At 37.9% G+C, this 225954-nt stretch overlaps 21 protein-coding genes and 1 pseudogene across 30 annotated transcripts; 11 read left to right on the top strand and 11 right to left on the bottom strand.

The window, feature by feature from the left end:
- Positions 1-5633: 5633 nt before the first annotated feature.
- Positions 5634-66376, bottom strand: LOC124633117 (protein cortex-like). Its single transcript, XM_047168215.1, has 9 exons — positions 66280-66376; positions 18050-18177; positions 15610-15802; positions 14880-15040; positions 14119-14264; positions 8795-9005; positions 8190-8388; positions 6204-6347; positions 5634-5849 (listed from the first exon to the last, which is right to left on the bottom strand). The coding sequence occupies exons 1-9, from the start codon at positions 66374-66376 to the stop codon at positions 5710-5712; spliced, it is 1419 nt and encodes a 472-aa protein (XP_047024171.1). The 3' UTR covers positions 5634-5709.
- A 1124-nt stretch (positions 66377-67500) lies between these two features.
- On the top strand, positions 67501-71148 carry LOC124633443. The gene is made up of 3 exons (XM_047168667.1): positions 67501-67677; positions 67964-68200; positions 70962-71148. The coding sequence occupies exons 1-3, from the start codon at positions 67596-67598 to the stop codon at positions 71114-71116; spliced, it is 474 nt and encodes a 157-aa protein (XP_047024623.1). The 5' UTR covers positions 67501-67595; the 3' UTR covers positions 71117-71148.
- Positions 71149-71799: 651 nt separating this feature from the next.
- Positions 71800-73746, top strand: LOC124633118. Its single transcript, XM_047168216.1, has 3 exons — positions 71800-71846; positions 72854-73117; positions 73393-73746. Exons 1-3 carry the CDS (start codon positions 71800-71802, stop codon positions 73655-73657), a joined length of 576 nt encoding a protein of 191 aa, XP_047024172.1. The 3' UTR covers positions 73658-73746.
- Positions 73747-74299: 553 nt separating this feature from the next.
- Positions 74300-75497, bottom strand: LOC124633495. Its single transcript, XM_047168735.1, has 4 exons — positions 75416-75497; positions 74998-75121; positions 74589-74615; positions 74300-74438 (listed from the first exon to the last, which is right to left on the bottom strand). The coding sequence occupies exons 1-4, from the start codon at positions 75495-75497 to the stop codon at positions 74324-74326; spliced, it is 348 nt and encodes a 115-aa protein (XP_047024691.1). The 3' UTR covers positions 74300-74323.
- Positions 75498-76907: 1410 nt separating this feature from the next.
- On the bottom strand, positions 76908-78270 carry LOC124633326. The gene is made up of 4 exons (XM_047168512.1): positions 78006-78270; positions 77762-77880; positions 77253-77407; positions 76908-77114 (listed from the first exon to the last, which is right to left on the bottom strand). Exons 1-4 carry the CDS (start codon positions 78154-78156, stop codon positions 76943-76945), a joined length of 597 nt encoding a protein of 198 aa, XP_047024468.1. The 5' UTR covers positions 78157-78270; the 3' UTR covers positions 76908-76942.
- A 1290-nt stretch (positions 78271-79560) lies between these two features.
- Positions 79561-82531, top strand: LOC124632892 (leucine-rich repeat-containing protein 40-like). Of its 2 annotated transcripts, XM_047167888.1 has the most exons (4): positions 79561-79737; positions 80754-80941; positions 81139-81251; positions 81531-82531. In XM_047167888.1, exons 2-4 carry the CDS (start codon positions 80763-80765, stop codon positions 81791-81793), a joined length of 555 nt encoding a protein of 184 aa, XP_047023844.1. In that variant the 5' UTR covers positions 79561-79737; positions 80754-80762; the 3' UTR covers positions 81794-82531. The 2 variants fall into 2 exon arrangements, with proteins under 2 accessions (XP_047023844.1, XP_047023843.1); XM_047167887.1 differs by lacking the exon at positions 79561-79737 and having other exon boundaries at positions 79796-80941.
- Positions 81962-83814, bottom strand: LOC124632894 (nucleoside-triphosphatase THEP1-like). The gene is made up of 4 exons (XM_047167891.1): positions 83643-83814; positions 83312-83568; positions 82887-83084; positions 81962-82597 (listed from the first exon to the last, which is right to left on the bottom strand). The coding sequence occupies exons 1-4, from the start codon at positions 83686-83688 to the stop codon at positions 82523-82525; spliced, it is 576 nt and encodes a 191-aa protein (XP_047023847.1). The 5' UTR covers positions 83689-83814; the 3' UTR covers positions 81962-82522.
- A 9035-nt stretch (positions 83815-92849) lies between these two features.
- On the top strand, positions 92850-97058 carry LOC124632893 (probable enoyl-CoA hydratase, mitochondrial). The gene is made up of 6 exons (XM_047167889.1): positions 92850-93060; positions 94266-94442; positions 95450-95598; positions 96060-96264; positions 96503-96690; positions 96845-97058. The coding sequence occupies exons 1-6, from the start codon at positions 92961-92963 to the stop codon at positions 96908-96910; spliced, it is 885 nt and encodes a 294-aa protein (XP_047023845.1). The 5' UTR covers positions 92850-92960; the 3' UTR covers positions 96911-97058.
- Positions 97059-97423: 365 nt separating this feature from the next.
- On the top strand, positions 97424-101672 carry LOC124633395. The gene is made up of 6 exons (XM_047168593.1): positions 97424-97848; positions 98372-98524; positions 98881-99055; positions 99473-99669; positions 100154-100333; positions 100524-101672. The coding sequence occupies exons 2-6, from the start codon at positions 98393-98395 to the stop codon at positions 101595-101597; spliced, it is 1758 nt and encodes a 585-aa protein (XP_047024549.1). The 5' UTR covers positions 97424-97848; positions 98372-98392; the 3' UTR covers positions 101598-101672.
- A 384-nt stretch (positions 101673-102056) lies between these two features.
- On the bottom strand, positions 102057-123818 carry LOC124633085 (glutaminyl-peptide cyclotransferase). Of its 2 annotated transcripts, none has more exons than XM_047168179.1 (5): positions 123529-123818; positions 121742-122072; positions 117560-117792; positions 114829-115054; positions 102057-104055 (listed from the first exon to the last, which is right to left on the bottom strand). In XM_047168179.1, the coding sequence occupies exons 1-5, from the start codon at positions 123616-123618 to the stop codon at positions 103901-103903; spliced, it is 1035 nt and encodes a 344-aa protein (XP_047024135.1). In that variant the 5' UTR covers positions 123619-123818; the 3' UTR covers positions 102057-103900. The 2 variants fall into 2 exon arrangements, with proteins under 2 accessions (XP_047024135.1, XP_047024136.1); XM_047168180.1 differs by having other exon boundaries at positions 123670-123812.
- Positions 108626-109416, top strand: LOC124633086. The gene is made up of 2 exons (XM_047168181.1): positions 108626-108955; positions 109110-109416. Exons 1-2 carry the CDS (start codon positions 108641-108643, stop codon positions 109380-109382), a joined length of 588 nt encoding a protein of 195 aa, XP_047024137.1. The 5' UTR covers positions 108626-108640; the 3' UTR covers positions 109383-109416.
- A 1995-nt stretch (positions 123819-125813) lies between the features above and the next one.
- Positions 125814-127751, bottom strand: LOC124633396 (raffinose invertase-like). Its single transcript, XM_047168594.1, has one exon. It carries the CDS (start codon positions 127749-127751, stop codon positions 126228-126230), a length of 1524 nt encoding a protein of 507 aa, XP_047024550.1. The 3' UTR covers positions 125814-126227.
- A 912-nt stretch (positions 127752-128663) lies between these two features.
- Positions 128664-142588, bottom strand: LOC124633018 (sorting nexin-8-like). The gene is made up of 7 exons (XM_047168100.1): positions 142341-142588; positions 141522-141750; positions 141000-141225; positions 136890-136995; positions 132059-132191; positions 130967-131198; positions 128664-130559 (listed from the first exon to the last, which is right to left on the bottom strand). The coding sequence occupies exons 2-7, from the start codon at positions 141725-141727 to the stop codon at positions 130419-130421; spliced, it is 1044 nt and encodes a 347-aa protein (XP_047024056.1). The 5' UTR covers positions 141728-141750; positions 142341-142588; the 3' UTR covers positions 128664-130418.
- On the top strand, positions 132720-135438 carry LOC124633017 (annotated as a pseudogene).
- A 1676-nt stretch (positions 142589-144264) lies between the features above and the next one.
- LOC124633015 (ATP-dependent DNA helicase Q1-like) lies at positions 144265-147116 on the top strand. Of its 3 annotated transcripts, none has more exons than XM_047168097.1 (2): positions 144265-146459; positions 146858-147116. In XM_047168097.1, the coding sequence occupies exon 1, from the start codon at positions 144450-144452 to the stop codon at positions 146367-146369; it is 1920 nt and encodes a 639-aa protein (XP_047024053.1). In that variant the 5' UTR covers positions 144265-144449; the 3' UTR covers positions 146370-146459; positions 146858-147116. The 3 variants fall into 3 exon arrangements, with proteins under 3 accessions (XP_047024053.1, XP_047024055.1, XP_047024054.1); XM_047168099.1 differs by having other exon boundaries at positions 144265-146444; positions 146933-147116; XM_047168098.1 differs by having other exon boundaries at positions 144265-146444; positions 146964-147116.
- A 183-nt stretch (positions 147117-147299) lies between these two features.
- On the bottom strand, positions 147300-151838 carry LOC124633045 (UPF0193 protein EVG1 homolog). Of its 3 annotated transcripts, XM_047168138.1 has the most exons (6): positions 151766-151838; positions 151575-151655; positions 148832-149015; positions 148381-148544; positions 147990-148217; positions 147300-147871 (listed from the first exon to the last, which is right to left on the bottom strand). In XM_047168138.1, the coding sequence occupies exons 2-6, from the start codon at positions 151597-151599 to the stop codon at positions 147726-147728; spliced, it is 747 nt and encodes a 248-aa protein (XP_047024094.1). In that variant the 5' UTR covers positions 151600-151655; positions 151766-151838; the 3' UTR covers positions 147300-147725. The 3 variants fall into 3 exon arrangements, with proteins under 3 accessions (XP_047024094.1, XP_047024093.1, XP_047024095.1); XM_047168137.1 differs by lacking the exons at positions 151575-151655; positions 151766-151838 and adding an exon at positions 150748-151005; XM_047168139.1 differs by lacking the exons at positions 151575-151655; positions 151766-151838 and adding an exon at positions 149088-149121.
- On the top strand, positions 151052-153538 carry LOC124633046. Its single transcript, XM_047168140.1, has 3 exons — positions 151052-151392; positions 151487-151689; positions 152949-153538. Exons 1-3 carry the CDS (start codon positions 151308-151310, stop codon positions 153213-153215), a joined length of 555 nt encoding a protein of 184 aa, XP_047024096.1. The 5' UTR covers positions 151052-151307; the 3' UTR covers positions 153216-153538.
- A 93-nt stretch (positions 153539-153631) lies between these two features.
- Positions 153632-154295, top strand: LOC124633047. The gene is made up of 2 exons (XM_047168142.1): positions 153632-153772; positions 153853-154295. The coding sequence occupies exons 1-2, from the start codon at positions 153744-153746 to the stop codon at positions 154238-154240; spliced, it is 417 nt and encodes a 138-aa protein (XP_047024098.1). The 5' UTR covers positions 153632-153743; the 3' UTR covers positions 154241-154295.
- A 915-nt stretch (positions 154296-155210) lies between these two features.
- On the bottom strand, positions 155211-156425 carry LOC124633048 (histone H3.3A). Its single transcript, XM_047168143.1, has 3 exons — positions 156265-156425; positions 155833-156120; positions 155211-155738 (listed from the first exon to the last, which is right to left on the bottom strand). The coding sequence occupies exons 2-3, from the start codon at positions 156112-156114 to the stop codon at positions 155610-155612; spliced, it is 411 nt and encodes a 136-aa protein (XP_047024099.1). The 5' UTR covers positions 156115-156120; positions 156265-156425; the 3' UTR covers positions 155211-155609.
- Positions 156426-157566: 1141 nt separating this feature from the next.
- Positions 157567-166261, top strand: LOC124633011 (RING finger protein unkempt). 2 transcript variants are annotated; one of them, XM_047168089.1, is made up of 6 exons: positions 157567-157914; positions 157989-158225; positions 159782-160065; positions 160138-160238; positions 160323-160560; positions 160666-166261. In XM_047168089.1, the coding sequence occupies exons 1-6, from the start codon at positions 157856-157858 to the stop codon at positions 161709-161711; spliced, it is 1965 nt and encodes a 654-aa protein (XP_047024045.1). In that variant the 5' UTR covers positions 157567-157855; the 3' UTR covers positions 161712-166261. The 2 variants fall into 2 exon arrangements, with proteins under 2 accessions (XP_047024045.1, XP_047024046.1); XM_047168090.1 differs by having other exon boundaries at positions 157571-157914; positions 158016-158225.
- A 7727-nt stretch (positions 166262-173988) lies between these two features.
- Positions 173989-178769, bottom strand: LOC124633100. Of its 2 annotated transcripts, none has more exons than XM_047168195.1 (5): positions 178561-178769; positions 178015-178159; positions 177594-177685; positions 176603-176732; positions 173989-175213 (listed from the first exon to the last, which is right to left on the bottom strand). In XM_047168195.1, the coding sequence occupies exons 1-5, from the start codon at positions 178742-178744 to the stop codon at positions 175090-175092; spliced, it is 675 nt and encodes a 224-aa protein (XP_047024151.1). In that variant the 5' UTR covers positions 178745-178769; the 3' UTR covers positions 173989-175089. The 2 variants fall into 2 exon arrangements, 1 of the variants encoding a protein (XP_047024151.1); XR_006984702.1 differs by having other exon boundaries at positions 175082-175213; positions 175315-176732.
- A 9769-nt stretch (positions 178770-188538) lies between these two features.
- LOC124632932 lies at positions 188539-219012 on the bottom strand. 2 transcript variants are annotated; one of them, XM_047167949.1, is made up of 22 exons: positions 218529-219012; positions 216622-216775; positions 207389-207607; positions 207113-207218; positions 206538-206684; positions 205656-205814; positions 205081-205220; positions 204443-204710; positions 203858-204111; positions 202981-203104; positions 202464-202584; positions 201924-202164; positions 201404-201525; positions 200877-201030; positions 197847-198003; positions 197392-197538; positions 195140-196561; positions 192670-192826; positions 192125-192269; positions 191704-191795; positions 191100-191229; positions 188539-190170 (listed from the first exon to the last, which is right to left on the bottom strand). In XM_047167949.1, the coding sequence occupies exons 1-22, from the start codon at positions 218713-218715 to the stop codon at positions 190047-190049; spliced, it is 4770 nt and encodes a 1589-aa protein (XP_047023905.1). In that variant the 5' UTR covers positions 218716-219012; the 3' UTR covers positions 188539-190046. The 2 variants fall into 2 exon arrangements, 1 of the variants encoding a protein (XP_047023905.1); XR_006984686.1 differs by having other exon boundaries at positions 190039-190170; positions 190272-191229.
- Between the last annotated feature and the right edge of the window lie 6942 nt (positions 219013-225954).

The following is a 225954-nucleotide window of genomic DNA, read 5'->3' on the forward strand; positions in this document are numbered from 1 at the left end:
TACGTTTATTGCAGTTGTGAATAACTATTGTATTTTGTACTGAATATAATATACCTTCTATGGTGTATCAATAATTGGTATAAAAGGGCATGTACTAAATTTATTTATCACTTAAGATACAGACCTATAGGTGGGTAACAAGTTAAGTTGTTAAGTTGCCATCGACTCGCCAAGAAGAAGAAGAAGGTGGGTAACAGCAAGATCATAAGGGCAAAACAAGTCATGCTTCTTCAAAACAGACACTGTGTCTGTTACTTCTGTTTTGTTGATTTCTGGCCTTCATTTACATATTTTAATTTTAATTTTGTTTTTTTTTTACTTACAGCCAAATTGCCACTTAATTTTTCATATCTTTGTAATACAACTTAATTATCATTCCATTTTTACTTCGTTTATTAGTAAAGGCATGACATGCACTATCAAAATACATTCAGTCTCAGTTGTCTGTTAATATTTACTATTTTATGTATATTCAAATTCAAAAATCTTTAAGTTAAGGTATTTGTTCATGTTTTCAACTATGTATACTTAAAACTTAGTTACTTGTATATACAAGCCCCGCTTTTACCCCCCGAGGGCTAATCAAGGTAATCAGCCATCAAATCAGATAAGAACTTAATGTATATTGCAATAGGAAATACTGATGATGTCAAATTATCGGTTAAAAGAGAAAACTCTTTAATGATGCTGATGACTATATGTTTATAATTTTGCTTTCAAAAGCAAGATAAATGATTAGTATAATTATTAAACGTTTATTGAAGGAATAAATATAAATGGCTACCTTACCCAAATGGCAAGAAGGGTTATCAAATTAAATGAAAACATGTACCTTTATTTTCAGGCTGCATTGGCCAATAGACCTTAAGACTAAAATACATGTTATTTGTTACAAAATGTATATAGAAACTTGAATGAACCTATGCATGAATGTTCTTAATTACTCATAGTTTGAAAACTGATTATAACAATCAAGGCATTGTTGATTTTGTTCTAGATTATCCAAGAGTTTTATATATTTGATGTTAAAGAAAAACATTCCTCATTCTTGGTAAGTCGGTAAACAATGAGGCTGAAATTTTGATCCTTTCTGCGTGAACAATTTGGCTTCGAGAAAGTCACGCACAATTAGTAACCATTAATATGGTGCTGGGACAATAGCTCTGATTTACCTGAGCTGCGCACGCGACTTGCATTGTAGACATCGTCACCTCATACCAATTTCGTGCGTCAGGCTAGATGACTAGATTGTTAGACCAAAATACGACGACTAAGGAGTTAATTGCTTAATTGGAATTTAATTTGGTTTCCTGCCGTTTCTTCCCTGTAGGAGCAACTTTTTGGAACGACATAAAACGACATTTACCCCGTCTGGATATCGATGTCAGCTAACAAAAATGAGAATGTTAAGTGCCTTTATTTCTTTTTTTGATACCTGTTTATTGCAAGGGTAAACCTAATACAATTCTTGTTTCTTATTGTACCTATCTTATTTATTAGAAGCACAACACAGATAAGTAGGTGTTTTAGCTAAACTCTGTGTTAATTAATCATAGTAGTAATTGCCTTTTAGTTCTATAGTATCACCATAGATGTCGCTAATTGTTGCTCTTGTCATGGTAATTACTCTAGCCCACACAAAGCCCAGGTATTCAGAAAAATATTTTTCGTGAGATTGTTTTCATGAGAATAGAAACATTATTCTAGAAATAACTGTCAAACCACAATTACACCTTAATGCACAAAACTTAAGGTCTAAGATCGACCAACAAGGTGATAAATAGCTAAGCCCAAAGGCAATTAACGAAGAGTATTCCTATCTATTGAGCATAACGAACTATGAATACCTAGAACTTATCATTACATTTTTCTTTAATTTACTAGACCACCCATATAAATGTAGAACATAATTTTTATTAAATTTTGTATTTTTTTTCAAAGCCATTTAAAAATCCTTTTTATATTTTGTTTCAAGAATATATACAAATTATATATTATTTTATTAAAATAAATAATTCATCAAAGCCACTTTTGGTATAGATATTAAAATAATTTTAAAAAGATACTAATTAATGTCGACGCCATTTTGAAGTCGTTGGTTGTGTGTGTGAAAGGGCCAAGATGTCTGCTTAACGTTACAATGTAACATGATAATTAGTAGATAATACTAGGAACTACTCCCCCTAATAAATTCTAAGGAAGTACATTATTTTAGAAAAAAATAATGCGGCCTGGGAACCCCTGTGGCGAATGAAATCCTTATTGAGTTTGTAAAACCTTTGAAGTAGAATTAATTAATATTTAATTTAATTTCAATTCTACATTTATATTTTAATAGACGTGGAAGATACCTACAATTACGTTTGAAACGTCTATTCCACATTTTAATTTCAATTCTAGTTTTAAATAGGCATAAAAGATTCGTAGGATTGTTTTTCCCGACTACCTAGGGTATTGTTTTATATTTTAATACCTAAATATGCATAACTATTTTCCGCCAGCGATTTCGACCTTGGCCCGAGAGAACCTATTCTATTATATTATATTCTGACTCCTCACACCAAGATAAAAAGTAGCTTATAACCGTTTTCGATAAATGGCCTATCTAACTTGCTGTTTTCATATGGTAAATCTTTAAAAAAGCGCCATCTGTTGCAATTTAGCGGAACTCCTGTGTATAAATGTTGTAAAATTTTGTAATATTTTAGCAAATCAATCAATATTTAATATGTAATATTGATTGATTTGCTAAAATTGTAGTTCTTTGACTTATCTACCCACAAGCAATGACTTCTATCTCATATATTTGGAATGATTTGCATACATTTACGGACCACAAAAGATCTCCTTGAAATAAAAAAATTGTATTAATGAAATCCCGACTAGATAAACTTGACTTCAATATAAATTGCGGCTTACTAACTAGACTAAAACTACACTTTTGCGGCTGCTGTGCCCGAAGCCTCGGATTCGATTCCCGGGTCGGGCCGAAATCGCTTTGTGGGTTTTCTAAAACTTTCACAAAGCAGCCCGTAGTCTGGATGCTGGTGATTGATTCACCCGTGCATCGGAGAGCACGTAAATGTCGGTCCTGCCGGCCTGATCTCTTTCCGGTCGTGTCGGATTGCCGTCCCATCGGGCTATGAGAGTGAAGGACTAGGGAGTGCACCTGTGTCTGCGCAAATGCTTGTGCACTATAATACGTCCTGTGCAGCTGGCTCCTTACCTATATGAGAACAGCCGCCGTGGCCGAAATCAACCGTGGACGCCATTATTATATTTTTTTTTATTATTAGACTAACTTCAATATGAACCATCCGAAGGATCGAACTTGAACGCCTTACCACAGAAACAAACATAACCACCTACAATGCAATAATGACAAATTAATTTAAATCATACCACGTTAGGGTGCGTCCACATCTGGCGAATGCGCCGCGAATGCGCAGCACGCGAGCCGATCGCGAGCTGTCCGCGAGCTGCGCGCGTGCAGTCACTGCAATAGTTCGGTGCGCCTCTTTAGCGCAACTTACGCAAGGCTCGTATAGAGCGCGCGAGCGGCGCGCGATCTGCGCGCAATCAGTTCTCGCCCTTACAGTTCCGTATATTGGCTCAGTACTATCGAAGATGGCAGACGTCGCGCGCCGCCTGCGCGCCGCTCGCGTGCGGCGCTTAGGTCGCGCGCGAGCTGCGCGCGTGCGGCGCAGAAGCGGCGCACGAACAAAAATGCACGCGCGCAGCTCGCGGACAGCTCGCGATCGGCTCGCGTGCTGCGCATTCGCGGCGCATTCGCCAGATGTGGACGCACCCTTACAAATCTGACAAAACGATTAATAAACATTTGACTGACGGCCAAAGACACAGATATACTACAGTTATCAGTCTAGCAGTCGGAATGTAGCGTTCAATCAGTTGATTTACTATTAGTTGGCACGCGAGTAACTAATACAGAGTTATTAGACGGTCTAATCATATGATCTTTGTACGGAGATGTGGCTCAAAGGATTTGAGATTGCAGTCATTTGTCTGAAAAATTATGGCGTCAATTTCAAAAAAGGACTTTCGATTTTAGAACTATTTCTATTTGTAACAGGCTAGTGGAATTAGTGGTAACCGTTGGGGTAAACGAGTTCTAGAGTGGAGACCACGCCTCGGCAAACGTAGTGTAGGACGTCCTCAGGCACGGTGGAGGGATGACTTGCGCAAGACGGCTGGCAGGAGCTGGATGCGAGAAGCCGAAAATCGATCTCAGTGGCGTGCACTTGGAGAGACCTATGTCCAGCAGTGGACTGCGATAGGCTGATGATGATGATGAAGTGGAAATTACTGAATTGTGGTGATGAGATGACAGTTCAATGCTTTTTGTTGTATTGTACTGGCTGTTTCCAGCAGTTTTTCCCGCATCCTTTGGGAACTTCTTCCTGGACCCGGACAGAATATAGTTTCCCAAAAGAAAAAGATTTTTTCAAATCGTTTCAGTAGTTCCACAGCCTTTATTAGAGCAAACCAAACCATAAGTTCGGATCTGTTCGGATGAGGCTATTTTATCTTCGTGAAAACCAGTTTAACAATTGAACCACAACAGTTTTAACCGCGAAAACATAACAGACGAACAAACAGTTACTTTAACATTTATAACGTTACTCAACTAATTTATTCCACAATTAACTGAGGGAGTGACAAATTAATTATGAATAAAATATGTGTGTGGTTCTTCGAAATTGATTAAAATTTCTTAACTGAATTCTCGTGGCTATATATATATGGGTTTAGCGTCAATTTCCTCCTATTAATCAAGTAGGTATGAAAGGTTAATTATTGTCCAGTTAATGGAACTAGTTCTCTCGATCAATCATATTGAGGCACTATGAGGTATTGGCAGCCGTTTTAGATCTCTTGAGTTATGCAATTCTGCGGGTATCAAGTAGACTAGCTAAAAAATGCTATAACGTATCAGCTTAATTGAAAGTCTGTTAAAACTTGATTGTTTACTATACCAAACTTCGTGCTGCATAGCCTGTTGTGTAGTAGTTTGAAAAAGGATGCATGCAAGCTGTCCAAGATCGTCTTGTGGCTTCTTAGGCCATAATAATAAGATCATAGGCCATCCTAAAAGACAATACAGCATTTTCACCATTATTTCTAATTTAACTTTATGAAATATTTTTGCGGATTTTACTAATGTGCATGCATGAAACATTTTTGTGTTTATTTTCATGTACTCACTCCATTTTTTTAAATTCAAATAACCTACGTAAGCTCTTTCCTCGAGTCTATTAGGTCTCATAGAGAAATACCGGTAAGAATTCCACATGCACTCTTTTCAATAGTTAACATTTTTATTTCTGCCACGCGAATATATGTAAGACATTTAAATAAAACTACTTTTACGGATTTTATTTCGGTTAAATTGATATTATTTAATCGCGACGTTTCGGATCCCATACAGCATCCATGGTCACGGGCAGACTAGGGTGTTGTTTATTACATTTTGTTGATAATTGCCTGTAAAAGATCCGAAACTTCGGGAGTAATGCGATAAAATCCTTGAAAGTTATTTTATTTGAACTCTTTTAACTAGCTAATTAAATAGTGCCACAGGGTATATCATGGTTTAAATCAATAAAACGAAATGAAATAATAAAATCTATTAGCATATAAACAAATTCACATAAAACTCTGCAATAACTTAATACAATTGAACTCGGACTATCGGAAGGAGGTGCCCTGCGTCACTTTGTCTAGATACACGGGCAGCGCACTGAAGCGCTTGCACGACGTCTTGCGTTTCCTCTTGTCTTCGGGGAGGAAGTTCCAGATGATCAGGTCTTCGTCAGCTGTTGCTGTTGCTGGAGAAAAAACTATAACGTATTTTAATGCACTCTGGCTTTATTATGGCTCTAAACATAACGGAGATTTGAAACATCGTGCAAATGGCGCCGTAGCAATATTTTTTGATGCCACGGGACACACAAGCGTATACTTAATATCTTGGAGGTTTACAAGCCGAGAATCATATATTATATTACCTGCCCGTAGTACACTGGATGGTTGGCGTTTAATGCCACTATTAGAACTATTTAGAATTCTATCTAGTTTGAAACAAAAAAATACCAGTACAACTTATCATTAAAATATTTTCAGCTGACAGAAGACTCCTAGATCCCTATTATAGAGAAGATTCCCTATATCATAGACATTACCAAGTTTAGTCCCGTCCGGGCTGAACACCATGGTCCGCACGCGGTCGAGTCCCATCCGGCCCTCGCCCCACTGGTCCACCACCGAGTCCGAGTCGCTCATCACTACCAGCTGAGAGCATGTCTTCGGGGTCGTTGACTCCCTGTCTGTTACATGAAAGTATTTATCAAGAGTGTTAAAAGGTAAATGAGGTAGGTAGTTGAGGTCTTGCATGCTGCTTGCAAAAAATATCTCATTATTGGTAATATTTTTATTAATAAAAGAAATTGCAGACATGGTAGGTGTGATTTTATCCGAAATCGAAATTGACTGCCACCGACCTTTCAAATGAATTTAATACATATTCCACTTATATAATACCCCATAATATGTAACATTTTGATATAATTTTGCTCAGATTTTTTCCAGCAACACTGAATCCTACCCAGACACTTTTCTTATTTGGTGTGTTTGAAACCTTAATCTCTACTTTCCTTATTTTTACCCCCGACGCAAAAACGACGGGGTGTTATAAGTTTGACGTGTCTGTGTGTGTGTGTGTGTGTATGTGGCATCGTAGCTCCCAAACGGATGATCCGATTGTAATGCGGTTTTTTTGTTTGAAAGGATTGTCATTCGGGAGTGTTCTTAGCTATGTTTGGTGGAAATCGTTCAGGTCTTCAAGGTCATCAGCTCGTTTGTTAGGTGTGATAGGAATGTTACACGCTCAGTTTACTTGCAAGCATATGTGGGATCTGAAATTTGAAATACTAATGTCTTCTGAAACCACTGAGCTGGTCTGCTGTTAGGACACGAAGGTAGGAGACGTAACCCTGAACTGCCGTTTAGTAAACCCATCGAGTTTTGGCTCGTTGAATTTGTCTTGACGAGTTCTCTTCATGTTCTTCTGATTGACGAGAACCTGATGCTGGAAATGGGATGTGGCGGATGAAACCCTGGAATGCCGGAATGAAACGGATAAACCGATTTATATTTTTGCTGAAAATCTAGAATGACCAAAGGTTAATCTTTGTTGTTTCTCAATCTGTGCAATTCTCCCAGAGCTGGTTTGTCATGAGGATTGTTAAATAGCTTCTTTTGGCCGAGATCGCATATAGCGACCCCATCTTAAAATAAAAGAAATTAAATGAAAGAAGGAAAAATTAAGGAGCTCCTTCAAAAAGCATGAAATAAAATTAAAAAAACCCCCGACCCAAAAAAAAGCACGCAATTATTATGACAAAAGGTTAAAAACGCTAAACCCTATAAAAAGCAAAAAATAACTTTTAACACTACGTAAGTACCAACTAAAGCATGTCAGACTAAACTAAATTTTGACGTGTCGGGGGACCGCTTTTTACCTTTAAAAATACTTACATAAATCAAATGATACCTACCTAATTATAACATTCGTATAAAAAAAAACACGTATCTAAACAAAATTGTATAAAAAGTTATAAGAAGTATATCGACTGCAAGCAAGCAATACCTCCTATCTGACTCCGGGTGGATTTTAAAGGGGAACAATAAAACTTAATAAAATCCTTATTCCGAGGAAGGTATAATGAGATACTGAAAATCCAAGTTTTCTTTTTCTAAGCATAGTATTGATTAATAAAGTTTTTTGTTTTTATTTTGAATCTAAAGGTAGTTTATGGTAGATACAAGTTTTTTGGTTTTTTGAAACAAAAATGTCAGATAGGAGGTATTGCTTGCTTGCAGTCGATATGTAATGTAGTAGTATATAATTACTTCTAACGTTAGGCTAATAAATTAGAGCGGTCCCCCGACACGACAAAATTTAGTTTAGTCTGACATGCTTTAGTTGGTACTTACGTACGTAGTGTTAAAAGTTATTTTTTGCTTTTTATAGGGTTTAGCGTTTTTAACCTTTTGTCATAATAATTGCGTGCTTTTTTTTGGGTCGGGGGTTTTTTTAAATTTATAATTTAATTTTTAATTTAAGAATCTTCAACTTGCCTACCATCGTAGTAAATTCACCATCTCACCTGTATTCCACAGGCTGAGCACCAGCTCGCCGGTCCTCTTGCTGAACAACATAGCATCCAGACTGTAGTGCTTCCTCTCCAGCGTCCTTTTGCGCAGCTTGCCAGTGGGCGCCTCCCACACCGCCACGCATGCGCTCGAGTCAGATGAGACCGCGCCGATGCCGAGCAGTGCACTGCGCCACGGGTGCCAGTTTAATGCCTGGTGGAAATGTGTATGTGATATGTCTTGTGATTTTAACAAGAATAGCAAGAAGATGTTTGTTATGTCATAGCTTTCTAAATGTTGGATGTTTAAAGGAATTATTAGATTCCTCTTGAAAACGGTGTCTCAGGAATAGGTACTTATCTCAAGCTCAATTGTTTTTGGGTTTGAACAGATCCGCGAGAGATATAAACAGTAGCTAAAAACCTGCTTGAATCTTCTGCCGATTTCAAAGAAGATAGAGAATTAGTGTATTAATCAAAGCATTTGAAATCACTAAGAAAATAATGTAATACATACATAGTCCAATATCATAACGACTGACTGTTCACTTGGCCGTACATCCAACGGCCTTTCTCAATCCGCCCCAGTTCATACATAAGCATTATATCAAAAATCTCACCTTAATGGTCCAATCGGACTTCAAGCTCAAGAAGGCCTGGAGTTCAGGCCAGGTGAAGACGAGGACATCGTCATCATTGACAGCAGTAGCGGTGACGTAGCGCGCGTCAGGAGACACGCGCACTATGAGGATCGCGCTGCTATGCACGTGGCGGTACGTGATCACCTTGGCTGAACGGGTGAACGTGGTTAACACGCCTTGGGAACACCCTCTGAGAAAAAAAAAAGATTAAAAGACATTTGTTCAAAGTAGACTGTTCAAATTTACAAAAGACAGCCCCCAAAACGCCTGCCTTTCACCACTTTCTATGTATTTTTGGTATGGTTCTCGCCAAACTTAATCACAAATCGCTACTTACTTCTTCGCATAGATACTTATGCGCATGTACGAGAAGATCGGACTAACCTAAAAATATACCTATCGTAACAAGAATATCTTCCTAAATCATCAAGACATTTGATGTAAGTCCTCTATTGTTATAAACTTTTTATTCTTTTCATCACACGTAAGGCAGGATGCAAGTGAGGAAAGATTTTCTTGTTAGTTCATACCTACGAACTCCGCCGTTGACGGTCCCAAGCCCGTATGTGAAAGGAGGAGGGTTGGCTGAGAGCCGACCAAACCAGCTGTAAAAGGTCAACGCCGAGTCTCGGGCGGCGGTTAACTAACCCGTATGATCTTCCCAGGAGGTGATAGGAAATGATCCCTCCAACCCGCTACTCCGTGGACTTGTCTACAGAATCGGGGACATTGACTTAACTGCCCGTGTCAAGAGGTTGAAAGCCTCAATAAAAATTCACCCCAATCCTACGGTGGGCACCGCGCCAATAGGATGAATGGCTGAGGGTCTCAGTCTTTAGCGCCAACCTTGGTGAACCTGGCGAACACCATTGTATATAGCCTTCTCACAGGAATGGCGTCACCCTGTGAGCGACAACCATTTCGTCCAAACTCGTGGGAACAATATGAGTAAACCTGAAAATAAAACACAAAAAACAACAACACAACAAATCTTTCATAAAGGATTATTTGAAACGAGACCAAGATCTTTTTCATTCAGCGGTTGCAATAGCAGTAATAATATGACAGAAGCACCTGTCTGTAAGGAAAACCATCAGAGTACACTGCAGGATAGACCAGACAACCAAGCTAAGAAAGCCGATCAAACATGCTCTCCACTAAAAGAGAATGCACAGAATAGCAACCAATGGCAACTAGACCGTTTACCTCCTGCAAAGAGAAAGAGACAGGAAAGTCCTACCGGGCAACAGTCAGCGAATAAAGGAATCAATCCTTTGGTTCCTACACAAAACAGATTTGATATTCTTAGTGATGAAAATAACGAAACTGAAAACAACAAAAAAGAATATGTCCCAAAACCAGAGCCGATCTTTATCACAGGAGTAATCGACATAATCCCGCTGAGAGACATCCTAAATAAGGCAGTAAACCCAGATAAATATCAAATGACTACACTTAGATCAGGGCATATCATCAAGCTTATCCCAAGCGACATCGAGACTTATAAAATAATAAGAGATTACCTTATTGAGAAAGAAATACACCACTACACATATAAATTAAAAAGTGAGAGAGCGTACCGAGTGGTTATCCGAGGCTTACATGCATCCGAAGATATATCACTTATTAAAGCAGAACTCCAGGACAATGGGCACGAAGTGAGACAAGTCGTGAACGTGCAACACCGCACAACAAAACAAAAACTCCCACTTTACTTTGTGGATATAGAACAGCGGCCTAACAACAAAGATATATTCAATATAAGACACATCGGTCAGGTTAAAGTTACAATTGAGGCACCATACAAGAAAAGAGAAGTTATACAATGTAAGAGATGCCAAAGATTTGGGCACAGCAAAAATCAATGTTTTCGTCCCTTCAGATGTGTCAAGTGCGGAAATGACCACCCAACAGCTACTTGCACAAAACTTCCTGAAACAGACGCTGTATGCGCAAATTGCCAAGGTAGTCACCCAGCTAGTTACAGAGGATGCAACAAATATAAAGAATATAAAGAGAGAATATTAAAAATTAAAGTAAAACCAGACTCCAACAAAGCAACTTTCGTTCACACCCACCAGCCAAAAGCTACCCCAGAAGAACCCCAACCCTCAGCTCAACCGAGAAGCTATTCCGACGCACTAAGACATAGAAAAGAATCCAAAAACCTGACCGACCAATCATTGTACACATTACAAGAAAAACAAATAAATGACAACTTGACGGACAATGGACCAAACATTACTAAAATGTTAGACATAATGTTCAATCGATTCCAAGAAATCATGAAAACCATGATGGACAGCATGATGGACCGGATGGTCCAACTAATCACAGGACTGGTCTCACAGAGGGCATAAACCTCCGTATACTCACATGGAATGCCAACGGGATAACTACTAGACGACAAGAACTTGAGCTTTTCATGGAAATGGAGAAAATTGACATAGCTTTGATTTCCGAAACAAGACTAACTCCGAGGTCATACATCACATTTAAAAACTACACAACCTATAGAACTGACCACCCTTCTGGAAATTCACACGGTGGGACTGCGGTTATAGTGAGAAAAAATATCAAGCATTATGCCTTAAACCCATACAAAACAGATAAAATTCAAGCAACTATGATCAAATTAAATTACAAAAATTCAGATACAACTATTGCTGCAGTTTACTGCCCACCAAGACACTCTATCAGTGCGGAAGAATTTAAAACATTTTTTGCGGAGCTAGGACCGACATTTATAAGTGGAGGAGATTGGAACTCCAAGCATACCTACTGGGGCTCCCGATTAATCAACCCGAAGGGTAGACAACTATACAAAGCCACAGTAGATATGAACCTTGATTGCATATCTCACGGTGAGCCTACATACTGGCCAAAGGATTTAAACAAAATACCTGATCTATTGGACTTTTATATAATAAAGAATATCAGCAGGAACTACACTAAAATAGAGAAATGTGAGGACCTATCGTCAGACCACTCCCCGGTTATTCTTAATCAAACAAAAGTTGCCATTCCCTCTGAGCCATCGACACGAATATACAATCAAAACACTGATTGGGACAAATACAAGGACATCATCTCTCAAAACCTAGAACTAAACATTAAATTGAAAACAACAGAGGATATTGAAAACAGTATTGAAAAATTCAACTACATAATTCATATGGCAGCCATCAAAACAACCCCTACAAAAAATACAAATCGCCCTCATAGAGAATATCCAAAGAAAGTAGTAATGAAAGCACTAGCGAGGAGAAAATTAAGGAAAGAGTGGCATAGGACTAGATATCCTTCGGATAAAACCAAATTAAATAGAGCCTCAGAGGAATTGAAGAAAATGATTAGCGACTATGAAAATCTCAGCTTTCAAAACTACTTAACTCGCCTGACTCCTAACAAAGACACTAATTATTCACTGTGGCGCGCGACTAAAAACCTCAAACGACCTGTAAACCACATCCCGCCAATCAAAAAAAGAGATAACACCTGGGCCAGATCAAATTATGAAAAAGCGACAGCTTTTGCTGTTCACCTCAAAGATGTCTTCACCCCTCTTGAGACTAGGAATGAAGAAAAGGATAAAGAAATTAGGGATTTCCTTCAATCACCCAACCAATTATGCCTACCACTAAGAGCAGCAACCCCTAAAGAAATTTCTAGAGAAATTATATCACTACCCACTGGAAAAGCGCCAGGGTATGATCAAATTGATTCGACCCTAATAAAGAACCTCCCGAAGAAGGGCATAATGTTTCTGGTGATGCTCTTTAATTCATGCCTAAGACTGAGCCATTTCCCATCCCAGTGGAAGATAGCACAGGTGGTAATGGTGCCTAAACCGGGCAAACCAGTAGAGGAAACCTTATCATACAGACCTATTAGTCTCCTCCCTCTCTTGGGTAAACTTTTTGAGCAAATAATACTCAACAGAATGTACGCCCACTTAGAAGAAATTCTCCCAGAACACCAATTTGGCTTTAGACAGAAACATGGTACTATAGAACAGGTGCACAGAATATCAAACACCATAAGCCAAACTATTGAAAACAAGCAGTTTTGTTCAGCAGTTTTCTTGGACATAAGTCAGGCCTTTGATAGGGTTTGGCACATGGGTCTTCTTTACAAAATAAAAAATCAGCTACCACACTCATTCTACTCCATTTTGGCAAGCTACTTAAATAAAAGGTGCTTTGAGGTAAAAGTTCAAAATGAAACATCAGAGCTATATGACATTAGCTCAGGAGTCCCACAGGGCAGTATTTTAGGCCCAGTTCTACACCTCATATTTACTGCTGATATACCAATAAAAGAAGATACTATGATAGCCACGTATGCAGATGATACTGCTATATTATCGGTGAACACCGAGGCTGCATCCGCATCAGCAACGCTACAAAGGCATCTCATAGAAATTGAAGAATGGCTAGGGTTATGGAGAATAAAGGCAAACAACAGTAAATCGGTCCATGTCACCTTCACTCTTAGAAAAGGCGATTGCCCACCAGTTACCCTTAACGGAGAGCAAATACCGCACTCTGACAACGTCAAGTATCTCGGTATGCACTTAGATAGGAGACTGACATGGAAAAGTCACATCTGGACTAAGCGGAAGCAACTGGATACAAAATTCCGAAGCTTGTATTGGTTGGTAGGCAAAAAATCCCAACTGTCTAATGAAAGCAAAATGCTAATCTACAAAGCAATCCTCAAGCCAGTATGGACGTACGGCATCGAACTATGGGGCACAGCATCCAGCAGCAATATTGATATCTTGGAAAGATTCCAAACCAAGAGCATTAGGTGCATGTATAACATACCTAAATGCATCAGCAATAAATATATTTTACGAGATCTAAATCTTAATACGGTGAAACAAGAAATCTCCATCAGAAGTTCCAAGTATCAGACCAAGTTATCGAAACATGTAAATGCCTCAGCTACTAAACTAACAGGCACTGGCAGCGTTCAGCACTCAAGACTGAGGAGAAACAGTGTTCTCTCCCTCAAAAACCGTTTTCCAACATTATAAAGAGTGAAGTCAATGGACCCCTCTTTAAATTAAAGACACACTCAGGCTGAGGTCAAAGAAAATAACAGCTAAATGTGGAAAAACAGATTGCTGTGCTAAGCAGGATTGAGGAAAAAAAAAAAAAAAAAAAAAAAAAAAAAAAAAAAAAAAAAAAGTTCATACGTAAAGCCAACCTGGAGTGGCCAACGAAATAGTTGCAATAATAGCTATGTTACCCCATCCCGACGTATTAACACACAAAACTAAAAAAAGCTAGTATTACATAACAAAAGAGTTGCCAGTAGGGCTCCAGTCCATGGCTGTGACGGAACAAGGCGGTCCCTCCTCTATGCTCTGGCAGTAGTTCACCCCGATGCACTTGCTTCGTACAGTGTTGTGAACTTCCACAGTCCTGCAATCTGTGCCCACCTGTGGACAATCGTATCAACCTGAGTAAATGGGACTTTGTCTCTCACTTGGAGAGGCCTATGTCCAGCAGTGGACTGCGATAGGCTGATGATGATGATGATGATGATGAAATGGGACTTTAAGTTGTCTCGTACTCATTTTAATGTTTTAAGGGTGTGTCTACAGGTTTTAGTTGTTTATTCTGATACTGCTAATATCTGAGTACCTAGTAAAATAATCCTAATATGATTTGCATTTGTTAAGGCAACGTTGGAACTGATTCATGGGAGCTGAGACTTTTACAATACCAAATTAAAGTTGTCAGAAAATGAACCAATTTAAATGAAAGCAGTCTGAAATCTAAACATAGATGTCGAACAATATTTCAAGAACCAAACACACGATTATCTCGCGTTTGGTTTAACCGATTTGGATGGTGGTTTGCAGTACTGTATTTGTCAGACTTAAGAGAACTTTAATTTGTATTAATCGTTTAAAAAGGTAAAAACGAAAATCTGTTTCCAAAATTATAACCAAAGAAATTATTTTTTTCTTTACAGTGCTTTTCGAAGTCAACCTTTTTTGTGAACGTTTTTTTTTATGTCAGTGATGTAAACTATGAAATATAGTACTAACAATGAGCAGTTTCCCCTGAGGGTCGAACTTGCAGCAGTGGATGTTGTAGTCAGTGTAACCCTGGCTGATGAGGCTCTGCGTGCGCCAGGACCACTTGTGGTAGTTCCTGCCCAGGGCTGCCACCAGAATGTTGTCGTTCGACCAGTCTAGTAGCTCGGGAACTAGGAGGAAATATGGTATAATTAGTACATGTTACATGTCAAATGATGATGATGATGGGACATGGTTCAGAATTGGAGACTTGAAGCAATTTTAGAAGAAGTTTGTTGAACTTAGGCTCATTTTTCTCTGACAACATAAATGACCTTTCTCGTAAATATAAATAAATCTTATTTTCAATCTATTGTAACACCTTTATAACATATGTTTTTAACAAATAAATTTATCTTTATCTTTATCTTTATCTTTATTGTATTCTAATTTTTAAATTAAACAACTGTTAAATTGAATAATGTGTGGGTTGAATATTGTTAATATGGTGGTGTAAGCATTCACTTTGACTATGAATTTTTACAGTGGCTTTAAGAAAACTGACAATATGTTTTCGGTGAACATGGTTTATAGGTAGTTTCAGCATCTCCCAAGACAAATCAGATAGACCAACGAAGATGAGATTTGGTTTTCACAATTCCACCTGTCTCTATATATACAGGTAAAATTCTGAACATTATATGATTAGGAATTTCCTCAGAATACAAGTTAAGAATAATAAAATACAAAAAGCACATACAAGCAGCATAGCTATAAGTAGGCAGATCCAGGATGCTGTCAGCAGAAGACAGGTAGCTCCTCTTCCTCGGGACACACGGCCACAGCCGGCCCGAGTTCTCCTCACCCAGGGGCATTTCTGGTCTCGTCGGCTCCAGGCCAAACGCTTCGTCTAAGTAACTCGCGTATTTCTTCTGTTGCATGTATTTTGTATACTGCGGGGTGATAGTAGAAGATTTTGAAATTATTTTTTTGAAGGGGAAAATTTAAAATGCTGTTTTAATAGGATTTGTGAAGGGAGAGGAATAAAAGGAATTTCTAGTGTCATTATTAGCTGCGAATCGATGCAGTCGTGCTGCTGACGCGTATATTTGTTTATTACAAATTAGAATTTAGCGCGGCGCAAGCCGTTGCTATTCGGTTTTTAATCGCTATGAGTGAACAACTCGTGGCGAATGAGCTGCTGGCGTTCCTGCAGCAGAAGCTGGACGTGATGGACGAGGTGTCCGCTGTCCAGATCTGCGCGTCGAACTTCAGCGAGGATGACGTCGCTGCTGCAAAGCAGCTGCTGTACCGGTTGCTCAACAAGAGCGACCAGATGGTGTCCCGCCGGCGTGACGGGACAAAGAAGAGCATTCAGGACATCATCACGCTGCTAAAGGAGACCGATCCAGACGACGTGCCGACGTTTGTGGCCAAGGATCTGAATAAGCTTCCGCCCGTCACCTTCGACCACGTCGACGTTACGAGCCTGCTGAAAGACATCGTCTTTCTAAAGGCAAGTCTTGCGGATGTACAGAAGAAGTTAGATGCATCCCAAATTACAGTCGCCGATTTGCGCAGCGAACTTAACGAGTTGCGTAAGTCGGTGACTGTAACTGGGTCACCTGTGGGTGCATCGAACGTAAACATGCGGCGCGGAGCGTGCCTCGATGTATCGGGTGCAAGTTTCGCGTCAGCAGTTTTGTCGCCATCGCCGCTGTCACCGCCGAATGCTGAGTCGGCACAGTGCGCGCCTCGTGCGCCCCGCTGCCCCGCTCCCGTCCCTGCGGCTCCTCCGCTCGCCGCCGCGACACCGCTCGATCAGCTGCTCGTTTCTGCAGCGTCGACGGAACATCAAAATGTACGTCGAGACTACGCTAGCGTCGCCGGTAGCAAAAGTGATGCTACGAAGAAGCCCGTGCCCGTAAAGGGACAGAATCGGGCTGACGAAGAGGGGTTCGTTACGGTGCAAAGGAGGAAGCGCCGTCAGCGAACCAACAAGAATCGTTGCGGCACGGCTCCTATTGAGCCAAACATCAAAATTCGTGCCGCCAAGCCGAACACCCCGGTGTACATCTCTCGCCTACACCACACCACTAAGGCGGAGGACATCGTGGAGTACGTGCGTCAGAAGCTGAAGTACGCCCCGAGAGTGCAGCTGCTGGAGTCGCGCCATAACGCCAATTTCAAGGCGTTCGTGGTGCGAGTGCCGACGTGTTTCCTGCACCTCGTGTTGGACGAAAACTTCTGGCCACAGGACGTGGTGTTCCGTCGCTTCCGCGGACAAGTGCCACAGGACCGCACAGTGACATAGTGCATAAGTGAAGTGCTACTAACATAGTTTTAAGTTTTTATTTACTAACAATTTTGTATAACATATGTATGCTAGTTTTAAGGTATTTATCTATGGGCCTTTGATGCCTGAGAATAAAGATGATTTGAATTTTAATCATATAATAATAATAATTAAATTATGAACCACCTATATTGCACAATTTTTTTATTGTTATTCTGTTGCGTAGTTTTGTGGGTTTCCAATCAAAGAAATTATTATTTTTTATTATCTCGCATAATTTTTAGAAGAGTAGTTTATGTTCCAAAGACATACTTACATTGCAGAAACAAGAAGGTGATTAATGAATTTAGCAAAGGCGAATATGACACAGTTACGAATACATTATAAAGTATAAAACAGTAAGGTGTTAATTGTTTCCGTTCTATTAGCTCGACAGGGGACTAAAAAGATTTCTGCATAGAATTTGCGTGTTTATAGTTATAGATATATACAAATATGTCTGTATGTCAAGATATTATAAAAGAAAACCTAAGTTTTCCTATTTCCTCAAATTCGACAAATGTCAACCAGAGTTTCGTTTTTTTTTTAGTTCAACTTTTGACATCGTATCATCTCTTCGCCAACATATTTATATCAATCGATTATATTATTTGCAGGAAACTTAGGGGTATCACTAAAATTAGCAAGTGTCTATCAGTATCACAAAGGACACATGTATTTACATAAAAAAAAATGCACAGTAAGCATCAGAGATCTTTACGACATACACAAAAACAAACGCAAGAATCGCATTGCAATTAAAAAATACATAATAGGTCACCACCATCTTTAGACACACTGCAACAAAACCGCAAAATATTTGGTCATAAATTATCCCAAAAATTTTGGGCAACCCAGGACTCACCCACACGTCATCAGGCACCTTCTCCCTGGCACCCCATCGCATCTTCCTGCTGAGCTCAGGAAACTGCTCCCTCGGTGCTATGAACCGATCCACCCGGGGTCGCTGCCCATTCAACTGTAAAGCCAGGCCTTTTTACTCCTCACGAGAGCGCTACTGCGAAACATAACTAGTTTTCTAGTAACATTAGTCCAAATACTCAGAAGTGTAAAACATACATGGAATGGATAATAACGTTTCTTCGGACGGTTGCCCGTTTTCTGGGAATGTTCAGTGGCTCCGAGCTTCTCAGAAAATGGCCAGTCGACTGCGGAGTTGTTAGCGGGTACGCTATTCCATTATTATTTATCAATTTTTATGTTTTGTTTTGTTTTGTAAACGATTGGTAAGTACGAAACTGTGGGTGTTAGTGGGTTCTGGATGTATTTTTTTAAATTTTATTTTTTGGGTAAAAGTCGTTTTTATATGAATATTCAGTATATTTAGGTATAACATTTATAGAAGGCTCAATCCACTTTGAAACAAAATATTCCAAACAAAATTACTAATGCATTAATTAATTCAGTATCGACGAGGTTTGTAAAAAATACTAAAATCGTCAAACTTTGTCTAAACAATCTTTACGATAACAATGTTTGAACTACCATAGGGAAATAACAATTGTTTATGATAAATGTAATAAGGTACACAATCCATTATCATCGAAAACAGAGTTACTATATTAAAACATAATTGCAAGCCAATTTAACAGTAGTCTGATACTCCCCGAAATATAATGAGTATAAGTAAAAACTTTAATTGGATTTAACCAAGTTTTGGGCTATTTCATTTCTCATATAATCTAAACTAAGCTGAGCACAGTTTACTGTGTGATTAATTAAAAAAAATACAAAACAACCTTCAAGAAAATATTCTTCAAACCAAAAGTTCATCCAGAGATTAGCTTACGAAGAAATTTTGATGATTTGATGGGCAGTTTTAAAAACACACGTTTCAAGAAATAAATATCTATTCTATTCTAAAACAATAAAATATATTCTGTTACCAGACCGTTACCAGACGGGAAAAATCAAAATATAATATACAAACACTTATATAAAAGTCAACCGAAAATAATGATATAGGTTTTGAATTTGCTGAAAATTAGCTTACATCAGCCAGATTTCAGCCAAAACTTTAGTTTGCACTTGGACACTAGCTTTACACTTTTTTACGCCACTATTAAGATGAATTTGATGAATGAAGTTGTACCAGAAAAAAATAAGATTGTCAGGACAAAATAATATCTTTATTTAGTCACGATTTTAAGTTTTAGTTTAGCCTCATCATGTCCAAAAAATAATAATATTTGAAAGGAATGTTTATGATAAATGTACCAACAATTAATAAATATTAAATATGTTACTCATAACATTGCAATATTTAAAATTTTGTAATATTTGTAAAAGTTACTGAGTACTACACTATACTATGAATGCCCGCGACGTAAGTCGAGGCAACCCTTGCGCGCTAACCCAAGGGATTACACATTTACCCAGCAGGGATCTCTGAGGTCATTTAAATCAATAGTTTTTCATACAATTATTATTTATGGCAGTCACTTTGCCGCATTCGTACATAATAGACAGTAATTACTTTCTTATAATATCATTTATGTCCAACAAGGTTTTATGAAGAAAATCTTTTTCATATTTATACCGCGTGACGTAATAAAAACAATAAATGGTCTGAAAAAATAAAAATATGCTTCATCAAAGTATGGTTAGGAACTAATTGAAGCATAGACAAGAAAAGGTAGGTTTATTTATGAAATAAAAAATGTTTGTTAGCTAATCTGAGTGGTTAGACATGTGAACAGAATTTTAAGTTATTTATGACTACAAAAAAGGTGTTTGTAATGAGTGGAAAACAATGAGAATTTAAAGTATAATGTAGCTAGTAATATGTAAGAGTTACACTGTTTCTCACATTAAATAATTCTGATGAAATGAATAGTCAAAAAGTGTTCGCCCCTAAGATGACCCATTGACCAAAATTTCTGGTGTAAATAAAGATGCTTGGTGATAAATTAATAATACTTTGTAGAACAACTCACAGTTATGAAATCATACTAAGTTCATCTTAGGAAAATCAAGAAGTATGATGAAATAGATTGATAAAAAAAAAACAACTTTGGGAACAACGTAACATGACCCTAAAATACGTCACTCAAAGTGTCTTGAACTGTGTAAAAACTAAACCTGAATTGATTACGCTTAAGTTTTGTTATTTACATTACCCATCCATATCATATGTATATTTAGGGAACGAAACGAAAAGCACATTAAAATTTCACACAACAACAACAAGCCATTCACGCATATACAACCAATACTAAATATTAAAAAACTTCAATTTACTTACAGTTTTTTTGCCAAACGTAGACCTATTCATGATAATTAACACAATAACTTAAATCTTAATTTCTTTGTTTTAAAACAAAATCACTGTTTGACATACATTTGTGACGTTTAAATAGTTATTTTGTAACGTAACTGCCATAATCGCAAGAATGTTTTTTTAATGTACCCACATTATTTTTTTTTTTATAAGATAATTGTTGTAGCTATGGAAATAATGTATTCAGCCTGTATGAAATGCGAAGTAGTAAAGTTATTGGTTTTTTTCTAGGACTATAATAAGAATTAGGTGTATTTTAGTTCCTATTTTTTTATAATTTTATAATAAAAAATAATAAATCTATTATAAAATCATGACTACTTTTTGTTTTGTTCCGTAGTTAGTGGGTAGTTAAGATTGGATTTTTTTCCTCCAACCTCCTTCGCTATAACAAAATAATACTGGCCAATGGATGAGGTTTACACAAATCTGAAGTTTTTAAAATGAGACAAAATAAGTCCACAATAGTTAAGGATAACTTAATTTTAACCTGGCAAACAGAATTGGAATTTATTGGAATTCAATTGTCTAATAATGGAACTTATGATTTTTATTCTTAGCTTCTGCCTAGGCTGTATCAACGGACTTGCACGTTTCCTAAATATGATCGTTATTGCGATATTTAAGCTCCCCTTGTATTATTGTATTACAATAATGTTTAATATAAAAACTCAAAATAAATAAATTTCTCCAATAAGGCAATTTTCATAGCTAAGAAAGATGTTATAACTGCGAAAGATGTTTATGATTTCCGAAACTTTCTCACGGTCATAACATTCGCAGATATTTGAATTCTGACTCACACTGGTAGCATAAAGCCACATTAATAAATATAGACATTTATTAAACTATAAACTACGGCGTTTAAGGTGCCACACGCCTATTTTATGAAACTGTTCGACATAAATTGTTATGCGACCGCCTTATTTGGTGAACGTCAGCAAATTTTCGACTTAAGTACATTGATATAAAGTTTAATTTTGTCTGATGATATAAAAACATGTGTTTGATAGTGGTAGTGTTATTCGTGTGAAGTTCACTGTGATCTTGACGGTTAATAAAATGTTTTTTTTTCTCCATAACTGTACAGCTTTATTTGCTCGTCTGACGTCAATCTTGTTTCGTTAGTACATTTTGACTATCGTGAAGCCTTTGGGCCTACAAGAGAAGTATTATCCGCACGAATTATGCTAAGAACTCTTGAGGAAACAACTGTAACGAGTTATATAATAAGCACCTGAAATGAGGACTATTATAAAGTGCCCTTTTTATTTTTCTGGCAAAATCTTCAAATTACTCCTCCCGCTGTGAGTGCAGCGTGAGTAGGGCTGCCATCTCGAATTTCGCCAAACCCGGACATTTGGCGTAAATTTTTTCCCGAACGAGTACGATTTTTTTTAAACAAAATAATACCTAATTTGTAATCCATTTACTATTAACATAAATTCAATGAGGTGCTTCTTTACATGAAAAGTGTCCGAGTTTTCCCCGGGCACTTCTTGAAACCCCGCCCGGACGGCCCCCGGACGGTCTCCAAACGAGGACAAATCCGGGGAAACCCGGACGGATGGCAGCCCTAAGCGTGAGGGATTGTCAGACTTACTGACCAAATCCCACCAAGTTTCTTCTGAAACCCTTTGTGTTCCAAGGCTGCGGTAACTATTCAAATCCCGCATCGCGCTTACCCTCAGATGAACATCTTAACAACCTATTCTAAAAAACCATGAACAAACTTCCAGAGAGCGCTACATCTCTATTAGACGTTTAGCAAAAAGGTTTTACCCTCGATTGCTTCTCAAACGTTTGTTGTATTAATTACTTATCTGTGCCAAACGGTAACTTTAATGCGTACGCGCCGCTCCGCGATCTAATTGCAACCATTTTCATAACTATAGATGGGCATTTTTTGGTTCCGTGGTTAGGGGTTAGTGGGAAGTTTGAAAAACCTTTTTTTAGAATTGGGATGAGTTGAGATGAGAGCTAAATAGGTGGTGTAGAATATTGGGATGGAATTAAAAAGAAAATAAGTTTCAATTGTTTCAACCTATAAAACAATTGATTTTCTTGAGTAAAATAGTTTTGGTCAAGCATAAACGTTAATTGAAAGGGATACCAAGTTTTGAGGGTTATAATTATGTACCAATTACCTACATATTTATTCCCTATCACGATTTAATATGGTAATCAAGTTTTTTATTCATAACTAGCTGACCCGGCGAACTTCGTTCCGCCTAATTATTGGAGGCATATATATTTTATGTCACAAACACACGACACAATACTTTTTTAATTTTTTCCTTATTTGCTCACCGTTTAGACCTACCCTGGACTACGACAAACATTTTAAAACCAAAATCAGCTAAATCGGCCCAGCCGTTCTCGAGTTTTAATCAGACTAACGAACAACAATTCATTTTTATTTATATAGATTATGTTTTTAACAATAGTATATGTTTTCACTTCTGCTTCTAATAGACTGAGCTTTAGGTTTTAATCAAACCTGTATCAGATATACATATATTCAAACATAAAGACTTAATATTTCAAGAACATATAAAACAAACAGTACCTCATATTTCAAGAAAATTTAAACCAGTGTTTATATTATATTGTCCCATATGAGTTACAGTTACAAGCCCACATTAAGTGAAGTGAGAGAAAATATTACAGCATAGTATGAGCCTTGCTTTCACCTATTCTGCAAACAAAGCTGCAATCTAGTCTACGAGCCTGATGAAGTTACAACCGGTAAAATATTCGCGAGTAACGGCCGCTGTCACACCGTACATTGTACATACAATGGCACGCGTGCAACCCACTGATTTACAGTCCGATTGAATACTTATACGGTGTGAACGCCGCCCAACCGTCCCGGAAATTTATGAGGAGCGAATGCTTCAAATCTTTAGTAATGTTGTGAAGGTTGACATCGGTTTGTTTGTTTGGTATCCTGTAACGCAAAAAATACTGAAGTATTTGAGTAAAAAATATGGTCATTATGGAGATAGCTGGTGACAAGTATAGGTCTTTAATCCAAGTCTAGGAAGTAGCCACGTCAGGACAGGGTTGAAACCGGAGGAGAAAGTTTGTCACTATCGCTTCATATTACAAAACAAAGTCTTCCTCTGCATCAGTCTTTTTCAGATAAACTTAAAAACTACAGTACTTAATTTGATTCAATCTTCACCAATCATTCATCAGTCATTGAACATCCTTGGTAGTCGTTACGGGTAGTCAGAAGCCAGTAAGTCTGACGCCAGTCTAACCAAGGGGTATCGGGTTGCCCGGGTAACTGGGTTGAGGAGGTCAGATAGGCAGTCGCTTCTTGTAAAGCACTGGTACTCAGCTGAATCCGGTTAGACTGGAAGCCGACCCCAACATAGTTGGGAAAAAGGCTCGGAGGATGACCAATAGACACAATGATTAATGTAAAAGTTTTAGGCTTACCTATATACCCCGAGTGCAGCCACAGCAGACCGTTAGTATACGGATAAACTTACTTACACTTGGTATTCTGAATTTTGCAATCAGTGTGTCAAAATTCCTCGCATAGACTACCGTCAGGGAGTTTCTGTTTCAGGCAAAGTATGTGGTTGTTTGGCTCCAGAAATGGAGGTGTTCACACCTCGGTTGCTACTGGTATTCTCAAGATGATTCAGGTTAGGGGTTAAGTTTATTCAAGTGGAACGAACACCTGGGTTGAAGAATATGGGGTGAGCGTCTTTGGTTTTTGACCTGTTTTGGGTGATGGTGAAAACTACGAGTGAATATAATTTGCACGTGAGTAAGATGCACGGTCAACGGTACAAATTGAGTTGTTTTTATGGCTTGAAAAAAAATACTTGACGAAAATAATCTTCCTTTATACAATTTACTTGCGCGCTGACAGCATGTCTTCTTCCACAATCTTTGGCCCAAATACTACAAAACTTTGTCTTTTGTCAATATAAATAAGCTGCACTTCTATCTATCCAGCATGACCTATTTTCAGTTCATTCTAACAAAAACCAACCCTATAATCATACACACTACTTTAAAAATCCTTTAAATCAATAACACACTTTCCACATTAAATGGACACTAAGCTTTAGAACTTCCTCAAACCACATCCAAAACGTAAATAAAATGCACAATTTACTTCTACGCGTTAATGCATACGTACAGTCAGTCAATAAATTCTTGCCAAACCATTCTCCGGCGTCAAATCTAACGCATAGACAATTAAATGCATAAAATATATATTTACATTGACTTTACTATCACATGAATAAAGTTATCTTCAATTTACGAGAATGCACACCTCTAAGAGTTAAGTAGGGTTGGTGAGGATTGGCGTAAATATGCAGATTCTTTCTTTTTGATAGAAAACCAATCATAAAATAATTTATTTTCAACTGTCAGTCTGACATCTTGTGACGAGCTATTGATATGAATTATAATTAGGTTAAGAATAGATCTTTACAAAAACCCAGCATTCCGTTTCATCTAAATACATACTATAAGCTACATTCGGTTTTCATTTATATCCACAGATGAAGAAAGTCGAATATTAGTGAACTTGCAGCACCTACTGCTTATATGGCTGATATTAAAATTACCCTAAACACCATCACATTGAGCAAAGTGACCCTTGGTTTAGTAATCCAGTAAAATATTTGCATATCCATACCATCTTTTAATGCTTATAATTTGTCTTTTTTTTATATATTTCTTGTTATTTAGTTTGTATATACATATTATGTCGTACATTAACTACAATAAAAAAGTGACTTCTAATCACCATCCACGCCAATCTCCCGTTCCCCCACTCCATCATTTCCCGCCAGCAGGTGACGTAGGAGGCGGACAATCGCGCACAAAGGGAAGTGTCCATAGATTTATAGACGGCCTTCTGAACCCTGATTATAGACCTTATTTAGCAGCCGACGGTACCTAATAGACAGTTTGACCCCCAACTGATGTAATAAATGTGAGTTTATTATTTTCTGATATTGGGTCGTGTTTTGGATGGGTTTAATTGAAAAGTGTGTTTAATGGAGTATGAGTAGGATGTCTTTAGAACTAAATTAAATAATCAGGACTATTGACGATAACGACGTCTTCCGAATCTTTCCCTAACTATAATGGTGTCGGCAGCCAGTCAAATCGCATGCAGGTGAGTACCTGTATTTAGCGAGGACTATCTGACTTCTTTAGTTATCAGACCAACCCTTGGTAATAAGTAAAAGGTCTCGTTCAAATAAATATTTAAAAACGTAACTTTAACAGCTGAACCTGCTGAACTGGACCTATTTGGCGCAACCATATGTTTCTTTGATATTTTTTATTTCTATGTGTATGTATGGCTTGTGTCAATAAATATTTTTTCTTTCTTTCTTATAAGCGATAAGGCAACGTTAACGTAACACAATACTGCACAATGGATATTATAATCCAATTATGCAGAAAACAAAAATGATCATAACCAAAAATTTTTTACAACTCAACTATGCTCCTTCACCATAAGAACCATTGAAAGATTATTTACTGAATCTTACAAAAGTACTAAAAATACTCTTTCCAACCAAGCCATGCTACGTAAAATGAACCGCAAAACGTAAGTAAATACGTAGGTAACGTACCAATTCTGGGCAGTATATCATGGAGTCATTGAGTCGTCACCATCAGGGAGACATCGCAATAACCGCTGGCTAATTTATTCGCTCATTGTTAGCTGTTCGGGTAAGCGCCCGTGTGCGAGTTAAGGTTGGCTCACACTGGGTTCCGTGTGAGGGGAATACGAGGCTTGATGCTTTTGTTTTTAATGGGGTGATTTTGTGTGTATTTAAAAAAGTATGCAATAACTTAAGTATGATTTGCTGATGGTGGCTCATCAGAAAAATAGGGTCAACTTGTTTGCAGACTATTTGTTGTTCTTTTGGGTAGGAAAATTATAAAATTGCCTTTTTACCCTTTCGTTAAAACTTCGTCGTCGTCGTCGTCGCCGTCGATTTTCAGTTGGAATTTAAAAAAAATGAAACGTATGAGGTTGGTACAATTTTTCTTTTTGTCATAATAATATAGACCAAATTTGGAAGCCGACCCGAACATAGTTTGGGGAAAAGGCTAGGCAGATGACGTGGCTTCTTCCTGAGTTTTTTTTGGGGTTAGCGCAAATGTTTTCCGTCATAACAACACCTTATTTTTCTCATCTTTCAGGTAAGCATTGAAGAATATGCCAACCTTGTTTAATTTTTATCTTCTTCCTTTGTTTAACTATTTGTAAACCTGGAAGGAGTGCCGTGTATAACAATCCTTATGCTAGTCTAGGTTACACGAGGATAGCTGAACCTCAGCGACGAAGCTAGCTTGAACTTAGTTTTCAATGGGAATTGTAATGCAATAACAGTACCCTTACTTTCACTGGATTTAAGTGTTAACTGAAGAAACCTTAAATGTACACTATTCTAAAATCCTCGTGCGGCGTGCATCCTCTGGCATTGATTGTTTTCAATATTGATACAGATCGTCATCATCAGCCTTTTTTATTGTCCCGTCGTCATCATCATCATCATCAGCATTTTTGCGTCCCACTACTAGGCATAGGTGTCTCCTCATACAGAAAATTAATAAGCCTTAACCCGTCGTATAAGTGTAGATATTCGCCAGACATAATTGTTTTTTTATTGTTTTATGATCAGCGACATACAAGCAGTAAAGCATTCACCACACTCCAAGATGTATTGACAAAAATATCGTTAGACATTCTTCAGTCTATTCCACTTATCGATTCTATCAGATCAAAGAATCTAAAATCGATATCTGTCCATTTTCCATTCGGTTATAATTTTGTGCATTGTACAAATATCTTCCTTGTTTAGAGCGTAACCTTGTGGTTTATGTTCACAAATTATTGGTTCCAGGGCTGAGGGCGGCGCACAATCGCCTAGGACGATTATCTGAGGTTTTGGGATTGGCGCAAATTGTTAGGGATAGCGAGTCTGTGTTTTTTTTTAAGACAGAGAGGTTTTTTAAGAACGGTTACACTTATTCAGATCTTAGGCGTCGTCCTGATTGGCAGCGATCGTACGATGGCGCGATGCGTTTTTCATCTAAAGCGTCGTCCTAATTGACAGCGATCGTACGATGACACGATGCGTTCTCGTCGTGCGATGAGTTCAAACATACAGATTTCATCAGAGTGTCCTATTTGAACCTCGCAAGTGAGATCGTGAGATCGTGAGATGAAAAACGCATCGCGCCATCGTACGATCGCTCCCAATTAGGACGACGCCTTAGGGTCTAATTCAACTTCAAGGAGCATCGAAAATTTAAGGTAGGTTTCATGGTGATTCCAATTGAAGCTTAAAGATATACGTAAAAATAGATATATTTCTTTTGGGTATACTAATTTTATAGACTGTTAAGATCTTAAAATTTACAGTAATAGCTATTTGCATAGTGGACGGTAAAGTTGCTGTAAGTGTAGGTATGTGTCACAGCGTGAATGAATGTACTTATTTTCTTTCTTTCTTCTTTCTGTCTTTAATCGCTAAGAGAGTTCCCTTCCTGATAACCTTTCATGTTTATTTCTAAAGCTCACAAAAACTATGTAAGATTGAATAAACGTTAAACAATATGGCCAAGTCAGCAAACAGCCATCTCCTATAAATTAAGACAATCGTAAAGCATAATGCTAGCAGCCGTGATGTTTATTTAGTAATTTATATTTATGTGACGTCTATTATTATATTAGTCAACCGATTTTTTTATTTAATTAATGAACTGAACAAATAATCATATTTATCCTTTCACGCTCAATTCCTCTCTGTGTGAGAGGAGGCCTGTGCCAGCAGTGGGACGATAAAAAGGCTGATATGATGACGATGATGATAATTACAACTTTAATAATGAGTGATTTTATATCATATTTTTATTGTTGGTGGTACATAGCCTAAAGTAATAACACATTTCTTTTATTCAAGTATCAGTCTTTCCGCTCAACTAATCTTCGCTATCGTATGACCGACATACGCGTTAACTAAAGTAGTCATCATGAACATAATTGTCCTTTTACAAGTACACATTACTTTAACTATTCTACTGCCATCCATCCATTCAGTAAAGGACAATATTTCAATAATGATGCTCTTGATGACAAGAGTAATGTTACCACATAAATTAAGAGTAGAAGTACCACTTTTTGCACCAGAGCTGTTTGATTCGCGTCCCTCCAAAACTGCTTCCCGCACCTGGATAATCATATGTATAAGCTGTCTCGTTAAATGGGCTATTCATAGACATATTTTTTCTAATCGGTCCTGTAGTTTCTGAGATTAGCCATTTAAAGTAACAAATTCTTTTCAAATTAGAATAATTATAGTTCGGCCATTCAGAGAATGCGTTCCTGACACGTCGCGATTGAACTGACGACGTAACTTTGCAATGGCGTTGCAGTTACGATAAAAATATTTTTGCTGGTTGTTTACCGTTTTAACAATTGAGGAGCATTAAAACAACATTATTATATCAATAATCAATGAATGTAGTTACGTCGTCAGTTCAATCGCGACGTGTCAGGAACGCATTCTCTGAATGGCCGAACTATAATATAATATTCCGATTAAAAATGCATTCTTAACCCTTTGACTGAACATCCTTAACTTACTCGTCACATTAACACTCCAAGCTGGACATCTAGGTAAGTGAACTGTAAGCGAGGAATCTTGTGCCCAGCAGTGGGGCGATAAACGAGGCCGATGATGATGATGAATCCATTTGGCCTAACTTTTTAAAGTAAACCTTCTCACATCTCATCTTCATTACACAAATTAATCGCGACAATTACCGTCGATACCAATAAGACATCGAGACGCAACAAGTACCCCCGGGCGACACAGCCCTGCAATCTAACAATAATCATCTTTTTATTTCTACTGCTTTACTAATTACTGCTCGAACATAATTGGATTAATTGTCAACTGTTGATAAATGATGTGTTGACAATTGTCTGGGTTTTTACAATTGATCGATGGCGTCTCTAAACAGTTGTTATGAGAAGGTTGGATCAATTTCAGTCCTTATAATTGTTTTAGAGTACCACGACTTTATCAATCTACATTTATGTTGTCTTATAACTGAAAAAATAACTGTCTATCTGTCTTTTGAGTCTGACGCCACAGCTACTGGACCAATTTGAAAAATGAATTTGGTCACCGGGTTTGGAACAGGCTCACCGGGTTCAGCTGAGTATCACAGTTGCCTAACTTAAAAAAAAAAACGACTTATGTGATTGTTACAAGCTCCTCTAATTCCCCAAAGATACATTACAGAACAAAACAACAAATAACTCCCAATACTGCCCACGTTCAGATCAAAATCCTTCAAGTATTCAAGACGTCCCACGTTAAAAGCAAACGGCAATTAGACGCAACTCGAGCTTAACACAAAACATTCAAGCACTTCTAGCTGTCTGTTATAACCATGGAGAACAAAGTAACTAGCGGAGATGTCATAATGGAAAATCTCCTAAAGTAACCCGCCAAAATGCAGGTGTTAAGGGGCCGAAGTACGTCATTGTCCCCTTCCTATTATGCCTTCTTTGGATCCCGGCCTTTTCGTTACCATCAAAAATCTTTGACTAATATCTCAAAGCCCTCGAACGCCTCGTTGGTTGTAACTGATCATTTTAGTCGTGATCATGATTTGACCTGTCTTATGGCATCTCCGCTCACTTTTCCTTCCTCCGTGGCTATAGATAACAATAAAATTTTAAGGTTACTCCTCGCACCACAAGATATTGAAGCGATGCGCCGTACTGGTGGTTACAGAAGTTTTAACAAAGTCTATTTAAAATAAGGTGGCAAAAAAGTTTCAAACCCAACTTTTTGGAACAGCAAACTTTTTTATTTTTTTGTATCTTTTCAGTTAAATCAAAGTTCCATCTAACTGACATCCTACATGTAGCCTATCAACTACAATCAAAAGACAGTGCAGTCATTCCTTTTAGTCAAAAAAAGTAAAAGGATTCTCGTCATAGTAAGACAGGTGCCTATCTATCTGTATCTAAGAGAGCTGAATGTTACGCTTGCTGTACGTTTATCTCTATCAATTATCTTGCCACCAGTCTTAGGCCTCTAGTGTTACAATCTGTAGCATTTTAGAACAGGTTAGAAAATTTAAATTGTTGATTTTGAGTTTAAATTATGTTGATATCACTATGTACAAAAACTTCACTTGGTTAAAAATATGCTGTTAGGCATTTCCGAAAATCCCAGTAGCTAGGTAAGTTATATGTCAACTACTTTTTAGTTAATTTTAGTCTTCTAAGTTATTTTTTCATTTTAGTCCATTTATAGGCGAGATACCTTAGGATCTAGTCCCTCTAGTTAATCCGTAACATATACCACGTTCTCTCTAAGGAGTGAAACGAAAAAGAAGATAATGTGTATATCATCATCAGTATATCATTCACACAATAAAAAAAAAAAACAAATACATATCAACCATCTGGTTTACGAAACCAGACCATATTTGGCATCTAATCCAATCCAATATATCCCAGCCGTTTATCCAGCTGGCCACAACTCAAAATGCTCTTAATCCCTATAATTAAATACTCGTATAAAACATATCAGGGAGTTATCTGAGACTCATGTAATACAACTAAGTTGTATGCTAAGCCGCGTCAATACTGCTAGTTGCTCACTATAGACTTATCTAAGGAAGGTTGGACACTAGTGAAAAATAAAACTTATGCATGTACTTATTCTGCTGGCTTTATTTCTGAGTTCCATATCCAGATTCAATCCTCTGATAACAGTTTTGGAAATGGCTAGTCTACTCGTGTAATGCTATCCATGATGTCTTTGTAATTTTCTATTCAATGCCAACTTTCAATGGTCAGAATTTATTTTGACAAGTGCTGTGGAACTGCTAGGTACTATTGAGAAAAATATTTTTTACGTGATAAGTGAAAAACTAACTCGAACATTTTCTTAGTATATAATTACAATTTGTTCCCTCACAGCATTCATCGTTTACTTTCACCAATCATCATCATTTGATCATTTTGAAATTTACCATCAAATCTAGGCTAATACTTAAAAATGTTTATTTTGTTATGTGTAATACCACCTTAAAGGTATTAAACAACCTAGTTTACGTTATCAGAGTCTGAGTTATTAATATGGCTAGTAATTGGATGACTAGCAGTTAGGATATGAGTATGAGCTATGACTAAACATTAGAGTAAGATACAGTATCAGAGGACCTATTGATAATGTAATGTATTGGTTTTAAAATATGGGTGCCTTCATTGGCCTAGCTTCGATTCGCTTACATTTTCTACTACGTAAATTTGGAATAAATATTTTTAAAAAAATTGTATATTTGCTAATAACACAACAGGATTACTTCATTTATTTTTTTACATAGGTACAATTATTTTCTATTAAAAGTGAGTCAGTTTTCTCGTCGACTGTACAGAACATCTAAATACTCGTTTACGAATGGTATTGTAAGTTTTCTGCAACGCCACTATCAATTGTACCTTCTTTGTTCTAATTCTTCATCTATAAAAGCAGATTTTATACCCGTATAAAAAATAATGTTTATACACCGTTTTTTTTCTTCCGTCTGAATATTTTTTTATTCCATTAGGTAGTTATATACTGTAGAATACAATAGGTCTTATGACCTTATTTGAAGTAGTAGTAGAATTTCTTTATTCTTTATTGCACACTAAACATTAAATACATAAGGAATAGAGATAGTTATGTACAACAGCGAGCTTAACCAAGAATTGGGTTATCTTACAGCCAACCTTAAAGCGATAGAGATATTCGATAGAGGTATGTAATTTGTTTAAAGCTTCTAAATATAAACACATTTTTTAAAGAAAACCCAGTAAAATATACATATTCCCACAATGTTATATCGACCCCACTACACGCAACCCAATAAATACCCACAAAAGCAGCTATTTACCACACATAAAGAGCATTCACTTTCCACACATAACATTAGACACATTCAGACGTGCGTGCGCAGGTGGGCGGGGCTAACCTTTGACTCGCTCGTTACGTATTCGTCACGGATTGGGCTACAAACTAAGATGGCTACCGGGTAGAACATATGTTTATGTTTACGAGATTCACTATAAATCTGTTTGGCTGTTTGATTGCTGTCGCTGGAAATTATTGGTTGTATTTAAATTGGGTATTAAGAGTAATGTAGGATTAACTGGTTAATGCAATTTAGAAATGCTCTAATTTATAAGAGACACAATCAATCAATACTCAAATAATGTTAATTCAACAGTTTTTATCAGCCAAACAGTTAATAAATCTGATTTAAATATTACTCTATTTTCAATTTTCTCGAAGAATATTGTTATAATGTAATATTGTAGGACATGTTGTTAAAATTATGTATTGTGAAAAAACCCCAAAACAATTAATTCTGCAGTTGCAGCCATACATTTTAGGGTCACCAGGAAATAATCCAAATCCCACAAAACCTAACTAACCGTAACCAAACACGGAAAACATTACAAACTTTATGATATGTCCATCAACCGAATCGGTCGATACGTTCCGCGAATGCTCAGACGCAGAGAGCATTCCTGCTAGGGCATGAACAAGCGCGTCGAGGACCCGACTCACGATCCGTCCTTGCTATAACTCTGGTAATTGACGTCAACCACCCAGACGACGGGGGGCGGACCTCGTGGGGGGTAAGTCGGAGATTTAGAATTCTAGAAAAAGTGGGAGACGATTGAATTGTAAGGGGACAAGTTATGGGTGTTCTTGATAAAGAGGTTGTGGAAAATTAAGAGATTTTTAGATGTATGGGAAAAGCAATTAATCTATTTAGTCTATAAGTCAGAATATATATAATTTTCTGTTATCTTATAACTGTTAAACTGTTTTAAACTGTGTGTCTTTAGCTTTTGCTAAAACTTCTTAAATACATCACGTTTCATCTAAACCAAAAGAGGCGTAAAGTGCCACTTACCTTTTCAGCATATATTGAGTTCATCTCACCTATAAAGTGTAGGTATTCAATAGTTTTGCCAACATAATTTCATTTAAAAATTATAACATCCTTAAAACACATGAATTTCAACGTATTGTTTTGTTATAAAAAAAAAATACAGGAATATTTTTCTCATTTATCAACTTATGCCATTTTCCTCAACGTCTGTCGGCATCCACTCGTCCCTATAACTCTCGGGTCGCGTGCGGTGACTTCCCTATGATAATTTAATTGTTGTGCGTGCACTACGAAATATATTTATAGCTGGCAGTCGGCGAGTTAGGGTTGGATAGAGATGGACGAAATTATAATAACAGGTAGTTGAGCGCTTGAGGGTTAGCTGTGACGAAAATTATTGGTGTGGTTGGTGGGCCTGTTAATTACTATGGTCTGGACTTCTAACTTGTACCTTTACATTGTTAATTCTTGAATTAATTAATAATAGTCTGAATTGTCCGCAGAAGGAATTAAGCTTTTCAAAGGTAAATGGATGTCTATTTTTTTAAAGGTATTCTAATATCATCAAAGCAAATCTCTATGAGTATTAATATGTACTTTGTTATACCAAGTAAGCATTATCTAATGATTTACAATATCAGCTGCTTTTACTAATATTCAGCTCACAACAATTTTAATTTCGTCACATACATAAATTTTTATTCTCAAAAAACATTATGTCATTAAGATTTTCACAATAAAATTGTATCAGTCCCTATCTACCATGTTCCTAACCCTGTGTCAGTACAAAACAAAGCTCGTCCCGTATCGTATGCACTCGGAATTAGGGCTGACACCGCGAGAATTTAATGCAATAAACTCACTTCAATCAAGCTGCTATTTTGTAATTCGCAACGTTAGGGATTCACGTTTATTTCTCATTATGAGTTGGTAAAATGTTCTAGATTTTTTTAGCTTGAATGGAGTATCAAACTGTTTGGATGGATTTAGTTTAAAAATTCGCTCTTTTAAAGGTACCTAAATTAAAGTTCATATACCTTCACGTCTCATTTCTAAGAAAGGTGTAAAAATATAGGTAGTTTTCAATGTATTCAAAAAAGTACTTGGTGAGTGGATACACAAAACCCAATATTACATGTCGATTTTACATAACTAATAACATAATCTAGGCAAAGTGAAAGTTAATAAATATCCTGTTTACTGTTTAGTTTTTCTATCTACTGACTCTTAAATTATCTGATGACAGCCCAAGACATTTGAACAAACTAACTTTGCCAAATTCATGAAACAGTTTCGTGTCACCCCTAGCCTCGCGGCACTACAAAGCGTGTAGATCTCAAGCCAGCAATATCTCGTCCGAAGCCGTCGGTACCTATCCGCGTCCCCTATAACATTATATTATTTATTGTATTAGTGCCGTTGTACTAACACGACTAATGACGTTTGTGGGACATTCATTATTCGCTGTAATTGTTGTTTATTGTGCTCAATACATCCTCGATTAGGTGGTAAAGTGTGGCGGTAAACCAGTCCGGTAATGTGTGTCTGTGATAATGTGGTTAGTTGCTGTGGGAACGTTGATAAAGAAATCTAGCTTTATTGTGGTTTTATGTAATAAAGACTACCTATTAGTTGTCGGGAAATAAATGGATTCCTTTAGTTTAGACAATGAAATGCCAATTTCAATCAAAGTCAATTTTTCTGAGAGTGTCTTGGAACAATTAAGAGAAGCAGGTGACATTGTGAATCTTCTTGAGTTCATCTTCATCGATATCTTCTCTTCATGAGAATCAGTTTTAGACAAAAAATCTGTCGAATTGACCGCTGACACTAAGCGTACCAGAACCATTTGAAAATCAAAAGCACCTTTGCAGTTGCGGAAATCATTTAATCCTCCCAACTTGATCAGCACAAGCTTCAACCTCCAATCCTTTCGCCATCATCTCCCATCAAAGCTAAACCTTCATTTAAAGGTACATATATAAAACAATAAGCTCAGCCTGGGAACGAATTACAATGCGTAAAATCACCGGCGAGCCCGCGGCGACCGGCGCAAGATGCATTACTTTGCACATAAATTATTTCGTTCTTTATTAAGTATGAATTCCATATTGTGTCTATATTGTAGTGGGTTTGTGGGATCTTTATGTCATTCTTAGAATGGAGAAACAATATTGTATACTAAAAGGGGATTTTTCAAAGAAGGAATAATTTTGCGACTTTTTTACTCTCTCTTTGGAACGAATCTGTAAGTATTTAGTCGCTCAGAGGTCAGTTCCTGTTTCATACGTCTAATCCTCATCATCTTGGTTTGTAGCTCGTTATAGAAAACCAATGTAATCATGTGTAGATAAATATGTACCTTTGTAAACATAGTTGCAAGCCCGATTATTAAAGTTACCTTTTGCAATCCTAAAGAAAAGTATTCACCAAAAGAAAATATGCCCATTCATCTCTGAACACCCAATATTTTCTTCAAACCGTTCAAGTTAACCTTCTCACAATGAAAGAAACAGCTATTTCACTAAGTGGCCGGCAATCAGGCCTCACAGCCGCTAACCCGTGCCATCAGAGGTCGATAGCTACCACACTCCTGCGCAAATGCGCGCAAATCGTCAGCGGGGACCGCCGCTATGTAATGGGGAAGTGTGCGCCGGTAATACCGATGGATTTAAGCGTTAGAGTTTAGAGGATAAGCACAGAGAGGACAAGTAAGTTGATTTGGCACTACACCGTGAGGAGTTATCTATGTGTTGATATGTCAATTACAAAAAAATATGTTATCAGGCGTTACTTGTTGGGAAAAATTTGTAGCGTTAATTTCCCCGTGACAGTTATTCGAGGCTTTAGATACTCGACGGGCACGAGGCATCTTCAGAAGACGTTGAACCGTCGACCGCTCAAGCGCCCGAACATTTTACGTGAATGTAAGACTGAATAGACAGCACCCACTATACTTTAATGTGTGTATGAGTCGTTTATAACTTTTTGCATCACAAGAATCTGCAGTATCTAAATAACTTGTTATTGTCACCTATCATAATTTCTCACCACACCACTGACCTTCGAGTTTAACTAATTACTCAACATTTATGAAAGTTTTGCTTTTTCCATTTCATTTTTGCCATTCTTGAAACTAATTAGGCAAGAATTGAACAAAAATTCGTTAACAACATTTAGTTATGTAGTTTTTCTTATCTATCGTGGCACCTCTAATTAAGCTTTGGCGGGTGCAAATGAATTACAGTTACCTATATCTTTTTCAATAAAAACTATGCCCGCTCCGCTCATGACAAAAACAGGACCACTATAAGGTCAAGTTGTAACATGTTATAGGTAAACGTAGCAAATTGTAGCATGTTTACATCGCGGCTCGAATTATGGTCAGGCGGTCGTTTTGTGGTCCTGCGTCTATTGTGGCTTATTATACTGTGGCTTTGTTAAGCTTTGTTGGGACGTCAAGTGGTTCAGCCGTGTCATATGGAATAGGAACTTGGTCTAGTGTGTTGGTTTCAATTGTTCTGGATCCTAGAAAATGTATTGGTTGGTTGTATTAACAAGACTTATAAAACATTCAGTCTTTTATTAGCTGGTACAATAAAGTAAGCGAATAATGGATGAAGACACTTTATGGCAGGCCAATTAATGAGAATGAGAAGAGAGTCTCTACCCAGTATGTTCCTGCAAGATTCATGTCATCATTGGCCTTCTGCCTTAATCCCAATACTTGGTGTTTTCTTCCATTTGTCGTCATCTTATAAGTAACATTCGTTCTAGCCATGTTGACCATTCAATCCATCCCTCGTTTGGGTCGTTCCTTTCCTCTATATCACGTAAGATTTGCAAGTTTCACGAAATTATTTTAAAGTTAGATCCAAGAAAGTAAAACATCCAAGTTTTGGGTCCCATTTATCAAAAATCATCTTAAATTATGTAATTTACATAACCAAAGCACCACTACCTAACCAAATGATATCCTATCACCCACCATCAAAATCCAATACCCCTACCATTTGCTTAATAACAAATGCGGAACAAAAGCCTCGCGATACCGAAGCCAGTGAATGAACTAGAACGTTTATCACGTCAAACCTTTGTGTCCTTGAGTTATGCGGCGTTATTGCTCGCCTTGCATGAGTTAGCACCAGTTCGGACAGACTAACGCTTCGTATCGGCTCTAAATTGCTGTTGGTTTGGTGCGGCGCAAGTGGTAGGGGGTCGCGGGATGGTGTTGGGGATATTTAGAAAAGTTACCAGTAAGAAATATAAGTCTTTTGTATTATTCTAATTTTTTTCTGTCAAAAGAAGAATAAGTTACTGTCTTGTTAGGGTAAGTTGAGCTCCAGCGTGTATTTCCTAATTCAATCATGCCAAAATCAGTCCAGGCATTTTGAAAGATACGAAGGATAAAAACACGCATACCAATTTGAGCTTCAGCGTAACTCCTAATGCATTCATAACAAAGATGGGCCAGACATTCCAAACGGCACGAGGAACAAAAAATTCAATAGATTTTTCTGACACAACATCACAAACAGATACTTTAATTTTATTACCAGTTGTAAATAAAGAGAGCAGGGTCTAGAACCTCGTTGGCACTATAATAAAACACGAATGCTATGGTGAAGTACTCATTACTCCTATTTGTAAAACAGTGTGCAAATATCCATCAGGCAAAAAGTGTTAAATCTGCAGTTTAGTTCCTAATAGGAAGTGTGGCGCTTCGAGATGGTTCTAAGGTCTTGTCCAGATAAGAGCACTGATCTTAAGTTCTTACGGATACTTCTGATGTCTGTTTCCTTCAGTTTCTGCCTTCGTCACTTAGAATATTTTGTATTTTTGCCTTAACATTAGTATTTTTCAGTGAATTATTTTCAGAATAATAACCAAAAACATGAAAACTTTTCTTGTATTTAAGTATTTTTATTTAGAGTGTTCCTAAATCTGCATAAAAACACATATAGTAATTTAAATAATCTTTACTCTACCTTGCCCCTTACCTCTTCACAGCACTACCTCCAAAGTGTCGTTTCGTTTATCCCATAGGTATAACCAAATTATACTTCCGCACAGGACCTCCATGTTAGCACCTAAAATAGTTAGCAGCATCCACTTCCAAACTAAGCTCTTGACTTAACTCCCAAGTTCAGAACATTCCTGGCTATCTTATCCGTCCTTTAGTGTATCAGAGGAACCAGTTTACTTGAGACTTGCTATAACGACAGGTCACGTCATGCCCAACCCTGGTTGCCATGGCAACGAACCAAACTCTTTTTGGAGATATGGATGACCAAAGATTGCGAAAATATTTAACCAAGATAGAAGCAAGCTATTTAGGATGATCAAGATAATTTTCATAAATGGACATCAGATTCTGCTCCATTTAAATCTAAGCAGAGAAATTCAATTCTAAACAATCATTAAGAACTAAAATCAATATTCAAATCGCAACATCAAAATCATATATTAGACAACGTACGAGCGAACGTGATCGCATTTGTTCGCCATTGTCATCGCTGCCGATACGGGCCGAATAAAGCCGAATACACCCGATACGCATCTTGGCCGCGCGGCGCATGACACAGATAATCTAAGCATGCAGCCACCCGCCGAGTTACCAACGATTTTATACAACCAACTTAATAAATGCCCATTAAAATAAATTGTTTGGCATTGTCATAGCTTCCGATCCGTGCACGAGGCCTGATCCTCGTTTACATTAGCCATTCTGAGATAATATATGGGCTGTAATTTATGCCTTTAACTATGTCTATAAAGAATAGTAATGGCCCAAGATTGCTTCTATTGGAAATGGATATTGAAGAGTTAATAAAGTTTTGCGTGATTGCGGATTGTACGTGCACAGAATATAAACGTGTTCAGAATTTGTTTGTGTTTTGTTATTTATGTTCGAACAGTTCTTATTCTAGAATGGAAGATGTGCTTTGTGCATTTGTCATGCAATATATCGATGTGTTTGGGACTTCATCCATAATTTTCCTGGCTTATTTTAAGGGATTGAAAGTTCATTGTTTCCAAATTTGTCATCAAGTCATCTACGTACAAATTGGGAACTTGATTTTCTTCTTCTATCGGAGTTGAATAAATATAGTATCTTCTGGCAGATTAACTGACTAATCGGTTCTTCAAAAAAGGGATTTTATAAGTGTTATTTTTTTATGTATCTTTTTAATATCTATATGTAACTTTTTATTCTGCGTCTGCGCAAAAAAACAGCTGCATCTTCTATATTTTCAATTTCGATGATACCTTTTTCAATAGTTCATCTAAAATATAATTAACATTGCAACACACATTGGCGATTTTTTTTTTTTAATAATCTAAAGCACGTATCATTCTTATGTGCACTTTTTATTCTGTTATCGACATACAATTTAAATTATTTTCTTGTAGGTCAACAATCTAGTTTAATCATAGTCATTGTTATGATATTATGTATTTGTTTTGTATCTATTTTTTATTGTAATTGAAGTTTTAAATTAAACGGTAATTAAGATATTTCTCGGAAGTGGTTGCAATTGTTTCTTATTCAATATCCATTTCGGTATTGTTATAATTAGTGTTCTATTTTTGGAACTTTTTTATTTTACTGTTATTTACAAGCTATAACCGTTTCGTGAACGAATTACTTCAAGCAACAAGATAAAACAGTTACAATTAATATTGTTTTTATGAATCCAATCCATCACCACACGAAACATCATCTAGAAGGTTTATACAATGCTTAACAATACGATAAGTTTATTGTAGTATCTGGGATACCCTATTTCCTCCTCTAACGACCAACGATGAAATAATTTTACACCTTTTACAGTCTTTTTCTTTTTCAGTCTACAAGACTAGTTCATAACAGATAACACACTCAATAAAGAATATCTATGGAAAAAAAATATACATTCTTAACGTATCCAAACGTCAATTTAATGACATTAAAACGATAATACGGACAAAAAAATGTGGATTATCTACTTTTTGTTATAAACTTTTCAATGACATGGTCTGGATGTGGCACTGGCAGGTAAGGAAACAAAGTAATAAATGACAGTTTGCAAAAAGTTTTTAACTGATACAAACCAATTGTTTTTTTTTCGGAGTATTAATAAAAAATCAGTTAAATTGTTTGTTTTTGATAATTATGGCTAAACATGGATAGAGAGCACGAAACACATTGTCAGATTTTAACGAATTTATTGTTTTAAATTATTTCAATACTATCTTGAAAATTAATAATTCATGCTTCTTCAGCAGCTAACTACAGTATTTCATAGCTCGTCTAAACTGAAATGATGCACCCCACTATACCACACCGAAAATGCATAATCGTTGTTTCAGCCGATAGACGTCCACTGCTGGACACTCCCCCAAGGCCCACCATTTTGCTTGATCTTCAGCAATTCGCATCCACCGCTACCCGGAGTCCTTGATCAGAGCGTCTGTCCCGACAATAGTGGGACGCATCATTTCGGCTTAGATGAGCTATACACGGAGCGACTGCCTATCTGACCTCCAACCCAGTTACCCGAGAAACCCTCAACCTCTTTTGATACTAGTACATCAGTCTAGCTAGACGAAGAAGTTCTGTTTGAACTTCGTCAAGATAAGGCAGGTACAGTTTGATTGCGATTGTTATAACAGGCGTGTGTTAGGGGGCGCGCGTGTAAATGTGTTCGTGGACCCGCAGACCACCGGCGTGACTGTACTACGATCGTAGGGCTGTCATCAATTGAAAATATTTTTATTACAGCTTCTCAGTACGTACGGTAGATATGGATTTGGGGCTCTAAAAATCTAGGACTTCCCTGTGGTCTCGTGTCCTACAAAGAAATATTTATTTAAGAACAATTAGTATGACTACCTAAAGCATTATTTTGGTACAAGGAATTAAGGACTCGTAATGTAGATTATCATTTATTTCCTGAGAATTAAAAATTCTGGCCATACAAAAAGGTAAGCTTCCGAATTCCTTAAACTATTAGACATAAAATTATTGAAATGACCATGCAAACTCGACTCTTTCTGAAAGCAACAATGACCAACCCTACTTAATAGTCTGTTTTACATGTAAATGGCTTGTAAGTTGCTTACATATGCAATACACTAAGATGTAATGTTTTGATAAACATGAAAACTGAAATAATGGGCCACATAATTAAAAGCTTACAAATGAAATACAAAACTAGTACATACATGGAGTTTAATTGTCACGATCTTTTTGATACTACAATAGGCTTGTAGACCTCAAGTTTGTACGGAAGAATAGCTTCATCATCTCCCGAGCCTTTTCCCAACTATGTTGAGGTCGGCTTCCAGTCTAACCGCATGCAGCTGAGTACCAGTGTTTTAGAAGGAGCGACTGCTTATCTGACCTCCTGATCCTCAACCCTAAATGGGTAACCTGGGCAACCTAATATCCCCAAGTAAAGTGTCAGACTTACTGACTTCTGACTACCCGTAACGACTGCCATAGATGTTCAATGACCTACAGTTTAACGTGCTATTCGAAACACAGTTATTGTTTATTAAGATATACTTAGAAAGTACATACAAACTTAGAAAAGTTGCATTGGTAAGTCTGACCTGGAATCGAACCAGCACACTCAAACTTGAGAGGTTGGTTCTTTACCCACTAGGACACCACGATGGAAGGATAGCTTATGCCGTGATAAAATACAATTTATAAGGCTGTCAGTGAGGTAAAAGCTGGACTGCCTCGGGCTATCCTAAAGACTATTATAGCAATAACTGTTGGTACTAAAGATTAATTTTATTCGATTTACTATTTGTTGTATTGAAAAATATGAAGTATTATAAAGAGTAGGAAAGATCTCATGTATTGCTATACGGTAAGTCTACATTCAAGCTTCAGACGGCAAACTTATCTGATGAAAACTTTACACATACATGGACTAAAATGAGATTCTACATCATGGCGAGTATCTTGCACTAGCTTCCAGTACCTAAACGTGTCTAGTCAACTAATAAAATTATATTTACATCTAAATTCATCTCGAAACGGCGACTCGATACAAAACCGATATTTATAGCAGCATTCACTACCCAATCTCGTCAAAGTTATGTCTTTAAATTACCGACTGCGGTAGGTGTGAAAATTGTGAAAATAACTGGTTACCTCCGACTTAAGTGATCAAGTGGTCAATTTTGATGGAATCCTGATTAAATATCAAGCGATGGAGTAAATGATAGGCTTTAGAAAAGTAAACGCGATTGCTTCGGTTGGACATAAGAGGTGCGCTTTGGTGCGCTTGCGCTAGTTAGATTGTGGGCTAGTCGTTTGTTATTAGTTGAAGGTCTATATTTTTTATGTACTCGTCACTTTGCCAAGATAGTATTTCTACATTCATAACTTTGCTGAGTTCGTTTTCCTACGTCCTGCATTTAAATGCGTTAAAACATAATTGCATCTCTAGTGTTAAAAGGTTAAAAAATGTTTAGACAACAGAATTAGAATGTTTAGCATTATCAACATTATCACACAGAGAAAAATGTTATAAAATGCATGTATTGTTTCATCTATAATAATATTGTTTTTTGTTTCTACCATAATATACTACAATTAATTACTAAGAAACCTCAAAAAATCGAAGTACCCAAAACCAGAAACACTTGTCTCCATCTACAAAAATTGCTACATTAAAAGAAAGCTTATCCCTCTATCATTACGTAAACTGTACATACAAACCGATAGCAATCGTTATCCATAACACGCTTCACAAGAACATGATTTATAATCACTGAAGAAACCTGCGGTACTTAATGATGTTATCAGAACTCCATTTTATGGTATCAATGTGTTATTGATAGAAGACGATACCAATTATGTGGTCTAATGTAGAGGTGGGGAGCGTATGCCAACTTAGTAAAGGAGGTATTGGAATTCTGTTCCTGTATTTAAGGAAAGGATATTCATTGTCAGTCGTTGAAACCAGCAGATTTTTGTTCCAAGAGAGGAAGCCAAATAAAATTGTTATTTTTAGAAAGATTAGAGAGTAAAATTAGAGCCTTATTATGTTTCAATAAGGTTACATACCAATAGTTTTCACTCAATGAAAATGGATTTCCCGATCAATTTTGGTGGTTTGTATACAAGGGTGACACGTGAAACTGAGCGACAAATTCTTTCTTCTTCTTCTTCCTCTTGCCCTGTTCCCAATTTAATTTGGAGTCGGCGCAATATGTCTTCTTCTTCCATTTTCCCCTATCACTCGTCATACTGACACTCACTCCCTTCCTATTCATGTCATCTTTCAGGCAATCCATCTATCTTTTCTTAGGTGTTCCTCTTCCTCTCCATCCATTCATACTTAGAACACACTTTGTTGCATGCGTATCATCCCTCCTCATTACATGCCCATATCATGACAATCGCCAGCCATCCCTCCCTTTTCCCACAAGCTCCCAAAGCGAATCGCTCCCGCCTTACAATGATGGATGACCAACGTCCCGCCCCCTTTAAGGGTTTGTCTTAGCAAATTAAGCGGTACTTATAAACTGTCAGACCACAGATTAAGTCAGGCGAAGAGGCTGTTCGCTATAATTTCCTAAGCCTAGCTTTGACTTTGACATATGAAATGGCGGGAATAGAAATATTGAGGTTATAAAAGGTCTCGCGGTAATGTAATGCACGTTAGTGTCCTGGTAGGAATTAGATGCCATTTTTTATTCTAAGTGGGTTAGTAATACTCTTGGTTATTACATGGTACTAAATCCTGGTGCTTGGTATTAAAATGCGTTTTGATGCTGTACCTACTTAAATAACTGTGACCGGAACGAGTGGGAATAACTACAATATCTACACCTTTTGACAGCCTTAAGCTTTACTACTCCTACTAGCTTTGATTGATTTTAAATTACCAACTATCTATCAATCAAAAACACCTTTAAATGCGGAATCTCGTACCTACTCTTCGGTATTCCATCTATTTAAATATAAAATAAATCTATCAAAATGAATCTAAATGCTTTCTTCTCGAAAATATAGAATGACAATATACACACTGGCGCTGAAGTGTCCAAGCTTGAATAAGCTATAGCACAATAAATAAGCAGCCGACACGCACACATCAATCTAGCCACAATATCCATTGTAGTCTTTGTATCATTCAAATGTTGTGTACAAGTGTTAGGTCACCGGGCTCTGCTTGATATTGCTACCCATTAAATAATGCTAATACTATTACGGATACGCAAAAATGAACATATGTGATTTAAAATCAAATTAATTAAAGCATGTAATTTATCTTTCTTGAAATAATCATATCATAATCATATCCTAAATAAAATAAATAAATAAAATACCTAATTTTCGCATAAAATTCCAAAAAAAAATTAAAGTAGTGCCTATGTGTACTTACATAAGCACTAACACACTTCCTCAAGAAGTTTTCTTTTTCTGCGTTTTGAAGATCAGTGTAAAAATCCCTAATTCGCTACTACATAAAACATTCAATAAGATACTTTAACAAAACCATATTCAATAAGGTAATTATATATATATTTTTTTTTATTTGGGAAAAAAAACAGTGACACATTACATTTTTACATGATATAAATACAAGCAATTATGAACAAATGTGTTACCAACAACATTTTCCACAAAATAACAACATTTTCCACAAAATAATCACCAACCCATTAACATAACGCCCACAGTTTAACTCCTTACTTAATTCATAGACAGACAAACACACACGATTTCGCATTAGTAGATATCATATAGAGTTCAGTCGATCGCGATAAGTATTCTTTACAGCCTCGCGAATACAATTAAACAATACTATTAAGCTGCGCCTGCGCTTCGCTAGATTCGGATTAGATAAGTGTAAGTACCTACTTACTAGGAATGTTTCTATGTACTGTTGGGGACGTTGATGGTTGAGCCGCTTTCGTATCTTCGCTATTTTGTAGGTTAACACATTCGTCAAATTAGACGATTAGCTAAAAGATTATTACATATTATGGATATTTATATTCTACGGACTTAAGTTTGATCCTAATTATGTTGACAATAATAATTATATTCATAATATGTTTATTCAATGCTTTTAATACTAAATGCTTTATTTTTTTTGACAGATTTAATTACACTTACGCTGATAAGGAATAGTAGGTAATAAGTGGATCAATGTTAATGTTTGCGATTGTACGTAAGTTAGACACGTACTTGAATCGAAGTTTTAATAAGGAAATGGTTAATTGTGTTGAATAATTAAATTGTAATTGATGTTTATCTTTGGTTGATCAGAAATTATATAGGTTTTTTTATTAGAATTATTGAGTTACAAACGACCACTTTTACTGTAGGTACAATTAAAATACAGACGTTTGCAACTTTTAATCAACTGATAGCCGTTCAAAAATCACTGAAACAATATATTTTTTACACCTGTAAAATAGCAGTTACTTGAATGTTCTAACATACTTTTATTCGGGATTTTTCATTTCGGGATCGGTTAGTTATCAAGCTAACATTAAACCCTAGCTACATTATACCCTTGCCTTCTCAAACTCAAACCATTTATGTGCAAAATTTTATTTACTTTTAACAAACCCATGATATGCAAAGATCCTTATTACCTTCCCAATCGTGTGACGCAGCACAATCGAACACAAGTCTATTGTGAATATAATTGGATATTGCCCTGTTCTACCCCTTTAAGGCGACGTAATTGAGTATTCATAGCCCAAAGCTAGCTAATTGACAGAGAGCAGACGATGTGACGTTGTTACGAGGTGTGAAATGTCACTGTTAGGGCTGACACGAGGATAAAACTGTGAATGATGTTTATGTACGCAGTTATTAAAGGTCAGATAGCTAGTAAAAGCTTCAGCTTTAATTAACTTGTGAACGGTATTTTTCTAGGTTAGTAATTAAAGTTATATAAGAGAGTAGAATTTGTTTAATTATGAACATATGACGTGAATGCAGATTTTGATAAAATCAGACAAGTATGGGTATATTAAATGATGTCAATTCAAATCCAAATTATAATTTTACACTGCTTTTGCTGACTACAAAATTAAATATGTCAAAATTCCTTTGCATATTTAACTACTAATATCTATGGTATGATATTTTAGTTAATCTTTCATAGGATCAAAGACCTATCTTAAACTTTCTTCTGATCATCATCAGCCTATATCAGTCCACTGCTGGACATAGGCCTCTCCAAGTGCACGCCACTGAGATCGATTTTCGGCTTCTCGCATCCAGCTCCTGCCAGCCGCCTTGCGCAAGTCATCACTCCACCGTGCCTGAGGACGTCCTACACTACGTTTGCCGAGGCGTGGTCTCCACTCTAGAACGCGTTTACCCCAACGGTTATCGGTTCTTCGGCTAATATGGCCAGCCCACTGCCACTTCAGCTTGCTGATTCGGTGGGCTATGTCGATGACCTTGGTTCTCTGACGGATTACCTCATTTCTGATGCGATCCCTCAGAGAAATGCCGAGCATAGCCCTTTCCATAGCTCGCTGAGCGACTTTAAACTTGTGAACCAGCCGTACCGACAGTGTCCACGTTTCGGCTCCGTAAGTCATGACAGGTAGGACGCACTGATTGAAGACTTTTGTCTTTAGGCACTGTGGGATCGACGATGTTAGGACTCGACGTAGCTTCCCAAATGCAGCCCAACCCAACTGAATTCTCCTATTCACCTCGTCCTCAAAGTTGTTTCTACCTAACTGCAATGTCTGCCCGAGGTATACATATTTCCGAACAACTTCGAGAACCGCGCCGTGTATCGCAATCGGTTCCGGTAGAACATGTTCATTGAACATGACCTTGGTTTTGTCCAAGTTCATCCGTAGGCCAATGCGTAGAGAAGATTCAGCCAGGTCGTTCAGCATCTGTTGTAGGTCCTGCAGCGTTTCCGCCATGATGACGATATCGTCAGCAAATCGCAAGTGAGAGATGTGTTCGCCATTGATGTTGATGCCGCGTCCTTTCCAGTTCAGCGTCTTGAACATATCCTCCATTGCATTAGTGAACAGTTTCGGGGAAATAACATCCCCTTGTCTCACTCCTCGATGCAACGGTATGGGCCTTGTTTGCTGATTCTGTACTTGGACGGACATTGTAGCGGCTTCGTAGAGACATCTCATCACTTGGATGTATCGCCAATCTACTTGACAACGCTGCAGGGACTCCAGAACAGACCAGATTTCAACCGAGTCAAAGGCCTTCTCATAGTCCACAAATGCTAGACACAGGGGCTGATTATACTCTTCGGTCTTCTGTATAATCTGCCGCACTGTGTGGATGTGGTCTATGGTGCCGTATCCGCTCCGAAACCCAGCCTGCTCCGGTGGTTGGAATTCGTCGAGTCTTCGCGCAAGTCGGTTCGTGATCACTCTTGAGAACAGCTTATAGACGTGGCTTAGGAGGGAAATGGGTCGATAGTTCTTCAGCTGGGTTTTGTCTCCCTTTTTGAAGAACAGGACGACAACACTCCTACTCCACGCCTCTGGAGTTCTCCCTTCAAACAGGACGGCATTAAAAAGCTTCTGGAGCTCCACCAGTAAGGGGTTTCCTCCTGCTTTTAATAGCTCTGTTGTAATGCCATCCTCGCCAGGGGCTTTTCCATTTTTGAGCTGTCTCAGAGCGATCTCGATTTCGTCACTGCTGACTTCTGGCAGGTCTTCGGTGAAATGGCGTGTTAATGTGGCTCTAGAATCCTCATTTCCGGGATCAGGTCGAGATGCATGCGATGCGTATAACCGGCCATAGAAATTTTCCACTTCCGAAAGGACTGCCGGCACCGAAGAAACGACTTCTCCACTTGTTGTGGTCAGCTTCGTCAAGTGGCTTCTTCCAAGAGATTGTACGAACACCTTTGACCCCCGATTCAGCTCAATTGCTCTTTCAATGGCAAGAGTATTGGAGCACCGGAGGTCGCGTCGTACGTGCTTGTTGATCTCTTGGTTTAGAGCCCGCTTAGCTGACGAAGTGACAGGCGGGTTTTCACGTCGTTTCTTCATAAGCCCTAATGTCTCTTCCGAAAGCTTTGATTTCTTGCCCTTACGCTGCATGTTACAGAATCTCGAACCTTCCTCCCTGAGGATCCGAACCACATATTCGTGGTTCTGGTTAACGTCTGTTGTGGTTTCCACGGCGGCAAATCGGTTCTCCAAATTTGACTGGAACGTTTCAGATCCTGTCATGGTTTGGAGCAGTGTTGGTCGGAGCCTGGCCTTCATCAGACGGAAACGTTCGGCCTTGAAGTTGATATTCAGAGAGCCTCGGACAAGTCGGTGATCGCTTCCGGTATTAAACCTATTGATCACAGAGACGTCTCTGAATATATGCTTCTTGTTCGTCATGATGAAGTCAATCTCATTTTTAGTCACAGTGTCGGGGCTTTGCCACGTCCACTTCCTTTGGGGCTGCTTTTTGAAAAAGGAGTTCATCAAAAAGAGCCCCTCGCGTTCGAGGAAGTTGACGAGCATTTGCCCCCTATGATTCCTGCTTCCAAATCCATGGGATCCTACTGCCGATTCGCCGCAAATCTGTACTCCCACTTTAGCGTTAAAGTCCCCCATGACAACGGTGTAATGGGTCTTTGTAGTGAAGTGGAGGGCCCTTGATATATCATCAAACATATCCTCCACTTCATCGTCTGAATGTGTCGAGGTCGGTGCGTACACTTGCACTACCTTGAGGCTATACCTGTCGGTGAGCTTTATGATAAGGTACGCTACCCTGTTCGACACACTAGACACCTCCACAACGTTATCAGCTAGGGACTTATTAACCAGAAACCCAACGCCACCTTGGGATTGTTGGTCTCCCTCTCGGAAGTACATTAGGTGACCTGATTCGAGGGTTATGGTGTCCTCCCCCTCTCTTCGAACTTCACATAACCCTAATATGTGCCACCTAATCTTCCCAAGTTCCACCTCGAGTTGCGCCAGATGCGAGTCAAGCCGTAGCGTGCGGCCGTTGTACGTCGCAAGAGTCAGTTTAGTTTGGTGGCCTCCCGTAACCCGGAGATTCTTCGCACCCCCTGTCCCACCGTAACCACGGTCGCCACCGTGACCGGGAATAGCGGGACTGCCGGGAACTAGGGGCCGTGGCTTTTTTGTGCTGCTCATGGAGGTATTTAGCCTACTGCTATCACGCTGGCCAGACGGGTTGATAGAGGGTTTTTTTCCGAGTTTTCCTTCTCTCGCACTGGTGTTCGGTGCATTTTTTACTCCATTAGTCGACTTCTACGACACCCACTGGAAGAAGGGGTAGCGACATGTGTATTCTTAAGCCGTCGCTACACGGCTAGTTTCTTCTGATGGTGACCCTAAACTAACCTAGTATGGGATGGAGTCACATCGCAAACGACAAAGACTCGAACTAGCCAACGCTTTGGAAATTAAAATGCACCACGCCACAAGGTTATGTTGTGCGGAATTCGCACCAATTTGTTAATTTAACATTTCTAGTTGCTTATAAAGTAGTAGTAGAGTTTTTAAATAATGTTTTTATCATTTTTTTACATTTTAATGTTTCGTTCAGATACTCTGAACAATTGAATGAAACATAGATATTTTGTATTTTAATTCCCCTCGTTACATTATGTGTTTTTTAATTTTACAAAACATACCATCACCATCTTCTCTCTGTCTTCTTTACTTAATCTATGCTTTACGTGAATTAACTCCTTTAAAACGAAGAACAAGTCCTAGTTATAAAAATTAAAATACCGTAACAATAGTTCATACATATCATTAAAACACAGTTACGATCCACTCGTGCGCACGTCTATAATTAAGTCGCGTAAGTTTAATTTGTTTTGACAGTGTTAGATGTGTGCATATAAACATACACATTATAAATACGTTAAGCAGGTGGTTATGTCCCATTAACTGTTAAATAAAGCGTTATTTTTATTAAAACTACCTAAGAAGGTAAGAATTTAATAGAAAATATAAGCTACCAAGTACTACTACAATGTGTTTACAGATCATTTTACATATTAATTAATAACTTAGTTCGATATTTGAAAAATTGGCGCTAATTTCACATGCCCGTTAATTTTCTCCAATTTGCGACTGACAGCTCTTTTCAGTTGATACGATAAGGGATCTAACATCGATCACTATCAAAAGGTTGGTATAAAATAAACTTTCAAATAGTTACATTACCAATTCACTTCTTACCTTAGAACACGCAAACTAACGTTTACAATTCAGGAAATATAACACTACGTTATAAAAAAACTCTTAATTCTCTTGCAGTATAAATACTCGTAACTTCTACTTAACCAAATAAATTCATAATTACTCTAAAACGCCATAACATTTCCATTAATTAGCCATTAAAAAGCAGCTAGCAGATTTACAAGCAAAACGAATAATGATAGAAGTATATCAACAGCAGGTTGATTCTAATTCATAGCCTCCCGATGATTAACCGACCGAGAATAAACGGCGTCGTGTTCACAATAAATTGCTTACAACACTCGTAAACTAGCGAATGTGATGCCGACTGTTTATATTCGGTCGGGTTACTCTTAATTGGGCGACTGGGTAATGTATGGCGGATTTTTTGAAGTGAAGCGAAGCTTCTTGCCTTGGGGTGCTGTGATTAATTCTGGAATTATTATTGAAAGTGTTATGGTAAACTTAAACTAGTAATAAGTACCTATGCGTCATACAAATTCATGACAAGAAACTTAAATTGCTAAGAAGTTTGTAAAAAAATGCGGACAAACTTCTCATCTAAATTGTATTCTTTCTTACAATGCTTAAATTTTAAACAAATTCCCATGAAAAAACAAACACACTTATTCCTAAACTCGCTACATAATTTGACTGCCGCCACTGGTATTCAGTCAACCAGAAAATCTCAACATTTCAATGCTAATTACACCGAAATAAATAACTCGCAAAGTATTTAGAGCAGCGTCATTTGATCAGCAATTCAATAAAACTTAAATTTTATTAGCAAAACAATCTCCGCACAATTAGATTAGCTTGAGCAAATAAATTTCGTTCTAAGTGCACAATTCTGCACTTTGTGTAATTAAGATCTTTATGACGTCATTAATTGAGGGCAACATGTACTTAGGAACTTAGACATTTGTCGCGATAATGGTTTTACGACTGCACACGCTTTCAACGATCTGCTATTTATGATGACAAAAAATTGATAGTTTTACTGTTTACTTAGTCTAATAGTCGTTAGAAAAACAGCTAACTTTAGATGAAATATTTCGAGTAACTAAATCATGATCCGATTAGTAAAAAAGTCTTAAATGGCGAGATGTTGAAAACATAACAGAGCGAAGAAGTAAATTAAGTGCCATTTAAAAAAAGTCGTTCCGTTTTACAAATACAGCCAACGATAAGTTCTCACGATATTTTTGAACTGATTCTAGAAATAAAAAATAATGATTCTGTAATGTGTAACATGACACCTAATGCATAAAAGTTAATGTAATATGTAGAGGTAGAAAAGATCGCATGAGAAATAATTTTGTTAGGATTTCATATCCGTGCAAAGGTTGTTAAATTCATTATCTAATCAGAAATATCGTGGGATGAATCTTGGGACAACATAATTTGGACAAAACCGAAACCCTCTTATTATAAAACGCGGTATCAAATAAGTATCGGCTTTTGTACTACCTTTAATCCACCTTTAAGTACGACCTTGAAAAAACGTTATTACAAAACGCAGTTTATCGCAAGTCCTATTACTATCTGTAGTACAAAAGATAAACCATTGAGCCCCCTAGTTTAACTGCAGTACTTAGTCGACAAACGTCAAATTCCGACATTATTTACTTTTGAGGTTATTTGTTTTGTGATGAAAAAAACGAAAGTGGATATAAATATGTGTGATTTGGAATACTTGGATGTGTTAGAATACTATTGAGAGTGTCCGGGGACCCAACAGAATGCGTCATCGTCAAAATCTCTTCAAATTACCTGACGACAATTTTCGATATAAATATCGATTTACGTTTTTCGAAATAATAGTCAATTGAATGCATGATGATAATCCAGGATGATCCTATGATGCTCAACTGGGCTCGCCATAAAGTAAGTAGCCTTTACAGTGCAAGTAGGTTGCCAAAACATCTTAATTAATTGTATAAGAGTCAAAGTTTTTATTATGGATGTTTGTTTATGTTCCACGCATAAACTACCACATAGATTTTGATGAAACTCCGAAAATATATCAGATTATCATACAGTCTATTGCTTATTTACAGATTCAAGACTATTTTGGCGTTTTGCACGCCGTATCTCTGCCAGTTATATGCAATGTTTGTAAAAGACTGGAAGCTTGCTAAAATGTAGAAAAATGCCTAGATGAGAAAGGGAACAAGATTGTGTGATGAAGAACAGTGTCCAACATGTATCAGTGCATTTGACTGTATAAATAGACATCGGAATAAAATATAATTTTCTACTTTTATGTTGTTTCAAATGTTTCATTTTCTTTTGGTAATTTAATGCACACGATATTCTGTGTGTAAGTTATTGTGCACTTAATTTTGAAGAGGTTCTAATTAGATGCACAACGTCTTATTTAATCATTTAAATCGGGATGAAAATAATCCAAATTATTTCTAACCTAAAAACAAAACATAACTCGGAAACGCGCGCTGACGTTCCGTTATACGCGCAAACTCGATAGTTGTTTAAAAGAGAATAATTGGATCATATGTATATCGTTAAAAGATACTAGAAATATAAAATTACTTTTAAATAATAAAAAGTAATATTTTCAACTGCAGAGATATTTTTTTTATTATCATAGTTATTTATTTTTCATCAAAATAGACTTAACAAAATAATGTAAAAAGGAACTGCGCATAGAATTCGGAACGATTGAACGAATGATTTAAATATTTGTTGCTTATAATCTGTGGATATTATTTGAACCATAGACAAATCGAAGTACTAAACAGTCTTCTCTTAGTCTACGTTTTGTAATAAGGATGTGAAGACTATCGTAAGTACCGTAACAAACCAAGACGTCTTCAGTCGGGTTTAAACCACTACTTGCGGCAGTTTTTATAATAAGAGGGAAACTGTTTAAATTGATTCTTGTAACACTCTGGACTGTGTGAAAAAGAGATCTTTTTCTCTCTTCCCAAAAAATGTTGGGGTCCTTCTGTTTTTTCTTTTAATCTTGTAGTATTCATATTTTTACGAACAAATTCTTGGCTTTCTATCAGGCTATATTCGTTCGCGTCTCAGCACCTCTAAGCATCAAAGTTATTGCTAGGAGAAAAGGCTCTTAGCAAAAAGACTACCCAGGTGTCACCTACTATAACTAGACTTATGATCAAAAATGAAAAAAAATATATCAAAAGTATGCATATCATTAACTGTTCAACAAATATTCAAAACCAAAGCAATTTTCAAGCACAGAACAATAATCTAGATGTCTGAATAACCTAGGCAGAGTACAGCCGTGTTTTATTTCAGTCTAGCTCGTTTGTTCGATAAGCCGACGCGATACAGAGTAAACAACAATTTGTATGCGAGATAACAAACATAACGACACACGCGATTTTAACTTCTATTTAAAGTTTTTCGCTGTTGTGCTAATAAACTGTGGAGATGTGTATATTGTGTTTTATTAATTTAATTCAATAATTGTATTCTATAGTGTTTATAAAAACCGGGTGCGAGTCGGACTACGTTCCGTACCATGATTTAGAAAATGAGCAAAAAAATCACGTTTGTTGTATGGGAGCCCCCGAAAATATTTATTTTCTTTTAGTTTTTTCATTTATTTTATTTAGTCGGTATTTGTTGTTATAGCGACAACATAAATACATCATCTGTGAAAATTTCAACTCTCTGACTATCACGGTTCATGAGATACAGCCTGGTGGCAGACCGACGGAGGGACGGACGGACAGAGGAGCGAAAACAATAGGGTCCCGTTTTACCCTTTGGGTACAGAACCCTAAAAATGGAGTCAAATAATGATAAGCCTTATTAGGGCCGTAATATCAATAGTTTTCCAAAACATTGGTAAAGTATCCTTAGCGCTATGCACTGTTGAAAAAAATCATTGCAAAATGTTACATTTTAAAATATCCTCAATTTATAAACATTGATGGCCTTACTACAAAAACTTTAACCACTGTTTTACACTTGTCTAAAAAAAATGTGGCTCCAAAATGAACCATATGTCAACGTCATAATTTGACATTTTTTTAGACAAGTCTTAAACTGACGTTAAAAAGTTTTTGTGGTAAGACGGTGAATGTCCCAGTAAAGTTATATTCAAATACAATACTATTCTCATTTCGCATTACCATCGGATAAAGTTCGTACGGTACTTTATCTGAAATATTTGCAGGCTCGCTACTCCACAGATTTTTGCGTCGCGATGTCATCGGTGGCGTGAAGGCAGTCCATTACGGACCTATCACGTTCGTTAGTAAGACACATTCTAACTGCTCCTCACAATAAAGACCAATATCCCCTGCGCACTCCACCTACCTCCTGCGAAACTCTATAAAGCTCCAGTTAATCTTCAAGCGAATGTCGACTTTATTGCTGCGGGAATTCTTCAATTGTTTGACATGTCGAATAGTCATTGTGGACCAATATCTATTTGGTGTGCAAAGTTCGATTTACATTTGGAATATCATAAGTGTGATCAATTTTCGGCCTTATTTCTTGGGTAGTAAGACTGTTGGATCTTTTTTTATGGGTGTGTAAGTTATGGTGGTAGTATATGCCACCCGCATTTGGATTGCGTTTGATAAGAGTGGCCGGTAATGGGATGCTGCGGTTTAAGCCTCGAAGACGCGGCTATCTCTATTATTTAGGTACAAAAATGTACTATTGAATATCAAGTGAGAGGTCGTTTATTTGACAAAGCGATTTCTGTTGGTCATTGTTTACTGGGATAGTAAAATAAATATCATAAACTGCGACACACCAACAGTAAAGTAAAGATCGGTGTCGTCCCCTTTCTTTTCAGGATCCGCTAGGATATTCTTTTTCCAGGGACTGCAGGATGTCCCCATGAGTGTTACAGACTTTTACCCACAAGAAGATAGATTTAATGCTTCGCAAGTATCTAAGTGTCATATGAAAGTGTTGTTTAAAACAAAGTGCACACTTCCGTGCGGAAAAGCGCGGAAAACAGCTCAAGACTCGAAGATCTAATTATTTTCTCTACAATATATCCTACCCTCTGTACCTAAGGCTATCGGTTACCAGTACTCAACAGTAATCCCATGGAGAAAGCCATGTAATTACCACATCGGCAACGCATACGCGGTTATTGAAACTTGTTGCGGATTATACGTAAATAAGACATTAGATGGAAACATAAGTAAGAGTAGTGTGAACGTTGTCTGTTCAGTCTATATGGGACACGTTACCTGGGCGTTGTATGTCACTGTTCTGTTTGATCCATAGTTTTTGGGACACTCTCTAGGTACATAGCTAAACTAATATAAGTATTCATGCTACAACTCCAAAGTATAGGTACGGCTTCCTGTTATCCTCTGCAAGATTTCATAGACTAAGTATCGTGTCCTATTAATTGGCTAGTGATCTGAAAACTGGTCGCCGCCTGTCCAATCTTATCTGGTGAAGCTATTGTTTTAGGAACGTCCCATATAGTATTAGTCTTAATGTAAAACGATAACTAGGTTAACATCAACATGAAAATACTTTTCACATATTCAGCAGTCCCGTACAAACTAAATCCCCTTACATTCCCACCAATATGAAGTTAAGCAGTTGTTACAGATTAGTTCCATGACACCATTACACCCAGCGCTGGAAGCTCCTTCGTACACTAGTTACCAAAGAAATGGGAACAATAGAGATTGTGCGTAACCCTAGTTTATACATAGTTTAACCTTAAGCGGTTATTTTGTGGAACTGATTTGTGAAATGCTGAAGTAGCCACTTATTTGTCGAGTTAAAGAGGTTATATTTGGATCATGGCTAGAGAAGATTCGAAAGTGCAAAGTGTGAAAAACTTATTTCTTTTGGTCAGTGGAAACATCACAAGAAGAAGAAATGTGTTTTTCAAACGATCCATGAAAGTCCGAAAATGTTTGTTATGAGTATCTTAGTGGCAATGCTCAGCTTTTGACCAAAGACGTAAACTATTTATTTAGGAGTCTGTGGAGAAGAGAACATCATCGTGGTATAACTCTTTTCACAAAATAAACGATGTCCAAAATATGACTTATCTGAAAAACAATAAAACCACTGTGACTTTGCACTAAAAACTATATTAAATTAATGTTTCCAAAGATCACATTGACAAAAAATAACAGTCCCCAAAACGATATACATACATTTTATTCGCAAATCGTATATCGGAAATCAGTAGTAGGACAGCGATACCGATATCTGGCCACGAGCCTTTAATCAGATATGAGCTGTTTACATTCAGCCTCTAGGATATTTAAATGTACCGATCTTGTCTCGGTTCAACCTGCAGCCTGACCCGAAGATTGCCGATAGTGGCCGAGGATCCCCGATAGCAAGGATTGAGAGATTTGGTATTATTTTGTTGTTTTTTTTTTGTTTTGTTTTTGATGGTGGCTATTGTTTTGTGAAATAATCATTTTTGGTCGTTTATTTTGAGTTATTAGACACTGCATTCTTGTGTGACGCTGTCTTATAATCATGTCTTTACTTCGATTAATGCAGTTCCATAGAGAGAGGACCTCAACGAACGGTTTATTAAAAGTTTAAGTCTGATAACTGGCGTCATAGAGATCGTTCAATTTATCATCAATCGGCTTTTTTCTTTTCCAATACCATTAACGTCGAATTTCTATGAGTAATTTTTCCGTTGTTTTGCGATTACAGGTTAGTTGTCATCTATACTATAATAATATTATAAAGCTGAAGAGTTTGTTTGTTTGAACGTGTTAATCTCAGGAACTACTGGTCCGATTTGAAAATTTCTTTCAGTGTTAGATAGCCCATTTATCGAGGAAGGCTATAGGCTACTTTTTATCCCGGTACGGGAAGTAATTCCCACGGGATGCGGGTGAAACCGTTGGCAGAAGCTAGTAATGTATATTGTGCTAATACCAAAATTGAAACTCTAATCGCAAATCAACGGAAACATAAGTTCTCCTCTATACAGCAGAATTAGGAACCTTCTTCCATCAGCAAACATTCCAAGAAAAACTACAACTTTGAACTTCTTTATATTCAAACAAACAACAAAAGAAAACAAAGGTCAACAGAGTACCATACATCTTAACTACGATCAGAGGCCGACACAAAACATTGCTGTTTACAATCTGATCTGACCGATTGCCATCATTATGATCGCCGGATCAGGTAGGACCCAGCCATCGAGATGGACAACCCACTGATAATACTTATCCAACAAGGACATAAGAGTATATAAAGCAAAAGGTATTATGTCGTTTTGGGTAACGGTAAGGTAGCGAGGATTCTTAACTGACTCAAAAAGAAGAGGGTTATAATACAGATTTAAGAGTTTCCTTGCAGTGTATGTCATGGCAGATACATACGTTAAAGAAATGGTTATAAAGCCACCAGTGTGTTTTTGGTTAATCAAGGTGATAATAAATCATGAAACTTTGGAACTGAGTTCTTCACAGATAGTGACTTACTATAGCTTTTCCTGAGACGAATTTAAAACCGGGAACTCAGCAAATCATCTTTTGAGTGGAAGTCTAGGCTTCTGGAAGCAGATAGAACGTCAAGAAAACTTTATTACACCTCCCCAGCAAGCTGTAAATATAGTGTCTGAAGTAGAACTTACAGATAGATCTCATAGTTTTGCAACAACTCCCAAGGTTCTTACGGATGGTAACAATCATTTATAAAACCACAGCACGGTTCAAGACCTTATTAAGCTCCGGACCAGTGATACATATTTCAGTTAAAACTAACTACCGCTTTATTGCGTTCAAAGATAAAAGATAAATAAAACACCACAGGTAGCGATCACGAAGTTAAACTTTAGCTGGTTATCGCAATGACTGCAGTTTGGAATGAACTCCTAATATTAAAAGGAAAAGTTAAGTTATTGAGGGTATTAAGAGTTGGAGTTGCGTCAGAACACCCAGATGTTTGATAGTATACTTTGGCTTTGGACTCGTTGGTGGAAGCATGAAGCGTTTAATAGATAAAAATAAGGTTTTTTTGCACTAAGTCAGCAGTGTAGGTGGCAATGGTTACTACGCTCTTCAGAAGGGTTTTCTGGTAATAAGAAATTATTCAGGACAAGTTTCGCGTTATGTTTAAGTCAGATAATACTCCCATTAATTTTATCCCTAAAGTCCTTTTTATTCAAAAATTCAAGAACCTTCAAGCACCCAGCATATTTTTCGCCGAATGATGAACCCTTTACACAGAATATTATACTAATTTGTACATGTACAATGTTTTTAGAACATAATCTTTAAACCGCCACCTCTAACCACTCTCACGCCACCTCTCAAGAAGCACAACGTAAAATACATCAGGTGTTTACGCGCGTGCGCACCATTTGTACACGACACGCCGATCGGCTATACTACTGCATATATCCTGATTCTCGAAGATATTTCGAATGAAAAAGGTCAGAGTAATGGGTATTGTGGGTCTAATAGTAGGGAAAATTGTGTTGTGTCAACAAAGAGGACCAAATGCCTTGTTGGTGACATTGAAGAAAAAAACAATGTTGTTGTACCAGACACTAAATGTTGCACTATACAAATCTTTGGCAGATCTCAAACTGACTCTAGTACTTACTTACAAATAGAAAACCTGGTCAATAAGAATATCACAACCAATTATCCCCCCATTAAGGACAAAATAATTGAAATTCCAAAACAAGGAACTATACACACAACATTCTCAGCTAAGCACGACCACCTTTAAACTCGAGCACAAAGGTCTGAAACAATAACAAATCGCTTAGAACAATCGTTGGCGATTGCATCGGTACATAATACTAATTAATTTGGGCTCACTGTTCAATACACGGTATTTATTGTCCATAAACGTTGCACAAAGAGTTAGAACACCAGCACACTGCAAAACTTTTAGTCGGCCGATAGTTTGTTTGGGCTCATAAATCAGTATGAGGATAACTGGCAGTACCTAGTACGCTCATTACACAGATCAGGTAAGTATTTAGCATATATCCGACCGACAGGAGAGTCAGCAAACCCCAACAAATCCCAATGGAGCCAAGTCTGCCGGGCCTACGGGATTATTCGAGTTACCGCGGCCCTAGTACATAAAGGGCTTAAGAAGGAACATGATTGGTTTTAGTCAGTAAGAGTCTGAAACTCACGCTGCAGCCACAGTTATCTGATGGTTTCCCATAAAAATAAATGACATACCGACTGAAAACTTTGATTGAAATCAAGATTTTTTAAATATAATTATTTTTTTGCCATACCATCGGGTCACCTATCGGCCGACTGTTTAGTTTGTAGTGTGCGGCTTCTTAGGGCCCAATGTCGAGTAAACAATGCATTTGAACAACACGAAACGCTTTGGTCTGCCGAAACGTAAGGAACTACGAATGAAGGAGGTTTTGGTGATATGAAATCCTTGGTTAAAATAATTAAGTATGGGTTTTTTGGTGTGAATTGGTGGCAGTACTGTGTCAATCGTCATTACGCCCCAGCTTTTGCTGTATTGCCTTTTATAGGAAACCTTTAAGGGATCCATCTCCGTAAAAGACAAATGAGACCGAGGGCTCACGTTTTTTCGGAACCAAAACGTAGAAAAACTCGTCTAAAACGATGTCAATACGATTGTAGTAATTTAGAAGTAAGCTCGAATGTCATAGATGACCTAAGCCTTGCACATCTTATAAAACTTAGAATAGTGCACTTGCCCACATTAATAATGATCTACTTCGTTAAGAGTTAGTTTCCGCGAAACAGGAAAAAGCATTTTACAATAATGAGGTTATAATACAAATTGTAGTTTATAAACAGCTCACTTCAAACTTGTAACTGAATGTAAACATAATTTATAAGACCCCTAACCACCTTAAGGTGATCAGGAAACAATTTTATAAAATTAATATTTTGCCCTTTATTGACGATAAATCATATTATTTATGAGCTTCGCTTTCGACGACCTAATGGCGTAGTGGGCAGGCCATCGATTCAATGAATAGATTTGCTATAGTTGTCTTTGTAAAGAGACACTACGAAAAGTATCTGTATTTTCCGAAGACCAGAAAAATATACAAGACTCTTATTTATTAAATAAGTAGCTAACACAAAGCCCCTGGGTGCCAGAGGTTATAATAATATTCGTCATAAAAATGCATTTCATGATGGTACAGACTTCACGGACAAATTCACGATCCCAGACAAACACGAGACTGTCCAATCACGAAAATCTAGCCAACTTTAACAAAAGACCTCCAAAAAAATTGAAGATAGCAATTCCACATTTAAATTGTAACGTTCGTGCATCTCCGGCAATCTACGGCGCTCGTGCGCCTCGGATTGGTGGAAACAATGCTGTTATAAGATGGCTGCTAATGGCAACAATAGGCGAGATAACCGTCTACCTCCATTATTCTGCACGGATTCTGAATAATGTACTAGTTTTGAAAGCATTTAGATTGTTATTATTCAACCAGAGATTTATTATTAGTCTAGTTAGTTTTAGTATTGTGGTACAGCCGCTTCAACTTTGATAAACCGTTAAATACGAATTATGGGTGTTACAAAATTGTAATGTGCTTGTAATCTATTATGAGCCGTTGTTTTGCTTGTTCTGTTCTGATTTACGATACTATGTAGTATATCAGTCATGATTTCGCGACATTTTACATGGACAGGTCTTTGCGGAATTAAATACTTCGGTTTGTTCCGCGAAAAGTGTCGTGGACAATGTCCTAGATCGTGTAATAAAGTCCTATGAATCATTTTAATAAATAATTAGTGACAAAACGATTCTGAAAATGACAACTTCTCTACCTAATGTTTAAATTATATACTTTTTTACGTAATTATACGATTAATACACTTTTCTCATTCGGATTTTTAATATAAAGCCTGAAAGTCTTACCAACTCTCTTAAATCGATTGTTTACTAAATCTTGTCAATACTTAATCGTGCACAGTTGATGACAACTCGATTAACTATAACGATTAGAAATCATAATACCGTCTGTGTGGTCGGTTAAATAAAAAACATGATCCTCGCTATACCTGTTAACATGTCATAATTCACGGCAAATAGGGTAGTTGCACCAGTTGCGGGTATCCGATGCACCTGTGTGCCTACGTCATTTGAAGGCAAGGCGCGCACGCATAAATATATCGGGTGTGTTGTTCATAATCACATTAAATGAAATGCGTTAATATACTGGTTAATATATGTCGATTAACACAAAGACAAAAGAAAAATACGTAAAAATAAAAAAATGATTTTTTCAAACAAAGTAAATAGAATAAAAACAACAACTGAAATTCTCCCTTGAAAACTGACAGCAGTCAACTGATCAAAACATTCGATACTCCTAACTTTATCTCTGCTTTACACATGATGTTGTAAATTATAAAAACGAAAAATGACTCCTGTGGTTAAACCACTGAATGAATTTGGTTATTTTTTTTTACAATTCGCCATAGAATATCATAAAGTATATGCGATAGGATTGCCCGAAAGATGATATTAATAAAAAGGGAGTGAGTGTCAATGACGAGTGACAGAGAGGAATGGAAACAGAAGACATATTGCGACGATTCCAAATGAAATTGGAGACAGATCAGAAGGAAGAAGATGAGATGTTTCGAAAATCGCATGTACCTATGTATTAAGTAAGGTGCACTTGTAAAATAAAATAGAAGGTAGAAGAAACTTATCAGTAAGACATAATGACTGTTCGTTTTGTAATAAAAGCTTTCCTGTCAAGAACACGGAACACCTAAGTATTGTGAGCCATAACTGTAGGTAAATAAGCTGCTATATATTTTCATCTAATATGCTAATTATTGACTTATTTAACTTCCGTTTTAAATGTCAATTGAGCTGTTCCATCGATATACTACACTAATAAATTAACAATCGTTATAACTATCGAGAATTCGTGTCCCCTCCCTAACGCTATCCGCCAGTAAAATCGTTTTATCGACTTGACCACCCCGCATTGATGTTACTATTACAACCTTAGCCATACCGTCACTTAGAACTTACAACAGCCTTATCACTAAAGACATAGGTGTCATTTTCACAGTATAAATGAGTTTGGTGTCCGCAAACAAAAGTTTGTCGATAATTCACATTTACTACATGGTTATAGTTCGGCCATTCAGAGAATGCGTTCCTGACACGTCGCGATTGAACTGACGACGTAACTTTGCAATGGCGTTGCAGTTACGATAAAAATATTTTTGCTGGTTGTTTACCGTTTTAACAATTGAGGAGCATTAAAACAACATTATTATATCAATAATCAATGAATGTTATAATTTTGTGCCAAACTGAGTGTCAAATAACTTGGTAAACAATATTTTTCTAAATCTATACTGCGCTATTACAAGGTTATGTCAGCGGTTTATATTTTGTAGTGCTGTGCTAAAAATAACAGGCAAGTATCGTAATCTGTTCTTATACAGTTATAATATAAAATAATACGTTTTGATTTTCTTTTTAAGAATTGGAAAATAATGGACTATAAGACTTAATTATAACTTTTATGAAATATAAAAATAAAACTATGACCAAACCGCATTTTTATACTTAGATTAAAAATGGTAACCCCAAATGGCGTTATGGGCCGCCATTTTGTGACGCTAAAACAGTCGTCCGTTGTCGTTTCGTGCGCATAGACCACGTTTTTCAAGTGTTTTCGATCTGTTTTTATTTGATTACCCGGCTTTTGTTAGACCGAGATATCAGGATTGATTCTGTTATTGATAATAATATAATTATACATGTAGGCGAAGATGATGATGAAGACACCACCTCCTCAAGCAAATCGGAGTCTGATTAATATTCTGTTCGCACATTCAATTCAATGTACTTGTAACAAAGAATAAATAAAACAATTTTATTATATGAATATTACCTTTTTTTGGTTTCCACTTAAATAACTAAAATATAAAACAAATGATTCCGCCAATTTAAAACGAAAATAATCTTAAAATAATGCGGCGGTTCATTTTGAAGGAACGGTAACGAACTCAGTGTTATGTTGTGCCCATCACTAGTCGTGACTAACTGATAGGTGTCAGGAACGCATTCTCTGAACGGCCGAAGTATAATAGGTATCAGGGGTATAAATTGTCGAGTACAGCCGCGGTCTGTCAGTTTGTCCATCATAACTCTTGGTGAGACACCCACTACGATACCTGTATTGAAATTGCTTCAAATTCCCATAAGTGTGTTGTCACCAGCGGTTAGTGATGAAACTTGTTTGTTTCTTCAGGTTTTGAGAACAAGATATCAACGATTATGGTAGCTGAATTGTTTATTGGTAACGAAAAACTGGTACTTAATCTAGTAATGTGAAATTTTCTTTTTAATGAAAGTGAGGTAGGCAGCCTCTAAAAAGATTATCATCATCTGGAATTAATCGACGGAAATGTCAATTATCCGGTCATGTCCCGCTTAACAGCTTTGGCTTTATGATGCGTAAGGTGGACTCCCCCAATTGTGTTGTTTGTGGAGTGATCGAAGATGTTCATCATATCCTCAGCGAGTGCAGCCGTATTGACGCCCAAAGACGTCACGCTTTTGACGTCAACAATTATAATGTAGGCTACTATAATAGCATTCTGGCTTCGCCACTGTCGGATGAGGCCAGAATTCTTATTAATATTATTATTGTGGGTAGTAGATTACGGGTGGGTTAATTTAGTTTTATGTTTTTAATTTTGTACTCAATAATCGGGGTGTCGTTTTCTTTTTAGAAAAAACCCCGTCTTTAAATAAAGATTTAAAAAAAAATGTCAATTATATACCTACAGGATCTAATTTCAAAACATTTTAGATGTATCTACGAACGACATAACAAAATTCACAAGGAGATATCGTACACAATCCCACAGCCACTAAACCAAAGAGGTACAAACTACCAATAAGTTTTGAAATATCACCAAACGAGTAAACCGTAGATTTCCGCGCCAATATATCATGGAGACCATAGACAATGGGTACAATCGTCTAATTATATTGTGGCCGGCGCCGCTGTATCGACCACAGATAAACTTGATGCATTATTTTGTTAGACAATTAGTGCGTCTGTTACGGACACAATTTGCTGGCCAAATCGATCCGTGGTTCTATTTGTTGGGAGGAATACATTGCTGGCTGGAAAAGCGGAGAAAAGAGTTTGTGTTGCGTAAGGAACTTATTTTCTTGTTTTGGTTTAGACTGGTATACGGGTACTGCTCATAAAGGAACCACACACTAGCTTTCTTTGCTTCGTAACATATTTTTAAATTACCCAAACTTCTTCACAATAATAACATTACTAGAAGCACCTTCGTTCATCAAACTTTTAAGACTTTTTCACTTGAGGAATCATGAATTTTTACTTATATCTTATACGAGTATAATACAGGTACGAGTATAATAAGGTAAGAACCTTATTATGTACCTATCTACTTGGGTACCTATAAATTCTTTGAAGAATTTCTAATTTCAAGCCATCTAAAAATATGAAAATCTTAACCATAAACGCTGTGCAACTAATAGCACCTAAACTACTGCGTTTACTAATTAAGACTCACTGTACTGAGTCATCAGCAGAAGTGTAAGTAAAACTGTAGCAAGCAAAACGATCGAACAGTGTGCCTACAATATTATAGACGATGGACAGGGGCGATAGCACGCGTGCCGTACTGTCCTTACCTGGTGCTAACTGAAGGCTGCGGTACCTACATAGAGCTAGGAATGTATGCAGGGTAACTGAATATCGATATTATGGGCATGGTTACGTATAAAATATTATATGTATGTCTCTTCCAGACCTCGGGACTATAGAGTCCCGGATTTTTGGGAGGCGAACGTGGGGCCGAAGCCAACACGCTGAAGCCCTTTTGAGACAACTTTAATGAAATGGTGACACAAAACCGACGATTATCCCTGTATACACTATAGAAATGTACCCAAGGACAATCCCCGGTTCTGTGCTAAACTATTGCTAACTATGGATGAAAACTACTTAGGCTATTGTGATGGGATGCTAATGGACTAGGAATGGGGAAACTACGGGAACTATGGCACCTGCCGATGACAATGTATTAAATACATGTTAAAATGGCAGGTGGAGACTCGCCAACTCACTTACTGGGCCCCCGGGAATCAGTCACTGAAAAGCAACAAGAGGGCAACAGGGACGTATAAAATATTATTTCGAAATTATGTATAACTTTTTTATGAAATTATAGCAGAAGAAAGAAGTGTCTTCAAAAAAATCAGTAAACTCGTCAGTTAAACTCGAGTATTCATGATGGCCAAAGCTGAACAGGTGCCAACAAAGTGTCTGGTGGTATTTATCGAGTCTTAGTTAAAAAAAAAACTGTTGAAAGCTTATAAATTATGGAATATTATACCTAGTATTCAAGTCTCGTTTTTGGTTAATTATTTGCATTACAATAGAACAGCTAAATATACATATGTGGTCCAAATACCTATTACTTAAAAAGCCTATCTATGAGACTCCGTACTCCACAAATTAGTTCATGCCACCATAAATGGAGGCTAGATTACAATGAAGCGTGAAATGCTGGTATAATTCGGTGCTATCAGCTGTCAGGTGGGGGGGTCAATTAAATGCTGGCCAGCGCACGATTGTGTAAGCTATTGTTAATTGTTTCTGGTCTTACCTCCTTTGTACCCGTGTTTGTTTGTGGTACTCGTGTTGGCGGGAAGATTAGACAAATAAGAATTGGTTTTGAATATCGAATCTGCTAATTGAATCATGAGGATAAAGATTTTTTGCAAGGTTTTTTTATGGTTTTGACCCTCTAGCTCAGTGGTTCTTAACCGGTGGTCCGCGGACCACTGGTGGTCCCTGGAGGCATTCCAAGTGGTCCGTGAAGCTTAGCTTCGCGACGTTGCTTTACGTTATCTAACTTTATTTTTATCGACTTATACAATGTAATTGCGAGCGGGGGTTTTCGCATGGACGTATATCGGGTGTGTCGTACCTAGTCCCCCCATTCATGATAATGTATGTTTGGGCTACATTTTACGTAATTTTGGTTTTGAGTCTTAAAAAATAATTAAAATTTCGCGTAAATTTTACGTAATATTTGGTTTAAGTCCGATAAAATTTCGCGCTCGCTCCGCTCGCGTATCCACAAACTATTTTATGGCCCTTATTTTTGCATTTCTCAACAAACAAAACGTTAAGTACGTTTGGGCTAAATTTTACGTAATTTTTGGTTTAAGTCCGATAAAAATTTCGCGCTCGCTTCGCTCGCGCATTTGGAAACTGCATAGGGAAGATTTTCTTTATTTGCATTTGCTTACCTACACAACTGCCGACATGCGTTTAGCTTTGAGTAGAACTGACCCAAAAATTCAGTTCCTTTTTTTTGATAAAGAAATGAGTACTAATTTAGGTAAACCGATGAGGTGGTCCCCGGCAAGACAAACGTTAGTCAAAGTGGTCCCTCATGTCAAAAAGGTTAAGAACCACTGCTCTAGCTAGAAATGCTTTGCTACATAGAACGGGCCTGCTGGAAGAAATTTCATTAGAGATAAGCTGTGCCCTTGTACAATTTTTTCTATTATTTATTATTGTTTGTGTTTTATGTGTACAAAACTGTTAAATAAATAAATAGATCTTACTTTCAGGATATCTATACTGTAATCAAAGACTAATATTATAAAGCGGAAGAGTTTGTTTGTTTGCTTGAAGGCGCTGATATCCGTAACTACAGGTCCGATTTGAAAAATTATTTCAGTCTTATATAGCCTGTTTACCGAAGAGGGCTTTGGTCACATTTTATCCGGGTTCGTGGAGAAGTTTCCACAGGACGTAGGTAAAACCGCTAGCAAAAGCTAGTACACTTATATTTCCAATCTATATTCACCAATTAACAGGTCGTTAATCTAAATTGGGCCATGAAATTATCCTAATTGGCTATTGGTTAGTCAAGTCGGCCATAACATTTCAGTTTGTGTTGCCACAAACATGAAGAGACTCGTGTTGGCCACTGTGTTGGCGTGTTTCGCCAACAATGTTGGCGTGGGGGGGTATCTGGTTGGAGCTGGATGTGAGTAAGGAAAGTCATAGATTTTATTTGTTATGGGTAATATAGGAATTGGCATTTCGAAAATCCACCACGATTTACACTGGTGGACAACTGCATCTTGTCATTTAAATCGTACATAGATTTCACACACTTATCTCTCTCAGCATATCGTATCTCAGCAACTTTTTCAAAGATTTTTTTTTTTTTATTCTCATTGGTTGTCATCCTGATCGGGAGAAGACGCGAGTGAATTCAGTTTCAGACAGCTTTTTTCTGATCACTAATTGCAAGTCACCCTAAATTCCAGTGAACGTCAGATTTGGTCAAATGCTGCACACGGACAGTAAATACCAGGTGTTACGAGAGGAGATGGTGAAGGCCAACACACGGAACCTGGTATACCACTGCAGAGCTGACAAGAGTGACTGTGACGCTGCTTTGGCGAAGATGAGGTATAAGGCCAGCAAGCACTTCTATGCGCTGTCGAAGGCTGTGGTGGATTACGTCAAGAATAAGCGCCAGGCCAGGCCTACGGGATATGTTGGTAAGGAGTGGTATAATTACAGTATAAGGTCGTTATCAGCAGTATTCGTTTATATCACTGTGTCACAGTCCACAATCCCGGTGTAAACTATAAAAAAATAAAAATAATGGGAGCATTATCAAGCAAAGCAGCATAGATAAATATAATATTTATTTACATAATATAATAGATCACACAGGTGGCTTTCGATGAATTAAAAAAGCTATATTTTTTACCGTTATAAAGCTGTGTCTCTCGCTCGTGAGACCTACGTTAGCTAAACGCAGGTAGCGAGACTTACATACAATAAACCGGCCAAGTGCGAGTCGGACTCGCGCACCGAGGGTTCCGTACAAATCCTGTATAGATAAAAAGTGAGTCTCGCGCCAACCGTTCAGTTTAGAACAATCATAGTTATGGTAATTTCGTGAGAGTCAAAATAGCTAATATTTTTTATTTTATAATATAACTAAAATAGTAGGCCAGTACCTTGTAAAAGTTATTTTATTAAAGTTATTTATATACAACATTTTATAGTCATCATTCAGAAATCTGATTGAAAATAACTAATTATGTCTTAAAGGTCATTGGGCATATCTGACCCGCTTTGTAAAAAGTGGCGGACATGAATCAAAGTAGTTTTAAATCGTGGAGAATGGTATGACGTTTCTTTGAATATAAATATTTTATTAAAATTCCATGGAGACGAATGTCCAGGATCGTTTGAAAAATATAAAAGACAAGCAGTTTCAGAGGATTGTACAGGTTGCAATGCTAGTTTTTATTGTTAAAGACTTTTCATAAAGAAAGAACATGCCAATTCGGATGACCAGGTTCTGATGAGGATCTGGAAACCCTGAGAAATCGATGGCAACTCTTGAATATTGTAGTCACGCATCGAGTCAAAACCAGACATGTGAGTGTATTTTTGAGGGTACTTGTAAACAGTGAAGGTTTGGAGCTGATTTGATTATGGAGACTACAGAGAGTCGAGGGAACTTCTGAACGGTATGTTGCAACTACCACGTGTTTGGGCTTATTTTATTCGTATTGGCGAAGACTTTCCACATAGATAGGTTTAACTGCCATTGTGGGATCGGTAGCAAAGATCAGATATAGTTATGGGAATTCCTTTACAATTTATAACGTAACCTTGTGTTGGAGCTTATTTTATTTTAGGTGATGAGAATTCACTACTCATGGGATCTTTTATCTAGACACACGGCAGTGTGTCTGCCAAGTTCGAGCAAAAAAGGCGACACACCCGCCGTGGGTTATATTACACGAACCATTTCGGGCCAAATTCGACCCCCCTGTAACTCAAAATCTATTTTATTTACGCATATCAAATTTCTAGTATCTGTTGAGACCCCCTCACTTATCTAAAATACAACATTTCATTAATATACCTATTGTAGGTCTTGAGATATTGACGTCAGAAAATCGCTATTTTTACTATACACTCACTGACTGATTCACTGATTCACTGACTCACTCATCAAAAACCTAGACCACTTCCAATGGACGTATTGACTTGAAATTTGGCATGGAGGTAGGTCTTTATGTCAAGGTAAAGGGAAAAATCTGAAAATGGCCAAGTGTGAGTCGGTTTCAAAATAATGAAGGTGTTTTATACCCGGTGTAAATTTATACCCCTAAGGAACTAAAACGAACTAAATTTATCTATATTTATATAATATATCTTCGAATGGTACAAAGGTTTGTATTTAGTCAAAGTAAAGTAAAAATCTGAAAACGGTCAAGTGTGACTCACTTTCGAAAATAACGAATGTGTAACTTTGATCCACGAACATAATATATGATAACATGTCATGTCAGTCAGTTGGTAAATCTAGTCATAGTTAATCTAGTTCATTTCTTTGTAAGAAACATAGTGCATATTAAAAAATCTAAAAGATAGTATAAATGAGACATTTCTTTAACTAACTTCATCATAAGAAAAAAATAAAATAAACAACCTTACAAAAATAAATGAAATCCCACCCAAAACAAAAATGTGAAAGACTGCCAAGTTCGATAATATGGGAATGCTTCGCCTATAAAAGAAGTGAGATCTGAATAAGTACCAAGTTCCATACACATACCTCAGTTAAAAATAGTTACTTTTTAATGATGATTACTTGGCAAGTTTTAATAGAAAATTAAATACTTGATTCATTGCGTTTAGTAGGTTTATAACAAGGTGTATGAAAACTTTGATATCTTTATTATATCTTTATTCGTTCGTGAGAAACAAGGTAGTAAGTTTCATTTTATTAAAATATTTTTTTTTTATATTATATAACTAAAACAATGAGATTTTCGCAATTTTTCCTATATTTGCATTATATGACAATGCTTCATGCCAAATTTCAAGACTCTGAGTTTACGGGAAGTATCCTGTAGGTTTTGATTCCTTTGCGAGTGTCCAAAATTTGTTGAAAATATCGACATAATTGGCTGTATCTTTTGATTGGCTTGGCTTAGAAGTTTGATATTTTCACAGCTTAAAGGGACAATAGACCTGAGTATTTCATGTGAATTTCAGCTTGATACGTCCACGCGTTCTTGAGATAAAGGGTCTTGACAGACAGACAGACAGACGGACAACAAAGTGATCCTATAAGGGTTCCGTTTTTTCCTTTTGAGGTTCGGAACCCTAAAAATGACACACAGTTAACAAAAACGTCAACATAAAAAAACCAGCTATGCAAGATTAATTCAAAAAATAGTTAATAACAAAAATATTCCTAATTCAAATCACTAAATTCTTTCCCACCAGGAACTGCCACGTTCTGCCAAGATAACATCTGCGTACCTGACACCGACCCTCCCATCGTGTTCGGAGGCTGCTTTACCCTGGTCTCCTGCGGAGGCAACCAAACCTGGCACTTGGATCCTATCGTATACAAGAAGAAGAAGGGACGGTTCTTTTAGTAAAATGCTTAATAAATATATTGGTATATTCAGGCTCTTTTTTTGTTCCACACTCAAAAAACTTTCTTTCATTAAACACTTAATTTCAAAACATATACTTGGATAAGTACTTCTCATATAAACTAGAAATGAGGATTACACACCTCCCTTACTTGAAGAGGATAGGCGATTTCTGACTCAAGCCCAGGTTTCCTCACAGTTGTTTTCTTTCATCGACTGTGTCTGGTTTCTAAGATACACTTAGAACATATGCACATAAAACTTTCGAAAAGTTACATTCATTCTTACCTGACCTGGAAATGCACAGACAAAACCCTCGTATTTGAGAAGCAGATGCTTTTAACACCACGACTCCGACCTTATTAACCGTACAATACACGGAAAACCTTACGTAATCAAAATAAAATCTCGTCAATTACAAAAGATCTACACCAAAAAGTTTCACTGATAAAGGTAACCTCCGCCATTTGGCGACAAACCGTCATTAAAAAAGAAAATTAAAATAAAAAGATTCATCTACCACCTGTTGCATTGTGCACCAACAATGAGAATTTCATTCATTGTTTTGGTATCTGAAAGGAGGCTTTAAAAGACCTTTCCAAGTGTTCAGCCTAATAGTGAAAATGCTGTAGTGCCTGTTAAACATCGCGATGGAGTTTCTATATATCACAGTTTTGTTGCAAATGTATTATGTGGGTGCAGAAATAAGGACAAGTAAATTAGTCAATAAGTGAGTACAACCTTTAGCACTAACCTCTTTGTTACAATATTGTCATTGGCATGTAAAAAAGAAACATTCTTAATTTAAATTCGTGCACCAAAATGTTTATCGTTCTTGTTTTATTTTAATCCAAGTTCATTATCGTTTCCAAATCGAAAACCATAGCGCAAGACAACTTTACAAGCCAAAGCATAAAAAAAATAATTGCGTCTTCATCGACACAATGCATTCGATTTGTTTAAGCTACATTAAACAAGTTGTAGTTGTCATTTTCCCGATAATTCCTTTTATTAATTTTACAAATGTTGTGTACCACTATTAACCAACAACCACCATACAAATTTTTTTTCTTCCACAACCAGCAAAGCAGCTGGTTCATTGTTTGATTACTTCGACATTGTTTCGTTACTAGCTATGTGCAAAAATTACGTAATAATACTTTATAAAATGGCAAAAAAATAGGCATGGCTAATAAAAAAACTATATAAGTCCGTCTTTTATATAAATAAAAATAATGGACACATATTTTTTTTCTCTCACAAACAAATAACGATTGAATTTTATGTTAAGTCACTTTGAAGTACAAATACATAGACTTGACGGCACGACTCACCAGCCCCCACTCTTAATATCTGTTGCACTATGTCTTATAAGTTCGGCCATTCAGAGAATGCGTTCCTGACACGTCGCGATTGAACTGACGACGTAACTTTGCAATGGCGTTGCAGTTACGATAAAAATATTTTTGCTGGTTGTTTACCGTTTTAACAATTGAGGAGCATTAAAACAACATTATTATATCAATAATCAATGAATGTAGTTACGTCGTCAGTTCAATCGCGACGTGTCAGGAACGCATTCTCTGAATGGCCGAACTATAGTAAACGTTTAACGTGTAACGTATTTTGTTAAAATAAAAATACGCGCCCAAAATTATTTGCCAATCTAAAATGCCGACTAATTAGAATCACATTTTATTACACTTTCATCACGCCTTTTGTCAACTTTTTTTCCAGACTATCAAAAGTGAAACCCGTGGGTGGCCATGTGGATAAGAACTTTATGCCTCTGACCGAGATTCCTCCTCCGAAGCTGCTACACCCTCCTCACGGGACTGGGGTGCAGTCCGGCAGAAGACACATGGAGGAGGAATGCACCAAGAAGCCGAAAGGCGTCGAAGTAAACGATGGCGCCAAGGTGGGCATCTACGCCGAATACTACGATGACAATGTTGCGAAGACCATGGCTACTATTATATTCCCTGATCATATTGATCGTAAGTTTGGTTCATTCGATTTTGTAACTTAAATTAGTACTAGGTACTTCATAATTTCTTCAACACCTATTGTTTTATCATTAAGTTCTGCAAAAAAAACCATCCCCCGTTAATGCGGACTCTAAGCATACGTGAAAAATATTCTATTTCAAAATCAATTTACCCTTATTTCTTTTATTAATAAAAAATACTTATGAAAATTATACAGACGCTATCTACTCTACCTAGTAGATAAACGAAGATAAAACCTCACCCCTAATTTTCTTATTCAACAGGGAGACATTTTGAAGTGACAACCCAAGTGCCGTACCTAACAGTAGGTCCAATAGAAGCGCTGGGTTACCATCCCAGCACGATGAAAAGCGAGCACCCCAGCGAATGCGAGAAAATATACCAGGATCATTTAGACGACCAGTATTCCGAAGAATCGAAGGATTACTCCGAAGAGTCGCTGGAAATGGCCCGAATGCCTCTCTTCCCGGATCAAGTACCAGAGTCGTTAGAAGACAGATTAGGAAAGATGTACAGCGATTTAGATATGTAGAATTGTTTTTATTTATTTTTGTACTTGAATTTAGAATACATGATTTTTTTAGCAACGGTTTTTTTCTATTTTATATGCTTGTATTGTAATTGGACTTTATTTGGCTACAAAGTTGTTGCGTTATCATCATAATACCCAGACCAGAACGTTCATCACACAATACTACTACCTACTAATATACTACTAGTCACTCATGAACAAGAATGTCAACTAAACCAGGAATTAATCCATCTACTTCAATCCATCAAAACAATAAATGGAAGGTACATTATATAAGTACCTATTTTAATTTGCTTTGCCAAATGACAAATGACAAGCATGATTACCAAACACGAAAGCGTAATAAGCGCCTCACAGTTTTCTCGCCCCACGCTACACTACTGCGATATAAAAAAATCTTACAGGTAAATAGCCGACCTCTCAAATATGTGTATGGTTCGTAAAGTGTGATATGGTTCGAATATAGATTTTGAAATCACCAACCCGCATTGAGCGGTGGTGATTAACGCTCAATCCTTCTCTGTGTAAGAGGACTCCTGTGCCCGGAACGGGGCGATAAAAAGGCTGATGATAATGATGAATAAAGTACTCGGGGTATTCTTAAACGAGATCTTTATTACATAGTTACTTAACCAACTTAATTCTATCACTTCAAGTACACACAAGTTATACGGGACCGGCTTGTAAGTTATATTTGTTGGGCACTTTAACATCTTTGTCTTTATCATCGAATACCTCCTCGGTGTCATCATCATCGAAATCGTCCATGTCCAAAGGATTCCTAGGAAAAATAATTATGTACAATTATTTCTTCTGAGACTGGCAAGAAAATTTAAAGATATACCTTTCAAAAAATATCTTAGCAATAATTTGCTTAAACTTAAAATTGAAATTTAAATAAAGGCACACTCGTGATAAATAAAAAACTCACTTGTTCCAATCGATTTTGTGCCGCTTCCTAGAAAATAAAAATACACCATTACCTAAACAGTATCAACGTTTGATAATAAATTAAATTCTTAATCTTAAAAAAGTGAAACATCCTGCTCACGTTTTAATTGAACCGAGAATATAGGTAAACTGTGCAAAAAATGTCGCGAATGTTCTAGACTCAAGTTCATTAATCATGTGTCAATACATTCACCACTCTACACCTTACATTGTGGGATTACAGAGAGCCCAAATCATGTTATCTTATACGAGTAGAAAGAACTTGTAAGATGCAGATAGAAAAGTATGGAACCCCAAATAACATTGGAACAAGGGCAGGAGGATAAAGATAAAGATATTTTATTTGTAAAACATGAGGATGATTTAAAATTACGGGTAGAGAATTTTACCTATTAGTGGCGATGTAGTCTTGGTCCATATATTCTTCTGATACTTCCACGGACAAAGGCTGCCCTCTGTGATCCTGAAGGATGCCGAAGTACCGAGGTGCTCGCGTCACCGTGAATAATAGTGCTGAAAATAGGAAAACGCCGCTTTCCTTAATCACCATATAAGAGGAACTTCGAGGTATTTATAATATCTACCTTATGACTTATGAATTTTCGCATTTAAAAAACATGAAGGTCGCTTTTATTTTTTTACGATAAGGAAATTTTGCATATATATACATTTGAGAACCTGAAGAAGAAATTCTGATTTTTTGGCATTTATCGCATTTACCTTTAGTATTTTCTAAATATCAAAATTTCATACCTCTACTCATAAAGTAACCAAAGAGTCGATAAATAAAGACAAAAGAAAACTTACAATCATCAACAGCCTGAAGCCCTTTTAACGCTACACATAAAACTATTAAAACTACTTGTAACTTTAATTTTGTTTCGCACATTTTACTAGAATGAATAAAGTCTTTTTGGTTTAGAACTAAGAGATTACTGGCCACAAAAGCAAATTCTTTTAGCACTCCAATTTAAAAATCATATTAAAAAAACTAAATGGCAACCACTGCAAGCAGGTTGTTCAGAGAAAAGTTTGGTTCTAATTTGGATTCCGATTTAGGCTTTCAACTTCCGTTAGCATGACGGTTTGTAAAACATGCAACATGTTTATTAAATTGTTATGTGTGTTTTAGCGGTTCTTTCGTAGACATTACGAACAATGGATTGTATAACTAGGTTTCCTGCACGTGACTACATTTTTTTCTCGCGGAGACTTCCTCAAAAGGTTGCACTTACTTTTTGAGGTCGTTTCAAAAGCAAAGGTCATTTCAGCAGTTACCCATGCAACCAAAATAGTTGGCATTTAAGTTCTTACTCAATTATTTAAGAGTAACTAGCTATACCTATGTATTTCGACCTACCGATGTTGCAATAACTATATTTTATAATTAGTTTGAAATTCTAGGGCAGATTGAAAAGTTAGTATTCTTTCTTACAAAAGAAAACACTCTGCTATATCGAATTTTGCTGTCAGCTTTGGTAAATGTGTTGTTAGATGGTTGTTAGGAGTTAGGGAACCTTTTACGTTGTTAGTCACTTTTTTCACCTACTTTTGACTGCTTAGTAGGTATCTACTGATTATCTATACGTAGTCGAGGTCCAGACCAAACAATTATATTCCAAAGTTCTGCTTAAATGGTCCATAAAATGTCATTTTATGCACCTACCAAAAGAAACTTATTTTTATAAGGCCGCCCAGGCTTTGCAGGCTTCCATTGACTGACGGCAATAATCGCTGACTTACCATCAGGTAAGCGCTGCTCATGTGAAGGGAAACAGCTATGTAGATATTTATTTTATAATTTCTCAATATCTTAAATTTTTTCTCAATACTTTATAATAGTTTCCTTATGATATGCTGGTGGACTTTAGTCCATCGGCATCAACTACTTCCACATATTCTGTCGTCAGTCATGCAAAGCCTTTTTAACCTCTGTAGGCAGGTAACACTAGTTCCAAAGGTGTGTAGAGCAGGTGTCATTCATATAAAAATATCTGCCATAAACTAGGCTATTTTCAATTTTCTACGAAATTACGTCTCAGTTTAGAGTCTACCAGAGCCTTATTCCTTTAAAAACGTGGTCTTAAAAAAAACGGGTTTAGTACTAGGCCTGTACCGTCTGTTTGAAGATAGTTATACGAGGTAGTACATTTAATTCTGGTTTCAATCAGACTAAGCTGAAAATCAGCACTTTTTGAATGTGCAACTTTTTAAGTGGTGCAAAACACTATGTATTATGCGATTTCTTTCATTTTCTCTCCTCATGTCTAACAGGGAAATAAAATCAAAACAACTTCAGTATTATAATTAACTATATTATCATATAAACTACATTTATTTCCTATAGAAAAGGTTGCCCTCGCCGCCCCACAGTCTCCGTCCTCCGTAGCCAATGAGGTCTTGTCGCAAAGAGTTATACTTCTTGAAGAATAACTTCTTCAGGATTCGCTTCCTCCGCTTATCTTCCTTCAGACACGACTCGAGCTTGTCCATGCATACATCCTCCCTGGTAAAAAGGAAAAATATAACTGGCGTTAACATTTGGAAAATAGTATTTTGAGAAATGCTTTGGTGCCTTTTTCAGCAATATTGTAATCGTATTTTATGCCCTGAAGTTCAATGTAGTATTTAAGTAACAGCTTACTTATAATTTTGATCCAACAGTAATTTAATGGGTTCTGTCTTCGTGAACTTGTCCGGGAGTCGGGAGCCAGGAGGCAGCTTTGCCAACTCTTTCATGATGCCCATTATCGTGTTCTCCAGCTGCGCCAATTTTGGCACCATCAGTCTTCTGATTACCTGAAAAAGTTTAGGTTTATTAATTACTAAGTTCCTTTCTCAGTTATGTAGGATCAGCACTATTGTTCTTTGGTTGAAATTTTGGATCCGATTTTAAAGATGAAGCTTTTTGATACCTCTAGTAACTCGGTTTTTTTTCAAAGATTAAACATTGAATGCTAACTTAGCCTCATGCCTCAGCCTTGTCGGTAAGTGGATGATAGCGACGAGAGTTTTTTTAGGTAAAACATAGAAAAATCTACACTCTGACTGACTCTGGCTTTGCGAAATAGCAGATGAATTTTAAAAAAATAAGTAGGTAAGTATAGAATAAAATCTGAAATAAGTCTTGGAAGTAACAATGATCGAGATTACCTTTCCACAACGATTACCAGTTTTGCACGGCGTCCGGAACTTTCTGCCGAGATCCATTGTCGGCAAATTCTGTATTTGAGTTATTACATTTGAGAACGTCCCTGTTGCTGTTTTCTGAGCTAAAATTATGAAAAATGGTTTAAAGTTTTATTTCGATGTTATATTTGCCAATTTTTTGACCCCTTGGTCAAATCATGGACGTAAAACAGTTATGTTAATGAAAAACCATGTGTTAGGTACTTACTCATAAGAGCTTTCTTTGTTTTCCCCTGTCTAGCAATATCTGGTTTATTCTGACCGCCGTTATATTCATCTGAATTTTTTGCACCATGAACAACCGTAACGAATAACAAAGTAAAAATCACATTAACTGGAATATATTTTTGAAAAATCATTCTAGGTCCTAAACGCGACCACTTGCGACTACGACTTTTATGAAGGAAGAAAAAACATGTGATTTGTTCCTACAACGTATTTACAAAACATTGCTTCTAGAGGGGAAATGGTACACTTTTTGCCCAACTTAAGCAACAATATAAATGGTTACATCAGCCTGTTTGTAAATTATGAAAAAGTTGTATTGGCAGCATACCTAATACCATTGTGTTACGAGTACCGTTAGTTAAGTGGTACCTAACATTTGGCTCTTATTATCAAATTCGGTATGAGTAGTTACCTACCGAGTCTTTAATAGGCGAATCTTTCTTTAGTAAAAAAATATAAAACTACCCTAGTGGGTTCCCTTAGATTCCGGGTGACACAGGTTCTTACCGGACATGGGTGTTTCGGAAAGTTCCTGTGTCGCATAGGTCGGGAGCCCACGCCTGAATGTCACCACTGTCGCATTCGCAGCGAAGAGTCGCTGGTGGAGTGCCCAGAATGGGCAACGCAGCGCTGTGACCTAGCGAAGGTGGTGGATGCTGCTGGTAATCTTTCACTGCCAGCCGTCGTGACCTGCATGGTCGGCAGCGAAGAAGGGTGGAATGCCGTTGCCTCCTCTTGCGAGGATGTGATGGTCGCAAAGGAAGAGGGAAGGGAGAGCGAAGCTATTATCACTCTCCCCGCCCGCAGTAGACGTAGCGTCGCAGGATGGCCGACTAGGCGACAGACTAGGGGCGTCTGTCATCCGAACAGAAAGAGGCCTCGAGCCTACCTTCAAACAACTGGCGGGCCAATACCTGTCGGGGGTGCGGAAGAATACTTTGCTTTTGCTTTGGCGATACCCGTGCCCTCGACAAAAGGTAATTGGTGGCAACACTGGGTGGGTTTTTAGCCGGTAAGAGGTCGGCACACCCCCTCCACCGACCTCAGGTGGAAGGGGATTTTCATGAGGATTTTCCCCTGCCAAAAAAAAACTTTAGTGGGTTGTCTTTGTGAGTGTAACTGCACAAGTAACAACCACAACAATAATAATTTACTTGTGACATCACACTGCTTCTTATTATGTAGTCCCTTATCTATTCCTCTTATGTTCGGCTACGGCGGCTGTTCTCATATAAGGAGAGGACATATTATAGTGCACAAGCATTTGCGTGGACTAGACACAGTGCACTCACTACCTAGGTATTCGTTCACTCTCATAGCCCGATGGGACGGCAATCCGAAATCTCCGGAGAGAGATCAGGCGCATGACCGACATTAAAGTGCTCCCTGATGCACTCCCTTATATATTCCCCTTACGACCTCCTTTATGTACTCTCCCTCTTGAACTCGACAGGCAGCTAACTCAAAAGCCATGATCTCGAATTGAAAATAAATAAAATACGTCACTGTCATAGTGTCATAAAATGACAAATAGACATTAGACAATTTGCCAAACTTTTGTTGATTGATTTAATTCATTGACTAACTATAATTTAATTTAATACATTAATGTCACTTTGAAAGGCCAAAAGTTTTCAAATATTTTACAATACTTTTTGTGTTAATTTAATATTGAAACATGTTTACGTAAACACCAGCTGTGTTCCTTTTGTGCAAGTTATCTTTCTCGATACCTACGTAAATTATATACAGCTATATATTTTTTTTTATAACATACAGCTTTTTTTATATTGCCGGGAAGGTTATGTTTTTTTGAACTGTTTATTTAAATTGCAATTTAAAAATGGTTGGAAACGAAACAAACAACAAAAAGAATGGATTAACAAACGTCTTAGTCAAAAATGATATCATCAATAATATACAATTTATGGCTAACATCACTGACCTGGACTTAAGCAATGGAAAAATAACAAGTCTTGATGAAAACATGAAACTGCCGCACAATATACTCCATCTAAAACTATCTCACAACAAATTAACTGAAGTGCCTCCCAGTGTATTAAACATAGATAATTTAAAAAGTCTAGACCTTTCTTTTAACTCAATAGAGTTCTTTAACGACAAACCAAGCTTCTGTCATAGTTTAGAACGGCTCAACTTAACGAATAATAATCTTAAAGGACCTCCTTTGTGGGTTTGGAAAGAAAACCTAAATAAATTAATTTATATGAATTTAAGTAATAATGAAAACATATGCCTGTCTTTTGAAAATGGTTATTTTGAAGAGATTGTAAAGATTAAAATTTCAGTTGAGGAAATAGATGTGCATAATTGTAGACTTAGTAAATATGTGAAGTTTATGTCCACATTCTCTCAGGCTAAAGTTGTGATATTAGGCAGTGAGGATTACAGTCACATTAAAAATAATTTGGATCATTTACCATGTGCTGGCCTTGACGAGTGCCAACAAATAGAGAAACTAAATCTCATCAATACGCAGCTATACCACATCAATTCTAGTATAGATATGTATAAGAATTTAAAAGAACTAAATCTGTCTCAAAACAATATTTCTAGTCTACCTGATGAGTTTGGTAATTTGATGAGTTTAGAGATTTGTATCCTGTCATGCAATAATATTCTTTACCTGCCTGATACTATGTACAAATTAAACAAATTAATTACTCTGAAATTAAATGACAATAAACTATGTATGCTTCCTGAAAAGTTACATGAAATGTCTAGTCTGAAAATCCTGGATCTGTACAATAACAACTTATGTGAAGGTTTAGATACGATGAACAATTTTGAAGAACTGGATTTTGCTCAAAACTACTTTGAAGAACCTAATAATGAAGAATATTTGGTGAAAAAAGCTAAGTTACGAGCGAACCACTGTGACAGAGTTGATGGAAGGTAAGAGCAAAAAAATTATAGACTAACCTTCTACTGCCCATAAAAGGATAAACTATACAATATGTTGGGAAGAGTGAAGCTTACCAACAGTGAAAGAATTTTTCAAATTGGTTGAGTAATTTCAGGGTCTTTATAGTACAAACAAAAAAATATTTCCTTTTTGTTATATTTCTAAAATTATTAATTTTTTTTTTCAGAAAACCTGAAGTTGTAAATGACGATAGTGATCGCAGCTATACAAGTTGTGATCAAGATGAAGAGCTCTATGCTTTAATAAACAATGATAGTGAAGGTTGTAACAGCAAACAAGGTAAGTTATTTTTTTTATTTGTACACAACTTTGACAAGTTAGCTTAGACTTCGAAAAACAAGATGCAGGAAACAGATCCCTCTTGCATGATGATGCAGGCAAGAGCACAAGGAAAAGTTTGATTTAATCTATATATCTTGTGTCTTTTCAGATATTTGTCCCTATGTTCACAGACTCCTACTTATTCAGAGTTCCTTGAATATTCATTTCAGAAAGGTCTCTTTTAGTTAATTTAAAATGGCAACCTGACATTTAGTATATTGTATTGTTAATTTCCAGAAATAGTGGACTCCCGGTCCAGTTCACCCGAAGATTGGGACTCAGACAGTCATTGGATTCCTCAGTACTACAAGCCAGTCACCCCACCCAGTTCTCCCTGGCTAATCTTCGTCAAGAAGAAGATGGCAGAAGGAAACTTCTGCCCTATGGATGCCCATGTCTTGTCTATAGGTGATCAAGTGAAGTATGAGAAAATGTGCAACCCTGAAGAACCGTATGAGTCCGATGGGCAGTTTGATGATTATTCTGACGATGAAAGCTGATATTTAACATTTTGATATAGTACTTTATTTTTCAATTCATTAGAATCAATACTTTTTTCATGGAAACTTAATTTGTTTTTTTTTACTTATGTACTTGTATTGAAAGTTAATTTAACGTAAAATTCAGTGTTGCTAACAAATTTAACTACTTAAAATAAAACACAAGTCTATCTGTTACACCCTGAAAACTCAGTTTTCTGAAACAGGTTTTATTGTGCCATAATTTTAGTAAGTGTTAGGTGAAGGCAAAACTAGTTGGCTCCCAATATTTTTTCACATTTGCAACTCCTTCAAGTAAATCCGTAAAAATAGCATCAATGCTATGAAATGTCATAGCGTTACATAAATATCAATTTACAGTAATAAATAGTTCAAATAGTTTTACAATGAAAGTTAATGTTGTTGCTATTGTATATTAAATCTATTATTACTTCATATTTCAATGTTACTATTGATATTGACCTTATATTTTGTGATTGATCATACTTAATGTTTTCCAATTACTTTTGTTATCGCAGTATGTTTATTTTTTATTATGCATTAATATATGCAAACACTTTTTTTTGTAAACTTATCACCTCCATTGGGGGTTCAAACTATAAAATAATTTCAGCTTCTACATTAATGAATGACGGGTGCTTTTAAACAGATGTTCAAACAAATGAATGTTACATATTCTTCATGTTAATTAAATAAATATTAGTTATACATAGCTCTATAATAAACATGTCACATGAAGTTCAGAGTGGTATTTATTTCCTTAAGTATTTCATTATGAATTGTATTCCTATTTTCTCTGGTTACCTGGTAACAAAAAAAAAACGACTATTACACACCATTCATGGTTTTTAACCATCATCATCTAGCCTAGCCTTTTCCCAAAACTACATTAGTCGGCTTCCAGATTGACTGGATGCAGCTTAGTACCATTGGAGTGACTGCCTAGCTAACATCCTCAACGGAAAGAGGATGAAAATGATGATGGAGAGAGGATGAAAATTAAGTGAAATCTTTGCCCTTGTGGAAAAATAAACTTTTTAGTTAAAATCTATATATCTACACTGAAAGAAAAAATATAAAACCATTTTCTTACCATCCACACTTTGGCCAAGTTATGATTTCTTATAGACTCGATTAACTGATCGCTTCTCCTTACAGGAATAGTGGCCAGTACAACACAGTTCGATGAAGGACTAAAAATAGTTCTTATTGCAGTCTTGAATGAATCACTGAAGAATTCCATCTTGCCTATCTCATCTATTACCAACAAATGTGGCTGAGTTGTATCTGGCTGGAAAAAAAAGAACAGTAAAATTAAATTCTAGTAAGTCTAACTAATGAGTATTTCACCCTACTGAATATAACAAATGTTATAATCGTGAGAACTTTTTTTTGTATCAAGATGAGAAACCACGTCCTACAAAAATCAATCGGTTGATTTAGGCGCCCGGTGGGTATCGCCCGCTTTAGGACTGCCCCGATGAAGTTTTAGAGCAAGGTAAATTTTTTTTGGTTCACCTTTATCAATGAAGGCAAAGCCACATTTTCAAATTCCTGAATTAGAACACCATACTTTCCAACTTTGTATTTTATTGGTTCCGTTAATAAGCTCTGATCTCTCGCCAGTCTGCCTCTAGTCCCGTCCAGGGTTACAACATCGAATCCTTCCCTTGAACGGCCCTTTCTTACTTCTTCAGTAAAGAATCCCGTAGTCTGAATACCTTTTGATGAAATTTCCGTTGATAACTTCTTAGTAAGTGTAGTCTTGCCGACTCCTGCAAACAATTTGGTTGTAAGGCACTTTGTTACGCAAACAATCCTAAAAAAAATCCTATTATAAAAACCAAACCAGGTTCGCCGGTTAAAAGGAAGAATGTGTAGTTTTTAGTCGTCATCGTTCCTGGACATTAACTTTTCAAGGCAATTTTTGTTGTGTTATTAAAATAATAACATTTGGGGGTTCAATCAGCTGATTGAAAGTGAGGTTATTTGTTTGTTTTGCATAGCAAATGTCAAAACGTTTAGTTTTCCCTTTCCCAGCAATTTCGCACTTGACATTTCAACTTGTTGGGGAATGTCTTACTTCTCTTTCACACATTTGAGGAATCTATATTTGCTTTCTCTTCCAGTCCTCTTATCAATTACATTTTTACATTTTTATCACGTTGTATCAAAGATCATTCTGCCGAAGTTATTGCTCCGGCGTTTTACTTTTATCGGGCTTTATTTCATTCAGTATTGTATAAGAGAGGCAACGTTCTAGTCGTTTATTAATGTTATGGACCAAGTGATAAATTGAGCAGTATACATAATGCCCGGTCATTATGAAAAATGCCCAATATGAGAGTGCAGTTTGATAATAATTATTCAAATATACAAATTGACCGGGCACTATACATATTGCCCATGACCTTTTGGGCAAAGTAATACAAGCAACGTAATAACATATTTATATTCAATTTTTTATTGTTATTGCCATTTAATTTAAAATTAACTAAATATTAAACCACTTAAATAATCAGCCTCATGATTTGGATTAATTATGAAGGACTTCTGCCTTAAAAATCCACTAGTTTTTGCATTTAAAAGTTAAGGAAAGTCATATTTAAAGGGTGCTTATTAAACAGGCTCCTTTTTAATATAATTATTCGCCCCGAATAATGTATGTTGCCTTCTTAATTACTAAGTCAGCCACAATTAACGAGCATCTAAATAATACTATCTCAGCCACTCGTTATCTTCTAAGTAAACCACTCTAAATACAACTCCGCATGATGGTTATTTTTTAGCATCTAAATTTGTAGCATGCGTTCTAACAGTAAACTTCTAAAATACTATTAAATGACATCATAAAATTTATTTATTTAGCTTCTAATTTTTTAACTCAGTACGTTTAAAATGTAAGCAAGCAACATGCAGCAAGCATGGCTTCTGTCACGGCTCCGGTGCTGCGGGGCTCCGGCGGTCCCATGCGAGCTTATCGTCGCAGATGGTTTTCACGCTCACCGCCGCAGCTTCGGCTTGCTGGCCGGCTCAGCCGGCCAGCCTCAGCCGCGTCGGCGAGCGTTAAAACTACCTGCGCCTCAGCTCGCAGGCCGCCTCGCCCCTCCACACTTACGCGGTTTTGAATTGCACTCTAGGGGTAGGACAGACAAGACTACGTGGAGTCGGTTTTGCAGCGATACGTTTTCGTCACATCATCCTCCGAGCCTTTTTCCCAAACTATGTTGGGGTCGGCTTCCAGTCTAACCGGATGTAGCTGAGTACCAGTGCTTTACAAGGAGCGACTGCCCTATCTGACCTCCTCAACCCAGTTACCCGGGCAACCGTTACGTGGGATACGTTTTCGTCACTAACTTCAATTTTTTGCTTTATTATCAAATTGCCCAACTGTCATGTAGCAATATAATAATGCCCGTGCAATGTGATAAATAATGAAGTTAAGATAGTTATTAATCACTTGGCCCGATAAAGCTAGACATTATTCATAATGCTCGGGCATTATTTATAATGCCCGAATTAATCACATGGTCCATAACATTAATACTGAACACAAAAATGGCCTCAGTCGGTGTAGTAACTCGAGTTTTGTTGGGAAAGAATGTAGTCAACAGGGTAGCAGCCGCTAATTCCGGTTTCGTTAAGGCCCCAGTACACGTTGGCCTGTGTTGGGCCAAGCTGTGCAATGCACAAATGTAGGCCACGATCAAATGGTGTTTACACATTGGCGCATGGCTCATTGCTGCCTGGCAAACCACTTGCGATGGACGTCGATGTGACTAAGGCTGCGACTATTTATTTGTATACTACACTACTATATTTACCTATGTTACTATATTTATATTATACTACACTACTATATTTACTACTATATTTATTTTTACACGCAATACAAAAGTATATACTATCCTCAGCGGCCGGTGACGAACTAAACATTGGCCGAATGTGTAAACACCACACGCCAAGCTGGGCCACGATTCCTTTGATATGTGCCCAAAAAACCGACAACTCGCCGAATGCGCGCCAACCTTGACAAATGTCCGCCAACCTGCACCAATACCCCGTGTACACATTGGTGATGGCGTGTATTGGCCGCACTTGGGCCAACGTGTACTGGGGCCTTTTGATGTGTGCCCAAAAAACCGACAACTCGCCGAATGCGCGCCAACCTTGACAAATGTCCGCCAACCTGCACCAATACCCCGTGTACACATTGGTGATGGCATGTATTGGCCGCACTTGGGCCAACGTGTACTGGGGCCTTTAAAGAATGTCTTACTTCTCTTTCACACCAATGAGAAACCTATATTTGCTTCTTCCTCTTCCAGTCCTAATTTATTATTCTTATCTTTTACAATTTTATCACACAGTATCAAAGTTCATTCCAAAGAGTATACAATACTACGTAAGAAGAGACGGGACTTCCATAGATAGAAATAAACTTATGAACCGTCAAAATAAGGCTAACCTAGAATAGCCAACTTAACAACCTTATCAATAGTGCATAACAGTGCTACCAACATAAAGTTAAAACCATAGTGTTGTGCAGTTCGCAGGAACTCTAGATATCGATAATCTCCTACTTAGAACCATAGTGTTGGGCAGTTTGCAGGAACTCTACTTACCTACAAACCCATCGACAGAAAGGAAATTTATTTATTGCCGTCGCGAAACCGCCAATGACTATGCCGCTGTCATTGACGGTTTCACGACGGTCAATCTAGTTTAAAATAAAATAAACAAGTACTAATAAATATTTTACTTGATCAAAAGTAAATGTTACATTGAACAAAATAAAGGATTGACACAAAATGTTTTTAATCAAATATAATTTATTCAAACTTGGCTGCGAATAAGGCTACTGTACCCTCGAAAAGATAAATATGGCAATTACTGAAAGGGAGCAATCAAATGCAACTGAAATCCTACAACTATTACTTAGCTGTACTCGTTAATTGAGCAATTTTATTTATGTTCGCATTTGATTGCTCCCTTTCAGTAATTGCCATATTTATCTTTTTACATTCGTTTCTTATTAATAAAACTGACAATTTGGTTAACAAAGTGTCCATGAATATGCCACTGTGCTCCTCGCACATCCATGTCGAATCAACGTCTTTATGCATCATCACACAACAATATTTAACTATATCATTGTTATACAGCAAGTGTTTCACATCACGTTCAAATACGGATACACATAAATTTACAGTATTACATAGATTCAGAGTCGGATAAGTAAGAGAAAGCTTGTCCTTCCACCACTCTTTAAGTGCTATATAGTCATAAGTTTTGTCATTTCCTGGCTCCAACGTTCTTACACTGCCGCAACATTTTAAACAGTTAGTTCTTTTAATCAGTACAGAGGCTAGGTAACCACTAACATAAACAACAGGTTGTTTGTCAAAATGTTCAAAAAAAATATCTTCAACATCAGTTTCAATATCAGGCAAATGTAAAAAAATTGGATTATTACTATCATCATATACAAAATCATCTTTATCTTTAGAAACTGGATAAGAATGATCTACATTAGTAAAATCTTCAGATTCTGTATGTTTAAATACTAAATCATGAAAATCCAACATCAGTTGGTTATCATCAGGGTCACAATTAGCTCCCCTTATAGGAGTACTAAGTTTAGTTAGTACACTGGTTTTGAGGGCTGCGGTAAAATGGTGGCATGTCGGATTTTGATTAGTTGGAGAATGCTGCCTAATCAACCCAAAAAGATTCTCCAAAGTGTCTTGGTTGAGTTGTCGCAGATTGAGGAATTTAAACCCAATTGACTCTACATAGTTCCAAATGTCTTGTAAAGAACATAAAGTCGTATAGTACCCATTTACACACCGGACGTTTCTTAATCTTAATTGACTGTCAGATTTTAGGAAGTGCAATGTTTTGACTTTTTTTTTTAACTCTGGCCATAATTTGTGATGAACGCTGTTTTTAGATATATTTACGCGTAAGCCTTTCTTTACATCTTTTTTTGAGGCTGGCCCGTTAGTAACATCAAACAAGGTATCTAACTGCTGAATTACATTGGCGGTTTGTAAAACAGCATCACGTTTCTTAGTTCCATCAACATCTTTTACATCATTATCAAATGTTTCCGCAAATAATTTCAAAATAGCAGATACATCATTGCTGAGTATTTGCGCGGCCAGTTTCACCTTCATTTTAGCGCGAAACTTGGGATTTACGTGCAACGGTGTGATTTTTTTGAAATGAAGTGTTTTGTTATTTCTTTCCTGTAATTCCACTAAATGTGACCATTTAGCTTTCATTCCATCCAAAACCAATACACCCCCTTCAAAGAAGTTGTTCCTGATGGATTTGAATAAATGAGGAACATCATATAGTATATAAACTTTTTCATTTTCCACTATATAAAAGTTACTGTCAGAACGCTGCCCAGAAAACTTTTTCAGTAAATTTAAAGCACCAACGTTAGTCGGGCCTTGATCACAGACAGTTGCGATTACTCTAAAACCGATTTCAGAAACCATTTTGATGGTATTTTTTATAATAGCTACCAATTTATCTGATGATATTGTACCTTTCACAAAGTAGTGTGCAAGTGGCTGCTTGATTTTTTTGTGCACACCTTGTAGTAAAAAGACTAAAGCCTTGTCGGCTAACTCTCCCGATCGACCGTGTTCTCCTAAATCTTGAAAACCCTCAACTTTGTCGTAAGCAGTATTAAAAATGAGCCTCTTCTTTAGAGACATCTCATCAAATAAAATGACGCAAGTTTTATCTTTACAAGATAATTCCTTGACCTTTCTTTTAAGGTGATCAATTATTGATTTATTGAATCCAGGATTCATGGGCATTTTACTAAGGACATTTTGTAAAGTCCTTGGACTAGGTAATGGTAACAAATGCCTTAAATACCGATATAACTTTGGCGATTTCTTGTACATGGCTATGGCTAGGGCTTTTTCATTATCGGACCATCGTTTGCCCTGAGAAGAGCGATTTTGATTTTTTATTGCCGAAAACATCATTGTCTTTAGCGTTTTTGATTGAATGTTATCAAACATTTTTACTTTTTCTTGAACTTTTCTAATTTTTGATTTCAAAAGTTCAACCCTCTTCATAAGTTTCTTCTTTCGTGGAGACAGATTTTCATTACTCATTTTATTTGTCCTTTTGCGCCTTTTTCGGACAGAAGATGTTGAGGGTTCATCTGTAAAAAGACAATTTCAGAATTTAGTGGCAATAGAAGTTATAAGGTAGGATTATACTGCAAGTAATAAAAAGAAATACATTCAATCAAATTAATCTAGATTCACCTACGCTCTCTGGGAAATTAAAAAGACCACCGACTTTCATACAGTAAATTATAGTTCGGCCATTCAGAGAATGCGTTCCTGACACGTCGCGATTGAACTGACGACGTAATAACATTCATTGATTATTGATATAATAATGTTGTTTTAATGCTCCTCAATTGTTAAAACGGTAAACAACCAGCAAAAATATTTTTATCGTAACTGCAACGCCATTGCAAAGTTACGTCGTCAGTTCAATCGCGACGTGTCAGGAACGCATTCTCTGAATGGCCGAACTATAATATTATTATTTATATTTATTACATTACTTTTAGTCTAGATACCTTTATGATTGTAAGTTACCACATACCTTTCATACAAATGTCTTGTTCACTTGTCATAATGTTTACGGTATATTCCACTGGTGGAACATCATCTTCATAAACAATTTGATTATCAACTGTAGTAGCTTGTACTTGTGCAGTAGAAGTAGATGTTGAAGGTTCATCTGTAAAGAGACAATTTCGGCATTTTAGTGACAATAGAAGTTATAATGTAGGATTATACTGCAAGTAATAAAAAACAAATACATTTGATCAAAATAATCTAGATTCACCTACGCTCTCTGGGAAATTAAAAAGACCACCAACTTTCATACAGTAAATTAATATTTTTATTTATATTTATTACATTACTTTTAGTCTAGATACCTTTATGATTGTAAGTTACCACATACCTTTCATACAAATGTCTTGTTCACTTGTCATAATGTTTACGGTATATTCCACTGGTGGAACATCATCTTCATAAACAATTTGATTATCAACTGTAGTAGCTTGTACTTGTGCAGTAGATGTAGATGTTGAGGGTTCGTCTGTAAAGAGACAATTTTAGCTTTTACTAACCATAGATGTTTTAATTAGTTGAATTAGTTTTAGTAATATTAGAAGTAACTCCATAAAGAAATAAAGGCTCACCTTGGCTTTGCTTGTGGTATGTATTTGTTTCAAATGTACTAATTTCTACTTGTGCAGAAACAGAAGATGTTGAGGGTTCATCTGTAAAAATAAAATTTCAGCATTCAGATACAATCAAATCAATCAAATAAAATTGTAAAAAAAATAATAATAATAATTGATTGCAATATTTAAATGTCATTTACAAAAATTAACATTATAATATAGCTGTCTTGCGTTGAACATATAGATACAATGGTAGTTGTAATAGGTGAAGGAAAACATCTTGAGGAAACAAATGTGTATAAATATGTATAATGCGTATATGTGTATAAATGCAAAAGTATATGAGGATGTATGGACTTTTGTTACTATTTCACGCAAAAACAGATTATACATCACAATAATCCATAGGCTATAATTTTCATGCAGGCAAAGCCGCGGGCAACGGCTAGTATATGATAAATTTATTATTACACTACTAACCTTCTTGTAAAGATTGCTGTTCTTTGAAGAGGTAATAAGGAAATGCTGACAGAATGGCGTCCGAAAGTGGCATAGAAGAAAGATTTATTGACGGAATAGCAGATTTTTTGAGCTGTGTCCTTTTTTTATTAAAATCATTATCTTTAAAATGCTTTCCACAGATAAATTTTAATTCATGGAGTTTTTCAATGGGCACATAAACTAGATCCTCGTTTCCTGCCATTTTCACCCATTCTTTACATCTGAAAGCAAAAATATCGACAATGATTAGTATACTGTGTCCCAACTAGGGCTGCCATCCGTCCGGGTTTCCCCAGATTTGTCCTTGTTTGGAGGCCGTCCGGGCGGGGTTTCAAGAAGAGTCCGGGGAAAACCCGGACGCTTTTCATGTAAGGAAGCACCTCATTGAATTTAAGTATATGTTAATACACTGGACAGCAAACAAACCGAGCCACCCGCTACTATGGCACTCTAATCCGATTTTCTCAAAAAGTTTAAAACTTACAAATATCAAAAATATACCTATAGAAAGAGCATTTCTTAAGGATTAAAATGACTGTAAATTTAATTAAAAGGACCATCAATTCACAATGTTATCAAGCAGCAAACACAATGCTATCAATTTTCTCTGTTTTGATTAGGGTTTGCGCTTAGCGTTATTTTATTCTATAGTGAGAGAAATTCCATATTTCTTCACATTTCTTTAGTTTTTATCCGTCGTTTGCTTAGACGCGTGTATTTTTGTGCTCGTTTATTGGTAAATAATGGATACGACCACACAGGAAGCAGCTCAAGCTGTAACACTACTTCGAGCAGACCTTGGGCAACGTGAAGTCACTTGACGACTTCCAATCAGCAGATTTTCGGTGTAAAGAGTTTACAGACGATACTTGGAGACTGCAGCATTCGATTGCAGCCCAGGTATGGGCAGACCTAGGGCTACATTAGCAGCAGACAATCGTTATATCCAACTTTGTGTTGTATGAAATCGTCGCCTCAGCGCAGTTTAAGTGGATTGACTTCTCATCGCTACATCCCTGGAGTCCTCGCATACCATGTGGTACCTTACTCAGGTTGTATCAGTCTGGACATGAATTCATGCGTGATAATGCACGGTCTCATGTTGCCCATGTGGTAACCCAGTATCTACACGACGTCGGCATTCGAACAATGGTGTGGCCAGCTTGTAGCACGGACTTGAATCCGATAGAGCACTTATGGGATGAACTGAAACGTCGGGGTCGTGCCAGAGTACCTGCTCCAATAAGGCTTCCAGAGCTGAAAATCGCTATCGAAGAGGAGTGGGACGCAATCCCACAAGATTTCATCGTCAGACTTGTTAGATCTATCAATACGAGGAAGCTAGCAGCTATTCGAGCAAGGGGAGGAAACACTCAATGCTGAACAAAAATAATTTTTCATTTTTTCCTTTGTTTTCTGTCAAAATTTTTGTTTTCACTGGGTGATTGCCAATGGTTTTCGCGGCTGTAAAATGACTCTTCTTGATAAATTGATTAATATACGCTTAATGAATTGATCAATCCCAATTTGTTTCCATTTGTTTTAATCCTCATAAAACGTACTTTCTGCAAGTATAATTTTGATATTTGTATGTATTATAGTTTTTGAGAAAATCGGATTAGAATTCCAAAGTAGCGGGTGGCTCGGTTTATTTGCTGTCCAGTGTAGTAAATGGATTACAGATTAGGTATTTTTTGTTTAAAAACAATCGTACTCGTTCGGGGAAAAAATGCGATTTACGCCAAATGTCCGGGTTTTTTTCATGTTTGTCCGGGTTTGGCGAAATTCGAGATGGCAGCCCTAGTCCCAACGCTATTTCCCCGATTCAAACTTTTAACAACTTATTTGTTAAACTAAAAAATAAGTTTTAAGACTGAAAATGGAAACATAACTCTGTTAAATTACGAAATTTTAACTTACCGCAATTCATCTAGTGGAAATCTGGCCATAAAGAAGCGTTTTTTGCCATCTTTGCGCTCCGACCTCAATCCACAAATTTCACATTTCCTGTACGCCATACTTCGTAATAAATCGTCCTGGCACCACAAACTTCCACAAACACCAAAGAAATAATGGTTTTAGACACCTTTGGAGACCAAGAAATGGTAATTGCATTCACTTCGCTTTAATAACCGGTACCGCTGATAACAACAGTTCGATGACAGCAAAGAGAATACAATAGTACCTAGTACAAGATGGATGACAGTGACAGTGAGAGAGAGACGACACAGGAAGTAAGCGAGACAAATATAGTCGCCATTAAAATTTAGCCCCGTTTCATACATTGAATTTTTTCTATGGAGTTGCGACAGACTGGTTCATTCCTCCAAAGTTTTCTCCGGCGTTTTACATTTATCGTGTTTTATATAATTTAGTATTGGATAAGAGAAGCGACGTTCTAGTCGTTTATTAATACTGAACACAAAAATGGCCTCTGTCGGTGCTGTAACTCGAGTTTTGTTGGGAAAGAATGTGTTCAACAGGGTAGCAGCCGCTAATACCGGTTTCGTTAAGTTCTATAGCACTGGTAAGCAAACCTCATTTAACTTTAGAAAACTGTCCCATGGTTCGCAGATGATGACATGATAATGGGATTAAAATAACTGATAACAATAAAAAGTAACATCTCAAAAGAGGTTGTTAGCCACTTTCAAACATTAATAAATTAATGAAATAAGAAAAATTCCAACCGTTAACTTTAGTAATTTGTTAAAAAAAAATATTGAATAGCCCCAATAATCCCATTGTTTATGTACATACATGTAGAAGTACAATTTTATTAATAACTATTAAAAAAAATAGTGTGTTATGCAAGTATGATAGTTGTTACCCTACTGAACAAAAATGTGTGTCCTTGACAATAAGACTGATAAAATCTTATCACTTGTTTTGGTAAAGGTTTGATGATTTTTGTTTTTACTGTATAGGTACTACTTATTAGGTAAATTAAACCTTGCTAATTATTATTTAAAAAATTAAAAACTGATATTTTATTGGTGTAGGTCTACTGAATGAACCAAACAAAAAAAAAACAGAGAAGTGTTGATGCTAAGGCCAGATTTAAACTAGTCAAAGAATACTTCATATTTTTCACAAAATAAATAAGCAAGTATAAACTTGGTTTAATATTTTTGTATATCTATGTTTAATCAACAACAAAAATAAGCTTTAAATAAGCATTAGACTAAAGTTGTATCTTGCTGTTTACTTAATTACATAAGGCTGCGTACACTACAAACATGCAATGTAAACTGTAAAATGCTCAAAAATAGTTTCTGTTAGTTTTTTGTTGAATATAGATTACAATTCTGCCTGGCAATAAGTTCATAAACAAATAATCTTTACTGGATCTATGCACCACACCCTTCCATATTCAAAGTCATATACTTACAACCGTCCCAATATTCTCTCTCATCCTCCTACTCTGTTCCCAATTTTATTTGGGGTTTTCGCAATATGTCATTGTCTTCCATTTTTCCCTGTCACTCGTCATACTGACACTCACTCCCTTCCTATTCATGTCATCTTTCAGGCAATCCATCCATCTTGTCTCGGTCTTCCTCTTCTTCTCCATTCATCTACATTCATACTTAGCACACACTTTGTTGCATGCATATCATCTCTCCTCATTACATGCCCATACCAACCGTCCCAATATTCTACCTATCCATTGCAAGAACACAGAAAGATAAAATATTTGCAATATAACCTCTTTTCTATTTTATTCCACAGGCCCTGCATATGAAAACATCAAAATTGATGTAGTTGGCACCAAGAAGAATGTAGGCCTCATCCAGTTGAACAGGCCTAAGGCCCTAAATGCCCTGTGTGGCCCACTCTTCGTAGAGCTCGGCCAGGCTGTCAGAGACTTTGATGCTGATAACAAGATTGCTGCTATTATTATTACAGGTAAACTGATTTAATTGCAGCTTCATTATTGGCTGGTTCCTAAAAGAAAAAAACTTTTTTCTTACGGAACATACATTTGACAAATACAATTTTCAAAAGTTACAGTTAAAATACAATACAATTAAATTAAGTTAAAATACAATAAATACTGTATATTTATATTTCAGCTGTAATGTTGATAAAAAATAGCTGTTTTTGGAAGTGGGTCAAAAGGGCAACATTTCATGATTTCAGTTTTTGAGAGACATTTTCTATGCAAAAATCAATAATATAAATAACAATGGCCCTAGGGCCTGAAAGGTTAGAAAGCAAGGCCTATTCTACTAATTAGTATATCTAGGTCCTCCCAACATGGGGTACAATTATCAGTGGATTAAACCCAAGAAAAGCAAGTCATTCAAACCAAAAGATAATTACGTAATCATTTAACCTTTGTGTTTCAAGATTAGCAATGTTCAAATAAATGACGATAATGTTATCAAAATTATTTATCTTCGCTATATCGTGGCCTAGTAAGTTGGCAACGTTTTTACGTAAGACACACCTTGTTTTGTCAATCAGACTATTGTGAAAACAGATAAAGACAATAAACTTTACAAAATGGACTAATAACATGACACCTTATTTTCGCCAACCACAACTTCCAATTCAGAGGAATCAAATGGCAAAAAAATACGATATTTACTCCAAAAACGACGTTAAAGATCGTCTTCATGATACTAAATGTTGGCTCTATCTAAAATTTGAACACCTTGGCTCACCTTGGTCTTCTCATGTTACTTAAAGGTTTACCATATGAAACTGGTTTTCATTATTTCAGCTTTGGATTATAAAAAATAAAAATATCCTACCTAAATCGCAGTACTAGCACACTTTATTTTTGTTTACGATTTTTTATCATTACCTGAATCAACCACCCAATTCAAGTATTACTCCACTGCAACTACTAGTCAATAAGTACATACCTAGAACATCATCAAATAAAACCTTTTTCCATCTATTTAAAGGCAATGAGAAGGCCTTCGCTGCCGGCGCTGATATCAAGGAAATGCAGAACAACACCTTTAGCGGGAACATTAACAAGGGCTTCCTTAAAGACTGGGAAGATGTCTCCAACTGCGGCAAACCTATCATCGCTGCCGTCAATGGATTTGCTGTGAGTAACATATAATTTTTAAATTACTTCAAAAAAAGGAGATTAGGTTCTCAATTTGGAATCTTTTGTTTTGTTAAAGCCACTAACAACATTGAGGTTGTCTGCAATTGTCATCCTTATATAGCCTGTAAGGTTGAAAGTTAATTGAAAATATACTGTTGATAAAGTTACTTAGCGACATTTAAATTCCACTATAAGTATAACATACATCGTTTGTGCCGTCACTGACAAAAGTAATTTATTAAGATCAAAATTACAATGAAACTGAACACTTAAGTCTCCCAATCAAATCAGAAGATTATAAAAGCTGTTGAACACAGCTTTTGCGTTTGTAATTTTAGAGTTCAGGTATTGTCCTATTTTGTTTGTGTATGAACTTTTGTTTCTGACAGTACCTATTAGCAAACCCATTTAATTCTTCTACATACTTCTTTCATAACTATAATTCTTTTCTCTTATAGCTCGGAGGAGGCTGCGAGCTCGCCATGCTTTGCGACATAATCTACGCGGGCGAGAAGGCCAAGTTCGGTCAACCAGAGATCAACATTGGTACCATCCCCGGAGCCGGTGGTACTCAACGCCTCCCAAGATACGTTGGCAAGTCTAAAGCAATGGAGATTGTGTTGACTGGCAACTTTATTGATGCACATGAGGCTGAGAGAATGGGTAAGTTTCGTGTTTTGAATTAGGAATTCTTAATTCGTTTTTTTGTTTATTAGACCTTTCAATTGTTTATTGTAAAAATTAGAAGCAGAATGAGTCCTCCTTTTTACCTCTGCTTGCTTAAAAATATTGACGTCATCAGAAGAAACTTTTGTGCGCTTCACAGTGCCGCATCAACATCGATCAAGATCTACTGAGTACTTTAACCATAAATGTTAAAACACCATACTTTCTTTCTCAGGTCTGGTAAGCCGCGTGTTCCCAGTAGACAAACTCCTCGAGGAGACCATCAAGTTAGCCGAGAGGATCGGCACCCACTCCCCCCTCATCGTGAAGATGGCTAAGGCAGCCGTCAACCAGGCTTACGAGACCACGCTCAAGTCTGGCCTGCAGTTCGAGAAGGCATACTTCTACGGAACTTTCGCCACTGTAAGTTTAACGCCACGGTAGTTGTTTTCAAATGTAGTAGTTAAATGTAACATGTTCTTTAATGCAATTATGCAAAGTACGGCAAAAACTATTTTGAGAATTAGGAAAACAATATTTTTTCTCATATTTAAAATATCTTTACTTTCTGTTACAGGAGGACCGCAAAGAGGGCATGACAGCCTTCGTCGAGAAGAGGCCACCAAACTTCAAGAACGAATAAGCATTTATACATTTTTATTTTATACACTGTTTACCGAATCATGTCTCCCGTACATTGTAAGCGAAGGTGCTATGTCACACTGTAGAATGATATTGATTGTTATCCAATTTTTTAAATACGAAATAAATGAGTTTATTTTTGAAAAAAATATTTTTATTTGCATGTCCGTACTATCTTTGCTACATCACCGAATAATTATGTCATGGGACTGGATTATACAAAACGAAGTGTATTTGTGAAATTTCCAGGGTAGCCTACGTATATTTGTATGTCAAAATACACTGCGAGGCAGCTTACAACTAAGACCAATACAATGAACGTAGCATTTAACAGTACTAGATAGATTTGTTTGAATTGAGGCGCGTATAAATGATGACGCTCATTTTGTCTGATAAGACTTTGAGTGATAAGGCTGTATATAGAAATCCCTTTGCCACCTACAATGGCGGGCAAGAAGAATCTTATTATGACACTGTCAAAATATTACCCAACAAAATTAAGAAGCCATACGCAATGTCAGCAATTGCATTTATTTTGCGCTTAGATTTATGCATTTTAATTTATTGGCATTAAATAAAATGATTGTCCGATAGCAAGTTTACTGTGCGAATTCTCCTGTGTTTTAATGAATTAATTTGCATTTGTAGCCTAGTAATTAATAATGCAAAAAGAACTAAATTAGTCGTCCGTGTTGTTTCAGTGTGTAAACAAGTGTTTCACGTTTTTATTTTAATAATCATTTTCCATGTTTTGGGATCATGTTTACCGTAGTAGACATATCATGCAGGAGTTTGAAGACATAGAGGTACACAAAACGAGTGTATCAGTGTTTGTGGCCCTATTTTATTTAGAAATGCTTTATATTTTAATCATGACGCTGTCTATTTTAAATAGATTGAATCAAAACTTACCGTCGTAGACGTATATTTGCAGTAGCTGTGAGTATGTTTCATTAAAAAGTTAATATTTTTTTTTTCACCTTCCACTCTATCTCTGAATGATGATTAAATACTTTTTATATGTTTACATACCTTATGTCCAATACATAGCATACATAAACTTAGATAACACTGGAATGAAGAATATATAAGATAACAAGTTTCTGAGAATTCCTGCCATAACTTATGAGAGAAAAAAATTATAAAAGGTACCTTAACTGCCAAGGTTTATCAATCCCACTTTGAATGCCATAAATAGATGTTAAGATCAATACATTTATTCTTAGTACCCACCCACTGGATTTTCTAGAGACGGTTTTCTTAGAAACCGCTCTGAAAGACAGTTACTACTTTAGTTCATTTTATAAATATAAGGACCATTTTAAATACATAAAGAATTTGTGTGGCAAGTAAAAATCTGTTTTCTGAATTTTCCAAATACGAAACAACATTTCTTTACATATATTTTTTTTTTCATTGTGTTTTTATGGAAATTTTAATTAATACCTTGAATTTATTTCAGTTTAATCCACAATAAACCAAAATGATCCGAAGTCAGAATGTGGCAGACAGGCTATACCTCTCGCAGGGTGATGAAACCATTTTCATAGACAACTGTAAGATACCACAGCATCATATTGAAGGCATACGCTTCCTTTTCAAACAGTTTAAACGGGTAAATACATAATTGAAAACTATTTATAGCGAATGTAAAGCATTATAGATTGTACATAAATATAATCTTTTTTTATCATTTCTGGGCCAATTAACAGGTATTCCGTTGTATAAAAATTTATTTGAAATTCATCACATAGGGAAAGAAATAAGATATTAAAATTTGAGAAGTATTATAATGTTACAGAAATTTTTGAAACAACTTCACACAACTACCTTCTTTTAGGGCTAGTAAACCAGAAAAACATTTTGGGTGCCACTAGTGGAAGTTGGCCATTATACGCTATGGCCTGATCTCTATACAGTTCTTAAAAAATGTACACTAAGTCAATGAAAAATATTGTTTTTTAATTTCAGAGAAAAAGTGGCGTGATCATCAATGACCCGTTCAGCTTCGGCAGGAACATACAGATCATTTTGTTCCTGAAGGCGGTTCGCTCAATGCTGGATAAGCCAGTGCTCATACTGTGTCAGGAGGGCGATGAACAAGACTGGATGGATAGGTTCTACACGTGGTCTGATATTTATGATGGTGAGGCGCTTTCTAGAGGTTTATTTGTTATGTTGACAATCTATTTGTTATTTGCTTCTTGGTAGCCATAGCAAAATGATACTTGACAATCTGTTTCTAAAGTTTAAAGGAAATTGATGAACTACATTTGTATTAAAAAAATTTATGGTAAAATATTTCATGCTCATTCCATAGGAACTACTTTACACACCTGCATAAAAGTCCCCATTAGCCTACCTCGCTAGCACTGAAAGAATTTGTCATTCTAGCAAACAAAGAAACTCTTCACCTTTATAGTAGATGGGAAGTCTATGGCCTGTCAGTAGTGAGTGCTAAGAAGTTAAAAAATTAAATAAGACTTCGCCAGAGATTAAAAATGATAATGTCCTGACACAATAAAATCTTACGTTAATCTAAATCTCCATTTAAACATTTCAGAAGTGGTCCTAGAAACAAAAAACCCTATGATCAAGAACCATGTGATAATCAACACAATGATGAACTTACACCTGTTCTGTGGCCGCGAGTGGAGCATAGTCATAGTGGACGGAGACAGAGTCAACTCCCTCAACCCAGTGCTGAAGCTGCCGTTCAGAGCTGACTATAAGATCTGGAATACTGCTATTTGTATGAAAGTAAGTTATTTGTGAAAGTTGATTTAATGTAACCCATAATTGTTTGAGTGTATTCAATTGTTGGTGACTTCGCCCAATAAATAAATCACTACCCTATGTCCCTTTGTACGCTTAAATCTTTAAAACTAAGCAACCGATTTTCATGCGGTTTTTTATATCAGATAGAGTGTTTAAAGAGGAAGGTTTATATGTATAATAACATCCATTAAATAGTGGGGAAATACTGGTAATCCCTTGCGAAGCTGGGGCGGATCGCTAGTAAGAAATAAATTACCTTTGTCAGTCTGTCTGGCTTTAAAGCCAAAACTACTGAATCAATTTAAATGCAATGACGTTCATAGATAGTCTTGAGCCTTACAAAGATCATTATGCCACTTTTTATCAGTAGATTCTAGGACGCGAGTGAATTCGCGGGGAATAGCTAGTTTTAGTATATAGTAATAGTTTTACTGTATTTTATGTCATTATCAATTTGCATTTACAGGATAACTTGGATAAGTTTACAGACATATTCAAATGGATATTCCCCCACGAGACATTTAATAAGAAATATTTCATCGCCGACCCCGACAATCCAGTTGATGTCATTGAGAAGTCTATACTTTTGGACTCGTTCCTAGAGGATATCGTTATAAGGAGAGATGACTTAAATTCTTCGTTTGAGGTAAGATAGACCTCAAAAACAACCACGTGTAAGTTGAATTTAGTTTAGAAATTCATCTGTACATCTTTTTGAAGATCAAGAATTTGCCGAAGTAGGTACAAAGCAAAAAAAAGGATACCGAATCTCTTCAAAATGTTATTGAAAGTCTCAAAAATCCAATAATACAAAAATACCGTATTCTTCATTTCAGAAATACCAAAGAGATAAAGGACTGGTAGTGGCTCCTCCAAAGCCTGAGGTTACAATATTCCCCGTGAACCCCATCAGCAAAGCCACAAACACCGCGACTACCAGTAGCGCCCCCTTCCCAACAGTCTCCAGGAAAAACAAGGATGCCACCGGAACCAAAATCAAGCGATCAAAGAAAACCACCAACCCAGATACCAGTCTTATTCCTGAAGCTCAGCAGCCCAGCCCAGCTCAGCAGCTCAGCTCACCTCAGCAGCTCAGTTCGCCTCAGCAGCTCAGCTCACCTCAGCTCAACTGTCCACCCCCTGTAGTTACACATCCAGAGAATGACACAACAAAAGTTAACGAAATGTTCGACAGCAACGAAGACTTCAGTATCGAAAACTACAAAAGAAAATACAGCAAAGATAATAAAGACCCACCACCTATTGAAGTAATAGAGATAGACAACATGAGCAGTCAGAGTGAAATGAAATTGTACTTCGAACCTGATTCACAACCAAAGTGCACGCAGAAGCTAGAGGAAATGGATACCCTTGTGTTTGGTCACGACACCTTCATTAGTAAAGTAACAGATATATGCAAGAGTATGACCTCAGATAAGAAAGACACAGAACCTCATACAATTCTGACATGCAAACCCATCGGCGAACCGTCTTCCTGCAAACAAACAGACAAATGTACAAGTACTTCCAGAAATCCTTATGAAGGTAAAACAGAAAGTACAGAGAGAGAGAAAAAGAATGATAAACAAGTTATAACACACTTTAAACCAAAATCACCTACGCTCGCTAGTATTGATAACACTAATAAAATGAATCTCGATGAACTGAAAAGAGAAGCTGAACTGAATGCCATGAGACAGAAAATGACAAATGTAACTATTACCAGTGTAAATAAGAATCAAGTAAAAATCAAACCGAATGAAGTAAATAAAGTTTGTGGAACCGCTACAAAAGTGTCAGGACAAGTCGCAAATAGTCTTAAACGTAATAACATTGAAGATAAAATGAAAGAATGTGAAGAGAAAGTGTCGAAGAAATTCAAAGGCTCCCTCTTAGATAGTCTGTTTTAAATGTGTGTGAGACTACGATAAGTTTGTGTTAGGCCGTAACAATAAATGTTTTTAAGAATCCGTATTTATCAATCATTATGTTGTTTTATTCAAACATCACGAAAGTTCGAAAAATTATAACTTAGCCAGAAATACTATACCCCAGCCGCTTTATTTTCAATGGTGTCCATTGAAGCCGCTACTAGTAAAACCGTCAGCAAAATAAGGCTGCTTTGGAGTACGTTTCGAAAGCGAGCGACTGCAATTGCCGACCGCACGTGCAGCGACTGCGTGAAATCGATCGATAATATCTGAAGGCGACTGTCGCACATGGTTCTGCCGCATCAATGCAAAACAATGCAGCTACGGCAGTTTCAGTCAGCAGCTCCCATCCAAACACTTTTTTTCATAACAATTTTTTTCATCAAACATTTTTTTTCATAACTTCAAACTTGCGATTTCATAAATAAAACAACTTAGTAAAACATCAACGTATTTATTTAATCTATGATTAAATAATTATCATTTGCAGTAAAATTTGTATACATACGTATCATATCACATCGATTCATAATTTGTATTGTTTTGTCACCAAAATTAAAATAAAACAATTTAAATTCCTGAATTCTCTAATGGTAGGCTATATAGAAGTACTATTTACTTTGAAGCTTAATACATAAATAAAAGAGGTAAGTAACTAAACTAGAAGTGAAAATAATATTTCAAGAAATATACACAATTGAATTTCAGACCTAATTTATTGTTTACTAAAGCGTTGTTAACAATCTCGCGTAGACTTAATAATTATATTGATAAGTAGGTACTTTACAGTTCAGACTAATTATATGGCCGATTTATAAATTAGGGCCAGTTTGATAGGACATTACACATAGCATAGATAGACCCAATGGCCAGTCTTCTCAAGTACCATCATCATAATCTCTTGAAAAGCGAAGTCATTGACCTCCGAGTAACTATGAACCTCGAAGTTTGACCACAAACAACAGTTAGCGATATCTAAAAAACGTATACAAACATTTATCTTTCTGATTAGAGGTTACACTTTCGAGCACAAAAATTGGGTACATTTTTCGAACGAGTAAAATTGGTGACCTCTTATATTAAGTACATTTAAGCAAATATCGACTACACAAAAGCTTTAAAGTCTATTATGATGATTTCCTAAATACATATTTACATCAAGTAAAGCGAATAAAAATATGTTTTTTTTTCGACACGATTTTATGATTAAATAATTGCAATTTTCCACAACCGTTGTAGGAACGTCATGTTTTTTTGCGGCCGTTTTGAAAATGATTATACTTAGCAGAAGTACTAACATTGATTTAAAAAATAAATAATATATTAAAATATCTGTAATAGTTAGAAAAATAGATTTTTGCAAGAAATACATTTTTATAGCATCATAATTATAAAGACATAAATTCATTTAAAAAATACAATGAAAAAGGATTTGGAATGTACAAATTGATTAAAATGTAAATAAAGCAAGACAAAAATAAGTGTAAAAAGTATAATTATAAAATAATCCGAAAGTGTTAAAACATTATTTTTAAGATAATAATTGATTTTTCGAGAAAATTATCGAGCATACCAATTTACCATATCAATTTAGAAAATGAATTGATTATTATTTTAAAGCTCTTATCGATTTTCAATATTCAAAACTGGAACTTCTAATTAAAATCCGAAACATAACAATTAATCATTTATAAAAATATAATCTCGCGGATCTCTCCTTGCCTCCACTGATACCAAAGAATAGTTTCAGCAGTTTGGCACAAACGGTATACGTAGAACAATACGACGTTTTGTTAATATCACTTCGCGATTAAAATATATTTTTTATTGAATATAAATAAAGAATTAATTGGTGTCAACTTATCTTAACTCATACATATTATATTAAATTATATACATATAAAGGAATGTAGAGATGCAAAATTTTTGAAGAATGCTTTGGAATTCATTTTCATTTATACATATAAAATAAATAATTGCGAAATATCGAACACCGACAACTATACATAGTTACACACATTATAGTCAAATAAACATTGATTAATGGTAGGTTGTATACTAGACTCCTTTTATGATACCTAATATATATTTTTTACGCGCGTAAAAATCTCGTCGGTGTGGAAGAGCCTTATTTCATTGTTTCAATTTCAATACATTTGATATTTCATAAATTGTACGTAAAACGTAAACGCTTAAATTGATCTATCTACAAATACAATATTTCGTACCACGATTTCTGATTTACAATATTAGCTAAATATCTTGCCTGAGTAATATTGGCGCTACTTAGGTTGTATGTGAAGGTACTCGGCGACGAAAACTCGGAATATTTTGTTGAGATTCTCAATAGTTTTGAAGTCTAGTGCCGCCATATTGTCGCCTGGAGTGTGCCACACGGACGGGAACGGCGATGGTATTACGTGTAGGATATCCACATCTGAAACAATGGACGAATATACAATAATAACATATTTTATTACCACATTACTAGTAAGGTAAACTTGCGTGCTAAAAAATTACACACAGTTTTGGTGTGTGTGTGTAGGATCGGAACGTATGCCCAAATTAACATTAGTCTGAAAAAAAAACATAAACTTCGGCGTCCAAACATACTCTGTAGGTACATTAGGGAGAAGTTCACCCGGATCAGTTTCAAATTAATGATCTTGTTTTATAGATACATACATATCTATGTAATGGTGAGAGTATCACCTGAAACTTATTGCGTAATACAAGAAAGATAAAATTTGCCCGTGGTACGGTTGAGGGTGTAAGATTTCAGCGATTTCGTGGCCGGCTACTGGACACCGCACGACACGCGACGCCGGATATTTTTGTGATATAGGTATGTAGTTTATTTTATTCTGTTTACGTATTGAATTTTTAAATTGTGACTTTGTATTGAATTGTACATGAGCTCTATTTCTGCCAGGAAGTGATGCCGTTTGCAAAAAACGTGAAGGTTTTACGACTATGAGAAAGAAATAACTTTATCGTGACATTTAACACTGGTACCTACTCAGCTGCATCCGATTAGACTGGACGCCGACCCCAACTTAGTTGGAAAAAGGCTAAGCAGATGATGTTTCAACATTTTCTTCAATTAATCAAGTTTGTACTAAGATTTGTTGATGTTACTAATAGATATATAATATGTATACATATATCCTTGCGGGTCAGTATACTTCCTATCGATTTCACGCATGCGTAAGTACGAATAAGAAAATTTCCACCTCATTGCTAGTATCATTTGAGTGTTAAATGATAGCAGCAAGCGTAGCAAAGAGGATTACTCTCTTGCTTTGTGTACTTTTAAAGGGAAACTTTAATATATAATTTAACAATTTATAATTTTAATCAATTCTAGAAATCAATTTTAGTGCTTTTGCAATTGGCAAATAAATTAAAGGAAAACCTTTTATAGCGATGACTAAAAGCTGAATTAGGTATAAAACGCATCATGTAATATTCAGAACATTTACATTTAAATAGAAGAATTGCTTGTCAGAATAATCCTCAGCTTAATCATCTATTCTATGTAATAAACAACAAATAAGATTTGACCTTGTCACGTGTCGCCTACTTTATAATACTGATCGTGCCATTTACTTTTCTCAGTGTTACTTTCAATGCCAATAAATACACCATACAATCTAATCTTAAAATAATAAAATACAATAAGTAATCATTTCATGGTTATGTAAATCCAATAAATATTTTATGGTAAATACAAATCATGCATGGTATGTATGTACCGTAACTACTTACCTATTATATCCTAGTAAATGATTATGCGTTACCACGTGTTTATAAAAATACTTCGGCGAAATTAAATAATATGTACCTAGGTTATGTAAAGTACCATGCATGTTGAATCCTTTACCTATATAAAACAACGAGCTTCATAAACAATAATGTTTTAAGAATAAATAATACACATACATAAGCTCAAGTACGTAATAGGTACCTAAAGGCACGGTATTTATTTAGCAAATATAATATGAATCATAAGCAAATTCAAACGTCATTTAAATGAGGAAACCTAGAAATCTATTTTTGAAAATTCGACCATGAAATAATCGTTCGTTTGAAACTATACCGCGCATACGAATGAGCTGTAGGCTTTTAGGACAGAAGCATGTAAATCAGATCACGTATAAGAAAAACCCACCAAAAAGCTACATTTAATTTATATCTACGTGTCACGTTAGTAACATCTCTATTTCTTTAGATAAAACCCTTTAATAATGTGTTCATTTTTTTTGCAATGAAATGTAAAACAATATTTTTAAAGAGCTAATTTATGTACTCGGTTATACGACCGTATCGCGACTTTTTTCGAGTTTATTTACTTTTATTAGTAAAAATTAATTGCATCGTGTATTAATTTGCGAAGTTATTTTGGATTTTACTCTGACGCTATCAATATTGCAAGTTTATCAGAAAGATATATACTTACCTACATAGATGTCACTACATATTTGCACTACTGTTATCAATTTCGGGAAATTTTTATTTAGTCGAAATTCGGTACCGGAATTGCTGATATGATAAAATTCGTCAACAACAAACATATTGTATATGAAGTGTTATACAGAAATCTGAGATTAGGTACGTAGGAAGGTAGTTATTTTTTATATTCGTTGATGTCTTCATAATATCAGTATAATTAATGTTTATGACTCAACAGACATAATAATGGCATAACACGACACAATAACAGGCATCCATATTATCCCTCTATATCCATATTATAGGTATCAACTACAAACCATCACTATATATCCTTAGAATATCGTATTGATGTAATGCAAATACTTATTGTACGTGAGTATATTTATATGTATAGGGTCAACAGAGTAGACACGGCCACATGTCACCATTACATGTAATTACAGTAGCTTCAAAAGGCTTCTGCTAATTTCCTTCGAGAGTTATAAAAAAAAAACAAATAAATAACTATTTGAGTCAGCCATATTCGAACATCAACAAAAGACAGCCGCAAACCCCCCTTTTCCCCTCCCTAAGAAACAATATGACGAATATATGATATGATTTGCACAAAACACATTCCCTTGTTTCTCTCACAAGGGCGTATTATAGTACCGTAATGGCAGAACAGGAAAATCCTTTATTAAAAGCAAAGTCTCCGTTCTGGGAGAATCACGTAGACCCACGATACGGGTGCTCGGGTATTTCCAGTTACAAAGATACTAAGAAAAGTGAACAAGACAGAATAAAAAGTTCTGCAAGATAAATAAATCTCTAAATAATTTCTTAGTACCTACGTTTTGTATCAAAATTCCTGTTGCGTTAATTATTATCCATGCTAATATATATAATAATGACGTTATATTGGTTATATACATATATGTTAATTGATGAGACCTATAGATAGTTCAACTCAGATTTGCGCGCGGCCCTATGTGTGCGTCGGCTTGTAAATATACAACTTTCATTCGTGTGACAGTGACGTCGTCCGAGCATGACGTGTTCTTATCGCTTTTTGTTATGGGTACAGTCGTTTACGAAAATGTCTAGTTCTTCACGGAGAAAATGTTTAAGGAGTCAGGTAGCGTTTCAAAAAATGAAACAACATTCAAAGCTTTTTATTATTACATTTTACAGTTTTTCATTATTTTCTCATAAGTTTTTTCAAATTGACGTTGACAGTATCTAAGAAATAAATGAGGTGAAATATCTAAGATGAATTAAATACTCCTTACAGCTTGGCAAAAAAGAGTCTGACGCGGTGACAGTTGGAACTAAAAATCGATGATTGTGGCAACATTGCTTCACTTGTCAACTGCTAGTACATTCTGTGTCAACCAGTGTCAACAGAGTGCGTTTATTCCTAATTATTTAGAAAAATAACAACTTTCATTGCATATTATACGATTTAAAATGAATAAAACTATTCGTAGTAGTGGCAGAGTAGTGATTTATCACGTCTTTTTGCGGTGTTTGGCCGAATCGCAAGCGGGACAAGTTTTGTCCGATATCGAGGATGTTTATCAAAGAACTGCTGATATGACAGGTATTTATGTATCCAAAATAAGTCATTATACCATAAATAAGTTTTTATAAATGTTTTCAATGCGTAGTTTTGTGGATATCCAGATTTACGTAACTTTTAGTCTTGTTTATAGAAATTAAAAATTGAGGTTATGTTTTGTAGTTTGACAAGTCTCGTATACGCTAATCTCTAAGATTAGATACTTGAAGATAATGGACATGGAATTAATAATAAAGTACTGTTATTGTTTCTTGTTTTAGGTAAATCTCTCAACACAGTAAGAAAAATTGTTGAGGAAGGTGAAAAAAATAATGGCATTTTTTCAACACCGGGAAAAAATCGCAAAGGTCGCCCGAAGAAAGATTTAGATAATTTCGATTTATGTGCAATTAGACAAAAGGTTCACTTCTTTTACTCAGTGAAAAAGCAGGTACGTTTCATTCTTACACACACATTTCATGAATTAAAAAAAGCAGATTAAATACAAAATACAATGTTTCAGGTGCCTACACTGAGAAATTTACTGCCGGTAGTGAGAGAGGACTTGGGTTATGATGGAAGCCGTGAACATCTCAGAAAAATATTACACTCTCTGGGTTTTTCATATAAGAAATGTAAAACAGACAGATCTGCTCTAATAGAGAAACCAAACATAGCAGCAAAGCGGGAGCAATATTTGAAAATTATTATGGAGAACAGAAACCTGCCTCTAGAACTACAAAAAGAAATAATATATTTAGATGAAAGCTATATTCATTCATCATACAAGCTGAAAAAATGTTGGCAATCAGTTGATGTCAGCGGAGTGAAACACAACATATCAAAAGGCAAGAGATATATAATCGTACATGCGGGGAGTGAGAAAGGATTTGTTCCAAATGCCCTTTTGATTTTCAGTGGCACAAACAAAAATGATGACTATCACTCAGAAATGAATAAATATAACTTTACAAAATGGGTCACTGAAAAATGAATCCCCAACCTAAGGGAACCTTCCATCATTGTGATGGACAATGCTCCATACCATTCGGTTGTCTTGAACAAGGCACCAACTAGTATTTCAAAGGTTGCTGAGATAAAGTTATGGTTATTGGAAAACAATATAACTTTTGAGGACTCTCTCCGTAAACCTCAATTATTAATGCTTGTGAAGCAGCATAAACCAGAGCCTATTTATGAAATTGACCATATTTTAGGAGATCATGGTCACACTGTGGTACGCCTTCCACCTTATCACTGTGACCTGAATCCTATAGAGTTGATATGGGGAATTGCAAAGCATAAAATTGCTTCGGTCAATGTTGGATCCAGTGATATAAAGGTATGTAGCCTAGTTTCATCATTTATTCCCCTGCCCTTATCCCAATTTCATTTGGGGTCGGCGCAGCATGTCTTTTTCTTCCACACATTCCTATGCATAATTATTTAATATTGCAATGTAAGAACGATTGTTAATGATTATTTCTTTTTTAAAGGTGGCTGCTGAACAAGCATTTTCAGACATTACTGCCGAAGACTGGAAGAACTCATGCAAGCATGTAATGAAAATAGAAAAAGAATATTATGACAGAGGTGCCATTATGTACGAACAGATGGAACAACTAGTCATAAATCTAAGAGATGACAGTAGTAGTGATTCAGAATTAGAATATTCCAGCGATTCTGAAGGTGCAGGAAGCTCAAGCCAAAATGTGAGCTTTTCTGGCATTGAATATTTAGATGAAAGTGTTTTTGATTCATCTGATTGAATTGATTGATATTAAAATAAAACTTCAAACAAAATGTGTTCATTCATTATCCCTGTAACCAAACTATTTGTCAATGCCTAACAATCTCATTGTTAAAACTGCCTTCGGGGCATGATTATCTGTCTGTAGGTAGGTACTTATTACACAGGCTTCAGCATCCCTTGTTAACATCGTTAATACTGGACATTGAAGTGTCCAAGGGACATCGCCTACTTAGGATTGAATATCTCCAAAAAACACTGAAAAGCAAAATAAAACTATTCTTACGTGCATCGGCCTAGAAGTCAGTGTATAATGGATGTACCTGAGTGTATACGCCACCGACTTCTAGGCCGATGCACCTAAGAATAGTTTTTTTTTTGGTTTTCAGAGTTTTTAGGAGTCGGTTTTATTTTTTTGTAAAAAGTTTTTTATTTTTAGCTTTTCAGTGACAAGCATACTTGTCACTATCCGCATAAGTGGAAAGTTCTCATCAATACGAATAATATAAGCCCAAACACGAGGTAGTTTACATATTCAGTTGTCGAGTTCCCTCGACCTTCTCTGGTCTCCATCATCAGGTTAGCTCCAAACCTTCACTGTTGCAAAGGTCTCGTCAATACAAACAATATAAGCCCAAACACGAGGTAGTTTGCATATTCAGTTGCCAAGTTCCCTCGACCTTCTCTGGTCTCCATCATCAGGTCAGCTTCAAACCTTCACCATTGCATAGTGTTATCAGACATACGCCTTAGTGCCTAGTTTTTACCCTGCATATGCCTACAATTTTCGAAAGTTACCCTCGATATCTCAGGGTTTCCATCATCAGATCCTGACCTGGTGATTATGGGACCACCTGGGAGGTAAACCCTATCAAACAAAAAAAAAATTTTGCAAATCGGTCCAGGCATCTCCGAGTAATCGGTGAACATACATAAAAAATAAAAAAGATCCCGACGAATTGAGAACCTCCTCCTTTTTGGGAAGTCAGTTAAAAAATAACAAATATCAAAATCTGTGAGTCGTAGTATTTCGGGTTGCCACAGGTGCGATACTGCTGCCCTCATTTATTCCACACTCTTTTTTGCCAAGCTGTACATATTTTCTAGATCTCGGGGTAGGCGGACAATAAATAAAAGTGTGGACTAAGAATGTAAAAAGACGTATAATCTAGTATAATAATGTAAACAAAATGTGTGGGGAATTTTAAAAAATAATATTGCTTCGCATAATGTCGACCAAAATAAGACGGAAATAATGAAACTCATAAATGAACGTTTAAGTCATATTGATGAAGGGATGTTGGGTAATACTTGTCGACATGTACAAAAGAAAAAAGAAAAATACTATAGACATTTTGACATGGAGTCAAAATTTATAATTTACCTCGGTGAGAGTAGCGAATCCGAAAATTCATCATTTGATTTTTCAAGTAGCGATTCAGAATCATTATAAATAAATAAACATTAAATTACGTAATAACTGTTTTTCTTTAAACAGCCGTAACCCCTAAATAACTGTATTTGTACCCGACTGTACCTCTTGTCACGCACACAAAGTCACTGTGTATGTACAAGGGTTACCCACACATAAGGCCGCGCGCAAGACTGAGTTGAACTTACTATAATATAATTACTGCCACACTCAGAGTCATTTAATGGTTACTTAAGTGGCTCCTTAGTATAGATTTAAAAAAGCTCTCTCTCAGAGACATTTAATGATCCGTTACCATCCCTTAATGACAATTAAAGTTAAGTACAGCAAAACCTTTACTTAACTTTCTAATGATTGATTTTGACATTTATGTTTAAGGTTATAAAAGTAAATAAAATATTTTAAAAAGTCTCAGGAATAGAAGTGTTTGAACAATAAAGTAAAGATGAGTGATTTGCTTGACTTTATTGATTTTGTAGACAATAGCAGAAGGTTTGGAGTAGTGGGGCCAAATAAGAAGCCCAGGAGGAGTAACATTAGAAGTCTATAGGAATATAAAAGGGTATTTTTCTATCAATGTTCAAGCAGTCACTGGGACAAACTTGGAATTTTATGATCTAGTAGCCCGTTGGCCTGGCAGTACCCATGATAGTTTTATTTATAACAGCAGTGCAAGTAAACAAAGACTGAATACTGGTGTGTTAAAAGGGATAATTTTAGGGGACAGCGGGTATGCAGTTAGCAATGTGCTACTGACACCGTTTTTATCACCAAATTCAACTGCACAAGAAAACTACAACAGAAGCCAAATAAAATATAATGTGGAATATTGTGGAAAGATGCTTTGGCCTTTGGAAAAGAAGGTTTCCTTGTCTCCAACTTGGCATGGGCATTAAGATGGATACAGTTGTGGCTGTTATATGTGCTTGTGCGACACTGCATAATATTTCTTTACAGGTTGATGATTTGGTTCCAAAGAACTAGGAAACTCCTCATATTGAGAATGATGATGTTGTCCTGAGTGAAAGGCGTGAAAGCACAACCAACAGCAATGGATTTTTGGTGCGACAATCTATAGTTGATAGATTTTTCTCATAATATAATTTTTAATAAATAAAAATCCATAAAATAAGAGGAATACTTTTTTAATTGTTGAACAAGAGGCCAATTATGTAGTACAAAGTTTATTTGACTTCCTCGTTGATCTAGTGGTCGCAAGCGCGGCTGCTGTGCTTGAGGTCTCGGGTTCGATTCCCGGGTCGGGCCGAAATCGCTTTTTGGGTTTTCTTAAACTTTCACAAAGCAGCCCGTAGTCTGGAAGTTGGTGATTGATTCCTGATTGAACTCCTGTGTTATACTATCCCATGCTGCTTGTTTCTTGGCGACTGACTTGCCATCTGTTATTTAAGATTCCACGATTGGTCTCTTTTTAACTAATTGTGCTAACAAAGCTTTTTCGTCCGCCGTGAAATTAGCCACACGTTTGCGTGGTGCTCTTGTTCCTGAAGACTCCTAAAATGAAACAAGCACAAGTTAAATTCTTCAAATACATATGTGCAGCTGCTAATGTACATAGAAACGAAACTTACCATGATAATATGTTAAGATAAAGCTATTTATTTCAGAGCTTATCACACTTTTCCACACACTTTTCTTTCCTGTCGGTTAACGGAACAAGAATTTTAAATGTAACCTTGACACTGACAGTACAATATTGACAGTGATACCAGAAAAAAGTTTTCATGTACTTTATATCATTTACATGAAAATAGGTGTTTTTACGTAAAAACGATCCCGAAATTAACAAATTCTTATTTCTATTATTGATATACAAGGTTTTAATGTATTTAAATAACAGTTTTTGCTACTTAATAATTTCACATTTTAAGGTGCGGCTACACCTTTCGTTTATCGATAAGCATTATCAAAGACAATTTGACGATACTCTGCCCTACGGATACTTAAAGCTGTCATTAACTAATGAACCCTTAAATTTCGTCTCTGGGATGTATCGTTCATTAACAGATTTAATGATAATTAGTTAAGGATTCATTAAGACTAATTTAAGTATCCATTCTGAGTGTGGCAGATACTGCCACACTCAGAGTCATTTAATGGTTACTTAAGTGGCTCCTTAGTATAGATTTAAAAAAGCTCACTCTCAGAGACACTTAATGATCCGTTACCATCCCTTAATGACAATTAAAGTTAAGTACAGCAAAACCTTTACTTAACTTTCTAATGATTGATTTTGACATTTATGTTTAAGGTTATAAAAGTAAATAAAATATTTTAAAAAGTCTCAGGAATAGAAGTGTTTGAACAATAAAGTAAAGATGAGTGATTTGCTTGACTTTATTGATTTTGTAGACTATAGCAGAAGGTTTGGAGTAGTGGGGCCAAATAAGAAGCCCAGGAGGAGTAACATTAGAAGTCTATAGGAATATAAAAGGGTATTTTTCTATCAATGTTCAAGCAGTCACTGGGACAAACTTGGAATTTTATGATCTAGTAGCCCGTTGGCCTGGCAGTACCCATGATAGTTTTATTTATAACAGCAGTGCAAGTAAACAAAGACTGAATACTGGTGTGTTAAAAGGGATAATTTTAGGGGACAGCGGGTATGCAGTTAGCAATGTGCTACTGACACCGTTTTTATCACCAAATTCAACTGCACAAGAAAACTACAACAGAAGCCAAATAAAATATAATGTGGAATATTGTGGAAAGATGCTTTGGCATTTGGAAAAGAAGGTTTCCTTATCTCCAACTTGGCATGGGCATTAAGATGGATACAGTTGTGGCTGTTATATGTGCTTGTGCGACACTGCATAATATTTCTTTACAGGTTGATGATTTGGTTCCAAAGAACTAGGAAACTCCTCATATTGAGAATGATGATGTTGTCCTGAGTGAAAGGCGTGAAAGCACAACCAACAGCAATGGATTTTTGGTGCGACAATCTATAGTTGATAGATTTTTCTCATAATATAATTTTTAATAAATAAAAATCCATAAAATAAGAGGAATACTTTTTTAATTGTTGAACAAGAGGCCAATTATGTAGTACAAAGTTTATTTGACTTCCTCGTTGATCTAGTGGTCGCAAGCGCGGCTGCTGTGCTTGAGGTCTCGGGTTCGATTCCCGGGTCGGGCCGAAATCGCTTTTTGGGTTTTCTTAAACTTTCACAAAGCAGCCCGTAGTCTGGAAGTTGGTGATTGATTCCTGATTGAACTCCTGTGTTATACTATCCCATGCTGCTTGTTTCTTGGCGACTGACTTGCCATCTGTTATTTAAGATTCCACGATTGGTCTCTTTTTAACTAATTGTGCTAACAAAGCTTTTTCGTCCGCCGTGAAATTAGCCACACGTTTGCGTGGTGCTCTTGTTCCTGAAGACTCCTAAAATGAAACAAGCACAAGTTAAATTCTTCAAATACATATGTGCAGCTGCTAATGTACATAGAAACGAAACTTACCATGATAATATGTTAAGATAAAGCTATTTATTTCAGAGCTTATCACACTTTTCCACACACTTTTCTTTCCTGTCGGTTAACGGAACAAGAATTTTAAATGTAACCTTGACACTGACAGTACAATATTGACAGTGATACCAGAAAAAAGTTTTCATGTACTTTATATCATTTACATGAAAATAGGTGTTTTTACGTAAAAACGATCCCGAAATTAACAAATTCTTATTTCTATTATTGATATACAAGGTTTTAATGTATTTAAATAACAGTTTTTGCTACTTAATAATTTCACATTTTAAGGTGCGGCTACACCTTTCGTTTATCGATAAGCATTATCAAAGACAATTTGACGATACTCTGCCCTACGGATACTTAAAGCTGTCATTAACTAATGAACCCTTAAATTTCGTCTCTGGGATGTATCGTTCATTAACAGATTTAATGATAATTAGTTAAGGATTCATTAAGACTAATTTAAGTATCCATTCTGAGTGTGGCAGATAGACATTTCATATTAAATAAGATACTGAGGGTTCGTCCGAAAAATACTCACTTCTCCTCATAAACGGTATATGATCGTCTTCAATAACAGCCCCGGAACTCCTGAGCCTGAAGTAGGTCTGTTCCACCTTCCCTCTAGAGTAAGCTTCGAACTGGTTCAGCTCAGCCAGCCTCTGTTCGGCGACCGCTAGGCGGACGTACCACTTCTCTGTGGATTGGAAGTAGCTGAAGAATACTGGGTCGGGAGCACCTAGTAGGTCCAGGAGGACTAGGACATCCTGTTGACAAAGGAGACTGTTAAAACACGTGACTCATTCTGGCGCAGTCGGGTAAAGAGAAAAGAAGAAAAAGTAAATAGTGATACTATCGTAGGTAGTTACAAAAGCATTAGGCATCTGTACGAGAAAACCTCTAAAACCCTAACCGTCTTACCACAAAAACTTTTTAACGTCAGTTTAAGACTTGTCTAAAAAAAGTCAAATTATGACGTTGACATAAGGTTCATTTTGGAGCCACATTTTTTTTAGACAAGTGTAAAACAGTTGTTAAAGTTTTTGTAGTAAGGCCATTAACGTCGCAAAAATATTCAGCAAGATTTTCGCGTTTATGATTGAAATTTTGATGAGATTTATTTGCAGTCTTTTAGAGAATATTTTTTTTAAACAGGATAGTTTTCAGGAGTACGAATGAGGCTATCAAAAAAAGCCTAAAAAGCGAACAGCGTGCTATGTAAACCTACGCACATCAGAGCCGTTTATAAAATTCGTGTAGGCAGATTTTCCTTGTACCGAAATAATTATTCCTTAATTAAAAATTACAAAGAAACGAACAAAATTACATTTAAAACAAACTTAACCGAAACATCATTAAACAAAAGAACAACTATTCTTAAACTCGTTTAACCTAGAAAGTTCTTTAAGAAAAAAGTCTTTAATTAAATAAAGGACCCCTTTACAGATCGTCTTCCTCGTTCATTAGGGTAGGAAAGTACGCGGGTTAAATATCAAGTGGGAGACTGTGAAAGGGCTTTATATTTCCTCGACGATACGAGGTTGACGAGATAAGTAGATTTGAAGATAAGACTGAAGTGGATGTAAGGTTTATGTAATTCATACAACTCGTGAATTATTTTGATAAGATCTCAATAAATCTCATCACCTTATTTGTATAAACTAATTTTTAAAAGTTGATGAGTATGTTTGTTTGCTTGAATATTTCAGTGTTAGCCCATTTATCGAAGAAGTCTATTTATTATCCGGGTTCGTGGACTAGATCCCACGGGATGTGGGTGAAACCGCTGGAGGATGCCTTTTCATAAATTAAAGTCTGAATTTTGCGTTCTGCATGCTCATGTGCTAACTTTTGCAAATGGAATATTTCCGTCGAAAATTTTCATAAAACATGTTCGTAGTTCGCTCTCAATTTCTAATTTAATTCCAAAAAGTTAGTTGAAACCTTCAACTTTTTGAATACACCTTAATTGCATTCGTCAACATTCAATTCAACTAGGAACGGTAGCTGTATCTGCTATCTGAATTGAATTCATGACGAATTTTACAAATTGCAGATATCTTTGTGACGAATGGATTTTGAGCTAGCACATGTCCATCGGACAGGTACTCAAAGAGTTACTTATCTTGTCAATTTCATACATGAGAATGAGATCATTATTGGTATTTTTTAATATATAAAAAATAGAAGAGTAAATAAAAAAGCGTGGTAGAAAATACCATGTTTTTATAATTTTTCGGTAACTTCACTATAATTTATAATGATTAATGAAGGCCACTATTGCAGTGGTAGATAGTGGGTAGATACAAACAATGCTTTTTAATTTCTCATCTTTTTTATACACGATAAATAAAAAAAGTTATTGTAAATAATCCTGTATCTATGACACGTAGAGCGTACAACACGAAGGTCAGAAGGCTATCGTTATTTTTTTTATTGTCAGACACATTTACATTGATAGGCCATGAACTGTAAGTATGAATGACACAACTCTTGATAAAAGGCGCCTGCTTTCAAAATTGTATACTTACAATTTTATTTAATTGAACATTTCTCATAGTTAATTAACTTATGATTATGATATTGTTCGTCAAGTTCATTGTCTGTGACTGTTCATTAAGCTCAAAAATGTATCTTAATTACGATGTATTTTTCAGAGGATTGCTGTCTAATAAAACAATTGTGGTATATTATAGTCTGTTTTTTAATCTCGTAGACTAAACTGACATTACGAGTGTTGTCCGTATATTGCAAATTCTTAAATAGTGATGTGGCACAACCGAAACTTAGCGTTAATAAAATCAAGTATCGTTTTTTTACAATAAGTCATCCTGAAATAATGGGCTTATCCTTGATGATTACGCATGGCTTTGCGTGGTCAAATATCCCTGGCAGTTTGTAGCACGTCGTACAGCCGTGTGTACGTACGTGAATTTCAAATATAAAACTTTGAATGAATATTAAATTCGTCTATTATAGATAAAAAGTTACGATTCAACGAACCGGTATCGTAAGTACAACACTGCACCAAAGAGCTAGCAACATTATTTGTAAGTTTGACATTTTGCAAATGTCAATTTAGTCTACGAGTTTAAAAAACAGACTATAGTAATATCTACGTTATAAACAACTTCAAATCTGTGAATATTTCAACTACCGACTAGAAATTAGAGGTAATATATCACCCAGACAGAATATACGGGCTCTAAATTACTCTTGGAAAAATTATCCGTTTCTAAACGCGGGAAAACCCAACAAAAACTGGAACTCACCATTCTCTGCAGTTCATTCGCTCCATCTTTATACTCTGTACCATGCCATTTCTTCGCCAGATGGCGGGCCCCATAGATCGAGTCATTGGGCCCCCATTGTCTGAAAGCCTCTTCTCCATCGAAGAATATGAACATGAGACTTAGACGGTTGTTCTTGAGGGGATCCAATTGGGCAGACATCACTTTGGCCAGATTTATCATCATGGCGCACGGTACTGCTGAATCCGTTGCACCTAGGATTAGAATTTGAATTAGAATTGGGGAGCAGGTTGATACAAAACAAAACAAAAAAAAAACATCCGGGTTTTGCTGTTTGTCAAGACTTGGGAGACAGTTAATCTGTTTGGGGTCTAAAAAGAGTACTTTTTCCCTTTTTGTGTTGAAAGTTTTTTTTTAATCATTCTTTCTTACTCTTTTAAGAATATATATGGAGATAATATTAAGAGTACATATTATGTAAAAGATAATAAAAGCCAATTCTTTGATGTGATGTGTGAATGTCTGAGTATTGCCTTGACAAATTTACCAGCATTGCTCGAATCCTTTCTTTGCCAAACAGATTAAATCATAAAATTGGTTAACTTAACCAATTTTATTATTTTTCATATTGATCGCCACATGCGAACCTATTACATACATTTACAAGAGAATAGGAATATTTCCCTCGTGATTAATAGTCAAACAGCGGCTATCCCACGAGACTACCGCTTGAGGTCACGAGAAAATCATACATCGATACACGTTCAGAATACTTATAAATGAATATTACTGTATGGCATACAATGCAATGATTTCTTCATGATTGATTCAGAAAATTATTTAAAAACAGTATGCTACCACAATCCTTGCTCATTATATAAATACGGAAGTAAGTAAATCTGTCTGTATGAAAAAAGGTCGAACTTCTGAATAGATTTAGATGGATACACGGACAGTCTAGATCCCAAGATAGGCTGAATAAAAAGGCTACTTTTTACTCGGTTATGGTGACTGGTTTCCCGGGACGTGGAAGAATTACGACACGGGGAATACCTAGTTTGATAAAACAATCAGAAACCTACTTTGACCCGGAAAGTCAGGCCGATATGTGTTAGCTTATTACGGCAGTTTAATCAACGTTATTGTTATTTCCATCAAGAACAGCCCCGTAACCTTCATTAGATGAATTATAGTTCGGCCATTCAGAGAATGCGTTCCTGACACGTCGCGATTGAACTGACGACGTAACTTTGCAATGGCGTTGCAGTTACGATAAAAATATTTTTGCTGGTTGTTTACCGTTTTAACAATTGAGGAGCATTAAAACAACATTATTATATCAATAATCAATGAATGTAGTTACGTCGTCAGTTCAATCGCGACGTGTCAGGAACGCATTCTCTGAATGGCCGAACTATAACACGGCGAACCGCCGAATGACCACACCTTTCTTTGTAAGTATAGATAAGTAGGTAGGTACTTAAGCATATGGTGTCATATCGACTGCAAGCAAGCAATACCTCCTATCTGACATTTTTGTTTCAAAAAACCAAAAAACTTGTATCTACCATAAACTACCTTTAGATTCAAAATAAAAACAAAAAACTTTATTAATCAATACTATGCTTAGAAAAAGAAAACTTGGATTTTCAGTATCTCATTATACCTTCCTCGGAATAAGGATTTTATTAAGTTTTATTGTTCCCCTTTAAAATCCACCCGGAGTCAGATAGGAGGTATTGCTTGCTTGCAGTCGATATATCAAATTGGCTGCTCCACGCAGTTTCACCCGCGTCGCCTTCGAACTATTTGGCGCAGATAAAAAGTAGCCTACAGCCTTCCTCGATAAATGGCTTACTAGATCTTCGATAAACTGGGAGTGCTGAAGATTCAAAAGCCAAGCTATTACTGTATTTCCATTTTTGTATTACGTTATAGGCAATGTGTCTATGTCGTTCAATAGAAATGAAAGTAATTGCTATGGTAAGTTATGTCTTTGTTCAAATGTAAGGTTTCTACGGAAAGTTAGGTATGTACCTATGTCTCTTCTTTGTCAATGAAACACGATGCACGCGTCTGCCAATTCCGTTACATCAAGTCATCATGTATCTTTGTTTGTAGGTACACGCTAATATCATGAACTACTGAAACGAAGGCTACTTTTTATCAGGGTGCGCAGAGTAGTTCCCAGGGAAGCAGATTTGTTCGGAAGACAAAGTGTATAAGTATGTGTGTGTGGTGCCTTTTACTGAAATCATCAAGGTCTTTGCGACCCGAATTATTAATGTTTAGTGGCTTTTTCTCAGAAATTGGAGAGGATATGGAGTAACCGAGTAAATCTAATTCAAATGGGGCATAAAAAAGTGCCTTTGTCATGTAGTTCGTAGAAAATAAGTCGGAATAGCAAATGTTTTTGGTGTATTTGGAATTGAATTTCTTTGGTCTGCCAGGTGGCACATTAGTGATTTGAGAAGATCTAATTTTCATCACCCGACTATGATGTGGCTTTTTAAGGCTTACATGCAGGCCCGCCGCTAGCTGTTTGTTCGCCCGCGTGTAAAACTGATTATGCCGCCCTACGACTACATACGTTTTGACAAAAAATATATAAGGGGGGGGGGGCGGATCCTGGAGGTCCGGACCCCCCCGCCCATTCGTATCCATCTTACTAGTCCAACAGAAAAAAATATGTACATGCACCGCTCTGATTGCAGAAAACCCACCTACTTTTGGATAAATAACTATTGCAATACATAACATACATTACACATAATTTATTTACTTGAAATGTTCAGAGTAACCTAAGCAGTCCTGGGTTAGCCCATAAGCAAACTAAGCAATTGCTTAGGGCATCAATGCAGTGCAATCATTACCCAAGTGGCTCCTATGTATTGAAAGATTGTGATTAACTTAAACTAACGCACTTAAATATCTAAAACAATGTTTAAAGTCAGTAACATATGTTATTTGGTGGGTTTCCCGTTGAAAACTTATAAGGCACATTTCATATGTAAGGAAGCGCGAGCGGAGCGAGTGCGAAAATTTTTTAGTCTGGGGACACAAAACAAATAAAGACCACTGTAAATTAACAAAGCAAAGTCAAAAAGTAAGATATGCACAAAAGTGAAGTGCAAAAGCCGCGAGCGAAGCGAGCGCGATTTTTTCCTTAGAGTTTTCATGAAGTAAACATATTGTCATAAAAAGCCATAACGGACGTACGCGAAAATTTTTTTTTCGGAATTGAATGCCTCAACAATTAAACAAAGATAAAATGCGATATCTGACATGGAGCCGCGAGCGCAGCGAGCGCGAATTTTTTTGGGAATGCAAAGGGTGAAACAGTCAAAATTTATAGGAGACGACCAAAGCTAGGGCGGCTTTTTCTGAAATTTTATTGGTTTAATTTTGCCGCCCCCTAAATAGCATTTGCCCCACGCTACGCCACTGGTTGATCTTAAATCGTTTTTAAGAATCTTTAATTTTGAAAATGTCCTTTCAACAGATGTACCTAACTGAAACCGGCAGTGTAAGTAATATTCTTAGCGCTATTGCTGTGTTCGGAAATATTGAAATCAAATCATTAGTAAAAAGATATTGTATTTTTTTTAATATTACGTGATAACTCGCTAGATTTGCCGCCCCCTAGGACGTGCCGCCCGCGTGCTGTGCACGCGCTGCACGCCCGCTTACGGCGGGCCTGCTTACATGCAGCTGCATGCTGCATAAAGTCGCATACATGGTAAATGCAGTTAAAGCCAGATAACTTTACTTTTCTGAAGCTAGGCATTTGTGTGACTCCCCACACTTAGTTGCCAACCTCGGACAAGCAAAAACAAATGGCTAACTTCAGTGACCCAAACCTATTTAGTGCAAACTGTCCTATTGGTCTGCCAGGTGGCACATTAGTGATTTGAGAAGATCTAGTTTTCATCACCCGACTATGATGTGGCTTTTTAAGGCTTACATACATGTAGCTGCATGCTGCATAAAGTCGCATACATGGTAAATGCAGTTAAAGCCAGATAACTTTACTTTTCTGAAGCTAGGCATTTGTGTGACTCCCCACACTTAGTTGCCAACCTCGGACAAGCAAAAACAAATGGCTAACTTCAGTGACCCAAACCTATTTAGTGCAAACTGTCCAAAAATTACCCATTGCACACAAAACTTGGTCTTAATACAATAAAAAATTAACAAACTTACCAACAAACACATGTTCCCTCATATACTTGCTGTCATAATGGCAAGCGAGGACCAAAAACCTTTCAGCATCAGGGTTCAACTTGGCAATTATATTCTTAAAGTTCAAAGTTCCAAAAACAGGAGTTGTATCTGAGAAGACATTTTCCGTAACATCCCAGCCTAAATCCCTCATTTGTTGGGTTATATAGTTGCCGACCTTGTCATGGTTTGGTGTGCCTACCACTCTTGGTACCAAGATCTCGTCTAGTACTTGTCTGAAATGTGTCATGTCTGACAAGGCTGCTAAGTCTCTCACATTCTGGTCGGTCAGTTCTTGCGCTTCATGGATATTCTGTAAAAGTAATTGGTGTTATCTATGCTGAAACAATTACCCTACTTCGTTACTTTTTCACGCTAACTACTGAATGGGTTTTTATGGTAGGTAGTTAATAAGGATTAAAAATTGATCCATGATGAAGTAGGCCCAAAGAAACCATGGGTGAAAATACCTTGCTTTTCCTAGACTACTCGGTAAACATTTGAACATTAAATTACTAAAGTTAGGTTGAGGAGGTGAGGTAGGCAAGCGCTCTATGTAGAACTCTGGAACTCAGCTGCACCGAGTTAAACTAGATGCCAACCCCAAAAAAGTTGGGAAAAGACTAGGCAGATTAGATGGTACTTCAGTGATAAGTTAATGAAATCTTTATCCATATGGTTAAAGCAATTACCATGTATTTTTAATCTAATCTAATCAAAAGCTAGACAGCTTGTGTTTCGTTTCCATAAATTAGTCAATGTATTAAATTTATGAAGTAGATATATGTAATGACAATATTGTGTAGTTTGCAGTTATGGTACCTATTATGTTTGTTTTGGTTTTATGCACATAAAAACTAAAGCTTTATGGCAACAGCGTCTGCCGGTAGGCTGAAATAATAACTGTTGTTGATGTATTTTAGGTATATAACTAACCATAATATTGATAAATAAATTCAAGGACATTCAATATTATAATGAGGAAAAATTTGTATTATTGTTTGTACTGGATAAACTGAAAAACTACTGGCTAACTACCATATAAAAGTGAAAATTTATAATTACTTAATATATAAACCCTAATCCCCACAAGCTGCAATAAAGGAAAATACAGTAATAATGGAATCCTATAGTCTAGAAGATAAAGTTTAAAACAGTCAGCATTTTTGTAAGTCTTGGAACAACAACCTCCTAACTCTTAAAAACAATACTGTGTTATCATACCAACCCATATAAAACCTCTTTAAGCAGAGGAAACAAAAGAAAGGAGAATGTACACAATAGTATCAAATGAAATCACGTTCTTATTTTAATTAGAAAATTAAAAAAACTACAAAAGTAAAACAGAATTATTTGAAGGCCATATGGGTGAGTCATGTTTTATACTAAATAATTAAAAAATTGGGAGCTATATAAATTATTTCTTACCGGAGGAATAGTAATTGTCTATAAATAAAAATACAAAACTGGTTATTCAACTTGCTTTGTGAAATAAAAACCACAATTAATCATTTTGGTACAGAAAAATATATTCTAAAATATTATTAACCAAGTTTTTAACTACTTTCTTATATTTTCAGACCAATTTATATTTAGTTACCATTTCATACACGATTATGACCACTTTAATGAGACAGTAGGTCAAAAATTTGACACGGATTTATAAAACTTTTCTACTTGAAAACTTCGTCAAAACTTCGTGACACGTATAAAATACACTAAACTTATTTTAAACAATGACAAAATTATATATTAATGTTAATACTGACCTTTTCCTCGTAAAACTTTAGTCGTTTTTTCGTGTTTACAGAAGCAAAACATAATATCACAACAACCAAATTGAGTAATGATTTAAACATATTTAATGTTTTTTTATAAACTGACAGGCTGTTATTTATAACTTTTGAAACATATGTACAGATTTCCTGTAATACTGTAACACACGTTCGGCCACTTCACACAATATCACTGATAAAACTAGGTTTTACGAAACTTGTTTCGAGTTTCGACAACCTTTCACCTCTCGTCCACAACTGATTTTGACAGTTGGTGTTAGGGTGGCAATGTGGGAGTAATATGGTCCCTATCTTCCATAAAAAAACACATCAGTATTTTTTGTTTTACTCACACAAGCCGCTTCTATTATAAAAAATTATAATACCATAAAATAGATAATCTAATGATCAACACCTTATTAACACGCTCAAGTTGGACACGAAAGAAATAATTGAACTGCAATCAACAACAAAAAGTTCCACATGATAGGGGAAAATTATTCTGTTAACAACACTTTTTGTCAAAGATTATGATATTCCCAGCAGAAGCGCTAGTCTATTAATACCTGAGTTTTTCGGTTTTTTACTTACCTACCTCTATAAAACGCTGTCTTATTTGTAATCTTTATTTATACCTATCTTAAGTGAGGGAATATCCAGTTATTTGTTTTTATGACATTCATCATTACTACCTACACTAATACGGGTATTTCAAAATGTTGTAAATTGAATACCTAGTTAAGCAAATGAAGCGCCATGTTTTGTGTCGCATCTGGGCCAAAGAATGATCTTTGGCAATTAGTTAGTGACGTCACCCAACTGTTGTGACGTCAGTAGCTGTTCAATCAAAGCGTGGAAACTGTGATTTACTATTATTATGTAGATGCCTTATGGAGATGCCTTGTGTATTGAAGGGTATAGCTACTTAATTAGAATAATAGATATGGATTGCTTAGTTATAAAACAGATAGGCATTAGTCATCCTTGTTTTATAAAGATCATTCTAGCTACCTAGGTATTCAAATAATCCAGAATTAGTCAAAATACAATAGGTAGGTACAGTGGTTTATATTTGGTAGATACCTACCTACCAACGAATTTGAAATTTTTGCAATAAATAGTATTGTATTTGGATCATTGTGCCACAGAATATGAACTTAGATTACAGAGATCGCAGTGGCGAGGCTACCTATCACATACAACCTGATTTACGTGCACCCATTTTACAACCAACCTCTTTTTAGTGCGACTTCGTCTCAGAGAGCAAAGAAAAAGTTAGGCCAGTGACATTGAGACACAGGCTTGTTTCAAACCAAAATGTGCAAGTTCACCGGTTGGCCCCTGGCATGGCAAGAGCTACTTGATGATGGTTTGGTGGCATCTGTTTGTTTAAAAGTATATAAAAAAAATGCCTAAGAGATCTTTAGATATGATGTAACAACAACGCCCTCAAATTGTAAGAAAATACTACGACAAACCACTGTTTAAAAAATATAGGTATAATCTTCGACATCAATTAAATCATAAGAAACTAAAGACAGAAATCTTTCAAATCCAACTTCATCTATAAATCGTCATGTCTTGTGCCGTTTGGTTTGTAATTATATCAGTAAAATGTGTCGGACACCCCGTGAACATGGCGCCCTGGCAAATTGACTCCCCGTGGCTCCGTTAAGCGCCCAACAGGCTATTTTCACTAGTAAGGCTTCCTCAATCAGAGACTTCGACATGATTTGGAACTTCCAAGTCCTCCATCTTCATGCTGAAAGCATGACTCAGGATTCAAGCTAAGGTTTATATTTATTTGAATACCTAACTAATATTTCCTGCAGAAAAAGTAACGGAAAAAGGGTTCTTTCTATAAATACACACATCGTGATAAGAAGTGGCTGTTAAAAATAAATATGTATGTATATCACAGTCGAGCACCATTTTCTTCTATTATTTTCGTAATAACAGGGATGGAAGTGTGGAATGTGTCCGTGGGTGGTAAATGACCTTTTTACCCCGGAGGAATACTCGATATTTTTGTATTAAGAGTGGGATTATTGTCGCTATGGTTGAGCAACTTCTTTTATGCGTTAAAAACTCGACACATTTACACTTTTGTGCTTGGACAATTTAAAAGGGATTACCTATAGAAGGAACTATCGTTGCAATGTAAAAATGATTCCACAGTTTAAATATATTCACTTAACTTTATTAACATGTTTAAACCTAAAATAATATAAAGTATATTGTTCGAGCTACAACAACAAAAAAACTGCCTAATACTAAATAAGGTACACACGTTCTTTATTTTCAAAAAGTCATTTTCTCAAATTAATAACCAAAACGAAAATTGACTTTCATTTTTACGAAAATGTTCACCGAGTCATCGAACCATGCTGATACAAAATTATGATGACTCGTTCAACCTCCTATGAAAATATTTGCTTGCGTCAGCTCCGTTATGAAACTGACGGTATATATAGCGTAACAAACGTCTCTTTTAAGCACTGGATTTGGCTGCTCGGCCCCTATCACAATTTAGAGCGGGGCCTCTTAAAAAGTGATCAGAACTTACTAGACTATCGAGAGTGAAAAGCGAAAAAAAAATCAGTTCGGCTTGGATGCTATTTCACCCTATTAGCTTTATGGTTAATCCAGGAGTTTTGCTTCTAACAGTTATTTAGCCATTGCAGTTTCCAACTTTAATGATATCGGTTGATGACGTGATTCTTCAATTGCTTACGTAGTTTGTTGTCATAACCAACGCTGCGCCTGAGTCGGTATTGCGTCACGTGCAATTGCGTGTCACCTGCGATCCTTACGCGCATAGATTTCCGTGGGTATATTCGACTGGAGAAAACTACCTCGCCTAAGCCACAGAAGACTTCTATGGAGCTGTAGTCGACGAAAATGCGCCAGTGAATGTGGGTGAGGGGCATCCAATCGGCTCGTCTAACGCCGTCTACCCCTCCACGATCCACGCTCACGAACCCACGCTCTGCAGAGAACGAGATGGTATACTGGCGCTCCCCACTCCACTCCAGGATTATCGCGGCATCATACATCACTGTGCTAGAGTTGACAAGCATCTCGAACGCCCTGGACCCCGCGTAGAACGCCTCCCCTGGACTGTACCATGCGTCCTCGAGCACTTCTGCACGCAGCTCAATAATTTCTCTCACCGGCACCATCAACAGCTTGCCCTGATACGTAAGCCTCAGTTCTCTCACTAGCGTCAGCATACTTGCCCAGCCGTCATTTGATTCTTCGAATTCACTCTCCCACATACCCAACCAGGCGACTAATAGTCTTCGTCCATCGAGGGATTGCATAGTTTTAGCTGCATAGAAATCGTGACCGTAATCCAGTTCATTGAAAGTTGCCGTCGAAATTTCCAAGTCTTCAAACTGTCCATTCAGATAGTTGAAAGACCCAATAACATACCCAGTCTGATATAGATTTCTAAAGCGATGACCATCGCCTTGTATGCCTTGAACCGACAAAATAAGTACATTGAATCCATCTATTTCAAAAAAATCTGGGCTCTCCCACATGTACCCCATGTCTCCGTATGACTTTGCTATTGTGCCATTCAATTTCCAATTGAATAAGTCAGGTGATGTGTATAATAGTAGATATGCTTCTTGCACTCTTGAACTTCCAATCAGCATGTACCACGAGTTTCTAAACCGCCATACTTTAGGATTTCTAAAGTCCGTGTTGCCAAACGGGCCTTCTCGTATTATGGGGTTGTACAAATACTTCTGGAAGATGATACCATCCGCACTGATAGCGACATTTTGAGTTTGATAGGTCTTGTTGTTGGAAAGCACATGTCCCGAGTAGAATAGTGTTAAATAACTGTTGTGTATGACTGCTGATCCAGAGAGACAGCCGTGTTTGTCGTAGTGGTCCTTGGGCACCAGCGCGGGCGGGTAGAACGCCCAGTCGACGAGGTTGTCACTGATAACGTGGCCCCAGTGGATCGGGCCCCACGCGCCGTTGTATGGATGGTACTGGTAGAATATGTGGTACTGCCGCTTGAAGAATATGAATCCGTTGGGATCGTTGAGCCAGCCTACTGGCGCAGAGATGTGGTACATGGGTCGGTACTTCTTCTTGAGGAGATATCTCTTCTGCTGTATGAAGTCCTCTATGTGTGCTAAGTCCTGCGCGAGCTCAGCCGTGGCCACGCAGAGCCACACTGCGAGTATGAACACTTCCATCTCAGTACGCGTCGGCGCAAACACTAAAGACTAAAGAAAAAAATGTATCTGGCCGTGATGACTCAAAAACGAAAGTCACAATAGAATATGTTTGTAAACAAATACTATAATAATGATTGGGGATTACACAACCACTTGTTCTAGTAAGGGACCAATTGTACAGGGTTACGTTATTTTGTTTAGTTAGATCATCTTTGGTAAACACTGCCGAAGTATACCGTTTGCCGGAACAATTCACTTAGCGGACGAGAAAGAGCATAGCTTTGTCTAATCTAGCCGGATTGTCAACCATAACTGTTGAAAAATATTGATGAATAATCGCTGCAAATAAATTCGGTTTTGAGCATGTTTTGCTTCCTGCTCTTATGAGTGTTTACAGTCAGGCTCGTCAGTTCATTAATGAAAAGGATCCTAGTCATATGCTGCCTATAATAACTACGCATATTTATTTTTCGCTATTGTGATGTAACAATAGTTCCTGCAATCAACATGCCGCTGTTTTGATTGCTAAACACATACCTCGCGTAATGCCTAATGCCAGGATTTTTGTTCAACTACCTATTCTTATATTTAAGCATAAAATTAATTCTTTGGGTTTTGAAAAGTAAACACTGGTTTTTTGACCAGGCATTCACGAGAATTGGGGTAAACAAAAATGTAGAACTAAGCACTTCCTTATATCAATGAATTTAATTTTATATCCCCCTTTTCAAACATGGGCCAATCACACAAACGAGCAGTAGTCATTTTATCTTCAATCCGGACTATTTAGACATATTATACTTACTCGATGGACCTTCACTGTTTTTGTAGCTTAAGAAATAATATTAGCTACCTTTTTACCTGGAACCCATATCAAAGGTTTTCCTTATCACAAAAAAGATACTTTTGTCTACAATTGAAACTAAAAAAATGGTTAAAATATTGTATATTTCTCAAATAAAACATTTCATATCAATAACAAAATATATGCTTAGGTACTATATATTGGATATGTTATTTCCTATAAATAATTAATAACTACATAAATCATTTTACGCTATAACGTTAATATAAAGTAGATATAATATTTCTTTTGAATATCATCAATATTCGAGTTAGCACCAGGTATTATTTAAATGGCATAAAAGTCGTCATAATGCATAATTACCTACTTAGTACTTAGATTCAATAAAAACACAGAGAAGTTACAAATAGAGTGGTAAACGGCAATTGACATTTGAGACGGGAAAAAAATTATTACATGAACATTTTTTTCCGAGATTCATGCGTTCGCTCCATTTGTTACTTACTCCGTGTACAAAGATATCACAGGATAAACATGTATTTTAATAAGTTTATTTTTATAATTGCTTTAATAGGTTAAATATTCGAGCTAAAATATTTTTTATATTGTTAGTATACAACAATAAGGCACTTTAGTAGCCTTTATTTTTGAGCAAGATCCGCCATGCGAAAAAAAATGGAATGTATTACGAAGTTTAATAATCACCTATTATAAAACTTATTTTAAATGGTACCTTACAGTTAATAATAATTACTCAAAATATTTTTCTTAATTTAGTTGCCAATTTATTCCAAAATTCAATTTATTTGCCGAATAGGCTTTATTTTAGCTTTATTTACCAATCAATTTCGTTTAAATTTTAAAATATTGCGTATATTAAAATGAAAAGATATGTATCGATTACAGTATTACACCTAGCCCCTTAAAAAACTAGAAAAATAAACATATTATTCGCCTTATTAAAATGTGTGAAAGATTCTCATTCTGACTGTATGAAAAGTAGCCAGTACTTATAGAAATAAAAGTGCAAAGCAACACAGGTACAGATCTGATATAAATTCGAGACTTTTTTCTCATATTTCTAAAGATATTTTTTTTTTCAAATTCTCTACCAATTTAAAAATTGAGTTTCACCATTTCATCAAAACCATAATCCACCCATAACCAATCATGAAATGAGGGCTACCGCGTATGAAATCGCCGCTAGAGGCGCTTGTGTAGCGTCAAATGCCAGTGTTTGTTTACGCGCGAGGGTTTATATTTCTAATTAAATTAATATTGTGAATATTTAACAATACTTTAGATTAATTGTAGCAAATACAGATCAGGGTTCTGCAAATGTCACTGCTTTGACACACTTTAATCTTTCGGAAACTTATGTTCGCATTTCTTTTTCGAGCAAAACGCCACTGCGCAACACTGTGGCATCGCCAATACGTTCACACTATAGTTCTATTGTATAACATATGATCTAATATAATCATCTAATTTAGATAGAAGTTTTGGCGCTCATAATACGAACTTTGATTGCCATAGTTTTAGACTCACGCTACAGCTGCGCCATCTGGTGAAACAAAAAACGGTAGCCCCCATTGCATTGGTCATTGGTCAAATCGGCGATTTGACAACTGAAAATGGTTTGCTTATCGTTAGAGTGGTCACGCGGTCGAGCGTTCTGCGTTCGAGCTCTACTACTTCTACTTGACCGACGCGGTCAGGATGCCTCCTGTGTATGTCTATGTAACGTAAAATGACATACAGAACGCAAAACTGAGCGCTTGAACGCTTGACCGCGTGACTGCTCCCTGTCTGACAGATCCCTCACTGTAAGACAGTGAGCATTACTTTTACATATAAAGTTTACGTCATAATACAAATGGTTACTTGTGTGTGTGTGTGAGTGCGCGATGCAGGTCCTGCCACAGCGCGGAGTGCTGCGCATGCGCGGCGGCGCGGGATCCTGCTAACGCCGGCAGCGCTTGTAGTGCTCGGGCTACGTAAGCTCTAGCTACGGCACCCTCCTGAGGAGAACAATCATGTTCATTAAAGACAAATTTTGACATAGACAGATGGATAGATTTACTTTGATAGGTACACCAATTTAAAAATAATTATGTATAGTCACTGTTGCTTTATCAACTAATGCAAAAAGCTGTGAGGCATACCAGGGCAGTCACAGTAGACATCGTTGTCTTTTCATGGAAATACTGCGTAAAACACTCACGGTGCGGATACTAAGGGCGCTAACAAACTAGCGGTTATTACGCGGGCAACGCTCGGTTCTTATAGGTACGCGAACCTAAACAACTGACAGCTACCAGTATGAACGACGACACCCGAATATTTCACGCTTAGAGAAAACCAAGTAACCAATCCTGCTCATACAAAAGCGCTCTAATTAACCCAGCTATAATAACATTTCACATACCTGCAAAGCAGCTCTCAAAGCATACCGATGCCTGTCCCGCAGAGGCCTCGCTTGCGGGGCATGCGGGGCAGCCGCCGCGGCCGCCGCCCTCTCCGCGTGTAAGCCCCGCGACAGGCGAGCACACAGCTCCCTGTACGCCCCACATGCTTCCCCCGCAAGGCGTACTAGACCATCCGACCCTTCTTCTTCGGGATATTCTTCTGTGTCGTCTGACTCGACTGTGCAGGCTAACCTGTTATATCGCCAAAGCATTTAGGCATTTATAAATTATGTATTATTTTATAAGTATTTTTATGTACGATATATGTGTATTTTTATATGGGCCCTAGTTGCCTGAAATAAATGTTGAATTTATTGAATATTTTTATTTTGGGAAAATATGAGCTATTCACGATTTGATAAAAACCGGCCAAGTGCGAGTCGGACTCGCGCACGAAGGGTTCCGTACCAGAGCAAAAATGAGCAAAAAAATCACGTTTGTTGTATGTACCCCCAAAATAATTATTTTATTCTAGTTTTCAGTATTTGTTGTTATAACAGCAACAAAAATACATCATCTGTGAAAATTTCAACTCTCATACTATCACGGTTCATGAGATACAGCCTGGTGACAGACGGACGGAGGGACGGACAGAGGAGCGAAAACAATAGGGTCCCGTTTTACCCTTTGGGAACCCTAAAAAAGTTCCTGAGTACTCCATTTGTTCACTACTCCATGTTTCGTATTTATATGAGAGTGGTTAGGATTGGATGTATAATCTGTTTTCGAATTACCCAAAATAAATGCAGATTGTTTATCGTATCTATTGGCCTGTAAAAATTACTTACTTAAAACTCGTATGACAAATAGAGTCAATAATTTAATACTCCATTTACATACTAAGTACCCTGTGTTTTACATTACAAGAACATTACTTTAAGAAGTAAATGCTTTCATCCACGTACCGTGATTACTTCGCGCGCCTGAATAAAAGTAGCCATTTAACACTATATTTAACACTATTTCTTTTTTGCCATTTGCGAATTAATTCTCGCGTTCAAACAAACTCTTCGGCTTAATATCATTAACTTCATATTGTAAGGTATACGTACTGAGCAGCAGCAGCGAGCGCATGCGGCACGGTGGTGCTGCCAGGAGCGGCCAGAGCGGCGGGAGCGGCCAGAGCGCTCAGCGCCGCGCCCAGCTCGCGCATATCACTTCTTTCCGCTAAGCCTCGCTCTTGTACTGAAACACGATAATTTTAATTAACACTTTATACTTAATAGCATGCTTTTATTTTAATGAGCACTAAGCTTGAGCACTCTTTAGTTGACATTTCCTGAACATTCCAGTATCTTACACAAGATGATTTAGTAAAAATACAGCTTTCAGTAAACCTATTCATTTCTTTCAATGATTTTTTAGTTGGATCTTGAGTATACAATTCGGAATGTCTAACTCTCAGTAAAACCACAGATTATATAATAGTTACTACGTAACAGATAAATCACTCCATACAAAAAAGTCCATACCTACTGTTATAAGCACCTACAAGTTCCCCAACTACCTACAAATTCCTAGCTGCGTTATAAAATGAACCTTAATGCCTTTAGCACACTGACGCCGCGAACCGCGATAGCGAAACTGCGGTAAGTCTGTCCCACACTTCGAAACGTATCGCGTTATGTTACATCTCGCTCTATCGCCTATGACTTCCTATAATTGCATCTTAGTTTGTGTGGTATCGTTGTACCTCGCGATACTTATTTCACACGGACGCCGCTGTACCGCCATTTTAGTTTCGCCGCTGGGAGAGAAACGACGCGATTTGTCTTTTTCGACAGAATATCGCGACGATACAAGATGACGGAGGTAGAAACTGAAAGAATTATTAATGAAATTCGAGGTTATCCCGAATTATACCTTATGGGACATCCTGATTACAAGAATTCGTATAAAAAAGAAGTGGCGTGGCGAAAAATCGAGGGAAGTACCGGCTTGGATGGTGAGTTGAATTTAACCTAAAGTGCCCGGTAAACGATCAAACGTGTTTGTCAAATTTTACGTGTTTATCAATTTTTTTGAGAGTGTGCGGCTGTGTTTGAAGTGTTTGTCAAACAATCTACGTTGATCTACGTGTTTGAAGCGTTTAATGAAAATCATTTTGTTCCTTGGTTTGATCGTGTACGCGGTTGTTTGAAGAAAACGTAAAGTTTGACAAACAAGTTTGAACGTTTACCTGGCCCTTAACTGCGGTTTAATACAAATTAATGCAAAGTTACGCGTTCAAGAAAGAAAAAAAATTAAATAAATGGTTATTAAGATGTAGGGGCAGATAGGATGTTTTCATCCCTACCGACCCCATACAACTTTCGGTAGGGTGGATGAGCATGAAATTAGGTATTTTGAATTCTGACGGACTCCTCATAAGGACTCCTTACTGGGTGAGAGCCATGGGGTCCGTTTGGAATAATCTTAAAGGATGTTTTAAAAAATGTAGATGTGTACAATGCATTCCATTTAATTACAGAAACTAGCTTTTAAAATAATTCACAAAATTTTGTCTAACATCAAACGCTTCATTATTTGCCCTATGTCTGTTTGGTTGTATGGATACAAATGCTCCCAAAGGATTAGTAGAATTTTGGTTTTCATACACATAGGCACTTTCCATATCTTGTAAATAATTGTGTAGACATGCTGCTGCTTTGACGACTTTTACGGTATTGTTTATATCAGTTTCAAAGGGTCTCAAAAATATACGAAACTTCTGGGCCAATATTCCGAATGCACATTCCACGACAACTCTAGCTCTACTTAATGCACGATTAAATTTTTTTTTATCAGGATCATTTATTATTGATTCTCTAGTAAACGGTCTCATTAGAAAAGTTTCCAATCTAAAACCTCCATCGCCGATGAACACGTGTGGTGTAGGGTTTTCACAACCTGGTAAAGGTTTAGATGCAGGCAATTCCATTTTCCTTCCTTTTACAAGTTTGTAGAGTGTTGAATTTTCAAAAATTGTACTATCTGAATCCTTGCCATATGATCCAACATCTATATAAATGAACTTATAATGTGCATCAACTAGCGCCAGAAGAACGATAGAAAATTTATTTTTGTAGCAATAAAACATCGATCCACTGTTAGGTGGAGACTTGATAGTTATATGTTTTCCATCAATACTCCCAAGGCAGTTTGGAAAGCCCCATATTGTATAAAATCCTTCTGATATTTGCTCCCATGTCTGTAGAGTTGGTACTGGAATGTATATTGGCTGCAATACTTTCCAAATAGCTTCACAAACTTCAGAAACTATACTTGAAACGGTGCTATACCCATTCGGTATGAAGATGAAATAGTAGTAAAAGTATCGCCCGTAGCCAAAAATCTGAAAAATGAAATACAGAATGTATTACGCTGTGTGAGATTTGTTAAATCTGCATAATCTACATGTGTCTCCTAATTTTGTTTCAGTGAAATCACTAAAAGCAAAATGGAAAAATCTGCGTGATACTTACAAGAAGTACAAACAGTCTCAACTAACATTTAGTGGGCAAGCTGCAAAGAAATATGCTAATTGGGTGTGGGCTGAACACATGAGTTATGTGGATTCTACAACAAATTTACGATCTACTGAGAGCACTTTAAATACTAGCCCTCCAAAACTGCAAGCAGCGGAAAATAATAAGATTGAAAATTTACTTCAAAATCCAACGGATATAGAAGAACGAGTAGAACCTATAATCGGAAATGAGACACAACAAGAAGCACAGGATGATGGGTCAGTAAGCAATATTTCAGAGACAGGAAGCGATCTATATCGAAGAAGAAGACGCCGAAACTTAGATCCATCCGATAAAATTATTAATTATTTAGAAAAGAGGAAGATTGCAAAATCATCTACTCCAAATACAGGTCAAAATCTAGTTAATGTATTGTGTGACAGGCTTGATATGACATTTTTAGGTTTTGCTGACAGTGTCAAGAAACTTTCTTTGAACAACCAAGCCATTATTAAATTACAAATCATGAAATTAATAACCGAGTATGAATTAAAAGAAATAACAAGTGACAATAGACCAAACTCTAGCAACAGTACCTATGTTTCGACTCCAGAAAGTATTACTCTCGATGATCTTAGCAATCACAGCAATCGTAACGTCCGTCAACCATCCACATCAGGCGTCAACTATCATAATACACTTTCAAACACGCAAAGCCAAACAGAAAATCGTGACCTCAATCAGCCGTCCACATCAGGTGTACACCCATAATAATATACGAACACCTAATATCATCATTTTACAATCATCTGAAATCAGTGATCAACACACATCACAAATCATAACTGATGAAAAAAGTACTCAAAAGTACATCATGATTCAACCATCAGACCAAAGAAATGATAATAAGGAAAATAATTACTTGAGTGCTCAAAGTTGTTTTGCTAATTGGAACGAGTAATGAAACATGTGTGCGAATTATCTACTACATACTAATCTAAATTGTATTTTTTAAATAAATAAATAAACTTACCTTAAACATATTGCCAATCTTTCCTTTGAGGATATACTTTCCCTGAAGTTTGTATTTTTCTTCTGGATATATGGCTGAAGTTGGTTGTGCAAGTAATCAAAAGTTTCAGGCGACATTCTAAAATAAGTGAAAAAACGATCACTATGCTGCTGTAGTTCTTTGCATAATTTATTTTCTCCAAGCTTCTTTCTTTTTTGATTAATTTCATGAACCCATATTCTTCGTCTTTTTCTTAATGTCGATACAAGAAGAAATAGTTCTTCTTCTTCAGATTCAGAAAGAAACCAGTCTGACTCAAACGACATGTTGCACTAAAATGAATAGGAAAATGCGATACTGAAATGCGGTGTGAAAACGACCGCTTAAATTTCGCTTGTTTACCGCTTTTTCCTGTTCGCTATCGCGGTTTGCGGCGTCAGTGTGCTAACGCCGTAAAAGCTCGAGCGCTTGATCGTTATTCCAATGCGATAGCGCACAGTTCAGTGACCGCAACCGTTCCGTGGCCGTGCTTAGGGTTGCTTCTTACAATTTATTAATATTTAAGTAGGAAAACAAAGTTACGCTTATTTTAAGATAGCCTTTTTTAAAACTGAGTTTTTAAATAAAAAGTAATATCAAGAATATTTTTCTTTAGTTAACTATTGCATTGCCTACTAAAATGGAGTATGGGTACATATTACTAAATATTACCTAATACGTAAGCATAGGTAAGTAAAGCTTTCGTCAAAATCAAAGGCGGTTTCCAACTATTTTTCGAGCACAAGTGCCATACCCCATATGGTACGACTCCGTCGAGTGTTGATACATACCTAAAATTGGTTTCTGCGTAGCGACACGCGTAATGTTCCGAGTCGTCATTAAGTTGGACCAGAACTATATACCTACTTACACTCGAGATGTGTTTTGAGCTACAAAACTCACAATACAGTTCATATAACTAAGTAGGTATCTAAAGTAAAATAAGTACCTAATGATCTCTGTTGTTAAAGTCATAAAGTAGATAAGTATTAATTTATTAAAAAAAAATAGAATTACTAGATAAGTTCATAAATATAAAGTGTTTCTAAATCTTACAATAGTCAGATATAAACCAACACAACTCAAAATAATCCATCAGTTTGTTAGGTAGCTTAAAAAACCTAATAAAAACCAACAGCATAACATGCCACGAAATAAAAATAATAATATTGGAACGCGCGCGGCGCGTGTGACTATTGAAAGCCCTGAGCCGCGTGGGGCTACCGGTAACCCAGCGAGCGGTAGGCATTTATCGCGCGCAAGTACGTCGAGTGACAGAGGCCTGGTAAAACCTAGAATCTTCATATGTATATGCTGAATTTTTCTCTTTAACACATGGATATGCATGTATGCTAACGCCCCATAATAACATTCACAACATACCTTTCTCGAAGATCTGCGTGAGCCTGCCAAGGCCGAGATGCGCCAATCGCAATTGTTCCTGTTCGTTAACGAGCGCCGCTTGCATTTCCTCCGTAGACACGTCACTCTGCAAACATTTACAAGTCACTATAGCTTTCGCCAAACTTTATGTCGTCGAACATTGCGCGAGACGCTGCGCGGAAACCGTCTTTATACAACACTAGCTTCCGCCCGCGGCTTCGCCCGCGTAGAGTTCGGTTATTTCGCGTTTCTAAGAGAACTCTTCAAAAGTCCGGGATAAAAACTATCCCATGATCTTTCTCAAGGTCAACTCTATCTCTGTACCAAATTTTATTAAAATCAGTTCAGTGGTTTAGACGTGAAAGCGTAACAGCAGGCCTCTGTCACTCGACGTACTTGCGCGCGATAAATGCCTACCGCTCGCTGGGTTACCGGTAGCCCCACGCGGCACAGGGCTTTCGACAGCCGCTCGCGACGCGCGCGTTTTATGTTTATTATTTTTATTTGTGAACATGAGACCTCTGGCCAGTTATGTGCTGTGCTTGGTTGCAGATCAAGTAAAAGAAAAAATATAAAGCTTTCGTTTTTCCGTTTACCTAGAGATGTAGACAGGTCAGTTATTGTTTATTTTTTATTTGGTTTTTAAAATTATCTAATAAACTGAAGAACTATTTTGATTTGTGTAGGTGTATATGTGACTATTTTAGGAAAATATAAAGGTTTCCTATTATATATGTATAGGCATTTGGAAATATTTTATACCTGAATATACATAGGTTTCGATTTTTTTAAGTAAAAATACTTATCTTCTTTGTCATTTTAAAAATAAGCGACTTACTTTAGATACTTAAATTATAGAGATACTTATACCTTATACTTAGTTATACATGCAATGATTACCGAGTTTTGTAGCTAAAAACATTTCGAGTATAAGTAGGTATAGTTCTCGTCCAACTAAATGGTGGCTTGGAACATTGCATATATCGCTGCGCAGAAACCAATTTTGGGTAAGTAGGTATGTATCAGCGGTCAGCGGTGTTATGCCAGGGGTAATAGGTAAGTATAGAATACTTGCGTGTTCTGTGCTCGAAAAGTAGTTGGGCACCTCCATTGATTCGGGAAGTCAGTTACAAATAAGCGTAATTTTGTTCCCTATTTAATTGTAAGAGGCAACCCTACGCTCGCTGTCGGCACGGTCGCGGTCACTGAACTGTGCGCTATCGCATTGAAATAACAATCGAGCGCTGGAGTTTTTAAGGTTCATTTTATAACGCAGCTATGAATTTGTAGGTAGTTTGGAAACTTGTAGGTGCTTATAACAGTAGGTATGGACTTTTTTGTATCGAGTGATTTATCTGTTACGTAGTAACTATTATATAATCTGTGGTAACAGACAGACAGGCAGACAAACAGACAGCGTTAGGTACTTTCGCATTTATAATATTAGTAGGGATTTGAGAAGGCATTTAACTAAAGGTAAACAATCTTGATAGGTAAGAATTTTTGCACCAACAAAGAGTCCATTGATTAAATTACCTACTTATTGTTATTAGGTATTGCATTCACATTGACTTTTAAGTTTTTAAATGACACATCATAAGATGGTATCAAGTACTATCAAGATAGTTTATATTGACTTAAGTGCCGAGTTGTGTTCTTCAAATGGATGGCGCAGATTTGAGTTGACTTTTAAGAAAACTGTAACATATTATTACCTTGATTCCTAGATATCGGCACAGCAGCTTTTATTCTATTAAAATGTTTCTATATGCACAATAGAGCTATTATACCATATTACAGGACACTAAGGTACATGTTATGTAATTTATATGACCGACGCACACTACAAGTGATAAGGACTGTGACAGGATGCAACTAATAGGGATATAACATATTACAATGTTTGTGCCCTTCCTAAGGTCATAATATGGTAAAAATGATGCGTCTTTAAAAACTTCTATTGAAGTTTGAAGTCCACGGTTTTTTATTTGTGAAAGGTACCACTTATTTTATAACTCTAATATAAGTAAGGCTAGGCGCTGATTGCAACTTTTCGTCACCGTGACTTTTTGTCACTTAGTCAAGTGCAATGAAAACTATACTGAGTGCGCTCATTATGGTGACGTGATAAGACGGTGACAAATAGTTGCAGCAGCAGGCAATGCCGGAGTGACGTGACTGTCACTCGCGTACACGTACGTACATTACAATGGGAGTCCGCTCACTGGTGACTTTTTGTCACTCAGCCGGCATACAAAAATGAACGCGATTTGTCACCCAAGAACAGATTCAGTGAGCGCACCGTGGGTGACAGCAGGTGACAGTGACAAAAAGTCACGTTGACGAAAAGTTGCAATCAGCGCCTAGCCTAACTAATACAAGAATAATAGCTAGTGTTTCAGTTTCTGCACATATTTTTATAAAATTCTTCCTGTCAGAGTCCCATTATCAGTATAGGTACAACCAAAATAGGAAACACTTTATCATACTAAGGCTAGGCGCTGATTGCAACTTTTCGTCACCGTGACTTTTTGTCACTTAGTCAAGTGCAATGAAAACTATACTGAGTGCGCTCATTATGGTGACGTGATAAGACGGTGACAAATAGTTGCAGCAGCAGGCAATGCCGGAGTGACGTGACTGTCACTCGCGTACACGTACGTACATTACAATGGGAGTCCGCTCACTGGTGACTTTTTGTCACTCAGCCGGCATACAAAAATGAACGCGATTTGTCACCCAAGAACAGATTCAGTGAGCGCACCGTGGGTGACAGCAGGTGACAGTGACAAAAAGTCACGTTGACGAAAAGTTGCAATCAGCGCCTAGCCTTACAGTACAATCCTTAGTTGGTATGCTTGAAATGTTAAATTAAATTGTTGTTTTAAGGCTAGGCGCTGATTGCAACTTTTCGTCACCGTGACTTTTTGTCACTTAGTCAAGTGCAATGAAAACTATACTGAGTGCGCTCATTATGGTGACGTGATAAGACGGTGACAAATAGTTGCAGCAGCAGGCAATGCCGGAGTGACGTGACTGTCACTCGCGTACACGTACGTACATTACAATGGGAGTCCGCTCACTGGTGACTTTTTGTCACTCAGCCGGCATACAAAAATGAACGCGATTTGTCACCCAAGAACAGATTCAGTGAGCGCACCGTGGGTGACAGCAGGTGACAGTGACAAAAAGTCACGTTGACGAAAAGTTGCAATCAGCGCCTAGCCTAAATAATAAGGCCCGCCGCTGATTGTAACTTTTTGTCACCGTGACTTTTTGTCACCGTGACTTTTTGTCACTATCACCTGCTGTCACCCACGTTGCGCTCACTGAATCTGTTCTTGGGTGACAAATCGCGTTCATTTTTGTATGCCGGCTGAGTGACAAAAAGTCACCAGTGAGCGGACTCATACACCATTGTATTACTCCCATTGGGCGAGTGACAGTCACGTCACTCCGGCATTGCCTGCTGCTGCAACTATTTGTCACCATATTGTCACGTCACCATAATAAGCGCACACAGTATAGTTTTCATTGCACTTGACTAAGTGACAAAAAGTCACGGTGACGAAAAGTTGCAATCAGCGGCTAGCCTAAGGCCCGCCGCTGATTGTAACTTTTTGTCACCGTGACTTTTTGTCACTGTCACCTGCTGTCACCCACGATGCGCTCACTGAATCTGTTCTTGGGTGACAAATCGCGTTCATTTTCGTATGCCGGCTGAGTGACAAAAAGTCACCAGTGAGTGGACTCCCATTGTAATGTACAGGGCGAGTGACAGTCACGTCACTCCGGCATTGCCTGCTGCTGCAACTATTTGTCACCGTATCCACGTCACCATAATGAGCGCACTCAGTATAGTTTTCATTGCACTTGACTAAGTGACAAAAAGTCACGGTGACGAAAAGTTGCAATCAGCGGCTAGCCTAAGCTTTTACAGGCATGGGCAATAGTTCTTCTAAGAATCATGCAATTTCCAAGTATAACCAAAATAATTACCATTCTTAATGGGGAATTTCATTACGGAATTATTTCCACGGCAAAGAGGTTTGTCACACATTTTATAACAAAACAACTTGCCTATTTCAATAATAAATAAACAATTCTTACCGGCCCCTCTTCCTGTGTTCCCGCTAACACAAACTCATCATGCTTCGGCTTCTCAAGTCGAACAGTACTTTCACACAGGAATATTCTCAGATCTGCATCATGAGCCAGGACTGGGTGCCTAGCAACCAGCGTTAGCCAGCGTTGGAGGGCCGCTCTCCGGCGTAAGAGGAACCGCGAACTGCCTCCACCGACCACCACGCGTTTGGGTGGGAGACGACATATTGCACTGGAATTTTAAGTTTTTGTTTTATAATAAAGTCCTTTTATTTATTAAAACTTAGTTATATGCAGATAATAAGGTTGACCCTTGTGGTCAAGCCCCACAAATGAGATTAATTATATCTTAGGAGTGCTGTAAATGTGATGGATAATTCACCACTACACTGTCCATGTTGCATACAAAATAGTTAAACATCTGTGTGTATCACATTTGACAGGGAAGTGGTTAACAAAACATAGGAAAATCTTTTATAAAAAAAAGCGATTTGAATTAAAAATTAATCAACATATTTGTACACTTACCGATAAGGGTACTTAGCATACAGGACATCGTATAACTGTACAAAATCATTGTATCTTCTAGAAACAGTAGTGCCATGTCGTCGGGAGCTCACGTAATATTCACAGTGCTTCAGAATGAGACCCTTGCGTTCAGGGACTAACTCCACGCTGATGACGTCTGTGGCTTCCAAGTCCTCAAACGTTACTACTTCTGTGATACTCGACATTATGATAACAGGAATGAATGTCTCTTTTGTTAAGCATGAAAGAAAAGTAATTACTGATATAAAAGATATATTTTATTACTAGGAAAAATAATAGTATAATAGAAGTCCAAGAATAAAACAATATAGGTACTTAAAAGAATGCAGGATATGTCATACATTTGTTTTACTATTGTTATTTCATTCCATGCAAAGCAAAAATGTAAAGCCGACCCCAACATAGATTGCAAAAGGCTTGTGAGATGATGAGCTTTGGCTCAAACCTGCTGATATATCTAAAGAAACAAGTTCGACCTTGGGATTATTGCATCCAATCATTTATTATATTTAATTTTCTTAATTGAATCTGTGCACATAAATCATTTTCTTTTTAGTTTTAGTAATATACAAAAATTCTCATAGTCATGGAATGTCATAGTTATTTTAAAAGCCTGAATTTTATCTGCATAGGGGGCGTTTTTATGTACGAGGTAAGAGCATCCTAAATTAGAAGTGAGTATGCTTCTTAAATAGCCGATATTATTTTATACACTTCTAACTATTAATACGCTTTTAAGTACAAGTATAATAAACAATGTAATAAGTATATTTAAAATGTAATTAAATTTCCAGTTACCTTACTTAAGAACTTGCAACGTTTGTTTACTTCCAAACTAAGTTAGCGTTAAGTAATACATTCGCCAACTGCAAATCAGCTAGTGTATCCACTTCCAAACTTTCTGTAGCACTAACTTCTAATATTGTACAACTGAAAGGATCGTTCAAATGTTAAAAACATGTTTATATCCGTATTTAACAACTTTAATAAAGTTTTAAAAATAGTGTTTTGGGTTACGTAGACTCTTCAGCTGTCAAACTAGCCAGCCAAGTAAAGTAACTGTCAAAAAGAGTGTCATGTCAAAAGCAAAACAGCTGGTATAGGCCAGGCCTAGTGTGGCTTTATCTGGCTCATAATTATAAAATCAGTACGTATTTCATTTTCAATGCTTTTTATCCTTAATTTTGGGATTCAAAACAGGGCAATCGAAGTCCTGAAAAAAATTTTGTAATACAGCATCCGCCTATGCTTTTCCTAAGTATATGAATAAATGAATGAAGTAATAAAATAAAGTGATTAGACAAAAAACTCAAATTTTTACATACTTGTTATTTTGAAATTTTCCCGTTATTAATAACGATCGTCTTGTTATGTAAAATGCTCCTGTTTCTAAAAAATCTCCTCCCCAATCCTGTCTACGAATTCGTTCACCAACTTTGAAATTCGCGGGATATAATTTTCCATTTAAAAGCTGCCAACGAAGTTTGAAACTCCTAAATAAAACGGGAATTTGAATAAAATGTTTATTGAAATTCATTTGTTTTACAATATTGTTCTTCCCACTTACCTTGTAACTGAGAACACACAATCGTAAGAAATCGGTTTAGCAATTTTTTGCACGGCTTCTCTCAGCTGTGTTGGTCGAATAAACGGTGAAGTAGCTTGCATTAACACAAGAATATTTACATCGGGTCTGGATTCCAAAAACTCAAGAACAGCCCAGATCGATGGTGCCCAATCAGAAGCCGTCACATAACTTCGATGAAATACCGTAACATTATCTGCAACACCATAACTTTGAGAAGATGTAAGTAGACTGTAATAATTTATTTTCTTTAATAGGAAACTCGTAACCAGACCTTTAATACTTTCTAGGGCTATGATTGGATGATCCGTAGATACGATAATATCATGAAATCCAGCTGCTTTTGCGGTATTTATTGCTCGCCTCAACAAACTGGCGCTACCTACTTTTTGTAAGTTTTTAAGGTGCAGGCCCTTCGAGCCACCTCGTGCAAGTATCAGAACCGCTATTTCAGTGATACTGTAATGTAAACTAAAAACATAACAAGCAAACAATATACTATTTATTTATTTAATAATATAGCAAATGAAATAATTAGTGAAAGAAGAAAAAATGGATACCTACACTGCATGGAAGAGGACATGAATAAAATGTATTAAAGAAGCTACGTACTCACATGGTTAATATTACAAGGACTTTAAACCACATTGTTTGGTCATTTATTTAATTACCAGAATACACAGAATACTTTGCTTACTTATTATAAATCAACAAAGAAATAGTGAAGTATTCGGTAACACTTTGTAGGTGCACTCCGGTTCAATTCGTTGATTAAATTAAAGGAAGGAAGTCTTCAATAAGTCAATAACAAGACTTGATCTAAAGTAAATAGGTCGAGATTGTTGCCGAACAAACCAAAACTATTCTAGTAGATGATAAGGTTTATGCTTATTTTTATAAATATCATCGGCTTATATAACATAGAATTTCAACTGTGTAATCTACATTCCACAGTATTAATGAGCTTGTATACTTGCCTTTACAATCAAGATGGAATGATTTATTATCAGTTCCTTGAAATTTAGGCAGAGACTACTGGGACTAGGATAATACAACAAAAATTCTGAAACTGGGCCTGAATAAAAATCGTGAAAAGAAATCCGTGGTATAATAGTTACGAATAAAATAGTTTGAATTTCACTGAGAAACAAAGAAAAGTCGAATGAGGTTTTGAAGCTGATAGAAATGCTGACAGTGACACTATTTTGGCAGGTGCCAAAATATGTAAACATAGAAGCCGCGCGACTTCGCAAGCCTCTTTTTACAATTATTTAAGAATAATATTATTAATTGGATTGGATAACATTACTAAGGTAATAACGATGAAGACTATAGAAGACCTCGAAAAGGAGCTAAAAAGTGTAGATAAGGAAATATCTAAAGTAGATGCTGAAATATCTAAATGGAAGAACAAACAACGTGTTCTTCACGAAAAGAAGCTCGCATTGAAGAATTCCATAAATAAACTAAAAACAGATACACTAGCTAGTGTAGATTGGGCGGGAACTACTTACGAGTGGTCCGAGGACGTGGACAACACTTTGAAAAACGTGTTTCAGATCGAAAGCTTCAGACCGAAACAATTGGGTGCTATTAATTCCACCCTTTCAGGACAGCATGCTATAGTGGTAATGCCCACAGGCGCGGGCAAGAGCCTGTGCTACCAGTTACCCGCGCTAGTAAAACCTGGCCTCACAGTCGTAGTCTCACCACTCATATCACTAATGGAAGATCAAGTTAGATCGCTTACCAAAAGGAACATACCAGCTAAGTTGATCACAAGCTCAAGTTCTAAGGAAGAAACTTCAGAAGCTCTGAACATACTGAAAGATAGTAAGACACAAATAAAGCTGCTCTATGTTACCCCTGAAAGGTTTGCTAAGAGTAAAAGATTTATGTCCAATTTACAAAAATGTCATGCAGATGGCAGGTTACAGAGGATTGCTATTGATGAAGTCCATTGCTGTTCCCAATGGGGCCATGACTTCAGGCCCGATTACAAGTACTTGGGTATTTTGTCTAACATGTTCCCAAATGTGCCTATCTTAGGTCTGACTGCTACTGCCACAGCTAATGTTCTCACAGATGTACAAAAAATTCTTAATATTCCTGGTTGCCTTGTTATAAAGTCTACATTTAACAGACCCAACTTATTCTATAAAATACTGGAGAAACCAACATCACAAGAGGAATGTCTAACAATACTTGAGAGACTATTGAAAGGCAGGTATAATGGGGAAAGTGGAATCATATACACAAACAGCATAAAAGACTGTGAAGATATTTCTGATGGCTTGCGGAAAAGAGCTCTGAAAGTTGGTTGCTATCATGCAAACTTGGATGCGAATACCCGGTCACAAGTCCATCTGAAGTGGCATGACAAACACTATCAAGCTATTGTAGCCACTGTAGCCTTCGGGATGGGAATTGACAAACCTGATGTAAGGTTTGTTATTCATCACACAATAAGTAAATCCATGGAAAACTACTATCAAGAAAGTGGCAGGGCCGGTCGCGATGGCCTCAGAGCAGAATGTGTGACTTTGTATAGAATGCAAGATGTCTTCAAAGTCAGTACCATGGTGTTCTCTTCTGTTGGCAGTCTAGAACATTTGTATGGCATGGTAAAATATTGTCTCAATGGTTCATTATGTAGGAGGCTTCTGATAGCTGAGCATTTTGATGAGAACTGGGGCAATGCAGACTGTAACAAAATGTGTGATGTATGTTCTAACACCAATCTGAGTGTAAAAGAAATTAATCTCAGGCCACATTGCAAGACATTAGCTGGTATTATTGAGAATGCAGAAAAGCAGGATGTAAAACTGACTGCACAGAAGTTGCTTGATGCATGGTTTTTGAAAGGCCCTGTAAATCTGAGACACAAGGGGAAAGAGCCAAATATTTCAAGAGTCTTAGGTGAAGATGTGATTGCATATTTACTGGTTGGAAATTATTTAATAGAAGATTTTCACTTCACAGCATATTCTACAATAAGTTATATAAAAATTGGTCCAAATATGGATGCGTTTGATGATGATAGCTTTATGCTTAACATGCCAGTAAGGAGATATTCATCCTTCGAACTGCAGGAGAAAGCTCCAAATGATTTTATACCTCAACCTGAAGCCTCCGATGAGAAACCAGGAAATGGACATAAAGCAAAAAAACGGAAATCTAGTCCCGGTGATGATTCCAAGTCGAAAATCAAAAAGGCTATAATAATTGATGACAGTGATTGATTGTGAATTACCACATAAATATAGCCTTCTCACTCATACAACATTATTGTATTTATCACTGCTGAACTATGTAAGGTCAGTATCAACCAAATAAAATATTTATTCATCCTCCGAGCTTTTTCCCAATCATGTTGGGGTCGGCTTCCAGTCTAACCGGATTCAGCTGAGTACCAGTGCTTTACAAGAAGCGACTGCCTATCTGACCTCCTCAACCCAGTAACCCGGGCAACCCGATACCCATTGGTTAGACTGGTGTCAGACTTTCTGGCTTCTGACTACCCGTAACGACTGCCAAGGATGTTCACTGACAGCCGGGACCTACAGTTTAACGTGCCATCCGAAACACAGTCAATGGTGTCTAAGATATACTTAGAAAGTACATACAAACTTAGAAAAGTTGCATTGGTACTTGCCTGAACCTGGGATCGAACCCGTGCTCTCATACTTGAGGTTGGTCTTTTACCCACTAGGCCACCACGACATTTCAAATAAAATATTTATTATAAATTAAAATTATGCAGAATAGTTTATAATATTGTTTCAATTTTTTTTCCATTTTCAAGTCTACATAAACGAAAAATATCTGGTTCTCAGAAAAATAATCTGGCAGTACCGCAAAAATACTTCGGCGTCTTCGTAGGGTAGCTGGCAGTGGCGCCGAGTTATGTGTTTGCTGTCGCTCATCATCAATCAATAAGCATATATTCCTATGTAGACTAGACAGGATTAAAACAATTATTAAAATCATTAATATCTTTCTAATTCTACATTGCAGTAGTTTCAGTGTCAGATAGCATAGCCTATTTGTCGAGGAAGGCGAGAGGCTACTTTTTATTCAGGCATTAGTTCCCACATAACGCGGGTGAAACCGCTGATTATTAATACTGACGACTACCTTTTAGACTAGGCCATAAAAAATATAACAAGACGGTTTCTTAAGTATTTTATTATTTACTTTTTATTACGTTAATTTTCTATAGAATTACAAGATACCATTATAAAATGAGAACCAAACGTGGATCAGAGCCGAGTTCAGTTCCCGTAAAATAACTTTGCCGCTCCGAAGTTGGCTACTGATGACTTTATGATAAGCTTAAGCCACAGCGCAAGCGCATGCACTAGGCTGACGAAACACAAAGGTATTTGACGGGAACTATCTTGGAACCTTAAACTTTGTTCCTTGTGTGTGAACATTTCTTAGAGCAAACTACTTGCATCTCATGACAGAAAGAACCAATAGGATTGTAAATTCCGCATATAAAAATAAAACTAATAACAAAGGACTTGTTCACACTGTAGAAATTGGAAAACATTCCGTTTTATTAGAGATCGTGAAAAGTTGAAAATGGCGGTAAATCATTGGCGCCGTCTAGGAGAGTATTGCAAAGGAGACAACTGGGAGTAGGATGCCACATTTTCTTCTTTGTTTCGAGCCCTTGTTGAACTTTTGGGGCTAACACGTTTTTTCTCACTTTTGTTCGATTGACTTGATGTCCCTGAAGCTAGAATAGAATTGAATGTTGTAGGTACAAATCAGCTTTATGAGGGTATCAAAAATGTTCTAGGAGCATGGTGAAACTTTTAACTAGTTTCTAACTGAAGTGAGTTAGCAAAAGTTACCTGCAGAACTTCGTCTTTTAACCACTGGTTCTGGTTCCCGGGATCTTCGCGTACTAAACCCAGAATCCGTTGATTTAGGCGTGGAGCACTCGCTGTCGATGCCCAACGCGTCTAAAGCCCTCATTCTCTCCGCAATCTGATCTTTTATAATATCGCGGTGCGGTGCAGCCTGACCCAAATACTCCATTTCGGCGAGCCATTCTGTACGTTCCCGGATTTGAGTTACCACTGTAATTACAAATAAATCATCGATTTGGAAATGTCCCCATACATACAGTAATACTAAAAATTCCTGACTGTCCAAAAAAATGTGTGTGAAATGACCAATCTCTCAATATGTAATTTTAAGGATCATATTACGAAACAGAAAAAAAATAGCACAAAATCTTACATTCATGCCACATTTGCTTATTGGTGGGCAACTGAGGCTGTGGTTTCTTGCTGATTGCAGGAGGGGGCTTTGGCCGTTGTTCCTGGTCATCTCCATAAGCCATAGTGTTAGCGAGCCTCTCCTTCATCTTCTCCCTATCTTCCCCTCGTTTCAATGGGCGATATCTAACAAAAGAGGTAGATTAGTGATGTGTGTTCTCCATGGAGAACAAAATGACTAGCGGAGATGTCATAACGAAAATTCTCTTAAGAAAATAACACGCTAAAATGCGACTGTTCGTGGGACGAGGAACGTTACTGTCTCCGGTTCCAAAGAAGGCTTATAAGCCCAGTTTTTGTGATCCTAAAATCGTTTTCTCAACTTTCTTTACTCCGTGATGTTTTCTTGCTCCTTCTCTTGGCCGTTAATTTTAAACACGTAGATACGAATACCCAACACAAAAAATACGAACCTGTCTGCGTCGAAGACCCCAGACTCCCGAATGGTAGAAAGAGATCGTCTTCGAGACGTTCGAGGTCGGACCACCGGCATACGAACCAGCAGCTCACGGTCAGATTTATTTTCTTCATGTGCCCGAAGCTTAAAAGCAGATTTTTGTCGCTGAGCAATAGTGAGCTTCGACTCTTCTAAGAGAACTGTAATAAATGTGGGAGCCGCTTTATTTAGTAAAATAGGAACTTCATATAGTTAAATTACGTTCACATTACCTGTAATATACATCCCACCCAAAACAAAAATGTGAAAGGCTGCCAAGTTCGATAATATGGAATTCCTTTTATAGGCGAAGGATTTCCATATTATCGAACTTGGCAGCCTTTCACATTTTTTTTTTTTTTGGGTGGGATTTCATTTATGTTTTATTGGAAAATACCCCCCTAAAACGTGTTACAAAATTTAAGTACCTGGGCCACTGGGTCACCGATGACCTATGTGATGACCTGGATATAGAGAGGGAGCGCAGGGCGTTGTCTGTCCGTGGTAATATGTTGGCCCGCAGATTTGCACGGTGTTCTCATAACGTCAAAATGACCCTCTTTCGAGCCTACTGTCAGTCATTCTACACCTGCAGTCTGTGGGTTAAGTATACGCAGAGGGCATACAACGCTCTGCGTATCCAGTACAACAATGCATTCAGAATGCTTGTTGGGCTGCCGCGGTTCTGCAGCGCGTCGGGTATGTTTGCCGATGCGAGAGTCGATGATTTCTACGCAATTATACGTAAGCGTTGCGCCTCTCTAAGGCATAGAATACGCGGCAGCTCCCACAGCATACTCAGAGCATTGAGCGATCGGTGGGACTGTCCAATGTTAGGCCGATGGGTGAGACTGCACACACAAGTTGGAGTTGGATGAGTGTTTTTAAAAATATTTATGTGTAGTTGTTTTTGTTTCTGTATGTGTACCTACTAACAATAGTTTAATAAGTTTTAATGTATTTACTAACACTATGGACCACGGTCTGCAAATAAATGAGTAATAAATAAAAAAAAAAAAAAAAAATATTTTTGTAAGGTTGTTTATTTTATTTTTTTCTTATGATTAAGTTAGTTAAGGAAATGTCTCATTTATACTATCTTTCAGATTTTTGAATATGCACTATGCTTCTTACAAAGAAATGAACTAGATTAACTAAATGGACTAGATTTACGAACTGACTGACATGACATGTTATCATATATTATGTTCGTGGATCAAAGTTACACATTCGTTATTTTCGAAAGTGACTCACACTTGGCCGTTTTCAGATTTTTACTTTGACTAAATACAAACTTTTGTAACGAATTTCAGATCGGTACGACCATTCGAAGATATATTATATAAATATAGATAAATTTAGTTCGTTTTAGTTCCTTAGGGGTATAAATTTACACTGGGTATTTTACACCTTCATTATTTTGAAACCGACTCACACTTGGCCATTTTCAGATTTTTCCCTTTACCTTGACATAAAGACCTACCTCCATGCCAAATTTCAAGTCAATACGACCATTGGAAGTGGTCTAGGTTTTTGATGAGTGAGTCAGTGAATCAGTGAATCAGTGAGTCAGTCAGTGAGTGTATAGTAAAAATAGCGATTTTCTGACGTCAATATCTCAAGACCTACAATAGGTATATTAATGAAATTTTGTATTTTAGATAAGTGAGGGGGTCTCAACAGATACTAGAAATTTGAAATGTGTAAATAAAATAGATTTTGAGTTATAGGGGGGTCGAATTTGGCCCGAAATGGTTCGTGTAATATAACCCACGGCCGGTGTGTCGCTTTTTTTGCTCGAACTTGGCGGACACACTGCCGTGTGTCTAGATATATGGTAAAAGTAAAATTACCTATTAAAGCTATACCTATCTATCAGAATTAGGTACGTACCTTTTAGTAACTCTCGTTGATTTTCCGTTGGTTCTGCCACGCGAGTGTGAAAAATACCACCGTGCGGAACATTCTTGCTCGGCCAGGTGATATTCACAAAACCATTATCGTCAGGTTTCAACATTTTCATATTATTTATTCTTGCATAGAAAATAATAAACGGATGCTTGTGTTGGTCGTAACTGTTTATAAACAAAAATTATGTTTCCCGGGCAACCGTTTTTATTGACCATCGACTATTATGGTTTCATTCCGATTCAAGAAGAAACCACAAAAATATTACAAATTAATTTAGTAAAAATATATAAATAATAATTAGGGATGATAATTAGGGATGTTTGATTGTTGTTATATCAATAAGTAGTCATTTTTATCTATAATTCTTCTTTTCGTCAAAAATATGCATACAAAATTGTAAAAGAATTTCGGCTAAATGGAAAACCACGGATGCCCGACGGAAACGGACACAGTTCTCAAAAATTATGACAATAATTTCAGCAAATTGGCGCGTATCTATTTAAAAAATAAAGTTTATTTTGTAGATTTGTTATGTAAAAAACATGGATTCTTCAGTGGGACAAACGATCGAAAGAATTAAAATGCAAGAACAAGACAATGAAGTAAAACTTAGAGAAAAACGCGAATGTGAGTTTGGTTTGATTTTTTTATTTTTAAATCGTTTTGTTCTTAATTAATTTTGTTACTTCATCTTTGTACACATTTTTGTTAATTATGACAGTGAATAATACAATGCTCGCCATCAATCGAGGAATACGCGATGCTTTGACAAACATTTCGAAATTGACGAAAGAATATGAACAACTTACCGTAACCACTGCTAAACTGGCTCATCAGTTAATTGTGGAACAAACACGTCACAGCGCGCTCATTGAACAAGTTGATAGCTGCTGCAAAGAATTGGAGGAACTTCGTGACAAGTCTGTAAGTTATAATAATTACTAGGTAGGTACTGTTTTCCGCGACTTCACTTGCGCCCTGTGGCAACTAATTTCCGTACCTACTCGGATAATATAGCTTTTGCCACTCGGGGTTACGGCCCTTTCACACGGCAGTCCAGTTTTTTGCAGGATACCTTTTTTTGCAGGATCCCGTTTGATCGCAAAATATATTATAGGCTAGTGTTCACACGAGCAAACCGCATGCAGGATCCTGCAAAATGTAGGGGCCCGATTCTCCTAAGTTAATAATGTCAAAATCGAATCGCAATATGATCGCAATAGGAGTTTTAACCATATCGGGCATTCTGCTACTATATAATTAAAGACCAATCGTATTCGATTGACATTTGATTGGTGTGCGATTGGTGTGCTATTTTGGCGATTTTGGTCTATACGGTAGTTTGCTGTATAATTATTTTGCAATCGTAAATCATTTGCAGACAAAATGATTCATTATTGAATGACACAAAAGGATAAAAACGTTTATTTCAAAGAAAAAATAGCGGAATGCCACATACGCTTCAATCATAATCGAGTCGGGATTGGATCTCAGTCGAATCCAGTCGAACGTGAATCGAATTTCGCTTAAGTAAAATTAGGAGAATCGGGCCCCTGTTCCCGTTGATTTGTGCGATTCGGTTTTGTCACTTGATACTAGATCGTTCGTCAAGTAAAAAGCGGGAATCCTGCAAAAACGGACGCTGTGTTCACACGTAGTTCAGTTTTGCAGGATACTGTAAAATGCCGGTCCCGCAAAACTGGACTGCCGTGTGAAAGGGCTGTTAGAGTAGCTTCCTAGTAGTAAACTCTAATTAGTTCAGTAGTTTCAGAAACTAGGAGACAACCTCAATAATGTAAGTGTAAGTGGAATAATAGGTAGATAGTTACTGGCTTAAGGTTGGTTATTTGTTTGGAAGTAGGGCAAAAGTAGGGGGAATTTATTAAGAACGTGGACCTATACAAATGGGGTCCGGCCCCCCATTCTTATCTATGTTACTTGTCAAACGACTTAAAGCTATACATACGTCCGTGATTAAGAATCTTCAGATGTTGAAGAATAATATTTACGTTGTAAGTAGCTGCATATCTTTCGAGAAAACTTAAGAACTTTGGTGATGATTCCACAAGAAGTAGGTACTTACCTACCTACCACTAGGTAACCCAGGAAAATTCAATGAATTCAAACATAGAAAATATGTGACAAGTATTATAATTAACTATTTTGTTTTTCTCTTATATTAGACCAATGGTATTTCTTCCGTGTGGAATAAACGGTCAACATTACTAGAGACGATACACGGTGTCGCAGACAAATGTGACATTTGGGCATTACTTATTAAGCCTTCAGGTAGTGAAATAGTACCATGTAAAAAAGAAGTTCAGAATACTGAGCCAGTCATTTACGACGATAGTAAACTGAAACATGCTTTAGAAAGAAGAAATAAAGCTATTGCTGAACGTAACTATTTGCTGTCTGAGCCTGAAGTTGGCGAAGAATTTTTACGGTAATTTTATTTTCAACTAGCTACCACTACGGTTTCATCTGCTTTCTGATGTATAACTCATTATTTATAAACTATAACAATGCCAAGTTTTATCAAAAGCCATTCAGCCGTTAAGGCGTGCTTGGATCAAATTAAATGAAATCATCCAAAATTCTAAATTCGTGTACCTAATTTCTATTGAACTTGCGAGACAAGCGCAATGCTTACTTGTACACTATACGTTATGTACTGTATACTGCTTGTTTAAGGATCAAAAATGCTGTTCAGTATTCCATGGAAATAGCTGCTAATGTGTTGTAAATCTACAAAAAAGAATTTCGTTGTCTGACTGAGTCGTTAATGCCATTGCCATCAAAAAAACTTATAACACCCCGTCGTTTTGTCGGGGGTTAATAAAAAGTAGTCTGTGAAATACAATCCATGTCAAATTTGACACTGACAGAAAGAATGTAATTTTTATGAAAATCTAGAAAATCGCTGTTTATCCTCATAAAGAATTGATTTATTACAATGATTTTGTAAAACTCTAAAAATGAACAGACATCTCTTTAATTACTTCAGGTGAGATATATTGATGGTTACGCAAATCTTTCACAACAATCTTATACCTGTCTTATTCATATGCATTAATATATTTTCAGAAGGTTAGCCCGTGACTGCCGAACCAATAGATCGTTCAGCAGTAAATTGGAACCTAATGAAAATGAGCCTATCAAGTTTACAACCAGTCAAGCTGCGAGGAAGACAACGAGACCTTTAGTTCGGAAGGTGGATGTAGATATGCCGTGGTATCAACCATACTCGGTAATCACTAGTGTTGCAGTATTCCTCATATACTTTTGTGTTCTAAGAGAAGAGAATGACATAGATCTTGAATTCGACAAAACACTATACGAAAGAATACAGGGTCTAGAAAAAGAACAATTGATACAGTCATACAGGTTCAACAAGGACCACGGGAAAAGTGTTGAGGACATAGAGAAGCGACTCTTGGAATTAGAAGAAATAGAAAAAAATGCTGTTGCCTAGATATTTAAGTGAAGTAGTCATGTAAACAATATTTCAATAGAATGTGTAATTGTTATGACATCTTTTATTTTTATTTTCCACTATTTAGACTCTTATTACAAAAGTTGAATGAATTTTATTCCTTAAATGTTGTTTCATAGTCAATTTACCTTTCCCAAGATCCTATGGTATTTCCCTTATAAAAGTTTATTTACAAGCTTTTTGATAGAAGAAAACAACATTCATAGATAAAAAAACAGCACAACTTAGGTAGCATCTTCCACAAAAGGACAATGACCTTTTGTTATAACTACTGAGGGGTCACAAAAATATATACCCAAGCTATTGCAAAATATCTATTCAATGAAGTTATTTATAGTGTTCACTACGCAATAAACATCTGCCTAGCCTTTTCCAAACTATTATTACTTACCCTCATTGTTAAAATGTCATATATTGTTTGGAACTACAAAAAAAATACTTATCTCCCGAGCCTTTTCCCCACTATGTTGGGGTCGGCCTTCAGTCTTACCAGATGCAGCTGAATATGTGTTTTGCTAGGAATGACTGCCTGTCTGACCTCCTCGACCCAATACCCTTGGTAAAGACTGCTGTCAGAATTACTGCCTTCTGACTACTCCTAACGACTGCCAAGGATGTTTAATGAATGAAAGACCTAGTTTACCCTGTCCTCTGAAACAGTCATTCTGTATCCAAGATACTTAGAAATTACATGCAAAATAAAAAAAATATGTTCAAATTAAAAGAAATTGAGTTTACAGATTGCCTCTAGTTACACTTCTATAAATGTAGTATTTAAAAAAATATTACACAAGTAATTAAAATTTACTGAGAATTGATGACTAATTTTCTTCTGTCAATAAACTGATGCAATGTGATTGAACATGTTTTTCTCATTGGATGAGTCATGTTTATTACTATACTATTATAATATGTAGATGGGGTAAGTGAGCTTCTAAAGAAAACCACATAATGACCCTAATCATATTTATTTAACACCAATTTTCTCATAAACATCATACGATGCAACTTAATTACGCCAAACACAGAATTCTCACACTGCACATTGACATTACCTATTAAACTACTTAAGATGTAAATTACCACAAAATAACTATGCCCATGTATGGAGCACTGCTGATGTCAGAGCGAATGAAGTCACAATTTACAACAGCGTTTCATACATGAACTTAGCGAACTTACATAAAATGTATTTAATAAAAAAACTCAGTTCTGCTGCATCCTTAAAATAATGAATGAATGAATGAATAATGGATTTTAATAATATAAAAATTAAACACAACTTGTTATAGAATTTAGATCTATTGAATTACAAATAATTTATGATTAAAGTATACTAGAGTTACGTTTAAGCACGCTCGCCGCGGATTCGTCGAGCAAGCTGGATATCTTTAGGCATGATTGTGACACGCTTGGCGTGGATAGCGCACAAGTTGGTGTCTTCAAACAGGCCTACCAAGTAAGCCTCGCTTGCCTCCTGAAATGGATTAAACAAATCAATTAACAAAAGGGTATTAAATAAGGATGATGTTAAAATTGGTCCAGTGACCGTTAATAAAAACAAATCCCACCTGCAGAGCGCCAATGGCAGCAGATTGGAAGCGCAAGTCGGTTTTGAAATCCTGAGCAATTTCTCTCACTAAACGTTGGAATGGCAGTTTACGGATCAGCAACTCAGTAGATTTCTGGTAACGACGAATTTCACGAAGCGCTACTGTACCAGGACGGTAACGATGAGGTTTCTTGACTCCACCAGTGCTGGGCGCTGATTTACGCGCTGCCTTGGTGGCCAACTGTTTACGAGGAGCTTTACCTCCTGTAGATTTACGGGCAGTCTGCTTGGTACGAGCCATTATTCACTAAAAAAAGAAGAACGTTATGAGTTACAGATAACGAGTTCAGCATCGGATCTCAACACTCGCGTTAAACCAAACTTTGCGATTCGAATGTCAAACTTTTATATCAAATTGAATAATTAGTTAAAACCACGTTATTTTACACACCTTTTGAAGTTATTTGCGAGAAATTAACCACAAATCTTTAATAAAATAGGATCAGAGTATCAACAACAAAGATCATATGCTCAAGATGGCGCCGAAGGGAATGGCGGGTGAAACTGACGCCAATGTTTCCAGTACCTGATTGGAGGACTACAATGATGTTTGACGCCTATGATTGGTCGAAAATGTGGGCCCTGCTATTGGTGGACAAAATCAGAACTTCAAATGTGAATACTTGTGATTGGCTGTCGCTTTGGATAGTGTAGCCATTAATTACATTAAATTGCAAAAATAAAAACTACTAACGCCGTTGCGAAATGTTGCTATAGTAAGGAAAAAGTGAATTTGCTTTTATGTGGTACTAGAAGTTCTAAAATGCAAAAGCAATGTCCACTGAGAGTTTTGATCTCAGTTTTGATGTATTACTTACTGTGGCTTTATGTTACATAACGTAACTTATTTATTACAGTTTATTTTATGTACAGCATTTAGTTTTAGGGCCGTGAGGAAAATAAAGTTTTGTTTAAATGGGTCACTTTTTTTTACATTTGCAGTAATCAAAAAATAGGTATGAGAAAAACGTTATCAAAGGATAATTTTAATAGTTTATTTCGTATAAGTTAGGCAAATCAGGCCCAGGGCCCTGTTGGGCCTCTGCTTACAATTCTAAGAGTGTGTTCTTCTGCAAGACCATCTTCGTAGCATCCGTGTGGCGTAGTAATTTTTTTACTCGTCTTCTCTCTTTCCTTGTTAGGCCCAAATTCTGTTGTCAAATCTTTACAAACATGGAGAGATCACGCAAGTTTTCATCTCTTGCTAGAAGAATTTCGAGGTGGATGGGGGCAAACAATTGCGCTCACCAACACCTGATTATGGGCCAACCCCCAGCTTTGGAAGCTTTTGTCCAGCTGTGGACGGCTTAGGATGCAACGACGAAAATAATTTCTATTAAAAGTGGCTAACATCAATAGTAGCTTAACTGGAACACTTTATAATTACCAAGTCGTGAAAATAATATTTTTCTTTATTTTTGATTCTAAGGTTTCATTCGATTTTTTCATGAATTTTGGGATTAGACCTTGGAAATTCAGAGAGAAAGTAGGGAAAAATTATGGACCCTTATAAAATTCCAATGTATTAGGAAGCGTCTAAACTAGTATCTTTACTTAACTGGCGATAATTATCTTAACTTTTTCTTTTGTTATCATTAATTTTTGGATTCCTCCATTGTTATTGTTGATGTAGAAATGTGTCCCATTTTTTGTCTCTATCTCTCTACAGCCAACATTCGCTGAACAGAGCGAGTCGAGTAGAAAACATACAATTTGACAGTGCTGTCAATTGATTGCGCTTTATTTTTTCGGTGCCGAAATTAAGTTCGACAATAAGATAACGCAGTTTTAAGTTCAAGGCCATTTAAAATTAAATTGTTTGGTGATTTCATTATTATTTTGATAGTATTAGAATCGAATAGACGTTTATTTGTGTTTTTCCCTTTCTAAAATGTTATGTATCACGTGATCGTATATTGAATTTTAATTGGTCGTCGGTGAGCGTGCCCTGCGCGACGCGAGAGGCGCAATAATTTTCCAAAATGCCGTCGGAATCTAAACCTTTGTTAGCAGCTCAAACAGAAAAACCGAACCATTACAAGTAATTACTTGCTTTTTAATCGTGTTATTTGTGATGTGAAAGTGTTTCAAGTGAGGTTCAATATAGTGTATTAGCTCTGAGTCTACGATTTTATGTTCCAGATATCTAAAGGAGTTTCGAGTAGAGCAGTGTCCGTCTTTCTTACAACACAAATGTACACAACATAGGCCTTTTACTTGTTTTCATTGGCATTTTAATAACCAAAGACGACGAAGGCCTGTCCGCAAAAGAGATGGGACTTTCAACTATAGCGCAGATAACTACTGTACAAAATATAACGAGACATCAGGCATTTGTGAAGATGGGGACGAGTGAGTGTCGTTGCTTTGTTTTGTTACATATTTACTTTATTTACTCATATACTTTACTCCAAGCAAAAGAATAACCTTTTGGGTGTCCATATGTTAGTGAAATTCGTCACAATAATATGTAATACCAATTGGTTTCCATATTTGTTTACTGCTATCTCAAGTATAATCCAACCAAATGTTGAGTGTACAAACGACGCCGTATGTTAGTACTGGTTTGAAACATTTCCATGGCATTTTTATTTGGCTGGGTAATATTGATGTGGCCCATTGTTCAGATTTGTTTTGATCCATGAATATGTATTTATTGAATATTATTATTTCGTGACTACCAAAATTAATTAGTTTTCAATGTGAGTATAGTACTCAACTTAATACAAAAGCTCAGAAAGTTACACAACACTTAATTGGCTGGTTGGACAAGTTGGACTGAAGAACGAATACTGACTGACATTATTGGAAAGACGTTTGTGTTGGAAGTAAAGTTTTATTTGCTTTTTTACTCTGATATGCAACCAAGTTCCACTCGTACTAACCAAAACGCCAGCAATAGAAAATGTATTAATATGTTGGTTGCCTGATTAACTCGGCTTGGGAAGTCAGAAAGGCAGTTGCTCCATGAAAAATACTGCTACTCAGCTCCATCCAGTTAGACTAGCCAACCCCAATATAGTTTGGTAAAGGCTTAGCAGATGATGATGAATATTTTGTTTTGGAAGATTGTAAGTTCTTATAAGTGCATGTTCAAACAAGACTAAATGAATATTATCTATTACTCAGAAATTCTTGATTACACAATGACATATAAACACTGATAACTTACAGAATATTAAATAGGGAAAAACCAGCAAACAGACAAACAAATTAATAATGTTTGTACAGATATTTCTGGGTTCTACTTATTTAAAGCAAAGTCAAACTAAGTTTACTGCTACTACTACTACTGAAATTCTAGGAATTTACTATTTAATTTTGTAGTTTTCTACTAAGAATAGGAAAAAATATTTTGATTGGATAAAAAATCTAATTGTGTAACGATAAGGATTCACAAAATTAGTGGTTAAAAATTCTTGAATTATATCACTAGATTTTTTCCTTTCTGGCACATGAGAACTGACTCATTGGAATCCAATAAAAACTAATTGTTCCTTCCTATCCGTCAGTTGCACAATGCTCCATTAAAGTTAAAACTTGTTTAAATCTATTGCTGACTCTTGCTTTGTCAACAAGATAAAAGGTGTCAGCAATAGATTTAAAGAAGCCTTAACTTTAATGGAGCTTCGTGCAACTGACGGTATGACACAGATGTCCTGCTGGTGCAAAAATAATTTGATTACAGAAGATCTTGTCCTTCCATGCTTCGGAAGGCACGATAAATTGGTGGTCTAGCTGTCATTGAGACATCTGTGACAGTCATTCGGGTAGTCAGTCCCTCCTTATAAAACACCGGTACTGAGCTGGTACTAAGTCCAGATAAACTGGGATCCTACCTACATAGTTTGGAAAAGAAAAACTTCTTGACTTTGTTATCATATAAGTAATGGGAAGTTTCCCCCCAGATGTCCGTACCTGCACCGCACGGCGGGCGACACGGAGCGGCGCTACCACCTGCGCTACTACAAGACGTGCATGTGCGTGCACGACACGGACGCGCGCGGGCTGTGCACCAAGAACGGCGCGCACTGCGCCTTCGCGCACGGCGCGCCCGACCTGCGCCCGCCCGTGCTCGACGTGCGCGAGCTGCAGGCGCTCGACAACCCCGACGCCGCCGACGCCGACGCCGCCGCGCCCAACGCCTTAGATAGAGAAAGAAATCTACAGAATGAAGACCCTAAGTGGCAAGGTATACTTACTTATTTGTGCTGTGGTTTTGTATTTTCTGTACATTATCTAACAAAAATGTTTTTGCTTTCAGATACAAATTATGTACTATCATCATATAAAACGGAGCCGTGTAAAAGACCACCTAGGTTATGTAGACAAGGATATGCATGTCCCCAATATCACAATAGTAAAGTGAGTATCATAAGCCAAACTTGGAATTGAAATTAAATGAATTCATAAAGAATTAGGTTTTTAATCATGACTTCTTTGTTACAGGATAAACGTAGATCACCGCGTAAATATAAGTATCGTAGTACCCCGTGCCCTAACGTGAAACACGGCGAGGAGTGGGGGGAGCCTAGTAATTGTGAAGCGGGCGACGGGTGCGGCTACTGTCATACACGCACAGAGCAGCAGTTCCACCCCGAGATCTACAAGTCCACCAAGTGCAATGACGTGCAGCAGGCCGGCTACTGCCCGCGCGGCCTCTTCTGTGCCTTCGCGCACGTCGAGCGTGAGTACTTACTAATAACAGAAGCAATATTTGCTGCTTTCGGAAAGCGTCACCTTTATTAGTAGTGTTTAGAATATCGTTTCACATTGATTTTGATTTGTGTAGCTGAGGAGCTGGGAGCGCGCGAACTAGCGGGCGCGCTGGACTGCGGCACCAGCCTCGCCGACCTGCTGTCCTCCGCGCTGCCGCCCGACAAGAAGCCCGAGCGAGCCGCGTCCCCCGCGCCGCACGCGCTGGCGCCGCTCAGCAACGGCTCCGGCGACGGCTCCGAGTGCGCCTCCACGTCGTCCGGCGGCTCCGCGCCCCGCGCCGCAGCGCCGGACCTCAAGCCCGCGCCCGCCTGGCCCGCGCGCGCCACCTTCGACGCCGCCGTGCTGCACGACGTGGTGGGCAACGCGCTCGACGACCTGCACCTCGACGACCCGCTCAACCTGGTGGCCGCGCTCGACCGCGACCTGGCCGACGGCGACGGCCTGCTGTCCGGCTCCGCGCCCGTCAACATCCCGCAGCGACCCACCTTGCGCGGCTTCAGCCCGCCCGCCGCCGGCTCGCCTCTGCCGCCCTTCCTGCGCTACGCTAACGACGCCGAGCGCCTGTTCAACTCGCACGCCATCAAGGCGGGCAGCTTCGGCGGCGGCGGCGGCGGCCCGTTCGAGTTCGCGGCGGCGTCGCCGTCGGGCCCGGCGGAGCTGTCGCGGCTGCGCGAGGAGGTGGTGGCGTCGCGCGCGGCGGTGGCGCGGTGGGACGAGCGCATCGCGCAGGCGCGCTCGGCGTGCGAGGCGTGGAAGCGCGAGGCGGACGAGGCGGCGCGCGCGGCGGCGCTGGCCGAGCGCCAGCGCGACGAGGCGCGGCAGCACGCGCTGTCGCTGCGGCGCGAGCTGGACGCGGCGCGGGCGGCCCTGGCGCCGCGCCGCGACCTGCGCGGGCTGCCGCTCACGGCGCTCAAGGCGCTGCAGGCGCAGGCGCGGCTGGAGCTGGAGGACATCGAGAAGGTGCTGTACCTGGAGACGGCCACCAAGTGCATGGTGTGCGAGGAGCAGCCGCGCAGCGTCACGCTGGCGCCGTGCAACCACTACGTGCTGTGCGACGCCTGCGCCGCCACCACCGCCGAGTGCCCCTACTGTCAGACGCCTGTGCAGCATCATCAGTAGCCGCAGCCTCTCTACCGACATCTTTCTGATTGAGGTTGCACTATCTATTTAGAAATCATCTTGAGGCCTAGGCTACTAGGTAATCTTCTAAATGGCGACGCTGAACTATCACGTCGGGTCAGTCCGAGAAACTAAATCCTTATTCACCAATTGATATACTATTAATCAAACTACGACTAAAGTTGAATATCTTCATTGTTGACTTATCATGTTCACCTGCTCACCAAAGTTGCAGATAATTATATTATGGAGAAATATACTACCTTCGTTGGTATATATTATTATCAGATTGATTGATATTTATAACTGACATATATACTAGAACATAATGTTATGGATATAATGCTTTTGATGTTAACATTTTTGTTTATTAGCCTCTCGTGTTAGTGGACTGTTGCTTTTACTCGTACAGATACAACAAAATATATATTATAGGTATTTATGAGGTTTTATCTTGAAAATTAACCTTTGTGGTTATGCTTTCACCAATTATCGTAGATGTTAAGAAAATTTTGTATCGATTTGGATATTCTCATTGTGACTCAATTTATATGTAAGTTATATATTATATATTGATATTGATGGAAGCACGGCCATGAATATATTAGTGATTATAAGTATCGGAGAATATTAAAGTGTAGTATTTAGTTTTATACAGATATCTACAAATCATTTTACATATTCAGATTAGAATAATTATAATGGTGTACTGACAGTGTAACACGGCTATTGAGTGTGGCTTGTATCGGCTTGCTCGTGATTATCGCATTACATCATTTTCACTAATAACTAGCTATCTAAGGACCAAATTTTTCTATTAAAATATTGAAATTACGAATAGTAGTTGAGTAGGCGCGTGAGTGCCCTCTATAGATCGAACGACTCTAACTGCTTTACATATTTGCCTAGATGCCCCACGTTTGAGAAGCCGTATATATTTTTGTAGACACTAAATTTAGCGCTTCACTAAAGAGATTTTCATGATCATCTCTAAAAGAAGTACTGAATAATTCATAATCGATTTCTATCAAGCGTGTTTTCCGCTTTTTGCGATTAAAAGAATCTTATATAGTTATAAACTTTTGTTGTACTCGCGACCTCTAGCGGCGGCGTGAACGAATGAACTTTCTCGACGGACAAATGATTGTGTTTGTAGAAGGTCTATCTAATACAAGACAAGATAATGCTATAATTAGAGTAGTAGAAGTACATTTATGGTATTATAAGTTGTACTAAATCTATTGATAATGTGACAAGACAAGAATGTTTCAACGACATATTCTATATCGTGTCTGTATTGGATGTAAGCGACTGAAGTTAGTAGCAGTCTAGTGCGCGCTAGACTGACGAGATAGGGTATTGAAGAATGTAAGGTAAAGTATAAGCTGTCGGTAGATGTATGTAGTTTTATTGTTAAATAATGTCATGACACTAATCTGCCGCCGCTAGAGTTCGCCCGTAAAAGTAGATTTATTATACAAACGTAGCGCATTTTATGTTAACATTCCCAAATAATCACTAGATATTATATTTATATTAAAGTATCCCTATCATTATCTTTCTCAGTATAGAGGAGTAACTGAATTATTGCAGGATATACCCAAATTTTTAACTTATTTCCTTTTTACAATTTCGTTTCATTCAAATAGTATCAGGATTTTAATAAACTTGAGCACATTTAAAGCATTTATTTATCTTTTTACTAGACGTTACAAGTAAATGGACGGATATTTCAATAAATAATTAAATAATGTCAATAAATAAAATTTTGTTATTCCGCCATGGGAAAATCATCAACTTCACGAAGATATACTCAGCCTAGTTGTTGCTTAATAAACGTTATTAATTCTTATGAGCATTTATTTTCCATTTTTGTTCTCGGTATCAAATCTTGGACAACTGGTCATCATACAAAAGGAAGTGAGTTGTGACTTTGTGATGAGATCTTTTATATTGTTCAACTTATTCTTGTTCCATGGCGGGAGAACTACTGAGCATTTCCATGAGATTATGTTATTTTGTCTATCAATAATACAGTTGTAAGAGTATTTTCATTCGGGTTTCTTGTATTCTTTCAACTATGGGCTCACTAGATGGGTAGATTTGCGTTTAACCTCAGATTTTAGGAAGCGTATTTCAATCTATGACTATTTATTGAGACTTGAAGCAATAAATAAAATTAACCGCGGTTAGACGCAGGTCGACTAAGGTATTTAAAAATAATAAGAAAAATCATAGAAACACAAGCGAAAATATTTCTTAGAAAAGTTTTAAAATTGAATCGTTTCATCTCCAAGTTTTACCTTCGAGACTTTAATACGAATTGTTATTAATACCACTACTGTTATTAATACGAGTTTCCTACGACACGTTTTAGAAATACTTATTTTTATTTATATTTTACTACATTGACCATCTGATAGTCATGGACGCACGTGGCTGTGCCGACTATGGAGACAATTTTGTCATAATGATGTATTTCAAATAACATAATCAGCAAAGCTATGATTGTCTAAGTTCATAACGCCGTAAAAACATCCAAAATGGATCATACATTTGTTAAAAGGACGAGAAACTTATATTTACCTATTTAGTTTTCTGTATGAATGAGACAATAATAATAAATACGACGGGTCTCTTGATTTCGGCCGGCCATTACCCACGTGGCAATCAGAATTAAATATTTATACTATGAAACTTTAATGTTTTTTTTTTGTATGAATATAATATTGTAATAGTAATAACAAATTTAACTTAGATATATAACTTAGATTTAAGTAGTGTTTTCAAATTGTAATGGACATTGTTTTAAGTGTGTAGAAGCGTCTTGTATCGTAAACAGAAGCAATATGACCACAGCCGCCTTTTATAATATTCAGATATATACAATGTTACACGGCATGGAGTGCAACGGAGACGCATGTACCCTTCAAGTGTGCACACAACGCAAGTGACTGACTAGTAGTAGAGCTGATTGATGTATGTAGTTAAATACTATCCTTTAAAACTTATCAGTGTGTCTTTCCCATTACCACTCATTTGTTAGTTATTATAGCGTTGCTTGGCTTTCAAACTTATAGTATTTTTATCTTAAATAGCTACCCCCCAAATCCAAGATGGCTTAACATGGCGTCTCCGTTGCGGTCCGCAGCCCTTATACAATTATGTCGACACGGCACATTTTGTGTACTCAAATTAAATAAGATCTTACTGAATTAGGCTTTGAATCTTGTTTGATTAGGTTAGTAGACATCGGGAATAATCGTTGCGTCAGTATTTTTAATGAAGTCATATTTGATCTAAATCAATTTTATTACACGATTCCATATTGTAGGTAAGTAGTGTTTTGAAAATCATATCTTTTTGAATAATAGACATAACAGTTATATTTTTTCCTCCTAATAGTGGAAAGTAAAGAGTGAATACTATAATACATATGTTTACTCAACTTAGAATCGTCATTTTCTATTTTTTTAAATATGAATAATCAGATCAGAAAGTTGTCTATTGAATATTTATGATAAAACAATATTGATGTACACGATTCTCAGTGCTCATGTGGGAACTAGATAATATGTCTATGAAAGGTGTGTCTCTATCGGAAATGTAATTTATTTGATGTGTCGAGTTCAAAGTACTTGTGAAATGTGATTTTTGGAAATGCTTGTCTAAATATTTTTCAATGGTAGAGTAAGAGTTGGTCACAAGGTATCGTGATCTTGTCTGAAACATATGGAAGTAGTGGCGTGAAACAAAATGTCCTGTGTGGCCATAGCGTATTATAGTCTAGCTTGCTAATCATTTGAGATTTAGATGTGTATTAGAGTCGATATTTATTTTTATATAGAAATCTTTATCACATGGAGAGTGTAATTTTGTTGATAAAATTTTGTAGTTGCTATAGATATCGCGTGGATCCTATCTGTACCTTGAGTGTTTACTGTAGAGGAGTGTGTCGTGCAGACGCTGGTGAGAGCTCCGCCGAGTGCAATGCGTCGCTCGCGGTACCGACGAGATCAGACCGATGACCGGCGGGCGTGGTGTGGTTATTGTTTATGTACCTTTGTTTTATCCTCGTTTTAAGCAATTATTTTATCAACATTTATAAACAATATTATACCTACAGTTTGCATTTTGTTTTAGTTTGTTTAAGGACCAATGTAGTTAAAAGGCTTTGAAAGTTTTTTGCATGTGCATAATAACAGCATTCGACTATTTTACTTAATATATATTTACATATTTTTAATTTTATTTAATTTTTAGGTAGGTAGGTCCAACAAATTCTTTCAAATTTTTATTGTTAAATTTAGAAATAGAACGTAGTAGATAACCAATTGAGACACGTTCACACTCACATACTGGAGATCAAATTGTTTTTATTTTTTTATTTATTACAAAAATATGCATTATAGCTTCTAATATCATAGTAGATATTTTTTAACAAAGTAATTTTCAAATCCATGTGATACAAATTAATGTGTAACAGAGATGTGAAGATTATGAATATTACTAGATAGGTAGGTTTAATAAATTTAAAATTCCATTCAATAGCATATGCGTTTTATTTATTAGAACACCACCACCCTATTCCAAAATATCCTCTTTCATCTTCATTTTACAGCGATTAGATCAGCGCTGCTAGCTTCTTTTCAACATCTAGTAGTAATACCTAAAAATAAAAAAATCGGTAAAAAAACTTTTAAGTTAAACGGTTTTATCTTGTGTGCACTGAAAACTAGAAAAAAAAAAACTTACCTATAAACCTACGTAGGTGGTCCCGGTCATATTAGACTAAAATAAAAACGCGGGCCCATTACCGTACCTACTGTAATACTTTCTTCTAGAGGTATATAGGTGTGGATTGCATCGACTTACTATAATCGTAACTGGAGATTTTGACAATCAATAATCAGCCGTAGCGGCTTCACCAGCGAACGCCGAGCTCACGATCTCCCAAAGTATAAAGATATGCTTTGCCATAGGTAGGATTTCAGAGAGCCCCACGTTTTTATTTTAGTCTAATATGACCGGGACCACCTACGTAGGTTTATAGGTAAGTAACAGTTTTGTTTTTCTAGTTTTCAGTGCACATAAGATAAAACCGTTTAACTTAAAAGTTTTTTTTACCGATTTTTTATTTTCTAGATTTTAGTATTTAACGAGAATGCCTACCGAATATTCCTCATTCTATATATGGGTCAGCAGCGGTGAGGGAGTGCCAGACTCTTACTGACTAAAAACCGTTGTGTTTCGTCGTAGGCCTTTTATGTACCAGGACCACGGTAACTCTTTCGAACAATCCCGCAGCCCAGGCAGGCCTTGGCGCTGCTGGGCCCCGCTGGGGTTGCTGACAGTATTCTACTTGAGTAGCCCTTTCATTTGATACCCATATTGAGGGGGTTGTGGAAAAAATAATATAAATCCGCCATTTTGTACCGGCGGCCATATTTAATTTACAATGTTATTGATATTATTATATTGTATTGTCATCGGAATTAAAGGTGTGTACCAAACAATCAATTTGACAACAGGAAGGTACTTAAATTTGAATTACTAAAGGAGATTGGGCAAGAATGTATGAAGTTCGGTCCAAATGTCCAGCACGAACGAGACCTATATAATTAAATAGTCCACTTAATTTAGAGTAACTTACTAAGAAAGTAAAAAAAACAATGCCAAAAAAAAGTTATAGCCAAAAATGTATTCTTAATTTTCGGTAGTTTTTGTATGTTATCATTATTATTTTTTATTTTATTCCATTCTATTTCCGCACTTTATCTAAAACTAAGATGAGATATAAGAAAGACACATTTGCATATAAACAGCCCATATTTTTTTGCCCGATGTACGAATCACTAACCTATTGAGGCGCCAGAAGTGCTTGAATATACTCAGCGGTGCCTGGATCTAAGAAAGTTCGATGTAACTGGTGGTATCTTCACTCTAATAATGAACAATTCTATTTTGTCAGAAGTTACAGAAAGTACGAAAATTGAACATCACGAAAAGTAATTGAAAAAATCTATAAAATGTTTTATTTGATTTTGCTATAACTTTTTTCTGGCATTATATATTTTTTTACTCTCATAACAAAAAATATTCTATATTTAACGGGCTATCTAGCCATAGAGATTTCGTTCGTGGTGGACATTTGGACCGGAATCGCCCATTGTCCTTTGACCCAAGAATAAATAATAAAACAAACGGGGTGAGCTAAATAAAACCGTTTAATAATAATAAGTAAAGGTAACGGTTGTGTTATTAATCCATTTTTTTGTATACTATCCTACGTCCTTTCTCAAGTTCCAAACTATGTCTGTACCAAATTTCACACAAATCGCTTCAGTAGTTTAGGCGTGAAGAAAAAACAGATAGGCAGAGTTACTTTCGCATTTATAATATTAGCTTGGATGTTGTTTAGTGCTAAAAATTGTTATAATTTTAATAAAATAAATGATCTATATAATTATCTGTCACTTGGAGTAAATTAATAAAACCAGATATCAATTTGTGGTTCTTTAATAAATAAATTACAATATTGCATTGCTTTAAACTTTGAAGGTTCGTTTAACAAAAACACGTAGAAAGCTAAACGCACATCCCAGTTTGATTATTTTACTTTACGAAAAATTATAATTCAGGCTCAACTACTTTAGGATGAATGGCTTGTTATTGAAATCGTATTGTTTACCTGAAATATGCGCCAAACTTTCATTTTTAAAACTTGCTTGGTTAACGGGCATCATTGTAGGCAGTATGTTATTATCAAAAACAAAAATAATACAGCGTTTTGCCTATATTTCAAAGCAAAATATTATGTTAAGCCTTGTGAACCAATATGTAACATTCGGGATACCACTACTAGAAGACATCATGTGGTTGTATTAAAGTTTTTTTTTAGGAATCCAACACAATTTATTAGATTTAAATATACATGGGCAGATTCCCTAACTTGGCTCCCAACACATACTCTTCAATAAGTGAAATAACGCTCGTAGCTCAATAGAATAGACATAGAATTATATTTTTTATATAGTTACGATACTTAATTTAGTGTCCTCGCTCGGCGCTTGCTTTGTTTCTTAAGATTTTAACTAAATAGTTGAACTTACAATATATGGTTAACAAGTAAAATAAAGCTTAGAAATGCATCGGGCAACATTATAAGAACACAAGATCACCAATCAGATCTTTTTGGTATTTCGCTGAATTAGTGTCGCATTGAGAATAATTCTACAGTATTTTCCAAATTACGGGCTGAGGAAAATGGTTTTGTAATATTGACGGGGCTTAATTATACTTTTGTGTACATAGTTTAAGAGTTGCAACACTAATTTGGCGAAAGAGCTTCACAAAACACAATTTTTATACACACAGTGACACAAAAATGCCTTTATTAACATTGAGAGTGCAATAATACAAATTGTTTCAGAAATACAGATTTTAGTAGGTACTTGAAAATGACTGATCATTTCACAACATAAACTATGGGTGGGATGTTAATTTGTAGATATATAAAGGACGGATATGATGAAGTCAAAATACTATATAGCTGCCAAACACAATAGACAAACAAAAGGTTTGTAAAGACAGATAAGGAAATAATAATTTTCTTACAGGCTTATTCGTTCAGACACTTGACACCATCATTACAAATAGCTGTGAATGTTTCCAGACACGGTTTTTTGAGCTCCTGATGAAGCTGAATATTATTGTGAAACATGAGAACGTAATAAACTTCTAGGCTTCTGTGTCTGTGCTCTGAACATTTAGTTCAAGAAATTAACATTGTGCATACATGTAAAATAACGTGTCGTTACCTTAGGACTAGTTCTATTTAACTTAGAATATGAGCAAACGCTAATCGCCCGTGCAACAAGGCGACCTACTTACCCTAAATATATTAAACGATTTAGCAAATTAAACTATATTTTCAACAGGTTGTATAATAGGCCTGATATATATATTAAAATAATTTCTTCGCACAATTACACATTTATATCTTTTATAATCTAGTAAGTTTAGAATCTAAAGAGAGCGTCAACCTACTTGTAATAGGTATGTCTACGTCTATAATATTTCATAGGCATCGAAGCGTTACTAGTTACTAGTCCAACTGACAACACCACCGTATTAGTTCTTTGGTAAAGTTTGAGAAACGGGTACGCAGATGTAGCGATATTTATAATAGTCTATCGGTAGGTACAGTGAGTTTCTGAACATTAGGATATAAGGTCAAATAGCAAGCAAATGTACAACATTTTGTGAGTAGTAAGCTGTCACGGATAGTTAAAATCTACAAAATAAATTGTGACTCTTAATAAAAGTGGTTGTCACGTTTAAGACATTGTTAGTAGTTTCGGTGGTCTAGTAAAGTCAGCTAAACTAGAGTTGAAACGAAAATATTGATCTATTTACATAAACTTGTGTTCCCCAAGAAATAAAGTCTTGATTAGGAAATGTCATCTGTTTTTAAATAATTTCAGATCAAGTGACCTAATTCATATTGAACAAAAAATACATCAATTTACGCTTAAATAAAATAAACACAAAGAAAAGTAAATAAATATAATGGCATAAAAAATATATCCTATAAAAAAGGAAAAAAATAGAAACAAAATATTTCATTATAACATATTGCAACTTAAAATAGTTTTTAAGCTGTAAATACCATAGATGTAATATAATAAACAAGATTGCGCACGCTCCAAATATATATTTACGAAAATGAACTCTATTCCAACGCAATAAGGTACTAAATTTGTTGCATAATACACAGAGGCAAATCCGAGCCGAGAGGGATAGTTAGAACGGAGGCCGTTTGTCTCTATCTAACACCTTGCCAGCATAAAAAAATGTTGTGATCAACAGTTTTGTCTGCCCAAAAAAACAACTGAACCACATATATTTTTATCTTATTTTAACAATTGTAAGTCAACAAATTAATAAAAATCGCATTAATTTATTATACGAATAAATTATTTATTTAAATTATTATTCTCAAAACATAAACAACGTAAATTTTTATTTTGTTTTTTTTTTCTTTTCTTGCGGTAACCCTGAACATTCTTGGCGCGTAATCAGCATATAAAATTTTGTTTATATTTTTTGTATTAAATCAATTTAAACTATTTAAATTGTTAAAAAGTGTTGCGTTTATACTTGTAAAAGTGAATCCTATGGTGGTTGCAATATATCGTTCCACAGGTTAGCTAATAATAACATTTTCGTAAACCAAACAACTAGGGTGCCCATGAATTCTTGTAATGAGTGAAAATATGGGTGATGGATTTTAAAACTGTTGTACTATTGTTATAGCTTCCCAAAAAATGAAGAAAGGCGACATAAATGGCTCAGCAGTCTATATATGAAGTAGAAATACAAAAAAACAGTCTTCATTTCGAATCTTCCTGCTTTTAAACTGCTAATTCCCGCTAATTATTAAAAGCCATTATAAGTATCTTAAGGTCACAAACTGCGTAAGTTAAAACTTCAATACCAATCTGCGTTTAATAATCTTAGCAAATTCGGATTTGTCTCACATAGGTAGCTTAAACTCATAGTCACCCTATTAGAAAGGGACAGACAGCCTCCGTACTGTTTCACTCGGCTCGTTTTTTGGGTTTATATGCGCAGTCCTGTTTACTAATATTATGTCTATGGTAAATACATAACTACGTCATTACGGTGTTGTCAGTTTCAAAATGTAATTATAATTAAGCCAGCACTTACAAATAGGTACTGGCAACATCTGTCTGTAGCTCGTGAGACTATTTCAAATACATTTCTTATTTTCTAAAAAGGCAAATTTGATTGAATGTCAAGCCATTTACAAATTGGCGGCCTAATTCTAGTTTGCTTTCAATCTAAGTACCCACGGTAGATACATGTAATACGTCATTTCAGTTTTGCGCGTTTCAGTAGATCTTGCAATGTCTCCAAGAAAAGTAAACAGAATTTTCTTGGTAATCAGTCTATTTATCGTAATGGCAATACATAAAATGTTGCTATGTATAAGAATAAGCCCTTAAAAGATTAATTGGCTTATCGCAAGTTTTAAATCTAGAACTGTCACGTCAGGCTCGGGCCGTATAGGCGGGAACAGATATATCCAATGGACTTTAGAGTCATAATTGACTCAAATTTTTGAATAAATTCCAATTACTCGATTTCAGAGAAAGAATTTTATTATAGTTCGGCCATTCAGAGAATGCGTTCCTGACACGTCGCGATTGAACTGACGACGTAACTTTGCAATGGCGTTGCAGTTACGATAAAAATATTTTTGCTGGTTGTTTACCGTTTTAACAATTGAGGAGCATTAAAACAACATTATTATATCAATAATCAATGAATGTTATAATTTTGTGCCAAACTGAGTGTCAAATAACTTGGTAAACAATATTTTTCTAAATCTATACTGCGCTATTACAAGGTTATGTCAGCGGTTTATATTTTGTAGTGCTGTGCTAAAAATAACAGGCAAGTATCGTAATCTGTTCTTATACAGTTATAATATAAAATAATACGATGAAATATAAAAATAAAACTATGACCAAACCGCATTTTTATACTTAGATTAAAAATGGTAACCCCAAATGGCGTTATGGGCCGCCATTTTGTGACGCTAAAACAGTCGTCCGTTGTCGTTTCGTGCGCATAGACCACGTTTTTCAAGTGTTTTCGATCTGTTTTTATTTGATTACCCGGCTTTTGTTAGACCGAGATATTAGGATTGATTCTGTTATTGATAATAATATAATTATACATGTAGGCGAAGATGATGATGAAGACACCACCTCCTCAAGCAAATCGGAGTCTGATTAATATTCTGTTCGCACATTCAATTCAATGTACTTGTAACAAAGAATAAATAAAACAATTTTATTATATGAATATTACCTTTTTTTGGTTTCCACTTAAATAACTAAAATATAAAACAAATGATTCCGCCAATTTAAAACGAAAATAATCTTAAAATAATGCGGCGGTTCATTTTGAAGGAACGGTAACGAACTCAGTGTTATGTTGTGCCCATCACTAGTCGTGACTAACTGATAGGTGTCAGGAACGCATTCTCTGAACGGCCGAAGTATAATGACTTAAAGAGGGTTTGACTAAAGGCCAAATCGGCTGACTTATTTGATAAATTATGAGGTTTATATAGATTAGTCATTTTAATAGAATAGTCGACATTTTTTTGCAGAATATAACCTATTTACGCATTGCAAAACTGTCCCATTCATCAGTGTTATATGAGTTGATATATACCTTGAATATTATACCTTACACCTTGCCTTGGTATCAATGATACTAGTATTAGTCGTCAAAAAGTTTGCACTTTCATAAGGACGAAATGACATAATCACGTCAATGCACTGTGGTCGACACACGCATTGGTTAGCGGCACAAACTACATCGTTGTTTGAAGTGAACCGTTATAATTATATACTATACAATACAATAAATATTATAATATATATTTATATCACTAAATACTAGTACTAGCCTAAATAAAGCTTAAAGTCATGGTCTCAAAGAAATGCAAAACTCTGAATACTATACAGATCTCTTTATAATATTAGTTTCTAATTTAGAAGTTTAAATGCGGAAAGGTAGACTTTTGTCGACACAAAATACTACTCGTTCTCAATGATGATTTGTGTCTCATAAAGATACATTTGTTACCGTCAGAAAATATAAAATGAAATAATTATGAGTGAGATGGCTGACATACGATGTTTAAAAAAATTGTACACCGAGAGATGTACACATGTTATCGATATATTCATTAATGTTTTACATCAAATATTTATTTTTGCAACAACACTCCTAGCTGCCAGCGATTTACATTACAACACAAACTAACTCAAACATACTCATAATATTTTCCAAATAGAGTTATTCTACATTATTTTAGCATGACGCCGTGTACAATACTATATTCGATTACCTTTATACTCTCCGACACGATTTGTGCGCTTATAAACTTCCTACAATTCTCATATATTTATTTTATATACCGCTACTCAAAATTAACTAAACCCCTTGTCCCGTTATTATTTTCCTATTTACACCAACAAATACCAAAATTTAGGGATCCCCTAAGAGCATTTAGGGAACACTTAATACGAATTTCGTTTTTACCAAAGTTTAGGTGTCCCTTATAACCTTTAAGTATAGGGGGAGCCCTTATTCTAAGTGACACTTAGTTAGGGAAACGATAAGAGGTTGTTGGTGAAAACGGGCATTAGACAGTCAGTTTATTATAGTAATACTTACCTAGTAGTTTTTGAGTTTATTTTGAGTAGCGTTATTTGAGATTTTCTTTACTCATTCTCAGTCTGAGATCGATACACTTTAATTGACACTTAACTACAAATCCCTCCATCTTTAATCTTACTCAAAATTATTATTTTTTTATTTTTGACAGAAGAACAAAATTATTAATTGTTTTGAAAATATCGTTTAAGTATATTTAAAAATCAGTATAGGTTAGTTGTTTCGTTTTCATGGCTACAGATACTTTTTTACGAAGTAAATATAGGCGAAAAATCTCTTTCCTAGGATATTAACATCACTACCTATTTTTTACACTGGGAGGTAATAAAATAATAACGAGGGACTATCAAAATGTGCAATGTGCATGTCTGTCTGTCATCATATTTATCGAAAGAACCACTTCAAAAGTTTATGATTTAACTTTACTTATAACAATAAAATTCAGCTGCCAACATTTAACATTAATATTTGAAATAATAAACATAAAAATCTGTCAAAATTGATTTCGGTACTTGCTTATAGACTACGTATTAAATCGTCCATATAAAAAAAAAACCTTAAACTAATAATCTCAAGTCTGCAACTTTTAAAGAAAAAAAAAAAAGGAATAATTACATGTTTTTGTGAAACCGTCTCACTATACCAAATTGTAATAATCATTTAAACAAAATGGTTGATGCAACTAGAGAGCTAATCCTGTATTCATTTATTCATTTTTGAACGTATTTGGATGATTAAAACGTCTGTAAAGTTCTTTTCTACATTTTTGGGCAGATGTCCCTATATGTTAATTTGGAACAAATACTAATTGGACATTTCTTTTGAAGCCTTAATTTCATATTTTGTTCAGTAACTTGAATGCTGTCATTATGGATATTCGAGTATCTTTTATACCGAGCTGTTCACCTACCTTAAAATCTTTTGTCTGGTCTTTATACAAGGTTATTTGTCGATATGATGTGTGGTTTTGCAACATCATTCAATTTGATCAAATGTGTTTTTTTTTTTTGAAGTTCACGTTTAATATAACAATGAGTTATTCTGTAGGTTGTGTTCAGCCGTAGCTGGCATACGCGTGTGTAGTGTAAGGCTGTGTTCAGACGGAGGTGCCGTGGTGCCGCTCGGTGTCGAGCGTGACGTCCTCGGGCGACGCCAGGTCCGCGCGCAGCCGCACGCCGCGCCCCGTCAGCGTCCAGCGACACATCGCGCCGCTGCCCACCCTGACGGACAATGACGGACTATAGAAAAGGTTCCCAGTTTGACCCATTTGTATGTAGAGCCTGCCCACCTCGTCTGAGTGTAACATACACATGATACATACCTGCAGAGCGAGTCGTCAGGCGTGGGTAACGCTGGCGGCGGCGCGAGGTCGTGCGCGTCGTCGTCTGAGTGTAACATACACATGATACATACCTGCAGAGCGAGTCGTCAGGCGTGGGTAACGCTGGCGGCGGCGCGAGGTCGTGCGCGTCGTCGTCTGAGTGTAACATACACATGATACATACCTGCAGAGCGAGTCGTCAGGCGTGGGTAACGCTGGCGGCGGCGCGAGGTCGTGCGCGTCGTCGTCTGAGTGTAACATACACATGATACATACCTGCAGAGCGAGTCGTCAGGCGTGGGTAACGCTGGCGGCGGCGCGAGGTCGTGCGCGTCGTCGTCTGAGTGTAACATACACATGATACATACCTGCAGAGCGAGTCGTCAGGCGTGGGTAACGCTGGCGGCGGCGCGAGGTCGTGCGCGTCGTCGTCTGAGTGTAACATACACATGATACATACCTGCAGAGCGAGTCGTCAGGCGTGGGTAACGCTGGCGGCGGCGCGAGGTCGTGCGCGTCGTCGTCTGAGTGTAACATACACATGATACATACCTGCAGAGCGAGTCGTCAGGCGTGGGTAACGCTGGCGGCGGCGCGAGGTCGTGCGCGTCGTCGTCTGAGTGTAACATACACATGATACATACCTGCAGAGCGAGTCGTCAGGCGTGGGTAACGCTGGCGGCGGCGCGAGGTCGTGCGCGTCGTCGTCTGAGTGTAACATACACATGATACATACCTGCAGAGCGAGTCGTCAGGCGTGGGTAACGCTGGCGGCGGCGCGAGGTCGTGCGCGTCGTCGTCTGAGTGTAACATACACATGATACATACCTGCAGAGCGAGTCGTCAGGCGTGGGTAACGCTGGCGGCGGCGCGAGGTCGTGCGCGTCGTCGTCTGAGTGTAACATACACATGATACATACCTGCAGAGCGAGTCGTCAGGCGTGGGTAACGCTGGCGGCGGCGCGAGGTCGTGCGCGTCGTCGTCTGAGTGTAACATACACATGATACATACCTGCAGAGCGAGTCGTCAGGCGTGGGTAACGCTGGCGGCGGCGCGAGGTCGTGCGCGTCGTCGTCTGAGTGTAACATACACATGATACATACCTGCAGAGCGAGTCGTCAGGCGTGGGTAACGCTGGCGGCGGCGCGAGGTCGTGCGCGTCGTCGTCTGAGTGTAACATACACATGATACATACCTGCAGAGCGAGTCGTCAGGCGTGGGTAACGCTGGCGGCGGCGCGAGGTCGTGCGCGTCGTCGTCTGAGTGTAACATACACATGATACATACCTGCAGAGCGAGTCGTCAGGCGTGGGTAACGCTGGCGGCGGCGCGAGGTCGTGCGCGTCGTCGTCGGGCGAGCCCTCGCTGCCGGAGCTGGAGCCCGAGCTGCCGCCGCCGCGGTAACGCTCCACCGAGTCTGAGGCACGGTAACATACACCATTATACTCATTTATAGTTGACTAGATGGTTTCCGCGAAATAAAATCGTACTAAATTGAGTTATCTATACTAATGTTATAAAGCTGAAGAGTTTGTTTGTTTGTTTATTTGAACGCGCTAATCTCAGGGGCCCGATTCTCCTAAGTTAATAATGTCAAAATCGAGTAGAAATCGAATCGCAATAGCAGTTTTAACCATATCGGGCATTCTGCTACTAATAAAAGACCAATCGCATTCGATTGACATTTGATTGGTGTGCGATTGGTCTGCTATTTTGGTGATTTTGGTCCATACGGTAGTTTGCTGTACAATCATTTTGCAATCGTAAATCATTTGCAGACAAAATGATTCATTATTGAATGACAGAAAAGGATAAAAACGTTTATTTCAAAGAAAAAATAGCGGAATGCCACATACCCTTCAATCGTAATCGAGTCGGGATCGGATCTCAGTCGAATCGAGTCGAACGTGAATCGTATGACGCTTAAGTAAAATTAGGAGAATCGCGGCCCAGGAACTACTGGTCCGATTTGAAAATTTCTTTCAGTGTTAGATAGCCCATTTATAGAGGAAGGCTATAGGCTACTTTTTATGTACGGGAAGTAGTTCCCACGGGATGCGGGTGAAACCGCTGGCAGAAGCTAGTAAAAAAAATAATTGTATAACAATTTCTATATTTAGTATGTTTATTTTTTGAAAAGTTGACAGAGAAGAACGGATGCCGAAAACGTTTTGCGCCGACCACAAATAAATTGGGAACAGAGCAGGAAGAAGAGATAATAATTTTTTAAAGGAAAGCTGTTAAACATGCGCTAAATATGTGACAGATTTATTATTACCATGTTTATCGTCGCAGTCGGGCGCGTCCTCTAGACTGCGCAGTATCTCGGCGCACAGCTCCGAGTCCAGCGGCACTGGGTTGTCAGACTCGCTGGAAGAAACAATTTTTTTCTTATTTTAACCACAGTTTGATCTTGAAAGACAGACCATTGACGCGAGCTGGCTGCGTACAGCCGGTGCTTCAATGGTCACAGCTTGGAAATATGTTCCGTACTAGAACTGGTTTTGCACAAAGTGTAGATATATCTGGGTTGATACGTTAACCTCAAAAGCGGGCGCTACGTCACTATGAATGACATGTTTGTCACATTGAATGCGATGCGATGTAAAGGCATAAATGAAATAAATGATTTGACTTTGACATGATTTCTACATGTTGGCTACATTAAGTTTATGCACATACTATGTCGTATTACATACCGGTTGTGCAGCACGAGAGCTACAGCGGCGGGGTGCGGCACGGGCGGGTGTAGCGGGGCTCTCGGGCTGAACGCCACCACCTCCAGCGTCGGCAGCGACACCCGGGGCAAGGCACTACCGCCCCACTCACACCACACACCTGACGCTGCGAAGGGAGACACGTGTTAGTAGTGCACTTGATATACAGAATTGCATTTTATTCAGTGCGCAAACTTTGCTAATTTCTAGTTAAATAAGTTTTATAGATACGTATATATATTTTTTGTGTTTTAGTAAAAAAATAACGAAAGACGTTTATTTAATTATCAATTGAATGGTCACAGTCGTCATAGCAGACACGTCATAGTAGGCGGCAACGCGAAACCCGTTTACTGACGCGAGCGCAGCTCAAAGCGCGTAATATTTTACTAATTTTAGGGCGAAAAAAAAAAACTGAAAAAGTACTAATGATGAAGATATGTTTTGTTCTCATTAGGTTTTTTTACGCACTGCTTAAATGCAATCCTGTTATTGGGAGTCGTACGTAAGTAAGTATGCAAGTATTACGTGTAGCGGCGCCCCAGTCGTCGCGCTCGGCGAGCACGTCGGGCGGCGCCGCGTCGCGCCCGCAGCGCGCCGCCCACGCGCGCTCCGCCTCGCCGCGCTCCAGCGCCAGCCGCGCCTCGCGCGCCTCCAGCGCCACCAGCACCTCCGCGTCGAACACCTGCAGGTCCCACATCACTGTCGACATCTCGCAAATATTGCGTACTCTACATCAGCGCTGCTACGCGCGTAGTTTGTCTGAGGCTAATTTTATAAAAAACGGTTGTCTGTAAAGTCGGTTTACTGACGATAGTCGAACGTGACAACGTCATAAGAAATTGATCGTCAGATGTCGAACGCTGCCGAACGCGGAGGCCGATCGTGCCTCTTTGTCGCTCGTTGCGTGCTCTCGCTTGCCCTACAAGCCTTAAACGGAACGCCTCAGAGCGAGGTAACGACGCATGAGTCATGTTTTTTCGTGCGTGCAGCCGGCTCCATCGATTTATAAGACGTTGTCACGTCAAAAGAAAAGAAAAATATATTTTATAAAAATTGGTGTCAATTAAATTGGCCCGAAGTGTTTCGTCGTCCTGACGTACGTCAACCGCAGCTAAAAACCAATCCCAAGTGACGGCTATGACGCGATGCGCTGCGGGCCAATCACCGCTTTACCGCCGCCCCCGCGCTCCCTTCATACCACCAAAGGGACCCAATAAATCACTTCTGCGAAGGTGAAAGTCAGGGCTCGACTTCCGTGCCGGTAACTGTACTTAACTAGCAAACGACAAGTCAGTACATGAACGCGCGATTGATTATTTAAAATGTGTAGGTAGTTATAAAAAGTAATCTCGTAATCGTGATTGCAACTACAATTTGTAGTTAGTAATCAAATTTTTTAACTACTTTTTACGATTATTTAATGTAATTTGCAGTTTTGATTACTAACTACAATATGTAGTTGTAGTTAGTAATCAGTAGTTAGATTTCATTTTGCCCAACACTGGCTATGCTTCATAATTATTTCGATCGAATAGTAAAGCAATTGGTTTTTTACTCATCGTGAAATAGTTCTATTACCTTATTATTATAGTTTTGTTATAGCATAACCTACAATCGCTGCACTAGCGGACTGATGCTATTTATTTTAATTATGAAAGCACGAATATTCGACAATATATCACTGAACATATATTTAATATCGAAAGAATCATTACCTTTATCGTCGCAATTATCGTTGCTATAAACAATTTACACCACATTCACTTTTCACTGCACTTCATACTTGACGAAAATATGTAAATATATTATTGAATAGCAGCTGTTTACGCGGGCGCATCGCTCACTCAAGTGGGAGAGAGACAGATGTCGAACGCTGCCGAACGCGTAGGCCGATTGTGCGATGGAACGCCTCAGAGCGAGGTAACGCCTCTGAGCGAGGTAACGCCTCAGAGCGAGGTAACGCCGCATGAGTCATGTTTTTTCGTGCGTGCAGCCGGCTCCATCGATTTATAAGACGTTGTCACGTCAAAAAAAACTTATAATCCTACGTAGGTGGTCCCGGTCATATTAGACTATATAAAATAAAAACGCGGGCCCATTACCGTACTATTGCTGTAATACTTTCTTCTAGAGGTATATAGGTGTGGATTGCATCGACTTACTATAATCGTAACTGGAGATTTTGACAATCAATAATCAGCCGTAGCGGCTTCACCAGCGAACGCCGAGCTCACGATCTCCCAAAGTATAAAGATATGCTTTGCCATAGGTAGGACTAGCTGTTGCCCGCAACTTCGTCTGCGTGGGCAATATAGAATAGTCAAAATACTACTTATCCCGTAGGTGCATTCTTTCACGTGACAGTATAATTAGGATTAGCACTTAGCAGTCGCATAGATTCATTGATCAAGGTTGTGTTGTGGATGTGACCATTTATCTAAACAAAAGAAGTAAAGTTTGTGACGTTGTGAATATCTCTGGATCTAGTCAGCCAATTTGGAAAATTATTACGTATGGTGCGTAAGTAATTTTCACAGGAAACAGTTATAATCTATGTCTATATGCTTTGAGTCTGACAAAGCTGTCATTTGTACATTTTCTGCAGCTGCTGCGACTAATCAGAAGCCAGAAAGTCTGTCAGTCTTACCATGGATATCGGCTTGTGTAGTTGACTGGATTGAAGATAGGTAGATAGGTAGTCGCTCCAAGCAAAATATTGGTACTCAAACAGATTCGGTGACTGGAAGCCAACACCAACATAGTTGGGGAATAGCTGGATGGATGATAAAATGAGTCATCATCATCAGCAGGCGCATAGGGTAGGATAGTTTCACTACTGGGGAGAAACACTTGTATGACGGGGATTTTCTGTGCACTTACTCACTATGGTAAGGCTGACCCCACATTAGGAGTGCGCGATCCTCGGGCGTGTGAGTAGCGCGGGCGTCGCGAGCACGCTGCATGAACGTCGCGTTTTGCTGCCCTGCGGCATGTGTGAAGAGTGCAAGCGACGCGCTCGCGGCGAGCACGCGGCGCTCGAGTTGCGTTCTTACCCCTTCGCCTGCTATCCCCGCCGCCCGCTAAACGCCTTAGCAGTTAAACGTCAAGGAGAGCGGCGCGTGCGCGCCGCGAGCGCGCTGTAGGTAAATGCCGCAGGGCAGCAAAACGCGACGTTCATGCAGCGTGCTCGCGACGCCCGCGCTACTCACACGCCCGAGGATCGCGCACGCCTAATGTGGGGGAGGCCTAAGCCGGGACTCCACCGAAATGTTTGCATTAGTTCACGAATAGGCAAAATGTACGTATCTGTGAGAGTCCACTTCATGTTTTGGTACTTGAAACCTGCAGTTTTGCCAAGATTTTCAAAATGTACGCTTGCAATTTGTCATTTCTTGGTGGAGCCAGCAAATCGAAAGGAACATAAGTGTTGTATACTGTGCGTCACTACCGCACACCGGGAAAATTTCGCTCTTGCGGAGGACGTTTATATACCATATTTTGTGTCACCCAGGACGACAGTAAGTATCCACCGAAACGCTTTCAAAGATCTGATGAACGAACAAATCAGGGGCCCGATTCTCCTAATTTTACTTAAGCGTCATACGATTCACGTTCGACTCGATTCGACTGATATCCAATCCCGACTCGATTACGATTGAAGCGTATGTGGCATTGCGCTATTTTTTCTTTGAAATAAACGTTTTTATCCTTTTCTGTCATTCAATAATGAATAATTTTGTCTGCAAATGATTAACGATTGCAAAATGATTGTACAGCAAACTACCGTGTAGACCAAAATCACCAAAATAGCAGACCAATCGCACACCAATCAAATGTCAATCGAATACGATTGGTCTTTTATTAGTAGCAGAATGCCCGATATGGTTAAAACTGCTAATACGATCATATTGCGATTCGATTTCTATTCGATTTTGACATTATTAACTTAGGAGAATCGGGCCCCAGACCTGACTTGGTCACCTGGGGCCAATCAGAGCTCTATGAAGCGATCATATGCTTTGGCTCCTACTGTTATTGTGGTTTCTGAAATTTTATTCACCTCATTCAACGATGAATGTAATTCTGATGGTACTATTAAGAACACTTGCTTAGCGCAGAAGCTGACGTTGGCAGGTCGACTCTTTTGACTTCTCGAATAGGATACCATTGGTTTTTGTGCAATGCACACCTGCAATGCATGCTGGATTAGGATAGGATACAGGTGGATAGGATTTGCAACAGAGAACAATTCTGTCTTTGTGATTGAATGACATCAAACGTAGTTTTATATAAAAGGTGTTTTTTTAGACTTGGCTCGGGTCTTACTGAGACTGTTCGTAATCGTGACCAGTGTATTTGCGATCAGAAGTTGAAAGTAAGCATGTCTCTGGTATGCGACGCGCATTTTGTACGTTTTCAGACGCATAAAGCATTTTACGTGTGTATGGTATTAAATCGAGAAAGCTCCCATTTCTTATCTGCACTTTGTATCTGGGCTTGTTCTTAAAGCTACAGAATCCTACATTACCTACCTACCTCACGCTTAGCAGCGCTTGCGAGAGACAGATACTCCTTTCTTCTAGGATTAAGTTAACATATTTTGCATCAGAAAAAATAATGGAGGTCTACTTAATACTACTCACTCAAAGTAATTTGTTTTAAGGCCACCACATTAGTGGAAGATAAGCTAAACTATGTCTATGAAAAAATCCTGATATAAACTCCATCTGTAACTTTAAATGATAATTAATTGTTATACTAAAGTCATCATTTTTGACATAATATTCAAAAAATAATTTAGATGGCACCGTTTTAAATTTGGCTGAGAACTATTATTTTCCTTTCATCAAGGTAATAATTATAATTGGATTTTGATGTGGCTCGGCAAACTGACAAACACTATTGAAATGTCTATCGAAAAATTACACTACGTGTTAAAATATGGTGAATTACGGAAAATACACATACACAACTCCATCTGTTGAAATAATAATCCTCTATAAAGAATGTATGGTAATTTATTGTCATTTACCACCTCGCTCCTTTGACAAATTTTATGTATTTTATTTAACACAGATTACCACAGATGGAGCTACTTTAACCTTGGCTAAACACTATTTTCATTTTTTTTTTCTTCCGAATATACTTATGAAGGTGTGATTTTCTGTGTAAAGGTTAATAATAGGCCGATCAACTAATATAAGTACAACATTCAAATGTACAGTTTTGACAAACAGATTGCGTGTCGTAATATTTTACATCTTGAATTCACAAAATTAATCATATCTTTTGATAGAGTGAATCGATTTCGATGAAACAAAAACTAAGTAATACCCCAAGTTACGTAGAATTTTTGTATGTAAGCATTGTCTGCATTGAATTCGTAGATTTTACGTGAATCCCGAACAAACAAACAGATAAACAGACAAAAATGACAAAAATGATGGAAATGGGTTCTGTTAGTTATCCTTTAACATGCTGGCTATTTTTTTTGCCAATTTCTTCAATGTACAAAAATTACTTTTCTACAGATTTATTATATGTATAGATTTCAGAGAGCCCCACGTTTTTATTTTAGTCTAATATGACCGGGACCACCTACGTAGGTTTATAGGTAAGTAACAGTTTTTTTTCTAGTTTTCAGTGCACATTAGATAAAACCGTTTAACTTAAAAGTTTTTTTTACCGATTTTTTATTTTCTAGATTTTAGTATTTAATGAGAATGCCTACCGAATATTCCTCATTCTATATATGGGTCAGCAGCGGTGAGGGAGTGCCAGACTCTTACTGACTAAAAATCGTTGTGTTTCGTCGTAGGCCTTTTATGTACCAGGACCACGGTAACTCTTTCGAACAATCCCGCAGCCCAGGCAGGCCTTGGCGCTGCTGGGCCCCGCTGGGGTTGCTGACAGTATTCTACTTGAGTAGCCCTTTCATTTGATACCCATATTGAGGGGGTTGTGGAAAAAATAATATAAATCCGCCATTTTGTACCGGCGGCCATATTAATTTACAATGTTATTGATATTATTATATTGTATTGTCATCGGAATTAAAGGTGTGTACCAAATTTCAGATCAATCTGACAACAGGAAGGTACTTAAATTTGAATTACTAAATTTGACCCAAGAATAAATAATAAAACAAACGGGGTGAGCTAAATAAAACCGTTTAATAATAATAATAAGTAAAGGTAACGGTTGTGTTAATAATCCATTTTTTTGTATACTATCCTACGTCCTTTCTCAAGTTCCAAACTATGTCTGTACCAAATTTCACACAAATCGCTTCAGTAGTTTAGGCGTGAAGAAAAAACAGATAGGCAGAGTTACTTTCGCATTTATAATATTAGTTTGGATGTTGTTTAGTGCTAAAAATTGTTATAATTTTAATAAAATAAATGATCTAATTATCTGTCACTTGGAGTAAATTAATAAAACCAGATATCAATTTGTGGTTCTTTAATAAATAAATTACAATATTGCATTGCTTTAAACTTTGAAGGTTCGTTTAACAAAAACACGTAGAAAGCTAAACGCACATCCCAGTTTGATTATTTTACTTTACGAAAAATCATAATTCAGGCTCAACTACTTTAGGATGAATGGCTTGTTATTGAAATCGTATTGTTTACCTGAAATATGCGCCAAACTTTCATTTTTAAAACTTGCTTGGTTAACGGGCATCATTGTAGGCAGTATGTTATTATCAAAAACAAAAATAATACAGCGTTTTGCCTATATTTCAAAGCAAAATATTATGTTAAGCCTTGTGAACCAATACGTAACATTCGGGATACCACTACTATAGTTCGGCCATTCAGAGAATGCGTTCCTGACACGTCGCGATTGAACTGACGACGTAACTTTGCAATGGCGTTGCAGTTACGATAAAAATATTTTTGCTGGTTGTTTACCGTTTTAACAATCGAGGAGCATTAAAACAACATTATTATATCAATAAAATCAATGAATGTTATTACGTCGTCAGTTCAATCGCGACGTGTCAGGAACGCATTCTCTGAATGGCCGAACTATAGAAGACATCATGTGGTTGTATTAAAGTTTTTTTTTAGGAATCCAACACAATTTATTAGATTTAAATATACATGGGCAGATTCCCTAACTTGGCTCCCAACACATACTCTTCAATAAGTGAAATAACGCTCGTAGCTCAATAGAATAGACATAGAATTATATTTTTTATATAGTTACGATACTTAATTTAGTGTCCTCGCTCGGCGCTTGCTTTGTTTCTTAAGATTTTAACTAAATAGTTGAACTTACAATATATGGTTAACAAGTAAAATAAAGCTTAGAAATGCATCGGGCAACATTATAAGAACACAAGATCACCAATCAGATCTTTTTGGTCTTTCGCTGAATTAGTGTCGCCTTGAGAATAATTCTACAGTATTTTCCAAATTACGGGCTGAGGAAAATGGTTTTGTAATATTGACGGGGCTTAATTATACTTTTGTGTACATAGTTTAAGAGTTGCAACACTAATTTGGCGAAAGAGCTTCACAAAACACAATTTTTATACACACAGTGACACAAAAATGCCTTTATTAACATTGAGAGTGCAATAATACAAATTGTTTCAGAAATACAGATTTTAGTAGGTACTTGAAAATGACTGATCATTTCACAACATAAACTATGGGTGGGATGTTAATTTGTAAATATATAAAGGACGGATATGATGAAGTCAAAATACTAGCTGCCAAACACAATAGACAAACAAAAGGTTTGTAAAGACAGATAAGGAAATAATAATTTTCTTACAGGCTTATTCGTTCAGACACTTGACACCATCATTACAAATAGCTGTGAATGTTTTCAGACACGTTTTTTTGAGCTCCTGATGAAGCTGAATATTATTGTGAAACATGAGAACATAATAAACTTCTAGGCTTCTGTGTCTGTGCTCTGAACATTTAGTTCAAGAAATTAACATTGTGCATACATGTAAAATAACGTGTCGTTACCTTAGGACTAGTTCTATTTAACTTAGAATATGAGCAAACGCTAATCGCCCGTGCAACAAGGCGACCTACTTACCCTAAATATATTAAACGATTTAGCAAATTAAACTATATTTTCAACAGGTTGTATAATAGGCCTGATATATATATTAAAATAATTTCTTCGCACAATTACACATTTATATCTTTTATAATCTAGTAAGTTTAGAATCTAAAGAGAGCGTCAACCTACTTGTAATAGGTATGTCTACGTCTATAATATTTCATAGGCATCGAAGCGTTACTAGTTACTAGTCCAACTGACAACACCACCGTATTAGTTCTTTGGTAAAGTTTGAGAAACGGGTACGCAGATGTAGCGATATTTATAATAGTCTATCGGTAGGTACAGTGAGTTTCTGAACATTAGGATATAAGGTCAAATAGCAAGCAAATGTACAACAGTTTGTGAGTAGTAAGCTGTCACGGATAGTTAAAATCTACAAAATAAATTGTGACTCTTAATAAAAGTGGTTGTCACGTTTAAGACATTGTTAGTAGTTTCGGTGGTCAAGTAAAGTCAGCTAAACTAGAGTTGAAACGAAAATATTGATCTATTTACATAAACTTGTGTTCCCCAAGAAATAAAGTCTTGATTAGGAAATGTCATCTGTTTTTAAATAATTTCAGATCAAGTGACCTAATTCATATTGAACAAAAAATACATCAATTTACGCTTAAATAAAATAAACACAAAGAAAAGTAAATAAATAAAATGGCATAAAAAATATATCCTATAAAAAAGGAAAAAAAAAATAGAAACAAAATATTTCATTATAACATATTGCAACTTAAAATAGTTTTTAAGCTGTAAATACATAACTACGTCATTACGGTGTTGTCAGTTTCAAAATGTAATTATAATTAAGCCAGCACTTACAAATAGGTACTGGCAACATCTGTCTGTAGCTTGTGAGACTATTTCAAATACATTTCTTATTTTCTAAAAAGGCAAATTTGATTGAATGTCAAGCCATTTACAAATTGGCGGCCTAATTCTAGTTTGCTTTCAATCTAAGTACCCACGGTAGATACATGTAATACGTCATTTCAGTTTTGCGCGTTTCAATAGATCTTGCAATGTCTCTAAGAAAAGTAAACAGAATTTTCTTGGCAATCAGTCTATTTATCGTAAGGGCAATACAAAAAATGTTGCTATATGAATATCAATAAGCCCTTGATAGATTAATTGGCTTATCGCAAGTTTAAGTCTAGAACTGTCACGTCAGGATCAGATATATCCAATGGACTTTAGAGTCATAATTGACTCACATTTTTTAATAAATTCCAATTACTCGATTTCAGAGAAAGAATTTTATTAATGACTTAAAGAGGGTTTGACTAAAGGCCAAATCGGCTGACTTATTTGATAAATTATGAGGTTTATATAGATTAGTCATTTTAATAGAATAGTCGACATTTTTTTGCAGAATTAAACCTATTTACGCATTGCAAAACTGTCCCATTCATCAGTGTTATATGAGTTGAGTTGATAACTACCTCGTTGGTCTAGCTGTCGCAAGTGCGGCTGCTGAGCACGAGGTCTCGGGTTCGATTCCCGAGTCGGGCCGAAATCGCCTTGTGGGTTTTAGAAGACTTTCACAAAGCAGCCCGGAGCCTGGAAGCTGGTGATTGATACACCCGTGCATCGGAGAGCACGTAAATGTCGGTCCTGCGCTTGATCTCTCTCCGGTCGTGTCGGATTGCCGTCCCATCGGGTTATGAGAGTGAAGGAATAGGGAGTGCACCTGTGTCTGCGCAAATGCTCGTGCACTATAATATGTCCTGCGTAGTTGGCTAATCTCCGTACATAAGAACAGCCGCCGTAGCCGATAATCGGCTAGGAGGACATCATCATCATCATCATATGAGTTGATATATACCTTGAATATGATACCTTACATCTTGCCTTGGTATCAATGATACTAGTATTAGTCGTCAATAAGTTCGCACTTTCATAAGGACGAAATGACATAATCACGTCAATGCACTGTGGTCGACACACGCATTGGTTAGCGGCACAAACTACATCGTTGTTTGAAGTGAACCGTTATAATTATATACTATACAATACAATAAATATTATAATACATATTTATATCACTAAATACTAGTACTAGCCTAAATAAAGCTTAAAGTCATGGTCTCAAAGAAATGCAAAACTCTGAATACTATACAGATCTCTTTATAATATTAGTTTCTAATTTAGAAGTTTAAATGCGGAAAGGTAGACTTTTGTCGACACAAAATACTACTCGTTCTCAATGATGATTTGTGTCTCATAAAGATAATTTGTTACCGTCAGAAAATATAAAATGAAATAATTATGAGTGAGATGGCTGACATACGATGTTTAAAAAAATTGTACACCGAGAGATGTACACATGTTATCGATATATTCATTAATGTTTTACATCAAATATTTATTTTTGCAACAACACTCCTAGCTGCCAGCGATTTACATTACAACACAAACTAACTCAAACATACTCATAATATTTTCCAAATAGAGTTATTCTACATTATTTTAGCATGACGCCGTGTACAATACTATATTCGATTACCTTTATACTCTCCGACACGATTTGTGCGCTTATAAACTTCCTACAATTCTCATATATTTATTTTATATACCGCTACTCAAAATTAACTAAACCCCTTGTCCCGTTATTATTTTCCTATTTACACCAACAAATACCAAAATTTAGGGATCCCCTAAGAGCATTTAGGGAACACTTAATACGAATTTCGTTTTTACCAAAGTTTAGGTGTCCCTTATAACCTTTAAGTATAGGGGGAGCCCTTATTCTAAGTGACACTTAGTTAGGGAAACGATAAGAGGTTGTTGGTGAAAACGGGCATTAGACAGTCAGTTTATTAGTAATACTTACCTAGTAGTTTTTGAGTTTATTTTGAGTAGCGTTATTTGAGATTTTCTTTACTCATTCTCAGTCTGAGATCGATACACTTTAATTGACACTTAACTACAAATCCCTCCATCTTTAATCTTACTCAAAATTATTATTTTATTATTTTTGACAGAAGAACAAAATTATTAATTGTTTTGAAAATATCGTTTAAGTATATTTAAAAATCAGTATAGGTTAGTTGTTTCGTTTTCATGGCTACATATACTTTTTTACGAAGTAAATATAGGCGGAAAATCTCTTTCCTAGGATATTAACATCACTACCTATTTTTTACACTGGGAGGTAATAAAATAATAACGAGGGACTATCAAAATGTGCAATGTGCATGTCTGTCTGTCATCATATTTATCGAAAGAACCACTTCAAAAGTTTATGATTTAACTTTACTTATAACAATAAAATTCAGCTGCCAACATTTAACATTAATATTTGAAATAATAAACATAAAAATCTGTCAAAATTGATTTCGGTACTTGCTTATAGACTACGTATTAAATCGTCCATATAAAAAAAAAAACCTTAAACTAATAATCTCAAGTCTGCAACTTTTAAAGAAAAAAAAAGGAATAATTACATGTTTTTGTGAAACCGTCTCACTATACCAAATTGTAATAATCATTTAAACAAAATGGTTGATGCAACTAGAGAGCTAATCCTGTATTCATTTATTCATTTTTGAACGTATTTGGATGATTAAAACGTCTGTAAAGTTCTTTTCTACATTTTTGGGCAGATGTCCCTATATGTTAATTTGGAACAAATACTAATTGGACATTTCTTTTGAAGCCTTAATTTCATATTTTTTCAGTAACTTGAATGCTGTCATTATGGATATTCGAGTATCTTTTATACCGAGCTGTTCACCTACCTTAAAATCTTTTGTCTGGTCTTTATACAAGGTTATTTGTCGATATGATGTGTGGTTTTGCAACATCATTCAATTTGATCAAATGTGTTTTTTTTTTTTGAAGTTCACGTTTAATATAACAATGAGTTATTCTGTAGGTTGTGTTCAGCCGTAGCTGGCATACGCGTGTGTAGTGTAAGGCTGTGTTCAGACGGAGGTGCCGTGGTGCCGCTCGGTGTCGAGCGTGACGTCCTCGGGCGACGCCAGGTCCGCGCGCAGCCGCACGCCGCGCCCCGTCAGCGTCCAGCGACACATCGCGCCGCTGCCCACCCTGACGGACAATGACGGACTATAGAAAAGGTTCCCAGTTTGACCCATTTGTATGTAGAGCCTGCCCACCTCGTCTGAGTGTAACATACACATGATACATACCTGCAGAGCGAGTCGTCAGGCGTGGGTAACGCTGGCGGCGGCGCGAGGTCGTGCGCGTCGTCGTCTGAGTGTAACATACACATGATACATACCTGCAGAGCGAGTCGTCAGGCGTGGGTAACGCTGGCGGCGGCGCGAGGTCGTGCGCGTCGTCGTCTGAGTGTAACATACACATGATACATACCTGCAGAGCGAGTCGTCAGGCGTGGGTAACGCTGGCGGCGGCGCGAGGTCGTGCGCGTCGTCGTCTGAGTGTAACATACACATGATACATACCTGCAGAGCGAGTCGTCAGGCGTGGGTAACGCTGGCGGCGGCGCGAGGTCGTGCGCGTCGTCGTCTGAGTGTAACATACACATGATACATACCTGCAGAGCGAGTCGTCAGGCGTGGGTAACGCTGGCGGCGGCGCGAGGTCGTGCGCGTCGTCGTCTGAGTGTAACATACACATGATACATACCTGCAGAGCGAGTCGTCAGGCGTGGGTAACGCTGGCGGCGGCGCGAGGTCGTGCGCGTCGTCGTCTGAGTGTAACATACACATGATACATACCTGCAGAGCGAGTCGTCAGGCGTGGGTAACGCTGGCGGCGGCGCGAGGTCGTGCGCGTCGTCGTCTGAGTGTAACATACACATGATACATACCTGCAGAGCGAGTCGTCAGGCGTGGGTAACGCTGGCGGCGGCGCGAGGTCGTGCGCGTCGTCGTCTGAGTGTAACATACACATGATACATACCTGCAGAGCGAGTCGTCAGGCGTGGGTAACGCTGGCGGCGGCGCGAGGTCGTGCGCGTCGTCGTCTGAGTGTAACATACACATGATACATACCTGCAGAGCGAGTCGTCAGGCGTGGGTAACGCTGGCGGCGGCGCGAGGTCGTGCGCGTCGTCGTCGGGCGAGCCCTCGCTGCCGGAGCTGGAGCCCGAGCTGCCGCCGCCGCGGTAACGCTCCACCGAGTCTGAGGCACGGTAACATACACCATTATACTCATTTATAGTTGACTAGATGGTTTCCGCGAAATAAAATCGTACTAAATTGAGTTATCTATACTAATGTTATAAAGCTGAAGAGTTTGTCTGTTTGTTTATTTGAACGCGTTAATCTCAGGAACTACTGGTCCGATTTGGAAATTTCTTTCAGTGTTAGATAGCCCATTTATCGAGGAAGGCTGTAGGCTAATTTTTATGTACGGGAAGTAGTTCCCACGGGATGCGGGTGAAACCGCTGGCAGAAGCTAGTAAAAAAAATAATTGTATAACAATTTCTATATTTAGTATGTTTATTTTTTGAAAAGTTGACAGAGAAAAACGGATGCGAAAAACGTTTTGCGCCGACCACAAATAAATTGGGAACGGAGCAGGAAGAAGAGATAATATTTTTTTAAAGAAAAACTGTTAAACATGCGCTAAATATGTGACAGATTTATTATTACCATGTTTATCGTCGCAGTCGGGCGCGTCCTCTAGACTGCGCAGTATCTCGGCGCACAGCTCCGAGTCCAGCGGCACTGGGTTGTCAGACTCGCTGGAAGAAACAATTTTTTTCTTATTTTAACCACAGTTTGATCTTGAAAGACAGACAATTGACGCGAGCTGGCCGCGTACAGCCGGTGCTTCAATGGTCACAGCTTGGAAATATGTTCCGTACTAGAACTGGTTTTGCACAAAGTGTAGATATATCTGGGTTGATACGTTAACCTCAAAAGCGGGCGCTACGTCACTATGAATGACATGTTTGTCACATTGAATGCGATGCGATGTAAAGGCATAAATGAAATAAATGATTTGACTTTGACATGATTTCTACATGTTGGCTACATTAAGTTTATGCACATACTATGTCGTATTACATACCGGTTGTGCAGCACGAGAGCTACAGCGGCGGGGTGCGGCACGGGCGGGTGTAGCGGGGCTCTCGGGCTGAACGCCACCACCTCCAGCGTCGGCAGCGACACCCGGGGCAAGGCACTACCGCCCCACTCACACCACACACCTGACGCTGCGAAGGGAGACACGTGTTAGTAGTGCACTTGATATACAGAATTGCATTTTATTCAGTGCGCAAACTTTGCTAATTTCTAGTTAAATAAGTTTTATAGATACGTATATATATTTTTTGTGTTTTAGTAAAAAAATAACGAAAGACGTTTATTTAATTATCAATTGAATGGTCACAGTCGTCATAGCAGACACGTCATAGTAGGCGGCAACGCGAAACCCGTTTACTGACGCGAGCGCAGCTCAAAGCGCGTAATATTTTACTAATTTTAGGGCGAAAAAAAAAACTGAAAAAGTACTAATGATGAAGATATGTTTTGTTCTCATTAGGTTTTTTTACGCACTGCTTAAATGCAATCCTGTTATTGGGAGTCGTACGTAAGTAAGTATGCAAGTATTACGTGTAGCGGCGCCCCAGTCGTCGCGCTCGGCGAGCACGTCGGGCGGCGCCGCGTCGCGCCCGCAGCGCGCCGCCCACGCGCGCTCCGCCTCGCCGCGCTCCAGCGCCAGCCGCGCCTCGCGCGCCTCCAGCGCCACCAGCACCTCCGCGTCGAACACCTGCAGGTCCCACATCACTGTCGACATCTCGCAAATATTGCGTACTCTACATCAGCGCTGCTGCGCGCGTAGTTTGTCTGAGGCTAATTTTATAAAAAACGGTTGTCTGTAAAGTCGGTTTACTGACGATAGTCGAACGTGACAACGTCATAAGAAATTGATCGTCAGATGTCGAACGCTGCCGAACGCGGAGGCCGATCGTGCCTCTTTGTCGCTCGTTGCGTGCTCTCGCTTGCCCTACAAGCCTTAAACGGAACGCCTCAGAGCGAGGTAACGACGCATGAGTCATGTTTTTTCGTGCGTGCAGCCGGCTCCATCGATTTATAAGACGTTGTCACGTCAAAAGAAAAGAAAAATATATTTTATAAAAATTGGTGTCAATTAAATTGGCCCGAAGTGTTTCGTCGACCTGACGTACGTCAACCGCAGCTAAAAACCAATCCCAAGTGACGGCTATGACGCGATGCGCTGCGGGCCAATCACCGCTTTACCGCCGCCCCCGCGCTCCCTTCATACCACCAAAGGGACCCAATAAATCACTTCTGCGAAGGTGAAAGTCAGGGCTCGACTTCCGTGCCGGTAACTGTACTTAACTAGCAAACGACAAGTCAGTACATGAACGCGCGATTGATTATTTAAAATGTGTAGGTAGTTAGAAAAAGTAATCTCGTAATCGTGATTGCAACTACAATTTGTAGTTAGTAATCAAATTTTTTAACTACTTTTTACGATTATTTAATGTAATTTGCAGTTTTGCAACTATAATATGTAGTTGTAGTTAGTAATCAGTAGTTAGATTTCATTTTGCCCAACACTGGCTATGCTCCATAATTATTTCGATCGAATAGTAAAGCAATTGATTTTTTACTCATCGTGAAATAGTTCTATTACCTTGTATGTCTCTACCAGACCTCGGGACTATAGAGTCCCGGATTTTTGGGAGGCGAACGTGGGGCCGAAGCCAACACGCTGAAGCCCTTTTGAGACAACTTTAATGAAATGGTGACACAAAACCGACAATTATCCCTGTATACACTATAGAAATGTACCCAAGGACAATCCCCGGTTCTGTGCTAAACTATTGCTAACTATGGATGAAAACTACTTGGGCTATTGTGATGGGATGCTAGTGGACTAGGAATGGGGAAACTACGGGAACTATGGCACCTGCCGATAACAATGTAATAAATACACGTAAAAATGGCAGGTGGAGACTCGCCAACTCACTTACTGGGCCCCCGGGAATCAGTCGCTAAATCGCAACAAGGGGGCAACAGGTACATGAGCGGCTGAAGGGTGAGGATACCTCGGCGGACTTTAAACGCAGATCACGCGCTCCCTGTGGGTCCAGCATCACCGGCCCACTCGCCACTTACCACGAGGCACCTACCCTCCGAGCGGGCTGCTAACCCTACTCTAGCGACTCCACTCTGACCGGCCGGTGAAGGCAAGCCAAGAGGCGGGAGACCTATCCCCCGTCATGCTTCACTCCGGCAAGCCGGAGGTGGGGGACAGTATACTCTCCCTGGAGCACTCGGATATATAGCCCCGCGGGGTCGCTACTCCCCGTCATCCGCCTCAGATGCCCTGCGGGGCCTATTACCTTATTATTATAGTTTTGTTTTAGCATAACCTACAATCGCTGCACTAGCGGACTGATGCTATTTATTTTAATTATGAAAGCACGAATATTCGACAATATATCACTGAACATATATTTAATATCGAAAGAATCATTACCTTTATCGTCGCAATTATCGTTGCTATAAACAATTTACACCACATTCACTTTTCACTGCACTTCATACTTGACGAAAATATGTAAATATATTATTATATTGAATAGCAGCTGTTTACGCGGACGCATCGCTCACTCAAGTGGGAGAGAGACAGATGTCGAACGCTGCCGAACGCGTAGGCCGATTGTGCGATGGAACGCCTCAGAGCGAGGTAACGCCTCAGAGCGAGGTAACGCCTCAGAGCGAGGTAACGCCTCAGAGCGAGGTAACGCCGCATGAGTCATGTTTTTTCGTGCGTGCAGCCGGCTCCATCGATTTATAAGACGTTGTCACGTCAATAAAAATACATAAAACTCTACGAAGCGTTTTTGAATGACGCGTAGCTGTCAGCGCAGATGATGCGTCAGCGTGACTCAAATCGTGAAATCCGTCTAAAGCTCGTGGCTAAGTCAAAGTCGTGCGGATCGGTCGCTTCACGCGGTCGATACTTGGATCCGTGGTTGGGATGGAGGATCTCGCACAGCTCCTGTGCACACGCAGCACGGCGCTGTGCAGTACACACATGTGTACATACCTCTACCAGTGTGTTAGCAGCGAGCGCATGCCAGTCGGCGACGTCGAGCCCGCGCGCCGCCCACCACTCGTCCGACAGCTCCTGTGCACACGCAGCACGGCGCTGTGCAGTACACACATGTGTACATACCTCTACCAGTGTGTTAGCAGCGAGCGCATGCCAGTCGGCGACGTCGAGCCCGCGCGCCGCCCACCACTCGTCCGACAGCTCCTGTGCACACGCAGCACGGCGCTGTGCAGTACACACATGTGTACATACCTCTACCAGTGTGTTAGCAGCGAGCGCATGCCAGTCGGCGACGTCGAGCCCGCGCGCCGCCCACCACTCGTCCGACAGCTCCTGTGCACACGCAGCACGGCGCTGTGCAGTACACACATGTGTACATACCTCTACCAGTGTGTTAGCAGCGAGCGCATGCCAGTCGGCGACGTCGAGCCCGCGCGCCGCCCACCACTCGTCCGACAGCTCCTGTGCACACGCAGCACGGCGCTGTGCAGTACACACATGTGTACATACCTCTACCAGTGTGTTAGCAGCGAGCGCATGCCAGTCGGCGACGTCGAGCCCGCGCGCCGCCCACCACTCGTCCGACAGCTCCTGTGCACACGCAGCACGGCGCTGTGCAGTACACACATGTGTACATACCTCTACCAGTGTGTTAGCAGCGAGCGCATGCCAGTCGGCGACGTCGAGCCCGCGCGCCGCCCACCACTCGTCCGACAGCTCCTGTGCACACGCAGCACGGCGCTGTGCAGTACACACATGTGTACATACCTCTACCAGTGTGTTAGCAGCGAGCGCATGCCAGTCGGCGACGTCGAGCCCGCGCGCCGCCCACCACTCGTCCGACAGCTCCTGTGCACACGCAGCACGGCGCTGTGCAGTACACACATGTGTACATACCTCTACCAGTGTGTTAGCAGCGAGCGCATGCCAGTCGGCGACGTCGAGCCCGCGCGCCGCCCACCACTCGTCCGACAGCTCCTGTGCACACGCAGCACGGCGCTGTGCAGTACACACATGTGTACATACCTCTACCAGTGTGTTAGCAGCGAGCGCATGCCAGTCGGCGACGTCGAGCCCGCGCGCCGCCCACCACTCGTCCGACAGCTCCTGTGCACACGCAGCACGGCGCTGTGCAGTACACACATGTGTACATACCTCTACCAGTGTGTTAGCAGCGAGCGCATGCCAGTCGGCGACGTCGAGCCCGCGCGCCGCCCACCACTCGTCCGACAGCTCCTGTGCACACGCAGCACGGCGCTGTGCAGTACACACATGTGTACATACCTCTACCAGTGTGTTAGCAGCGAGCGCATGCCAGTCGGCGACGTCGAGCCCGCGCGCCGCCCACCACTCGTCCGAGCGCGCCGCGCCGCCGCACGCGCGTGACAGCTCCTGTGCACACGCCTGCACACAGCGCTGTGGAAAACAAATAAAAAATAAGTTACTATAACACTGCTTTTTTGCACAAATTGGGCATCTCGCAAAATAATCTGGTGACCAGTCCGCGACAAAACTACACAGCAATCGCGCCCAATAAGCGTGCGCGTTTTGAACAAAACCTCAACCACTGCGGTGCGCGAGTAGCGCGCGAAACAAGCGGGACGAGGGCCGCGACTCGCGAGCACCGCACGCTTCACTTCTGTTCCAGGCTCCGACGCGATCACACGCCTGAGAAATCAAATTGGGAACAGCGGAGCGTGCAGCGTCGCGTCCAGGTTCGTCGACCAATCGGAGGCCGTTATTTAAAAGCAAATGACACCACGCCAAGGAACGATGTTACGAACAAGAAAAGTGTATATTCCGACTGGAGTTAGTAGACAGGGACATCAAACCGTTTTAAAAAACTAAGGCTTATTGGAATTGTTGCTAGGTTAAAAAACATAATATGTTTTTTATTATAATTTACAAAATTGCATGTTTTTGAAATGACGAAAATACGAGGTTGAAAGAACTGAAAAGCTAAAAGACTTTTTTTTTTAAATCGGCCATTCTGCTTGGCTGAAAACGCTCGTCAAAATGCTACTCAAAATTATTATTTCAAGTATTGTTTTAAGAAATACAAGTATTTTTGTATGTGTATTTATTTTTGTATATGGCGACCTATCAACACCGCCGGCTTCCTTGGCAAATTGTTTAAGTTATTTTGCCTCTCGTGCCTGTTTTGGCGATTCTAGCAAAAAAATCAAAACTCCTAATCAATTTTATTATGAACATTTAAAAACTTATTTAATTGCAATGCTACTTACTCTAAGATCGTGCGAGGTAAGTCTAACTCTAGCGCGAGCTGTGTCACTGAGGCCGAGCGCGAGCTCTCTGCGTCGCGCGCTCACTTTCTCACGTAACGTCGCTGTTAGTGAGCCACACTCCTTTTCCAGTTGTTTGTATGCTCCAGTCTGTAAGAAATTATGTATAATGTATCAATTTCTTTGAATAAAGCTGCAAATCTATGAGAGGAAACTTTGAATGTGTAAACTAGGGAAGTCGGTTTCTTGAGTGAGACGATGTAATGCAACAAACATTTATAAAAAATCTTCGATTGCAAAATGAAGAAAGTATTGATTATGATTTTAAATATCGAATTTAAATAAATCAATGTGTAAGTATAATGAAACTGAAATTTTCTCAAACGCATGTTCAATTTACACATTCAACGCTTTTCAAAACAAGTTCTTAATTCCAATAAGCTGATCTTCACTCTGACCTTAGCGATCTGCACAGAGAATGGTCCGAAGCACGCTTGCACGAAATGCTCGTAGTCTCTGAGCGGTCGCTCTATAGCGTGCTCGAGTTCCGCTTGCCACGTGGCCAGCGCTTCTAGCTCCGCGCGAGCACACACTGCTGCTAGCGCCTGACCGCTCCTGTAGATATGCGTACTTGTATGATTGACAACTTAGGTTTGGGTCTTTTAGGAATTAATGTAAATTACATAGGTGGTTTAGATAGAATATTCTTTATTGTACACCAAAAATGGACAAGGACATAACAAATAAATACGTGTGAGTACAATAGGCACATAGGTAGTGTAGTTCTCGGGAAACCTTTTGTTGATACAGAACATTTCAGGAGTCGCGGAGCTCAAATAAATTTTAGGTGTATGCTGGTGACGGAGGTGCGGGTGTGGTATGTGTCATATGCCTCATTGAGAGAACGTCACGAGTCCTATATGTGAGCTAGGTAAGCGAAGTAAACGCAAGTGCAGTACTCACGTGAGCTGATAGTAGGTGGTGGCGTGCAGCCCCGGGCCGCGCACGCGGCGGCAGAAGGCGGAGTCGTGCGCGGGCACGCGGGCACGCAGTGCAGTACTCACGTGAGCTGATAGTAGGTGGTGGCGTGCAGCCCCGGGCCGCGCACGCGGCGGCAGAAGGCGGAGTCGTGCGCGGGCACGCGGGCACGCAGTGCAGTACTCACGTGAGCTGATAGTAGGTGGTGGCGTGCAGCCCCGGGCCGCGCACGCGGCGGCAGAAGGCGGAGTCGTGCGCGGGCACGCGGGCACGCAGTGCAGTACTCACGTGAGCTGATAGTAGGTGGTGGCGTGCAGCCCCGGGCCGCGCACGCGGCGGCAGAAGGCGGAGTCGTGCGCGGGCACGCGGGCACGCAGTGCAGTACTCACGTGAGCTGATAGTAGGTGGTGGCGTGCAGCCCCGGGCCGCGCACGCGGCGGCAGAAGGCGGAGTCGTGCGCGGGCACGCGGGCACGCAGTGCAGTACTCACGTGAGCTGATAGTAGGTGGTGGCGTGCAGCCCCGGGCCGCGCACGCGGCGGCAGAAGGCGGAGTCGTGCGCGGGCACGCGGGCACGCAGTGCAGTACTCACGTGAGCTGATAGTAGGTGGTGGCGTGCAGCCCCGGGCCGCGCACGCGGCGGCAGAAGGCGGAGTCGTGCGCGGGCACGCGGGCACGCAGTGCAGTACTCACGTGAGCTGATAGTAGGTGGTGGCGTGCAGCCCCGGGCCGCGCACGCGGCGGCAGAAGGCGGAGTCGTGCGCGGGCACGCGGGCACGCAGTGCAGTACTCACGTGAGCTGATAGTAGGTGGTGGCGTGCAGCCCCGGGCCGCGCACGCGGCGGCAGAAGGCGGAGTCGTGCGCGGGCACGCGGGCACGCAGTGCAGTACTCACGTGAGCTGATAGTAGGTGGTGGCGTGCAGCCCCGGGCCGCGCACGCGGCGGCAGAAGGCGGAGTCGTGCGCGGGCACGCGGGCACGCAGTGCAGTACTCACGTGAGCTGATAGTAGGTGGTGGCGTGCAGCCCCGGGCCGCGCACGCGGCGGCAGAAGGCGGAGTCGTGCGCGGGCACGCGGGCACGCAGTGCAGTACTCACGTGAGCTGATAGTAGGTGGTGGCGTGCAGCCCCGGGCCGCGCACGCGGCGGCAGAAGGCGGAGTCGTGCGCGGGCACGCGGGCACGCAGTGCAGTACTCACGTGAGCTGATAGTAGGTGGTGGCGTGCAGCCCCGGGCCGCGCACGCGGCGGCAGAAGGCGGAGTCGTGCGCGGGCACGCGGGCACGCAGTGCAGTACTCACGTGAGCTGATAGTAGGTGGTGGCGTGCAGCCCCGGGCCGCGCACGCGGCGGCAGAAGGCGGAGTCGTGCGCGGGCACGCGGGCACGCAGTGCAGTACTCACGTGAGCTGATAGTAGGTGGTGGCGTGCAGCCCCGGGCCGCGCACGCGGCGGCAGAAGGCGGAGTCGTGCGCGGGCACGCGGGCACGCAGTGCAGTACTCACGTGAGCTGATAGTAGGTGGTGGCGTGCAGCCCCGGGCCGCGCACGCGGCGGCAGAAGGCGGAGTCGTGCGCGGGCACGCGGGCACGCAGTGCAGTACTCACGTGAGCTGATAGTAGGTGGTGGCGTGCAGCCCCGGGCCGCGCACGCGGCGGCAGAAGGCGGAGTCGTGCGCGGGCACGCGGGCACGCAGTGCAGTACTCACGTGAGCTGATAGTAGGTGGTGGCGTGCAGCCCCGGGCCGCGCACGCGGCGGCAGAAGGCGGAGTCGTGCGCGGGCACGCGGGCACGCAGTGCAGTACTCACGTGAGCTGATAGTAGGTGGTGGCGTGCAGCCCCGGGCCGCGCACGCGGCGGCAGAAGGCGGAGTCGTGCGCGGGCACGCGGGCACGCAGTGCAGTACTCACGTGAGCTGATAGTAGGTGGTGGCGTGCAGCCCCGGGCCGCGCACGCGGCGGCAGAAGGCGGAGTCGTGCGCGGGCACGCGGGCACGCAGTGCAGTACTCACGTGAGCTGATAGTAGGTGGTGGCGTGCAGCCCCGGGCCGCGCACGCGGCGGCAGAAGGCGGAGTCGTGCGCGGGCACGCGGGCACGCAGTGCAGTACTCACGTGAGCTGATAGTAGGTGGTGGCGTGCAGCCCCGGGCCGCGCACGCGGCGGCAGAAGGCGGAGTCGTGCGCGGGCACGCGGGCACGCAGTGCAGTACTCACGTGAGCTGGTAGTAGGTGGTGGCGTGCAGCCCCGGGCCGCGCACGCGGCGGCAGAAGGCGGAGTCGTGCGCGGGCACGCGGGCACGCAGTGCAGTACTCACGTGAGCTGATAGTAGGTGGTGGCGTGCAGCCCCGGGCCGCGCACGCGGCGGCAGAAGGCGGAGTCGTGCGCGGGCACGCGGGCACGCAGTGCAGTACTCACGTGAGCTGATAGTAGGTGGTGGCGTGCAGCCCCGGGCCGCGCACGCGGCGGCAGAAGGCGGAGTCGTGCGCGGGCACGCGGGCACGCAGTGCAGTACTCACGTGAGCTGATAGTAGGTGGTGGCGTGCAGCCCCGGGCCGCGCACGCGGCGGCAGAAGGCGGAGTCGTGCGCGGGCACGCGGGCGCCGCGCGCCAGCACGCCGCGCCACGCCGCCGCCTCCCACGCGCCGCGGACTCCCCACCAGGACACACCGCCTACACATAACAATGTAAAGACTGGTTTGTAAAGTTACTAAAGCTGGCGTTCCGAGACACGCTACAATCGCGCGCGTTTCCGAGCGTTTACGAGCCGAAAATGTGCAGCTCGCGAGCCGTTTGAGCTGTGCATTCGTCAGATGTGAACGCACGGAACAATTTGTCAAACGACTAATTCATATATACAAGAAACCTCTTAGTCTCAGTTATCTTCAAGTAGCTTACTTCAAATACTGATACACTACTAAATTTGTTTAAACTAGTCAAATATCACACACGCCATCTCAATCACACTAAGGTTAATATGCGACAAAATACTTAAACATTTCGGCGGCACGAAAACGTTTAAGTATTTCGAAGTAAGAATACTTACCGACGAGCAATAGTAACGCGCCAAGCGGACATAAAAGCAGAGCGCATATCAACGCGGCGACAATTTGTAGTACGCCCAACACTCCCACGCGCCATAGTAATACTTCTAGCAGGACGAACCATCTGTAACAACACAGCGCGTTTAGTACAGTAACCAATATGCATGTTGAATTAATAATAGAAATTAGTCTATTTTAAAATAAAGGACACGTTTTTTTTTCTCCCACCAACAAAAAGCAACGAAAATACGGGGTTTAAATTTTTTGGGACGTCACTAGTTCTTTCGTAGGCCTTTTATGTACCAGGACCGCGGTAACTCTTTCGAACAATCCCGCAGCCCCGGCAGGCCTTGGTCCTGCTGGCCCCGCTGGGGTTGCTGGGTTCCGCTGGGGTCCATAAAATTGACCTTGAACTTGCACTAACCTATTCAGTCGATCACAGCTAGCGTCCCGCACGTGGTGCATGCTAGGAGTACTAGTAACGGCAGTAGTCATGTGGCTTATATACAACATTACACTCACCTATTGAGTCGATCCGGATCAGGACAGTCCAGGTCATACAGTACAGCGTTAGTGGCATGCGTCGCCAGCGCCAGTGGCGGCGCCCACAGCGGTGCTAGCACAGCTAGCGTCCCGCACGTGGTGCATGCTAGGAGTACTAGTAACGGCAGTAGGAGTAGGAGTAGGAGAGAGCCGGCGCCGCCTACGATGCCGTATGTCCACACGCGGTGGGCGCAGCGGGATAGGCCTTTGCCTAGTAAACCTGGTTGAAAAGATGTTGAAAGTTAGTTTTTACTGAACCGTCGAAACGATTGAACTTACATGAAAATACAAATTGTGACGTCACAGATTTTTACATCATGCTATACTTATATTGCTAATATTTATCAGTAAAAATAGGAAGTAAATTTTGCCATTAAAACGGTAAACGAAAGTGACATTATTTTAAGATAAAATGTAAAAAAAAAGACAACAAATAATAAAAAAATATGTTGGATTCTCAAGTTTTTAAGGTCTTTAAGGTCTGCCCACTACAACATATATATTTTAGATTACAATTACCTGTATCAGGTTCAGTCTCGAACCGCGTCCTCTCCTTGGACACGTATCGCCACAGAGTGAGCAGTCGCGACCACATCGTCTGCGTCTCACTGCTGCGCTTCGGGAATAGTGTTCCGTTTACCTGGTACACAGAAGATATTTTGTAACTTAAATACTTAATAGAAATGATGGCAATAAGGCAGTCCATGGTGTCACTTTGTAGCCATGCGTGTACGCGTTTAAACGCCCGACAAAAAAGAGAGATGTTACACGTTAGACCGCTGTCTTTTTTTACTTGAAAGAAGAAACATTTATTCAACGCAAAATGACGCACACAAGATAACAAAAACATTTAAAGAAAATTAAAGAAGTAACAATGGAAGAATAAAATATACAATTTGAAAGCTGATTTGCGATTGAGGGGCCTAGCTGAAATCTTATTAATATACAAATATGACAGAGTATGAAGACGTAAGGTGCGACGTCATACTATGTTAAATAAATTACATGATTATTATTAAAAACCTTATGGCATTACCTGCGACAACTCATAGTCCGGTACGAAGGGCTTGACGCAGAGCAGCGTCCGCAGCGAGAGCGGCGAGCACCACGGCACCAGCACTCCCAGCACGTACATTATGTTCCAACACCAGCACCACGCTCTGTGGACCGAAGGTATGTGAGTATTATCACGGAGTAATAAAAGATGAGTGGAGATGCCATAATGCAGGTAGGTCAGGCGCCTCAGTTACGAGTGACCTAAAGAGGAATTCGGGTTCTTTGTTGCTGTTGTTGCTGGGGAGTTTGTTGCGCCACTTCTTCCCAGGAAAAACACATAGGAAGTGATGAAGGGGATTTTGGGGGCTGTCTCGTGTAAATTTCTGACGTTCGAAAAATACTGTTTTGCAGCCAAGTTTGAATATTGATTTTGAATTCTTGATTTTGAGATGACGATTTTTGGCATTACATAAAATCTGTGGGTCCAAACAAGGCGTGAAACGGCGAAGACAGTAACGTTCCTCCCCCCCGGCACACCCGCATGTTGTCGCGCTACTTTCTTAAGAGATTTCCGAGGCACCTCCGCTAGTCATTCAGTTCTCCATGGTTATTATGTAGTGGTAATTTTATTGAGATCCTAGACACAGACTCCAGTAACACGGGCCGCGAGTAGTGGAGTGAAGACACTCAGCACAGTACCTGTGTGCAAGGTTGAGCAGACGCCAGGCGGGCCATCTCGTGCTGGTGCTGCGGGCACGGTCTCTCGACACCAGGAACACGGGCTGCGAGGGGTCAGACCGCGGAGTCACTATGGAAGTGGCTCTTGTCGACAGTACTGTGGGCACTCGCTCCCGGCGGCCTCGGAAGTGGCCGGTACCTCTTGTCTTATGGCATCTCTAGGGAGTAGGGGTCCGTACCTGTGTGCGAGGTTGAGCAGTCGCCAGGCTGGCCATCGCGTGCTGGTGCTGCGGGCGCGGTCCCGGGACACCAGAAACACGGGCTGCGAGGGGTCAGACCGCGGCGTCACTATAGAAGTGGCTCTGGTCGACAGTACTGTGGGCACTCGCTCCCGGCGGCCTCGGAAGTGGCGGGTGACGACCCAGCGAGCTGGTCGCCAGATGCGACGCGCCCATGTGAATGATCGCGTAGGAGATACCGCGCTGCGCAGCTCCTGAACAACGAAACAGCGCATGATCATCCATTTTTATAAAAACAGTCACTCTCTAAAAACTGTTTTTCATTCAGTATAGGTATTAAAGATAGGGTATATAATAAATACATTTCAAAACGTGATAATTTCGATATTTAAAAAAAACTAATTTCGATCTTACTGATTGCCACAAAGTCAAAAAGTTTTGGGAATAGTCCCGGACTATCTCCAAAACTGCATTTTTTGGTATCACCAAACAAAAGTGAATATTTCAACATTCCATTTATCTCAATAAATTAAAAAGAAACAGCATAATTTCATATTCATATTTATTTTCACTTCCGGCACTTACCTTCATAAGCAGCGGCTCCCGATCCCTCAAGAACGCTAGATCCCTCAGCAAGAAGTACCGATGCTGATGCAGCTTGTGCGCTTGCATCGCTGCAGCGGCGTCCTCCATGGGCATCCAGCGCAGCTCGTTCTTCAAGCGCAGCGCTGCAGCGGCTAGCTTCTCCTTGCGCCACGCGTCGGCGCGGGAGAGGATTGGGTGGCTTGCACATATTCGCGCTTCGGCGGTTGCTAAGCTCGCTTCTAGTTTTCTGCGGACTCCTTCTTCGGCTCTGGGGTAGGTGAAAAGGAATCAGTGAGAGATTAGTGTAAATCTTTTTTTTTTAAGATCATGTAAAGATTCAAGACTCAATTAAGATTTGATTGCAAAAATAAATCACCCGGGAAAATACATATTTTTTATGAAAAATAAATAAGTTTAACTTTGTTCATTTTGAACTAGTCCATCATCAATCATACGTTGCAGTGTAGTTGGTATAGTTCCCCAAACTTTCTGTCATCACGGAACAATGCGCCAATCGGTGCGCAGAAAGAGTAAAGAAAGAGTATCGGCATATACAAGTGGCGGAGGAGGGGTATGAGCACACGCGAACTTGTGCTAATTTAGTTTCAGAATGACATCCAGATTTACAAGAAATGTACCTGGTAACAATAGCAGAGGCTCGTAGCTGGGCCGCCAACAGCGCGGGCACGTCAGGTCCTAGCGCCGCAAGCGGTTCGCTGGCCAGCACCGCCGCGCACACTCGCGACACGTACTCACGCATTGCTGCTTCGCGTACCTCCTGAAAGAAGAATATGAATTTATATTTTAATTTCAAAACTCTTAAAACCTAAGGCAATGAGCTAACACATATGAGATAAGAATATCTACATAATCTTCGTAGTCTTTTCCGACTAGGTATACTTATTGGGGTCGGCTTCCAGTCTAACCTGATTCAGCCGTATGTGTTTTACATGGAGAAACCGCTAATCTAACGTGAACGATTTACCTCATGAGGTACCAGTAACCCTGACTGGTTGAGTGCCGGGTAACTGGTTGAGCTAGTAACTATCAATAAAGGTGCTCAGAAACCGGCCATTAATCGTACTTTAATTAGAAAAGAACGCTGTGATCCTAAGTAGCGACGTTAGCTATTTACAATAAATTACTCAGTAAACTATCCAATCACACCGATTTATAGTGTGTAAGTGTGCTCCTCAATATCCTTAACACAAACCTCTTCAATATCCTTCATAGGCATCTTCTGACTGGCGAGCTGTGCTGCTCGGCGCTCCCTAAAGTGTAGGAACCAGCCGCGAGCCTCGCGTTCCAACAGCGCTTGTAACGTGCTGGCCGCGCGACGCACTAACTCGCGTCTGTAGAGGCGTAAGTCCACCTGGAATGCAAAATAAAAAATATTATTATTACAACTTGGTAAAAACTAGTGATAGGGAAAAATAGAAGCGGAAAACATATTATGCCGACCCCAAATAAAATTGGGAACAGGGCAGGAGGAAGAAGAAGACCACTTGGTAAGAATAGTCACCACACATATTTACAGTCCTATGCACTCCTGGTACAAGAAAGAGGACGATCAAAATGGCGTCAAAGTATATCATCCTTGATCCTATAAAGTCTTGGTACAAGGAGAACGGACCCAGTGACGTCAAAATACGCAAATCTATGCGGTGACTCTTGGTAGACAGACGAATCGACCTTACAGTATGCCATCTTATAGGTTTTGGCACATACGTCTACGGAGATGTTATATACTAGTGTGTCCGCTACAAGGTGATTTAGGAGTGGGGTCCTGGTCAACGTGGCCATCAGTGACGTCACATACTTGTGTTCTCTGCGGGTTGGTGTAGCGGCAGGTCAGTGCTGACGACACAATTCACCATCCTAAACTCCTGGTATATCAACATGGTCATCAGTGTCATCACATACATGTGTCCTCTGCAAGGTGGTACAGCGTCAGGTCATAGTTCACCATCCTATAACCTCCTGGTAACCTGTAGAGTGACGACACATACCTGTGTCCTCAGCAGGGTGGTTTAGTGGCAGGACTATGACGTCATAGTTAACTATAAGGTTCTAGTACATCAGTAACGTCACATACCTGTGTCTTCTGTGGCGTGGTGTAGAGGCAGGGCACGGGCGGCGCGGGGCGCGGCGGCTCTCGCGCGTCAGTCTTCTCGGCGGCCGCGCGACGCATCGCTCGCGTCACCCACGCCGCTAATGCTGTTATGTCTTCTTGATGCTCCGGCTTAAAGAAGATAGGAAAACCGTCAAAAATCTGTTTCCAAAATCTGACAGTTCTCAGCAAATAAGTTTGCATCTCATAACCCGATGGGACGGCATTCCGACACGACCGGTAAGAGATCAGGCGCAGGACCGACATTTACGTGCTCTCCGATGCACGGGTGAATCAATCACCAACTTCCAGACTACGGGCTGCTTTGTGAAATTCTAAGAAAACCCACAAAACGATTTCGGCCCGACCCGGGAATCGAACCCGAGACCTCGAGCACAGCAGCCGCGTTTGCGACCACTAGACCAACGAGGCAGTCAGGACAATAAAACACTTCTGCACAAGCGTGAGGCGTCAAATGGCTAACTTCAATATTGCAAAGTTATATGCCGCGAACTGTAATCCGCTATAATGGAGAGTAGGATGTATTTGTTATTTCATACCTTACATATCAGCTCAGCTACTAAATAACGTGACCTTTCTTCTCTTATCTTCTTGTCCAGGTCGCGAGCTTCTAAAGACGGCATTCCAAAAGCCAGATCCAGAAGTCTGTAAAGAAAACACGGCAGTTATTATTTAAATCAATAACTCCAAAAAGACTAGGCACTTAACAGGGGCTTTCAGGATAAACAAAAGAGTTCGATGCCTGAGAGAACAAAAAGGTATAAGTCTAGGAGCCTTATCTGCGATTTTTTTTTAAATTGATTTGAATCCCTTACCTATGCAATCCTTGAAGCAAAGACTTGGCCCCAGCAATAACTGACAGTGGCTCATCCCTCAGCAGTCTATCGCGAGCCACGACAACAATGAGGGCCAGAGCCCGCGCCACATGACAGTACAATTCTTCACGAGCTCTCACACGGCCACGTTGTAACCAGCCAGCTACACGCCAAACGTGCGTCTGACCCGGGAAATGGCGGGAAGGAACCTCGAACTCTCTGTATAAGATACGGAACTCTTTTGAGGAGTTGGCTTTGTGGTGTAGGCTAGTCTATGGAAGTGTTGACTGTTTCATGTTCGGAACCGTTTGATTTTGGTAAAAGAATGAACCAAAGTGATTCCATGACATCCAATTTTACTACTGAAAGTAAGTAGAGAGAAAGCCAGGTGACGTAAGGCGAATTGGGCCGGGCTGACAGCAATATTTCTGTCATAAAACCAAGCCTCAATATACCTCCCTTTTTCTAAGAAATAAGTGTATTCAGTGAATATACCTCACAAACTTAAATCAGTCAATAGCCGAACATAGGACCAGCCATATTGGGAAAATATATTTCAGGCATACAATGGAACCTTTTTAAATTGTCGCCTTGTGACGTCACCAATTGATTTTAGCAGGCATATTGTTGGAGCGTTGCGACGCGCCAACACAAAAGGCTAGGTTTGAAAAGATTCCAATGTATGTTAAATAATACAGTTCACTTGTAGGTTCCAACACTATTTTGTATGTAATACTTCGTCTCAACAATAGGCTATAGAAATGTTGAACACTTTGGTAAATAGCTTAATTTATAGTAAAAATATAAGGAGTAGATTAAAAACAGAGTATTATTTACCTACGAAGCATCATACATAGACAGGTACACCTTTAATTGCCTACAGGAATAACTAAAATATTTCAAATTCGCTTAGCTTAAACCAATGGGAAAGAGTGCTATTTGCCATTTAGGAGTAAGAAAGGTATCTATAAACTTCCATGGAATGATGAATGAAGGCTACAGTACGATGGAACGCATAAGATAAACTACATATATTATGATAGCACTGCACAGATACACATAATGCATTTCTAATGTTCATGCTATGTATGGGGGGGCAGGACATTAGCTCCAATGCGATCAGAGAGATTTTTTAAAACGTGGAGTTTTGGAAATAGATGACAAAGGATATAAAATGAGTACGACATTTGCTGTAGTCGCAGATCCATAAGCCAGGTTGTGATGTAAATGACTTTAAGTTAACTTTTTTACAATCAAGGAGAAATTAGTTCAGGTCTAGATTAGTTGAGAGAACTCTGCAATAGATTTTAATATTATAAGATTTTTGGGTCTTGCCAAAACAAGCACAGATCCCAAATCCGTTAGAATAGCACATTGGAGCCAACATCTAAAAAAAAACACACGTATATAGATAACATACATATATAGATAGGGCGACATACCCCCATTCACGTATCGATTCCAATTGCTTAGCGCTTAACTTCTTCGGCTTAAATACTCTGTCCTTGTGCAAGCTTTATGAGAAAAAAATCAACTATATTGACCATTACACATTATCAATGGTGGGCGAATATGACACCTATGCACTAGTGTGTTGAGTCTAAAGTTGTATATCATCTACGCTCACGTCTAGGGGATGATCATAATTTGTTCTAGAAGCTGCTAATTCCAACAAATTCCATAGAAAATATAAAGCAACTAGCTTCTTACATATATTTTTTACATACACTTAGGTACGAGAAAACTGGGCCATTATGTATCCGCTATAAATAAGTATTGGGTATAAAATTCAGCCTTCAAAATTAGCTTACACTGTCCCGTCCTAATTTGCAAAGGTCGACATACTTAAGCATAATTTATACGTGTAAAATGTTCGTTCCTCTGTTGCTGTGGAAAATATTATACACCTATTTTTCATATTTTCCGCGCGGTGCAAATTTTTAGTAATTGCCCAATTAGCGTTACGTTTTTAGGAGGCTATTTCAATAAATGTTATAGAATGAATTTTGAGGAAAAACAAAGGTTCGGTATTTTTCTTTTGAGCAAACTGTTGAATTAGCTTCACATCAAGTAGTGATGTAGCAATGGAGACAAACTCCTTGCTGATTTGACTAACTATAGTTTTATTAGTATCGTTCCATTTTGTTCCTGATGCAGGAAGTAGAATTATTGCTCATAATTTTTTACGAAGAATAATTTACCTTGATCCCATTATTGTTTGTCTGTCGTATTAATACGTTCTTTTCGCATGTTTTATTCTAGTACAGCAGATATTTCAAGGCAAAGTTCTGTGTAGCTATTCCGTCTACACTGTCTCCTATATAGGTTTGGTAATGGTCTATTAAATCGCGTACCTTCACAAATAAACGCCTCGTGTCGTCTAGCCACAGAGTTCCAGACAGACAACCATGTCTACATACATATATTCTGATATATCAACTTCAGACTTCGTGGAGAAAAAATAGACACAGCTAATTAGACTTAAGTTAATTTGACGCTTAGAAGATTGATGACAACTAATTTATATAATAACCACAGACCAATAAATCCATCATATCAATGACCAATAATTGTTCATTGCAAATAATTGACAGGAGGATAATTATTATCCGATTAATATTATAAACGCGAACGTTTATTTGTTATGTTTGATCCACTTTCGCGCTAAGGCAACTATGATGCATATGCATATTGATGAAACTAGGCAGTTGTACAGTACATATCAGAATGATATAAAACATTTTAGACTTTTTATTTTTTAATAATAAAATATGTATTCCTTTCTCCTACATTACTAAAGAAGCCTATCAACATTACAGGGTGTTTGGCGCATGGACCGACACAATTTTTTGGGGGATTCGTGAGGCCATGTACTAGTTTTCACTCATAGACCCAATGTCCTATATGTCACTGTATTCGAGATACGATTTTTTTTTGTTTGTTTTTAAAAATTACCGGAACTATCACCTTTAAAACGCTATAACTTTTCAGTCTGTTGTCGAATTTACACCAAATCACTTTCATTGCGTTCTCTGATGTATTATTATTCCAAATAAAACATAAATTCATAGCACTAGATGGAAAAAAAATACTTGTTGAGCTTCCAAAGTCTTAAAAATGAAAAAACGTATGAAAAATGTCAAATTCAAAATTAATTATAAAAAAAAGTAAAAGCTTTTATGAACTTCATTTAATAAAAAAAAAATGCCTACTTAATACCCTTTCCAACGATATGCCACATGGGTGTGAAATCATTAATAATGTCGTCACAAACCTAAAGGTACACATTAACCAGTGCCAGGGTAATGAAAACACAAAAATGTTTTAAAATGTTTTAATTAAATTTAAGTTATAAATTATGTTCAAAATGACTGCCTCTGTTGCGAATGCATGCACGGCATCTTTTTCTAATTTCTACAGTCGTCGTCCTCAGTCGCATTTCTGCTTTCATAATTTCAAAGGCGCAATTTATTCTTTCGATTAAAATTTCTCTTGTGGGTACTTCAGTCGCATACACAATTTCTTTTGCACGGCCCCAGACATAAAAATCCAAGGGCGTCAGGTCTGGTGAACGTGCAGGCCAAGGAATTGGGCCGCCTCTTCCGATCCATGAATTTGGAAAACAGTTGTCCAAATGTTCTCGCACGTCTCGCTGGTAATGTGCTGGACAGCCATCATTTTGGAAAATAATTGGTTCTCCATCTAATACTGGTAATACCAATTCAGGTAAATCTTCGAGTAAAAAATTCAAATAATTTTCTCCGGTCAGGCGCTCTGGTAAGAAATGTGGACCGATCAGGTGTCTTCCAATAACCCCCGCCCAAACGTTTACACTAAACTTAGTTTGAAAGGAACTTTGTCTTTTCTTGCGGGGATTTTGTCTTTTTTGCGCCCAATGGTGAAGGTTGTGGAGATTCACAATTCCCTCGTGATTAAAATTGGATTCATCAGTCCACAAAATTCTTTTTAAAAAATTTGTATCATCTACGTCCGTATGCATCATAAATCGGCAAAAATCGAGCCGTCTCCTGTGATCATCATCTATGAGACCTAGAACAATCCATTAAAGACTGGTAAAAATTCACTTTTTGAATGGCAAAAACTAACATAAATTTAAAAGATAAAATTAGAAAAAATAAAAGTTACTAGGTATTTATTTGAAAAACGAACCAGTAAAGCTACAAGGATATTTGTAAACGTTTAAAATAAGTGTATGGTTAAAACCATTTTAAAATACAAGTTTTTTGGGTGCAAAATTTCAGCACAATAAGGTCGAAGATAACTGGTTCAAAATTTAGTTTTACGATTTCGCCTGATAAAATAAATAAAGTACTTAACGTACCTTGAACAGAAGTGTAGTGATACGCATGCTTTCCATTTTCCCGAAGAACTGACCAAACTTTCCAAACCGACAAGTGAAGTCTTTCAGCTACAACTCGAATACTTGTCGTTGGATCCTCATCAAAAGCTTGCAAAATGCTTTCATCAATTACAACATTATGTTGCCTCACATTAACGCGAGGCTCTTGGAAATTTATGTTTCCAGTCTCCCTCAGACGTCGATAGGTTGTAGCAAACGTCTCGTGGTGTGGTATACGCCGGTTAGGATAACGCTGCTGGTAAATTCTACGCGCTTCACGAGCGTTACAATTAGCGCTGCCATATGCCAACAACATGTCAGCATACTCTTCGTTGCTGAAGTTAGGCATTGTAACAAGCACGGTGAATACACCAACAGTTTAACAGAAAAGTTCAACAAACAAAACTTAACAAAAACAAACTTTAACAAAAAACAACGAAATAGGAAAACGTGAAATACACGGACACTTCCGATAGCAGAGATAGTCAAATCTCGACTAAACAAGGATCACATAACAAACTCCAACCCAATGATAGACAAAGACAAGAGATATTTTTCATGCGTAAGAAAGAGACAGGCAGTTTACCTGCCAATTACCTGCTTACCATTGTTCTATCAAACGGGTTCGTTGTTAGAGACGTTAGAGTGCGTGTTCGTTCCTGCTCTGATTTTGACGACATTATTAATGATTTCACACCCATGTGGCATATCGTTGGAAAGGGTATTAAGTAGGCAATTTTTTTTTATTAAACGAAGTTCATAAAAGCTTTTACTTTTTTTTATAATTAATTTTGAATTTGACATTTTTCATACGTTTTTTCATTTTTAAGAGTTTGGAAGCTCAACAAGTATTTTTTTTCCATCTAGTGCTATGAATTTATGTTTTATTTGGAATAATAATACATCAGAGAACGCAATGAAAGTGATTTGGTGTAAATTCGACAACAGACTGAAAAGTTATAGCGTTTTAAAGGTGATAGTTCCGGTAATTTTTAAAAACAAACAAAAAAAATCGTATCTCGAATACAGTGACATATAGGACATTGGGTCTATGAGTGAAAACTAGTACATGGCCTCACGAATCCCCCAAAAATTTTTGTCGGTCCATGCGCCAAACACCCTGTATAGTTTCTTTATGCACTAACACAAGTAAAAGATATAAGTAGCATCGCAATACGACACCGTGAAGCGGCAGCGAGTTCAGCGCGTGTACCATTACACGGACATAATTAACTGTATTAATTCAATGGGCTGCCTCACAATGTTGAGGTGTTGTGTTTCTACTCTGCTACGGGGAGAAATGCAGAAGAAATAACATTTTTCATCCACGTTAATATCATAATGACAATACCTATTGTTTCGGGTTTAGGAAGGCACGTTAAATTGGTGAGTCCTGGCTGTCGTTTGAACATCTTTGGCAGTCGTTAAGAGTAGTGAGAAGTCAGTTAGTCTGACCACTAAGCTATAATGTGGTATTGTTGTCCGGGCAACTGGGTTGAGGAGGTCAGATAGGCAGTCGCTGCACTGGAAGACTAGACTGGGTGCCGACCCGAACATATTTGTAAGACTAGGCAGCTGACGAATATTCTGTAAAGAGAGAAAAATATAAACTTTCTTTGTGTTATCTCTGGCACTTATGATCTGATTCCAAACTATATTCATTTATCATCGTCATCATTATCGGGCTTTAGATGCCACTGCTGGGCACAGGCCTTTTCTTACACGGAAAAGGTATGATCATTAATCACCACACTTGTTCAGGGCAGATTGGCTATTTTAGTTTCTCTCATAGTTTTTTTTTATAGTAAAATCCCTGGATAATACAAGCCTTATCTAAATGCCCCAAATAGTAAGGATTCATAACTGATTATTTAGGAGGATGACCGATTAACTTTCATCTTAACTTCTGGTTAAATAAATGGCTTATTGGCTCTAGCTTCTCAAATCCATTTCGGCTCCACCTAAGAATCGAACCCATGACTCCGTTCACAGCGCTTACTATGCGATTTCTAGAAGAACGAGACACATTACAGAGAACACAACTTTTCTTCTATCTATCTATCTTCGGAATAGTACCCAGTTAAAAGTATTTAGCGATATTGCAATATAGAGATTTATGTATAGTTGATGTCGCGGAGGTTAACGGCATAGGATCGATCCACCGTCTCCGGCCGTAAGTCATAAGTCAAGTGACTTAGAAGACGTCGAGACTGCCAAGGAGTTTCTGGAGCTGCCGAGAAGTAATTATATTAAACCTATTACATGATGATAGAGATCCTGAATAAAACGAAACGTTCAAGAATATCGTTAATCAATTTCTGTTGTAAAGCCTAACGTAGACAAAGTATTGCAAGATAAGTAAATTATTTGAAGTTTGAAAATTCTGACTTCTAGGCGAATATCTACTTCCGTCTTGGAATATCAAGTTATTATTGACGATTGTGTTTTATCACGATTCGTGTATTGTTTAAATCTTACTAACTCGTGTAAATAAATATGATTCAAAGCATACTATCATGTCGGTGTGTTCTGACGCATATGATTTACCATGCATGACTTTAGACGTAGCACGAACAGAGCAAGTCTCATAAGACTGTAGTATATTATGTATTGCCTAGGAGTGTAGGTTATAAGTTGAACTGAAGGTCTACGAACTAGGTTATTAAAACTATATTGACTTAAATGAAAACGTGTCTGTTTTTAAGGCTTTAACTGTAAAACAACTGAAAAAAAAATTCCAACAGATGTACAAGACTATAAGAATACTGTGCAAGACAACTATAACAATAGTTTAAACCCGACAAATGACTCAGTAAAAATCCTCACAGTATGCGTCTTATTCGAAACAATTGAGCCACACTAAAAATAGCAAAACTCTTTTATATTTTTATCTTTTTAACCACATGAGTAACATTTGGTTGAACATCGTCACAAAACAAAAGAAAAGAGTAAAGTGATTAAAGTGTCGTGGGATGCAATTGTACACTGAGGGCCGACAAAACTGAGTACCTTATACATTTGAGTGAAAACATTAATTGAACTTAATGAATACTGAACATGTAGGGATCCCCTGCACGTCGCATCTTAATAGCCCTAAACAGCGGCTTAACTTCCGTCAGGGCTGGCCCATGCCCTGCGCGGTTTTTTTTTAATTTTACTACGGAATGTTAATGCAGCGATATAATATGACTACTATTTTGGGAAGTCTCTAAATAGTTAGACGTGTCTCTTTGTGATATAAAGCCCAGAAGATACAAGCAATTTCGTTCGGTGAAATTCGACAGCCCTGAGTCTACTGCACGATAAAACGTTAAATTAATATCGGCGTGTCTTTTTATTACGCAGATAAAGCGATTCTGTAACTCATTTTACCGGCGAATACAGTTTATATTCTATTGAATAGTCAGACTCGCTGTGAGCGTTCAATTAGGATTCTTTTGACCGGTAGTCCAGTGGGCGGCGACATACGAACTAATGAACGATAGTATTTCATTAGGTACGTTAGTGTTAGTGTTCCATTTATTTGGCCCGAAGTGTACGCTCGACTGGATTTTTAAAGAAAAATGTATTAACTGCCATCAATTATGCTGTCACTTGTTACATTATGTAACTAAGCGCCTGCCTTTAAATTAATGTAGCTTTACTAACTGACAATAATTTGTACCAAGAGAATGTTTCGTTATAATTTATGATCGTAACATAAATTGGCTTATTTCAGGTGAAGGCTGGACTTTTATAGACTATCCAGGGTTCCAGACAGACATTTAAATGACGCTCATTTGAATATGCTCTAAGAATGCCAGTACATACAATGTTATATTGAAATGTAGATTTTTTTACTTGCAAGGCGATGAGAGAGGTCAACCTACTATAATCTAAACCACTTTATATCCGATTCGAGTGCATGTAAGCACATCCGTGGAGCAATTGGCGATTGTCATCGTGAATGTTTGTTGGCCGGATCACTGACTGGTAATGTTACAAAGATACAAGATATTTGCACTAAAGACTGAAAATATAGTTTTGAAGAAAACTGAAACATGGGTAATTCATTTTAACCCACTCATTATATCAGGCATTTTACATCTTAATGTGTTTTTATTTGCCAGCTGACAATGTAGCATATCCTAGCTAAACCTTCTCAAGGGTTTTCAATCATAGGTATGATATTTAAATGACATAACATGTCTTTGTTCTAGCTCGCTTGAAGGACTCAGACTCGGCAGATTTATTGAACAGAGGAACCGCAATTATTCAAACACTCATCTTTGATAGCAATCTGATTTAATCCTGTTTCAGCTCGATACTCCATCGATTCTACATTCGAATGATTACGACCTACCAGTTACGAGTATACGCTGTACTATGTTGAATATAATACAAGCCGTGTTGGAATGTTAGCGTCACCGGCTCAATTACCTATGTCCAGTTAAAACAGTTGTTTAATAAACGTAACGTAATACTTAACTGGGTTAGGTCAGCCAACGGCCAAGAATTTGGCAAAATATTGGCGCTATTGGCGGATTTACCGTTGCAGATAATACCAGATTTAGAGAAACCGACGAATGAATTAATAATCGCATCAATAATCGAGAGTTTTTAATGACGAAAATAAGATTTAACGATGATTCAGTTCACGCGATATATTTTCATTTTTCTTCCCATTTCTCGTTAATCCCCGATTTTTTTGTCAAACCATTTAGAGATAGGTAGTAAAAACTCTATACAGTACATACAATTTTTTACAGTTGATTTCGCTATATCAACGACTTCTCAATTCAGAATCGATATATCAAGCACTTGTCCCTCAGTGAGCTGACATGATAAGAAGCACTAAGCTATCCAGCATACTATGTCCTAGCTCCCTACTTACCCCTTCTCGCGTATAGCGTGCAACTGCTTGGGCGACAGGGGGTGAGGTTCTACCCCCGCGTCTAGTGCTGCAGCGTCCAGTTCGTCGCATGGCGGTGCTACGATGATGTCTGAAGGTCGGTTCCCGGCGCCGGTGAAGCGGGATGGTGGGAGAACTGTGGATTTATGGTCTTGTTATTGTGTTATCAAAAGTTGTCAGTAGTATTTTTATAGGTGATTTGTTTGGATGCAGGATACTACAGGACCACTTAAAAATATTTCTTTCTATATAGTAGGTATTATTTTTCGGGTCCATGAGTTTCATTCCCCCCAAAAAAGGGTAACTTGACGTTGAGGATATGTCACAGAAAACTGATAGTTCATGCAAAAGTGCTGAAAGTGTGACTACAAAAAATACTAAACCAATTAATAGTTAATAAAGTTCCACACACGGAACATAATAATAACACTTAACACACGAAGTTAATTAACATGTTCCAATTTAATTAATTTAATTGGCTCTACATGTTTTATTTTTATCATGACTCTCAAAAATATAGACATCATGACAGGTGTCATAATAGTATATTTTTAAGCCTTTATTTCTACCCTTCTTGGGTTTTTTTATCAAGTCATTGGCTACTAAAAAAGGGAGACAAATTGCTGTCTTATATCTTGACCCAAAATTGTATGTAATCAAAAACAGGAACTCACTAAAATCATTACTAATATAATGCAAAGGTAACTGTCTCCCACATCAGAAATATTGAAACTATTTAAATGAAATTTAGTACACACAGTCTAGTGCCAGACAAAGGACATATATTTTTTTTTTTTTTTTTTTGTTCTTAGAGAAGGCTTACAGACTAATAACATTATCGTATTTTAACTTAAACTACATAGTCAGATTGCTAATTACAAGCCTTCACAGATAAATTATACAAACTATCGATTGCCTAACTATTGTTATATACATATAGGAGTTATAAAGAAAAAAAAAAAGAAAAATCAATAATCTAATATAATAAGTTTGAGAGCCGCTATTAAGAGTTAAAAAATGATTATATGCTTCTATTTATCCAGGTGCGATGTAGTTCCCTAAGGATATGGGTGAAACTGATGTGAACAGCAAGTTGACTATACATATTATATGCTCCTGAATGCCAATGATATTGGGCCTTCTGTGAAAAATACATCATAGTAACTAATAAAAGCTCAAAATATTAAACACAAGCAGTCATTATAATAGTCATAATATCTGCTTGTCATATTAATAGTTGATACAAAAGAAAACAGTACGGCAGGAGATTCCAACACAGTGATTAACATTTTTGTAGCCAAGAGAAAATAGTCATTATCTTGTTGTTAAGCTATTTTAATTATATGTATGAGAATACCAATAGAACAATAGACATTCTTCATGTTTTTGTTGATAAAAAATGGATGTTTACACTCATTTAGAAAACAATATGGCTAGAACCAAATTAATACATTTTTTTCTATATGCATGTTGAATTTTTGATGAGAATAACTATCTATTGTATGTGAACTGTATCTGATACAATGGTTACATTTATACGTAAAATACACTAGTTTCCTGTATGAATGATTTGAAAATAATAGACTCCCCATAGAGTAAACTAGGCAATTTTACAGTAGTACTATACTCAATGCAGTCTTATAGTGTGTTATATTAAATAGTTGTGTAATCTTGCTTTGGAAGTAGAAATATTATTTAGAAATAATTTTAATTTACACCAGCATCTTTTATGTGGTATCTGTCTAGTTAGGAATAAAGGTATTTTTTTTTATCAGTGTGATTAATTTATTATTGTAACTATGTAATGGTTTCTGGCTTCTGTGTTCGATATTTAAAAACAATAAACATAAGACAGGCTACACAAACACCAGACAAAAAGCAGTTCTCACCAATAGGAAAAGTTTTCCAGTGATATAGAAAGTCTTCAGCGACTTGTTTGATGTTGTTGACGAGCTGCTCCACCTCCGGCGGCGCTCCCACCAGCTGCACGTCGAAGTGCAGCGGCTCGCGCTCCGGGGGTGGCGCCTCCAGCACCAGCGAGTTCGGGCGCGACGCCCGCTCGCCTTCCCCAGACATCCTCAGATATCCCGCAGCATCGACTTAACACTCAATTCCCGTCTCACTAATCGCATAATGATTGCAGTGGGCGGAGAAATCACTTAACACCGACCTCTCATTGTTTTATTATTTACATTTATTTAATCAATTCAAAACGACACATGATTCAGGACGCGAACCGCTCAGCCAATTCATTACGGCTACGAAATTTGATGCCGATTTATATTTTGTTTTGGTCACATAAAAATAGGTTTTCGTAGACAAAATTAAAACGCCAAGAAAGAAAACCAATCCCAGCCGTAACGCAAACGAGTTGACAATCATAGATAATACACTATATCATAGATAATACACTATATAGAGATAGATACGCAACTCATCGTTCAAAACAACTTACTAGCGTGAAAGTTAACGGGCCCCCGTCACAAGATGGCGTGGTTACTTCATGTATGGTTAGGGTAGATGGCGCTTTTCAAGAGTTCTCTTAAATATGTTTTTAAATTTGAAAATTGAAATCACTGTTTTAAATTCAATTTACTGTAAATTGAATTTAAAACAGTGATTTCAATTTCCAGTTCCAGTTTCCAGTTTTCAGTTTCCAACTTCTAGTCTAGTCAATAATATTATGGGAGATAATAAAAAAACAAAAGATAAAGAGTACATTTATCGGCTAAGTATATTTTATTTCCTTTTTTTATGTGTATTACAATATTTAAATGCTTGTAACTTAATTTCATCATTTACATCGAAATTTGTTATTTTTCCGTTAATTATTCTATTAACCCCGGTGCACCAACTGTGAATGATTAAATTAATTGACATATTAATTATAAAATCAATTAATTTATTTTTATGAACTATACAAGTAATTATACTAAAATCACAATGGCAATTGATGTAAAATTTCATTTTTTCTTTCAGATATTTTATTTCAGGTGAATCTCGTAAACATGCAACAATCATATAATATATTTCATTTAATAATTTTATAAAATCATCACATGCATTAAATAAGGATTTTTTCGTATAATCTATTTCATAATTAAATGATTCAAAATCAATTTCCTTTCTTAATATATCATTAGTACATGTTCCACATTTTTTGAACACTTTACATTTCGATTTTTTTACAATGTATCCTGCTACATATTTTTTTGATTCGGCATGCAAAATCGAGTCATTCCATTTAATTTGGTTCATTGTATTAATTAAAGAATCAATAGGAAAATCACCACTAACCAATTCAATTTCATTGTTTTGTTTTTCAGCAAGAAGATCTTTGAAAGATTGCAGTGATTTATTTTCATCTTTTTCACAGTTGGCACTTACAGAATGGGGCGAATTTAAATTATTAAGTAACAAAGTTTTGAACGCATTAATAAATTGTAGGCACGAGGGATTAACATTTCGTATCCCATTACTTCTAATGTTACAAAAAAAATTTTCAAGAGGGTCCTGATTGAAATTTCTGGTTAAAAGGCTAGTAACTTTATATTTGATTTTTAAAAACTCCCACATTTCTTTAAACGTTTTAATATTGTGGATCCAATTTTGAAGGGATGGCACTTTTTCATATCTTACTTCTTCTGTACCATCCCGTTTTTTTTTTATAGTTTTAAAAGTCATTGAATCCAATATAGGAACTACCTCTGTCCATAATCTAAAATGAGGAGAATTATTCATTACACACCCCTTGAAAATTTTTGGATCACCTGTATATGAATGTCCATTGAAAGAATCAAATAGTTTGTCCATAATGAGTAGAAAATCAGCAGTTTCTTCGCACTCCGCCGGAAGAAGGTTGTGTTCTGAAACAATATATTAAATAAGTACTAGAATACAGTTCATATCAATCTTTTTTGCTATTGTGGACCGAAATTAAAGAAAAAAGAAAGAAAATACATTTATTCGACCCAGATTAGGGGCACACAATAAAAAAACAAAAATACAAAAATTTAATTAAAAAATTAAACGGTGTGCCTCACGGCTGTGTCGAAAAGGCACAAACTTACAAACTTTAAAGTGGCAGTAACGATTTACTGTGCGTCTTTATCAGTTGGTTCAGTAAATAGTTGTGGGTGTAAATATAATTAGTAAGAAACCAACATTAAACTATATTTTGTAGTTTCATAATGTCTCAAATTTTTATTTCAATATGATAATTTTAATTTATTATTTCATTTCAATTTATAATGTTATTCCAACAATATATCTTATGCATCTTAAATATTGACATAGCCAATTTTAGATAAATTATTAGATATGAATTGTATTTTTATTTTGAATTTTATCGAGAGAAATAGCATCTCAATTGTTTGTTTTTAAATATTTTTGAACTTATAAATGTAGCCAGGACATCTAATATTATTTTAAAGAAAAATAATGAACTTTCTAATTTGTCTGTGGAGAATGAAGATGGTTAAAAACATGTAAATTAAAAATAAAAATCTAATTTAGTAAATTAATAGCAATTTTTTTTAAATATAGAGAAAATAATGAGAACAATAAAAAGCATACTTACTTGCTAAGAATCTCAATGCTGATGATACCCTTTGGCTGAAAACTTGTGCAGCATATTTCACTTTCATTTTTGGAATTTTCTCTTTATTAACATGGTTTTCTGTTAATTTATTAACAAGCCTAATTTCATCATCCCCAACATCTAACTTCAACAGCATCTCCAAATGTTCCCACTTTGCATACTTTGTTTTCCCATCTTGTACAAATTTCAAATGTTTGGCGAGTAAATTATTTCTCATTCCCTTTAAAAGATGTGGAGGATCAAATAATGGGAAGACCTTTTGGTCTTCAAACTCGAAGGCTTGGGTCCTATATTCATTACCCTCTTGTAAATATTTGCGTTTTGTGTCTTCTTGAAGACTTTTTATCACAGAAATATTTGTGGCTGATTGGTCACATATAGTGGCAATAACTATCAATCCAGTATTGGAGATTTCTTTTATTATTGTTTTGATCAGCTTCTTTAAATCGTCCTTTTTCGTGGCACCTTGGCAAAATGAAAAGCATAAAGGTTGTTTCACTTTGCTTTTTATACCCTTGATCATAAAGACCAAGGCATGATCTGCGAGTTTTTTTGTTTGTCTGTGCCCAAAATCTTCAAAACCAGTTATCTGTTTTAGGGCAGGGTTGTAAAAAACACCCGGAGCCAATGATACCTCATCAAACAGTAAATTGACCAACTTTTTTTCTGCCGGCAATTTTGCTACTGTAGCTTTTAAATTTTTAAATATATCAGGATTGAAGCCTGGTTTCAGTTCAAATTTACTCAACATTTTTTGTAGGCTGCGCTTTGATGGCAAGACAAACATTTTTCGCATGAGGTTGTAAGCTTTCTGACTCTGTTTGTAAATGGTCAATGCCATGATTTTTTCGTTAAATGTAAATCGCCTGCCTCGTGGTTTCTTTTTCCATTTCATTTGGAGGGAAGTAAATATTTTTATTGTTGCAGGCATTTTATTTAACTCTTTCAAAAATGATTTTGATGTGGAAATTTTCCTTGCAGAGAGTTTCTTGTTATTTTGTTCCTTATATTTCTTTTTCAGCTTCAATACTTTCTGTTTTAACTTTATTATCTCCTTCTCTTTGGAGGTGACGACTCGTTTTAAATATTGACAAGTCCCTCTTTTCCTAGAACCTGTAATTTAAATTATGTTACACCTCAGATCAAAGAAATAGTGTTACACAAAGTTTTAATAGAATTGTGATAAAAATATGTTACATAATATTGTTCTGTTATTATATTATGACCAGAGATTGGAATAGGTAGGCTTCGAGGAACAGATACAAAAAGTGGAGACTTCCCTACAACAGCAGATACAAGCTTGATAAATATTTTTTATGGGGATTTTATGGGTAAACAAAAATGGATATAAAGAAGATCATTCAGACTCCATACATTTTTGGGCCTTTTCTACCAACGAAAAAAAATGGTATGGATGGTTAGAACTAGCTATTTGGATGAATAATTATTATGACACATAAGTTGTAGGATTATATCAAGTTATTATTATTAATCCATTTAATTCAGGTTTACAAGTTCGGAGATTTGTTATTGTCTTACATTTATTGATTCCTGCAAGTGCGGAAATAATCCTACCTAAAATTATAAACGCGAAAGTTTGTAAGTTTGGATGATGTTTGTTACTCTTTCACGAAAAAACTACTGAACGGCTTTGGATGAAATTTGGTATGTAGATAGCTTATACCCTGGAATTAGACATAGGCTATTTTTTATTCCGGTATACGCGGGTGAAACCGCGGGACGCAGTTAGTATGAAATAATCCTATACTAGTACTAATATTATAAATGTTGTGAGGATGTTTGTTCCTCTTTCCCGCGAAAACTACTAAACGGATTTAGATGAAACTTTACAGTAATATAGCTTATAAAAAATGTAATAACACATAGGCTTCACTACATAGTATAAAACAAAGTCGCTTTCTCTGTCCTTATTTCCCTATGTACGCTTAAATGCCCACTCTCTCTCTCTGCAAGAAGTTTTATGACCCTACAGTGGAAACAAATTGGAATCCTGATGATGGAAAGAAAAACCTAATGTTACAAGTCAAAGGTCAATTGTCAATAAAAATATTTACCTTTAGGGCGTTCAGCTGTCTGTAATGCATTCTGTACATCACTATGATAGTGGGTAGAGCTGGATGGCTCAATGACAGCAAGTTTATCTTGCGAAATGTTTAATAAATTCGACATGTCTGCCTCGACATGTCCCGATGGACCTTCAAGAGTTTGACCAACTGGTAATGTAGATAAATCTGCAAAAGGATGAAATTATTTATAGTTACTGTATATAGTAAGTTCAACTCAGTCGTGCGCGCGGCCTTATGTGTGGGTAACCCTTGTACATATACAGTGACTTTGTGTGCGTGACAAGAGGTACAGTCGGGTACAAATACAGTTATTTAGGGGTTGTATACGGCTGTTTAAAGAAAAACGTTATTACGTAATTTAATGTTTATTTATTTATAATGATTCTGAATCGCTACTTGAAAAATCAAATGATGAATTTTCGGATTCGCTACTCTTCAAGGTGAATTATAAATTCTGACTCCATGTCAAAATGTCTATAGTATTCTTCTTTTTTCTTTTGTACATGTCGACAAGTATTATACCACATCCCTTCATCAATTTGACTTAAACGTTAATTTATGAGTTTCATTATTTCCGTCTTATTTTGGTCGACATTATGCGAAGCAATATTATTTTTTAAAATTCCCCACACATTTTGTTTACATTATTATACTAGATTATACGTTTTTTGTGTGATCAAGTGGAGATCAAAGGGGGAGGCCTATGTTCAGCAATGGACGTCCTATGGCTGAGATGATGATGATGATGATGATGATGATACGTTTTTTTACATTCTTAGTCCACACTTTTATTTATTGTCCGCGTACCCCGAGCTAGAAAATATGTAAGGAGTATTTAATTCATCTTAGATATTTCACCTCATTTATTTCTTAGATATTGTCAATGTCAATTTGATAAGACGTATGAGAAAATAATGAAAAACTATATTTAGGTAATAATAAAAAGCTTTGAATGTTGTTTAATTTTTTGAAACGCTTTACCTGACTCCTTAATAATTTCTTCGTGAATAACTAGTATTTTCGTAAACGACTGTACCCATAACAAAAAGCGATAAGAACACGTCATCCTCGGACGACGTCACTGTCACACGAATGAAAGTTGTATATTTACAAGCCAACGCACACATAGGGCCGCGCGCAAATCTGAGTTGAACTATCTATAATTATGTAGAATATAGAACAATATTCATTTAATTCTTAGAAGATAGCATGTTGCATCAATTATTTTTGGTATATAATATTCATTTTATTTTCTTCTAATTAGGATTAGATTATTCAGTAGAAAATTTTATTTAATATTTGAGGAACAATTTTGTTATTACAGCGAAGGCAAAGAAATGTGGTTTTGTTTCTATTAAGATTTAAATAACATAAGACATCTAAATAGTAGGTACCTAGAGTTGGTATTGCATTTGGAGTAAGTCGGTGACTGGCTGAACGGTAACACTCTTCAAAATGTCTGTCGCAAAATCGAATTTGGTTATAAATGTAGATGTCGCCTTTCTCTTGTAAAGCTTTATCTAGTACTTTTTTCCACGAGTTAAACTTTTCCAAATGTGGGTATTCAGGTTTAGGAAATCGGTGCAATGGGCCTGAAATCAAGAAGTTTTTATACATGAACAACTCACTCTCATTAAAATACCGTAATAGATATCATCATCATATGTATAAAATTTTAGTAATGTACTGTGATACCATCCTTGAATATTAATCTAACACTAGAAATAATAGCTGAGGTCTAGCAGTACTAGAACAGGAACACCACAGTTGAAGTAAATAAAATCACAGTAGCATAGCATGGGGGTGCCGAGGGGGCCATGGCCCTGGGTGGCGCTACTCTAGGGGCCGGCACCGCCGCCTAGCTGCAGCATCAAGCCAAGTAGAAGCTGATAGCGTTGACAGTAGAGGCAAAGGCATTTTTTGCCGCCTTTACATTGTCAGTTCCTATTTATGCCACCCCATAATACAATTTTCTTGAGAAGAGTCACTATACATTAAAGGTTGTCTGTAAAAGATCGCTTTTAGCGATAAGACCACCCATTGTTACACCCCTTTTAGTTATTAAGTTTTAAATTGTAATTTGTTATGGTGTACATAGTGTGTATAGATACCACCACCACCACCATAACAAATACAACAAGATAGATAGATATCTATCTATACTTCTAGCCTACCTCCCAATAACTTCTTGTCTACTAAAAGAAGATCTAACCTATCAGGCAGGCAGGGTACTAAATTTTTCGACTCGCTCTTGAATTTTTACATCTGCTTGTTTTTCGTTTAATTTGACAATAAATGCTTAGTCCACACAAGGCTTTATGTTTTTTGAGCTTTAAAGGAAAATCTAACATATCCTAGTTTGCAAAAAATATTGTTGCATGCTGTATGAATCGACAAAGTTATACATAGATCATTAGTGTATGAATCAACAAAATCCTAGGTAGGATGCTAAAATTTTCACACTGCTGCACTACATATCAAAGAGAGCCAGTAACAATTTCTGAAAGTATTCCTTCCAGCACCCTAGTGAATCCCAAAATCATGGGCTGAGACCGCACCTGGTCATGAGTCGATATCAATAATAATTCTTTCTTGCCAAAACCATCTTTAGAATTTTATTAAATTGTA

Source organism: Helicoverpa zea, chromosome 9 (assembly GCF_022581195.2).
Source record: "Helicoverpa zea isolate HzStark_Cry1AcR chromosome 9, ilHelZeax1.1, whole genome shotgun sequence".
Lineage (NCBI taxonomy): Eukaryota > Metazoa > Arthropoda > Insecta > Lepidoptera > Noctuidae > Helicoverpa > Helicoverpa zea.

Bases quoted from the DNA above. Each gene is read 5' to 3' on its own strand.
- LOC124632893 (XM_047167889.1), top strand. From the start codon at position 92,961: ATGGCCTCTGTCGGTGCTGTAACTCGAGTTTTGTTGGGAAAGAATGTG. The intron at 95,599-96,059 runs GTGAGTAACATA...TTTCTCTTATAG, and splicing joins CTGCCGTCAATGGATTTGCT to CTCGGAGGAGGCTGCGAGCT. The intron at 96,265-96,502 runs GTAAGTTTCGTG...TTTCTTTCTCAG, and splicing joins ACATGAGGCTGAGAGAATGG to GTCTGGTAAGCCGCGTGTTC.
- LOC124633495 (XM_047168735.1), bottom strand. From the start codon at position 75,497: ATGTGCGAAACAAAATTAAAGTTACAAGTAGTTTTAATAGTTTTATGT. The intron at 74,616-74,997 runs GTAAAATTCTCT...TTTATTTTCTAG, and splicing joins GACTACATCGCCACTAATAG to GAAGCGGCACAAAATCGATT. The intron at 74,439-74,588 runs GTGAGTTTTTTA...TATTTTTCCTAG, and splicing joins CACAAAATCGATTGGAACAA to GAATCCTTTGGACATGGACG.
- LOC124632932 (XM_047167949.1), bottom strand. From the start codon at position 218,715: ATGTCTGGGGAAGGCGAGCGGGCGTCGCGCCCGAACTCGCTGGTGCTG. The intron at 216,776-218,528 runs GTGAGAACTGCT...ATAAATCCACAG, and splicing joins CTGGAAAACTTTTCCTATTG to TTCTCCCACCATCCCGCTTC. The intron at 205,815-206,537 runs GTATGTGACGTT...TTTGCATTCCAG, and splicing joins CCACGCCACAGAAGACACAG to GTGGACTTACGCCTCTACAG.
- LOC124633045 (XM_047168137.1), bottom strand. From the start codon at position 150,877: ATGAAAATGTTGAAACCTGACGATAATGGTTTTGTGAATATCACCTGG. The intron at 148,545-148,831 runs GTTCGTATTTTT...CTCTTTTGTTAG, and splicing joins GGGGTCTTCGACGCAGACAG to ATATCGCCCATTGAAACGAG. The intron at 148,218-148,380 runs GTAAGATTTTGT...TTGTAATTACAG, and splicing joins TAAGCAAATGTGGCATGAAT to TGGTAACTCAAATCCGGGAA.
- LOC124633443 (XM_047168667.1), top strand. From the start codon at position 67,596: ATGAAGAGACTCGTGTTGGCCACTGTGTTGGCGTGTTTCGCCAACAAT. The intron at 67,678-67,963 runs GTGAGTAAGGAA...CCTAAATTCCAG, and splicing joins GTATCTGGTTGGAGCTGGAT to TGAACGTCAGATTTGGTCAA. The intron at 68,201-70,961 runs GTAAGGAGTGGT...CTTTCCCACCAG, and splicing joins CAGGCCTACGGGATATGTTG to GAACTGCCACGTTCTGCCAA.
- LOC124633085 (XM_047168179.1), bottom strand. From the start codon at position 123,618: ATGTTTAAATCATTACTCAATTTGGTTGTTGTGATATTATGTTTTGCT. The intron at 117,793-121,741 runs GTAAGTTTGTTA...TTCTAATCCTAG, and splicing joins GAGGGAACATGTGTTTGTTG to GTGCAACGGATTCAGCAGTA. The intron at 104,056-114,828 runs GTGAGTATTTTT...CCATTGTTTCAG, and splicing joins TATACCGTTTATGAGGAGAA to ATGTGGATATCCTACACGTA.
- LOC124633117 (XM_047168215.1), bottom strand. From the start codon at position 66,376: ATGATTCAATTAGCAGATTCGATATTCAAAACCAATTCTTATTTGTCT. The intron at 14,265-14,879 runs GTTAGTACTATA...GATTGTCCACAG, and splicing joins CTCAGGGGAAACTGCTCATT to GTGGGCACAGATTGCAGGAC. The intron at 5,850-6,203 runs GTAATGTCTATG...TTTTTTCTCCAG, and splicing joins CCCGGACGGGACTAAACTTG to CAACAGCAACAGCTGACGAA.
- LOC124633396 (XM_047168594.1), bottom strand. From the start codon at position 127,751: ATGGAAGTGTTCATACTCGCAGTGTGGCTCTGCGTGGCCACGGCTGAG.
- LOC124633047 (XM_047168142.1), top strand. From the start codon at position 153,744: ATGAACAGACATCTCTTTAATTACTTCAG. The intron at 153,773-153,852 runs GTGAGATATATT...ATATATTTTCAG, and splicing joins CATCTCTTTAATTACTTCAG to AAGGTTAGCCCGTGACTGCC.
- LOC124633046 (XM_047168140.1), top strand. From the start codon at position 151,308: ATGGATTCTTCAGTGGGACAAACGATCGAAAGAATTAAAATGCAAGAA. The intron at 151,393-151,486 runs GTGAGTTTGGTT...TAATTATGACAG, and splicing joins ACTTAGAGAAAAACGCGAAT to TGAATAATACAATGCTCGCC. The intron at 151,690-152,948 runs GTAAGTTATAAT...CTCTTATATTAG, and splicing joins AGGAACTTCGTGACAAGTCT to ACCAATGGTATTTCTTCCGT.
- LOC124633100 (XM_047168195.1), bottom strand. From the start codon at position 178,744: ATGTCGACAGTGATGTGGGACCTGCAGGTGTTCGACGCGGAGGTGCTG. The intron at 177,686-178,014 runs GTATGTAATACG...TGTTTCTTCCAG, and splicing joins GCTCTCGTGCTGCACAACCG to CGAGTCTGACAACCCAGTGC. The intron at 176,733-177,593 runs GTAATAATAAAT...ACCGTGCCTCAG, and splicing joins CGACTGCGACGATAAACATG to ACTCGGTGGAGCGTTACCGC.
- LOC124633011 (XM_047168089.1), top strand. From the start codon at position 157,856: ATGCCGTCGGAATCTAAACCTTTGTTAGCAGCTCAAACAGAAAAACCG. The intron at 160,066-160,137 runs GTATACTTACTT...TTTTGCTTTCAG, and splicing joins TGAAGACCCTAAGTGGCAAG to ATACAAATTATGTACTATCA. The intron at 160,561-160,665 runs GTGAGTACTTAC...TGATTTGTGTAG, and splicing joins TGCCTTCGCGCACGTCGAGC to CTGAGGAGCTGGGAGCGCGC.
- LOC124633086 (XM_047168181.1), top strand. From the start codon at position 108,641: ATGGACAATGCTCCATACCATTCGGTTGTCTTGAACAAGGCACCAACT. The intron at 108,956-109,109 runs GTATGTAGCCTA...TCTTTTTTAAAG, and splicing joins TTGGATCCAGTGATATAAAG to GTGGCTGCTGAACAAGCATT.
- LOC124633395 (XM_047168593.1), top strand. From the start codon at position 98,393: ATGATCCGAAGTCAGAATGTGGCAGACAGGCTATACCTCTCGCAGGGT. The intron at 98,525-98,880 runs GTAAATACATAA...TTTTAATTTCAG, and splicing joins TTTTCAAACAGTTTAAACGG to AGAAAAAGTGGCGTGATCAT. The intron at 99,670-100,153 runs GTAAGTTATTTG...TTGCATTTACAG, and splicing joins ATACTGCTATTTGTATGAAA to GATAACTTGGATAAGTTTAC.
- LOC124632892 (XM_047167887.1), top strand. From the start codon at position 79,869: ATGGTTGGAAACGAAACAAACAACAAAAAGAATGGATTAACAAACGTC. The intron at 80,942-81,138 runs GTAAGAGCAAAA...TTTTTTTTTCAG, and splicing joins TGTGACAGAGTTGATGGAAG to AAAACCTGAAGTTGTAAATG. The intron at 81,252-81,530 runs GTAAGTTATTTT...GTTAATTTCCAG, and splicing joins AGGTTGTAACAGCAAACAAG to AAATAGTGGACTCCCGGTCC.
- LOC124633048 (XM_047168143.1), bottom strand. From the start codon at position 156,114: ATGGCTCGTACCAAGCAGACTGCCCGTAAATCTACAGGAGGTAAAGCT. The intron at 155,739-155,832 runs GTGGGATTTGTT...AATCCATTTCAG, and splicing joins CTGCCATTGGCGCTCTGCAG to GAGGCAAGCGAGGCTTACTT.
- LOC124633118 (XM_047168216.1), top strand. From the start codon at position 71,800: ATGTATTATGTGGGTGCAGAAATAAGGACAAGTAAATTAGTCAATAA. The intron at 71,847-72,853 runs GTGAGTACAACC...CTTTTTTTCCAG, and splicing joins ACAAGTAAATTAGTCAATAA to ACTATCAAAAGTGAAACCCG. The intron at 73,118-73,392 runs GTTTGGTTCATT...TTCAACAGGGAG, and splicing joins CCTGATCATATTGATCGTAA to ACATTTTGAAGTGACAACCC.
- LOC124633326 (XM_047168512.1), bottom strand. From the start codon at position 78,156: ATGATTTTTCAAAAATATATTCCAGTTAATGTGATTTTTACTTTGTTA. The intron at 77,408-77,761 runs GTAATCTCGATC...AAACTTTTTCAG, and splicing joins CTGGTAATCGTTGTGGAAAG to GTAATCAGAAGACTGATGGT. The intron at 77,115-77,252 runs GTAAGCTGTTAC...CCTTTTTACCAG, and splicing joins CTGTTGGATCAAAATTATAA to GGAGGATGTATGCATGGACA.
- LOC124633015 (XM_047168097.1), top strand. From the start codon at position 144,450: ATGAAGACTATAGAAGACCTCGAAAAGGAGCTAAAAAGTGTAGATAAG.
- LOC124632894 (XM_047167891.1), bottom strand. From the start codon at position 83,688: ATGACGACTAAAAACTACACATTCTTCCTTTTAACCGGCGAACCTG. The intron at 83,569-83,642 runs GTTTGGTTTTTA...AATTGTTTGCAG, and splicing joins CCTTTTAACCGGCGAACCTG to GAGTCGGCAAGACTACACTT. The intron at 82,598-82,886 runs GTAAGAAAATGG...TTTTGTTACCAG, and splicing joins ACTTGGCCAAAGTGTGGATG to GTAACCAGAGAAAATAGGAA.
- LOC124633018 (XM_047168100.1), bottom strand. From the start codon at position 141,727: ATGTCGAGTATCACAGAAGTAGTAACGTTTGAGGACTTGGAAGCCACA. The intron at 132,192-136,889 runs GTATGTTGTGAA...ATCGTGTTTCAG, and splicing joins CACGCAGATCTTCGAGAAAG to TACAAGAGCGAGGCTTAGCG. The intron at 131,199-132,058 runs GTACGTATACCT...GCGATATAACAG, and splicing joins GCGCTCGCTGCTGCTGCTCA to GTTAGCCTGCACAGTCGAGT.